Below are 245,611 nucleotides of genomic sequence, written 5' to 3' on the forward strand. Positions count from 1 at the left end.
ATTTTCAGAAGTGTCAAGCACCTACAAATAATACCGAATTCAATAGGAGCTGCTAGATATGCAACACTTTTGAAAATCAGACCACATATTTACCTGTTAAATATGGATTTCAGATCCTAACTTTAACCTTTCAGATCCTAATAAATTACCCCTTTGATATCTATATGCCAAGAGTTTATAAGAAACCTCAGAGGTTACTAGGATGCTGTAAAATTCAGGGTCAATAGCACCAGAAAGATGGCACTAAATCAGGGATGTATGTAAGATGTTATAACACAATGAGTGACACTCTGATCCATATACAGTATATCATATATCATTTCTAGGCCACTGAAGAGGATAAACCAAAGTGCACTGTTGTCAATTGGATTAAATTAATTTTTTCAGATACAGCCATAAATTTGAACAAGATGCCTCTTAAAAATAAATGTAGATGAACTAACTTTAGTGGTTGAATAGTTGTGAAATAACCCAGAAACTCACCTGTGGAGTTGTGGAGCTTAATAGGGGTAGGACATTGCTAAGGTTTACGAAATCCAGGCAAGGTCAAGACCACACAGCAGGATTGGAAACAAACAGGACCTTTAAGAATTAGCTACCTGGAAGAGTCAGCTAGATCTCAGTACAGTGGAGAAACAGTAGGTAATAATAGGTGCGTAACATTGTTAAGCCATTAATATGAGTAATAACAGGTAAAATACTGGAAGTAGATACTTTTCTTGAATAATGTTTCCATTCTGCACAACACTGTTTTCATTAAGGGTCAGGAATGTTCTACTGTCCAAAAACTTGAAAAAGAGATTTTTGCGGCCTGATCCAATTCCCCCTGAAGCCAGTGGGAGTCTTTCTATTGACTTCAGATGGAGTTGGATCCTGCCCCTTGGGAAAAGGTCTCTGCCAGTAAAATCCTTAAGAAGTGTGGAGAAAGGATGGAGGGAGGTAAAGGTGCTAGACATACAAATGGAATAGATACCATGATGGATGACAGCTGAGTGATGTATGGCTGCTACAGGTCCCTCACAGTGACTCCCATCTGCCATCTCCGTGGAAACGCTGGAGCAGTTGCTGCTGAGATCCAGTGAGAGTGAAGGGGTAAGAAAAAGGGAGGATCGCAAACCCCTCCCCACTGTCACTTCTCTCGGGATTGACTCAAGATTCGGCGTGGGGGGATGGGATGAAGTAAGAGGCTCCAGCTCAGTAAATACCAGAGCAGGCAGAATTCTCTCACTGAGGGAAATGGAGAAATCTAGGAACAAGCTTATCAGTACAGCTAGTGTGTGCACATGTGTGCTTGCTGGGGATTGAAAATTTCACATGAAAAGTTTTCATTTCCCCCCCCCCCCTTGTTTTTCCTTCAAATTTCGAAATTGCTGACCAAGTGGTACAGGTAGGTGGTGGAGAAATGACATTAAACCAAACCTTTTCACAAGCTTTTTAGAATGTTTTTACTTTTCAAATTTTGATGACATTTCTAAATTCAAAAGGTTTCTACTGGCTCTACTTAGTGGGCAATCAGAAAAGTCTGGCATTACACAGGGAAATCCTGTCTGACTTATATGGTGTCATTAAAAATGGGCAGAGATAAAGATGTGAAATAAAATAGGATTGAACTAAAGGGAGCTTGTTATTTTACTTAGACTGGAAGTTCTTTGGCAAAAGGAGCCATGTTTTTATTCTGTGTTTGTACAGCGCCTAGCACAATGGGCCCCTAGTCCATAACTTGGGCTCCTAGGTGCTTCCACAATACAGGTAGATAGATAAATAAATAGTTGTGTCTGATCACAAAAAAGGAGTTAAACATAACAAACCAATATGACTCTCATCCCTATTAATTCTTAGACAAAAATCCTCAACTATCATAAATAGAGAGGACTTAAAAGTGGGGAATTTTCACAAGGTTTTTTCCACCTCGTTTTTGGGTGAGATTTTTTTCATAAAATTTAACACAAATTTCAAATTTTGAAAACTTCTGAGCAACTCTCTTAATCAAAATGCTGCTGAAAATCTTACTTCATAATAATACTTCTTCGTGAATAGCCAGATTCGAAGAAACACATAAATTAACAAGGCCCATAAATTGCAGCTTTGAATCAGTTACAGGGAAAGAAAAAACAGTTAGGTGGGAAGAACGTCATAGATATATAATTATCTTCTACAATGAAGTCCATAAAACACTTGCACTCAGTTGCTCCATTTAATGTGACAACGGGAATATAAAAGCTTGAAATTCCCCTTTTATATGTTTAACCTCTGACAAAAAGGTTAAACACTTTTTCCTTAGAGCTACCATTTCCTGAGTCACATCAGGAAGTGCAAGAACTATACAACTCCAGATTAATGTCTTTGTTTGCTGTCATACTAATTGTAGAATGCATTGCCATCTGAATCAGAAAACTAAAATGACCATTTCTTGGTATTTCGGCCCCAGAGTGGGTCAGCAATAGGTTCTGTGATCATCCGCACCTGTAGAAGAGGACAGAGATGCTGAAGGGAACTGTCACTCAACAATAAGGAAAGGAGTACTTGTGGCACCTTAGAGACTAACAAATTTATTTGAGCATAAGCTTTTGTGAGCTACAGCTCACTTCATCAGATGCATTCAGTGGAAAATACAGTGGGGAGATTTATATACATAGAGAACATGAAACAATGGGTGTTAGCATACACACTGTAAGGAGAGTGATCACTTAAGGTGAGCTATTACCAGTAGGAGAGCGGGGCAGGGGGGAGGGGAACCTTTTGCCACTAACCCAGGAACCTATCCTTGGAACAAAGTCCTTTGCCAACTGTGTCCACATATCTATTCAGGGGACATCATCATAGGGTCTAATCACATCAGCCACACTATCAGAGGCTCGTTCACCTGCACATCTACCAATGTGATATATGTCATCATGTGCCAGCAATGCCTCTCTGCCATGTACATTGGTCAAACTGGACAGTCTCTACGTAAAAGAATAAATGGACACAAATCAGAAGTCAAGAATTATAACATTCAAAAACCAGTTGGAGAACACTTCAATCTCTTTGGTCACTCGATTACAGACCTAAAAGTTTCAGAGTAACAGCCGTGTTAGTCTGTATTCACAAAAAGAAAAGGAGTACTTGTGGCACCTTAGAGACTAACCAATTTATTTGAGCATAAGCTTTCGTGAGCTACAGCTCACTTCATCGGATGCAAATGCATCCGATGAAGTGAGCTGTAGTTAATGAAAGCTTATGCTCAAATAAATTGGTTAGTCTCAAAGGTGCCACAAGTAGAACTAAAAGTTGCAATTCTTCAACAAAAAAACTTCAAAAACAGACTCCAACGAGAGACTGCTGAATTGGAATTAATTTGCACACTGGATACAATTAACTTAGGCTTGAATAGAGACTGGGAGTGGATGGGTCATTACACAAAGTAAAACTATTTCCCCATGTTTATTCCCCACCCCCACCCCCCACTGTTCCTCAGACGTTCTTGTCAACTGCTGGAAATGGCCCACCTTGATTATCACTACAAAAGGTCCCTCCCCCCCGCTGGTAATAGCTCACCTTAAGTATCACTCTCCTTACAGTGTGTATGGTAACACCCATTGTTTCATGTTCTCTATGTACATAAATCTCCCCACTGTATTTTCCACTGAATGCATCCGATGACGTGAGCTGTAGCTCACGAAAGCTTATGCTCAAATAAATTGGTTAGTCTCTAAGGTGCCACAAGTCCTTCTTTTCTTTTTGCGAATACAGACTAATACGGGTGCTGCTCTGAAACTCTACAGTAAGGAAGATCTTAATAGTGAAAAACAGTCCTCTTTTATTTCAAGCAGCTGAGATCTATTTTAAACATGTCGATCAATGTTAGTTATGACAATTCCCTTGGCAAGGTAACAGGAAAGTTCTCAGAACAGAAAATGGAATATCTGTGAAAGTTTTCCATATTTTCCATTTTTTGACCGAAAGATACTTCAGGCCAGATCCTCAGCTGGCGTCAACAAGCATAGTTCCACTGATGTGGCTGATTACCACCAGGTAAGAATTTGGCCCACTGCTACCTGAGGGTGTGTCTATACAGCATTTTAGAACAAGCCTCCCAGCCCAGGCTGACAGACTTGGGCTAGCAGGGCTCATACTAGTGCTCTAAAAATAGCTGTTTAGACAGCACTTTGAAGTTAAAGATTCGGGCGGGTAGAGCCGGATCTCCTGCCCAAGCTGCCACTTCAAAGCACTGCCTGATCAGCTATTTATCAAGCACTAACACGAGCCCCCTTAGCCTGAATCTGTTGACTCCCGTCCAAAATGCTGCCTAGACAAACCCTTATTCCAGCAGAGCTGATTTTCAGAAGTGCTGAGCACCCACAGGTAAAGTCAACTGGAACTTAAGACACTCAGCACCTTTGAAAATCAGGCCTTTAGAGCCAGGCTGTGCCATTTTAGTTTAATGCCCTACGTAGGGGTTGGTGGGGAGTTGCAGGGAAGAAGGAGATTTGGGAGTGATTGTACCTGGCCAAGATCCCTGCTACATAGGGGCAGTAAAGTGTCTGTACAATCCAGTACACAGCGGGGCAGTGCTAGTGTGCCTCCTATATGCCCCGTTTGGGGTAATGTGTGGAGGAAGCCGTCCCTGTGCTCCCTTGAGTACAGATGCACAGGGAAGGCTGCCACCCGTGAAGCCAACAGCCAATTTTGGTTCCCTTCTAAGTACAGTAATGGGACTGCCCAGTCTGAAAGCTGGCAAGATGACAGCCAAGTTGGTATAGCTGCAGGCCTCACTCATATGGTGTTGCTGATGTACATATGAACTGTGTCAGGACATTGCAAGGGAGAAAGTCTGTGCTGAGGGAATTGTTATATAACGATGAAGCCCAATAAGATAATAAATCTAATCCTTGGATGTGATCTATCCCATATGTCTAAACAATGAAAATACCTTATTATCCATAATTTCTAAGATCCAGTGTAACCACCCTTACACGTGTGGAATAAGTACTTCACTCCATAACTAGTCTCACTGAAATCAGAGAGACTGCAGTTAAAGTAAAGTGAGGGTTGCGGAATCCAGCTCCAATGTAGTAAACATTTAACTTCAGTACAACAGAATCTGTGTTTGAAAAATAATAACCATGATTTCTTTGAGTTAAGCATTGGATTTAAAAATGGGAGTGGTGATTAATGAAAGGATTGAAACAGCTTGCACACTTCAAACTACAGAAGGGCCCAAGCTGTAAAATTCAGATTCAGATTTCAACACTGTCCCCCCGCCCCACCACACACACACACACAAAATCCTTCAAACAGTGAGTTTTATATCAGATCCATCTCTAAAATTTACTACAGCAGTTGTAATAGAAATACTGGATTTTCTGCACAACACTCTGTGTTGCTACCAGCCACCAGGTGGCGGTATAATTAATACTAATAATGTGTAATAGTAGTACTGGACCAAAAAAAAAAAATGCATTATCTTGCCTTGTTAAAGTGATTATACTCCAGACTCTTGCATATATTTTATTTATATAAAATTACACATTTACTAATTCTAGCAACTATATGACATTCTGTGCTTGCTATGAGTCCTATTTATGGGATTGCCTTTTGTTTTAAAGTCAAGATGTTGTTCAGGTGGCTTATTTCAGTGAGGGGTAATTGACACCGCATTCAGCATTAATCTGCAAAACAGATTTTGTTTGTTTGTTTAAGACAATAGGAGTAGCTTGTAAATTGTCAGAATGAACACTACTTCACCCCTGGCCCCTCCATACAAATGAAAGGCTCCGTGCACCTTCTGGAGATCCTGTGTTGTGGGGAAGGGTACACCTGGAAGACATATGTAGATAAGGACCCCTTGACCAATACCCACAACAGAGGGCAGACATTCCAGCCTACTGGCTAGAATAGCATGCACAAGCATTAATGCTAAATGCACTTGGTGTGCTCACCCAACTAGGGGTCAGAAACAATAGCCTGTAGCCTGTCTCTCCTCTCGTCAGGAGTAACTCCACTAAAGTCAATGGAGTTTTATTGATCATGTACATCTCAATGGCTGGAATTTAAAGCCAAACAGATTCAAATTAGAAATAAATTACAAATTTTTAACAGGGAGAGTGATTAACCATTGGAACAAATTACCAAGGGAATGGGTGGATTCTCTATTTCTTGATGTCTTAAAATCAAGATTGTATGCCTTTCTGGAGGATGTGTTTTAATTAAAACACAAATTATTGGGCTCATTACATTGGTAACTGGATGAAGTTCTATGGCCTGTGTTATATAGAAGGTCAGACTTTGTGATCTAATGGTCCTTTCTGGCTTTAAACTCTATGAATCAATGAAAAAACAGGTAAATGACAGGAAATACCCTACAATACTGTTTCTCTTCTATGATTGGATGAGTGCACAAGTTCTTTTGACGCAAAAACTTGCAACAAATGACTGGAATTCACTCTCCACAAACATTTTTTGCCAGTAAAACTCAAATCACTTCAATGTTCACATACGCCCCCCTAGAAACAAGGAATAAACATCCTTGAGATTCTAGTTTCATTGTTGTGTCAGTGCTGCCTGTTCCCACTTCAGGTTCCAGGAAACTTGTATCAGTCCATTCAGATCAGTGTGAATCACTGAGCCACAACCTTGCCTCTGTGTCTGCAATAAGATTTGACTGGTAGGTGCAAGAGGGAAAAGTGAGGGCAGAGTAACATAAGAACATAAGAATGGCCATACTGGGTGACACCAATATTCATCCTGGCTTACGACAGTGGCTAAAGCCAGGTGCTTCAGAGGGAATGAACAGAACAGACAATCGCTGAGTGATCCATCCCCTTTCATCCACTTCCACCTTCCGGCAGTCAGAAGCTAAGGACACCCAGAGCATGGGCTTGCACCCCTGACCATCTTGGCTAATAGCCATTGATGGACCTATCCTCCATGAACATATCTTTTCTTTTTTGAACCCCGTTTTAGTTTTGGTCTTCACAACATCCCCTGGCAATGAAGTCCACAGGTTGACTGTGGGTTGTGCGAAAGAGTACTTTTGTTTGTTTAAACCTGCTGCCTATTGATTTCATTGGGTGACTCCGTGGTACTTTTGTTATGTGAAGGGATAAATAACTCTTTTTCTCCATGCCATTCATGATTTTATAGAGCTCTGTCATATCCCCCCTTAGTCATCTCTTTTCCAAGCTGAAAAGTTCCAGTCTTTTGAATTTCTCCTCGTATGGAAGTTATTCCATACCCTGAATCATTTTTGTTGCCTTTCTCTTTACTTTTCCAATTCTAATATATCTTTTTTGAGATGGGGCAACCAGAACTGCATGTAGTATTCTAGGTATGGGCATTCCATGGATTTATATAGATGCAATATGATATTTTCTGTCTTATCATCTATCCCTTTCCTCATGGTTCCTAACATTCTGTTTGCTTTTTTGTCTGCTGCTGCACATTGAGCAGATGTTTTCAGAGAACAATCCACAATGACTCCAACATCTCTTTCTTGAGTGGTAACAGCTAATTGAGATCCCATCATTTTGTATGCATAGTTCGGATTATGTTTTCCAATGTGCATTACTTTGCATTTATCAGTATTGAATTTCATCTGCTATTTTGTTGCCCAATCACCAGTTTAGTGAGATCTCTTTGTAACTCTTCATAGTCTGCTTTGGACTTAACTGCCTTACATAGTTTTGTATCGTCTGCAAATTTTGCTACCTCACTGTTTACCCTTTTTTCCAGATTCATTTGTACATGAGCTCTTTCAGACTTCAGAGTCTTTGAGCTCATGTGTGACACAATTTCACACACAGAGAGACACAAACATCTTCCCAAACAAACTTTGAAGGGTCCACACAGTTCTCTTTGTTGTTCTGTGAAGAAAATCCACATATTTACCACTAATGAATTATGGCCTTTGGTATGAGATTATTCTATGAAGCTGTACTTATTCTACTGTAATAAATGATATGCAAAATTGGATGATTTCTTGATGTTGGTTTGGAAAACTTTATCTGTTGGGTTTTGTAAAACCAAATCAGGTCTTGGATCTCATTTTATCCAATTTTAGGGAGGATAGAGGTTTCAAGCACATGGTTTTGATTTAGCGTATCTCTGTCTTTAATACAGGAGGGCAAAAAAGACTTGCATTTGATTTTGCTAAATCTTGGTCCTCTGCATTTTGTTTTGCAAAACCAGAACTGAAATGGTTCAGACCCAGACCCAAATGCATCAAGGTAGGGAAGTTTGGATAAATGGTTTAGATTTTGACCAATCTCTAGTTATATTCCAGCAGTAATGAACACACCACTAATCATAAAGTTCAGTACTACATCAAGTAATCCTGATAACCTGCATAAAAGGGCTAAGATGTGTTACTTCCAAACCATGACATTTTATTTTTGGTGTTTCATCATTATTCATTCACTATTCTATTCAATGAAGTTGATCTTGATGAATATATTTGACATTCATTTGGCTCTCTCTGTACTTCAATTAAAATTGAGTTATAATTGACAATTGTTGTAACTAATTGAAACAATGCTGCCTTTTTCAATCACATACCATATTAATTACAGAAAACATTAAATAGGTTTTGTGTCTGTTCATTAATATATTACATAAAATCCATGGAACAGAAGAGGGATTCCCTCTTTCTCTTGAAATAAGAGGGTTTTTCCCCCTGCAATTTGAACACATGGGGTGGCTTATGACTGTTTATGAATTTAATGTATTTATAAGTGCCCACCTCCAAATGACACTGCACTTAAAATAATTCAATGGCTTATATGTAAACTAGGCTCAATGGCCCAGCTAGCAAAGGAGAGGCAGCTAGTCAAGAGAATCCCAAGATCCTGTATCAGGACCATGTGTAGAAGGACAAGGCAAACTAATTCCTTCTGACTGACCACTAAAGAGCTCCCAGTCTGAACCACTGGGCCACTTTCATCCCTTGTGTAAAGCCAGTGGAATTACCAGGCCCCGCCCAGCACCCATCCTCAGAATTCAGGAAGGAAGACAAAACTAGCTAGTTCCTTAATATTGCCAGACAAAAAGTGTGCATTCCAAGCAAAAGGAGACTGAGAAGGAACAGATTAAGAGCTTTTTTTCCTGGGACCCAATCCCCAGAGTGCTCAAGGAAGAGTAAACTTGTAGGTTCAGGCTGGGATTTTCAAAGGAGCCTGGGTGAATCAGGCATCCAGCTCCTTTGGAAATCCCACCAGTGAGTCCCACAAGTTCTGATTTGTGTCCAACGTTGTGATCCTCAATCTAGCCCCAATCCAAACTTGACTGTCTCTATGTTCTCTCGCCCCTACAAGTGACTCCACTTAATTATACCTCAGCAAGGAAATTTGGTGAAAAAGTAGGTCTTGCTGAGAACTACTCTGTTTGGTCCCAGTTTGGACATAGCACTTAAGGATTAGTGTCTTTGTATCCTCCTACTCTCACCTCCATTTTATGTGCTTTGATTGCCCAAATGGCGTCTGTCAGGTGACCTCCCTTTCTTCTTCTCAAACAGAATGTGTTTTGCATTGCATTTAATGAATAACTCGAACGCAACCACCTCCGCATCTTATCAATCTATTTTTTTGCATTTCTTTTCATGGAACATGACTCTTAAGCTCCAATTTCCAAAACACCTTATTTGATATGATATTGTCCTGTACTGAAAGTAGACTTCTAAATTCTCTGGCGCAGGACCTGTGATCTGGTCAACTGTCTACTGAGGCACTTTAAAAAGAACAAACAATGCGGAGGTATTTCAGTTGAACTGAACCTCTAAGCTGTGTTTTCCTGGAAAAATATATTACAAAACAGTAACAAATACAGCTGTCTGGTTTTTGTTATGGCTCAAGAGGCAGGAAATCTACCTGAAATTAGTTCAACCCACAGGATTCAAATTCTGAAGGAACAGACACTAGTACTGGAAACTACCAAAAGTGGTATTATAGTATCTGTCCACTTTTCACCGCCTCCATGTTATCATCTTAGGGCCAGCTTCTACTCTCTGTTACATAAATTTAGATTCAGAGTAACACCATTGATTTCAGCTGAATTACTTTGCATTTATGCCCATGTGTATCAGATAAGAACATGGGCCTTAGTCAAAAATGGAAATGTTTTGGACTGGGAGTCAGGACACCTGGGTTCTATTCCCAGCTCTGCCACTGACCTGCTGGATGACCGTGGGCAAGTCACATCACTTCTCTGTGCCTCAGCTTTCCCCCTCCCTTTGTTTGTCTTGTGTATTCAGGCCCTGATTTCGGAAAGCATCACTATTCAGGTCAATACTTAGCACATGCTTAACTTTAAATATGTGCTTAAATCCCACTGAAATCCTGAGCAGGGATGGAATTATGCCTGTGTGTAAGTGGCTTCCTGAACTAGGACCTATGACTTTAAATGTTTTGAGCCAAGAACTGTTTCTCACTATGAGGGTATCCAGTGCTTGGAGCAAAAGGGTCCCAGTCTCAGATAGGCCTTGAAGTGCTACTGTAATACTAGTAAGTATAATAATTAATGCATGAGTCTGGTTACACTTTCAAAAAATCTCATCTCACTAAATAGGCCAGGAGAAACACCCCAGCTCACTACATTGGTCCAACACCCGAATCATCCAACGTTTTGATGGCGTGTTTGCATCTTTCACAAGCTTTTTCTTTTCAAAGCCTTCTCTGCCATTTTGCAGATTCAGTTCCACAACAGAGGTGAGAATGCTGCCTCCCTGATGCAGGCTTACGGACGTTGTGTGCACTTTGGATTTTAACATGTAAATTCCTGGAGAAGGAGAAGTGTTGAAAATAAAATCCAGAAATCATTAGGGAATAAAGCTCAGGAAATGTCATATTGATTTAGTTGGCAATTTTCAAACAAATGGACATTCACACTGTGTTCTGACTATAGCTGAAAGATTAGTAAGTAAGTATGTTTGCTTAAGATGCAGTTGAATAAGTATGGTATTACTATTTATATTTTCCATTTAGTATCCCCTGTCCAAGCAAAACCAATTGTTTGCAGCTCTTAACTTGGACACTATATCATTCCGTCAGCCAACAGTGATAACTCTTGGGAGACAAAATAAAACAGCAGCCAGATAGATATCACAGAGAATGATGCCTCCTTGGGTGAAAGGATGGTGACATCTGCAGAATTGCAGTAGTACTGCAATTCCCCTTGCCCTACTGTATGCAGATTGAATTTTCAATCTAAGGACAAACAGTACAACTTAATAAATACATGAGTACCATAACTCATGGTATTGGTCCTTCCTCTCTGCAGCCCTGTACAACCTCATACAGTCATTTACACCAATGCAGAGTGCAAAATGCTACTGAACCAGAATGATAGCTTTTCAAAAACATTCGGCACTCGTGCATAAGAGTACAAATGGTGCAGGGCAACAGCAAATCAGGACCATTCAGTCTAAATGAATAAGAGCATAAGAATGGCCACACTGGGTCAAACCAAAGATCCATCCAGCCCAGTATCCTGTCTACCAACAGTGGCTAGTGCCAGGTGCCCCAGAGGGAGCTGAATTTATCCAGTTCTCTTTTAAACCCTGTTATAATCCTAGCCTTCACAACCTCCTCAGGCAAGGAGTTCCACAGGTTGACTGTGTGCTGAGTGAAGAAGAACTTTCTTTTATTTGTTTTAAAACTGCTACCCATTAATTTCATTTGGTGGCGCCTAGTTCTTATATTATGGGAACAAGTAAATAACTTCCTTTTTCACTTTCTCCACATCACTCATGATTTTATATACCTCTATCATATCCCCCCTTAGTCTCCTCTTTTCCAATCTGAAAAGTCCTAGCTTCTTTAATCTCTCTTCATTTGGGACCCGTTCCAAACCCCTAATCATTTTAGTTGCCCTTTTCTGAACCTTTTCTAATGCCAGTATATCTTTTTTGAGATGAGGGGACCACATCTGTACGCTGTATTCAAGATGTGGAGGTACCATGGATTTATATAAGGGCAATAAGATATTCTCCGTCTTATTCTCTATCCCTTTTTAATGATTCCTAACATCCCATTTGCTTTTTTGACTGCCGCTGCACACTGCGTGGACGTCTTCAGAGAACTATCCACGATGACTCCAAGATCTTTCTCCTGATTAGTTGTAGCTAAATCAGCCCCCATCATATTGTATCTATACTTGGGATTATTTTTTCCAATGTGCATTACTTTACATTTATCCACATTAAATTTCATTTGCCATTTTGTTGCCCAATCACTTAGTTTTGTGAGATCTTTTTGAAGTTCTTCACAGTCTGCTTTGGTCTTAACTATCTTGAGCAGTTTAGTATCATCTGCAAACTTTGCTACCTCACTGTTTACTCCTTTCTCCAGATTATTTATGAGTAAATTGACTAGGATTGGTCCTAGGACTGACCCTTGGGGAACACCACTAGTTACCCCTCTCCATTCTGAAAATTTACCATTTATTCCTACCCTTTGTTCCCTGTCTTTTAACCAGTTCTCAATCCATGAAAGGATCTTCCCTCTTATCCCATGACAACTTAATTTACATAAGAGCCTTTGGTGAGGGACCTTGTCAAAGGCTTTCTGGAAATCTAAGAACACTATGTATAGAAAGCATTGGTTGGAAGGAGCAGACATCTTCTCTTCCATAAAATCCCAACTTTCTTTTAAGCAAGTTTCAGGAAACTCATATTGTTATATCAGGCATTACATTTACCAACCGAAAACAAGAGACATAAAAAGGGCAGCATAATATATGGTCTACCTTTTCTTTGCTATCATCGGCTCTTGACATGCAGAATCAGACTGGAATAAGCTGGAAAAAAGCAACACCCAGAACACAATCACTGGAACCTGGCAGTTCGTCATCACTCTCCATCCAAAATCTTCCAACAAACTCAAGCAGGACAAAATACAGCTGTACACGGAGGGTAATACAACACGAGACTGTATATCTTACCTCTGTGGTTTTATCTGAAGCAGATGTATTTGCCTGCATTCAAACCAATTTACTGGCGCCAATCTCTCAGGCAAGTATTTGTATCCTTCAATAAAAGCTTGTCTTTGTCCTTACAAAGAGAAATCTTACATTCTATGTAATAATTAGAATCAATACAAACAAAGAGCCAGGAGGCCCAAAGTTAGCTCCCTAGATGTTAGGAATCAGAATTTCCTATCATTATTATTATTTGTATTTATTTTCTAGAGGCCTGAACCGATGCCCTACACACATATAATAAGAGCTTACCGTCTAAATAGACAAGGCAAAGGAAGGGTGAAAGGGGCTATTACATCTCCATTTTACAGACAGGGAACTGAAGCACAGAGAGGTTAAGTAATTTGCTCTAGTCACACAAGATGTGTATGTCAGAGCATGAAATTTAACTCAGATCTCTCAAGCCCCTCCACTGCCTTAATCACAAGACAATCCTTCTCCAACCCAGTGAAAGCAATTTTGAGTTTCTGACAGACCATTTAATACAGTGGGCCTCTAAGGGCATGTCTACACTGCAATTAAACACCCATGGCTGGCCAGGTCAGCTGATTCGGGCTCGTGGGGCTGTAAAATTGCTCTGTAGATGCTGGGGCTTGGGCTGCAGCCTGGACTTTAGGACCCCACAAGGGGAGAGGAACCCGGGCTCCAGCCCAACCCCCAACATCCACACCGCGATTTTTAGTCCCACAAGCCTGAGGCAGCTGACCTGGGCCAGCCGCAGGTCTTTCATTCCAGTGTAAACGTACCTTAACTATCATGACTAGACTATGCCCCCTCCAGAGAGGCCATTCCATGACCCAGGCCGAAGGGGCTGTTGTAAAACAACTGGAGGCACTTCCTCCCCCAGCTGGCAAGAGGAAGACTGGGAAAATGGGTTTATTGTTTTCTAAATGTGTATTTTGGAATGGTTACTTATGCAGATTTAAAAGTCCATTTGTGACTGTTCAGTGCTAGCCCTTGGATTCACAATCCCTGCTGTCGAATATTTATAGTGTTCTTTTGATCTAGTGCCTTGAAGACAGATATGTAGGAGATGAGGGGAGAACTGGCACAGCTGTCTTTTTTTATGGTGTATTTGATTTATTTATATTTATATAAACAGATAGAAAAGACACTCATTCAAAGCCCTAGGCACCTTTGACCAGCAGCAACCTCCACTGCATGCAGCAGCAACCAATTAGACTTTACAGCAGAAGGGGGAAAAAGGGAGGAAAATAACCAGCCCTCCAGAAAAAAATTAACCATTAAGAAATGTCGACCTTCTCCAAAGCCACCGGAATAGCTGAGCGTGATGGAATGTCAGCAAATCTGTGCTACTTTGGAGCAAGGTAGAGCAGGATCCAAAGGCAAAGAGACGTCATGGTGACCACCCTGCCAGCAGCTTCCTACCAATTCAGATGCTCCTTTCCTTTACGTATGCTAATATATATCTATTCTGGTGGTTATTTCAGCTGAGCCGCAAGCACTTAGGAAATCTGCATGGGGAGCTTTCAGAAAATCTGACTACCAAATGCTCAAGCAACTTGAATAGCCATACATCAGCTTAAAAAAACCCCGGGACACTAAATTCCTACTTCTATCCTTAGATGAGCACCCATATGGCTCTTGGCACCTGCCTGCACTACTGAATGTTATTGGTTTAGTGTGCAGACACAGCCCTTGCCTGCTTTCCATTCCACTTCTGCAACATTCAAACATGAAATGCGAACATTTGTTTCACTGTCACTGTAAAAACAGTGACCAAGTCCCTCTCCTCCATCCCATCTCCGTTCAAGGCTTTTCTAACAATTCAGGTGCAATTCAGGAGAGGTTATTGTAATCTCGTCCCCCTTCTTCCCCTGCACCCAGAAGGCCATGGCTGCCTCATGACAGGATTCCTGAAGTGCCTTGAGTGACCTTGAGTGGAGGGTGTGACATTAAGACCTGGTCCACACTAAAAAGTTAAATCAGCCCAGCTATGTCGCTCAGGGGTGTGAAAAATCCACAACCCTAAATGACATAGTTAAGTCAACCTAACCGCGGTGTAGACAGTGCTAGGTCAATGGAAGAATTCTTCTGTTGCCCTAGCTACCGCCTCTCAGGATGGTGGATTAATTACAATGACAGGAGAAGTGTGTGTCTACACGCTACAGCGTTTCTAGTGAAGATGTAGCCTTCGATATAGGAAGAACAGCAGCGAGGTTTGGAAAACTCCATTGGCTTGGTACCTTGCTGAGGACTGAGGACCCAGACAGCATGGTCACCCCGTGTCACAATATACAGAATTACAGGCTTTCTTGAAATTGCTCAGATCCCAGCTTTGCCTCCCTTCCCTTACCAAAGAACACAACCAGTTTGGACCTTATCTAGCACACTGGGACATCTAGAAGCTAAACAGTGTGCTGCAGGTAAAAAGATACCCACATTCTGCCTTGAAATTTCTCCTGGTTTTCTGCCAAAACTAGCTTCCAAATGCTCTGTGTAGTCACAGGAGGTCCTTGGAAATCTCCCTGCACATGACTTGGCCAAGGTTATCCAGGAAAGACCATTCACCTCCGTAGGCAGAGGTTTGTACAATTCTCTCACCCCTGTATCTGTGGGGCAGCTGTTCTCAAAAGTAACTCAACCCAGAAGAGGGAGAGCTGGTGTACTCCATAGGCTACATGTTGACTACATGCAGTGTGTCCCTCACTCATGGATAGTCCATATAAAGGATAATAGTCTACAACTGCTACCAGCTAACAGAATTACTCCTTTTATTCCAAAAGGAAAGGCTCATGGTTTGGAGCTGAAGGTCCAGAATTCTATGCCTGCTGACAATATAAGTTGCTGGAATCCATGTGACTTGGGTGCTGAGTCTTCCGGAGAGCGAATGACAGAACCCAAAACTTTTGGACCTGTACTTTAACCATCCTTCCATTCCTGAGAAATGACCATTTCCTCCCTATAGCTCTGCATTTATTTTAATAATATTCTTTTACATTTTGTATTTTTTTAACTTTATTGTGTCACTCATTCTGTGGGGTCCCTCATTGATTTCACTAGCAACTATGCCATATAAGAGTCCAAGGAATTGCTCAAATCCTCTGATGCTACATGATCTGAGCATTGCTCCTACCCTTTGATATAGTAACATGCGCTCATGAGGTATTTTGAAAATCTGCTGTTGGATAGGCCTACCCCACAGTAGTTAATCATTTTTATCACTACATGATGAAGCTACTTGATTAGAGCTGCCGGGAATTTTCCATCAAAATGTGTTTTCAATGGAAAATGCAGTTTCCACAAAATTGAAAGTTCCCTCAACAAATTTTGATTTTACCAAAATGTTTCAGTTGTCTATTAGGAAAACCAAACCAGAATATTTTGTTTTGGGTCAACCCAAATCAAAACAGTTCAGTTTGTTGAACCAAATCTAAGTGTTTTGTTGCTTCAAGTCACTTCAACATTAATTTGTTCTCTTGAGCTGCAGCAGTGCCTCATGGAAGCTACAGCTTGCGTGCCTCATGCACCCATTCTCTTCTGTGGAGTGGGCTCTCTGGCTGGACTACATCTCCCAGGACTCACAATAGTCTTGTTGCTAGTTGAACCACCATGGTGCATCATGGGAGTCATGACCATAGTGCATCATGGGAAATGTAGTCCAGCACCTGCACTACAACTCCCATGAGGCACTGAAGCAGCTCAGGGTGACATAAATTAATATCAACCTGAGACAAACCAAAATCTTTCGATTTGGTTCAATAAACCAAAGCAAAACATTTTGGTTAAGGAATGTAGAAATGTTTTGGTTTGACATTTCCAAACCAACATTTATTGGAACTTTCCATTGTACAAAAAAATTCAATATTTTGACTTTTCATCCTGATTTTAGATTAAAACAAATGTTTAAGTATTGGAATTTCACATGGGATGCAAATTCCGATTTTTGACCAGCTCTGTTACTAAATATTAGAGAGTGGGACTGAGTCCTAAGTATAAATAAGCAAACCAGAGTTAAGTAGTGTTATCTCAATTTACAGATGGGGAAATTGAGGCACACAGAAGTTAATCTATGACCTGCCCAAGGACAGTCAGCAAGTAATTGTCAGAGCGAGGACTAGAAGCCACGAGTTCCAACTCCCTGTCCAACGCTGTAACAATTAGATGATGATGCAACCCATGATAGGAACCATATAATAGGGCTAGGTGGGTGTTGGAACACTTGTAACTGGAGACAACTGAGCTAACAGTGTATAGTCTGTGAAATCAGAATATTTAAAAAAATACTTTTTCCAGCCCACAGAGGAGAATTGTATTGCTCCATACTCCTACAATGCATTGTACTGTATTTCTTCTTGTTAATACTGTGTCAACAGTTTGTATAACACTCCTACTAACACATCCTTAAGTTAGAAGTAGGAAGTAAGTAATAATGCAATCAAGTGCATCTCTTGTGTTATTTCTGTGTGTGCATGTAATACATTGGTGACGTGTGACTGCTCTGAATCAATAAGAGAGATTAGATTGCTTGGTTGCTGAGCAACATTACACAGAAATTAAAAGTTGCCCTTTTGTTGCCGTCTTGCTTTCAGAGATATTTGTGTCAATAAATATAGGTTTCTGCACCTTATAAGAGAGCAAAGATCTATAGCATTGAAATTACAACTAGGGGAGCAAAACACATTGCAAACTTGTCAACCTTAGCAGAGCTACTTTAAAATACAAATTGACTCCTGCTTCATTGTCACATTGAGTGGGCTCTTCTTCTGAGGCTGTGTAGAAATGAGAACTAGGGAAGGGGTCTTTCGAATGATGGTTTAGAAAACAAACCAAAACACTTAACCCTTCTGCTTCCCAAAAGCTAAATCTCCCCAATAATCATTTGAACACACCCAGCTACAGCTGACTACATGAGGTACATGACAGGAGATAATCAAGCCCTTAGGTAGGTTTACTCTGGAAACAAAGACCCAAAGCATGGCTGCGGCTGGCCCAAGTCAACTGACTCAGGTTCGCCAGGCCCAGGCTGTGGGGCTAAAAATTGCTCTGTAGATTTTCAGGCTCAGGCTGGAGCCTGGGCTTTGGGACCCTCCCGCTTTGCAGGGTCCCAGAGTTTGGGCTCCATCCTGAGCCCCAACATCTACACAGCAATTCTACGGACCCACAGCCTGAGCCAGCTGACCTGGGCCAGACGCAGGTGTTAATTGCTGTGTAGAAATACCCTAAGAATCTACACAGCAAAAGATGTCCTGCAGCAGTGAGTCTCAGAGCCTGGGTCAACTGACTTGCACAATGGGCTAAAAATAGCACTGTTGATGTTCAGGCTTATGCTGGATCCTGGGCTCTGAAACCCAGCAAGGGGGAGGGTCTCAGAGCCTGGGCTTCAGCCCGAGCCCGAATGTGGACGCTGCTATTTTCAGCTCCGCAGCCTGAGCCCTGAAAGCCCACGTCAGTTGACCTGGGCTCTGAGGCTACGCCCACGCAGCAATTACACACCCGCTGCTGGCCTGGTTCAGCTGACTTGGGCTCGGGGTGCAGGCTGTAAAATTGCTGTGTAGATGTTGGGGACTGGGCTGACGCCCCAGCTATGGGATCCCGTGTTGGGGGAGGATCTCAGAACTCGGCTCCAGCCTGAGCCCAAACATCTACACAGCAATTTTTAGCCTCGCAGCCTGAGCCCCTGTCAGCTGACCCAAGCCAACCACGGCCATGCCCCAGGTCTTTTATTCCAATGAAGACGTATCTGAGCCTCGCTGCTCATGGACTTTTTTGTCTGTGTAGACAGACCCTTAGAGCCAAATTCATTCCAGATATAAGTGGACACAGCTCCAATCAACTTCAAAAGGAGCTGCCCCTGCTTATATCCCCAGAATCCCTGTGGTAAATCATGAGAGCTGGCAACACTGCTTTGGACTTTGGCACACGGAGAGCTCTGAGTAATGGGAAAACTGCTTTATCCGTCTAGGTTCCCATGTGGCACTATTCACTGCAGTATCTAAGCATCTCACACCTATTAATGTATATATCCACACAACACCCCTGTTAGGCAAAGCATCATCACCTTTCTATATCTGCAGAAATGAGACAGAGATATTAAGTGACTTTTTTACGGTACCACAGCAATGCTCTGGCACTACAGGGAGCTCAAACCAAGCCTCCAGCATCCCAGTCAAGTGCCTTCACTAAAAAGAGATTTCCTTTCCTATTAGCAGCGGAAGGAAAAGTCTAACCAAGGCACCAAATAGAAAATATCCAGTTGCAGGATACTGTAGTTTTCTGCAGTGACATCCAATGATCCACATGATGAAAATTAAATGGGAACATGGCCAGATGAGGCTGTTTTATGTATGCTTCTGAATGTGCTTCCATTTGAGAAAGTTAAAAAGAATAAGTACACATGCCGATGGTCCAGCTGGGTTCTCCCCACCTCTGCAGCTTTTGAAATATCTGCCACCTTCCTTTGTCAGTTTGTTGTGTGCACAGCAGATTAGAATGCATTTGCATTTTTGAGTACTGTATGTTAGACGCTTCTGTGATTGAGATAGAGCCATTGTGAAGGAGTAAAGATGCAGCAACATTGCTTAAAGGTGACTTACAAAGGGGAACAAAGTAGGTTTATGATATATGAAAAAGCCTGGATAATGGTAAAGGGTTTAAAATTTTCATTTGTTTTATCTCTAGAAATATCAAGAATATAAACTCTGGCCTTTCCAGTTTTTGCAGCCATTCTCCTTGGTGAATCCACACAACTGGAGTGACAGCTTTCTTAGCACATAAGAGGTGAACTGAAACCGTTTTTTCCCCCAACAGTTTATCAAGCAGTCAAATAGGCATTAACAAAAAGGGGGAAAAAAAAAAAAGTTTTCATCAGTCTGCATAAAAATTGCTTCCACTCTCAATTAAACAAGTTCCACTTCCCTGGAATACAGTCCTTCTTTGGAATATGGTTTAATTGCCACCTGACGAAGCTGGAATTTATTATAATACTTTTATGATTCCTGTGCGTGCTTCAGTTTGCACTGCCACTCCGCAGGGGAAAGGGGAGAAGAGTTAAGTCTGATCTTGGGGACAGCACAAAACATGAGGTGGGGGCAGAGGTGAAAGTAAGCCGGTACGGAGTGCCAGGCAGGACCGACTTCCCCAGACTGGCGATTTAAAGGGCCAGCGGCTCTCTGCAGCGGCCGGAGCCCCGGGCCCTTTAAATCGCCTCCCGAGCCCCGCTGCCGGAGCCCTGGAGTAGCGGCGGCAGGGCTCCGGTGGTGATTTAAAGGGCCAGGGGCTCCTGCCACTGTGGGGAGCCCTGGCCCTTTAAACCGCCGCCCGAGCCCTGCTGCCACTACCCCGGGGCTCCAACAGTGGGGCTCGGGCGGCGGTTTAAAGGGTCATACCAGTGCAGAATCAGAAAGAGACAATGGAAAGCCCCAGTGACCAGAACGTTCACACCTACCAAACAATGATGAAGAGGAATGATGGATTTCCCCCCACCTCTGAACAAGGAAGCTGAACAGAGAATAAAGGAACGACAGCAGAGGATAAAGTGTGGGCTTCTGGAGGAAGCTGGCTCTGCTTTCTCCTGAGTAGATAAAAAAAAGGGAGAGAGAGAGAGAGTCTGAGATGGAATCCATTACAGCTTTGCTAGCTCATGCTCTAGCTTGGCCAGAATACACTATGGCTTAACTTTTGTCTCTCTTTGCTAACTCAAGGATGTCCAGATTCTGTATGCTCGGTGACTAACAAATTGTTAAAGGCTGCCTGTGTCACTGCAAATATTCACTGAGAGCATTGTGCCCTAAAGGGGGACAGTACAAGCCTCCTGCAGGGCTCCGGCATGGCTGGATTCACAGCAGGGAGCCATGGAAAGAAACATGGTTTGTTGGTGCCCGAAGGCCTAGTCTTGGGGTTTGTCTACACAGCAAATAAAAACCTGCAGCTGGCCCGTGCCAGCTGGCTCGGGCTTGCGGGGCTGCTTTATTGCTTTGTAAACTTCCAGGCTCAGGCTGGCATCCAGGCTCTAGGACCCTGTGAGGTGGGAGGGCCCCAGCACCCAGGCTCCAGCCCAAGCCCGGAAGTCTACATAGCAATGAAACAGCCCCACAGCCCGAGCCCTGTGAGCCAGAGTCGGCTGGCACAGGCCAGCTGCAGTTTATTCTTTGCTGTGTAGACAAACCTTTGGAGGCCAAGGGCCTGCCCTGTGTGAACTTTTAGGGTTTGGCACACAAAAGGGGTCACTTTCAAGGGACTGGTTACAGGCTGGGGCATAGACCAGACCCTGTGAATCTGTGACACCACCATTAACAACCCTCATGCTTGTTTTCCGCTTTTGTTCTGTCTCCATGATTTTATGTCTGCCACTGGGTCAGCAGGGATCCCGCTGCAAGACACCAACTGAGACACAGTCAAGCTGTATCCGGCCATTTGCTGGCTGCTCCTGGGCTACTTCCTACCTCCCTGGGGTTTGGTACCTCTGGCCTCCACAGGTCCTCAGGGTAAACAGCTGAAGTTAGTCCCAGCAACTCCTCATCTGCATTCGTCTCCTCTGGGGGCAGGGCATGGCAGAGCGCAGGTTCCGCTCCTGGGTGCCACAGCAAGGCAGAGGCATCCATCTCCTCTGCTGGCTCTGGGCCACTTGAGCTGCAGAGCCCACCCTTTATACTTCCAGCCCCGCCCTGGTACTTCCGGCGAGGGGGGCAGGGTGGGTTTGGCTCTGCTCACCAAGAGGAGTGTAGTGCTCCCTCGCTCTCCAGTCGGGAGGGAGGCCCCTCTGCCTCACTACAGGGACCCAGCTATTACCATTCTGGAACAGACCAATGGTCCACCTAGTCCCAAATCCAGTATCCAGGACACTTCAAAGGAAAGCAAGAAATGAAATAAAAACAACTCCTTGTGCCACTACCCTCCAGTCCCATAATGCACTCAGTTGTACAAAACTTTCTGCCTGACCCCATCTGGTGATCAGGCTGTATCTGATCAGCATGAAGCTTAATAGCCTCATAACTTGTACCCAGAATAACTGCAGATGATATTCTTCTTATTCATACATGTCTAAATTTTAATCCTGCCTTTGAATTCTTGTGCCCTCAGTCCATGACATTCAATTCCTCATTTTATTTTGATTAGTAAGTCTTATTAGTGGGCTGTAGTCATGTAAAGCCTTTCTTTATGAAATGAGGGTAAAGCACAAATGTCAGGTTAAATTCTGTTCTGATTAACTTGCCCAACCCACTCAAAGTCCCTGAATTTGGCTCAGTGTTTTATAACACAAAATAAGAGTTGCAGGATTTAAGCTACATATTGTGCAGTGCACAATGGTAGTTTTGAAAACAACAAAAGAAGAATTTCAAACCAGGGTATTAGTACAGTGGTTTACAGTAAAAAACAGGATAGTTCTACCAGAGAACGTTATCCCATAAAACATCTGCTGTGTCCTTCATGAGTATTTTATTGGCCACACTTAAGTAATCTGTTTTTTCTTCAGGAAAAAGCTTGCCTTCTCATTTCAGTTCAGGTGACTTTCCAGACTGTCTTTGAATACTGTACTTTTAATTGCACTGTGGGCCTTATGCTTTTCAATGCCCTCTACTGAGACATCTGTATTTGTCTACTACTCTATAATATCCAAGCAGTAAGTCATATAAACATTCTATGATTCTGTCCATGATACCCTCAAAATCTGTTCTCTGTCTTGCAGTATACTGTGTATAAACTTTACTGAATGTAACATTTTGTTCACGCAGAAATATTAAATTCAAGGACAATCTGCTCTGCTAAAGAAAGGAACTGCTCACATGGGTTGGTCTGAGCTATGCTCCTGACCTTGACTTCTGTACTAACATTCTACATATTTTTAAGCTTAAACCAAAATAAGTCATAGTATATTATGGCTATTTGTGCCAGGAAGGTTTTGTATAATCTTTAATAATAACTGAAAAGTAAAGAGACTTGTATATATAACGAGGACTGAGGAAATGAAGAAATGCGCCTTGCAGAATGAGTGAAGTATCATGTATTCTTTGAATAGCACAGTGAGAAAGTGGTCAGTTACCATACAGTCTGAGAGTTGTACCACTGCATTTTAGGCCACGTAGTGGAGAAATGATACAACTGCATACGGAAACATCTGACTGGGCTATGGCAAAGGTAAGCAATAGTTATCTTTTGTATCCCCTATTACTCTTCCGTTGTTTATTATTGTTTTGTAAATAAGCAGAACATGAATTCCTAAGCATCTGCAAACCAGAAGTCAGTGAGCATGTCTTGGAAACCTGGGCTTTGACCCAACGGTCACAAAGAAAGGGCACTCCTGCTATTGGCAGTTCAATAACGCTGAGTGACAATGAGACTGTGACATAATATTAACTAACAGAATTCAAAGGGAAAGATCGAAGACAGTGTCAGGTGCCAGGCAGAAACAGGCTGTAGAACCCATGCCAATCTCGTCTTACTATGTACAACGTCTAGGTCTTCAGTTTCTTGATCAATTAAATGCTTTATTGCAAATAAAGGACTCCAAATATATTTGTGTCACCCTTCCACACTAACTCATATGTATACAATAGACTAAATTATGCACTGGCTTTCTCTCCCTGCAACCCCACTGACGCCAGAGCAAGATTTGATCTTTTTTCTATCTGTTGAAAGCATTTAGGAGACACCAAGACGCTGTCCAAACTGAGAGAATTCTATTCCACAGAAAATAAGTTATTACTTGCCAGAAACTGATCCCATAGGAACCATTGCTGTCCATATACTTGGTACTGTACCATTACAGTTGACAGTGGAAGCTGAGGACAGTGCGTGATCCACAATACTGAACTCTATTTATCTGTCCAAGCCATGTGGACTGCTTGAGTACCATCACTGGAGAGGCCCTTTCCCAAATGAGCGACTATTGCACCCTTCAGTCCATGCTTTTGTACAATTCTGGCTTTTATAGGAATGATCTGATTTTTATAAAGATATTGCTGTACTGGATTTATAGACCAAATGAACATGATGCCTCTTGCTCAGAGAGGCACTTGCATTCTGGTTCCAGGGGTGGTTTTTGATAGTCATTCTTTTTTCCCTCCTGAACTAGGAAGAGAAGACTAATGCATTTTGATACTGGGTGGTTATAACCAGGAAAGAATCTCCAGCTATGCCCAGATGTTTAAGACTCAGCTGTCTGAAGTGTCTATGGAATCTGCCTCACAGCAATGCATATTTCAAAATTGTTGTTTACTAATATTTGCAAGAATACAGCAGATGTGAAAAATCAGCTAGGGTGCAGTGAGCATTACAGAAGGCCATCTGATTGCTTCTCTACAAAGGAAGCATTTGTTAGAAACACCTCTAGCTATTTGCTGGCATCAACATTGTTTATAATGCAGAGGTCTTTTCCATAGTGACAGCCTTTCCATTATAACTGTGATTTCGACCCCTCGACTTTCTCTCTAAAATGTTCGTGACTGCCATCAGACAACAAATTCGTTTGTGTGGAGAAAGCAGGAAGAGGAATTATTTTTTGCCAATTCCCCTATCTAATTTGGCTATTTATTTTTAAAATCTGGGGCATATAACAGGATACAGAGGCCCTTTAAGCCTAGAAGGGGCCAGAAGACCCTATTCCAGGAACACTGGAATGAACAAAGGGACAGTAAATGGCCAAAGCCAGAAGAGAGGAAGCAGTCCCGGGGAATTAGTAGTTGGATGGGAAAAACCCAGGACATTGTCACTTTAAGGGCCCAGAATCAGGAGCCCCGTACTGTAGGGTGGGGCAGGAGTCCCTTCTCTCCCAGACAATTGGGAGGAGCTCTCTGAAGAAGGGCAGTAAAAATGCTGCCTTCTCCAGCAGAACAGGGGAAAGTGTGGCCTGGCTTGGCCTGAATTTGATTCGGACTGAATGGTGGTGTGTGGCTGAAGATGGTGAGGTGGGCTGAAGGAGCAGGATGGGTGGAGGGCTGCAGCTGGCCCCAACCGCCAGCTGAACATTGAAATTAACAAAGGAGACAGAGAAGGGGGAAGAGAAAGTTGCCATGGGCTATGAAGGAGAAGCAGCAGGGGATGCGTATTGGTCTCAGATCAAGTGGGGGGGAGGGGGAAAGACTAGCTATATCAGGATTTGAAGAAGAAATGCATAGAATTGAAAACAAAAACAGGATAAAAGTCAACATTTTATATGTGTCAAATCAGTGACAGAAGGTGGGAAAATAGGAGATATTAACCCCCTGAAAATGGCAGAATGGATAAAGCGAAGCGTTGGTGGCATACAATGAGCTAAGAAAATGCAGGGTGGAGATCTACTGACAGAATGTACATACAAGGAGCAAGCTGAAATATCTTCTTAAAACTGTAACCTTAGGGAATTTTGCAGTTACTTGTGAAGTGCCTCAATTCAGCAAGAAAGGTTATGTATAGAGTGCTGCTAGGATTGTCTAAGGATGATATTAAAAAAAATGTAGGAGAAAATATTGTTTGTTAAACATGTACGTTGTAGGAGAGAGGGAGAAAACCAGACATCTATGGCTGTACATATAAAACTTAGATGTGGGACACTTCCAGATAGGATCCACATGGGGTATCAATCTGTGTGGGTTAAACTATATATTGCCCCCTTGTGAGGTACTATAACTGTCAAAGGTATGAACATATGGCAGCCATTTTGTAAGAGAACAAAGAGGTGTAGTAAACATGGAGGAAATCACTCATATGAGAACTGTGTAGAAGGAACAGAACCTAAATACAGCAATTGCAGGAGAAATCAGAGGGCAGCATATAAAGGATGTGCAGTAGCAGAATGAGCTAGAGAAAGAGAAAAAATTAAAATTATTAAAAAAAATATTAACTGCGGAGGCTACCAAAAGGTACCCACTTGTAAGCGGGGGAATAGTCCTGCTATTGTGGGGAACTTTCCTGGCTTCTGCACTACCCCGATGAAGTGGGCTAGCAAAAGGATCTGAGTCCTCGTTCCCACTTCCTTTACCCAGTGGCCTCCCTGCCCTTGAGGACTCCCCTTCCACTCTCCTGTCTGGCAGAGTCCTCGTAACCCCAACAAGGCTGGGCCCAGGATTCCTGGGGGGCTCGACCCCCAACCCTGTTGTGGTCACCTAGGACAGGGACTAGGGTGTCCCCACTCCGGGGTACTCTCTCTGCACTGGGCACTTCTCTGACCCACTGACCATTACATACAAGTTAAAGCAAATGCAAGTTATTTAATCAACAATTAATTTTAAAAAGAATAAGGAAAAATGGGAAAGGTTAAAGGAAACACATCACCCCACTCTGTGGCAGGGAACTTCACAAACAGTGTCTCTGGAACGTCAGGGCAGTTCACAGTCTGTTCCTTGTAAGTCCCAGGCCTTCTTCTCCGGCTCTGGCTGTGCATCAGGGATGCTGTGGGTTGGACACTTGCTCTGGTGGCGACCACACGCTCTCAGGCTCTAAGTGGTAGGGCCCTTCTTCCCAGTGTCGCCCCCGCCCTGTCGGGCTTATGATCCAAGTCTGGCCTGCAGAGCCTCTTGGCTGAGGCGTCTCCCTGTGCTGGGCCCGATACCCAGGGTCCCCCTCGCTCTCCCCAGCTGCTCATTGCACCCAGCTCCGGGCTGCTCCAGCCCCAGCTGCACCACTCGGTCTCAGCACTGCTGCTGCTGCTCTGCCTCCAGTTCCCTGGGCTGCTTCTTTGGCCCCTCTGCCTCTGGTTGCTGCAGCTCTGCTCCCAGGACAAGTCTGCTCTGCAGGCTGCTTCTGGGACTCTGCTCCCAGCACTGACCTGCTTCCTGGGCTGCTTTTCTGGCCCCTCTGGCTCTGGTTGCTGCAGCTCTCCTCCCAGCTCAAGTCTGCTCTCTCTGGGCGGTGCCTCTGGCTTTGGGGCTGCAGCTCTGCTCCCAGGACAGGGTCTGCTCTTTCTAGGCTTTTTTTCTGGTCCCTCTGGATCTGGCCCAGCTCTGCTCCCCAGCTCAGCTTGCACCCCTGCTTTCTCCTCAGCTCGGCCCCACTCTGTCTGACCTAGACAATTCCAGCTCACACAGAGGACGGGACCTCCCTGACTCCCTGGTTAGCCTGCCCTCCCTGTCATTCAGGCTGACCTGAGCATTGGCCTCGCCCCATTGTTCCGGGGGGCTGTCAGTCTCAGGGTCTTGATTCCCCATCAACCCTTCCCCCTTTTTAGTACTGGGAGCTAGCAACTAAAACACCCTCACTGAATGTTAGTAAGGGGGCAACAGTCCCCTTACACACTGTAGAAAATAGAAAAAAGATAAAATACTCAAGTAAGAGAAAAGTACAGGGGCTGGAGAACACACCGCTGCTCAGGGAGGAGAATATGAGAGGAATGGGATATGATGTTTTCCTTGTGGGTAAAAAAGAAGTTTATAGTGTTCCTTATAGACGTATTTATCTGCCCCTTGAAGACGGGGAGAAAAACGTGAAAGGATCAAAATCATAGCAAATGCAGGACTGGCTCTAGGCACCAGCAAAGCAAGCACGTGCTCGGGGCGGCACATTTCCAGGGGCAGCATTCCAGCCATCCTTTTTTTTCAGGGCAGTTATGCTCTCGGAGCTGCGCCACATAGATGGGGTGAGGGCTCTGCGCCCCCGGCTGCAGCGGGAAGGGGAAGCCCCAGCCCTGGGATGCTGAGCTGCCAGGGCCCAGCTGCTACCTGGGGAGGAGAGGGCGAGTCCTGCCGGGGAGCCGGGCTGCACCGCCTCATCTGCTCAGTGGCTGCTGCGCTGCCTTGTGCCACCCCTCATATTGGGGCTTCTCTGCATGGGGGAGGGGGTAAAGCCCCTGCAGGCGCTGGGAAAAGGTGACATCACTCCCTCCGCTTCCAGCACCGCCTGCAAGCCCCAGCCCCACCTGAGCTTGGGATGGCAAATTTTTGGCTTGGGGCAGCAAAAAGCCTAGAGCCGGCTCTGAGCAAAAGCAGCAAAAAAATATTTAAAGATAGACAACTCCGCAATAGTCCACAGTCACGCAATTTTAAACGAAGGACACAATACAGCTTAAATAACATGGTCTTAATGATCATTAGCTGGAATGTGCATATTTTAATAATGTGTGGACAGGAATTTAAGAAAGCCTTCTTTGAAATGGGAAAAAAGCCTGATGTAATATGTGTGTTAGAAACATAGGTTATAAGGAAAGTTGTGTTCAATCTACCAAATACAATATACGCCAGAGGAATTGAGAGGCTACCGCGGGGGGGAGGGTGTCTGCATATTTATAAAAGAGGGAATTAGTTATGTCAAAATGAATATGCAGATATTAAGTTTTGTCTATAAAACTATTGAGATTCCCATGCAGAACATACACACATAGAAATGAATAATGTTTATAATCCAGGTAAAAATAGTTATTTTAGAATTAGAAAAACTAGTTAATGTCAAAAAACCATTCATAATTTGTTGAGACTTTAACAGTCACAATGAGCGGGGAAGTAAGAAAACTAACCTAAATGGTAAATGTTTAGAATAATGTATTGATATGCATAACCTGAATACAGGAGCATCTGCTCGATTTAATGGAGTGGATGGATCCTTTTCTGTTTGGATTTGGGAATTGCAACAAATAATGACGAGTAAATGCATCTGGGAAATTCATAAAGAAGATGGAATGGGAAGTGATCACCTCCCTATGCTTACTGAGTAACAAGGCAGAGGAAATGTGAAAAACACAAAACTAATTCCTAGCTGGAATTTTTGGCCTTTTCAAGAGTAAATGTGATGTGTATTTGTGTAGTAACTACACAAGTGGCAATTTAGGAGAATTCAGTAATAATATAATAAAAGGAATTACAGCAACAGCTGATCTGGCCATCTGCAAAACATCAAACTGCCCCCAATTTACAAATCCTGATCTCTCGTGGAATGAGGATTGAAAATTAGCAATCAAGAAAAGAAATAAGGCATACAGGCAAGCAAAATACATAATGAATAATAAAGACTTAATGAGTTATAAAAGATGTAAGTAAGGTATGGCACAAAGGATTATTAAAAAAAAATGATAATAAAAGGAAGTTGGAGAAATGTCTGTGGGAAATTTAACAAAGATTCAGAGCTTTCAGAAATATAGCAGCAAATTCAAAGAATTAATGGAATTCGAAGTAAAAGTAAATGTATGCCTGGTCTTATCATAAACAATGAAACTGAGGTCTCAACTTAGGGTAGGCAGACATTTTAGCAAAAGAATTCCAAAAGATCAGTAGTGACATTAATCAAAGCAATGAGTTTTGTGAGGGGAAAATGGAGGTTTATTGGGGAAAACTGTGAAGTATTAAATGGCTGGACAGAATATACTGATGATATGTTAAACAAAAATTTTAGTGTGCAGGAGCTTATTGCAGACTTTAGAAGAAGGAAAAATACAGCTCCAGGTAAAGATAATATAAGTTGAAGCATTTCATTACACTTTTCAGAAGGAAGTCCAAAGATTATATTGAGGCTATATAACGATATATATATATATATAAGAAAAAGGACTTCTGCCCATAGAATGGAAACAACCACTGGTGTTCCCAATTAGGAAACCAGGCAAGCTACGTACAAGACCTAATGCTTATAAGGCCTATTGCCCTCACACTATGTGTAGGGAAAATCATGAGAAAAAGTCATAAGTGTAAGACTACTGGAATGCTTGGGGGGAAATGATAGAATAACTGAGGTACAAAGTGGTTTCAGAAAAGGAAGATGGACAACTGACCACCTAGTGAGGCTAGAAATGGAGGCACAAAAAGCATAAGGAGTAAGAATTTTATGATAACTGTCCTCCTGGACATTGAACAAGCATATGACATGCCATGGAGGGAAGGCCTCCTATATAAACTAGCCAAAATTGAAATAAAAGGGAGAATGTTTTGGGTGATAAAGGACTTTTTAAGCGACACAACTATACAAGTCAAAATGGAAACACCTTTATCAAAAACGTACGCATTTACAAATGGAACACTCCATATAGATCATTGATAAGACCAGTTTTAGACTTTGGATACCAAGCCTTTGGTTCAAAAACAACTTTAGAAACTTGGAACTGCTTCAGGCCCAAGCTCTGCAATTGGCATGTGGTACAAAGATAACACCAATGTGGGTACTGCAACTAGCCATTGGAGGAGCACCTATGAAACTATTCAATCTAATCTTTTGGGCAAAGGTAAAAGGGAATCATGAAAACAGAAGTATACAACAGATTTATGAGACTTGCTGGAAGCTTAGTGGACAAAAAAATATATGGATTGCCTCATACTATCAGGGTCAAAAAATGGGTAAAGGAGATGTGTAAAAAAAGAAAAAATCATTAGTTCTCTCAATTTAAGTCACGGGAAATAAAATTACAGATGGACAGTTATTTCCCCACTTGTGGATTTGGAATTATATGAAAAAAACAAGAGAAGGGAAAAAAATATTAAGCCCAATGAAAATTCTGAATTTATGAGAAATGGGGCCAGCTTTGCCAAGTCTATAGAGACAGATCAAAAGATGACAGCACAGAGAGAGTGGGAACAGCTTTCTGTGTTCCTAGTCTTGGAATCCAGAAATCTAAAAGGCTATCGAATTATGTGACTCTTCTGATGGCTGAACTAATAGGGATAAGGTTGGCACTAACCTGGCTAAGAGATGTGAGACCAGCTGCATCTGTAATTGTATCTGATTCCTTGTCAGGTATTATGACTTGGGAAAGCAGAAATTACATAATAAGTAAAATAATGTTCCGAATTACGGAAATAATGCAAGACGGTATCTGTGTAACAACAGCATGGATTCCAGCACATATCAGAATATCTGGAAATGAGAGGGCTGACACAGCAGCAAAACAAGCTCTAAAAAACGAGTAGGTGGATATTGGGATACTCTTAAGTAGACAAGAATTTAAAAGTGTGGTCACGAATGACAAAAGTTTTAAGATGTATGCTCAAAAATCAAAAATAATATTCTACTCCACAGTCATGACCGCAAAAGGGAAGTAGGCATTTTTAGAGTGTTAGCAGGTCATTGTGCCTTAACTAAGTTAAACTTACTAAAAAGACACGAAGACAGGCTGTGTAATGTGTGCAAAACCAAAGAAACTGTTGATTCTGTTCTATGGCATTATGGGTAATATTCTATGGAATGAAAGTTTCACTATGAAAAATTGAGTCGGCTTGGAATCAAAGATTTTTCCCTAAAGGGACTAGTGAGAATGTCAAAGAAATGGAATACTGAGAAAAAAACAAACAAAAAAACAAAAATCTGATTGTGTTTCTTTAAGGAAAGTAGACCGAGTGAAAGGATATTTATAACAAACAAAACACTTGGCTAAAAATGAATGAAGAAAATGGCGGTCATAGCCTGTATGATGAGGCTGCTGTAGCAAAAAGCAAGCATAGGCAAAGAACAGGGAAGGATGCTGAGAGGTGAAGGAAGCCAAAGCTCCAAATAGAAAGGGCTGGGTCTAGTGGCTCTGTGAAGAGCAAACTGGGACACAAGAGCTCTGTACCAGGTAGAAGAGACAGAGCTGAGTAGGAATCTTTGTTCATGGTGATGGACTTTATTTGTGGGACTTTGAGAATAATTTTTGAACTGTTTCTATGATTAAACTGGCCCCAGCTTTGTGTTGGGGGGAGGCTAGCCACAAGAGAGACCACACCTGGGTTATAAAGGGCCCTGAAGAAGTGAAGAAGAGAACAGGCAAGTTGCTGTGGGACCACTTCTGGCAACGTGGAGATGCTCAGAAGGCAGTTGCCTGGTTACAGGGCACTAAATATGAAAAAATATGCAAGGCTGACACTTCCAAAGTTGGGCCTAGAAAGCAGCACCTAAATCCCCAGGCACCCTAGTAGAGGTGATCTCACAGATGCCAATGGAACGCAAGGGTGCTCAGCACATCCTAACTCTGGCAATCTTCATTTAGATGCCTAAAATGGATTAAGGGGCTCCACTCTAACCACCAGGGATGAAGTCAGTGGTAAAACTTCCATTTTCACCTGCATTTTTGGCTGGTTTGATGAGTTTTCTAAGCCTTTTTTTTTTTTTTTGGTCATATCGTATCTACAAAAGGAGAAAGAGCTGACGTTTCCAGTGTGGTTTATGGTTCGAAATGATATATTTGCACACCTTCTGTAATAACAAGCTCATACTGCTCAGTTAGGATTGACGCCCTGTTGTGCTAGGTACCATACAAAACACATAGGACGATATAGTCCTCACCCCGGGAGTTTACAATGTAATTCAAAGCAAAATATGCCAAGTGACATTAACAAACAGCAGGTAAAAAAGCACAATAGAAGTGATAAGGTCAAACAGTTATATAGGTTAACAGTGCATATAACTTGAATGACCTTGGGCTCATTAGCCAAATTTTTCAAAAGCATCTAGTGATTTTAGTTGTTTTGAGTTCTGAATACCTGGCTTGAGACACGTTAAATGTGTCTGATGTTCAAAACATGCTGAGCATCTGCCCCCAGAAAATCAGACTTCCTTTGAGAAGTCTCAAGTTGGGCACCTAAACATTGAGGCGCCTGAGATCACTAGTACTTCTGAAAATGCAGGTGCTGATTTTTTTATTTATTTGTTAGTTCTCCAACCTAGTCTACACAGACTACTGCTAACTCCTGTACCTATTATCAGCTTAAAAATATAAATGATCTTTACATCACATGTGTCCTCCCTCAACATACATATCCTTTCCCCTGAGATGCCTGTCAATAGGGACCCAAGCATTCTCCCACTCTTTCTTGTTATCCAGGGTTGTGTCCCTGCAAGTGTCAGATACCAGGGCTAGAAAGTCCACTGACTCACCAATGAAATAACAAAAGCACCGTTTTGATTTCCCCTGAGCAGCCTAATGCAGCATACTAGGATTTTTGCATCTGGGAAGCATCTTAAGGGCTGAAATCAAGAGTCATCTTGCATGCCTTCCTCCTCTGAAGGTGAGAGACCCTGTGGTAACTTTTAAATGTTAAATGGCTTTATTTTCCACTTCTGCACAGATTGAGGTTTTTATCCCACATGAAAATTACTACTTTTAAAGTTTCAGAAACAACCACAAGATCTTCAGCCTTTTGAAGACTGTGCTCATCCCAAAAAGCTGCTGGAAGTGACAGAAGCTGAGAGAGGGGAAAGCCCAAGGATATACACTATATGTTGACAGGGACAGTACTGTAAACAGTAATTACTAGCTGAAATGCTCTTTCTTTCAAAATGTCCTCTCTGAAGGTGAACTATGAAACAGAAACAAACGCTGGTTGGTTTTTCCATTTACAGCTTTCTTATGCTGGGTAAAGATGTCACCACATCAACTTTTTAAAAAGTTTTTTTTCCTCCTGTTTTTTTTTTTAAATGTTTGAAATATAAGGAATATCATGGAAACCATGGTATCCTCATGACATCATGGTTACCATGATAACAAAGCTGGAATAGTGTCATCAGACTTCCTTCCCCCAGCTATGTGTTGTGTTTTATATTTAATTGAGATGGCCAAACCCCTCGACAAGCCTGCGGAAAGCAGCCCTACTTCACTTCATCAGTAATGTCAGGAACATCTTTATAGCTTATAAAGGTAAACTTCCCTCTGTTGCGTCTTTCCACTTTAGCACAATTAGTTTAGGACTAGTGTTAAGGTACCATCTACATTACAAATGTTACTGTGAAATACCCAGGTGAGGGGAAAACCCCATGTTGTAAGAGAGTCCCCTGAGACACCTGTAGATGTAATGCAGATGGGAGCCACTTGGCAGCATGTTTGTAAAATGATGGTTTGGTGTGCACTTCCCAGGCAAACTCTGTTTAAATTATATTTAAAAGCAGTTTGACTAATACAGCTTCCTTGCCAATGAGCATGATTCCTCCGAACCAACGGCCCCATCCTGCAATGAGCATTGCATAGGCTTAGCTCTGACCCTTCACATAGCTCCACTGATGGGAAGGGGGCTGCATGGGAGTGCAGAGACCCACCTGCACAGAGGTCATTGCGGGATCAGGGACTATGTGTAGCAGTGGGCACTGAGACCGGGGAGTACTGGGGCTAAAGCTGCACATGATTAATCTTCATGTTTCTTTTACAGCACTCTGTATTCAAAATAAAAAACTGGTGGGAGGAAAGAGGAAGAAGTTCCATGTGGTCTGGTTGCTGTGAATGCCAGAGTGACACACTCCCCTGAGTACATCAATATTGCATGGCAAACGCTGCCGTCACCAAAATTGTGCCCTTTAGTTTATGTAATATCCAAAAGCAGTTACCAGCTATTTCAATAGCAAAGGATTTTCCTTTATTACAACAGTCAGATATTATTCATTTCATTTCATTTCATTATTCATTTGCAATAAGCAAACTGTAAATTCCCAACCGTTAGTTTAAGTACTTTTCCCCCCTTAAAGTCCTACAAAGTTCAAGTTCCCTCCTCCCAACACAATCCTTTAATTTTATATTTAACCTGAAGCAAATATGATATACTAGGTTTTAATAATCAAGCATTTAGATAATTGAATGGGTGTATATTAATTGAAAAGGGAATGATTTTTTTCAGATCCAGTAGAAAAATAAGACATTTTCAAAATTAACAAGCACATCCATAAGTGCAGTGTGTTTTAAGTCTCACCCATGCACTTTTATAGCTGGGGGCTATCTTCACACCTTGTCTCTGTAGCTTTCTTGGCATTTATATGCATCATATGAAGACATGTATTTTCTCTTACAAATGTAGTTTGTTTTTGCCTCATACAACCTACTGTGGTCTCCCTTTCTTTCCTTATCTTGGCATAGGTGCTAATATAAGGATGTCAGTGCAGAAAAGAAAGATGGGCCAGATCCTCAACTGGTGTAGTTTGTCATAACTATTCACTTCTTTGAAACTACCCTGATTTACACCTGCTGAGGTTTTGGCCCAATGTGTAATAATGAAGAGTGAGGTCATGGGGGAAGATGTGAAGAGTACTAGAAGCCAGAGGCCAACTCAAGAGCCAGTATGTCCGACAAAGTTTCATACAGCAGCAAAATTATTACCCTTTCTTCAGCACTTTATTTAACAACACAACACAAGTCTTCCACACACTCCATTAATTCATTTCTGAAAGCCAGGATCTGCTGCCTGGCCTCTACCTAAAGTCTCTCCCTTCTATCCCTGCAGGTATTTCCTACCAGATCTTCTACCTGCCTGGGGCAGAAAGCTCCCCCTGCATCCTTCTCTTGACCCCACATCCCCCGTCTCCAAGGGTCTACTCCTGCTCCTATTGACTTAAATGGTGCAGCATCAGCCCCTGCCTCCACAGACTTCCTCTCATAGGCAATGATGCCTCTGAGCCATCACTACTGATCACCTGATTCAGCTGGGCAGCCAAGGTCTTGAAACAGGGCTCTGGGTTGTACACATGAAACCCAGGACCAGTGCTTTATTATAAGGCTATTTTAGCGATACAGTCCTCAAAGTATGACCACCTTAGGCATATTTCCATTTGAAAACTAGCTACAGAGCAGAAGCTTTTAGTCAAATTTCCACCTGATTCAGCATTATATACATAAAAACATTGTAACTTGCATTGATATTCCATATTCCATTAATGACATTACAACATTTCCATGGGGAAACCCTGGTGTACAATTTTCCTGAAATGCTAATGATACATACTGGAACGACAAAGATGAGTGGATTTAAAGAAAAAGTTACTGCAAGTTACAGTGTGTTTTCATATAATTATGAAAAAAATAGTGTCCAGTAACTTACAGCGAAGGTACTGGGGAAACTTACCTATAAAAGCCAGAGCCATTTTGTATACAGAAGATTGGCAACAAAAAAAAAAAAATATTCACAACAAACCTGACAGGTGACATCTCATAAGCCTAACCAAATAAGTCACAGCCTACAGTTCTCTTATGGAAAACTTGGGAAACTCTTTGTAGCAAAGAAATCTCAGATGCATGAGGCGCCTGTACCTACTAGTTACAAAAGATTACAGGGGGGCTAGAGGTACAGGCGCAGATTCTCAATATCTTCTAGGCACAGCAGATGTGGGAGGTGTTGACCTTGAGGCCAATAGTATGTTGGCCCTGGTGTAGCTTAGAAAATCTTCAGGGAATGCAAGTATGCCAGCTAGCTATCATCCCCATGAAGCTGTACATCAGGCAAGGACTGCTGGAGTACAGAAGTTCCCCAGCCATGTCTTTCCCCCTCTACGTTACGCTCGGAGTGCAGGGACATAGGCACAATCTACCTCAGCTATGGGCCACCTGGCCTCTCTGGCTGGCTTTAGAGCTCCTTTGCACCCCTAGATCAATAGGAGAATCTGGCTCATGAGACAGGAAAAAAAACATAGGCCTTTAGCCAGGGGCAGCGAGGCTCAGGCTTCGCTGCCCCCGGCCCGGGAATGTGTAGTAATTTTTGTTGTCAGTAGGAGGTCACGGTGCAATGAAGTTTGAGAACCCCTGATGTATGCTACTAATGCCCCACAGAGATTCCCAACAAAGAAGATCCACCTGGGATCTAGCATATCAGGCCCACAATTTCCTTTAACATTGGCTGAACCTCAAATAGACTCACATTTTAGAGTCAGTCCAAGTTATTTTCGTGCCATATTAGATACTGAACAATTTGGGAGCTCCTGCGGGAATCATTAATAGGAATCATTTGCTAAGTGAAGATTCTAAACAGGATACAAGTAGTGCATTAGACACCAGTATCAGATGTCCAGCTCAAGAAGGTTATTCAAGTTGAGACATTATTGGAGTAGTCCACTAGTAAAAGCCCATGCCTTTTTTTATCATTTATGAGTCCAGTTTCACCCCCTACATCAAATCCTGACTCATGCTGCAGATACCAACTAGCAATTCATTCTTCATTGGGAAAATCATTAGGATTTTACTGACTGCCAGAATCCTGTATCACAAAGTCACTCTCTGACTCAGAACAAGGTCTACAACAGCTGTGGCAGTGATATGTACTGTAGGTGAGTCATACTGAAATGTTAGCATGAACATAAGAACCTTATAACCCCCGGACAAATATCTAAAGTATTATACTGACCCATCTATGTTATAGTGATGCATTTGTCATCTTATAGTAAAGGGCTTGTCAACATTTTATGATGTACTTTGATAATAACTACTGCAAAACTTTAAAAACTAATAATAATAATATATTACTTTAGCATATGTCATTATGTGAATCCCTAATTGCTTTATAAACTATGGATCAGACCCTCGGCTGATGTAAATTATTTGGTGTATATTGACTTCAGTTGAGCTAAACTGGTTTACACCAGCTGAGAATCTGGCTCTATATGACTACAGGTAGGAATCAGTTTACACACCACTGAATGTGGCTACCTCTGGGTGCAATGTGGAAGATCACTCAACAACATTATATGAGAGTTTAGAAGAAAAAAATGCTATCTTCAATTTAAACTGTAGGAGAGATATAGGTTAATAATATTACTAGTGTTTCCATTCAAGGATTCCAAATAAGTATTATTAATAAATAAAAATGCTAAATTTTAACCCAAGAGTGCTTTATAAATATTACCTATACCTCATGGGCCAAATCCTTTGTTGGTTTAAATTAGTGTAGCTCTCTTGACTTCAGTGGACCACACCCATTGAAGCCATAGCCCCAACACCCCTCTAACATCCCTAAATTTAGGTAAATAAGTGATGTGCCTGAGTCAGAATCCTACACTATGCAGGCCAAAGTTTTGGGGAAGTTCTGATCTGCAAGCATTGTTATATTCTTTTCACAAATGGCTGAATGGAGAAATATGGTAGTTAAGTGGCTGCCTAGGGTCACAAAACAAGTACAAGGGGTCACCAGTATACCTCTCCCCCTTATCCATCGTTTCGCATATCCATCACTTATCAATAGGGGAACGTGTTCCAATTCACATCTGTCCTGACCCACGTATCCATCATTTGCAACTTACTTGCTTCACCTTTTGCATCGCTTTTCTGTAGGTGCTCAGCGTCCAGGGGCAGCCAGTGCCCCCCTTCACCCTCCAGCGGCTCCCATCCGCCAGCAGCCATCAACTTCTCCCCCTCCCTCCCAGCACCTCCTACCTGCCACAATCAGCTGTTCAGCGGCATGCAGGAGGCGCTAGGAGGAAGGGGGAGGAGCGGGGACAGGGTATGCTTGGAGGAGGGGGCGGAACTGGGTGGAAAGAGACAGGGAGGGGGTCGAGGGGGGGCGGGCCGTGAGTACAGTACTGTACAGAACACTACTACCCATCATGAGTGGAAATGAGTTCAAAGTGTTAAGAGTGGGCCTGTGTTTAAGAGGCAACATAAAAGTGTAACATTAGAAGTGAAATTAGATGTTATAAAGCGTATTGAAAGAGCTGAGTGTGCAGCCGACATTGCTCATATTTTCAGCTTGCCTGCTATGACGGTATGCACAATTTTTAAGAGTGCTGATTGAATTCGTGAAAGCGCTAGAAGTGCTATGAAATTTTCATAGATGAAGATAACAAAACAGAGAAGCAGTACAATGGAGAAAATGGAATGTTTGCCGGCTGATTGGATTGATGACCTCCATCAAAAGAAAACGCCTGTGAGTTTAAGCTTGATTCAGGAGAAGGCCAGAAGCCAGTATAATGATTTAAAGGAAAGAGAGGGAGAGAGCTCAACAGCAGAAAAGGAGATCTTCAGTGCTAGTCATGGGTGGTTCCGCAGATTCCAGAAGCATGCCAAACTACATAATGTAAAACTCACAGGAGAAGTGGCTGGTGTGGATGAAGAAGCGGCTGAAGTGTTTCGTGTGCAGCTAAAGAAAATTGTTTCAGAAGGTGGCTACTCTCCAAAACAAGTTTTTAACGTAGATGAGATGGGCCTTTACTGGAAAAAGATGCCAATGAGGATTTATAGTTCTCATGACAAGAAGACTGCTCCTGGATTCAAGGCCTCCAAAGACAGCTTAACCCTTCTGCTTGGGGGAAATGCGGAAGGTGATTACAAGTTGAAGCCCTTGCGTGTCTATCACAGTGAAAACCCAAGAGCAATGAGGGACTATGTCAAGTCTTGTCTCCCCATAATTTGGAAGTTGAACATTGCCTGGATGACATGCAATATTTTCCATGAGTGGTTTGTAGACCATGCTGTTCCTCAGTTTATGGCTTACTGTCAGAAGGAAAATTTGGCCTTTAAGATTCCCCGTCTGCTGGATAACGCAAGTGCCCACAAACTGGACTATGAAGCCCTCTGCCTGAATGTCAAGATCCTATTTTTGCCACCCAACACCACATCGTTGCTGCAGCCTATGGACCAGGGTGTTTTGGCCACATTCGCGGCTTATTACCTACGGAGGACGTTCTCCATGCTGATTAAGCAGGTGAAGGAAAGCCCAATGTAAAGGAGTTTTGGAAGTCCTACAACATTTTGAATGGCATATAAAACATTGACGCATTGTGAGAAGAGGTCACTTCGCAATGTATGAACGGCATTCGGCACCATGCATGGCCAGATGCTGTGCACAGCTTTGTGGGATTTGATGCCGTTCCTGCTCTCCGGCAAGAAATCATCAAGTTGGAGAAGGATGTTGGCTTCAAGGAGGTGGAGAAGAAGGATATAGAGTTGTTGTTGGAGTCTCACACTGAGCAACTGACAAATGAGGAACTGATTGAGCTGCACCAACGACGGATATCCGAAGAAAGCAAGGATGACGATGACAACGTAGAGCAGGAAGCCAGGAGTCCAACGACAAAGAATCTCTCCCGTTTCTTTGGATTGCTGTATGAAATGATCGAAACCATATGGACCGCTGATCCTTTTCATGAACCGTCTGCCAAAGTCTTCAGGGCTCTCAATGATGCAGTGGCTTGCTACAGAGAGATCTATCGGTCAAAGATTCATGCAGGAGAGCAGACGTCGATATAATATTTTTTTAGGACTTCTGCAACTGAAAAGCCAGCCATGGAAAAGCCAGCCATGGAAAAGCCAGCCGCCACCCCAACGTAAGGTACTGTAAGCCTAATTGACACAGTTTTATATTATTTATTAAAATGTTCTATGTGTTTGAACGGTGTTTGTAGGGTTCTACCTTATTTTATTCAATGTTTTATGTGTAAAATTTGTGCTGTATAATCTGTCACTGTAAAAAGGCGCACTGTTTAGGTGAAAAGAGCATTGTCTTAGACAAGTGTGGCAACACTGTGAACTCATCTCCCCCCCTTATTCCATTATTTCTTACGGGGAAAAATTCTCCGGTATTCATCGTTTCGGTATCCATGGCCCTTTCAAGAACGCAACCCTGACGTATACTAGGGACCCCCTGTAGATGTCAAAGATGGAGAAAGAACCCCATCCTCATGGCCTCAGTTCCCTGCTATAACGTCTAGATAAAACTTCTGGATCAGATATTATGGTCCAGATCCTCAACTGGTATTAAATGATGTAGCTCCATTGAAGCTAAGCAGATTTACATCAGACGAGGATCTGGTCCTGTGTGTCTATCTTTGACTTGGATGCTGCAATAGATACTGCACTGGTGGGCAGCTGCACTATGCAGAACCCCATAGACTTCAGTAAGGCTCTCAACATAGCACTCCACCAATTCATTAGTTTGCAGAAGAGGGGCCTTAATGTGTAATGTTTGTCTCTGTTTGTGAGAGTGCGTGTACCTGTAATCTTTTTGTGCATAGTGTATGTGTAACTTGTGTCTAATATCTGTGAATATGTCTGTCTGTCTCCCTCTGTGTTTGTATCTTTCTCTCTCTCTCTCTCTCTGCCAGTAATGTATGCATGTCTCCCTTTGCCTGAGTGTGCGTAATTTACATCAGGTATCTTTATATTATCTACATACGTCTGTCTGTCTGTGTAACATGTCTGCGTTGTGTCTTATGTGCACATTTTGTCTACAGTGTATATGCCGGCCTGTGGATGTGCTGAACCAGGACACACACAACTGCAGTAGAGGCTGTTGCTGCTGGAAAGGGGGGAGCTCCAGATGCTCTGGCTCCCTAGGAGGCTGGAGTCTTTTTCTCCCTGGCCGCCCCCTGCTCCTGGGCGCTCCTGCAGGCTGAATATTTCATTCATGCTTTCTCCTTCGCCATCTCTCTCTCCGATTCAGGGAAAACGTGTGTGGGCGGCCTTTGAAAGGCTCCCTGTCAATCAAGGCGGTGAACTGAAAAGAAAGAGAACGAGAGAGATGGGGGGAGAACAGCTTTAATGGGGGTGGTGGGCGGCTGTTGTTGCTGCTGCCGCCAGCCTTGCAGCTCTTCCCAGGGGCATCTGCATAGACAGGGGGAGTGATTCCTGCACCACAAACCTGCTCGGGGGGGAGGGGGGCACCACCCCACATTCATCACCTGCTGCGAAACCACCTCAAACAAGGAAGGGGGGAAACTTCCCTTTAGCGGGTGCTCTTGCCTAGCTAACCCCCAGGACCCCTGGCTGGGCTGCCTTTGTCTTTCACAGGGGAAGGCAGCTCTGCAGCATGCAGGGTGGGTTGGGGAGGTTTGCACGGTGTGCTGGGGGCTCTGCAGGCTGTCGAGGGGCTTGGGGCGCACTGGGTAGTAGGGTGGAGCGCTGCAGAGGCAGGAGGGTTGAGGTTGCAGTGTGTAGGGAGGCTTCCCAAGGTGTAATAGCGTTGAAGGGGCTTTGGATTGTGTAGGGGGATGGGGGTTCTTTGCAGCCTGCAGTGGGGTTATGGAGCCCTTGTCCTGTGGCGGGGTGGTAGCGGCGGTGATGCTTTGTACTATGTAGTGGGGTGGGGCTTTAAAATGTGGAGGGGGTGGGTGGGTGCCCTGAAGCGTCTAAGGGGCTAGGGAAGTTTTGCATTGTGGGGATGGGTTTTTTTTTTTTTTTACAGTTTCCAGAGGGGTGGGGACGAGTCAGCGTCTGGGGGCTGTGCAGGCTCGGGGGCTGCAATGGGGGGTGGAGCTCCGCCGTGCTAGGGGGACTGGCCGCGCGCGGCAGGGTGGGGGGCTTCGCCGCCTGCATGGAGCCGGGGCGGACGCGGGGAGGGGGCTGTGCGGTGTGCAGGACACACACACATGCCCTCGCGTCGCCTTCCTCGCCCGGCTGGGCTGCGCTCTCCTGCCGCGTGAGTGAGGCGGGGGCTCTTTCTTTGTGCGCCCTCCGTACCTGAGCGGGGCGGGAGGGACGGAGCCAGGTTGGGGGGCGGCGGCGGGGGGGGGGGGGCAGCATGCATAGCAGCGGCAGCGCTGCGGGGAGCCCTGGAGAAAGGCTGGGGGGAGGCGGCTGGGGGAGGCTGGTTGTGCAGCGCGGCGGTGGCGGCTCCCAGGAGCGACGGGACCAGCTTGCGCTCGATGGTGAGAGGCGAGCGAGGGGCAGGATCGGGCTGCACTGGTTGGTTCAGTTCGTGCGCGTTCGTCCGGGGTGTGTGTGTCTGTGAGAGTGTGTGTGTGTGTGTGTGTGTGCGCGCGTGCAGCCGCTCAGCTCCCCTGCATGCCTTTCCCCCCGCCGCGTCCCAGCTCCCATCTCGCCCTGCCGGCTGCTCCCGCCGCTCCACGGGGAGCGATGCACCAGCAGCCCCAGCTCCAGGCAGGGCTAGGGACCTGGGGTGGGGGCTGCGTTTGGTTCATCTTGGAGGGTGAACCGCTAAATAAATGAACCCCGCTGGTGCTGCGTGACGGGGGGAAGAGAGAAAGCCAGGGATGCAGGGACATTGCTCCGATTTCCACGCATCTGGCTGTAAATCTGCAAGCAGCATTGAAGGCGGCCGTATAGATTCCGAGTGATCGATAAGACCCATTTTCTCCATCTCTGTTTACATTCCCTAGGCACGAATACTTAGGGGACTCCGGTCTCCCCCCCCCCCCCCCCCGCCAGTCTTTTCCAGCTGCGAGCAGGAGCTGGGCTGTTGTTGCGATGTGCAGAGGGGGTGTGTGTGTGTGTGTGTCTGGGGGGAGTGTTTTCAATAGAAAAATCAGAAGTAATGCGTTAAAAATACAAAACAAACCCAGGCTAATCTAGTTGTTTAACGGATCTTTCTGTATGAACATAATGCAGCTGGCAGGACCCAGGGTTTGGGGGAAATTGGTTTCGAATCACATACTGGATGGTTAACCTGATAACTACTCACTGCAGTAAAATATTAACAATAGCAACAGCTTTGCCATGCTCTCCTGGAATAATGCTGCCTTTCGAGCTGATGTGACAGCCAACGCCATGGTAGACTATTGCTTTCTACTAGATGGCAGTGCTGAGACCTGTATAGTTAATGTAGGTAATGAAGTCCTGGGAAGCTGGGGACTTTTGTGCAACTGCAGGTCTGTGAGGTGGTTTGTTTGGACGGGTTTTTGGTGGCACAAAGCAGAGAATGGAACAAAACAGTGACTGTGTGTAGTTAGTTTGTTAGCTTGTATACAGTTAAACAGTTATTAAAACTTTCTGATTTTTCAATATGGTTATCTTAGCATATATATGTCTCTTTCTGTGAAGGGTAATTCTTACATCGTATTTGGGAAAGAAGAACAATTCAATATTTTAGGTCTCTTGCATTACACGATTGTTACTACATTACATTCCTTACGTTGATTTCAGCAGAGGGATTCCGCTTGATAGCAGCTGAGGATCTAGGCCCTTTCCATGTGTTAGATTAATAAATGATAGATTTCAAAGAAATGTGTGAGCAATACCCTCTCTTTGTTTCTTGATAGCCATGTGTAGTGGGACAGCATTTGTTGGTGTGTATTCAGATCAAACAGTTTGAGAAAATATTTCTTGCATGAATCATGCATTCACGGTCACATTCAGATCTCTAATACTCACAGAGGCCTCATAGACTAAAGCAGGAATTGTTCATACATCACTTAAGGCAAAATTTTGTCCTTCATTATAATATTTGAATAAAAAAATAAACTTTTCCTACACTTGTTTTTTGATGTCCCATTATGAACGCAGAGACGAGCATAGAGTGCAGCACTTTAAAAGATATTTGTATCAGAACACTGGGATTAAAAGGTTTATAGTTAGAGTCACTTCCATTTATGCCTCAGGGGTCTGATTGTGCTCCAGTTGCAATCAGTGGGCATTTTGCCATTGACTTACTTGGCCAAATTGGAACCCACAACCCTGATGCTACAAACACATATGCACCTGATGAGTCCCACTCATTTCAGTAAGTGTAAATACACGAGCAAAGTCAAGCATTAGGACTCCAAGTGTGTAACTTTGTTTTGCTGAAATGAAATAGGAGTAACCTTTTGCAGTAGTGATCTTTTGTTGATAGCCACTGTCCAGGCTGCATATAGCATTACTGCCAGTAATTTAGTGTCTGAACTTTTAAAGAGTGTATATTCCTTTGTTACAATGCGATCTGCAAGCTAGATGTCATATGGGTGAAGCAAGAAAGTTTATTAGCCTTTAAACAGCAGCCACACACATTCATGGATACACTGTTAGACTAAAATGAGATATATATATTCTCCAACTAATTAAAATAAAGCCATATCGTTTACTAAAATGTCACTGGTGTACTTCATTCTACTTTATTTGAGCCCAATCCCTTATATTTCCATAAGAGAAGGACTACTTTGTTGGATAGAATTTAAAAAAAATACAAAGAAATAAAAGCAAGCCAGTCTTCATGTTTCTGAACTTTGCAGAGTGCCAGAGCTCAGTTGGTTGCTTGACAGGAGGAGGGCTAAGGGCTAGCCATGGAAGACGCCTGCGGAGGGTTTGTACCACCCTGCACGCTATCCTCCATTTATCATCTACTCCTGCAGGAGTGTTGCTGTGACTATTTACATGTGTTTTAAGTAGCATCTGTAGGCCCTTAGAGAGAGCTGTATCCCATTGTGCAAGGCACTGTACGGGCACATGTTAAGAAAGAGGCTGGCCTTAAAGAATTTACAACCTACACAGACAGGACAGACACAGGAAGTATGTTTATCCCTATTTTTACAGATGAGGTCTGAGGTGAATAGAGGGGTGATTTGCGTGAGGTCACATAAAAAAGTCTGGGTGGAGTCAGGAATTCTACTCCTGAATCAGAGTCCAGTGCCTCATCCACAAGAGCAACCTTCCTCCCTGTTGACTTCTTGTCACGCCCATTCTAGCATGAGCAGGAAGGGGCAGTGCAGGTGATATTTTGAAGTTCAATACACAGATCCAAGTAGCTGCACCTTGCACACCAGGTAGAAATTGCCTACAGACAATGTGCACGTTGGCAAAGCACCATTACAGCCACTGATACAAGTAAATACAACTGGTGGCCTCAATAGATCTATTAGAAATACCTTAGCTCTTATTTCTATTAGAAATACTCCGATGTTACAATTGGCAGAAAATACACCGGCTCATTGATTACATGCAGCTGTCCAACAGTCCGTAAGCTCCTCTCTCATATCCACTTCAGCAGCAATGCGCTGCTTTTACACCTAAGTCCTAGAGCTATGCATGACAAGAAAGACGAGAATGGTGGTTATGTGTATGTGCCACTTGACTGTATGCCTCCAAATTCCTGTGTCACAGCTTTGTAGTGCATAGGAGCTGTTTTTCCAGCCTGGGAGCTGCAGTATGTTGTCAGGATAACTTGTGCTGCAGTGCAGCTGTTTGGCCAGTAGGGCATAGGGAGTAGTTGCTCTGGGGCTTGGCCCAGTTCCTTTCAACACCTGATATGACAACTCTTTGTTCTCCATGGTGTGGAGCAGTTTGAGGATGTGTAAATGACAATGAATTGCAGTATACCATGTGCATGTTAGTCGTCCCATCCCTAGGGATCTGCAGCATATTCCTCTGCAAAACCAAGAGGGATCCTTAATAATTAACTTGTATTAATCTCTTGAACTCATTTAAGTCATTCAGTTTTATTTGAAAATGCTTGTTTACTGCATATGCCTTATCTCAGTTGGAAATCTTTTAAAATATCTTAGTCTTGAAATGTAAGAGACATTTATTTTTAATTTGATGTTTCTCTCCCCCAAACTGTTATTTGTGAAATCAGTTGCTCCTGAACTAGAGTTAATTAAAAATCTTATCAATCGAGAATAGAATTCCATATCATAATAGAGTGCACTTTCCAGACAGATCCTGCACTGTGAAGAGCTACACATACTGGAGGCTTACAATCATGAGTAAGAAACCTCCTACTCGTGATTTTGATTTATAACATCTCAAGGGATCAAAATAAATGTATTCCCTTCAGTCTTTGTTTATTAAATAGCATGTACAATGAGCAAAATCTGCTCTGAAATTCAGGCCCTTATCCTCCACTACTCCCTTCTGCATTGCTGGGGAGGTGCAAAGCAGCCATAAAGCTGAGTTAAACTACTCACACAGGCTTCTCTTTGAGTAAGGGGATTCTCAGGATGCTGGAGAGGTGTCATAGTGACTCCAAGACATACTTAAAGGCTGGGGCAACTTGAAATGGAGATAAGTGGCACAGGTTCAGAGTATCTGCACAGGGGCTGGGTGGCATCACAGGGTTGTAGCTACAACCGTTCAAAAATTTCTACTATAAGCAGACTTCAGGGCAACACACCTTACGGGGTTTGCAAGCCTTCATATTTTGGGTTTTTTGTTTGTTTATCTCTGGCAAAGTTACTGAAATATCCACTGTGTAGATTGCTAGTTTGTGCAGTCTTTCCTTACAATGTTAGTTCTTCAGCTGTTTAAGAATTCTGCTATAGATTTAGTTTTGTTTTACTCAGTGGAATTAAGAAAACAACTCAGTAAGTCTAAAATCATATTGAATGGAATAGTAGACTCAAAAAGTAGCAACACAGGGCCCTTTGAATGCAGAGTTACTTGCTACTTTCAGAGCCTGATCCAAAGCCTGTAGGAGTCACTGGAAAAAAATATCCTCTCCTTGGCTAAGATAGAAACTTCTGTTCCAAAGTAAGGTTTTAGAGTAGCAGCCATGTTAGTCTGTATTCGCAAAAAGAAAAGGAGTGCTTGTGGCACCTTAGAGACTAACAAATTTATTTGAGCATAAGCTTTTGTCAGCTACAGCTCACTTCATCGGATGCATAAGTGTCCACAAACAGACTTGCACCAGACTAACTACATTGGTTTTGGAAAGCCAGTTTAGTTTAGTTAAATCATTGCAAGATTTGTGTTACACTAGTTCATAAAATTCAAGAATTGGTCTAACTGGCCTAAAGGGCAGATTCTCATTTACACTAAGGCCCCTTTCAGACCAAAGGGGGCTTAATGTATATGAGAATAAAACTGATATGGATGTGGGGCTTTAGCTGTGCAACTTCTTTTAGGATTAAGATGAGCAGTATTCCTCTTACTGTAGACAATAAAACGTCCAGTGCTCCCAGCTAACATGTGACAAGCATTTTAAGCAATAAGACACAACAGGCACTGCATTTTTGGATGATTGCAGCATACCTCCATTGGTATTTGTAAGACACAAGGCTGAAGGCCAAGGAGCTTTAATCACCTGGGAAGTGCTATACTTGCCTTGAAATGCAGTGCCTGGAATGGCTTGCTTCCATTACGAAATGGAATTTAGACATTTATGCAAAAATGGGTATGGAAAAGAGAAAGGCGAATTTACTGTGTATTCTAGACCTGGAGGTGAATCACACTGACAAATTGTCCGAAATTTCATTGTGTGTCAAGACTTAGAGAGAGCTTTCCTAATCATTCAATCATGGAGAAAGTCAAGCCTTGTCTATACTAGGGACATGTGATAAGTTATACTAGTTAGAAACTTAAAGAAAAGGGGGAGAAATCAGTTTGTCTTCATTATAACAAATGCTTATTCCTGCCCATTACTCCCCCCATTTGTACTGTCTTTTACAGGGAGAAACCACTACTTTAAAGTTTTCACAAATAGCATAAAATCTTTAGGTTGGAGGAGGAAAGTTAGAGTTGCTTTTGGCTGGTAGCTTATCTCCTTTTAGTCTGAATCTCTCTCTTCTTAAGACAAATGCACACGGAGAAGAGAGAAAAGGATAGCAAGAGACAGGAAGATACAACTTCTGTCTGAGGCTTTAGTTGAGTTATTGGAAGACCACAGGCACAGCACGTGATCCAATTAGCCACCCCTGGACTTTGGCTTTATTCCCCTGGCTGTGGAAAGTGTTTGGGTAAGTTGGTCTGATTTTCCTCTAGCCAGTCTGTTAGAGGCAAGTATTGAGGCCAAGTTGCTCAGCATTGCTTTTGACTTGCCAAACTGGTCACAGCAAGCTGTTACAAGGCTATATTTGTCCTGGTTTGCCACACTGGACTTTTATTACATAGATGATAAAGAAAGGTAAAGGTGGAAATTGACACATTAGGATTGGATAATGGCTTTAGGTGCACATCTTAGGGGTTGTTTAAGACAAACCATGGAATTGGTGATGTCACTTAGTTCCCTCTCTTTAGCTGCTCTGCTCAGAAGCTTTTCAGGATCAGGAAGAAGATTACTGGCATGATTGTAAATCCAGAGGTCCCAGCATCTGATTGTGTTAAGGCCCATGGAGATAATGATGCTGGTTGAAGTGCTAAGCATGACGCTACCCATAAGGGCCCTGCCACCCTGAGTCCATTGCCAAATGATCTCAGTGAAAGCAGTGTCATTAATGGGCAGCCTTGTCCCATCAGGATTACTCAGTAAAATATTTCTAATGATCTGTGCATGGACACTTCCCACCGTGAAAATTCTGGTCTGTTGCTGTATCAATTTTATATCTTCAATATAAGCCTGAAAGATGTCCATTCTTTGATTCCTTTAGTCCAAACAAACCGCAGCTCACCCCATTCTTTTCACCCCACTCTTTCAACAACACATTTGACGTAAGATTGTATATAGTTTAAAATGACCTTCCTTCCACCTACTTTGGACAATTTGAAATGTTAACCAATAGTAGGCTTTAGAAAAACAATAAAATAAAACCAAACAAACAACAAAAGCTAATCAAAACCCTCAGTGCAACTCTTAATGTCAGCAGGCTAAATTTTACCCTGGTTTATACTCCTGTGCAGCCACTTGGCTTAATGGATCCAGGTGTGTGCATCTGAGGGCAGTGTTTGGAGATACTGGTTCACTGGAGATAATCGAGGCTTGGATTAAGGGGGTACAGTTGAAATGAATTAGTTAGATTAATGTAGTATATAGAAGAGGGTGCAAGAACTCCTCTTGCCAGGCCTGACCTTGCATTCCTCACAGCATAACTCCCACTTAAAGTCAGTGTAGTGGTTTCCTGTTTTATTTAGCCTCTCATCCTATGTAGGCTCTTTACATCTTCTTCTTATTCTGCTTAGCTTCGCTCACACTCTGCCACTGCTTTTTGTTTGTGGCTGTGATGTAGGAGTCAAATTTGTCCCTTACTTAACCTGTGGTACACTCAGTATAAGTCATTTCATTGCCACAGTTTGGTTTTAGGTTTGAAGTATTTCCATTTTACAAGATATTTGAAATCCCTTACAGCAAGGTACATGCAGGTGGAAGCATAGGTGCTGGGGGTGCTGCCGCATTCCCTGGCTTGTTTCCATCATATACAGGATTTACAGTTTATTTCAATGGCTCTCAGCACCCCCACTATACACATTGTTCCAGCATCCCCAAGTGGAAGTCAAACAAACTGGTAATTGACTCTTCCTCTAGGCCTATTTCAGTGGAACAGTACATGAGGAAAGTACCAGACTAGTTGCCCTCTTCAAGCCCCAATTTGCATTAAGCAACAGTTTTGTTTGTTTTAAATGTGTTGATTCAAAATCAAATAAGGATATCAAAGCGAAAAAGAGTCAGTTTTCCTTGACAATTTGTGCATGTGTAATCTGCTGTCTTTCAGAAGGTTGGTAATCTGTTCTTTGCCATGCAAACTGCAGGATCTTTGGGGCAGAGACTGTCTTTATTGTATGTATGTAAAAGGCTTGCCACATTGGGGCCCAGATCCTGAGCTGAGGCCTATAGGTGCCACTGCATTATAAATAAATAATAATGTCCAGAAAAGGCAACAGTATTGTAAGTCACTGAGAAAGTACCATACAGTCTCGCCCACTGCAGAGTACTCATTGGGTTAGAATAGTACAGTACTTGTTTTTTGCAGGACATTTGTCCCAGTTCAGACTCATGTTCCCATAATGATATGCAGGATGCAGCCAAATCCTGTCCCTGTGATTTTGAGTAACTCTTATAAGACCTGATTTAGAAATAATTTGCACATTACGGTTAATATTCTAAATGGAGTGAATTCTGGCATTAACACATTTGTTTTTGTATTCATCTTAGGTTAATTTACTTCTGATAGAATGATCATTGCTAGCCTGATCTCAGGCATTTCTAGTGTATCCATCACTACAGCATTTAGATAGTATGGGTATACCCTTATTTATCCCCATCAAAAAGTTTTCACAGACACAGATATATACATGACCAGGAACTCCTGGTTCTGAAACAGGCTCACCCTAAGGGCATAAGCAGCACTCTTGCAATATGGATTGATTCTGATCTGTTGCACAGCAGAAGACAACCAGCACTTTCAGAATAGCCAAGTTAGTCATTGCATTGTAACAAAACCCTGAAGGCACTTTTCCAAAGGCAAGTGAGAATGTGCCATGGGGCTGGCACAGCACATGGGGCTGGCACCCATAGAAAATTGTGGAAGGGCACATCCTTTTTATGGTCTAATACTCATGCAAATGCTGTACTCTGATGTGCCACAGGATCTGTGATTTATTTTGAAAGCTACAATTAAAACTACTAGTGGGTGATGTGAAGTGCATATAATGCATCTTCAGAACACATTACCATTTACAGACAACCTCTTTAGGCCTAACTGCTGCACATGGCCTTGCACTGGAATTTTGCTGGTATCACTGGTATATACAGCTGGTATGCTATTTAAACAAGATGATGCAAACTGTAGTCCCTGTTCATACTCTGGAACATGACACAGGTACAGACCAGTCTGAATCCCATTGCCTAGTTCTACCGCTCAAGTGTGTCATTTATATGTCATTAGATTTACACTAGCACTCTCAGTTTGGCTCATAGACTTCTAATAGATCAACTTTCACTGAAAGCACTAAATAGCATTCACAACTCGGATTACAACAAGTCAGCAGTTTGGTGCAAGGTAAGACTATTCCTTTTAAGGAATGGATAGAAGATAGTTTCCCTGAAGTCCCAGAGCCTGGTGCTGCAAGCATAAGATGCTACTGTAGCATTGTCTGAAATAGTAAGTCTCAGAATAACAAGATGTGCTCAAATTTCCACAAGTAAAGTTATTAGATTTGAGAAAAAAATTGATATTGGGCCAGATGCAGCTCTTCTTACCTGTGCAATGCCATTGGGCTAAATTCCAGTCAGTTACACTAGTGTTAATACAGAGTAACTAAGTCAACTTTGCTGGCCCAGATTCTGATCTTATTTATACTGATGCAGTTAGACTGACTGCCTTAAAAACTGTTCTTGCCTAAGATCAGAATCCGGACCACTATTTTAAACATGTATTACATCTTAGGAAAAATAGTAAAAAAGCAAGCTAAGATACATGAATTTTTAAGGTTAACAATATAACAGGGGTTTGTTTCATCGGGGCAAAGAAATCCCCCTCTAATAAAAGTGAAGCTTCAGGTGCAACAGATGTGTGTTGGGGAGCGGGGGTGGAATTGCAATTTCCCATAGTTACTAAACTGCCCACATCATGAAGAAACTGTGTCAGCTGTCACCCTGATCCTGCAGGCTGCTCCATGTGGGTGATCTCTGCACAGTCAGATGTTAACATCAGTGGGGCTCTTTGCAAGCACAAAGGCCGGCCACTGGGGAGCAGTTTGCAAGATTGGGGGCCTATGACAACTGAAAAGGAAAACAGCATACTGCAGGTTGTAGCTCATGTTAAATATAGAGTACAAAAATAACACCACACATGGCAGATTGTTAAGTGTTAGAGGAAAAAAATCAAAGTTAATACTTTCCACTGAACATTCAACATAGTTAGTGGGTTTAGATTCAACCATTTTTAAAAGTGCAAGAATTACATCTCAAGCTTCCATTTCCTTTCACCTTCATCTTAGGGTTTATACACTAGCATCAACCATGAGGCGTGAATGCAGAAAACACCTTTACAAAGCATGTTTCTATTTGTAAGTCGGCAAAGACCAAATCCTCCCATTCTAGTCATACATGCCTATTACCCCAAGAGAGGCAGGAAGACAGGTATATTTGGCTGGGAAACTTAGGGCTTGTCTACACAGGAATATTTACCAGCAAAACTATACCAGCATAATTATAACAGTACAACTCCCTGTGGTGACACTGAGTTACTGTCGTATATATTGTTATAGCAGTAAATTTCCTTGTTTAGACAAGCCCATAAATAGAATCTCCTCCTCAGATGGGGAAGTCATGTCTAAATCCAGAGAAGAACTGTAGCAGAGTCCAGTAGTAATACCAAATACTAGTATGAGAACAAGGACCACCAAGACACGAATATCTTGTAAGAGGCATTTACATTGTACTTTGTTAAACAAAATACAAGAAATTCGGGGACCAAATCTCCACTGCTTTGTATGATGTATATTTATTTAACCCTTTTGCACAACTGTAAAATACTCTCCAGTCAGAATGGTTGCAGTTTGCACAGATATGAATACACAGTGTGTTGTCAATGCAGTGGAGAATCTGGCCCATAACATTTGCACGTCCCTAGTGTGTAAAGCTGAAATCAGCAGACTTAGCGCAAGGTAACAGATCAGAATCTGGCTTGATATTTTGCATTTCCTTTGTCTGGGATGCCAACTCTCTATTCAACTTCAAGGGATCAAAATCAGAGGTGATGTGAATGGTAGTGTAAGTTACATGTCACTAAGGGTTAGATCCATCCTGCAAATGGATGTGTGAGCTGTGAGATGTTCTGCAGGGTGCATGAATGTAAATTTGTTTTTAAATAAATGTTGAATGATTAGAAGTGAGGGGCATGCGAGGGGTGTTGCAGGAGAAGCAACCATGGGAGGCTGAAAGGAGACGTGGAATAATAGAAAAGGAGGACTTGTGGCACCTTAGAGACGAACAGATTTGTTTGAGCATAAGCTTTCGTGAGCTACAGCTCACTTCATCGGATGCATGCAGTGGAAAATACAGTGGGGAGATTTTATATACACAGAGAACATGAAATAATGGGTGTTACCATACACACTGTAACGAGAGTGATCAGGTAAGATGAGCTATTACCAGCAGGAGAGCGGGGTGGCGGGGGATCTTTTGTAGTGATAATCAAGGTGGGCCATTTCCAGCAGTTGACAAGAACGTGTGAGGAACAGTGCGGGGTGAGGCGGGGGGGTGGGGAATAAACATGGGGAAGTAGTTTTACTTTGTTTAATGACACATCCACTCCCAGTCTTTATTCAAGCCTAATTGTGTCCAGTTTGCAAATTAATTCCAATTCAGCAGTCTCTCGTTGGAGTCTGTTTTTGAAGATTTTTGTTGAAGAATTGCCACTTTTAGGTCTGTAATCGAGTGACCAAAGAGATTGAACTGTTCTCCGACTGGTTTTTGAATGTTATAATTCTTGACGTCTGATTTGTGTCCTTTTATTCTTTTACGTAGAGTCTGTCCAGTTTGGCCAATGTACATGGCAGAGGGGCATTGCTGGCACATGATGGCATATATCACATTGGTAGGTGTGCAGGTGAAGGAGCCTCTGATAGTGTGGCTGATGTGATTAGGCCCTATGATGGTGTCCCCTGAATAGATATGTGGACACAGTTGGCAACAGGCTTTGTTGCAAGAATAGGTTCCTGGGTTAGTGTTTTTGTTTTGTGGTGTGTGGTTGCTAGTGAGTATTTGCTTCATGTTGGGGGGCTGTCTGTAAGCAAGGACTGGCCTGTCTCCCAAGATCTGTGAGAGTAATGGGTCGTCCTTCAGGATAGGTTGTAGATCGTTGATGATACGCTGGAGAGGTTTTAGTTGGGGGCTGAAGGTGATGGCTAGTGGCGTTCTGTTATTTTCTTTGTTGGGCCTGTCCTGTAGTAGGTAACTTCTGGGTACTCTTCTGGCTCTGTCAGTCTGTTTCTTCACTTCAGCAGGTGGGTATTATAGTTGTAAGAATGCTTGATAGAGATCTTGTAGGTGTTTGTCTCTGTCTGAGGGGTTGGAGCAAATGCGGTTGTATTATAGAGCTTGGCTGTAGACAGTGGATCGTGTGGTGTGATCTGGATAAAAGCTGGAGGCATGTAGGTAAGCATAGCGGTCAGTAGGTTTCCGGTATAGGGTGGTGTTTATTATTTCATGTTCTCTGTGTATATAAAATCTCCCCACTGTATTTTCCACTGCATGCATCTGATGAAGTGAGCTGTAGCTCACGAAAGCTTATGCTCAAATAAATTTGTGAGTCTCTAAGGTGCCACAAGTGCTCCTTTTCTTTTTGCGGATACAGACTAACACGGCTGCTACTCTGAAACCTGGAATAATAGGGAATTTTTAAATAGAGCTGTTTAAAGATTAGAAAGTGATTTGCAGCTCTTTTGGCAAAGGCAAAAAGCATTTTTGTTCTGTTCTTTAATAGCTGTCCAATATTTCTATTTGCTGCAGAATTCTTTTCAACAGTTCTTTTTTTAGCAGGACAACCAGCATTTTTTTTGGTTACAAAAATCATGTTTTTTAAAGTTTGACAATTTTTAAAGAAGTTTCAAGGTTTAATTTAAAAAAAATCTGTTTTAAAAAGACCTAATTTTGATTGACATTTTTCATTTGAAGTATTTGATTAACTCCAGTTGTATACCTTCTTGCACCTTCTTTCTGGGAGTTTCTGTGGCTACAATCCCTCTTTTGCCTCTAAGCATGTTCCAGGCACTAACTTAGAGCCCATCCTGAAAAGACTTATGCACGTGCTTAACTATAAGCAAACAAAATAGTCCCATTCAAGTCAATGGGCCATTCACATTGCTAGAATTAAGCAGATTTGTGTAGGATCAGGGCTGTAGTTGCTTATTGTACAATTGCTTACATCAATCTATTTACCTCTGAACTGGGCCCAAGCATATGGAAATCCTTCTGTTATGAGTTATAGGTATTTGTCTTGCCTCTATGGCTTTAAGTGAGCTTATGCCTCAGCTTCTGCTCACCAATCTCCGACCACCCTCTGCTGGTAGAGAGTTTGTGTCTCACTCTCTAGGAACGGCAGGCCCATTCTTGGTGGTTGGGAGTGTGGCCTTTCAGCCCAGCATTAGAGTCCACCCTGTCTGGGATAGCAAAAGGTCAAAGTAAGCAGAAAAACACAGTCCTTTGCTCAGCGTTCACCTTGGTCTTACTCCTTGATGCAGGGAGCCTTCCTACCACCCTCTCTAGAAGCCCTGCAGGTGCAAGCACCAGGCGTCAAACCCACGGTGCTGCTTTCATAGCAAACTTCTTCCTTCTGGTTTTTCTCCAGGTCTCAATCTTTACTGCTTCAATGAAGTGTTTTTTTCCACTGAGTCTCTTGCCCCTCCCCACAGTTCTTTTCCCTCCTGCATCTTCAGGCCTTGAACAACCTGCACCTCTCCAGGGTTTCTGCCTATTCAGGCCTCCTTTTTCCTCCCCCCCCTTTTACTAGAACACCCCACTCCTTGCCTCATCCCTGGATTCTTCAGGACAGGGGCAGATGTAGCCTCTTGATTCGATGGGGGCACTATGCTAAGAGAATGGGGGTTGGGGTGGGGGGCGGTAAGGGAATGGGGAGTCAGAAAGGGCCCAGGACTGTGCGGTCTCTACTCTCCCTATGGGAATGGGGGCTCTGCCTTGCATGTGGTCAAGGGCTGCTCCAAGTCCCACTTCTCTCTGAACTCTGGCCCCACTGCTGGTGAGAGCGGTATCCCCAACCCGGCTCCTACCGCTGCGCTCTTGGCCTGGCAGGTCGCCTTGGGCCTGGCGCACTGATGCCAGCAGCGGCAATAATGGGATCTGAGCCCAGCTAGAGTGGGCAAGTCACTCCCTGCACTATCATAGATTCATAGATATTTAGGTCAGAAGGGACCATTATGATCATCTAGTCTGACCTTCACAATGCAGGCCACAGAATTTCACCCACCACTCGTGCGAAAAACCTCTCACCTATGTCTGAGCTATTGAAGTCCTCAAATTGTGTTTTAAAGACTTCAAGGAGTAGAGAATCCTCCAGCAAGTGACCCATGCCCCATGCTACAGAGGAAGGTGAAAAACCTCCAGGGCCTCTTCCAATCTGCCCTAGAGGAAAATTCCTTCTCAACCCCAAATATGGCGATCAGCTAAACCCTGAGCATATGGGCAAGATTCACCAGCCAGATACTACAGAAAATTCTTTCCTGGGTAACTCAGATCCCACCCCATCTAAGATCCCATCACAGGCCATTGGGCCTATTTACCATGAATTTTTAACTACCAAAACCATGTTATCCCATCATACCATCTCCTCCAGAAACTTACGAGTTTAATCTTAAAGCCAAATAGATCTTTTGCCCCCACTGCTTCCCTTGGAAGGCTATTCCAAAACTTCACTCCTCTGATGGTTAGAAACCTTCGTCTAATTTCAAGTCTAAACTTCCTGGTGGCCAGTTTATATCCATTTGTTCTTGTGTCCACATTGGTACTGAGCTTAAATAATTGCTCTCCCTCTCTGGTATTTATCCCTCTGATATATTTATAGAGAGCAATCATATCTCCCCTCAACCTTCTTTTAGTTAGGCTAAACAAGCCAAGCTCCTTGAGTCTCCTTTCATAAGACAAGTTTTCCATTCCTCGGATCATCCTAGTAGCCCTTCTCTGTACCTGTTCCAGTTTGAATTCATCCTTCTTAAACATGGGAGACCAGAACTGCACACGGTATTCCAGGTGAGGTCTCACCAGTGCCTTGTATAACGGTACTAAAACCTCCTTATCCCTACTGGAAATACCTCTCCTGATGCATCCCAAGACCGCATTAGCTTTTTTCACGGCCACATCACATTGGCGGCTCATAGTCATCCTATGATCAACCAATACTCCAAGGTCCTTCTCCTCCTCCGTTACTTCTAATTGATGCGTCCCCAGCTTATAACTAAAATTCTTGTTATTAATCCCTAAATGCATGACCTTACACTTCTCACTATTAAATTTCATACTATTGCTATTACTCCAGTTTACAAGGTCATCCAGATCCTCCTGTAGGATATCCCTGTCCTTCTCTAAATTAGCAATACCTCCCAGCTTTGTATCATCCGCACACTTTATTAGCACACTCCCACTTTTTGTGCCGAGGTCAGTAATAAAAAGATTAAATAAGATTGGTCCCAAAACCGATCCTTGAGGAACTCCACTGGTAACCTCCCGCCAGCCTGACAGTTCACCGATGGTGGGCGCCAAACAGAAGTGGCAATGTGACCCCATGTGCTGGCCAAATTTGAGTGAGGGGGTTTGCAACCTGGTGCCTGGGGTTGCAGCGCACCAGTAGAGTGGCAGGACAGAGTATCCCTGCAGATTCCTGGAAGGCAGTTTCCTGTGCCTTCTCTGTCTGCGAATGCCAAACAGAGCCAGGGGGTGCCAAAATCAATCCATCTCACAGTATTCCTGACTCCAGCTAGAGTTGTTAGTAAATTTTCATAAGCATTTCAGTTCTTTCCCACCACCAATCGTGACACCAATGCCTTGTTTAAATATTTTAAACCAATGGGGCAGGATCTACACAACAAAGTCAGTCAACGTAAACTGCCTTGTGTCGACCTCACTGTGCATGTGTCTACACTTAAATTTGTCTCCCACTGATGTAAGTGACCCATTACAGCGACGCAGTAACACTACCTCCCCGAGCGGCACTAAGCCATGGTTGGTGTAGTAAGGTTGACGCAGTGCGAGTGTAGACACTGTGTTACTTATGTTGAGCCTAACAGGCTTCAAGCAGCTGTCCCACAACGTCCAACACTGACTGCTGTGGTCACAATTGTGAACTCCACTGCCCAGGGCTCATAATTACCGGAAGACTCCCCCCACTTTAAATCCCTATAACATTTTTAAATGCCTTTTCCTGATTGTCCAGCTTGGCGAGCACATGTAGCAGCTCTCGTTTATTGTGTGCAACTGCCTAACTGACCATGTTGGCTACGCGCTCCAGATGCTCTCTGACCTGGGGTACAGAGGAGATATTGGATCTCCCGGGCCTGTGGAGAGACGAGTCTGTGCAAGTACAATACGGAGCAGCTGTAGAAACATGGACATTTACGAGCAGATTGCACGGGGGATGCAGAAGAAGGGTACAACAGGGACCAGCAGCAGGGCTGCTTGAAAGCAAAGGAACTGTGTCTGGCACATCAGAAGGCCAGGCAGCCAGTGCTGAGCCACAGACCTGCTGCTTTTACAAAGAGCGGCAGGCCATACTTGGCGAAGACCCCACTACCACCCCACATATGGCCGTGGGAACAAGGAGAAGGTGAAGGAGGAAGAGGAGCAGGATGGGGGCCTGCATCTAGTGGGTTCAGCTATGCTGTGAGCCAGGACCTGTTTGAACTCCACCGCAGTCCAGTCAGTCGTGGCAGGCAAGCCCGATGCAGTGGAAGGACTCTTGGGTAAGTGTGTAAATGTATTTCCCATTAGAGTGATGGCACCCCCAACTTAACAGGTCACAGCTTTTGACTTTTCATTAATTTACTTGTACTAGAGGAGGTGGCGGTACAGCTAAGAGAAGTAGCGTTATCTGCTTTTCATTCCGCTGTAGACTTAGGTAAGGGGGAGCGGGGCGTGCAGAACACTTTGTTTATGTACATTGGAATGTCCCTTGAATCCTCCTGGGAGATCTTAATGGAACTTTCATGGAGGTACTCTGCAATCCTCTCCTGAAGGTTTGTAGGGATGGCTGCCTTATTTCTTCCTCAGTGGTAGGATGCTTTCCCTCTCAAGTCAGTGATAACTTCAGCAGGCACCACTGCAGTAAACAGGCTAGCAGCATACAAGCCTGGGCAGCTTTGGGACATCATCAGCAGCTGTGCTCTCTCTGCCTTTATTACCCTGAGGAGTGAGATATCAGCTAAAATCGCCACTGCCTGTGGAAAATGCTGCCAGTATTCAGAACCATTGCACTACACTCATAGTTTCAGGCAACTGAGCAATTCCTTCCTCATTTCCCTCACCCCGGTGGGCCATACTCACCATGGCTGGAGCTGTGAGTGGTGCCATGCACAAGCAATCCGAAGCAGAAGTGTCAATAAGCATGTCTAGTTTAGAACTTTAGTGGAGCAAGGGAAGGGAGTTCTGAATCTTAACTTTCACTTTCCATTGTGACCATACTGACAGTGACACCTGTATTTATCTGCAGCTTCTGCTGTTGAGGCCTGAGGGGCTCCCTCAACACCTGTGGAATGCCTGAGCCAGATAAGGAGGAGAAAGAAGAGGACTTGGGATGACATGTTCAATGAGATCCTGCAAGCCAGCACTGCATCGGACTGTGAGCAAAGGGCCTGGAGGGTGAACACTGCAGACAGCATGGAAAAGGAAAGAGCAGAGAGGAGAAAGTCCCAGCAGGAAAAGGAGTGGGAGATGCATCAGGACATAATGGCGCTTCTCCAGCAGCAAACACAGATCCTGCAGGCTCTTATGGACCTACAGTCATTGGCTTGCCTCCCTTTGCAGTCCATGGAGAACTTCTTTGCAGCACCTCCCTACACCTCCCATAACATTCCACATGGCATCAGGGGCCACTGCACTACCCCTACCACTCCACTCCAGGGGACATTACGGACAATAACAGCTTCTCATACGCTGACCTGTGAAAACCATGGTTGCTGTATGTGTAGGTAAAATGGACATGAATATTTTTTCCCCTTGTTAGGTTATGTTCCATTAATATATTAAGTTTTTAATATATTTGCTTTTAAATAGCACAGATTTTTTGAACTGGTTTTGTTAGTGAATAAATTCTATTGTTTGGAAAATAATTCATCTTTATTAGTTCACAACATATGCTGCAAAGTGCCTAGCAATTTTGCAAGCACCCACTTACTTGTTACTGTACAGTGTGACACAACTCATAGGATCAGTGACAAACAGCGTAATAATCATAAATGTGCAGAAAGCACCTCAGAATTAATAGGTGCATTGTCAGTGTTATATTCATAGATTTACACCAAGCACCACACAATTCGTGACAGCCCCCAAAACAGCAGGGCCATGTAAAGCACAGTACACCACAACACATTACTGTGACTCACAGTTAAAGTGCTCTTTCAAAGCCTCCCTGAGCTATGTAGCTCTGCAGTGAGCTTTCCTAATAGCCCTTGTGTCTGGCTGTTCAAACTCAGCAGACAGCTGCTTCACCTCCACCCTGCATCCCGGCAGAAATCTTTCCCCCTTTGCTTCACAGGTATTGTGCAGAACACAGCAAACAGATATAATCATTAGGATGTTTTATAATTGAGATCCAAATCTTGTGAGTAAACAACACCAGCATCCCTTCAGTCTACCAGAAGCTCATTCAACTGTCATTCAGCACTACTTGCTGACCCGGTAGTTGAATCTTTCCTTGGTGCTGCCGATGTGACTGGTGTACAGCTTCGTGAGCCAGGGGAACAAAGGCTAGGTTGGGTCCCCCAGGATCACTGTTGGCATTTCAACATTGCCAAGGGTGATCTGCTGGTCAGGAAAGAAAGTCCCTGAGGGTAGCTTTCTGAACTGTCCTGTGTTCTTAAAGATGCGAACGTCATGCACCTTCCCTGACCAGCCAACCCGGATGTCAGTGAAGTGTCCCTGGTGATCCACCAATACTTGCATAACCATAGAAAAGCAGCCCTTTCTGTTGATGTACTTTTTGGCAAGGTAGTCAGGTACCAAAATAGGGATATGCGTGCCATCTGTTGCTCCACCACAGTTTGGGAACCCCACTGTTGCAGACCCATCCACTATGTCGTGCATGTTGCTGAGAGTTACAGTCCTGTGTAGCAGGAGATGATTAATAGCCTGCACATTTGCATGACAACAGCCCCCACAGTGGATTTTCCAACTCCAAAATGATTTCCCGCTAACTGGTAGCTATCTGGCATTCCAAGTTTCTACCATGCAATCACCACTTGCTTCTCCAGTATCAGTGCAGCTCTCATTGTGGTGTCCCTGCACTGGAGGGCTGGCAAGCTTGGCACACAGATCTAGGAATGTGGCCTTGCACATCTGAAGGTTGTGCAGCCACTGCATGTCATCCCAAGCCTGCATTATGATGCGATCCCACCAGTCAGTGCTCATTTCTCAGGCCCTGAAGAGGTGCTCCGCCATCTGCAGCTGTTTTGTGAACACTACCAACAACCTTGAATTGTTTCTCGCTGTGTCCCACAGCAGTCTGTCCTCCATGGAATTGTCATGTTCCCGGTTTATTTGGTTTTTCTTATGACTCTGCAAACACCGGAGGATTGTGTGTCCTGTGCTTGCAGTGCTCATAGCAGAACTGCAGATCTGTGCAGGCTCCATTCTTCTGTCATAGATAGTGGACAGCAAGGAGGGCAGCATGGGTTTGTGGAATTTTTCTAAAAGATGCAAAAATTATGGAATATAGATGACATTCTGGGATGGAGACAGTTGCATGCTAGGAAGTTGAGCCCTTGCTTCCAGTCACTCCTACGTGACTCATTTCTGCTTTATCATGAATTGCCAAAACTTCCCAAAAGACACTGCTATGGATGGTTGCACACTGGGATATGTACCCATGGTGCACTACACTGTGCATCGACCCAAGCTCTCCTGGTGAGTATGCCCAACTCCATCACAAGGAGCCAAGTATGCATGCACACAAGCAATATACCAACTGTGGTGGCTTCGTGCTGGCATAACTTATGTCAGCCAAAGTTTGTAGTGTGGCATGGCCTGAGTATATGTCATCACTGCAGAGCTAACTCAGGCATTGCTCCTAATCCCTCTCTTGTCCACACACAAAAATCTCTCACCTGAGTTTGTAGGGAGGATGCAGGCTAAACCACATGGGTGCTGCTAGTCCTCCAGTGCCTTCCCATAGTTCCCCCTGTGTGCTCAGAAAGACATACAAGTTCTACCACAGGCCACTGGGAAAGAAACATGGAGGGGCTCGTCTTACTGCAGCACAAAGAAACATGGGATGTGCCCCCAGAAGTCCTCGCAGCACACATGGGTGAGGACACAGTAATTCAGGTAGGGCTTTGCAGTGTGGCTACTCACCCCTCGGGCAGGCTAACCTGAGGGCTCAGACCCGCTGCCGATCAGCCGAGTTAACTCCGCAGTGAAGGCTTACCTGACTTGGATTATAGACTAGGATGTTATATGACAAGCACAGGACAGAGGTAAACCTTTTCCTGAGGTTGCCACCCTACTTGAAATTCATAGGACAGTCCCTACATTTACAGAACTGATTGAGGCCCTTTGTGCTATGAAGCAGATTATTTTAAGTTGTGGGCTGAAATCCTAGCTCCACTGAAGTCAGTGGCAAGATTCCCATCCAGATTCTTGATTTTCTACCAGCCCAGCTCAGTAGGGATGAAGATTGTTGTTCCCATCTAATAGATGTTTGGTGGCTCCTCAATGAGATGCAGTTCCCTCCACAAAAGCCCATGACCACGCTTTGCATTAATTGGCAGACTCAGCATAGACGTCAAGAACTCCATGGGTTATAGAGACTGAACTGTCCCTGTTACCACAAGAGGAAGATTCCCCTGCCACCTGATCAGGGTTGTGGTATGGCGGCAGGGTGTTGGGGGGAAGCTCACCCTGTAGATACAGATAGGACTTCATTACAAGGTTGTCAGGCTGACACCTTTTACTAGCACTAAATCCATGCATGGTTTATTTTTAAAACTGAACTGTATGCTCACGTGAAAATTACTTACAAATGTGTTCATTAAGGGTATGTCTACACTGAATTAAAAGACCTGTGGCTGGCCCTGGTCCAATGACTCGGGCTCGAAGGTCTCAGGCTGCAGGGCTAAAAATGGCTGTGTAGACATTCAGACTCTGACCAAAATACAGACTTTTTAGCCTGTGTTCCTGCAATGAGATGCGTGCAGGCACACCCCTACACCTGTGCAGAACCCCATTAATGACAATGAGACTGCGTGGGCAGTCTATGCTTGCCTGCTTCTATTGCAGGATCAGGGTAATTGGACAAGCCAAGATGCTTATAGCACCCCAAGTATCTTGGTTCCATCAGCTCCTGCAGGAGAGAAGATGTTTTGCCAGAAATGTTGGTTACCGCTGTACCTTAGTTCCTGAATACATAATGCTGCGTTTGAATGTACTGCAGCCTCACAAAATTCTGCTCACTCGATTTTTTTTATGGGTAACTAAAATATCGTTAATATTTCCTCCAACATCGTCTGTCATTCTGCTGAAAGGGAGTCGTTTGGTGCCTGGGCTAGTAAATTTTGCCGATGGTTTTGCAAAGCTGATTTACTATTAAAACAAGAAGGATTTGCTCCCTCTCTCTTGTAAATCTTTACTTGCCTTGACTTGTTGAATATCGTTTTCTTTAGCATAGCATCTCCCAGTCAGCCCTGCAATAACATCTGTTCTATAATTTTCTGTTTCTGTAACAATGCACTCTGCTAGCCTGGGGCCAGGGATTCTCCATCTCATCTAGAAGCTGAGCCTTACTACTGTCAGTACGAATTACTGCCACCATTCTGTTATGCTTACTGACCATTGTGTCTTGTTCTTTAAGTTTGAGAATGGCAAGCAAGAGAGGTGGAATGGTTTCAGCTAATTGGCTTGTTTAAGTCCCTCTTAAACATGGAAATCAGAGAACACGAATGTTTACAAGATGAAACTCTGGGAGAGCCATGAATTTCTGAAACTGTGGATGTGATTTTACCTTGTTGTGAAGCTGTGGGAGCTCCGTTAATAGCTGTGACAAATCCTGTGACTAAAAAGCATATAACTACTTTTGCTTTAGTTTATTCTGCTGCAGCCATCCACTTGTGCCTTTGAAAATCTTCCCCCCCTATTCTATTAAGCTCAGATCTGCAAATGTGCCCAAGCACCTAACCCCGGGGCTGGTCTACTTACTAGCTGTATGTAACCCTAAGTTACACTACTTCAGTTACATAAGTTATGTAACTGAAGTCGACGTAACTTAGGTTGACTTACAGCGGTGTCTACCGGAGATGCTCTCCTGACGACTTACCTAACTCTTCTTGGGGAGCTGGAGTACCTGAGTCGATGGGAGAGTGCTCTGCCATCAACCTAGCGGGTCTTCATCAGACAGACCCGCTAAATCGACACCACTGCATTGATTGCAGCAGTGCCAATTGAGCTGTGAGTATAGACATGCCCCCAGACTTAGGCATCTAAGTCCCAGTTTTAGGCTCCACTGTGATCCACAGAACTCCTCTTCAGCTGCTGCCAAACCCTATCGGTGCCTAAACTCACTCGGCGCCTAAAAGTTTTTGCAATAAATGTTCCCTGGGCTCCTAAGTTTCTGTCTCCTGGCATGCACACCGCTGCCTGATGGTATGTGTTGGGGCTTCTCTCTCCCAACTAAGCCCCAGGGCAATCTATGAACCAGGGGAAGACAAGTGTTTGCCTGATACAGCGGGGCCTGATCCAGTGGGCATGCTCATATGTATTGGGTCCCATTTGGAAGTGGGCTGCTGGAGAAAGAGGAGGTGGAAGTAGTGGTCTTATCACTTTTAGCCCTGTGCTTGGAGCACTCATGTGGGATTTGATACACCCAGGTTCAATTCCCCACTCAGGCAGCAGGCGAGAAAGATTCTGAACAGGAGTGCTCTAACCCTGTGGTTCTCAAGCAAGGATACATGTACCCCTGGGGTACGCAGAGCCTTTCAGGGGGTACATCAACTCATCTAGATATTTGCCTCGTTTTACAACAGGCTACATAAAAAGCACTAGCGAAGTCAGTACAAACTAGAATTTCATACAGACAATGACTCGTTTATACTGCTCTATTTACCATACACTGATATGTAAGTACAGTATTTATATTCCAATTGATTGATTTATTATTATGTGGTAGAAATTATGTGGTAGAAATGACAAAGTAAGCAGTTTTTCAGTCACAGTGTGCTGTGTGTGACACTTCTGTATTTTTATGTCTGATTTTGTAAGCAAGTAGTTTTTAAATGAGGTGAAACTTGGGGGTAACACAAGACAAATCAGACTCCTGAAAGGGGTACCGTAGTCAGAAAAGGTTGAGAGCCACTGGTCTAACCACTGAGCTATGGCATATTCTGGTAATCTTGCCTGTTGAAGATTAAAGAAAGCGTGAGAATGACTTTGTAGCCTGGTGGTTTGGGCACTTAGGTTGGATACCCTGGGTCTAGTCCCCCTGCTCCAATTGCTTTTTCATTATCTGTCCTCAGTGGAACAACTTCAACAGGAGAGACTGAGGGAGCCTCCCCCACGCCAATTAAAATGTCCCACAGCTCAGTGGTTAGCACACTCTCCTGAGAGGTAGGTGACTCCTATTCGTATCATTTTTCTCCCTCAGGCAGAGGGGAAACTTGAACTGGAGTCTCTCTCATCCCAGGTGAATGCTCTAGCCACTTGGCTAAAAGTTATAAGGTGGGTGACGTCCCTAGAACTACCTCCTCCTCTTCTGGCCACTTTGGGGAGGGGGGCGCGCCACGGGCGGTGTGAGGCAGGAGCTTCACTCATTCTCACAAGTAAGGACTGAAGTGCCAAAGCCATCTGACTCAAGCAGAGCGTTTCTGGTTTCACAAGCAGAGATAGGCACCTCCCTGCAGCCCAGACTTAGGCTCCTATCTCCAGTGAGAGGAGTGGGGCTTAAAATATGCTCCTCTCCTGGGCTTTTCCTATTAGTTAGCTTAGGCAGCGGGGCCACTGACAGCGGGGATCCCTTAGGCATGGTTGTGGGGGCCACTGACACATGATCCCTGCAGGCACAAGGTGCTGGAGGGGTCTTGGGGGAGGCTGCTGTCCTGGTGGGGCAGAACAGAGACCCCTGGCTAGGGCTGCAAGAGGAGGAGGAACACAGCCCCCAGCAGGAGCCATTCAGCAGAGGAGTGACCTCCCCCAATAGTAATGGGCTTGTCCAGGTCATTTGACACCCTACAGAAACTTAAATTAAAATAAAATAGATACAAATCCAGAAAAGTAAAATATAAAAATAAAATTTTCCATCAACATTAAAAAACTAAAAATTGAATTCTGACATGCCTGCCTATAACATATTTTGTTCATCTTTAGTATTCTGTCCCTCTCAATCACATGCACTGTAATGTAGTCTCGTCCTTTATCTCTTTCCAGCCCTAAACGTGCTGTACAATTGTGTAGTATGGTTGGTTAACAAGGGACTAGTAATGAGTTACAGTGTGTTTCGCCTCCAGATTGCTGGTGTATATCCAGCTCAGATTGTCAGTGGCCAAAGTTTGTTACCATCTGATGGATTCTGAGTAGTCTCTCAGTCCACTTCTTCAGTGGAGACATCACAAAATACCCTGATTACAATTGGCACCGATTGCCTCCCTATTGGCAGTCTCAGCAGAGAAGGCTAAGGACTGGATAAGCTTGGAGACAAAACTAACCCCTCATCTCTGGAAGTGGTCCCTTCGGGTCAGGGTCGAGGCATGTTCATGGAGGTAATATGAAAGAGCTTTCATGCTATCTACCTGTTCTGTGGGCAAGGCCTTGACAGCCCAAGTGAGTAAGTCATGAGTATCACAGTCACTGACTGAAGCCAGGAGCCAGGATCTGGTCCTTCTCCAAAACTACTACATGGACCATACAGTAGGACATATAGACTGTTCACTTTTGCCTGCAAATACAGTTTTTTAAAAAATTGGATTTTCCCACCTAAATATCTAAAAATCTCCTGACTCTGTCTCCTGGCCTTTCTGGCTACAACTCTCATCTGTCTTTATTTTTCAGTTGCCACAGTTATATCTCTCCACTCATTTGGCCATGTCTCTCATCCCTTCCATCTGCTTCTCTTATCCCCCTCTAGCCCCAGTTGTCCTCTTCACTCTCCACTGTGTATCTCTTTCACTCTCACAAAGTGCAAAGATCCTGATAACAGTACTTTGGAGTAAGGAAAATAGAGGCTCTAAGAATTCCACCCCCCCAAACATAGAATTACAAACTGCAGACTTTTTGTCCCTCAAATCCTTTCAAATTAGCAACATGAGCAGCCGTAGCTAGTGGAGATGGTTTTGGTAAAGATGGATGTTCCCATCAAGTAAGAGGCAGTGTGAACCTAGATGCTTTAAAAGTGCCTATATTTATCGCTTCTGGAGACTCAGACACAGCAGATTGTCCATAACCACAGTAATCAGCTCAGCTGTGAAAAGTCTCTTGTTATGCAGAGCATAGAATTAGTGGCAGCTGATGGTAGCAGCAGACACAAGTAGGTAGGCAAAGTCAAGAAGAAGAGTGGATATTAGGAATGCAGTTCAGAACCTCAGAAAAGATTACAATTATGGTGGTAAATCAGAGGTGTGGCAAGATGCAACAGGAACACACAGCCAAATAATGCAGGGCACTGTACAACCTACCATAAGTCAAGCCACCAGTGTGATATCATCTGCTGATGGATAAACTTTCATACACATAGAGTAGAACTGTTGCTATTTAGCAGATTGATGCTTACACTTTTCGGCTATCTGCCTGGTTTTTGGGGAGGTAGACGGGTATATAGTTAACTACAGTTATTTCATAGAAAGAGAGTGAGTGTTGTCCATGCCCTCTGACACTAATTATTAAACTGAACTGTCTTCCTGGTTTCTGAACGGGTGAGTAGAAAATTTGGGCTAGAAATTGGCTGTGCAAGTGCTGCAGTGTGCAGTTTCTTTAGTGCTTAATCGGATTATGACATCTGTTGGTCTTTGTCCTTCAAAAGTTCATTCAGTGGGCTAGAAGTAGCAGGAAGGGATAGGTGCTGCTGGTGGGCTTTAGTAGTTATGATAATTTTTCTCAGGTTGGTAACCAACAGCATCTCATGTCAGCACGAGTAGAAGTAGTGATAGCTTGCCACTCCTACTCAGACTTGGCTGATAAATGCTGAGCGTATGAGAGTGGGTGTTGTAGCAGTGTTTGTGGCCAATTTCCCTCTTGTGAGTGCCTCTTTGTTATGTTTGACATTTTTGAGACTGAGCTTTGTTACAGACTAAGACAGTGAATTGGGGAGCTGAGACTTCATTGAGATGTGGAAAACACCAACCAGTGGGAAAAAATGGATTTAGTAGCCAGTTCTTTAGGGACTTTGAGATGGGATGAAATGAGATTAAAGGTTATAACAGAATAGTCAAACAACATTTTCCTCTGTGCCTTTCTTTCCTGTTCTACCACTTGAGGGTATGAATATGACTTTTTCCCGTTCTGATCATGAGATCAAAGCCCGAACCAGTGTTTGGAAAATTTATTGAACCTGAAAGTATCAGTAGTGGGCTCTCAAAGTGATTCTAGCCAAGACAATTAATGAAGTATTGACCTTTAAAATGGCATTTTACTGGATATGATTGTCATCTTACTTTCTTCCTCACTTCAATTGCTACATGATTTTAGCAGCTGATATCTCACAAACTGCTGGAGTTAGAGATTAATCCTTATACCATTAGAAAGCTAAGATCTAGTGCTGTCATCAGATGATGTAAAAGCATTGCTTGCTAGTCTTGGTGATATGTAAGATACTGGATGTTAAAACTGTCATTGGTCCTTCACTCTAGCAAGGTTTTTTGACACTTGTCCAAGAATAAGTCTCAGCTTCTAAGTAGCTTAACTAAATGTAATAAAAGGTAATTTCAAAGGTGACCCAAAATGAAACTTGGTCCTGTTCTCATTGAATTTAGTGGCAAAACTCCCATTGATACCAGTGGGAGGAAGATCAGGCCCCAAATGGTAGTTTGCTGATGCCAGGCCTTGCCATGTGTATTAGGTACTTCCCTGTCTGAAAGGATCTTGAAATGTGGCCAACTGGCAAATCCCATTGTTATGTAGTGATATGATTCTAACTAGTGCCAATATTTTTTTATTGCAGTCAGCTCACTTTGTTTTTGGTGCTACTGTTTTCCTGGAAAAATTCATCAATATTTGAAAAAAAAACCCAATGGTAATGTGAATAGACTATATGGGTACAATAGTGATATGCTGATATTTTTATATACTGTATTAGTCAAATTAAGGGATCCAATTCTGATATCTTTATTCATGTAGAGTAGCACCTTGTTTTGCAAATTGATTTCCGTGGGGTTTAGCACTGATTGATTTCAGTGGGACTCCTTGCTCCCAATAGGAGTTTTGCCATTGACTTTGATTTCAGTGGGTATTAGGTGCCTAAGTGTCTTTGTAAATTCCACCCTGAGGTGCTGATCCTGCAAGGTACTGAGCACCCTCATTTCCCTGTGAAGAGAGTGGGAAAGGAGGACACTCAACACCTTCCAAGATTGGACTAAATGTTGCCTTTTATTGTTACTTTAAAGTGTCAGAAACCAGTTAAAAATCCTTTGTTCCTTTTTTGTTACTTAAAATAGAACTTAATGTGATTAAGGGTAGAGGAATCTGGCCCATTAGATGCAAATACTAGTGACTTTAACAGATCTGATTATGTCTAAATCTTAACCTGCTTACGGATGGAATTGCTACTTAAAATCAATTTATTCTGTTTATAAAGTTAGTCAATTTCAGGAAGCCTATTTATGGAGAGACAATTTCCCAAACCAAGAGTTGAGTCATTCTAACCACAATTTAAAGCCTGTCATGCATCAAGGAGTGAAAGGAAGAAGAGTTTGGTTTATAATATGATTTCTAGTCAATAACCTTCACTCTAGGAAGGCAACAATACTGCCTTGCAAATGCCATGGGTGCTGACTTTAAGGGGTTCTAAGGATCAGCCCTTGAAACCCAGGTATACGTAGGGCTCAGCCCTTCTCTCATTTATACCTTTCTATGGTCCCCATTACTGTATTGTCTGAGCATCACACACACACTTTATTATAGTTATCTACGACACCCCTGTGAGGTAGGGCAGTGCTATTATCCCCATTTTACAGCTGGGAGCTGAGGTACAAAGACACTAAGCAATTAGTCTATGTCATAAATATAAAGGGAAGGCTAACCACCTTTAAATCCCTCCTGGCCAGAGGAAAAACCCTTTCACCTGTAAAGGATTAAGAAGCTAAAGATAACCTCTCTGGCACCTGATCAAAATGACCAATGAGGAGACAAGATACTTTCAAAGCTGGGGGGGGAAACAAAAGGTTTTCTCTGTCTGTGTGTTGCCTTTGCTGGGACCAGAGCAGGAATGCAGGTCAGAACTCCTGTAAAGGGTTAATAAGCAATCTAGTTAGATAGATTTAAATGGCTGATAAAATAAGTTGTGCTGAATGGAATGTATATTCCGGTTTTTGTGTCTTTTTGTAACTTAAGGTTTAGCCTAGAGGGATTCTCTATGTTCTGAGTCTGATTACCCTGTAAGGTATTTACCATCCTGATTTTACAGAGGTGATCCTTTTATTTTTTCTTTAATTAAAATTCTTCTTTTAAGAACCTGATTGCTTTTTCATTGTTTTTAGGATCCAAGGGTTTGGGTCTGTGTTCACCTATGCAAATTGGTGAGGATTTTTATCAAGCCTTCTCCAGGAAAGGGGGTGTAGGGCTTGGGGGGATTTTGGGGGGAAAGACGTTTCCAAGCGGGCTCTTTCCTGGTTATATTTGTTAGATGCTTGGTGGTGGCAGCAATAAAGTCCAGGGACAAAAGGTAAAATAATTTGTACCTAGGGGAAGTTTTAACCTAAGCTGGTAAAAATAAGCTTAAGGGGTTTTTCATGCAGGTCCCCACATTTGCACCCTAGAGTTCAGAGTGGGGAAGGAACCTTGACAGTCCAGCATCACATAGGAAGTCTTTAGGAGAGGGCAGACCTGAACCCAGGACTCTTTTTGAGTGCTAGGCTAGCACACCAGCCACTGGACTATCCTTCTTTAAATAAGAAAATGGCAAAACTCTCACTGACTTCAGGATTGGGCCATAGAGTTCTTTCCTTGTTCTGTCGATAAACAATTTGAATGTTGGCCATGCTGCCCCCACCATGAGCACAATGATGAATATTTGATGAGTTAAAGTGTTTAGACAGTTAACTGCTTGCTGGGAGCCCGGTTCAGTAAACTGCTTACCATTTCCTGCAAGGGGCTGGGTGCCCTACATTCTTATTGGCGATGCTGGGGTGCTCAGCACCTTACATGCTCAGCCCTTGCCTATGCATTTGAAACTGTAAAATCTTTTTTTACAAAAACACTATCAAGATTCCAGCAAAATAGAGTATAGCACATATAAATATTACAGGCAGCCCAATACCACTTCTGTCAAGTATAAAATATACCATGAATGCAAAAGAGCCCTGCTATGACATGGACTTTATATTTCATAAGATGTCTCAATGGTATGCCGTGTATATGGCTCTGATCCTCTCCATTGATGCCAATAAGAGTTTTGCCATTGACTGTGATTTCAATGGGAGTTAGACACCTAATTTCTTTTCTGAATCCCACCCTGAGGTGCTGAGCATCCTCACTTCCCTTTGAAGAGAGTGGGAAAGGAGGACACTCAGCATCTTCCAAGATTGGGCCAAATGTTGTCTTTTATTATTATTATTATTATTTATTATTATTTCAAAGTGTCAGAAACCAATTAAAAAATCCTCTGCTTTGTGCTATCCTCAAACAAACAAAAATCTGAACCAGAAGCTAGATTAATTTCAACCTTTTTTTAAGAAAAATGTTATATAAAGACATTGCCTCCTGGGCTAAAACTCTGTATCGTGTATATTGTGTTTCAGCAAGTAATGAACTGTTTTGCTGAAGTATAATTAGGGATTTATAATGGAAACGCTGGTACAACCTTAACTATCCCATTGCAAATGTGACACTATTAATTAAGGGATCTCTGGGGTGCAGTACGCTCCTTGGTGAATTAGCCTGGTGGAAATTTATTGGCAATTTGCAAATTGGTTTCCAGTTTTGTTTTTAGCTTTTCCCTCTTGTTACTATACAAAGGAATTTTGATTCAGATAATTTGAGATTCTGTTTTACTTTACATTTCTCTTTCATCTCCGCTAAAGAGCACTCTCCCTCCCCTTTTTTTCTTCCATGCCTTAGGTGAGGGCTGTGGCATCTGATGATTCAGCTGGGGAAATCCTGGAGATGTGGTATAATGACTGTATCCTTGGTAAGTCTATTTAGTGCCTGTTTAGTATTGTAGGAAATTATTGCCCTGACCTCAACAACAGGCCAAATTCTGATCTCAACTCCATGTATAAATCTGGTATAACTCCTTTGAATTAAGAAGAGTTACTCCCCATTTACACTGGTGTAACTGAAATCAGATTCTTGCCCAGTAGCATTGTGTAACTGGTACCTAGCATTTATTCTATTAGCAGACCTAGAGTAAGATATAAATAGCTTATTAATGCAGTGTGTGTGTGTGTGGGGGGGGGGGGTGGGTTAGATTGCCTCCTCCCATAGAAAACCCTCCGGAGGGGGTTGAAGTTGGGGAATGAAAGACCACAACATTCTTTTTGTGGAGTTTCCTCTGAATCAGCTTGTGAGGTGGTATCTGACTTCTCCCTTGTGGCCTCAGAATATGTGCTGATACTGTGAGGTCCCCGTGGATCTGATGGAAATCACTGAAGGCCGAGGTTTATTTGTACACTGTCACTGTGCGTTCTCACTGACTTTTGAGTCCCCAGCCCTCCCTCAGCACCCTGTCAGCAGTGCACAGCTGCCTGCCTGCCTGCCATTTGCAATCCTTCCACAGGGGTTTTCATAATGTGGAGAACTCAATTTACTTTTAAGTAGATTCCCCACTGGGCTGGTGAGTGAATGCTGTCTGCAGCCCACACCGTTCCCATGCATGGATTTCCTCACCCTACAGAAAGGTGGGGGTCATGCAGGAAGAGTGGCAGCCCATCTCTGCTCAGAAAGGGAGCCATCCACTTAAGGGAGGATTCACTCTGCTCAGCAATCTTAGCAGGAAAATCTGTCCCTGTGTTATTCTGATACACAATTAGTACTTTAAGGATGGCTTTATCATGATTTGAGCCAATTTTTTCCAGACCTCCTGTATCACCAAGAATTTTGTTTCCTTTTTCAGGATGATATAGGATTTTAATCATCCTACTGAAAATATTTTGTACCCCTTATGGCTTGCCTAGGCATAGAGTTATTCTTGAAAAACTACATGTGGATACTCTTATCCAGAGTAAGAGTCCCTTCTTCCAAAATATCTTAATCCACTTTGGAAGTGGATTAAGCTAAACCAGAAAAGGCACTCCTATTCCAGAGTAAGAGTGTTCACATGGAGTTATTCTGGAATAGTTATTCCATTTTAAATTCACACCCTACCTTATTCTGGAATAAATTTAATGTGTAGACAAGCCCTTAGATGCTTATAAACCCCTGGAATGCCTTAAACCAGGGGTTCTCAACCTTTTTCTTTTTGAGGCTCCCCCAACGTCCTATAAAAACTCCATGGCCCCCCGTGCCACAGTTGTTTTTATATAAAAGCCAGGGCTGCTGTTAGGGGGTAGCAAGCAGGGCAATTGCCCGGGGCCCCACACCATAGGGGGCACCACAAAGCTAAATTGCTCAGGCTTCAGCTTCAGCCCCTGATGGTGGGGTTCGGGGGCCTCGGTTGCAGCCCCATGAGGCGAGGCTTTGGCTTTCTGCCCTTGGCCCCATCAAGTCTGATGTCAGCCATGCTTGGTGGACCCCCTGAAACCTGGTCACGGCCCCCCCCAGGGGGCCTCGGACGTCTGGTTGGGAACCACTGCCTTAAACTATGACTATACTGATGAGTGTAGAAAAAATTCCTCCTGCATTGTTGAGGTTAGATATTTCAAAAGAGCTTGGCTTGTATTCTGGCACCTAAATGAAGAGCCTAAATTTTTCAATGCCTTGCAATCACCACTGTTTTCAGTGAGAATTGTTGGGTGATGAGCACTTTCTGAATACCTGATCATTTCATTTAAGTGCCTACTTAGGGAGTGAACTCTTTTGAAAAATCTGGCCATTTTAATGACTGGCCTCTTAGTAGTGGGACCATTAAAATGCATCACTTCACAACCATCATACCTCCCCAGGCAGTTTTACAGCCCCCCCAGCCCCGAAGACAGGCACAGATGCTCATTAGCCATGGAAGCTATTTTTGTTTAAATTTTAGCAAGTTACCCCAGCCAGGCACTCATTTAGGAATGGCGTATCCTCTTCGCTATGGGCACGCTGTGATAGGGTTGGTTGCTACGTGGATAAATTTGACTAGCAACTCTTAAACTCGACTAATGTTCTTTGGAAGCATGAAGGGCCATTGGCTACCTACACTCTTGCCCCTCTGTTGGGAGGTCATTGTGCTCACTCATTTCAATAGGAAGTAAGAATCAAGGGATCATGCACCCACAGTCATGTGTGCTGGCAATAGAGTCTTCAGAAAGATATTTACGTAAGAATCAGGCAACTAGTCCAGAGTGTAATGGTGATCATTGCCACCCTCTCCCAGGGAAAGAATAGGTGCTTTCAACTTGTTGATTTTGCATAGGAAGCCCCTCATTGTGTAGGATTTAAAGAAGTAGTGAACAGGTTCTGGGCTCCTGTCAATAGTGAGTCCCTGCAAAGAATAAGATAGCAGGTGGTCACAGTTGTGAACAGCAGTATGAAAATACCTGTTAGCAGAACGTAGGGAGGCAAGTAAGAAACAGGCAGGTTCCCTTAAAAGGTAGTCTTCTATGGGGGTGGTGTTAGGTTGCTCCAGAAAGCCCTTCCCACAGCTTACTTTGCCTGCTCAGAGGATGCTCAAAGATTTGAGCATAAGCCAGTTGGTGGAGAGGCCTCACTAATGCTAAATATCTCCATGAATGCTTTGGCAATACCTCTGAGTATATGCTGAATACAGAATTACAGTATTTCAGCTTCTGTACATGGACTAATGAGCATGTGACCTGTTTCTATCCCTTGTATGTTGTTGTCGATCGTAGCCCATATTCTAGTTTCCGTGAAAGAAACTTTTAGCTGCTTGTGTCAACCTTGAACTTCATGAGCTGCACTGCAGAAGTTTTGCATATTAGGAGTGAAATTCAGTTGAATTTCCATGAATTTCCTCCATGCCACTTAAGCCCAGTAATTGCCCTGAGTGACATGAGGTGAGGGAAAAGTGATTAGCTGGCACAGGGGCCTTGACCTCTGCATCACCTTTAGACAGGCTAGTGTGGAGTGTAGCATTGAGGATGAGCAAGGGGTAAGGCTACTGGATCTGCAGTTATGTGGATCTAGCTGTCTTAATATTTCTCATAAGTGTCCCAGGCTGGGGGATGTGGTAATTTTGCTCCCCAGCCCTTATGCACTATATTTACATAAGGCCCAGCTAGATGAGCCCATCCTAGAGCCCTTAGATGTTAGAGGTAATATTTGCAGATTATATTGTGACCTCTGGTACCAAATGGCACTGTGGCAAGAATTTTGTCCATTGTGGAGGAGCATGTGTTTTAAACAGAGGCAGGAGGTTTCATTTCCTCTCACACACTTATTTTTCTTACATGAGAATCCTGGAAAAATGTAACTATGCACTTTGCGCCATCCTCGTGAGAGCAGAGGTGCTTGGGTGGAGACAGCTCTTCCACGTGGCTGTGAAAACAAGGGCCCAGATTCCGCTCTCAGTTATACTGGTGTAACTCTGGAGTAACCATTGTTCCTGAGATTGAAGTTCTCCATTGGAGTTCCTCTAGATTTACACAAGTTGTAGCTGCAATTAGAATCTGTCTTGGAGCTTATCTCACCAGACTTCTGTGCCTCCAGTAAATTGACTGCCAATTAACTTGAGGAAGTTAACATGTTTGGAAAGGTTGGTATGGACCCTCCACACTTTTGATCCAAGCTGTTTGTTTTTTACCTTAAACTCATCCCTTGGGTAACCTGGTAACCTTTGTACCTTTGATCAAACATGGGCGGGGGAGAGCACCCACATTGGTCTTTACAAATGTGTTAACTACCTCGAGTTATTAGGCAATCAATTAAAGAGAGGTGCAACAGTCTACTGAAGATGTGCCCTCGCTGTGTTTACTCTGTTGCTTCCGTAGCTGAGACCCTGTTACTGCTCCCCTTGTTTCCTCTCCTGCTGATTCCACTGCACACCCTTTATCAGTGGCCCTGGGGGAGACACACACAGCATTCACGTGCCCAGAGAAGGAAAATCTTAAAAGAACAAAACAAGCAACCACGGGTGAGCAATTGAAAAGAAAATCAGTCTCTGTCATGTTATGTTATAGGAGTCTTGAAGATTCAAAGATCCGCCTCATTTGTACTAGATAGTAAGGGCTCAATTGCCAACCCCAGCCCTTTATAGGTGTGGAGCTACAATGGAGAGATTGTGCCATGGGTACTCTATCTTCCTCCGTCTGCTCCTTGCAAGGTGTGTGTGTGTGGGTGGAAGGGAATATGGGAAAGCAGTCTGCTCCGTTCATGGCTCTGCCTTCTCCTCTGAGTCCCAGGAGCAACAGGGGTGAGCAGTCCCTTGTACTCCTTAGAATGCAGGTAGCATAGGGGTTGCTATTGTGTGTAGCCCTTGCACAGCACGCTGGCAAGAAGCCTTCTTGGACGCCCCTCCAATCCTGCATTCCCATGCAAGGGCTGCAAACAATCTGGCCCTCAGTATTTTACATTTATAGTGTAGGACATATTGTGGTGGAATCCAGCGTACTTGTTTAGATTATATACATACAGCACAGCTGAAATGCCAGCAGCTGTGTGTGGAGAACAGCAGCCAGCACAGCCTGCTGACCAGTCATCTCACCATTACCTTGTCCTCCCCCCGTCTGTTTTCTACACATGCTGTCTCACATTTTACACTCGGACTATAAACTCTTCAGGGTAGGCACTGACATTTTGCTATGTGTTTGTACAGTGGGCCTCTGGGCCCTCCCACCATACAAATAATACCTAGGTAGGCGGTGCACACTTCCTAGCTTGTGTAGGCTGAGCTTATTGCAAGCACCAGGGTCCCCCTTCTCCCTGCCCCATGGATGAGGTTCTCTGAGGGATCCTGGCATGGGGGAAGAGGGGCATACAAAGCCAATAGAGGGGGGAGAAGGAGGGTATGGGGGCAGACAGAGCCCCTGACATGGGGGGGTAATGGGGATTCACACATTGTCTACATCCGCTCTTCAGGAGCCGTGGTCCTGCTCCCGGCTCAGGGGGATGCGGAAAGGGGCGAGGGAGGGTGCGAGGTACAAAGTTTGGGGACCACTGCACTACTCTGTAGACAAAGGCAGAGGTGCTTAAGGCTGTTGTGTGATATAGGGATGTACAAATTTAACCGGTTAACTGATAAGCATCAGTCTTATCGGTTTCGGTTCAGGGTTAACGATTAAACTCCGCTGCTGGCTGGAGCACAGGCCTTCACGGCTGCCTGGGGCAGCAGCCAGGAGGGACCCCGAGTACGTGGTTGGTAGCGGAGTCCCAGGTGCAGGGCTGGGACCTCGGCCGCGGGGGGCCGGCAGCGGGGACCTGTATAAAACGTGGGGATGCTGCAGCACCCCCTGCACCCATAGTTCCCCCGTTAAACGTTTCACCGTGTAACCGATAAAATTTTAATTGGTTACACAGTTACTTTTTTTAACTGCTATTTACATCCCTAGTGTGATAAAGAACTGGCAGGGGCTTTATGTGTCCCCCATTTCCCCTTAGTTTTCCAGTTTTCCTCAAAAGTTAGTTGCCTAGAACGTTCCCTGAAATCATAGAATTGATCAGACACAGCATTCAAAAAGTTACTCCATTACAGACAGACAGACAGAAATGCCTTTGAGTTGAGTATAAGGCCTTCGGGGCACAGCCAGTAACAATTAGATGGCATCAAAATGATAACAAGCAAAAGGAATCTTTTGGCCTAGACCCTAAACTTTATGAAATATGGCCCAGGAGCGCATGTTCATGCAAAGCAGAGAGTACCTCACTGTTTTAAAGTCTCATCTGAAAAAGTCACACGTGCATTAAAACGTTAAGGTACTCAGTTTATATAAATGGGAAGAATGAAGGCTGTGTTGAGCCTGTTGAGATTAGGGTTGCCAACCCTCCAGGATTGTCCTGGAATCTCCAGGCCTAAAGATTAATCTTTGATTAAAGATTATGTCGAAACCTCCAGGAATACCTCCAAACACAATTGGCAACCCTAGTTGGGATGCCACATCAAATTTTATTTATGCATAGCTCATTATGCCATCCCTTCCACTGTACCAATGTATGTGGACCCCATTGACTTTAAAAAGGACATGTTATGTGTCGGGCATGTACTGAATTCAACAGTACTCTGCAAAGGCACAGGGGTTTGTCAACCCATATGGATTCTGTTGCATTCTTGGGGCCTTAATCTATAGTGAATATATAGTTTTACTTCAAGCACTACATTCAGCTGCTGAAGCTTTGTACAAAACTGAGAGCAGGGCATTCAAAGCAAACAAACTGAGGGCCTAATCCAAAACCCACCAAAGTTACTGGAAGGATTCCCATTTACTTAAACGGGCTTTGGATCAGAATTTAAATTAGGCCCCAGTTAAGGAAAATATCCCTATTTGTGACACACTTAAGTAGATGCTTAAATCCAATTGAAGTCAGTGGGATTTCAAAAAGAAAAGGAGTACTTGTGGCACCTTAGAGACTAAAAAATTTATTTGAGCATAAGCTTTCGTGAGCTACAGCTCACTAAATTTGTTAGTCTCTAAGGTGCCACAAGTCCTCTTTTTCCTTTTGCGGATACAGACTAACACGGCTGCTACTCTGAAACCAGTGGGATTTCAGTATATGCTTAAAGTTAAGCACGTGTCTAAGTGCTACCCTGGAAAGGGGATGAATTTAAGCACACATTTAAGTACTTTCCTGAACTGGGACTTCACTGTAGATCAGTCCAGCTTCCAACAATGTATAGTTACAGACACCTTAACCTGAGGGGTTCCGGTATCTCTGACTGATGCGTACGTAATGAAGATGTAAAAATACAATAAATTGGCGAACATCTTTCTCACCATGTGAGAAAGCAAAGAGATTGTGCCAATCAAATATGCACATTAGATGACTAAGTGCTCCCACACTTTCAGTGTAGGCAGGGAATATGCTATGCTGCCACATATGTGCACCAGACACATACCAAATGCTTTTTATTCTGACTGTTTTGTTTTGGGGTTTTTTTTAGATGAGAGTTCAGCTCACTGAGCAGGATGTTTATCTCTGTGCCTGGAAAACAATATTGATCATAATTTTTAATGGACAGTAGCGTTTTTAAAACAGATAACCAATATGGATGCCCACCCTGAGTGACATCAGTACCTAAAGTGGTTGCTATAAATGTTCCTCAGGAAAGATTTGAGCATCACGCTTAGCATTTGAGTATATTAGTAAGTACTGAATGAACTTTTTTTTTTTTTCTATCAGAGGTGTTGCTGGAGACGGGAAAGTTTCACACGTAAGCCATATGATTTGGGTTTGATTTTCTTTCCTTGATAATTATGTGTGATAAAAAAACCTAACAAAGTTGTATTAAGGAAATTAATTCCATCTAATTCTTGCTCAGATATGCGTATATGAAACAAAATATGCATTCAGACACTACTAGGCCTAGTGCCAGAGAAATAGCTCTTAATAAATACCCATACATGGTTACAGTTATTTGAATTACAGTAGCACCCACAGACCAAGATCAGGGCCCCGTTGTGCTAGAATGTGTGCTAGGCACATAGTATGAAACCATCCTTGACCCAAAGAGCTTACAGTTTAGACATGCAAGGCAAATGGGGCAACAGAGACACAGAGAGGTGAAGTGACTTGCCCAAGGCAGCACCACAGGTCAGTGGCAGAGCCAAGAATGGAACCCAGGTATCCTGAGTCCCAGTCCTGTGCCTTAACCACTCGATAATAATGCCTCTTAGATAGATAGAGTGATAGGGAGCATGTGACTAAAAACCAGTAGCCTGTGGTCAAAAGGAGGGCAGATCTGAGAGAGACTCTAGGAAGAGCAGACCTAGGAGTCAATATTCCATCAAAAATGTCTGGGCCAGTCAGTGGTGCTGGAACTGAGGGTGCTGCCACACTTCGTGCCTTGAAGTAGTAATAACAAACACCAAATACACTGTTTCCATCATCAACACCCCACTGTGTTCCAGCTCCCCTGGGGCCAGTCAAGAAAGTGCCAGTGAGGAAGCCAGGCATGGAGTGTATAGAGGCCCTGGGAGGGAAAGAGTGGGAAATTTAGGCTGCAGAGCACACGTGGCTGGGAACCCACAGTAGAGTGTGTATGTGGATTCCCCATATACCGCCACACCATGAGTTGGTGCAGTGACCCCTGGAGAAGGAACTGAATAGATCCCAGTGTGGCTGAAGACAAGGTGAAAGAGGACAGACCTTCAGAGGGAGGGTTGTACCGTGTAGAAGATCCTGGGGTAGAAAATTTGATTTGGAGTTTATATTGGACTTAAACCCCTGGAAGGGGTGGAGTTTTGGACTTAACTGGAGGGCTAAATAATTGCAAGGACCTGACAGCATTGGGAGCTGGTGAATGACTGACACTAAGGGGAAACTGAGGCAGAGAAAGGGTCTGATGCGTGGTTTAGAGAGATCCTTCTGCACAATTCCTATCCAGCAACACACCTAACCCCACACTTATAACCCATTTACTTCAGTAGGACTTACCATGCTTAAGTGCTTTGCTGATTCAGGGCTTCAAAGGAAAAGTGGGAGAATATTTCTCCAACAGCATCTTGTGCCATAGTAGTGGTGATGGTGATATGTATTATAAGCCCCACAGGATTGGTTTCTATAAGTTGCCTGTGCAACGACTGTCTTCCAGAAACGAAGACTTCTCCGTTCTTTCCAGCAAAAGAAAAGAAAAGAGTAGCAATTGCTAATCCTCCACTGCCATCTCACTTTGTGAAATGTTTCCTCTTTGCTAGATTTGCATTAAAATTCTGTGTAGCAGTGCCTGCAGGTGTTAGTGTCTCTTAGCTACTCCTGCAGAGCCAGAGCATGTGTGCAGATGGCTGCATGTACAATTGTGTGTGTGCACGGGCAGAGACTGGGGCTATGTCTACACTTAAACCTCTGCAGCTGCAGCGCTGTAGCACTTCATTGTAGATACTCGTTACAGTGATGGGAGGGGTTCTCCTGTCGCTGTAGTTAATCAGCCTCCCCAAGAGGCAATATCTAGGTCAATGGAAGAATTCTTCTACCGCTGTGTATGCCAGGGGTCAGGTCAGTTTAACTATGTCACTCAGGGTTGTGGATTTTTCACGTCCCTGGGCGACATAGCTGGTTGACCTAACCGTTTTAGTATAGACCTGGCCTGAGTTGAAGCTCCCAATGAAAAATCAACCCAAGATCTTAAAATATGAATTTGTGCTAGTACAGTGCACTTGGTGAAGGTAGTTCTGCTTCTGTGAAGTACTCTAAATATGCTTTTTAGTATTTCGCTGTCACTATGCTTGAGTCTCGCAATTCCTTAATAGTCAGTTCGCCGTGACTTATCCTCCAGAGGTTTCAAATACTACAATAGAAAGTAGGCTGAATTCTTGTCTAACTTGGAGCCTGACCCTGCAAACACTTATGCACAAGAATAACTTTTCTCCTGTGTGTAGTTAGAACTACTCACGTGAGTATAGTTAAGTACATACAGAAGAGTTTTAAGACACTGTGGCCCTGTTTTTTAAAATCACGGGCTGCCTTTAAAATTCCATTTTGATTTTAAGAGTCTTCTCATACTTACAGGCACATAACAATAGCAGCTTGGCATATCTTTCTGATTTCGTGCTACTATGGGAATGTCCATTCGAGAAAAGCTGTGTATGGGCCAGCCTACCTGAGCTAGCCCCAGTCCAGTGCTGTAACAGCAGTGAAAACAAAGCAGTGTGGGCTTCAGAGCAGGCTACTGAGCCAAATCCATACCCAGGGTCCATGCTGGGCTTGTGCTATCTGCACTGAAGCCCATGTGGCACTGTCATCACGGCGGCTGTTACCTGTGCTAGGTGGAGCTCAGGTAGGCTACCCCATGCACAGCTTTTGCTATGTCGACATGCCCTGAGGACTCCCACACATTCAGATATGCCTGAAATTACTTATGTGGAATGCCTTCAATATCAATTTGAAATGTCAGAGTCAGGTCTTTTAGTGATTATGCACCAAAGCAGTAGAATCAAATAATTGTGAACAGCTGAATTTCTTCTCGTTTAAGTCAAAAATGGGAGATATGCATGTTTTTCCCTCCCTGTAGTTAGTCTTTAATTATGACGTGCTGTGAGTATTGTGAAGGCTGATATATAACTCATACTATGGTGTCAATTTGTGTAGCTCCACTGAGTTCAGCAGTAGATCTGGCCCAGTTATAATTGTGTTGCTTTGTAAAATCAGAGCCGGAGGAAAATGTTAGTGCTGGCTCTTCTTATATTTTTCCTGACGTTAAAGGCCTGATTCCCCACTGCCTTGCACCTGGGCTAGTCATTTATACCAGCGCAAAGTGATTTCAAAGTGGGTATAAAACTCTACTGAATCTGAATGGTTGTATTTCATGCCCACGTTGCACCCATGACAGTGACTACATAAGGTGCAAGAGAGCGGAGAATCAGACTCTGTGTCTTCAGAGACATTGCTGAATCAGACAGCTTTGCTTGCTTGCTTGCTTTCCTTCCAGTACACTCAAAATGTGTTTAAAATGGGCAAAAAGTCAGGAGCATTTAGTGGGGGGATTTTTGAATGGTCTCATCCCTTCAAACAAGTGAAAATAAAAAGTGTGCCTATATTACTGGGGGGAAATGCCTAATTCCAGAGGGCATATGAGAATCTGCCACAGATGCCAAGCAGACAAGCAAAAATAAGGTGCAGGGACTGACAAGGCACATATATTAAAAGCCAAATTATGACTCTTACAAGACAGATACATTGGGGATAGGGGAAAACAGCATTGTGTCTAGGTGCTAGGGAGAGCCAGTGAGAGGCAGCTCTTGCTTCCTATACATTGAAAAGTGTGTAGCCAAGCTTCAACCCGAGTGCAGTCATCCCTGTGCTCAGAGATCAGAGCCACCCACACAGATATATCTCCTTCAGGGGTGCCTTCCTGAACACACACAATTCTTGGGCAAAGGAGCTCTGGGACCAAGGAGGGACCTGATAAGTCTTCAGATATCTTAAGGGTTGTTATAGCCCTGTTGGTCCCAGGTTATTAGAGAGAGACAAGGTAGGTGAAATAAATGTCCTTTATTGGACCAGCTTCTGTTGGTGAGAGAGACAAACGTTTGAGCATACACAGAGCTCTTCTCCGGGACCTGAAAGCCAACAGAAGTTGGTTCAATAAAAGGTATTACCTCACCCACTTCATCTCTTTAAAGGCTGTTACAAAGAGAATGGGGATCAGTTGTTCTCCATGACCGCAGAAGCTAGAACAAGAAACAATCAGCTTAATCTGCAGCACAGGGGCTTTGGGTTAGATATTAGGAAAAATATTCGAACTATAAGGTTAGTTAAGCTCTGGAATAGGTTACCAGGGGAGGCTGTGGAATTCCTGTCATTGGAGGCTTCAAAGAACAGGTTAGACAAACAGCTGTCAGGGATGGTCTAGGTCAGGAGTCGCAAACCTGTGGCCCGCGGGGTTATTTTCTGCGGCCCGCCAGCTCCCTGCGGCCCCCCTATCATTTACCTAGAACGGCTCCAGCCCGGTGCGCACCAGGGGCAGGGCAGGCTCCCTCCCTGCCCTGCCCCCATGCCACTCCGGGAAGCAGCCGGGACCTGGGGGAGGAGGGGGCACAGGGGTCCGTGTATTGCCCTGGCTGCTCCTCCAGGTACCTCCCCCGAAGCTCCCATTGGCTGCGGTTCCCTGTTCCCAGCCAACGGGAGCTTCGGGGGAGGTACCTGGAGGAGCGGTCAGGGCAACACACAGATCCCTGTGGCCCCCCGCAGTTCCCGGCCGCTTCCCGGAGTGGCGTGGGGGCAGGGCGGGCAGGCAGGGAGCCTGCCCTGCCCCGGTGCACACCGGGCCGGACCCGCCCTCCAAACCCCTCCTGCAGCCAAACCCCCTGCCCTGAGCCCCCTGCTGCACCCCACACCCCTCCTGCACCCCAACCCCCTGCCCTGAGCTGCCTGCCACACCCCACACCCCTCCTGCACCCCGACTCCCTGCCCTGAGCCCCCTGCCGCACCCTGCACCCCTCCTGCACCCCCTGGGGGCAGGGAGGGGGTGGAGTTGGGGGTGGGGATTTCAGGGAAGGGGTTGGAATGGGGGCAGGGAAGAGGCGGGGCAGGGGCGGGACCTCACGGAAGGGGTGGAGTGGGGGCGGGGCAGCAAGGAGGGGGTGGTCAGTGGTGCGCCCCTCGGGCCAATGTATTAGTCCTCATCTGGCCCTCGTGGTCATCTGAGTGTGAGACCCCATGTCTAGATATACTTGGCCCTGCCTCAGCACAGGGGGCTGCAACAGATGACATCTCAAGGCCCCTTCCAGCCTTACATTTCCGTGATTCTGTGAAATTGGCACGGATAGAAATACCTGTGTATTGTGACTGTGATGGTTTACAACATATGACTCTATTAGGGCTGGTTGAAAACTTTTCTGAGAAAAATTAGGTTTGGATCTAAATGAATTTTTTGAGGGGAAAGTGTCTGCATGGAAAATTTTGACGTTTCATCGAAAACCAGAACACCTGCAAACCAACAATTTTTGGCTGAAAAATAAAATATTTTCATTTAGTTATGCTGATGTAATGCCTCATGTCCCCATTCTCGTTTATGGAGCAGGTTCCCATAGAGGAGAGCGTGGTGCATTGTGGGAAATGTAGTCTGACTATGGAGTAGTTTTCAGCCATAATATTTCAACTTTCTCCTGAAAATTTTTAGTGCTTGAATTTTGGTTGAAAAATCAAAATGTTCCTCAGAAATATCCTCCCTGCCATTTTCTGACCAGCTCTGAGGGCTATAAATATGATACATAGATTGTAAATGTGTCCTACATATAACTTTGCTGCTCTCAAAAATGACATTTGAATGATATTTAACGTACAAGTCACGTGCAGAAAACATATTCCTCGCACTGAACCCAGTGTGCCCGTGTGGTTCCTTCATGTTAAATTTGTTGTGAAACAAGCATAGATTAATCACTAGATTAAAGCAAGAGCAGGTATGTCTACAAGAGCTACAATTACACCTTAAATTGTGGTGTAGACACAACCTAAATTTCTTCTGTATAGATGATTGCCCCTGTCATTGCCCCTATCCTGGGTAGCGGCACCAGGGGATTCATTAATGCTGTGACTTCCTGCATTCGCTGAGATGATTTCAGAGTGCCTTTTTTGGTGGGGGCCTTTCTCACCACTTTATTCTGCCTGACTCTTTCCCTTTGTACCCTGGCATGCCCGCATGTTTGTGGCCTATCTTAAAAGTGTATATATCTTTAAAACTTAAATCTGCCTAACAATACAATCGCAGAGCCAACTTCCCTGCACTTAGGCAGGCTTTGGCCTGTTCCTTGCTTATTTGGCCCTGATCCTTCCAGCCTTGAGTGGAAGGAACTCCCTTACATGTCAGCAGGTGCTCCATGGGTGGAGTGCTTTCAGGATCTGGCTCTTTGTACTCTGGGTCCTGCTCAATAGAGATCTTTCTGACTGGGGACCTGATCCAAAGCCTGTTGGAGCCAATGAAAAGATTTTCACTGCATCAGATGGCTTGGGAGCAGGCTGCAGATTAACTGGGGCAGTTCTACAAGCTTTAGATGTAAAATGGTGTAACAAACACATACAGATCTCCAAGGCAGAGCAACTGTATCAGCTTGATACTGCATAAGGAGTATGACACTAGCCCTTCTTACAGTACCAGAAATTAGCAACGTAGTAGGGGAAAGACTGTGGTTTTTAGTCTTCTAATTAGTAAGTGAACTGGGAGTACTCATGGCCGACCCCCTATACATCACATTTCATAAGGAGAAGGTTTTCCTTTGCCTCCACTCAAAATTCACCCCTAAGGTAATTTCTGAGTTTCACGTAGATCAATCTATTTATTTAATAATATTCTTCCCTTAACCACATGCTTCCAATGAGGATAGGAAACTTCACCCTCTGGACGTCAGATGAGCTTTAGCGTTCTACCTACAAAAAACTAAACCAATTAGGAAAACGCATACGATATTTGTTGGTATAGCAGAGCAATTGAAGCACAAGTGTGATCTACTCAGAGGCTCTCTCAGTGGATCTCCGGCTGTATCACTTTTTGTTATCAGTTGGTGGGTCTGCTTTTCCCAGATGTGTTGAGGGCACATTCCACTAGAGTGCAGGCAACCTCAATAGCCTTACTTCAAGAAGTTCCTGTATTGGAGCTCCAGCCATACCTTCACGAAGCATTATGCCTCAGCCCAGGCCTCTTCTGCAGATGCAGCTGTTGGGACAGCAGCATTGCAGATATCTATATCAACTGCGCCTCACACCCCTCTCCTGTTTGAATACTGCTTACCAGTCACCCACATGTGGAATACACATAGGGACCAGCATTTGAAGAAGAAATGGAAGTTACTTACTTATAACTAGAGATTCTTTGAGATGTGTGGTCCCTAACTGTATTCTACTACCTACCTTCGTTCCCATCTCTTTTGGATCCTCTCTGACTCATGGTAAGAGGAGGAACTGGAGAGCCTTTGGTCAATACCACACCTTACACCAGTGGTTCTCAAACTATTGTACTTGTGACGCCCTTCACATAGCAAGCCTCTGAGTGCGACCCCTCCTTATAAATTGAAAACACTTGTTTATATATTTAACACCATTTTAAAAGCTGGAGGCAAAGCGGGGTTTGGGGTGGAGGCTGACAGCTCGCAAGCCCCCATGTAATACCCTCATGACCTTCTGAGAGGTCCCGACCCCCAGTTTGAGAACCCTTGCCTTACACCTTCGCTTTGAAGCATAAGGGGAACAACTGTACAGGTGTGGACCTATAGACTCTACTTGCTAGAAAACTCTGGTCTCAGGCACATGAAGTGCATGCATATCCACATGTGCAATACAGATATGGAGTACACATCTCAAAGAACCTCCAGTTACAGGTGTGTAAATTCCATGTATCACCCCATAATATTTCTTTTCATGCCTATAATGTAATAAATCCCCACTTATGCCTGAAAGACTTAGATTTTAATTTTTTTTATTTTAGGATTCTAGAGTGTAAACCACATAAGGAGATAAACTATCATCTCAAAGGGCCGTGTGCCAATCAGACGAGTCCTGGAGGAGATTTTGCAAGGGTTTACCATGTGACTAAGGGTACTCACTGCATGTCAGATGGTAAGTACAGAAGTTAATGGTTCATTGCATCACAATGACACTACAATACTGGAGTGGAAAAAATTCCAACAATATTCTTTTTGAGAATTTGTCCTAATTTTACTGTGGAACAAAGGGGACAGGTAGACAGGAAAGGGAAGAAAATGAATGCAGGTTGTACACATCTTCCAAAGCCCAGTTAACACAGAAAGAGCCCTTGTTGCTTTTTTTCCAGTAAAGGACAATATTCATGAACAGATCATCAATCCATGACAGGTCCCACCTTTCAGTAAGTGTCATTTCATCTTTCATGTTAATGCTGGGCTTTTCAAAGGCCCATAAGGGATTTAGGCACCCAGATCCCATTGAAATTGGATGGGATCTGGATGTCTAATTCTCTGCGCCTCCTTTGAAAATCCCAGCCTAAATGAACTTCATGGGCATCCAGTGGGTTTTTAGACTGTTCATCATACTTGTTAATGATACTGTGCTGAACAGTTGTTAAATGACTTAGGACCCAGTGGTTTAGGTGCTTGGCATTCTCAAGTAGCATTGGAGTCAATGGGAGCTGAGGGTGCTCAGTGCCCCATCAGAAGTGTTTAGCACCTTGCAGGATGAGAGCCCACTGAAGTCAGTGGGAGTCTGTGGGCTTTGAATCAGGCCCTTAGAATAGTAAATCTTTTTTTTTTTTTAAGTATTAAGTAGAAGGTTGATTTAATTTGCTGGAAATCTGATATATTTGCCTTCCTGTTGCATCATAAATATGCTTTTATACTTCCATTAAATCAGCTTTTTATAGTACTCTGTAGGCCGAGCTACCTTGTATTCAATAATCCATGGCTGTTTTTATGGTACAAAAGTACTTTCAAGCTATGTGAATATGCAATCTGAACATAATTCCATGTTGAAAATGAAGCTTGTGGAAAAGGGGGTAATGTAATACTATACTGGAAAATGTTTGGTGGGAAAAATAATTCGCCTTACAAGAACAAGCTGGTCAGGTAAATGGGATTATTCCACCCACATTCTGCTTATCTCATTTCAGAAGTGATTTTTTGCAAGAGGTGCTGACCTCTCTTTTTTTACATAAGGGTCCTGAGCGTGAATAAGATAATTTCTCATGCAGATATGTCTGATTGATCCTCACATTCTCTGCTGAGAACTGGGATCAGGTGACAGTTTGGCCAGTTGAAAATCAATGTATTCAGTGTTCACTTGAGGGCAGGAAGGAAGTATCTCATAATGTCAATTCACATCACCATGCTAAGGCTTGCTCTTTGCAGTCTTTGTGCAGTAAGGACCTGATCCAAAGCCTTTTGAAGCCAATGGAAGTCTAGGCACAAAAACCTCACATTATTACGGTTCAACATTTATATAGTGGAGCACCTAGAAGCATTAAATAGGTGGAGGCCCCATTGTGCTAGACCCCATACAAATATATAGCAAATGGCAGTCACTGCTTTAAAGAACTTGCAGTCTAAATGTTGGTATCTTTGTTAGTTTTGCCTGAGTAAGGTTGTAGAGTTTGGTGTTGTATGTTCTAAACATCCTTAAATTATTTTGTGTTAATTTCAGAGAGTGGTATACACAGTTCTGCTCACAACTCCACTCCTATAACAGACACAAAATAATACTTAAAAAACACTGTGTAAATTCATGTCTGGTGTAACTACACTGAAATCAATTGAATTGCACCAGGGATGAGTTTGGACCATTGCCTATACAAAAATCAGATATTTAAAAATAAATATTAGTGTTTTCCCGTATTACTTACAATACCTTCTATTATTAAGACAAAAAGATGTAAAAAAAATCAAATATACAGTCCTTTTAGCCATTTATGATGTAGTTTACTTTTTGCATTTTTCTTAGCTTGGACTATAAAATGAAACTGACCAGTTTCACTTTTATGTTCCACTTAGTTTCACTTTCTGCTTTGTATGCACCAACATAATGTTGTGGGTTTGGGGCTCATAAAACTGCATAAGGAATAGTTAAATGAAAATAAGTCTTAATTTCATGAAAACCCTTCTGTTCATATGAGGCTTTGTTTCCCCTTCCATTTTTACTTAACATAATTTAAATTTTGATCCTGAACTAAGAAGAGGAGTGCCCCAAAATTGGATTCTGTTTGTCCTAATTCATTTTCTACTCACTGTGGACCAGATTGTGACCCCTTACTCCCATTGGTGATCACACAGACAGTCCTATTGACCTCACTGGAATTTCTTGGATGAGTAACAGCGTACGGCGAGTAAGGGTTTGTCAGTCTGGTCCTATGTGCTTACACTATTTCTGTTTCAGAAATAAAATATAGCAAAACACACTTTGGAACGAATGCTTGCTGCTTGTGGGAGCAAAGAGGAAGGAAGAAAGATCATTTTTATTACTTAGTAGTTTGATGAATACAAATATAGGGACTGCTCATTTAAAAATGAGCTTTCATTACATGGACATTCCATGATTTCATTATGGCAATTGTAAACAAGAGTCAGCATTTATAATGAATGCTCCATTCAAAAGGACAGGTTCATGCTTGTGAAATGTATTTGCGTAGTAACATAACAGTGGAGTTTGGCTAACCATATGTTTGCATATGGAAGTCAAATAGAACCATGGAAAAATCTACTTTTTCACCATGAAAAAGAAAATCAACCTGTTTTAATGCAAGATTTGCACTTTGTCGTCGTCGTCTTCTTTTTTTTTTTTTTTGTAAAAATCAATCATGAAGGAGCAGCATCCATAGCATACTGGGTGATGCTAGTGGAGGTTCCAATGAGAACACAAAAGAGCATCAGGACTCAAAAGGAGTAACTCCTGTTGGCAAGCTTAATATTTGTAACATGAGGGTGACACACCAACAGTGAAAGTTCTGCATTTGTCAAGATTTTGAAGCAGAAGTGGTGGCACAGTGGTTAGTGCATGAATCTGGGTCTCCTGTGTGGGAATGAGAACCTCCCCTGTGGTATATTGGTTAAAAGAGTTGGAGAGATTATAAAGTACTCCTTCCTTTCTATGCATAGCCCCTTCCAGAGAACAGTAAATGATAAGGGAATTGACTCGGTTTTCTTCTCTTTCTTTATCCCATGCATTAATCAGTTTATTTCTAGTTTTCTTGCCTTAAAACTATTTATTCTCCATAGGCCTGATCCTTGGCTATTGTAGACTGGCATAGTTCCATTGATGCCAATTTAGGAACAGGTCCCCAATGTGTTCTTATTTTTTATCCAATCCTTAATTAGTGGCAATATAAGAATTACACTTAAATATTGTCTTTGTTTGATGTCAAACATCATCATACTATCCATACCAGGGATAGTGCTACCGGTTTTGATTTCTAAAGGAGACTAATAGAATTAGGTGCCAACTCCCCTAAAAATTCGACACCATTGAAAATGCCAGCCAGAGTGTTCTGCACTGAATTGGATTCATTTTACTGATAAACCATCCAGGTTTATTTTTTTCCCTTTAATAATAATTTTCTTTTAGATCACAATAAAGAGACTCCAGCTCTTCACATTATGCCACTGAGAAGGAAACCAACGGTCAGACCATTTCAGCAAACCCTCTTGAGTTACTATAATAATTCCTTTGGAAAGAGGGGTGAACTTGGCTTGTTCTGTGCAATGCTGGCATTTTACTGCTGGTGGTGCCTTTGCACCTTTGGATTCCAAGCTGCACTAAGAACTTGCTGCTGTGCGTGAAGGCGAATAGCAACGAACAGTTTCTGTATCCTAATCCTCCCTAAATACCCATTGAAGATGGTCCTTTTCTTTCTTGCAGGTGCTTCCTACCCTGCCTCTGTCTCTTATTTCCCATCGCAACAGTGGAATCATTAACATTTTTTGCTGTGTATTCTACAAGCTTATCCAAACTGATTGAAAGATCAAGTGGTCTCTTGTCTGTTTGATAATGCTGTCTTGTGTCTACGGGAGAGGGATTATGGCACGGTGGCTGCTATAATGAACTGACATAGAAGGCTGATGAGCAATACATTGGGTTTATATGTTCAAATTCACTGATTGCACCAGTTATTCTTTTTGTTTTCAGTCTTTGTACATAAACTGAAGAATATCAATAGTACAATTAAAGATACATGAAGAGGTCAAACCTGATCCTGAAAAGGGAATTGAGGCAAACATGCTTGCTTATCAGGGAACTTTCTAGATGTTAGCAGAAGTAGGTAGTGTATTTAAAAGCTTGATCTTGCAGTCCTGTCTCAGGCAAAACTCTCATTGGTACCAGTGAAGACTGAAGGATCTATGTTCAAAAATAAAACAAAACAAAAAACCCAACAATATTTGACAGCCTCTCAGGGCAAGGTTGCAAAGATGCAGCAAAATAATCTTTTCTTTTATGCATCCAGGCTACCACAGCTCCCCAGAGAATCTTAAGGGGCCAGCTCATCTAAGTTTCTGTCGCCATTCATAGGGCACCCTTGACATAGTCTCCTGGCTCTCCACAGGTCTCCCAGTGCAAAGCTTTATCTTCGGAAAGGTCAGTCATAAAGATAAAAGAGATCCAGGACACAGCACAAGCCAGACATCAGGGTACACCATGTCGTGGCATATCTTGCAGCTAGATGTGTCGCCTCTTTAATAAGACCATGCTCCACCTATGTGGGAATGTGATAGAACTTATATCATTCCCAATTCTGGGTAGTTTACATGTACATAGGAGTTGATATCCTGCAATGAGACCCTTGTCGCTTTCTTGTCAGTGACGTCAATAAAGACTCCACGCCTAGCAAAGGCAACACAGAGTACATATTCTGCATGAATATGCCCCATTCATAGATACGCCCAGCTTCCCTTCCACAAGTGTTCAGGTGAAGGGCTGCCAGAGACATAGGAGATGGAGGCAGGGCTTCTTACTGAGGCTCTGAGATCAGGGTTGAAGCAGGGAAGTTCTTGTTTGCTGCGCTTTTGGCTGATGTTTGCTTTGTGTGATATGAGATATTGCCTGTTGCTGTGTTTAGTTTCTGCTCTGGTTATGCCTCCTCTCTATGCTTGTCTTCTATAATGTCTCTTTTCTTTGTTTCTGTTATTTCCCCCTCTCTTCCCTCCCTTCCTCTGCTCTGTATCACTAAGCTTATCCTCTTTTCCTCATTCCTCCTTTTTTTTCTTGAGCCTCTCCATCTTCTCTTGTCTTTTTTCTCTGTCTCATTTTTTTCTTTTGCTTCTATGTTTGTTGCCATAGTCACTTTTCCCTAACACATGCCCTGTTCTTTCTAGTGAAAGCATAAAAATGACCTTCAAACTTTAGTAGGAGGAACATTTTAGACTTTGAATAAGTAGCGAGTGGACTGTCTTAGAGGCATGCAGCTGCACACACTAAAGACCTGATCCAAAGCTCATCGAAAATAAGAGGCGGACCCCCACTGACTTCACTGGGTATTAGACCAGGCACTAAAAGGTAGCATACCTAATTTGTGTGCATATTCATCACCGTTATATATTTATCGATCGACTGGGAAACTGGTTAATTACACGCCGAAACTAAGAACACAACTGTATATCAAAACTGTCTGAAAATCAGGTCTGTGTAGGCTTAAAAATATATTAGTCATTTTTAAGATTAGGGGCTTGTCTGCATGGGACAATTGCAGCAATTTAACTTAAATCATTTTTAAACCAAGTTAGTTAAACTGGTACAAAGCCTGGTTGGAGCCTCTTATTCTCATTTAGGAGTGGTCTATTTCAGTTTAGTTTAAATCTATTCTTAAGCAATTTAAGCTAAACTGCAATGAGCCTGCTTTAAACCAACTAAGAGTGTCTACTCAGACTTTTGCACCGGCTTAACTATCGGTTTCAAATCACCCCTTTAGTTAGACCGGTGCATTTTCCTCATGTTGACAAGACCTAAGCCCAGAGAAATGTAATCTCTCTTCACTTTTCTCACAGATCGACAGCTCATGATTTCACGTTTTCCCTCTTGAGATCTCAGCACCTTACAGCGTAGGGAAGGATAAAATCTCAATGGGAAGATACATTAATAAAAATTGCATTGAGAGGAGGGTGGGAGGGGAAGGCCTCCCCAAGAATGAGAGGTTTTAATGACGGAACATTTTCCTCATTGTATCACAGCTGTAGAAGAGGAGGAGGAGGAAGCCAGAGACTGCTCTATCTTTGTACAGATTCTTATCTCCTTCCTCCCACTCTTGATGGGTACCTATTGCTAATCGGGATCTGCTATGTACATTCATGGGGAAGAAGCTGATCAAAAATATCAGAGTCAGCAGTGGGAGGCCAGAATGTGTCTGGTTCTGCACAAGCTGGGAAGTGGGCGAAAGGAGCCTTCCACACTTACAGCAGAGGCCAGCCACAATCTGGAGAGGGAGTGCAGGCACTGAGCCTGCCTAGTGCCAACAGTGGTGCTAAGCTGCCCAAAAGGGGCAGGGTAACGCCGTCTGTCCCAGAGGAGCTGACAGGTATGGAGGGGAATACATATGCCGCATTCACTCCCTGGCTGACAGACTATTAGCTGCAGTATGCACTCTTTGGGAGCTCCTCCTGTAGCACAAAGATAGAACAGTCTCCTCCTTTGAGCCACGTGTTTACCCAAGTAAGGCAAGGCATGTAACTGAGAGGAAGAACAGGTGGAGAAATGTGCCTTGGTGCACCTTTCCCAGGACTGATAAGATTCTGACTGAGCGGTCAACCAGACACGTAAGCCACCCAAAATTCCCATGGATCTCCTGAGAGAATGTGACCCTGTTACTGGACTAGACGAACCTCAAAAAGACAGAGTGGGGAAGTAGGTAAACACTACAGAATCTGATTATGTGTACCACTTTGTTTCAGTCTTTGTCATAGAATCATAGAATATCAGGGTTGGAAGGGACCTCAGGAGGTCATCTAGTCCAACCCCCTGCTCAAAGCAGGACCAATCCCCAACTAAATCATCCCAGCCAGGGCTTTGTCAAGCCTGACCTTAAAATTAAACCTCTAAGGACGGGGATTCCACCACCTCCCTAGGTAACCCATTCCAGTGCTTCACCACCCTCCTAGTGAAAAAGTTTTTCCTAACATCCAACCTAAACCTCCCCCACTGCAACTTGAGACCATTACTCCTCGTTCTGTCATCTGCTACCACTGAGAACAGTCTGGATCCATCCTCTTTGGAACCCCCTTTCAGGTAGTTGAAAGCAGCTATCAAATCCCCCCTCATTCTTCTCTTCTGCAGACTAAATAATCCCAGCTCCCTCAGCCTCTCCTCATAAGTCATGTGTTCCAGTCCCCTAATCATTTTTGTTGCCCTCCGCTGGACTCTTTCCAATTTTTCCACATCCTTCTTGTAGTGTGGGGCCCAAAACTGGACACGGTACTCCAGATGAGGCCTCACCAATGTTGAATAGAGGGGAATGATCATGTCCTTTGATCTGTTGGCAATGCCCCTACTTATACATCCCAAAATGCCATTGGCCTTCTTGGCAACAAGGGCACACTGTTGACTCTTATCTAGCTTCTCGTCCACTGTAAGCCCTAGGTCCTTTTCTGCAGAACTGCTGCCTAGCCATTCGGTCCCTAGTCTATAGCAGTGCATGGGATTCTTCTGTCCTAAGTGCAGGACTCAGTACTTGTCCTCGTTGAACCTCATGAGATTTCTTTTGGCACAATCCTCTAATTTGTCTAGGTCCCTCTGTATCCTATCCCTACCCCCCAGTGTATCTACCACTCCTCCCAGTTTAGTGTTATCTGCAAACTTGCTGAGGGTGCAGTCCATGCCATCCTCCAGATCGTTAATCAAAATATTGAACAAAACTGGCCCCAGAACCGACCCTTGGGGCACTCCGCTTGATACTAGCTGCCAACTAGACATGGAGCCATTGATCACTACACGTTGAGCCCGATGATCTAGCCAGCTTTCTATCCACCTTATAGTCCATTCATCCAGCCCATACTTCTTTAACTTGCTGGCAAGAATACTGTGGGAGACAGTATCAAAAGCTTTGCTAAAGTAAGGGAATAACACATCCACTGCTTTCCCCTCATCCACAGAGCCAGTTATCTCGTCATAGAAGGCAATTAGGTTAGTCAGGCATGACTTGCCCTTGGTGAATCCATGCGGACTGTTCCTGATCACTTTCCTCTCCTCTAAGTGCTTCAGAATTGATTCCTTGAGGACCTGCTCCATGATTTTTCCAGGGACTGAGGTGAGGCTCATTGGCAAATGCTGCAGTACAGGAAATGTGATATTTTAGGAAAAAATTATCAAAATTCATAAGAAACCTCGCAGCCACCATTAAGGGTTTCACACTTTTATTTCCTACTGTCAGGAAGTGGCAGCTTAATTTCATGAACAAGTCCATTAACCTTTTGCAGTCACATTTGCATATGTGGAAATAGACAAGCTTATCTATTGTGCTTTGTCTTTGTTCCATGGCATATTCTATTCTAGTCAAGTTCTGCTAGCATACTATTCAATATCTAAACCTCTCTATACTATATTCTATCCTGTTCAGGTTTTTGTATTACACTCCTTGCCATTGTATTTGAGCACCGGTGAGCAGTATCCTACTCTGTTCAGGTTCTCATACAGTGCCCACCACTGTGCTATTTCCTATATAGTGTATTCTATTCAGGTGCACCATACACCTTATCATATTATCTGAGTGCCTGTATACTGTACTCTATTCTATTCTATTCAAACATCCTGCAACCCTTGCTGTGCTAGCCAAGTGCCTGGGTACTATATTCTATTCTGTTCAGAGTCTTATATGTCCCCACAGTATACAAGTGACTATCTAGTTTCCCAAATATCTTGTTTTATTTTCAACTCAGATTTTTAGCAGAGAGAATTTATTATTTTAAAAAATAGCAATTGCACCTGGAAGTGAATGACCAAGATGATTTTTATTTTGTCCTTACAATAGAGGCTACACGTTGTTGGCTATTGCTATTATTGAGCTCTTTAAGTGAGAACAAACCTAATATCCCCCCCCGCCAACACACACAAACAGACATGCCCCTTTTTATAACATATTTATTCATTAAACATACGTTTCTTTTTGAAAGACAAAAGCTATTAGCACTTCAAAGTAGAACGCTTTTTTCACTGCTTTTCATAGAAACAGTGCCACAGTGTTATGGAAAAAAACCCATTAACATGCCAAATTTAATTAACTAACTAAATATTCCATTAAAGCTCTTTTCTGCTCCATCAGTTTTGACAATAGGTATATAAATACAATATGTTGATGACTGACCTTCAAACTAGTGTTTTTGCTTTGTTAAGTCTCTGCTGTGGTTTGAATACCATTGTCCCGTGTGCACAAAAAAGCTTCCTACCTACGGAAGCTGGATGGATGGCTAGATGGGTCAAATGAGGGAGGCCAAATCCTGACATTCTCACTCAAGCAAAATATCCTCTGATGTCAGTAGGAATTTTGACTAGGTGAGGATGGAGGTGTCAAGCTTGCAAGAGGCTGGATAACTCCTGCAAGGTGCTGGATACCATCAAATCCCATTGGTTACTCTGGGAGTTGAGGGTTATTATAGTAAGCTCTTCAGGGCAGGGATTGTCTCGGTATGGGTATGTTTCAAGCTTGGGGGTGGGATGTCCAGCTTGAGGAGACATTTTCACACTAGCTCTCATCAAGCTGCTGCAGCTATATTCTGTTTTGAGCCCACTGGCTCAATGAGAGCTAGCATAAGTATGTCTCCCTGAGGTGGGAATCACACCCCCAGACATGCCCGTTGTTATGCGACGTAGCAATGATTACTTTTGTATTTCCCTCCTGAACTTCGCTGTGATTTCCGTGGTGGTCTGGAGGATCTAGGCCTGGGTCTTCTCTGCATGACTTTAAAGATCCTATGGCACCTCCATAAGAGCAGGGGTTTGCTCAAAAGTCCTTGATGAAGTTCCATTATCCCATGGTGGTTCTGTGTGCCCTTTGGTTGCCACCTCTCTAATCCAGAGGCTGCTGCATTTTAGTGGTGCTGCATGTATGTAGTTTGTAGGGCCCGCTGGGGCCTGTTGAGGTGAAAGGCAGTGCCTTTAAGACAATGTTATATTTGCCTTAAGCAAAAGGACTTGCTATTTCCCTGGTCAGTCTCACTTTCCCTGCTTCTGTCTGTCTGAAACAGGCAATGGCACTTTTACTTTGAAAAGAAATAAACAGTGGATCTTTATTGTTCATTTCTGTCACAGGGTGACTGGCCCTTGAAAGGGAAATTGGTTCAGCCTCACCTTTGGGATACTTAGCTTACCTCCTCAGGTAGAGAAAATGAGCAAAGTCACATAACAGGCAGCCCATGTGGCTAAATCAGAGTGTAGATTACTTTGACCCATTAAACTTTTACCCCCAATTGGGGAGATTGCAGATTATGTATTCCTTACGCCACCCTTTCCTAAACCGAATTTCGCACCCCTTGATAATCTGTACCTTATTCCCTGATAACCAGAAACTTCTATGCTTAAACTCTGTACCGTTTTCTTTTTACTTCAACATCATCTTAATAAAATTATTAAATCTGAAGAGAAGCGCCTGAAGAGTGACCAGGAGGAAAGAAAGACTCAATATAGGAAGCAGTGGGAGTTGCTGATAGATAAAGAGTAGTGAGAGGTTCAGAGAGTCTGGGAGTGGCATGGGGCTGAGAAGAGAGACTCTGAGGAAGAAGGGGCTGTGACCAGACTGGGAGGTTGGGTGATCCAGAGTGTGGAAGGAGAAACAGAGGTAGTGGTTAGCACAAAGCCAGACCAGGTAGGCAGTGCTGTTACAATTTCCATTATGATGTCACTAACACCAGTGATCCTACTTTTGCTGCAAAAGGCCCACCCAATGGGCTGAGCTCCTCAGCTAGTGGGAGTTGAGAGCGCTCAGGAAAAATTGGTCTGGAGCTTTCAGGACTGGGCCTCAACTAAAGAAGAAAGTCTTGGGTGGGGGCTTGTCTGAAACTTCTATTTAAGCCCCACGGTGAAGAATGGGATTTTCAAAACCAGTCAGTATTGGCCTAACTCTGGTCTTATTGAAGTCAACTGTAAAGCTCCCACTGGGAGTAGGAGTAGGGTGATGTAACTGCCTCAAATGTCTGTCTGTGCAAATGGAACATTCTGGACAGAATGACAGGAATAGTTGTACTGGTCAGAGGTATAACTGAAAGATGTCCTAGTTTCCACTGATACAAAACTGTCACCTGGACAAAGCAAGTAACTGCCCACCAACACACTAGCAGCATGCCAAGATAGCAGATGAGTTGCATATGCTTAAAAATATAATACACTTTAAATAATGCAAAAACTTCACAGGGAATGACTGTTGTAGTGTTTTGATGTGGAAGCAATGAGCTGGGACAGCCATGTACGTATAAGAATGTGATCTGCTGTGTTTGGAATGAGATGAAATGTTGAAATCAGGTGCTCCTGAAAATAAATTGATTAATCAAGGAGGCCTGAGGAAAACAAAGGCATTTACCAGCAGTCCCAGTCATACACTAAGGAGGTAAAACTGAGTTGATAGGCTTTTATGGCCATCTCTCTATGAATCTATCTGCCCAGGTGCTTATTCTGGTGTCTAGCACTGTAATAGCTGAGCACTGCTTCCCCAGTAGTATGAGCAGTTCAAGGACAATACTTCACTTTTCAATTCTCAGGAAGAAGAGAAACATCCATTCTTTGGACAGTGCCCTTGGGGCTTACAGTTAATTTTAAGGATTGGTTCCCATAACCTGCCTTGCTCATGAAAGAATGTCTTTGGAGTGAAGGTAATTTTTGATGGTGACTCAGCTAGTGCTTCCTTAGGTGGCTTCAGGGAGGTAAGAAGGCATTTAGTAAGCCAGTTTATACCCCAACGAAATGTCATCAAAAGGTCCATTTTCTCAGCAGGGCGAGAGACGGCCCCAGCACCCATGTGCATTAAGGTGCAAAACCCACTACTTCCCAACAGCAGAAAGCTACTTTCAGGCCTATTGACCAGTAGGCAAATAAAATACTAGGAAGGTAGAAACAGATGCCATTTATCCTGTATCACTGCTTAGACGGAGAGTTTATTTTTTATAAAACACTTTCTTTTCATCAAGCAAAATAACAATAGTAACACAAATACAAAATACACTTAAATTGCAGTCTTTAATTTGTGTGAATGGGCTACTGTATTATAAAAGTTTTTTTTTTAAATTAAAATATTCCACACTTGTGATTACATTAAATATACCCTTAAGTGTGTGTCTGCCAAAAGGATAAAGATATAAGTAGTATTTTATTTTGGGCTATACTCTTCTAAGGGTATGTCTTCACTATCCACCGGATCAGCGGGCAGCGATCGATCCAACGGGGATCGATTTATCGCGTCTAGTCTAGCTCTCCCGTCGACTCCTGTATTCCAGCTCAGCAAGAGGCGCAGGCAGAGTTGACGGGGGAGCAGCAGCAGTCGACTCACTGCGGGTAAAGACACCACAGTAAATCGATCTAAGTACCTCGCCTTCAGCTATGTTATTCACGTAGCTGAAGTTGCGTAACTTAGACCAGGTCTAAGAGTAGAACTTGGCCCTATGCATCTACATCTACATCTGTATTGTTGACAAATCTCAGTAACGTTATTTTGTCTCCATGAAACTGATTTGTGGACAGTCAAAGTTGCAGCTCTTTATTTTAGCTATAGAATTATAGAGCTTTTCTGTGTGTTTCCATTTTCAGAATTAAAGAGAGAGGTTGCTAGCTAGGACTGGTGTGGGAAAAGGAACACAGCTGAAGGCCATTTATTGTCTGTTAACAAAGCTCAGAGCACCCACAAATTACTCCCATGTATTCCAAAATCTTCACAGAAAAAAAACAGGGAAACAAAGAGAGATGTATTTTTTTTTTTAAATTAGACTGTAGTTAATTGTTGGTCAATAATCAGAAGGACCCTTTGTGAGCTGTTGAACAGAAAAGGAAGGAAGGTCCTTGTGCAAAGACAAAAGAAGCTTTGAACAGAGCTCTGATTGAAAGATGGCAAATGCTAATTATGTGTGGGTGTGACAGAAGTTAATATTCACTGCCTCTGCCCACCAAGGGTCTACATTCTCTTTTTTAAAGAGCTGTAATTTGACACCACATTTAATATTTTTATTTTTAAAGCAAAACTAACTTAAGAGGCTCCAGCTGTTAGAAATATCATATGCTCTAATCTGGTATGGTTTCCAAGGGGAAAAAAACAGGACAGCCCTTAGCAACAAGTCCTGGGTTTCAGCCTGTAAATATTAACAGATCCTATTAAGAATAAATCTCTTGCTTACAGGATTTGAATAATCAAAGTACATTTTATATATGCACACGTGGGGCTTGATTCTGTTCTGCTTATGCTAGTATAAATCAAGAGTGACTCCAGTGAGAACAATAGAGTCATAACAGTGGACCACCAATGTGGGAGGAGAATCAGACCCACAGTATATGATGTCATGGCTAGTCTATCACTGCTGTTTTCTGACTGGGTTTTTACTCCTGCTGCTGCTCTTACCATTTGTATCAGCTAGTGGAGTTTCTTCTTTAGCCTGAAGTGGGAGAAGCCTATAGTTTTGGAGCAAAAAGCCTGATGAGGGCCTGACTCTTCTCTCACACAAGTATAGCCCCCTCACTTGTGGAATTACTCCTGTTTACAGTGGTGTAAAGGCTCAGTATTTCACGCAGAGTGCTGTCTGTGAGCAGTGTAGCTGCTGACCATGCTGTCTGTGCTGCATGCATGATGAACATGAATTTGTTACAGATGGGCAACCTGGTGGGCTGATTTAAATAATTTAGTTTGTTACTAGATGGGCTATGGGTATTCACTACTATGAAGGCCATGTGGGTGGGAGCACTCAGTGTAATTTGTGAGGGGGAGTGGCCCTTTAGAAGGACTAGGCATGCCCAGGAAGGACATATTCAGCAGTATCTAGTGCCACCAGCCCGGGGGGCAGGGCGGGGGGGAGGCCTAGCTGTGTCTTATTCTCAACCTTTGGTGGAGCCAGGTCTGGGGGCACATGACCCTGGCGGCTACATCCTTCCCCTCCCAGGAAGACTGTGTGGATTAGGACCTGTAATGCAAGATGCAGTTTTTCAGATAATCTGGATTGTTTGCAATGGAAGAACCATAAGAGGTTTAGGGTGTTGTCTTTCAGAAATCATGTTTTTGTTTTTTTTATGTACAATCTGCTAAACAACCTGAAATGATCCCTTTAGGGGAAAAAAATAGGTGGGAGGGAAGGCATTTTAGGGCTTGTCTATACTGGGAATTATTCTGGAATACCTATTCCTGATTAATTCAGTGCGTGAACACTCTTAATTCTGAATTAGTTTAATTCACTGGAATAAGAGCATCCACGAGGGAGTTAATCAAGAATACTTCATCTGTTTTAAATTCATACCCTTGTTTATTCTGGATTAATGTTCATGTGTAGACAAACCCTAAGTGTAACATTGCCAGACAGAGGATCCTAATGGAAACACTTTGGGTCCATAGAGCCCAAGCATACTTTCAAGCTTGTAGGCTGCAGAAAAAGCAATACTGAGCCCAGAGTCCCAGCATTAGCTCAGAACAGGTTCACTTTCCCATGGGGGAAAAAAGCACACTACACTCTCTTTTGAAGTGCTAATTGTGGTAAATAACACACAATCATTATCCAGGTTTTACCAACCCCCCAGTTTTCCCTCTAAATACAAACAATAATACTAAGTTATGAATTACTCTGAAAATTAATCAGAGTTGTTCTGACTCAGTATGAAAAGTCAGTGAGTTTCACAAGTGATGTTTCAGAACATTGATTAATAAAACTAGGAAATGTCTGGACATTTTTTTCCTCAATACCTACAAACTGTATTCTCAAGAAATCTCATTTAAACAAACAAACAAACAAACACCTACTGTCGTGGTAATTTAATGAAATGTATTTTTCTTTTGCACCCAAGAAGAATTGAATCAAGAGAGACCTAAACCTGACTGAAAGCCTCTCTCTGTAATGATTTTGAATTCCAAGTTCACCCTTTTGGCTTAAGTTGGTATGTGAGTGGAAAGGGGATGGCCCAACAGGTCATTCAATATCTCATTGTGCTATCATGCAAGACACCAAGGTTTGGAAACCACGCACATATCTTGGGCTTCACTGCAAAAAAAGGTATGTTTTTGCAACAGTATAACTAACGTGTGTTAGCAATCCTGCTGTGGAATCCTGTTGTAGACAAGGCACCCGTATTTTTAACCATGAGGTAGCTAGATGAGGTCAGCACTATGCTTCCCCGACCCCACCAATCTGTGGTTGACCTGGTGGTAAGACTACAGTGCCTTGTTGTTACTAGGATGTTACAGTGGGAGGCTAACACGCATTAGTTGCGCCTCATTTGGCAATGAAGATAAAGCCTTAGAGTGCCAAATTCTGTCCTTAGATCTGCAAGCATAACTCCTGTGGAAGTCAAGAGGGAGCTATGTGAGCACATCTGACGGCAGCATCTGGCTTTGAAGAATAGCCTCTGTCAAGTTCACTTCCCAAGTTGTTCCCAGTGAAAAAAGGATTACTTCTTAACTCTGCTTCCTCCTTCTGCCGCCTGGGTGCGCAGGGAAAGAGTAGCTTGACAGAGATAGGGATAAGAATGAGTTTTGGAAGTGGAGTGCCATACCCAGGCCCTATGGCAATGAGATGTACCTTCATTGGGGAGCAGAGGGTTCTGCTTCCTTTCTGGATGTGTTGGCCTATTTTACTGTCTTGTCATTTAACACTGATCCTTGCAGAAAAGACCTTGCTGAGTGCAGTTGTATTTTGTTTTAATCCTCTTGGTTCATTCCGCTGTCCTGCTGTGATTTATTGCCCTGTAAAAATATTCTGGATAACCTAATTCTGTTAAGCCTGTGGGGGTTATTCCATGCTGATGAGAATCTCATTCAGCTCTTTGTAAAATGTTACTCCATTTCTTTAGTTTCTCATTGAACTGGCTCATCAAAAGGAAGAATATGATGGGCCTGATCCTCGTCTTATGAGTGCAGGGGGCTCCCCCAGGGCTGCATATCTGGGCTAGGAGCCTTAATATTCTCTCAATGTAGTGTAATTTACAGAATTATGTTTCACTGACAAGTAAAAAGGATCAGTTCCAACTCTGTTCTGTATAGAGCCAGTAGGAAAATTTCTACAAACACAAGACAAAGCTTTGACCAAAATAAAAAATGAACATTTTGAATGTTTTTCACAAAAATTGCTCCCTATTTTCCAAACTCCTCTGTGTCATATGCACAGGGGAACATATACAGCCCTTATTTATGCGTGTGTAACCACACTGCAGTGAATGGAGTTGCATGGGTGTGTCAGGGGGCAAAAATATGTCCCACTGTCTGTACTTTGAGTCTAGAATGGTGACACTAATGTTCTTTAGTGCCTCAAAAGGGAAGATACAAGCAGATCTTGCTTGTAAGCTAAAATGCTGTGCCGTGCTCTGAGTCAATTTAATTTCACCCTTGTGTCTCAACCAGTGGGAAGTATAATGAATAGAAGTCAATCTGCTTTGTGTGTGTGGCTAGAGGTTTTAGTGAGATTCCCCCCCCCCCCCCCCCCAAGTCAGGACTCTTCCCTGTATGAAAGCAGAGAGCAACAGTTTGGGGAGCATTACTGTCTTCGGTTCTTGCAGTCTCCCAGCTAAACAAATTAGAAACAGAATATTTTTACACTTGCTGTGTAATTTGCATCTGTGCTGTAAATGAGATAAATGCCATTTGAAAATGACAGAACAAAATTAAATCTTTGCAAGACTGTGTTAACTGATATTGCTCTTAATTAGTATTGGGTGAAATGTTGACATGCTTTACTCAGTTTTAAACAGGAAAACTCACATTGGGTTTCAAGGGATGTTTGCCTAAGGGCTGAGTAAAAGGTCTCAGGATTTTACCGTTGGGGCCAAATTTAGGCTTCTACTCCATTTGCTCTGTGGCAGCTGGAAAGCCATTTTTAACTGGTTACCTGGGAAATCCCTTTGTGGAAAGGGCCTATCTTTCCATTGGCCCCTAGTGTGTGGGGTGTTATCCAGAGAGCCTCTGTGCTTTGGCTACCAGAACAGCTCCTTGGGGCCATGAATAGACATAAAGTAGAGAAGCCTTTGGACTAGGGCTGTTGGTTAATCGCAGTTAACTCACGCCATTAACTAATAAAAATTAATCTAGATTAAAAAAATTAATTGTGATTAATCACACTGTTAAACAATAGAATACCAATTTAAATTTATTGAATATTTTTGTATGTTTTTCTACATTTTCAAATACATTTACTTCAATTACAACAGAGAATACAAAGTGTACAGTGCTCACTTTATATGATTATTTTTAATTACAAATATTTGCACTGTAAAAATTATAAACAAAAAAAATAGTATTTTTCAGTTCACCTCTTACAAGTACTGTAGTGAAAGCTCTTTATTGTGAAAGTGTAATTTACAAATGTAGATTTTTTTTTGTTACATAACTGCACTCAAACACAAAACAGTGTAAAACTTTAGAGCCTACAAGTCCACTCAGTCTTACTTCTTGTTCAGCCAACCACTAAGACAAACAAGTTTGTTTATATTTATGGGAGATAATGCTGTCCGCTTCTTATTTCCAATGTCACCTGAAAGTGAGAATAAGCATGTGCATGGCACTTTTGTAGCTGGTATTGCAAGGTATTTACATGCCAGGTATGCTAAACATTTGCACGATTAATCACAATTAATTTTTTTAATCACTTGATAGCCCTACTTTGGACTGGTCTCATTTACATCAGTGTCGCAGGCTGGTCATTTACAGGGAGTTAGACCCAGCCTCACTTGTGATGGCTGGAGATTAGATGGCCTTGTTTAGTTATTAAACCAAGCTGGGAAGGGTCATGGCATGCCTACAAAAGGCTTTGAGAGCTCAGCTAGGGAGAGGGAACAGCTGAAAGGTGCTTGGGTCCTCTGGCAGGTCCCGGGAAAGGGTGGTCTGGTAGGGAACTGTAGGGAATTGCAGAGTTACAGGAAGGAGGATGGCTCTTATGATTGGCCCTAGGAGAAAGGAGACTCCCAGATGGAGAGAGCCCAGAGTCAGTGCACTGTAAGAGAACAGCAGGAAAACTGAGAACTGAGCCCAAGGAGAACTGAAAAGATCCTTTTGTTTATATTATACTTGGAACTGTTGTCTAAGTTTTTTACCAGCACCTTGCCAGGTGGTGCAGAGAGAGACTACTGCCTGGGAGAGTTTCCCTGGGTGGAAACTAAGGCAGGGTGAATAGTGCCATGGTGGTCCACAAGGGGGTGTTGCGAAGGCTGACCGTACCACACAGAGATTGGATCAATCTCAAACTTGTCCCCGAATCTGGGGGCTAAAGGTGGTGAATAGACACTGTTCCCCCACTGTTTCCCCCCTCAAAGCTGCTTTCAATGAGATTTAGACTCCTAACTCATATTTCAAATTTTTATCCTTAGTGTCTCAATTCCCCATTTTAAAAAATTGAAATAATAATAGTGCTTTCCTACACAGAGGTTACTGTGAGAATAAATGCATTAAAGATACCATGGTAGTGGAGGCCACATAAGTACCTAAGGTAGGTAGAAAGAGAGACTTAGTGATGACCTAACAAGTAATCACTCTGAACACTTATGGGTGACAGAATCTGGCCTTTAATTATTGGGCCAAGTGATGTCCTCTGTAACTTTAGAGCGATCACATAGGTGTAACTGAGGGTTGAATTGTGGCTATTATGTTGAAATCCTAGTCAGCACAACCCTGTCTGACTCATGCTCATTATGAAGGTTCAAATGTCCATAACTGCTTGCCCCTGATAAACAGTGAAATGTCTCTGAAAGGATGGTGGGTAATTGCTGTTGTCATTTTAGAACCTTCCTTAAAGCTTTAGAATGAAACCTTTGCGTATAGCCTCCAACAATAGAGACCACCAGGTTGCCAGTGCAAGTTTGTTCCCTTCAGTATATCTTCTAGCAGAGTTAAGACTCTGAAGGGGGACTCAGGAGCTCTAGATTCTATTCTCAGCTTTGCCACAGATTTCCTCAGGCAAGTTATTCATGCTCTGTGTCTCAATTCCCCATCTGTAAAATAGGAATAATACTTCCTTTCTCCCACCCTTTCTGTCTTGTCTACGTTGATTGTACAATGGTTGGGAAAGGGATTATCTCTTATTATGGGTGTATATGTAGTTCCTAGCACAGTGGGGCCCAAATCGTGGTTGAGCACCCTGTAGTACTAATACTACTAATAAAAAATAGTGCTTTGCTCAAGGCTGGAGTTTCCATCATTTCCCTTGAAAGATTTCACAGCTCTATCAATTTCAATGTCAGGAATATTTTTTCCCTGGTATCTATACTAAAAGTTCCTGTTCTATATTGCATCCTTTTACTCCTAGTTATTCCCCCTTTGTATCATCCTAACCTTTAAACCTTTGTATATTGTTGGGAACATAGAATTGTCAGACTGGATCAGACCACCTGGTTCATCTAGTCCATTATCCTGTCTCCAATAGTGGTCAACACCAGCTGCTTCAGAGGAAGGTGCAAGAAACACTGTAGTAGACAATTATGGTAAAACCTGCCCCAGGAAAAGTTTCCACCTAACCTCCAATCCTTAGAGTTTGACTTACGGCCTGAAGACTTCTATCCCTCCCAAAACTCCTGTTTGTTTTTTTAATATTGTATACACTGGAGATTTTCGTTATCCATATAAATGTCTGATCCTTTTTTTAATCCTGCTGCTCTCCTTGGCCTAAGTGATGTCCTATGACAATGAGTTCTACAAGTATGATGACTGGTGTGCATGTGTATTGCCTTCCTGTTCCTGTTTGTTTCCTGGTTCCTGTTCCCTGAATTCAGTGTTCCAGTGCATGTGTATGTAGCGTGGGGTGTGTGCAGTTACTCAGGGCCTGCTGCTACATACCTGCCATTTGGACTGTTATGTTTTGTTCAGACTGTTGCTCTGTTAACTGGTTCATGGTTATTACATGTTTTGTTTGACCACCTACTTGCGTGTCTGCTTCTGTTTGCTCGTGTTTGGAGATTGCTGTTCTCGGGAGCTTCAGAGCATAACAGGCTAATAGTGCACTGTTTGTAAAAATATTTCCATCTTGGGTTTTGAATTTGCTCAATTTCAATGACTGTCCCCTGGTTCCTGTATTACCAAACAGGGTGAATAGCAGTTCCTGATCTGCCTTCCCTATTCGATTCATTCATGTCTCCTATCTAAGGTAAACACTCCCCATCCTTTCAGTCTCTTTTCACATGAAAGCTTTTCTATGCCCTAAATCATTATCATCACCCATCTCCTTCCTCTGCTGCTGCTCAGTGATATGCCCAGTGATATGGGCATCTGGTGCAATGGAATAAAGGGTCACAATCTGGCTCTATTGGCGATTAGCACTGAACCCCTGGTGGAAGGGTGTGTGTGTTTAATGACATCTTGTAGGCAGTCCTATAAAGTGGACTAAAGCTAGGTCTACCCTGTGAGCTAGAAGTGTGATTCACAGCTCGCATACATATACTGGGCTCTAACGCTAACTCTCATTGAAATAGCACGAGTATAAATAGCAGTGTAGCCGCAGTCCCATGGGCGGCTACACTGATCAGCTTAGCTATACTGAGTACGAACTTGCCTAAAACCAGTAAGCATGTGCTTGGTAAGGCTAAGCCATATCTCCACTGCCACTGCCCATGCTACTGCAGCTACACTTTTATACACATGAGAGCTAGTGTGAGGATCTGCACATTGGAAATCACACTTCTAGGGGCATGGCTACTCTAGAAACTTCAAAGTGCTCCCGCGGCAGCGCTTTGAAGTGCGAGTGTGGTCGCGCGCGAGCGCTGGGGGAGAGGTCTCCCAGCGCCCCTGGTAATCCACCTCCCAGCGCTCGGAACCTGTCCACGCTAGCGCTTTAAAGCGCTCAGACTTGCTTCGCTCAGGGGGTGATTTTTCACACCCCTGAGCCAGCAAGTTAGAGCGCTATAAAATGTAAGTGTAGACAAGCCCTAGGTTGTAGTGTAGCCGTAGTTAAAGATCAGATTTTCAAATGCACCTGACTTAGGCTCCTCAGTCAGTTTTAAATTTTTTTACCCTAAATGATTTTATGTATTTATTAAAGGCCAGAGTAAGGCCCCCCAATCCTTACCCACTTTGAGTAGCATCCGGCTCTTGGGGGAAGGTACCACTCACCCTGAATAACAGAGACAGAGTGTGGCCCTAGCTGTAAATGAAATGCAGGCTTTTAAGGCCTTAAAAGCAGTTACTGCAGAAGTACAGCAACTGCCTCTTCTCAGAATTTGTACTAAGCATTGAATCTGTGCATTATGAAGGAAATGAAAGGTTTGCTTCATTCTTTTCAAAGGAGTTTTGATGTGTGCAGGAGTCGGCTGTGTTAGAAGAGCGTACATTATGTTCATCAAAGTGTTCATCAACAAATAGGCAATGTGAAAAATGTTCATTATTAGCACATATCATTGCTGCTACGACTCTTGAGAGGAGGAACCGTACTCAGCCATAAAAATCTGCTCCAGGCTGACAATTTGCATTCACTTCAGTTCAGCCCAGAAATGAATAAATTGCAGATTCTAAAAGAAATTAATTAGGCTGTTTTTAACAAAAGATGACCCCTCTCCCCCCAAAAGCAGCAACTTTGATCCAGATACTGTTTTGCCTTCCCCTAACTTAACTTAAAAGAAGGTTGCATTGAAAAATGTATAGCCTATTCACTGCTAACCAATGACTGAAGAACCTGATCTTGCAAACAAATTCACACATATTTAAGTGTGTAATCTCATTGACTTCCGTAGAGCTACTCACAAGCTTAAAGTTAAACAGATGTACATGTGTTTCCTGGATCATGGCAACAGTGAAGACATGCCTTAATGCATTAATAACCATTATTAGGGAGGAAAATACTAGGTTAACTCCAGAAAAAGTTTGAATCATTTTGAACAAAAGATGATGTTCTTTATTTGTTTACAAAACACATTTGAAAATGTCTTTTATAATCACTTTATATATACCAACCCAGTATCACACCAACCAAATGCATGTAACTGGAATTTATATAGCTAATGAATGTGTATCTTCCCTGCAAAAGTACAGGATGGGTTTGTGTTCACTTCTAAATAAAAATAATTGTCATTTGCATTGACATCCGTTCAAATTTACAATAGATTAATGCTATTAAAATGTAGAAGAAATTATTATATTCTGGTTTTTAGTTGTCTATTTTGAATACTAAAAAGTTAACTCCATTTCTAACTATTTTATAATCAATTGCATTTCTTGGAAGAAAAAGTATGGCTCATTTCAAATAAGATCTTGTAGAAATCAAGTGACATCCTGTGATAAGAAACTAGAACGACCGGTGCAGGAAATGAAATCAGATATTACAGTGGAGCAGTAATCATGACTGGAATACAGGTATTGAAGGGTATGTGCTGTTCAGGAAAGGCAGAAATAAAGGTAAAAGTGGTGGAGTAGCATTGTATTTTAATGATTAGGTAGACAGTAAAGAAATTAGAAGTGATGGAATAGATAAAATGGAATTTGTTTGGGTCAAAATCACTTTGGGGAAGAAAGGTAATATAGGGTCCACTGGGATAGTCCTTGGGGTCTACTACAGACTCTCAGGATCCAATCTGGATATGGATAGAGATGTCTCTAATATTTTTAGTGAAATAAATGCTACTGGGAATTGTGTGGTTATGGGAGACATTCATTTACTAGATACAGATTGGAGGACAAGTGCTACTAATAATGGTAGAGACCTTATGTTCCTGGAGGAGATAGCGGATAGATTTCTTCACCAAATAGTCACTAAACCAATAAGAGGTGATGCTATTTTAGATTTAATATTGATAAGTATCAAGGACCTCATAGAAGAACTGGTTGTAGAGGTCAACATTGGTTCAAGTGATCATGAGTTAATTCTATTTAAATTAAATGGAAGGATAAACGAAAACAAGTCTGCAACTAAGGTCCTTGATTTCAAAAGGGAAAACTTTCAACAATTAAGGAAATTCGTTAGGGAATGGACTGGGTTGAAGAACTCAAAAATCTGTATGTGGAAGAAGCTTGGAATTATTTTAAGTCAAAGTTGCAGAAACTATCTGAGGCCTGCATCCCAAGCAAGGGAAGGAATTCATAGGGAAGGGTTGCAGACCAAACTGAACAAGCATCTTGAAGAGAAAGCAGAAAGCCTATAAGCAATGGAAGAAGGAATGGATCAGCAAGGAAAGCTACCACTTGGAGGTCAGAAAGTATAGAGAAAAAGTGAGACCTGCAGAAAGCCAAGCAGACCTTGCAAAGGAAAGTAAAATCAGTAGTAAAAGGGTCTTTAGCCATATAAAGAAAAAGAAAACCAGGCAAGAAGAAATGGGACTGCTAAACACTGAGGATGGAGTGAAGATTAAAGATAATCTAGGTATGGCCCAACACCTAAGTGAATACTTTGCCTCAGTTTTTAATAAGAGTAATGAGGAGCTTCAGGACAGTAGCAGGGTGGCTAATGAGAATAAGAGTATGGAAGCATAAATTACCACATCCGAGGTGGAAACCAAACTCAAACAGCTTAATGGGACCAAATCGGGGAGCCTGGTTAATCTCCGTCTAATAATATTAAAGGAACTAGCACCAGAAATTGCAAGACCAATAGCAAGGATTTTAAATGAATCCATCAAATCGTGATTATACCATATGACTGGACACCTGCAAATATAGTACCTACATTTAAGAAAGGAAAAAAATGATCCAGGAAACTACAGGCCCATTAGTTTGACCTCAATTGCATACAAAGTCTTAGAAGAAATTTTGAAAAAGAGAGTAGTTAAATGGTAAATGATAATTGGGTTAAAATATAACATGGTTTTATTAAAGATAGATCATGCTAGACTGGGTGGGTAAGTTAATATCTTTTACCGGACCAACTTCTGTTACTGAGAGAGACGAGCTTTTGAGATTATACAGAGCTCTTCTGGTATTCCCAATATGGAGGAGGACTGGAATATCATACAGGAAAATTTGGACAACTTTGAAAACTGGAGTAATAGTGCAAAGTGCATGGTCATGAACTTAGGGACTAACCACAAGAATTTTTTGTATAAGCTGGGGATTTATCAGTAGGAAGAGACAGAGGAGGAGAAAAAGTTGGGTGTATTGGTCAGTCACAGCATGACTGTAAGCCACCAGTGTGATGCAGCTGTGAAAAAGGCTTCTGCAATCCTAGGATGCATCAAGTGAGGTATTGCCAGTAGAGATTGGGAAGTATTATTACCACAATACAAGGCACTGGCGAGACCTCCTCTGGAATACTATGTGCAGTTCTGGTCTCATATATTTAAGAAAGATGAATTCAAACTAGAACAGGTGCGGAGAAGGGCTACTAGGATGATCAGAGGACTGGAGAACCAGTCTTACAGGAGTAGACTTAAGGAGCTTGTCTTATTTAGCCTAACAAAACGAAAGACAGGGCAACAAAATGGCAGATGAAATGTAGTGTCGATAAATGCAAAGTAATGCATATTGGAAAACATAATCCTAACTATACATATACAATGATGGGGTCTAAATTAGCTGTTACCACTCAAGAAAGAGATCTTGGAGTCATTGTGGATAGTTCTCTGAAGTCATCCACTCAGTGTGCAGCGGCAGTCAAAAAAGTGAACAGAATGTTGGGAATCATCGAGACAGGGATAGATAATAAGACAGAAAATATCATATTGCCTCTATATAAATTCATGGTATGCCCACATCTTGAATACTGTGTGCAGATATGGTCGCCCCATCTCAAAAAAGAATGGAATTGGAAAAGATTCAGAAAAGGGCAACAAAAATTATTAGGGGTATAGAACGGCTTCCGTATGAGGAGAGATTAATAAGACGGGGACTTTTCAGCTTGGAAAAGAAGCGACAAAGGGAGGATATGATAGAGGTCTATAAAATCATGAGTGGTATAGAGAAAGTAAATAAGGAAGTGTTATTTACTCCTTCTCATAATACAGGAACAAGGGGCCACCAAATGAAATTAATAGGTAGCAGGTTTAAAACAAACACAAGAAAGTATTTTTTCATGCAACGCACTGTTAACCTCTGGAACTCCTTGGCAGAGGGTGTTGTGAAGGCCAATACTATAACGGGGTTCAAAAGGGAGCTAGATAGATTCATGGAAGATAGGTCCATCAATGGCTATTAGCCAGGGTAGGCAGGAATGGTGTCCCTTGCCTCTGTTTGCCAGACGCTGGGATTGGGTGACGGGGCATGGATCACTTGATGATAACCTGTCTGTTCATTCCCTATGGGGCACCTGCCACTGGCCACAGTCAGAGGACAGGATACTGGGCTTGATGGACCTTTGGTCTGACCCACTATGACCATTCTTATGTTCTTATGAAAGATGAGGGGAGATACAATTGCTCTCCATAAATACATCTGAGGGATAAATGCCAAGGAGGGAGAGGAGTTATTTAAGTTAAGGACCAGTATTGGCACAAGAACAAATGGCTATAAACCAGCCATCAATAAATGTAGTCTTGATATTAGATAAAAGTTTCTAACCGTCAGATGAGTGAAGTTCTGGAACAGCTATCTAAAGGGAGTAGTGGGGAAGAAAAATCTAACTTGTTTTAAGACTAAGCTTGATAAATTTCTGGAGGGGATGGTATGATGAGATTGCCTACAATGCCATAAGGCCTATCCACGACTGCTATTAGCAAATATCTCCAATGGACAGAGATGGGCCACTAGATGTGGAGGGCTCTACTCAAAAGTTACTACACAAAATTATTTCCCTGGTATCTGGCTTGTGGGTCTCACCCATATGCTCAGGGTCTTAACTGATCGCTATATTGGGGGTTGGGAAGGAATTTCCCCCCAGGTCAGACTGGCCGAGACCCTGGGTTTTTTCACCTTCCTCTGCGCCATGGGACATAGGTTTTAAAAAGAGAAAATGGTGGATTATCTAGAACTTGAAGCTTTTAAGTCAAGATTTGAGGACTTCATCTAGAGGTTTTGAGCCTATTACTGGAGTGGGTGGGTGACGGTTTGTGGCTGCGATGCACAGGAGGTCAGACTAGCTAATCGTGATGGTCCCTTTTGGCCTTACAGTCTGAGTCTGTGATGAGTATCTATTTATTGTATTACCTCAGCAATGGTACAAAGTTGAGTGTAAACCATAAAGGGTGGTTCTACTCTGAAAAAAGAGTATGTGCATTTGCATCTTCTTGCTCAGCGTATTTGGTCCCCGTGTCACTTCAGAGTCACATAATTCATTTTACAGATTAAAATAATCATTTACTAGTTTTTAACTCCTGTTTAGCTCTTCCTCGTCAATGAGCTGGATTCTTTACGGGCTCATAAGTGTCCACAAAATTGTTAATAGAATTCTTATCTTTATTTTTTGAAGAAGGATTCAGGGGCACTTGGACATTTTAGTTATTTTAGGAGTACCTTTCCATAAAGATGGCCTTAGGCGGGATGTGATCTGCCCAGATGGTATTTTTAACCTGTCATCATGCTATCTTCATTCAGCAATAGTCAATTACTAGGCAGTGGCTCAAAAAGTTTTGTAGTGTAGAAAAATTACAGCCTGATGGAGAGCTTTTGTGATGCAGAGAACACAGGGACAAACTCAAGGGCTGATCCAAAGCTCATTGAAATTAATGGACAGACTGCCCTCCCTTTGGAATAGGCTCTCAAGCACTAGAAATTAAAATGACTGGTTGGGAATCTGCTCAGGCTTGCAACATGCTAGCTGGGACTGTAAGAAGAGGGGGAGGCAGTGTGCCATGCCATCTGATTATTTTTTTCAGTACCCCTCTCTGGCAGCTTGGGTTCCTGTTCTTGCTTATGTCCCAGCATACCGTAAGAATGGGCATGGGTGAATGAGAATATTTCTTCTGACTTGTTTCAGAGTAGCAGCCGTGTTAGTCTGTATCTGCAAAAAGAAAAGGAGTACTTGTGGCACCTTAGAGACTAACAAATTTATTTGAGCATAAGCTTTCGTGAGCTACAGCTCACTTCATCGGATGCATGCAGTAGAAAATACAGTGGGGAGATTTTATATACACAGAGAACATGAAACAATGGGTGTTACCATACACACTGTAACAAGAGTGATCAGGTAAGGTGAGCTATTACCAGCAGTGGGGAGGGGGGAACTTTTTGTAGTGATAATCAAGGTTGGCCATTTCCAGCAGTTGACAAGAACGTGCGAGGAACAGTGGTGGTGGTGGTGGTGGGGATAAACATGGAGAAATAGTTTTACTTTGTGTAATGACACATCCACTCCCAGTCTTTATTCAAGCCTAAGTTAATTGTGTCCAGTTTGCAAATTAATTCCAGTTCAGCAGTTTCTCGTTGGAGTCTGTTTTTGAAGTTTTTGTTGCTGAAGAATTGCCACCTTTAGGTCTGTAATCGAGTGACTAAAGAGAGTGAAGTGTTCTCCAACTGGTTTTTGAATGTTATAATTCTTGACGTCTGATTTGTCCATTTATTCTTTTACGTAGAGACTGTCCAGTTTGACCAATGTACATGGCAGAGGGGCATTGCTGGCACACGATGGCATATATCACATTGGTAGATGTGCAGGTGAACGAGCCTCTGATAGTGTGGCTGATGTGATTAGGCCCTATGATAGTGTCCCCTGATTAGATATGTGGACACAGTTGACAACGGGCTTTGTTGCGAGGATAGGTTCCTGGGTTAGTGTTTTTGTTGTGTGGTTGCTGGTGAGTATTTGCTTCAGGTTTGGGGGCTGTCTGTAAGCAAGGACTGGCCTGTCTCCCAAGATCTGTGAGAGTGATGGGTCGTCCTTCAGGATAGGTTGCAGATCCTTGATGATGCGTTGGAGAGGTTTTAGTTGGGAGCTGAAGGTGACAACTGGTGGTGTTCTGTTATTTTCTTTGTTGGGCCTGTCCTGTAGTAGGTGACTTCTGGGTACTCTTCTTATGCTCAAATAAATTTTTTAGTCTCTAAGGTGCCACAAGTCCTCCTTTTCTTTTTTCTGACTTTGCTTCTTTTTCTCCCCTCCCACCCTTCCCATATGAAATGGCAGGTGGACTGAGTGGGAGCAGTGTGAAAATGAAGTGGAGAGAGTGTGTGACTCAGCAGTTGAGCTGGGAACTTCTGAGCAGAAAGTCAGCTAACTGGGCTCAAACACTGAGGTGCAAGATTCCCATTCAGTTCCCCCAGAGATTAGGATAGACCCTTATGGATAGGGCTGCACCAGAAAAAGTGGCTGTTTGTTTTTCTGCAGGCTTATTTACAGTAGAGAGGAGGAACACAAAATGGTTGGTTTGTTCTCGGAGTTTGTACAGAAACTCACAGAGCAAAGGAAGGATGTCCTGGTGGTTAAGGCACAGCCATGGGTCTCAGGAAATCTGGGTCCAGAACCTGGTCAAGACACTTGATCTCTATGCTTCAGTTTCCCATTTGTAAAACAGAAAATAATACTTCCGCTTATAGGTTGATCCCAGTTGAGAAGCCCAGGCACTGCCTTTACACTAAAACTAATTAGTATATTTTCTTAAATTCATGCTCTGTACAGAAGATGCTGTGATTTCAATATGTTAGTAATTACATAGTGCCTTGCATGATGAGGCCCTGACCCTACCTAGGGCCTCTGGTGCAATTAAAATATACAAATAAGTGGTAATAATACATTGATGTAGTACTAATGGACTGACAGCACTGTGACACCTATTCGAATCTTGCTCTCTGAAGTGCTGTCTACCGTGGATCTAAAATCCAGTTCCCTTTTGCTGCTCCCCACACACAAAGAGAGAAGAGTGACAGATTAAAGGAGTTGGCGGATGTGATTGCAGAGCCATTGGCCATTATCTTTGAAAACTCATGGCGATCGGGAGAAGTCCCGGACGATTGGAAAAAGGCTAATGTAGTGCCCATCTTTAAAAAAGAGAAGAAGGAGGATCCTGGGAACTACAGGCCAGTCAGTCTCACCTCAGGCCCTGGAAAAATCATGGAGTAGGTCCTCAAGGAATCAATTCTGAAGCACTTAGAGGAGAAGAAAGTGATCAGGAACAGTCAGCATGGATTCACCAAGGGCAAGTCATGCCTGACTAATCTAATTGCCTTCTATGACAAGATAACTGGCTCTGTGGATGAGGGGAAAGCGGTGGACATGTTGTTCCTTGACTTTAGCAAAGTTTTTGACATGGTCTCCCACAGTATTCTTGCCAGCAAGTTAAAGAAGTATGGGCTGGATGAATGGACTATAAGGTGGATAGAAAGTTGGCTAGATTGTCGGGCTCAACGGGTAGTGATCAATGGCTCCATGTCTAATTGGCAGCCGGTATCAAGTGGAGTGCCCCAAGGGTCGGTACCTCGGGCCGCTTTTGTTCAATATCTTCATAAATGATCTGGAGGATGGTGTGGATTGCACCCTCAGCAAGTTTGCAGATGACACTAAACTGGGAGGAGAGGTAGATATGCTGGAGGGTAGTGATAGGATACAGAGTGACCTAGGCAAATCGGAGGATTGGGCCAAAAGAAATCTGATGAGGTTCAACAAGGACAAGTGCAGAGTCCTGCACTTAGGACGGAAGAATCCCATGCACCGCTACAGACTAGGGACCGAATGGCTAGGCAGCAGTTCTGCAGAAAAGGACCTAGGGGTTATAGTGGACGAGAAGCTGGATATGAGTCAAGAGTGTGCCCTTGTTGCCAAGAAGGCCAATGGCATTTTGGGATGTATATGTAGGGGCATTGCCAGCAGATCGAGGGACGTGATCGTTCCCCTCTATTCAACATTGGTGAAGCCTCATCTGGAGTACTGTGTCCAGTTTTGGGCCCCACACTACAAGAAGGATGTGGAAAAATTGGAAAGAGTCCAGCGGAGGGCAACAAAAATGTTTAGGGGACTGGAACACATGACTTATGAGGAGAGGCTGAGGGAACTGGGATTGTTTAGTCTACAGAAGAGAAGAATGAGGGGTGATTTGATAGCTCCTTTCAACTACCTGAAAGGGGGTTCCAAAGAGGATGGATCTAGACCGTTTTCAGTGGTAGCTGATGACAGAACAAGGAGTAATGGTCTCAAGTTGCAGTGGGGGAGGTTTAGGTTGGATATTAGGAAAAACTTTTTCACTAGGAGGGTGGTGAAACACTGGAATGCATTACCTAGGGAGGTGGTGGAATCTCCTTCTTATACAGGTTGACTGTGTGTTATATGAAGAAGAACTTCCTTATGTTTGTTTTAAACCTGCTGCCTATTAATTTTATTGGGTGACCCCTGGTTCGTGTATTATGTGAAGTGGTAAATAACGCTTCCTTATTCACTTTCTCCACACCAGTCATTATTTTATAGACCTCTGTCATATCCCCCCTTACTCATCTCTTTTTTAAGGTGAACAGTCCCAGTCTTTTTATCTCTCCTCGTGTGTCAGCTGTTCCACCCCCCTAATCATTTGCATTGCCCTTCTCTACACTTCTTCCAGTTCTAATACAGTAGGACCTCAGAGTTACAAACACTAGAGTTATGAACTGCCCAGTCAACCACACTCCTTATTTGGAACCGGAAGTATACAATCAGGCAGCAGCAGACACACACACACACACACACAAAGCACAAATACAGTACAGTATGGTGTTAAAAGTAAACTACTAAAAAAATAAAGGGAAAGCAGCATTTTTCTTCTGCATAGTAGAGTTTCAAAGCTGTATTAAGTCAATTTTCAGTTGTAAACTTTTGAAAATACAACCATAGCATTTTGTTTAGAGTTACGAACATTTCAGAGTTACGAGCAACCTCCATTCCCGAGGTGTTCATAACTCTGAGGTTCTACTGAATATCTTTTTTGAGAGGAGGTGACCAGAACTGCATGCGATAATCAAAGTGTGGGCATACAGTGGATTTATAGAATGGCATTATGACACTTTGTCATATCATCTATCTCTTTCCTAATGGGTTCATAACATTCAGTTAGCTTTTTTGACTGCCGCTGCACATTGAGCAGATGTTTTCAGAGAACTATCCACAATGACTCCAAGATCTTTTTCTTGAGTGGTAACAGCTAATTTAGACCCCCATCATTTTGTAGGTATAGTTTGGATTATGTTTTCCAATGTGCATTAATTTGCATTTATCAACATTGAATTTCATCTTCTATTTTATAGCCCAGTCACCCAGTTTTGTGAGATCCCTTTGTAACTCTTTGCAGTCACCTTTGGACTTAACTATCTGGAGTAATTTACTATTGTCTGCAAATTTCTCTCCCTCACTGTTTCCCCACTTTTCCAGATAATTTATGACTATGTGGAACAGTACTGGTCCCAGTACAGGTCCTTGGGGGACCCTGCTATTTCCCTCTCTCCCCATGAAAACTGAGAGGTTTCAGAGTAGCAGCCGTGTTAGTCTGTATTCGCAAAAAGAAAAGGAGTACTTGTGGCACCTCAGAGACTAACAAATTTATTTGAGCATAAGCTTTCATGAGCTACAGCTTACTTCATCGGATGTTTATTCCTACCCTTTGTTTCCTACCTTTTAACCAGTTACTGATCCATGAGAGGACTTTCCCTCTTATCACATGACTGCCTCCTTTGTTTAAACCCTTTTGGTGAGGGACCTTGTCAAAAGCTTTCTGAAAATCCAGGTACACTATATTCACCAGATCACCCTTGTCCACATGTTTTTGACCCCCTCAAATAATTCTAATAGATTGGTGAGGCATGATTTCCCTTTACAAAAGCCATGTTTGCTCTTCCCCAACATATTGTGTTCATCTATGTGTCTGATAATTCTGTTCTTTATTATAGTTTCAGCCGATTTGCCTGGTACTGAAGTTAGGCTTACTGGCCTGTAATTGCCAAAATTGCTTCTGGAGCCTTTTAAAAAATAGGTCTTATATTAGGTATCTGCCAGCTATCTAGTACAGTGGGTAGATTTAAGTGATAGGTTATATGCCACAGTTAGTAGTTCTGCAATTTCATATTTGAGTTCTTTCAGAACTCTTGGGTGAACACCATCTGGTCCTGGTGACTTATTACTGTTTAATTTATCAGTTTGTTCCAAAACCTACTTTATTGACATCTCAATCTGGGACAGTTGCACAGATTTGTCACCTAACAAGAATGGCTCAGATGTAGGAATCCCCCTCACTTTCTCTGTCGTGAAAACCCAGGCAAAGAATTCATTTAGCTTCTCCACAATGGCCTTGTCTTCCTTGAGTGCTCCTTTAGCACCTGTCATCTCGTGGCCCCACTGATTGTTTGGCATTCTTCCTGCTTCTGATGTACTTCAAAAAATGTGCTGTTAGTTTTTGTGTCTTTTGCTAGTTTCTCTTCAAATTCTTTTGTGGCCTGTCTAATACTTTTACACTTGGCTTGCCAGAGTTTGTGCTCCTTTCTATTTTCCTCAGTAAGGATTTGACTTCTAATTTTGAAAAGAAGTCTTTTTGTCTCTAACTGCCTCTTTTACTCTGTTGTTTAGTCATGGTGGTATTTTTTGGTGCTCTTACTGTTTTGTTATGGTGTGTGTTTTTTTAAATTTGGAGTATACATTTAGTTTGAGCCTCAGTTATGGTGTCTCCATGAAGTTTGCTGGCATTTCACTCTTGTGACTGTTCCTTTTAATTTCTATTTAACTAGCCTCCTCATTTTTGGGTAGGTCCCCTTTTTGAAGTTAAATGATACTTTAGTGCAGGGATCGGCAACCTTTGGCACCCGGCCCAAAAGGGAAATCCCCTGGCGGGCCGGGACAGTTTGTTTATCTACAGCGTCCGCAGGTTCAATCGATCGCAGCTCCCACATCCCTTGCCCCACACTGCTTCACGCAGCCCCCATTGGCCTGGAGCGGTGAACCGCGGTCAGTGGGAGCTGCGATCAGCCGAACCTGCGGACGCTGCAGGTAAACAAACTGGCCTGGCCTGCCAGCGGATTTCCCTGATGGGCCATGTGCCAAAGGTTGCCAATCCCTGCTGCAGTGGGTTTCTTTGATATTTCCCCTTACAAGGATGTTAAAGTTAATTACATTATGGTCGCTATTACCAAGCGGTTCAGCTATATTCACCTCTTGGACTAGATCCTGTGCACCACTTAGTACAAAGTCAAGAATTGACTCTCCTTTTGTGGGTTCCAGGACTAGTTGCTCCACGAAGCAGCCATTAGGGAGAAGAGGGAAAGATGGAACAGAGCAGAAGGAGAAAGGGAGAACTTAACTAGATGTGTGAAAGAGGGCAAGAGACAAAATAAAACAAGAAGAAAATGAGGGCGGGAACATGCCACCAGCAGATGCTCTCACTATTTTCAAATCTAAACTTCTTCCTTAATCTCTTAACCACATCTTCAAAAAAGCATACCTTTTTGGGCCAGCTTATTCCGCCCTGTGGCTCATCTGCCATATTCCACCCCAGAGATGGTTGCATTTCACTGGGGGGGGGGGGATTGATTGATTCCTACAGTATAGGCAGCTAGAGCAATATGTCCACACTTGTCTCGTGGCTGCACTTGCACATTTCCCATTGAAAGCCCATAGTTAACTTAATAAACTCATTTGGGCTCCTGTAGAATGAAAGGCTGTAAGAGTTCCTTATTATCATTTCATTTTTCATGTGGTTTTTGATCTGCTGTTAAATGGCTTCAGGTTGTTCTGCAACTTCCCTCTACTTGAAAGGACTCTCAGTTCATTTTGATTCTGGCTTTTGTTTTTCTTGACGTTTTCTTTCTTTGCTAGTCATTAGAGATGATCTCAGACAGCAGCCTCAAATTCTAGCACCACTAAACTTGAAAGATAGATTAGACCTCATCTTTGTGCCTATCCTTATTCACTGATAATTCCCACTTCCCTACATTACAATTTCTACATCTCCCCAGAGATCACTTGCCATCCCCACAACTGAACCTCTTCCACAGCCTGCATACTGTGCTGAGGACAATCACCTACTAAGGTAAGTTTGGATGAAGCTAAGTCTGGGTCACTTAGCTTCATCCAAACTGCCACTTCTGGGGTAGCTTAATAGCAAGGAAGACAGTTTTAAGGATGAGCACAGGTATCTCTGGGTTGTCATCTACCACACCAGCATCTGGCCAAGCATTTGAAGTCTTTCATTTTTGGAGCTAAAAAGGGATTTTTGTTTTTTGTTTGTTTGTTTTTCCCTTCCAGAAGGGAGGAGGGGATGAGATAGATATTGCTCCAACAATAGACTGAAGAAAAGTAAGTGGGCACTTTCTATCTATAGGTGAATTTATGTAAGATCCTATATTCAGGGTTCCAGTGTGTCACACAATTCCACAGCTGCAGAATTGTGTTCTAAGTCTGAACTTTAATTTAAAAAGATAAAATCTTTCTAACCCTTTCTGATGACATAGATAGCATGGAAAAGGGAACCAAGTCTAAGCAGATCATGTGATATCTTCCTGTGTTTGCAGAGAGCCTGAAGCAATGGTCCTGAAAGCTATAAACTTCCCCATTCCTCTCAATTAGGGTGTTAATCCTGAAACCCTAAAGGTGGTAGATTAAATCCCAACATTGTTAGTTATTTCAGCACTGATCATTTTAGCAGGAACATCTAGCTAATATGCATATGCTGCCATCCCAAGCAGATTCACTGAGTATTGAAAGTCTCAATTGTACCCTACACAACTATCAAAACTTCTAGTTTCCTTCCACCCTCCAACTTTTATGAGGCATTAGGTGTTTTCAGTGTAAAAATGAGCAGAATATTGAAAACTGAAAATGTGAGGACAGTGTCAAATAAACGGAATTTAGTGTCAAAACAAATATGACAGGGGATTGAGCACCTCTGAAAATCAACTCTCTGGTATACATATTGATTCCTTTTGGGGGAACTTTCTTTTTGTCTGCAACTGAGCCAGTAATCAAAGCCTGTTCCAGCCTCTTGTTTAGAATAATTATCATTGTCCTATTTTATTTCTTCTTTAAACCCCCTTCCCCACCTTTATTTTAGGCTCCAACTGAAGCAAAGTGTTGTAGTTAACATTATAAATTGCGTGAAGGAGTCTTGAGGGAATTCCATTGGCTTTCAGTTAAATATCAAACTGGCTTAAGAATTGCTTTGATGACTTACAGCATAAAGTGATGCACAAATTGGGACGTATGGATTTATCCAAGTTGTTTCCAGTGTTTGAACCGAGCTGTCTGATCTTCTGAAGTGGGTCTCTTGGTAGTTTCACATGACAGGCTTACTGAACAAGTGCTTTTGGTTGCTGTGTATGCTAAAATCGGGACTTGCTCCAGAGAGGATTTAAAATGTTGAGTCGAGTTCATTTAAGTCAGAGTAAATCCTCCCCTCCCGCCCTAAGTTTTACATTTGGGAGGCTCATTTACTCTATTTACTGTGTCACTCTGTCGTCTGACACAGATGCTTTTCAGAACCCTTGTCTGTTTCTCCTGGCCAACATTTTATCCAGCTCCTTGAAGGAGACACCCATGTCAGACTGCTCTGAAGACAGCAGATCTGACCGCAGATCTTCTCTGAAGACAGCAGATCAGAAAGATGCAGTGTGCTCTGGTGAAGCGGAATGGAAGCAGCCAATGCCGGATTGTGGCCTGTAGCGTAGAAAAGACTTGGAAAAAGCTGGAGAAGCCAGAGGTCAGATATCAGCATCAAGGCCACAGTAGAGGTTAGACAGTGCTGCCACTCTTCTCAGTGTTACCTATTAGATCTTGAAACAATGAGCAAGGAGCACAAAGAGCCATGAGAAGAAATGAGTTTCTTGGACAAATCAGACCCATGTATAAACAGCAACAACAGGGCATATCTTGCTTAATGGCCGGCCCACTGGGCATAGGACCAGTATAAGGACATTTAATTTAGCTATCTTGAGCTGTGAGATAGTGATTCACCAGTCAAATTCCACGGGAGACAGGAATGAACTCATTTGCTATGCAAAAAGCTCTCTGTGACACATGAATATGACAGCTTCTGATGCCCCATCCCAAGAAGACCACAATTTTCCCACACCCATTACAGACTGGGGAGAGATTCAAGGTGGCAAGGTTGGTCACTGGCTTACAGGTTAGTTATCCCATTTCCATTCTTCCTCACCTCACTGCATTTGAGGTAAGAGAGAACAACGCAATCTCTAGTTAGTGTCCTTCTAATGCTCCTAGATCCATTCCTAGCACTGATTATTTGCCTCGTTTACCTTTCTCTGTCTGGCTCAGGCTGCTCTTCCATTATGGAAAAATCCTTGCAGTTGCCAACACCTGACAGACATCTGTGTGCTTATTGAACTGAACCTTATCCCCAGGCATCGCCCCTTGTTACTTGAAGACTTGAAAGGGGTTTCATTAGATTTCAATAGGGATAGTGCCAGTGGCTATCACCTGCATACGGAATTAAGATGCATATGTCCATAAGTGACTGATAGACCACTACAAATAGTGTAAATGTACTGAGTATTCTCTGTTTTATCACAGATTTACCAAGTAAATTGCTGGAGCTCAGTGACCGTGATTTCAACAGGTGGCTGAATTTTGACATCAGAAGATGTAGGCGTCTTGTGTGGGTCTAGGATGTTTATCTAAAACATCAGTAATGTTCCTGGCATTAAAATACTGCCAATATGTTCATATTCAGAATGCTTCCTATTATTGGCCATCTCCCTATAGGGCAAATTTTCATTCCCCCCCCCCGAAAGCAGGATAAGTGGCTTGTGTACAGCGTGGGAAGGGCATGAAATCTTTCCATTGACAAACGGGAGTCAAGGCATAATGCAGCCAAGCTGCCACTGCCACTTCAGAGCAGTAGTAGCAGACATGGCCCATTACTCATTTCCTGTGCTGAGGTTTCAGCAAGTAGATCCATTTAGTTCATGGATCCCCCGTACCTCTTGCTCTCCCCCAAATGTCCTTCCTTCAGCACTGTCACAGAGTGAGCCTCCATGGTATGAAGCATGAATTGGAGTTCCCCCTGCTTGATTTCTCTGGTCTTCTTGGTCTTTCTTTGGCTGCTTTTCAGGCCTTCCAGCTCACGGAAGGGGAAGCAAGGTTTTCTTCTATGTGCTTAGGTCTTAAGGGGAATTTAAACCCAGTCTGCCACTCGGTCCCAGGACACAAGCCCTGATATACACACTGTCTTTATGTTGCTTTATAAGTGCTGTTTTTATTAGGGGTTTGTATGTTGCATAAATACAATATACCATTGATCTGAGAAGTATCACAGTCTCAGAAACTGGTTTAGGTTTTTGGATTTTACTGATTAAAAATCCCTTTGTAGGATTCCCCAGATATAAAATTCCCATATGTACAATATATTGGATATGAGTAAATGCGTAATGATTGTGTAAGTGTTCACATTTTTATTGGTATAGTACATTTTATTCCATCATTAGAAACACTGTTGTTAGTTTTTTTTTCAGGGGTAGGGATCTTTATTCCCAAAATAAATGGTAAAATCTGACTATAAATGGGGCTGTAGTAATGTCTTGAGCATTAGCATCCATCCACTGGGGAGGGCACAAGGTTCCTGATGAAATGGAAACTAAAGCATGTGTGGCTCGGGAGGGTTTGTATTTCTTCCACAGAAACCACTAATGTAAAAGATGAATGTCAGGCCCTGGGAGTTCCCTGCTGATTTGTACACACTAATATAAGCCCCACACTGTAAGTCTGAAACACTTATCCTCTGAATCATGGCACATATGTTAGTTGCTCCGAGGCATCGTTATCTCACTCATCATTACTATAGCTGTCCTTTAGCATGCAGTCAGGGTTTTAGTACTCTAGAGATTCAGAACACTATATATATATATTTCTCTTTCTCCTATCTATCTATCTATCTATCGATCTATCTATTTATGCGCTCAGAGAGTGCGCTACAAATACAGGGGGAGCAATAACGAAATCCTCTGGGTATATGGCTTTAGGGCATAAACTGACCACTTGATTGGTGAGGTGAAGAAGAAACGTCTCCTATTGGCAGAGGATCCGTTATGGAGTTTCTTGCTGCTTCCTCTGAAAACATCTTTAAGCATCTGGAAGCCACTTTCAGAAGCAGGATAATGGACTAGGTGAACCACTGGTCTGATCCAGACTGGCAATCCTTTATTTGTAAACTGCAGGGATAGTAGGTTAGATTGTGGCACTAGATGATGCTTTGTCTATTTTGATATTTCAAGTTGCCTTATAAGCATAGGACTTGTATGCCTCCACCCCAAACCCCGCTTTGCCTCCTGCATTTATAATGGTGTTAAATATGTAAAAAAGTGTTTTTAATTTATAAGGGGGTTGCTATGTGAAAGGGGCCACCAGTACAAAAGTTTGAGCATCACTGCTTATAATGGGATTAGACTGTGACTCAAAAATGATTTTTTTGCCAGAGGACTTTGGCAGCAAGCCAAGTCTTATGGTGTCTGAACCTCAATCTGTGTGAACCAGGAAACCAGGAGGATTGTGGACTGCCGCCCAAAACAGCCAAACAAAAATAATAGGTTTTGGTGGAATATCTTTTACTAACATTGCACACAAAAAACTATGTCAAAAGAACCATCAGGTTTCAAAGTCCAGCAAAGTAGTGAGGGAATGCCACAGTTAGGTTGACTGTGCACCCTTAACCATCCCTTTTGTATTCGTGCGTTGTAATAGTCTTGTCCAACATCACATAGGTAGTCTGTGGCAGAGCCAGGAATAAAACCCAGGTTTCCCAAGTCTCAGTCCAGTGCCTTAACCCCGACATCCTTTCTCTCTTTGCAGCTCTGTCTCATTCACTGCTCTTTCTGCTCACTGAATGAGGCCGGGGTCCTCTAGAGGAGGGGTTCTCAACCGTTTTCTTTCCGAGGCCCCCTCAACATGCTATAAAAACTCCACGCCCCACCTGTGCCACAACAACTGGTTTTGGGTATATTAAAGCCGGGGCAGAGTTACGGGTATCAAACAGAGCAGTTGCCTGGGCCCCACACCACAGGCGGCCCCCACAAAGCAACATTATCCAGGCTTCGACTTCAACCCCGAGTGATGGGGTTCAGGGCCCTGTGCTTCAGACCCATGCGGTAGGGCTTTGGCTTTCCGCCCTGGACCCCAGTGAATCTACTGCTAGCCCCCCCTGAAGCCTGTTTGTGTCCCCCCAGGGGGCCCCGGGCCCCTGATTGAAAACCACTGCTCTAGAACAAATGGAATGAGACCATGTAATTAAAGACTGTCGTCACCTGGTCAACACACAGATTAGCACTGGGTTAATTAAAGGTGTGTTTTAAAATGGATATAGTTAAATCAGCACAAAAGCTTGCATGGACGCTTACACTGGTTTATATAGGTTTATCTGCATTTGGTACACTTTTTCAAAATTGATTTTAATTAGAGTGGTGTAACTTCTTTGCATAGAAAAGGCTGACCTTAATTCTGGAATTTCCTAACATCTGACTTCTTGACTTTGAAGTCATAATGTTATTTTAACATACATTTTGTATGTAATTTCCTAGGTTTTTATATAGAAAACTGGAAAATAAAAATATCCGTTCTCTCGTACCATATTGTCTCCCTACATAAGTTATCAGCAGGGTTTGAATCTAGGACTTTTAGGTGAAATCAATGGGAGTTTTATTAATGTGAGAAATACAAGGCTGTCACTTTCAGATGTGGAGCACCCCTTGCCAGGTGCTGAGCACTCTTAGCTCGAAGTGAAGTCAGTGAGTCGTTAAGTGTGCTAAGAATCTGATAGGAAATTGTCAGCACCTCCCTAACTCCTACTGATTTCAATGGGAGTTACATGCCTAAAAACCTCTGATCTGGGTTCATCTCTTGTTCTCTCAAACAGGCACCATAAGATCCGCACTGTCCTTCACTTGAATAGGAGAAGAACAGCCAGATAAGGGAGAATAAGAAGCTTGTGGCTCTGTCCTCCACACAGTATTCTCTTTTAGAAGGGAGATAACATGCTTCTATAAAGTCTTATCTTCTGTGTTTAAGGTCAGATCCTCAACTGATGTAGATCCACTGTTCTATTTACTTTAGTGGAGCTGTGGCCAATGGACACCAGCTGAGGATCTGTCCCAAAGTTTGCAGTTTTTGGATCTTTAGAAAAATAAATGATGAATGATGATGCATCCTGAAGGAATCTTAGCTTAGCAAACCACAATGATTGCCCTTTTGTGGCCATTATCCTATGCTGGTGTGCTTGGCTTAGGATTTGTTGCCATGGCTATGGTCTTGGTCACAGGGCAATCTTTGGGCTTGATTCTCTACTAATGTACACCAGTATAAATTAGGAGTAATTTCATTGACGTTAGTGGGCCTGATTTCTTGCTGCTTCACAGCCTGTGAACTCAGTTACACCTATACAAAGTGGGGATAAAAAGCTACTACGCTGTGGTTAGACAGTCAGCTGGTGTAAATTGGCATAGCTCCATTGACGCCAATGGCACTGCACCAATAGTAATCAGCTATCAGAGCAAAATCAGACCAGTCTGTTTATTACTTTTGCTACACCTAGAGGTTGCTACCAAGATCAAGGTCTGTGTTGTGCTAGGAACTGTACAAATATATAGTAACAAACTGTGTCTGTCTTGACATCTTGCAGTCTAAATAGACAGGACTGGCAATGGGGTAAGAGGGGAAACAGGCAGAGAGAGATTAAATGATTTACCCAGCATCATACAGCAGGTGAGTGGCCAGAGCTGGGAACCAAACCCAGGGCTCCTTAGAAAAAAAAATGAAGAAGAAAAGAAAGATGCAGCAATGTAAATGAGAATTTATTAACAACAAAGCCCCAGGTTCCGTTACTACAGAAATAAAAGAAAAATAATTTATCCACCCACGCTTACTTTTTCTGACGAAGGTAAGTGAATACTGCTGTACTAATAGAGTGTGACGCTTGAATCTCGAGCTGCACTTACGGATGCAGAACTGAGAGGTAACCAACATCTTTACAAAAAAAATATTCCTCAAAGCCTCCATGACGGCTGCAGAGTTACACTGCTTTTCATTCCCTGCACATGTAATTTGCATTTGAAGGTCTCTCCAAGCCAACAGTAATGGAGTCAATTGATGAAGCTGATGGACAGCAAGGACAGCAAAGAGGGAAGGAACAATCCCAGAAAGCCTCACCGAGAACTCTGCAGCATGGCTGGGCTGCCTGGTGGAACGGATTAACGACAGGAGGCGGTGTATATTTGTTCGCCCTCTTGCAGATATTGGTAAGGCACTAGCATACTTTATAACTAGCTCAACATGAAACCCTGATTTTTAAAACTGTTCTTGTTGTTAGAGATTTCAGTCGTGTATTGTCGTGTAATTCCCAGCTGGTGTCAACTGGCATAGCTGCGTTGAAGTCAGTGCTACACTCATCTTTACTACAATTACTATGCATCACAGGCCACCCTCGCAACCTTAACTCTGCCCCTCTGCATATGCCAGCCTTCCGTCGCCCCCTTTAACCACCCTTCTGCAAACAGCCCTTTGCCAGACTGCCTTCTCCCAACACAGCCAACTGCTATACCAAACATCCATAATGTTGGGGAAGAATAATCTGGTTAAGTGTGCGAACGGGGTGGGGTGGGGATAGAGTTAAGATTGTGGTGCATGGTATGTGATATGGTAATGGTAAGGTTTGTGCTTCTGTGTGGAGGAGTAAAGGGTATGTACATGTAGGTGGCTTAACTCTTCATTTTCTTGTTTTGGTTGGTGCCAGCCATGTTGTGAGTAGCAATCCTAACTGCTTGAAATGAATTTTTTGTGTGTATTAACATATATATGTGTATATATCTATATGTATATCTGTCTTGATATAGCAAAAGCTTTATACATTTATAAGAGTTGTGTTACTGTGCATTTTATGCATTCTAATAGCCTGCCATTAAGAATTCAAGAATAAAATGCTCTCTCTCTTTATTCTCTTAGCCAGATTTTTGCTGGTGTAAATCAGCGTCACTCTGATGAGCTCAAGGGAGCTACACTGGTTTACACCAGCTGAGCATCAGGCTCGCTGTCTTTTTATTCTGGTTAAGCAGCAGCATAGAAAATACCTGACTTCTTAAAGTGAAAATGATGATCAACATAAAATCAATGAGAACTAAATTAGTTAATTATGCAGTCTTGAAATGAAAATGAATGTTTGTCTAATGAGGAATGCTTATTATGTATTATCTGATTGATTGCACAGCTTTTCTGCATGATGTTATGGTACAGCGGTTTTGGGACAATCCCAACAGCTCAGAATGCCTTTGACCTGCTGTCCTACTTGCTAACACCATTTGAACAGTTCATCTCAGATCCAGGAGAGGTAAGTTTGCTTGTTTCTCTCTATTGAAGTGCAGGGCTAAGGTCAATAGCCTTGAGTAATCATTTTGGTATCTTCTTGGATTAAATGTATAAAAATATGTACTGTATTAAAACATGGTGATTGCTGTGCTGTGTATCTGCTCTGGAATGGAGAAGAACTTTCTCCGGAAACAAACGTCTATTGAATTAGTCTTTAAAAATCCAAGGCCAGATCTTTTTGGCTCTGCTATTAAATCAGAATGAAGACCTTTGCACCTGCTTCACAGAGAAGTAAAAGATTACATAGGGAGCAAGGCAGGGGAAAATCAAGCCCATAAGGTTTACTTCACCATAAGGGAAGGGCTAGAACTCAATTTATGAAGGCAAATAAAATATCTTAGATTCTGCAGTAGCTGATGGAGGCTCACAAGACTCACCAGAACAGTTTACCAACTCAATTCCAGCCCTCGTTTAGAAACATAGCGGGCCAGAATCTGGCCTCGGTTACACCCATGCGTCCCCACTGGAGAAGATGAATGTAAGCTATGTAATTTCATTAGAAATGTGTTTTAAATCATTAGCCTCATGATAAATAAAAGTAATTCTCCTGGTTATTTTTTTAGAGCATTTTAGGCTGTGTTTACATTAGAAAAATTTGCATTGGCAAAACTATATCTATGAAACCTCCCCAGTGCAAACTCCTAGTGTGTGACACCACTCTAATGCGGGATTTACACCAGTGTGACTTAATCTGGTGAGTTACCAGTATAATTACATTGGTGTAAATGTCTCTAATGTAGACAGAGCCTTAGGGTGTGTCTACACTGCAGTCAGAGATGTGATTGCAGCATGGGCTGGTATACTTGCACTAACTTTAGCTAGCATAGCTAAAGCACAGGCTAACAATGAGAGTATGTACCCAGGGTCCCTAGCGTGCTTGTACAGCCCATGCTGAAGTCCATGCCAATGCATCTTTGCTGATATATTTAGCCATGCTAGCTATACCAAAGCTAGCACAGGCATGTCAACTTGTGCTACAGTCACACAGCCAATTGCCATATAGTCACCTCCGTATGGGGCTACAATGATCAGCACCTTTGAAAATCAGGCAAAAATATTTACCATGTGGGTGTTCAGAGTCATGGTGCATAACTTTTCTAGTAGTAGCTGTGCAATGCATATAGGAGATCTGACTGCTTATATCAGGTGCTTAAAGTACAGTGGAGACTGCTTTCGGTGTTCCCTGAACAGTGTTTGTGAACTTGGATATTACCTGGCCTTTCGTTTGTTATAGACAAGTGCTTTTTATATGACTTTTTCTCAGTTGGATTCATTGTGCATAATCAAAACTCCTCCTGCAGCAGGAGGCACTTAAATTATCTGCATGTTATTTGCAGTGTAATTTGTCAATCACAAATTAATTGTTCAGCCCAGAAATGTCCTGACTTACATGACTTTAAGTAAAAGTAAACATAAAGCAGGTTGAGTATGGAGGAGTGTGATTCTCAGAATGCAGCACAATGAGACGACAAGTCTGAAAGTACATTCACCTGCAAAAAAGCCCAGCCCACCTCTCCAATTTTTGAATAGAAACATTTGGTAGACATACCTGGTCTGTTAAATATGTGTACATAGAGATTTCACTCCGTTTAATAAAATCACTAGAAATGACATAGGTAGTGTAATGATGCTTACTCTGTAATATGGTAACATCCTGTTACATAGAAAGATCTGATTACTATATTCCCATATAATGTCTCTCTAACAAAAGCTAACTATTGCAGTGGTTGTTTTGTTTCTGGTATTTACATGGCAAGAATTTGTAAACCTATTAAAACTTCCTAAATAAATAGTTTAAAAAATACTACAAGTTTGCATGCGCACAGATGTTCATGCATATCATTGGTTATTATTTATTACAACACCATTCCCTTGCAAAAGAAAGCTTTAAAACAGTAAAGAGGAAACAATCTGCTAACGTTCAGGAAAGTGACTCTTCAGCATGGATCTCTTTAGCTGTACTTAATGAGCCAATTCTGTAAAAGCCTGGCTTTATTGAAGTCAGTGGGAGTTCTGCCACTTGCTTCAGCAGGGCCAGGATTTCATCTCTGATCTTTTTGCACTTCTGTACTGGGCCAAATCCTGCAGTCCTTATTCAAGCAAAACTCCTGTAGAAGTTAGTGGGAGTTTGGGATTTTGTTCCCATTATTGACTATCATATTGAGTGAAAGTCACCCCTGTGCAGAGGGCCAGCATGAGCCTATGCACTACTTACTGCCAACTTAAGACCTGCAGATAGCACATCGTGCATAGGCATGGATTTGGCTCATGGGGCTGTAAATAGACATAGCATTTTACATAACATGTAAAAAAACCCAAGGTTTCTGGATCATAGAGTTTATGCTAAAGAAACATGGCATTATAAAAAAAACTTGGGAAATGAATACCAGGAACAATAAGTAGAGTTTCTCACATGTTCCCTTATGTCCTATCCCTTAATCGCTCTGTGAGTTGTTGTCATTTCTGTTGTTTCACAGGACCTGACCAGAGTTGGAAGCATTGCGATGTTATATTTCCTGCTGTCCTTAGTTTCGATAGGATTGTTACTCATAGGAACTCTGGTAAGCGACCGTATTAGAAATCCAATGTTCTTATTGAACAGTGCTAAATGGATTCACACCCTCTTGCAGTGTGTTCTTACAGGGTGTCTCATTTACTCTGAGTTGTTTGATTTCAAAATAATACCTTTGGGCTATTTCCACATAATTACTGCACACTTTATGTAGCAAAAGTGTGGAGTGCACTTTCCCCTGTTCGGTTTCCTTGATGAATGGTGATTCATCAGATCCCTTTATTTCCTCCACGCGCAGGTGGAGAATGTATTCTTACATTGAACAGGAGGGTGGAGTCCAGCAAAAGAAGGATCTAATCTTACTTCCTTAGCAGTCAATTGCAAAGCACCCATTAACTCCAGTGGCAACGGGAGCTGTCCCATAGCACTGAAGAGATTTGGGACTGTATGCACCTATATATGTCCCAAAGCAAGACGTGGCTGGGACTGACGATACCGATCATTTAAATAAAATAACCTCTGGTAGGAGCAGCAAGAGCAGAACTAGAAGCATCTCTACAGCCGGCCCTCAGCCGTGATCCTTTCCTGCTCTTGTAAATGCATAGCCAAAGCATTCGTTATGTTGACCTGTAAGCTCAGGATGTGTACGTGTAATTATACACTGCTCTAAGTGCAAGCTTTCTCTGCATGCTAGAGGAGCAAGCAATTTATTTGCTCCACACAGCCATTTGGCTTAACCCTGGCCACAGTGTCCCCCTTTGTTTTAATTATGAAACTCAAGCTGAAATAAGCTCCTTGTCCCTTTTAAAAAAATGTAAACTGGAGGATTCTCTGCTCCTTGAAGTCTTTGAACTACGATTTGAGGACTTCAGTAGCACAGATATAGGTGTGAGGTTTTTTTGTAGGAGTGGTGGGTGAAATTCTGTGGCCTGCGTTGTGCAGGAGGTCAGACTAGATGATCATAATGGTCCCTTCTGACCTAAATATCTATGAATCTATGTAAGTCAAGGCCCTACCTGCTTAGTAAGATCAATCACGTCCCTACCGTTAACGTTCTGTTAGCTCTCAGTCAGCTGGGAACACAGGGAGAGCACCCTGCCTGTCTCCACTGATGGTGTAGCTGGCATGAAAGCATGCGCTGCCTGAAAAATCTAGGAAGAAGTCTTTGTGATTCAGGGGACTCCAGTCACACACCGCAGGGTGCCAAGGCCCTAGTATATTTTTATGTTGGAGATAGGGAATGAAATTCTTGAAAATAGCATTTACAAATATGGAAATGCTGATAGACTATGATCTAGTGCCCTTTCTGTAATATACCTTCTGACTGCCCAGGAGGTAACAACAGTTAACATGCAAGTGGTGTGCGTGAGTAAGCATTGTAATGCAGTGTATACCATCGTTAAGTTCACTCTGGGGCAATATACTGCTGAAGGGTTCTGCTTAATGTATCAGGCTGAATGTGCTTTTTAAAAGCATGCAGAAAGCACAGTAAATTAGTGTTAATACCTCCATTATTCTGATCACTAGTGTGGGCAGTGAGGTTAGCCTGGCTTTGTAATTTTCTACTTTTTTGATGCCGCTGTTCTTTAGCCAGGTGTATTGTGTGATCAAATAATAAACTTCTGACGAGTGGTGCAATTGCACTTATTAAAGTACAAGAATTGGACTTTTCATCTTCTCTATGGTCTGTGTGAAGTTAAGGCAGTTTTACAGGGAAACACTCCAAGCTGCATTATGAGGTAAATCAGAATAACAAGGGTGCGATTTCCCTAGGGAAATGCATCTAACCCGTTTGTAGGTGTGTTAGAACGTTATGGGGCACCTTTATAGTCAAGTCATTTATATCACATGAGTTAACTCTAAGTAAAAGTTCACTGTGCGCAAAAATTCTGATCTCATTTTTACTGCTGTAAATCAGGAATAACTCCATTTAAACTTAGAGTTACTCCTGATTTACACCTGTGTGAAGGAGAGCAGAATTTGGCCCAATGCAGTCACTGTAATGTGTTGAAGTAGTCTGGGACTTTTGTATAACAAAGCAATTTCAAAACAGAGTCTCCTGGTTTACTATAAACTAGATGGGAATCCTACAAGTCTGCTGTGAATAATGGGCAGTGCATGGGTACTGCACGGGGCTGAATTTCACTGTTTGCTCAGAGTACTCCACAAACACAGACTCTACCTACTGCAGCTCCTTCTCATACCAGGTCATACGGGTTTTACAGTTTGAACAAATCTGCTGTTACAGGCATTTGCAGAACAGCATCATGGAAATAAAAAGCTTACTTACCAAGAAATGGGAAAATAATGCAAACAGGGGAGCTTGGCAGTGTTCCTAGAACCCCAGCTTGTAGGAGAATGACAGTTTTATCAATCGGTTTTTCTCTATTTCCCCCCAGTCTCCTCTCAAATTAGGCTCTTTCGATTGCTTTTTCTGGTTCTTTAACCATGATCTCTGCCTAGAAGGGATTTGCATAGGACGAAGGCTAGAAGGCGATGTTTTCCAGACAGAGAAGTGCATTTATGATGAGATTAGTTTTGACCAAAGAGAGAATCCTGCATACTGTTCTCCCGAGAAAGACAGAAAGGGAGAGTGTGATGATCTTTAAAATTCTGGGGCCTGATCCATCCCTGCACTGATGCTAGTGTCAAAGTACAGACAGAGGGGAGGCAACTTATGCATCCCCTATTCAGGGGCTGCCCTAATTTATGCCCCTGCTTCACTGGCATAGGCAAGGGTGTCATATTGCCCAAGTGCAGGTCTGCCCCAACATGCCTCCTCTTGCCCTCAATCCAGCCTTCCCACCTCCAGCCCACGCTTGCCCTAGAGTACCCCCTGTTTGCTGTGGAGGCAACGAAGATCTGGCAAAGCTGACTGTGCACCGGGCGTACAGGGTCCCTGCACTGGGGGTGTTCCCAGAAGAGTGCACCTCATGTCTGCCCTGTGGCCTCTTTGTAGTAGCACCTCTATAGCGCAACAACAAATTGGGCACCTAGGTTCTCCTGAAGCAAGGTTTATTCAGCTCTTCCTTCTCTGCAAGATGGTACATAAACTGAGTGCAGGCTCCTGCGCGTGGGGGGTATCTTACAAATGACACCTTCAAAACTGAGGTCCTGTCTGCTCTGTGTGCACATTAAAGATTGCCTGAAATCCAGAGCCCAGCTCATCCCTATGGAATATTAGAGTTTATAACTCCAGAAAACGTGTCTTTATTCATTGTGTAAGTTATGACGCCCTTTCCTGGGAATCCTGGCTGTGATGCAGTGTTACTGAACACAGTGATTCTCAGCTGTGGACATGGACCAGCTCTAGCCTAATGAGTCGTGACTGGGGCTTTTGTAACTGGTGCTGTAGGCTTCCCTCACTACCTGAGGACTAGATTGTGCCCTGATGCTCACCCCTGCAGAAAAGGCCGGCACAAAAGCCTCTAGAACTTAAAACCAGAGTTACGATTTTCCAAACTGACTTGATGAATTTATCATTTATTAATTTAGTTAAAATTCTATTAATTTTAAATGTAATGTAATTTCCTCCAGTCTCTTCATGATCCTTATTCCCCACATGCCTTTTCAGCCTAGAGGAAAGCGCCTTTGTTTCTAAAGCAAGTTCTTGTGTTCCTTTGGGTTTCCAGCCTATTGAACCACTGACAAACTCACCCCTACCTGGTTGGTCAGCTCTGCACAGGAGCCCATCATGCTTAAGAGTTTCCTAGGCCTTGTGCAGGGCCCTCTGCAGAGGTGAATTACAGATGCATGCACACACACACTGCCTCTGTGCAGTGACTGGGCACGTTCATGTTTCCTGTAGTGCCTGCAGCATGCGAACGGCTCCATACAAGTGCCCTGGCAGAGACATCCCAGAGGGGGCAGCGGGACAGGTATGCAGCAGAGAGCAACTGAAAAGTTGTAGTGGTGAGTGGTTTGGGGGACTCAGAGAGGAATTTTGCCTTCCTGAATTGGGCTGGCTCCACATCACCTCCAACATGGGTTTAAGGCACAGCGGAGAGCCCTTAGTGTTAAGCTTGTGACCGTGGAGTTTAGGCTGCTCATTAGCATATGGAGGGCCCCAGCTCCACAAATGGGTTAGAGCATGCACGGTGGCATCAGAGGTGACAGGCACTGGCTGGTACACAGGTACTGTTGTCCAAAGCAGTCCAGAGCCTCTGGTTTAACAGGCTGTGTGACGGGGCTCAGTCACCACGCTGGTGCCCCCTGCTGGCCGTCTTGGGGATTAGTGCCGCAGGTCGGTACACCCTCTTCCAATGGTGCTTCTCTTGCTGTCACGTCTGCCCTCTGACCCGTATCACTCCAGGGCGTCCTCTTCATGACACAGCCCTCCAGCTGTGTCACCATCTCTGCTTTCCTCTTGTGGGGTTTAGAACAACTGTCCAGCCACTTCCCCAATGGTGAGTGGGGGGACCAGGACTGCCCACTACTCTGGGTCCCAACCCAGGGTCCCTGTAGACGGCAGCCATGTGTTGCGTCCCCTCCAACTTCTCAGTACATTTTCCTGGGCCACTTCTCCACAGCCCCAGCACCTTCTTTACCTCATGGCCTCAGCATGTCAGTCCTAGCAGTCAGCCAGGAGCTCCGTCTCACTCCCCCGTTCCCTGCCAGCAACTGCTCTGTCCATGGTGGTAGCTTCCATCCACCTGCTAGGAAGCAGTCCTCCCTCCTTACGCTCCAGGCGGTGATAGACCCTGCTCTGCCCTGTGCTTCTTCTTATATGGGCCTGCAGGGCCCAGATTGACTGCCCCAAACAGCCTCTCTCCTATTGGCTGCTTCCCGCACAGCCTCCCTAGGGATCTACTAACCCCCTACATGCCAGTGTGGGGCAGATGCCCCATCACACACCCTCAGCCTCAAGCCTGCAACCCTTGGGGGTAGGGATGCCTCCTGCCCTGCACCTGCTAAGCTGCACCCGCAGGTTGTCTCTCTCTTGCTCTACTCCCCGCAAGAGGAAACAGATATTTTCCTTCTCTTCTTTAGCCTACCGTGCCTGGTCCTTCTGGAACTCTGAGTTCCTCTCCGTTATTTGCGGCCTCCTTGGATCTCTGCAGAGCCTGCTCAGTAGCTACCAGTCTCCCCTATAGCTCTTTTTACCTGCCTCGCAGATCCCCAAGCACCCACTTCTCCAGGGTCTGAGACCCTACCACAGCCTGTTCTGCTTCAGTGCGGTTCCCTTATCTGTTTGGGCCCTTTCTGTCCCAGTCATCTTATCCACTTCCTCCTTATCCCGCCTTGCTGAGTGTGGGAGATGACTCCCCGCCAAGGACCCATGGGGATTGGCGGAAGGGGGCTGCAGGGACACATGGGGACAGGGCAGATATGCCTGACTGATTGGAAGAGGCTAGGGGTCAGCCAGGATCTGCATGAGTGAGGCTCCCCAACTCCCTAGCAATCGCCCCCCTCAAAAATGCTACTGTTCTTCAAGTGCTTGCTCATGTCCATTCCATATTAGGTATGTGTGTGCTCGCCACATGCACCAGTGCCAGAAGTTTTTCCCTCAGCAGTATCCGTAGGGAACCGGCTCTGGTGCCATCTGGAGAGGCGCCCCCATGGCGCGGTATAAGGGACACTGCCGGCTCCCCCCACCCTCAGTTCCTTCTTGCTGCTGGTGATGGTGCTGGAACGTCCGCCGCTTCGGGTAGCGCTGTTCCATTCTCTGTTCTTATGAATTTTGAAAACTTGTAATATAGCTCGTAGTTTATTAGTTACCCTTAGTAGTAGTTCTCAAACACTTCATTAGTCCTGAACGGGACTCAGCCAGGGGATGGGGCATGCCCTGGTCCCCAGGCTTTAAGCCCTGCGATCGCTGCAAACGGCCTATGTCCATCAGCGATCCACATACCAGCTGCCCATGGTGCTTAAGCGAAGGGCACATAGTGACAGGTGCCATATCTTCAAGTTTTTGAAACCTAGGATGAAGAAGGAGCGCGATATCTGTCTGAAAGCGCTCCTAATGGAGTCGGCACTCACTCCGGCACTGGAGCAGCGGTCCGACTGGGCACCGAGCACTGCGGCCTCTGTACGCAGTGCTCCGCAAGCACCGTCCACAAACCGGCACTGGTCGCCCTCCACGACTCCGGTCAAGAAGCTAAAAAAGACTGTGAGGATCTCCTACCTCCCATAAGAGAAAGGAGAGGGCAGGGGGCAAGCCATGACCTATGCTGGGCAGCTCAACGCCCCCTTCGAGAAGTCAAGCCCCAGCTCACGTTGAGCAGTGCAGCCCATCCCATGCCTTGCCTGCGACTCCGGCTAGCGGTGTGGGCCCCTGCCAGCTTCAGGTGCCGTTGATGCCCGAAGCCCTTCAAGCAGCTCAGGAGATCCTGATGCTCCCAGTGCCACCCACACCAGCTCCAGCAATATCCCGGTCTGGGGGAAAACCCGCTTTGGGACCTATGCGTGTGTCCCCGCCTCAGCAGCACCGTTCCTCATCGAGAGGGGCGTCCCACCATCATTTGCCTGCCCGCAGCCACCACACCTCAGGACTAGAGAGGCAGGCTCAGTGGGGTCACCAGTTGAGATGTACCTCGCTGGTAGATTGGCACAGACCCTCTGAGACACGCACCACCCAGCAAGAACTCCCGGACTGTCCCCGACTGTCTCCAGGGGCCCGGTACCGATCACGGGACTGATCAAGGATCAGAGATCGCAGATTGCCGGGCCATCATCGTTCGTCTCCAAGCAGTAGGTCGCTCTACTCAGGAAGGTCTTCCTGACAACCGGCCCATATTAGCTCCCGATCCCATTGGACGTCCCGGTACCATTTGAGTAGCATGAGGCATGGATTGCTGGGTGTCCGATGCAGATCTACCAAAAGCCATGGGTCCCCGAGATCCCGAACAAGACGCCCATCTCACTCCAGACAGGTTGCCTTCGGGACGCAGTGACTGGTACCGGTTGGAGAAGAGCCACCGCTCCGCCCAATCCTGGTCGCTCCGTACTGACTACTCTGTTTATACCTCCATCTTGGAGCGAGGTTCCCTGCCCACAGGACAAGCCCTGATACCTGCAGGGCTGCCTAGATCATCAACGTTGAAACCTGTCTCATGGCCCCAGGCGAAGTGGCCAGTGCCATGGTACCCGTGGAACCCGTCGGGGTTCGCCCAGCCTTCCCAGGCTGCCTGATCGGTGTTGGGAGCCTCCGAGAGGCCAGCGGTATCCCATCCCCCTCCAGTGCTCAAGCCTTTGGGTGGTAAGACCCCACAGGTCCAGGGGGACCCAGGAGAGCAAGCTGCTGGACCACCAATGGACATGGAGGTTCTTGTGGCACCGGCATTGTCCTTGTTGTCGCCACACAAGGCTATCATGGGGCCCCCTCACCCAGTTCCTCAGGATGACACCCAAGGTGCACCAGGAACTTTTGAAGAGGGTCACTTCCAACCTGGGGCTTCTGGAAGAGCACTTGGACTCTCTGTTTGATGTCCTCAGCTCCTGCCAGGGTGGCCCTACCCCTTCATGAAGGGGTTTCCAAAATCACTAATGCTGTGTGGCAGACCCCCTCTTGGGTTGGGGTGCTTACATGGGCAATCACATGGCACAAGGCATCTGGACTCTATGGGAATCCAGAATGCATATCAATGCACTAAAACTCCAGGCAGTCTGTTGAGCCTGTGACGCCTTCCTCCCACTCATCTAATCCAGATGTTGGATAATATGACAGTGATATTTTATATAAGCAGGGGGAGCGAGGTTTCTCCCTCTGTGCATAGAGGCAGTCACCGTCTAGAACTGGTGCATTAGCCATCACATAACCCTGTCAGCAGTGTATTTACCAGGAGTGCAAAACTCCCTAGCGGACTGCCTGAGCAGGTACGAGTAGGTCTCATTATGACCCCACCCTACATTCATACCTAAAGTAGTTTCCAGGTTTCATATGATAATCCACTTACAAATATTTTATTCCAAAACCCCATGTCTCGCATGTGGAGAGACAGCTGCATTCTCTAGAGGTCTGAAGGGCTTTGGCCTTTGCAACTGCAAAGAACAACGGATGTTTGAAAGGCACCTAAACTGTTCGTTTCCATAACAAGAGCCCAAGGGGTCAAGCTATATCGATGCAGAGACTTTCAAAATGAATCTCAGATTTATTATCCTTTTGTAACCAACTAGCTCCTATTCCCCCTCCCTAGAGAGAGAGGGCTTATTCCACTAGAGGGCTAGCGCCTTCTGCTGCATCACTGAGAGATGGTATCTTCTCAGAGACATGTAGGGCAGCTATTTGGAGCTCTTTGCATACCTTCATGAGACATTATGGTCTGGTCCATTTGTCAGCTGCGGAGGCAACTGTGGGGACAGCAGTACTACAGTCAGCTATCACTTCTGCATCCCTGCACCCACCCGCTGCCTGACTGCCGCTCTTTAATCTCCCATGTGTGGAATATGGACGGGTCCATCACTTGAAGAAGGAATGGAGGTGACTTACCTGTAATTGGAGATTCTTTGAAATGTGTTGTCCCTCTGTGTTCCACTACCTGTCCTCCATCCCCTCTGCTGCGGACTGTTTGAACTGCAGTAAGACTGGGAAACTGGAGAGGCATAGATGCCCATTCCCTTTCGGTATTTGTAACCCAAACCAGCCCAACCACCTTTTATGCTCTCTGTTTGGCATGCGTGGGCCAGTGGACAGTCCTTGCAAAAAATTCCAGACTCCGGTGCATGGTGCACATGTGTATCCCACGTATCTTGAAGAACCTCCAGTTACAGGTAAGTAACCTCCATTTCTGGGTACATACAAACTCCAGCTCCATCACCGGTCATCAGCTGGATGTCAAGTTACAAACATTATCACTATCAAAACAAAATCCCATTGGTTGATCTTGTTGGGTGTCATATATACAATATATTCCTGAGGTTTGGGGGAAGATTTCACTTGGTCTCTCCATTCCACCTTCTTTGCCCTTCTCTCCCCTATGATGATCTCTTTAGGTCAGGTTTGTAGCTGATACAACCCCTTGCTATGCTGAGTACAAAGGAACCATGTGGCAGATAAACTTCTTAGGCTTGAATAAAGACTGGGAGTGGATGGGTCATTACAAAATCTAATTTCCCCCTACTGTTACTCACACCTTCTTGTCAACTGTTTGAAATGGGCCACTCTCATTACCACTACAAAAGTGATTTTTCCTCCCTTGATATCCTACTGTTAATTGAATTGTCTTGTTAGACTGACCTCCCACTTGGTAAGGCAACTCCCATCCTTTCACGTGCTCTGTATTTTCCACTCCACGCATCTGATGAAGTGGGTTCTAGCCCACGAAAGCTTATGCCCAAATAAATTTGTTAGTCTCTAAGGTGCCACAAAGACTCCTCATTGGTTTTTCTTGGAGGGAGACTGTGCACCAACTCCACAAGATCCCCAGAGAGGGGCAGCCAAAGAAGGGAAGTGTTCACATGACAGGCGCATATGTTCTAGACTGTGACAGCGTGCATAACAGCCTCCAACTGTCCTTGATTAGGAGAGGTTGAAGTCATCTCCCCTCAGTCTCTGTGCCAAAGTGAATCTGCCCCTTTCTTTGTCCCCACCCCTTTTCTGCCTAAGGCTGGAGCATTTTTGATCAATATACTCAGTGTACAGCAGACCCCCCTACCCGGCCATAACAATTTGGGCTGTCATTCAATTGAGAGAGGAAGGAGGATCTATTGGTTAAAGTGCTAACCTAGGACATGGGAGATCTGGATTCTATTTCCTGCTCTGTCTCAGACTTCCCTGTGTGACCTTGGGAAAGTCGCTTAGTCTCTCTGAGCCTGAGTTCCCTATCTCACAGGTAGGGGTAATATCCCTGCCCTACTCACAGGAGTGTGGTGAGGATAAATGCTTTAAAGATTGGGGCGGGGGTGCTCAAACATTACACCCTGATGGGGGCAATAGAGGTCCGTAGAACTGTGGCATTTGCGAGTTCCAAAAGCGAACTTTGGAAATAATAACAAGTTCAGATCTCTAACATTCATGCTTCAAGCCAAGCTTCAAAGGGCACTGTTGATTCATATTTGGCCCAAAGTTTTTCTAAAACATAAGGCCAATAGAAATGTTTCCATACTTCTTCTTTTAAATAATTGCAATGTAAACAGATATGTGTAAACAGATGCCCATTCCCTTTCAGTATTTGTAACCCAAACATTGCAGTGCGGTGCTAGTGCATGTGAACCTAACATTGAAGCTGTCTATAAGCAAAAGTGAAAACTTGTTTCATTAATTTTCATTGTTCAAGCTCAGAGAAATGCCAAAAGTAAATGACAAGTATGTCTAGTGACAAGAAAATTGGCTTTTAAAATCCTTTCTGAGTTAATATTCTAGGTCGTTGTTTATAATGTAAGGAAAGAAACTTGATTTTTTGACAGTGCACGACTTTCACATTTGACAGTGTCCCTTTAAAATAAAGAAAACCAAGAAAGGCTTTATCCTGCAAGATGCTGAGCGCTTTCAGACTCCCACTGGACTCAAAAGGAGTCGAGGGCGCTCAGCATGTGAAAGGAGGAGTGCAGCACTTCGCAGGACCTAGCCCCAAATGAGTTTGAGTTAGATTGTTCCTAGCCCTGTGCAGTAGAGACCGGCTCAGCCCAAGACCCCAGATCCAAACATCTCAGGACTTTGGCAAAGTTCAGATCCGATCTCAGACTTTGCCACTAGGGCCTGTTGCTAATTGGAAATAAATCCAACCTAATGTTCCCAAACAATATAATCTGCCACAGCATCTGTGTAAACCAGTGTGGCTGGGGTTTTCAGAGGGGCCTAACTTCCACTGAAAGTCAGTACGCTGGGGGAACGAAGCAGTAGGCTTAATTTAGGAGCAATGAAGTTTCATTAACAAAACATATTAGCAATAATTGGTGCCTGTGCATTAGTCAGTATCGCTCAGAGAAATGGGCTTAATGCAAGAATTATGGGTGAAATTCTATGATCTGTGCTATGCAGGAGATCAGATTAGGTGATCATAATGGTCCTATGGTACAATCGTTTTTAAATTTGCGTCATTCTCGATCCTTCCTTTTATTACAGACATTTAACTTAAGACATTTATTTCACATAATTTAACAGAATTTATTATACAGCTTGTCTTGTTTAAATCAGATTATTGGATTGCAGAAGAGGTTTCTATCGCTGAACTGAAAATGGGTGCAGGCCATTATGAAGCGCTTAACGGCCATCAGAAACTGTTGTAAAATGGGGGTTTCATGAAAAACAAATGTGAGTTTGGATATGAATTTGGGATACGGTGCCAGATCATCGGAGATTTGAGGTTTGGGAAACTGGTATTTACTTGTTTAAAACCCAAACAAATCCCAGATGGACAGCATCTAAATCAGGGAAGTTCATAATCTGTAGATTAACAGAGTTTTGTTAACACAGTGAAAGTTGATCAATTAAACAAAGGGACAGTGATTTCACATTGGCATGTATGTAATAGTCACAAGCATAGAATGCTTCCACTGTGTTCCAGAGCGAAGCCTGACGGGCTACAGGGAACACTCTGTGCCTGGAAGCAGAATTAGAATAGGGAAAGGTGTATTCTTGTGATCTGTACAGGAAAGTTCCTCTTGTATGGAACTCTCCTGTTCTCTTTAATGCAATTCAGTTTTGCTGGGGCATAATGAATGACATTATTGCTCAAAAGGTGTATCTATCTTTAGAGTTTACAGAAAATCTGGAAATACATAGATAGTTTTAAAACTGTTTTGTTTCCTCCAGATTTGGTATCTTGTGAAAACCCATCCGGATCCCCCCTTTCCCCTACCAGAGGACAGGCGTCAGTCTGTGAGCCGCCAGCCTTCATTCACGTACTCAGAGTGGACAGAGGATAAAAATGAGGATGATTTTCTAGATTTGGATCCAGTGCCAGAGACGCCGGTGTTTGACTGCGTGATGGATATTAAAGCAGAGACGGATCCAGCGACTCTGACAGTTAAATCAGTGGGATTGCAAGAAAGGTAGGATAGTTCTGATGGAGAGCAAGGCATTTGGCACAAGTTATATAGATTTTAGACATTCTGAATGGACCAAATTGGTAGTTTCACTGTATGAAATTAATGTATTTTGTTTTAAAACATCAGTTCTAGACTGAATGGCTATTTAATTTGCTCTTTGTTTCTAGGACAGTCACAACTATGAGATATATAGTGACTTTTGTTTTATCATTATTAACTTTCAGTACAAGTGTTACCAAATCTCATTCATAATCTGTGTTTGTTGCCTTTAGAAAACCTATTTGTATTTGGTCAGCGTGTTATTTTTATCTGTATGTTTATTTTGTTTAGATTCTGAAAATGGTAACTGTATATTATAAAATCTCTTTGATCCTGATATAAGACTCTCTGTCATCTTTTCTACTGAACGGCTCTCCCATACTTTATTTCTTCATTTATTTCTTCATTGTTGTCGGCCTGGTCGTTTCCAAAAATAAATTGTCACGCATCTGGCTACTCGTAGTAATTGTGTTATAAATGGGGCATTCCCCAAGTCAGTAACCTTCTTTGGATTGTAAACTAATAGACCCACTATGGATTAATTTACTGCTTGCACCAGCTGGGGAAGTTGTGTTTCTGCTAGAGGGGATTCACTCCTGGGGAAGGGCAACTTTACAGTGGAAGGAAGGAGGATTATATGTCAGAATATCAGATATTCATGGCATAGATTCTTCTTTCTTTCGCCCATAGCTCTATACTTCCGTCACACAAAAAATTCAGGCTGTGAGAGGCATTGTTTGGAAAGCACAGGTGTCCGACAAGTATTTGGACTTCAGGATGTGTAGTTGGGAGTCTGGAAGAGGTTTTTGAGCGTTCAGTTGGCCTGAATTATGTCTGAGACTTTCATCCCCAGGATTATTTGTTTCATTCTGACAATCTAAAGACTAAGTGCATGTTTATGAGAGAAACAGGGCTGCCTTGACATACATTGAAATACATTCAGCACTTCTGTTCACTGCAGCTAAGGCTGAGATAAAGATCTTTTCCCCCTTTCTCTTCATCTCAGTGTGGGCTGCAGCCATCGGAAGCCTGAGTTTTATCAGTTTCTTCACTGCCCGTAACTCTTTCTCTTTCCTCGTTTTTCCTATCCATTGTGTCGGTCAAACAGAGGGATCCTGAGGATGGAAATCCCATCCAGGGGAGCTCTGCAAAACCCTGTTTGAGGGCCAAGATAGTGTGAATGAGAATAAGGTCATTTAAGTATGCTACTGTAGTAAGCATCTCCCATCTTTATTCCCATGTTTCAGGCTTTGTCAGAGACACTAGCTAGTAGTTAATTCATTCATCTGAAGCTGAAAGCAGGATGCAGACGATTTAAATCAGATAATTAAAGTGTGTCTGACCTAGTGAGTTTTCAGTGCTCCAGGAAGTTGCTAAATGATATACAAAATTGGGGTGAAATAAGTGGTTTCCGTCTAGCTGGGTTTAGAGTAGTTTTTGCTCTCGCAGTTTAATGATTTTGTTGCATTGTTTGCCGTGTGTGCCATCAAACTCCTTATGTTGTTTTGCTCTATAACGTGACATTCCAGTGACCTAGGGCATGACCCCTTATCTACCCAAATCAATGATCCCTTTGCCGTTTTTTACAGGAAGAGCATGTTTAGGCTGTGAAATAACAACATGGTCACTTGTGCATTCTGCTATCCCCAATTACTGTCCATACTTACTCATAAAAACATAGGTGCTGGAACTAGGGGTACTGAGGGTGCTGCCGCACGCCCTGGCTTGAAGTGTTTTCCATCATACACAGGGTTTATAGTTTGGTTCAGTGGCTCTTAGCATCCCCACTATACAAATTGTTCCAGCATTTCGATATAAGAAGACTCATTGCTGCTCTTTTGTCAGGGGACACATAGCCAGTAAGGAGGATACGAACTATTCCAGTTTGTTAGAAGTAGCTAATGTCAATGTAGATTTTTGCGGCAATAATAAAACTGTCAGTTGGGAAGGAAGGAAGTGACTGACTGAAATCCTTTCACTAAGAGAAATATGTACAATTGGGATGTAAAATAACCTTTTATTCCCAACATAAACATATCTTGGGAAGGCAAATCTCTATTTCAAATGTGGATTATACTGTAGCACGGAGCAAGGAAGTGTTTGTCAGTCTTAGTTTTTATGCTATTTTGTTGAATTATATATCCACCCTTTCTCCCAACCTCTCAAAATATTTCCACCCCTTTCTTTTCCGAACCATTTATGCTGGAGAAAAGAACCCAAGTATAAGGGCATATGGCACTAAATGCTAGTTCTTGAGATGGGGAAGGAACTCTACCGAGTCACCTCCATCCCTGAAGGAATATTAATAATATATTTGCATAGCATCTTCCCATCCTGAAAGAACCAAGTCACTTGAGCTGTCACAGCAATACAGCCACTTCTGGGGTGGAATGTGACAGTCACTTCACAGTTCACAGCAATGCTGCACAATACTGTAGGATGGGAAGTGGAGAGAATACTGTATCTAACTGAAACGGCAGAGGAGAATTTAATTAGGCAAAACATAAATTTATGAACTGGATTTGAGGAGGATATGGGTAAACATGCCAGACTCTTCTGAAAAGTGCCATTTAATACTCCATGACTGTAAGTGTTTAGGGCCTCAGTTTTGTGTCTCATCCAAGACCATTCCCCTCTGACTTTGTGTCATGGCTGCTGTCCTGACAGAGAACTGGGCAAGACTTCTTTTGGAGACTATCAGCACCATTCCTTAATTAGCCAAAGGGCAGTGATCCATGCAACTCCTTCTGCCCCTGTCTTCCTTGAGGCACACAAATATACATACATCCTGGGGCTAAGGCATCTGCCTCCATAGTAGCCCCAGACTCCGCCAAAGGAGAAAGCAAACATAAATCTGCTGTATAGTTGTACAAAGCCTTACAACTAGGTTCTAGTAATCAGCCTGTTGTATTATTTTTTAACACAGATTCAGTGGTGGCATTTGGATTTTATTGTTGAAAGTTAAGTGTGAACTTGGCAGAAATTTGTGAAGCCTTTTAAAATTGAACAGATACTAATCTAAAATCAATCAGCAATCATAAATTCAGGGGACGTGATAAAGCTTATCTCTCGGTATCACTACATCTACAAGTAATTTCATTTTGGCTCTATCATTCTGTTACTTGAATAACCTGTATAAATTAGTCATTTCTACACTCCTGGCACTCATTTTTATCATTACTGTTAACCTGCTGGGACTTGAGGTTGTTTCCCCTTGTAGGGGTTGTTGATATTTTAATGGAGAGAAAAGCTCTTCAAGCAGAAAGATGATCCATTGTAATGGATCAGATTTTCCAACCCGAACTCACGTTGAATAACATGTTATCCTTCCTACTGTTCCACTGAAATAAAGTGGTTTAATGATAAAGTGGAATTCAACATGAGTAACGAGTCAGAATCTGGCCTAAAGAAAACTATGGCCAAAATTTTCAATTGTGTACCTAAAGCTAGGTAGCTCGCTACATATTTAGGTACCTAAATAAATGTGATGTGATTTGCAGAGGTACTGCAGCTTCCCTGGAATTTCCTGCTCCACATCTTTGAGAATGAAGTCACTTCTATTCAGGTGACTAAGTATTGGTAGAGGTGCCTAACTTTAGGCATTCGAGTTTTGAAAATGTTGGCCTGGGTCTACCAATACCTTCACTCCACATCAGCGATAGCCTGACTAGTTGCTTGAGCTCTTGTCTGCAACAGAAAAATTACGCTTTCCTGACCAGTGGGAGTCAGCAACAAATGCAGCAAACCAGTGCAGCACATTTGTCTATGCCTGCTGCTAAACTGTCTTAGCACTGATTCAGCTGCGCCTATTGCTGATACCTGTTGTCAGCAACAAGTCAGTTGTTTCTATTCTAAACAAGCTCTGAGAGTTCCAAAATCTTCACTGCACCATCAAAAGCACCATTGTCTCAAGGAAAGCAGATAAAGGCCAAATGGGAAAACATGTTTTAATTAATGCAGAGTGTTTCACATAGCCTTCATAACTGATGTCTTCACCTGGGGCTGTGTTTTGCAGGAGAGGTTCAAATGTTTCACTCACACTGGACATGTGTACCCCAGGCTGTTCCGAGCAAGTCTTCGGCTATGTGATGTCACCAAGAGAACAATCAGCCCGAGAGTACCTACAAACGGCATCAAATATTCTTACTGCAGAGGAGCTACACAAGAAAGCATTAGATCCTTTCATTCTCCAGACAGAGTTTTTTGTGAGTATTTTGACTTCTCAGGTAGAGAGAAGAGTTTGTGGCATTTGAAAAATGGGACATTGCCACCTCCTGTGACTCTCACGGGAATTTTCTATAAGTTCTTCTGGAAGACCAAAATAAATAAATATGCACTCCAGTTCCTTCAGTGAAGAGCTTTATTAAATCCCCAAATTTGTTACACTTGGAAATGACTGGATTAGAAGGCTTTCAGCTATCTTTTCATTTGCAGTCCTAGTCTTAGTAATGAAGATCTAGCTTTGTTTTCAGAAGCCTTTTTCTCAGCATGTTACTTCTTAACAAAAATTTCACAGTTTTGCACTAGACTAAAGAAAAAGAGTCAAATTTGCTTTGGGTATAACTCTTGAATCCCAGAGGGTTACCCCGGGCATGACTTCAGCCTCGTATATCCACTTTCCTGGTGGATACTCTGTACAGAGCTGCTCTTCTGAATTGTCTGAAAGTTATCCAGATGGGTGAAACATAGGGTGTTTGTCCCACTTAACAAATGCCATGGAGAGTTTGCACTAACTATCCTTGTCATCCACTTAGAAAATGTTCATTAGATATTAGCTGCTTTTTCAGTTGACAGTATGAATCTGAAGTATCTTTCCCTGACTTCATGTATCCACTTTTATTTTTGGGGAAGCATTCTGACTCTGCTTTTGGTGGAAATACAAGCATCACGTACAAGTAGAATTGGAGTTTTTGAGCAGCCTTGTGAAAAGACTGGCTACGTTTAACTGCAGGTAGCACAATGGCTTTTCAGTTTCTCTGCTCTTTATCCAAGCTTCTGTCCTAACTGCTCGATTCTCCACTGTCATGCAACTTGTCATTTATACCTGGGCAAAGTGAGCGCAAAAGGATAGTATGAGTGTGAGTGAGTGGAGAATTCTGATTTAGCAGTGTATTATGCCCACTTTACATGACTGTGCAGGATGCTAAGCAACAGATAATCGGGCCCTTTGCTTCACCCGCACCCAACTTCTTGCCTCTTTTCATGCCAGGGTCTTTCAGAGCACGCAGGTAGGAACCGCCTAAGTTAATGCTGACCCAGTCTGCATTCTCTTAAGCATGGAATCCCAGCAGAGTGGCAGGAAGATGATGCCTTGCACAGCTGTTGTCCCCAGAGCCCACCTACTTCCTGACCTGACAGAGAATCCATGGAGGACCTTTTATGGAGCAGAGAAAGGAATGGAACAACACCTCAGAGTACTCCCTTTCTATTTCCCCATACCTGCAGCTGCTGGGCTTTCTTCCCTTTCAGAAGCACAGGCAGAGAAGACATTTTGGGGCACAGTTTCCAAACAGAAGCCAGACCCTTGTGGTCCTTACTCATTTTTTACTCAGTTTTCCTTCAGTCCCACACTCCCTTTTGAGGAAGCACTGAGGAAAAGCTGATTAAAGACCTTAAGATTTGGCCATCAGAAAGGGCCCAAAAGCGATAGGCTAAAGAAAACAGGAGGCAGACAAAGCATCTGTCAAAGGAAAACCATCAAGCCAAATCCACTTTGTGATTCATCACTGATTCCTTGGTGGCTGTGAGTAATGTAACTAGTTATCACATTACTCTGGGGGAGGAGCACGGTTGTCAGTACTGAGGCCAGGTCTTCACGTAGTTATACCCATACAAAAACTATGTGGGTAAGAGGTGTGATTATTTTTACCAGTATAGTTTATACCATTACAACCCTTGATATGGATGTAATTATGCAGGTATGAAAGTGCCTTATACATAATATGATATAATGTCCTTATACCTTTCCCATATGGGAATAATCGGTATAAGCACCATAATATCGATATAGCTATGTCTACATGAGAAGAGTGATATCTCTTTAACTATTCCGGTATAATTAAAGCAGTTCAACTTTTGTGTGTAGACTAATTCTGACTGTTTAAAAATGAAACATTTAATAATGGACAGTGCTGTTTTAGAGGAAAGTAGTTGTTGAGATGCATCTTTGCTGAGGAAGTGCCTGAGCTGGCTACTGTAGTCAAGCTGGGCAAGTCAAGAGTGAATTGTTGTAGCCCATGTGGCCTGCCCTATATTACAGGTTAGTAAAGTGATATTAAAGCTAGTCAAAAATGTACTTTATTTTCAGTGGGGCAAAAATAGAATTTTTTTTCCATAAAATGTTTTGTCAAAAAAAGATTTATATGCAAAAATGATGACCAGCTCTGAATAATAAATAAACTCTGAACTTGTATGCCATGTGCTCTCAGTCTGCCTCTTACTCACATGGCTAGAAATGTTCGAATTCATGGTGGAGAAAGCATCAAATTGTGTGTACGCTTTGAAGGGAAAGTCAAGAGCAATATCTGCTGGTCCTAGTGCTGAATGGCTTAGGGCTTGTCTTTCCATATAGCAGCGCAGCTTCAGCGCGTTAGCGAAGATGTTACTGTGCCGACAGGAGAGTTTCTTCCATCGGCATCGTTAATCCAGCTCCCTGAGAGCTATCTACATGAGGTGTGAGGTCAGTATAACTACGTTGCTCCAGGGTGTGCATGTTTCATGCCCTGGAGTGACGTAGTTATGCCAATATAGCTCTGTAGTATAGACCTGGCTTTAGTTTTTACTCATGCAAGCAAATTCCCCTTGACTTCAGCAAGAGTTTACTGGAGTAGTGAGTGAGTAAAACCCGAGGAAGACCCTTTGGATTTTGCCCTAAACAGTACACCTGGAAAAGGTGGAAATTAGCTCCATGAAATGTTGGGGCTTAACAAACAATTTGTTTGTTAAGCCCCAAAAGTGTGCTCAGCGCTGTACAAGACACACAATGCGTACAGCTCTTGTCCCAAAGAGATCAGAATCTAGCCCAGAAAACAGAGGAGCACTGAGGAGACGAGAGGAATAAATAGCATGGGGTGGGATTAGATTTGGAATTGTTATTCTTACTGTTCAGTTTTATCATTGTTTGTGGCCCTTCCTGTGGATATCTCAGATGGGGATATTCAGTGCAGAGATGGGGTGGAAGGTGTCATGATGAAACGGGAAGAGAACACTTCATTGATAATGGCTGCCATCTTGTCTGACACACCAGAGATAGCATGGAAAAAATCATGAGGACTGGAAGGAGAGAAAGAAGTGAATGAGATTGCATAAATGGCATCATCAGCAAAGCAGAGGTGGATAGGAGTGGGGAATGGATGTAGTAAGAGACAAATGGGTGGTGTCGCCAGAGTGGAATTTTACGAGGCCTTCAGAAGACAAGGACAAGAAACTTAAATTTGGTGCAGCATACAAGTGGTGGGAGCTAGTGAAAGGATTTGCTCAGTTGGGTGACCGTCAATCTGACTGGTAAGGAAGGTCATTTGAGCAGCTGCATTTTGAGTGAGTACTATGGGCATCCAGGAGGCTAGAGAAAAGTAAGTGCTAGTAATAAAGGTGGGAGATAATCAGGGTGAGGACAAGTGTGTCCTATTGGAACAGAAAAGGGGTTTAATTCGTTTTCCCATGTTTGAGGAAAATTGTTATCAACAATGATTTACAAGTTGTCAATTTTTCCTTTTATTTGACAGATTAAGAGAGTGTTGATTGTCATAGGGATTGGGGAGACAAAGTATGATTTTTTTTCAGTCTTTTTATAGCTAATTCTTGGATACAGAATTCTAGCTAATAAAACTGGCTGCAAGAAGAGACTCTGGGTCAATTGCATTACCAGTTCCAACTTGCTCATCTGTCCATCTGTCAGAGTAAACACCTTGACCTCTGCATTCAGTTCCCTATGGGACCCAATAGGGACTGATTTATGAGGTTTTTTTTTTCAAAATTAAATTGAATAAAAGCATATAAAAATGTGGCCTTTCTGGTGTATTCTGGGACATCATCTCCCCAAAATCACTGATGGTAAGGGACAGGGAAAGCAAAGAAAACACATGGCTAATTGCAAAATAATTAGGTAAAGCAAAGATCAGCAAAACTGCATTTGCAAAATAGCATCAATCACGAAATATGACCTCCATTCTAGCAATGTATTTATTTTTTAGTTGGGTGCTTGCTAAGGTTGAAGATTACTAACGCTTTTTCCACCATGAATTTGAGTTAGAGGCAGGCTGAAAGCACCTGGAGTAGAATGTTTAATTTTAGTGTTTGTTTAGTTTCAGTGTTTAATTTTAATAGTCTTCTACCTGTTGTTTACCCACAGAACATATTAAACACAGAACCAGAACAAGCTCTGCCTTTGTGCCTCTATCCTGTTCTGAAGGGGAAAAATCAGGGTCTGAGGGGAGTTTAGTCTCTGTGGTCACATTCAGTCCTTGGTCTCTCACCTGAGAGTGCTTTACATGGCTGTGCATCCACTATGAATTGATCAACTAATTTCACATGCTGTAGCCCACTGAAGAGCAATCAATTGGCTCCTAATGAAACCAGCCTGAGCTCTGAGATTTCAGTCTGTAATATAGATGTGAAAGTCTCCATAACCCATTGCTAATTCTCTTGTTATTTCTCCCTGTGGCTGTTTCTGATAAAGTAGCCCTGTTAAAGCTCATTTAAGAAATTACTATTGTTATGTAATATTTATATCATGGGTAGAGTCCAAAGACCCCACTGAGGATCAGGGCCATGCCCTGAAGACCTCACCCTCTAAGGGCCAGTTAGTGACTTGGCCTGCACACCTGTGTAAGGGAGTAAGAACCTACCCCTGACAGCCCTGTGTGAGCTACCTGGACCTTGGGTTTAGTTGTGTAGGAGAGGTAGGTGCACACACAGTATCTACTTACTGTCCCCCCTCCCAGAGAAGGTGGATGGGGAGGGGCAAAAACTGAGTGGTTCCTTGTTTCCACTCCCCATTCCCATACTATCTGATTAGTGCAGGTGAGCTGTGATGGAGGGTGTTGTACTTTGCAGATGCAGGCCAGCAGCAAATTACTGACCCGGTTTTAACAAGGAGGAAGAAGGGGAGGGATTGTGACTCAGAGGGGCGTGTCTGAAGTACGTTGCTTCCTGGGGTGCTGCAGCTTACGCACCATCCTTGGCTTACATTTATGCCTCAAGTCACAATACACTTCTAAGAATATTAGGAGCGGAAATAGCGCCATACTATGCACCACTCACAGAATTAGTCACCCAGAACATTTTTGATATTCATGATTTTGAAAAAGAAAACCGTTGACACAAAAAGGAAACCATCAGTCGTGCTTTGGTGGTAAATTGCTAGAACTACTATACCATATGTCTCAATTGACTTAATTTCTGCTACTCCTCCACAGTCAAGACGTAATGGTTTTTTCCCCCTCGTGAATCTATTAATATAGTCTATTGTGCATCTTCCAACAGGAAATCCCAATGAACTTTGTTGATCCAAAGGAATATGATATTCCAGGATTAGTCCGGAAGAATCGCTACAAAACAATTCTCCCAAGTAAGTTCCAGACCTATTTTGTCATTCTGCAATTCGATGACGCAGTATTTAGTGAAGTCTCAGTATCCAGTATTTGCTTATTTTCTTGCTTTCGTGGAATGCCTTTCACAAATCCTCTCCAGGATACTTCGGCTAGGCTAAAGCTAACATTGAGCAAGGGTAATGTTTTCAAGAGCATCCACATCCCATTTTCATTAGAGAATAAGGCCTGGTCTACACTAGGCGGGGGTATCGATCTAAGGTGCGCAACTTCAGCTACGATAGCGTAGCTGAAGTCGACGTATCTTAGATCGACTTAGAATCACTTACTTCGCGTCCTCGTGGCGCGGGATCGATGGCCGCCACTCCCCCGTCGACTTCGCTTCCGCCTCTCGCTGTGGTGGAGTTCCGGCGTCGACGGCAGAGCGATCAGGGATTGATCTATCGCGTCTACACTAGACGCGATAAATCGATCCCCGATAGATCGATCACTACCTGCCAATCCAGGTACTTAAGTCTTATTGAAAGCCAATGGGATGCAAGCTCCTAAATCACTTTTGAAAATAGGAATTAAGCTCCTAAATTACTTAGGTGCTTTTGAAAATGTTGCCCAAAATCTTGATGCTTTATTCAGGTTTTACTTCATTTCCTCTGGTAAACTCGTGTTTAAGGGCTAAATTCTGACACCCTTTCTCATGCTGAGCAGTATTTTACTATCCAAGTGCTTCCTTTGAAGCCAGTGGGATTACTTGAGTCATAAGGTGCCATAAGTCATAAGGGCACTGGTCTTGTGCCCTTTAAAGTCAATGACAAGATTCCCACTTAAATCACTGTGTGCTGGATTGAGCCTAATGTGCTTAGCACTTCTCAGGATCAGGCCCCAAGTGAAAAATGAATAAGGGCCTCAGGATTTGGCCCAGTCTCTTCAAGAAAATATAATACTTCTTTCTTTTTTAAATGTAAGGTTTTTTATTACTTATAGCCAAGAATGGAAATTTTGAGAAACATTTTGCTTGCGATTGATTTTACAGCCATTATCGTTTTCCCCTCTGTCACACTTAAAGATAGTTTGGAAAGTCATACAATTATAAGATGTCGTTTCTGAATATTAATGTTTTGACAGATCCTTCTCTTTTCTCTAAGCCATTGTCAGATAGATGCCGCCGTCAAGTTCTGTTGCAGCTTTGTTAGGGAAGCCCAAATGGTTCAGAGTGCTAGTTAGGCTCAGATAAATAAGTATCTAGAAATTAGAATCTGATCAACTATGCAAATCACTTTAGTCTACAAAACTGGAGTGGAAATCTGGCAAGAATAGGCTTTCTCCTGAAACCCCCAACTCTTAAACTTCCAGTCTGAGTCAGAAATCCCATATAGATACCCCTTCTGGGACCAGAAGTGTTAAAAACACTCAGCCAAACATTTCAGAACCTTCGTCCTAAAACATGCTAACGGTTGGGTGCCTTATCATTTCTTTCAAACTTTACGTTAGTTTGGACATTACAGCGATGATTTTCAAAAATGACTAGTGATTCTGGGTGCCTCCATTTGGGAACGCAAATTGATATACCTTAAAGGAGCATGATTTCTAAAGGGGGCTGTCCAGCACTTTTTTGAGGATTGGAGTTCTTTAAGGTGTCTCAAGTTAAACACTCAAAAATGGAAGCACACAAAATTGCTAGCCACTTTGGAAAATCTTGTCCTATCACTTTTAATGAGGTTCCAGTTAGCTTTTCCCCTGTGCATTCAGTAAGTACTTGGTCATTCCTCAGACTAGTTCTCTTGATGCTAACTTCACCTCAGTCTTACAAAATCTGGTAATGCTCATTTCCATTGCTGTGAGCCATCTAGATGGGAGGACTGGCTCCCACTCTAGACTGATGATAAATGTTAACAAGGAATTTATCCAGAGGAAATCAGACTTTTCCGCTGACTGGAATAAAAATCAAGAATTTCAAAACCATCCATATCTCTGAAACATAATAACCCAATGCCACTTGGTTGATGAGGATGGCAGGCTGCCACATGTGAAACCAAAGGACACACCATCATCACTTCTGTTGGAATTATTTAAGTGCTGCCCTCTGTCCCTCTACATGGAACACACCCAGTTCCAGTGGAGGGGTGGGGAACTGGTACGCCATATAGGGGTATTGTGTACTTTCTTCCTGCCATAAAGCTGTGCTCTTTGGCAATTCTCTCCACAGTACCATGGAGGAGAGAGCGTTGGGGGCACGATGGGGTGGGCTGAAGAGATGGCCAGTGGGTTCATGACTATGTGGATCTCCTGGCTCTTTAGTTTCCAGACTAACCAAACACAGCCTATGCTGCCTGTGTCACCACGAGGGTCTTCCATAATTGCTTGGTGCAAGCTAACAGTTAGGAAGGAATGGCTGATCATGTTACACAGCAAAACCTATGCTGTAGTGCTGATCTATTTGCCAATGGCAGTCTCAGGTAAATGTGACCTCCAATCTACATTAGGGAGCAGCAGGCACTTCATTATAAAAGTGACATCGAAAGCAAAAAGTATACCTTAAAAATTAAAGAACAAACAAAAAACCTAAAATTCCCTACCCAGCTGTGTACTCCAGAAGTATTTGAGGCGGTTACCACTGAAAGGTAAGCAGGCACTTAACATAATGATTAGTTTACGTGCAACCCTAGAGTTAGATGTAGTCCGTGAAAAACATGATAATAGGCTCTAATCCAGTTTATTTATATTTCTTTTATAGCAAATTTCTTTTGCAGATTCCCAATTTTCTTGGTGGTGGTGGTGGTGAAGATGGTTTTGGGGAGTCTTTTTAAGGGGTGAGGGTGTGTTTGATTTTGGAGATGTGTCAAGCTAAGCAGATTAATTTGGCTGTTTCACAAACTGCTAAATTTGCATGTTGACAGAAAATCTGAAACCTCTTCCCTTATGGAAAAGTGCCACAGAATCGAATAGAAAATGATCATTTTTCTATAGTTTTTTGGATTATCTTGCAGAATGTGATAGAAAATTTTATCCTTGCTATGGAACTCCATAGATGGGTCAAAATCTAAAAAGGAAAGATATTATATATCATTCTCTTTCAGTCTTTTTGGTTCTAAGCAAAATTTCTAGGCAACCGTATTTAATTGTATACAGCCATATTGCTTTCACTCCTTATTAAATTTTGTAAGACTTTTCAATAAGTGTTATTGTTAGGGAGGCAGTGTGGCCTAGCAATAGAGTACTGCAATGGGCCTCAGGTGAACTGGGTTCTATTCCTGGCTCTGCCACTAGAGCAAGTCGCTTCATCTCTCTGGGCCTCAGTATCTCCATCTGTAAAATGGCATTAATGATACTAACCTACTTTGAGATCTACTGATGAAAATTTGTATCTATGAACTAGGTATTATCATCTGTCACTTTAATTTAAAGAATCTCAGCCTGGGGAGATCCTACTACAAAACCTAGTGTAGGCTCAAAACACTCTTAGAAAAGACTGTAGAAAAATAACTAACATTGTTTTGCTTCTTTGTGCTGTGAGTGTATGACAGTACTTTAAAGGACACTGTCAACTTAGGCGTGGTCTGCACACTGTTTTTATACTGGTATAACTGTTTCAGTTAGGGGTTGGGGGTTTTTTTTTGTTTTTTTACCAAAATAGTTATACCAGTATAACTCCTCCTGATGTGGATGCAGTTACAGTGGTATAAAAATGGTTACGGTGGTATGGCTTACTCCCCAATGACTATGACCTGGTCTACACTAGGAAATTAAGTCGGTATTACTCTGTCACTGAGGCCTGGTCTACACTACGAGTTTATGTTGGTTTTAGCAGCGTTAAATCGAATTAACCCTGCACCTATCCACACAACAAAGCCATTTTTTTCGACATAAAGGGCTCTTAAAACCGATTTCTGTACTCCTCCCCAACGAGGGGATTAGCGCTGAAATCGACATCGCCGTTTCGAATTAGTGTGGATGCAATTTGAAGGTATTGGCCTCCGGGAGCTATCCCACAGTGCACCATTGTGACTACTCTGGATGGCACTCTGAATTCGGATGCATTGGCCAGGTGTACAGGAAAAGCCCCGGGAACTTTTGAATCTCATTTCCTGTTTGGCCAGGCGAGCTCATCAGCACAGGTGACCATGCAGAGCTCATCAGAACAGGTGACCATGCAGTCCTAGAATCGAAAAAGAGCTCCAGCATGGACCGAACTGGAGGTACTGGATCTGATCGCTGTATGGGGAAAGGAATCCGTGCTATCAGAGCTACATTCCAAAAGACGAAATGCCAAAACATGTCAAAAAATCTCCAAGGCCGTGAGGGACAGAGGCTACAGCAGGGATGCAACACAGTGCCGCGTGAAACTTAAGGAGCTCACACAAGCATACCAGAAAACCAAAGAATCAAACGGATGCTCCGGGACAGAGCCCCAGACATGCCGCTTCTACGCTGAGCTGCATGCAATTCTAGGGGGGGCCGCCACCACTACCCCACCCCTGTCCATTTACTCCGATGATGGGGTACTTTCCGCCATGCCTGAAGATTTTGTGGACGGGGAAGATGAGGAGGAGGAGTACGAGCTTGAGGAGAGCACACATCACACCGTTCTCCCTGACAGCCGGGATCTTTTTATCACCCTGACTGAAATATCCTCCCAACCCAATGAAGCCGGAGAAGGGACTTCTGGTGAGTGTACCTTTTAAAATATAATACATGTTATAAAAGCAAGCGTTTTTTAATGATTAAGTAGCCCTGAGGACTTGAGACGCATTCGTGACCAGTACAGCTACTGGAAAAGTCTGCTAACGTGTCTGGGAATGGAGCAGAAATCCTCCAGGGATATCTCCATGAAGCTCTCCTGGAGGTACTGTAAAAGCCTTTGCAGAAGGTTTCTGGGGACAGCAGCCTTATTCCATCCTCCATGGTAGGACACTTTACCACGCCATGCTAGTAGGAAGTAATCTGGTATCATTGCATGACAAAGCCTGGCAGCATATGGTCCCAGTGTTTGCTGGCATTCAAGCAACATCTGTTCTTTATCTCTCTGTGTTATCCTCAGGAGAGTGATATCGTTCATGGTAACCTGGTTGAAATAGGGGAGTTTAATTAAGGGGACATTCAGAGGTGGCCATTCCGACTGGGCTGTTTGCCTGTGGCTGAAAAGCAATCCTCCCCGCAGTTAGCCACATGGTGGGGCGGGGGTGGGGGGCATTGGCGCTGAGCTGTTCGCGTTTGGCTAGCAGGGATCTTCCCTGATACCAGCCATGTGGTGGGGTGAGGGGTAAAGCAATCACCCCAGAGAATTGGATGGGGTGAGGGGTTAGTTTGGTTTCTGCTGCTGCACGTTAACAGGAAAACTGCAGCACTAAACGGCCAACTCAACATGCTTTGCTTGGTATGGAAGAGGAGGGCGCTGCTGTTTTGAAGATTGCAGAAGCCAAAGACTATGGCTTACCATGGCCGCCTGCAAACCGAATTCTGTTGCCCGGCACTGCGTGTGTGATCTCTAACACCAAAGCCGCAGGCACTCAATATAAGATGCAAAATGCGACCTTGTACCAAAATCACATGTGCTATGTAATGTGAATAGTGTTGTTCACCGTGAAAGAGTATAGCCATTGTTCTGTAAAATGTATCTTTTTAAATACTTCACTCCCTTTTTTTCCTCCAGCAGCTGCAAATGTTTCAAGCCTCCCTCCTCCGTCCCAAAGGCTATCTCAGATAAGGCGGCGAAAAAAACGCACGCGCGATGAAATGTTCTCTGAGTTCATGCAGTCGTCTGGCACTGACAGAGCTCAGCAGAATGGGTGGAGGGACACAATAGCAGAGTACAGGAAAGTAGCCGATGAACGTGAGGAGAGGTGGCGGCAGGAAGATCAGAGGAGGCATGAGGCAACACTGGGGCTACTGCGGGATCAAAAAGACATGCTCCGGCATCTGGTGGAGTTTCATGAACGGCAGCAGGATCACAGACTGCCCCTGCAGCCCCTGTTTAACCGCCCTCCCTCCTCCCCAAGTTCCATAGCCTCCTCACCCAGACGCCCAAGAACGCGGGAAGGGGGAGGCTCTGGGCACCCAACCACTCCACCCCAGTGGACAGCCCAAGCAACAGAAGGCTGTCATTTAGCAAGTTTTAAAGTGGCCTTTTCCTTCCCTCCTACCCTCCTCCCACACCCCACCCGGGCTACCTTGTGAGTTATCTCCCTATTTTTATAATCAATTAATAAAGAATACATGTTTTTTAAATGATAGTGACTTTATTTCCTTTGCAAGGGAATTTAGAGTCAACCAAGGGGGCGGGTTTTCATCAAGGAGAAACAAACAGAAGTGTCACACAGTACCCTGGCCAGTCATGAAACCTTGTTTTCAAAGCTTCTCTGAAGTGCAGCGCTTCCTGCTGTGCTCTTCTAACCGCCCTGGTGTCTGGCCGCACATATTCAGCAGCCAGGCAATTTGCCTCAACCTCCCACCCCGCCAAAAACATCTCCCCCTTACTCTCACAGAGATTGTGGAGCACACAGCAAGCAGCAATAGCAATGGGAGTATTGGTTTCACTGAGGTCTGAGCAAGTCAGTAAACTGCACCAGCGACCCTTTAAATGTCCAAATGCACATCTACCACCATTCTGCACTTGCTCAGCCTATAGTTGAACAGCTCCTTACTACTGTCCAGGGTGCCTGTGTACGGCTTCTTGAGCCAGGGCATTAAGGGGTAGGCTGGGTCCCCAAGGATAACTATAGGCATTTCAACATCCCCAACAGTTACTTTCTGGTCTGGGAAGTAAATCCCTTCCTGCAGCCATTTAAACAGACCAGAGTTCCTGAAGACGCGAGCGTCATGAACCTTTCCCAGCCATCCCACGTTGATGTTGGTGAAACATCCCTTGTGATCCACTAGTACTTGCAGCACCATTGAAAAGTACCCCTTGCAGTTTATGTACTGGCTGCCCTGGTAGTCCGGTCCCAAGATAGGGATATGCGTTCCGTCTATCACCCCACCACAGTTGGGGAATCCCATTGCAGCAAAGCCATCTAGTACGACCTGCACATTTCCCAGACTCACTTCTTTTGATAGCAGCAGCTCAATGATTGCATTGGCTACTTGCGTCACAGCAACCCCCACAGTAGGTTTGCCCACTCCAAATTGATTCCTGACTGACCGGTAGCTGTCTGGCGTTGCAAGCTTCCACAGGGCTATTGCCACTCGCTTGTGAACTGTGAGGGCTGCTCTCATCTTGGTATTCTTGCGCTTCAGGGCAGAGGAAAGCAAGTCACAAAGTTCCATGAAAGTGCCCTTATGCGTGCGAAAGTTTCGAAGCCACTAGGAATCATCCCAAACCTGCAACACTGTGCGGTCCCACGAGTCTGTGCTTGTTTCACGGGCCCAGAATCGGCGTTCCACGGTATGAGTCTGCCCCAGTAACACCATGATCTCCAAATTGCTGGGGACCGCAGTTTTAGAGAAATCTGTGTTCATGTCCTCATCACCGCGCTGCCGTCACCTCCTTGCCTGGTTTTTCAGATGCTGGTTCTGCATAAACTGCACGATAATGCGCGAGGTGTTTACAATTGTCATAACTGCTGTGGTGAGCTGAACGGGCTCCATGCTTGCGGTGCTATGGCGTCTGCTCGGGCAATCCAGGGGAAAGGGCGCAAAATGATTGTCTACTGTTGCTTTCACGGAGGGAGGGAGGGAGGGTTGACTGATGACATTTACCCATAATCACCTGTGACAAATTTTTGGCCACATCAGGCATTGGGAGCTCAGCCCAGAATTCCAATGGGCAGCGGGGACTGCGGGAACTGTGGAATAGCTACCCACAATGCACCGCTCGGAATGTCGATGCTTGCCACGGTACTGTGGATGCACTCCACCGAATTAATGTGCTTAGTGTAGAAGCACGCACTTAACTTGATACAATCTGTTCCCAAAAACCGACTTCTGTAAAATCGGAGTACTTTCGTAGTGTAGACATGGCCTGAGGGATGTGAAAAATCCAGTTAAACTGACTTAACTCCTGGGATGGTGAGCATTACGTTTATGAGAGAATTCTTCTGTCAATCTCTTGAGGAGGTGGATTACCTATGGAGTGGATTACAGGAGGGGTTCTCCTGAAGTGCTACAGAAGCACCCTTGCAGAGGTGCTGCTGTAGTGGTTTATGTGTAGACAGGCCCTAAGATATACCAATATAACTGCATCCACTCTAGCACGGGTTGTATAGCTTTAACTATACCAGCATAGTGAAAATGGTGCAATTATTCTGTGTAGACAAGGCCTTAATTTAAGGCCAAAAAATAAGGTTAGGGATAGAGTTTATAAAACCGAATGGGGCAAATCTTGAGGTCCTAACACAGTTTTTACTCAGTCCTTACTTAGGCAGAAAGCCTCACTGAAGTCATTGCTTGTTAACACTATTTGCTAAATTATACTTTAATGCACGTAAAAATGAAATTAACGCAAAAGCAAATTATAGTAATGTAGTGAGCTTGCATACGTTACATAAAATTTATCTCAAAGCTTAGACATAGATGACATAGTCAAATGCCAAGAATCATTCAAATGCTATTGCAGTTATAAATGATGAGCTACCCCTCTACTTAGAGCAGTAATATTAATTTAGTAAGATATTTAATTCTGTTGCATGCAAATATCTGTTGATAGTTGCACACTGAAAGTAAATGCAGTGATATATACACACATTTCAATCAGAGACTCCCCAGTGCCCCCTTTAGGGCATCGCAGGTATCTGTTGTGGCGACTAATGAATATGCCTGAGTAATTAGCTGTATTACTAAAGGTTAGAAAACGATCTTAAAAATCTTTTACTCCTCTTGACAGATAACTATTAACTCTCTCTTTACACACTGTAGATCCTCACAGCAGAGTGTGCCTTACCTCAACTGATCAGGACGATCCTCTTAGCTCATATATCAATGCTAACTACATCCGGGTAAGAGCTCAGCAGTCCAATGTACCTGCGTAGACTGTTTGCAACTGGTCATTTAAGAATAATCGCCACGTCCATTGGCTTCTAAAGACCATCTTGTTTTTTGGTTTCTTTTTCTGTCTTGTTTTTCTATTATTGGAAGCAGAACCTCAGAGCGCAACTGTAAAGGTTCTGGTCCAATAAAAACAAGATATTTGCATTTTTTGACATGAAGTTCCCTGCCTCACTGGCCTGATGCAAGCAAAACTCCCAGCAAAGTCAATGGGAATTATGCTTGCAGGATTTGACCTAGAGTTAACACCAGGCTGCTGTAGCATGAATCAATCCCATTGCCATAGTATTGCCTGCTGCTTGTGTAACCTGAAGTTGCACCTTCTACCTTGCCTGTGTGTGTGTGTGTGTACGCGCGGGAGGGAGAGAGTGCGTGAGCACAATACCTCTTGGATTGATAACTGTTGACCTGACACTGCAGACTTTACTCAGGCAATAATCCCATTGTAGACAATGAGAGCTTTCCCTGGGTAAAGATTGAAGTGTCCAGGCATGTGCGTGTGTGCACACACTGTGTGATAGTGATTTATTGTTGCTTTGTTGGCAGGGCTATGGAGAAGAGGAAAAGGTATATATTGCTACTCAGGGACCCATAGTTAATACTGTCAGTGATTTCTGGAGAATGGTGTGGCAGGAGCGTTCTCCCATCATTGTCATGATTACCAATATAGAAGAGATGAATGAGGTAATGATATTACATATGAGCTATGTCTCAATCCTCTATTGTAGCAGGTATTTCACGGCACAGGTGCCAGACCCATGGAAATAAATGAGTTGGTTCAGTGACCAAAGTTTATCGTGCTTTGCAGTTACCTTTTTTGAAGTCATCGCTGAAGGTTTCAAAAGCAACACCCCCACCAAGTTCAAGCCCTATTAATTTTTGTATATGAATACCTATAAACAATAGAGTAACAGAGACTGAACCTCTTTATCCTGTATTTATTTTGGCTTATCTTCTGCATCCTTTTTCCATTAAGCTGTCCTTGCTTCATTAAACATACTATGTCTTGTTATAATGTTAGTTATGTTGAGAAGCAGTTAAAGATGATTTGTATGTGGAGGACTGCCCCGGTTGTTTATCATTTTGGGGAAATGCTATTAAAATATTGCAACTATTAAGATGTTCCAAACTTTTTTGAATCATCCCCTGCTTTAATTGGTATTTATGAGAGTTAACGTCTGTGGTTATAGAATGTATTTCTACCAATCCATACCATATAATTCTGTCTGGAAAGTTCCAGACTTCCAGAGTTTGCATCACCACTGTTTCGGGATCTTGTGGCCAGTATCATAACATTATTCCACAGGATCCCAAAACAGTGGTGATGCAAACTCTGGAAGCACGGGACTTTGCAACACCAATGTAGAAACTGTGAGGCCAGAAATAAGAGTGGGGTAAAATTTTCAAAAGTGCCCAAATGATTTAGGAGCTAATTTTCTAAAGTGTTGCAAGGCCTACGTGATTTAGACAGCTAAGTCCCATTTTCAAAAGTGATTTAAGCACTTCGGACCATTGGTCTTGTTGAAAGTCACACTTGAATGAGACTTAGGCTCCTAAGTCAGTTAGGTATTGCAACACTGAGCAGAGCAATGTCTACATACCTTTAAAAATCTGGGTCTGAAGAGCCTAGCTCCCATGGACTTTCAATGAGACTTAGGGCCAGATTCTCAAAGGTATTTAAGTACCTGAAGATGCAGAAAGGTGCCTAGTGGGAGTACCTGTGTGCCTAACTCCCATTGAAATCAATTACCTTTAAAAATCTGGCCCTAAATTCCTAGGTCACTTTAGAAAATGGGACTTAGACTTCAAGATCACTTAGGCCCTTTTGAAAATTTTACGACCATACACTTGAGAAGGAAGAAGAGACCAAGAAGCGATCATGTCCTTCATTGTCTTCTCTGCTCTGAAGCTTTCCCACTGTTGTTTTTACATCTGGGTTGTACCACTAGAATGCAAAATAATCTTTAGCGTCAGTGTTTCCTGTTATTCAACACCAACAGACTATCTCACCTGTCATGTCAGCCTCAGGAAACACTGCACGGCCATGCTGCCGACCCAGTAGTGACGCTGGCTGCAGCATATATCTAACATAGAGAGATACTGAGTCTTTCCTGATACCTGTGGTATCAAAAATTAAATGGTTCTGTGAGATTCAGACATAAATATAGGGTAAGCTCTTCCATGCTAATGTCTTCTATATTCCCTTTTTTTCTAATACATGTTAATATATAAATATCAGGTCTCCACAGTGCGTAGATTCAGAACTAAAACCTTTGTTCTGCTATGATGCTAGTAAGGAAGTCTTTGTGTTTCTGCTATACACAGTGGCTTTGCTAACGTGAGGATGAACAGCTCAGTATCCCAACCCTCTGTCACATCTAATCCAAACTGACAGACAGCCCACAGAAACGTGTGGGCGATCCTACTCCACTCATTTCAGCAACATAGCGTCTGTGCTATTGATAGCTGCTGGCGCATTTGACGCTTTTTACCATGGATTCTGCAATTTAGGAGGAGGGGAAAAATTCAGTTTGCGTTCACAGTGACATAATGGGCCACGTTTGTTTCTAGTGTGAAGTGGCACTGCTCCATTAATGGAGCAGCATCCGTTTACACCATAAGAGAATTTGGCCCAGCAGCTTTTCAAGACACTTTTTAGTTCTTGGCCCTTCCCTTCCAGCAGATTTTTTTTTTAACTTGCTCACAAAGTTTAAGGTTAAGGGCCAGATTGTGCTGGATTTTGCAGAAGGGAGGGCTTGCAAGTATTCTCTCTCCCTTCACTTATGTGGGTGCGCAAAGACCTCCGACAATAGCAGCCCCTGTATTCTGGGGAGCATGCGGGCTACTTGCTCTCTGCTTTATCCCTGGGGAGCCATTTGTTCAGAATTGACCCCCCTCTACATTGGTCCCTGGAATAGGCTTACAAGGGGAGCAATCTCTGCTGATGTGAAGAGGGCCTACTCCGTGTGCATGGAGCAGCCCCAGGAGAAATTGTATCGGTGAGAGACAATCTTTCCCAGTACTTTCCCTGGGAAGTGTTGCTCTCCATTACCTCTCAGGCAACACTGTGGCACAAATGCCATAATATATCCTTAAATGTGGGCTATAGCTTCAGTTATTCAGACTGTTTGAGTTACACTGAATGAGCCCATAGATTTGGCCAAAGTGATTTAGCGAAACTAAAATCTGTATTCTGACACTTTCTTCCTTTTTGTTCCTTTGCTTTGATGTAGGATCTTTTCCCATTTTATAGTGGGGTTTTGAACACACTCTATATTCCAAAATCATTTCCAGTCATGTCCTTTTGTAGGGAAAAGAAATGCAGCTTATAATTTCAAATTCAGAGAGCAATGGCTCTTTATTAGAGACAGAAAAGGTGTACGGTACATTTCCATATCAGTTTGTGCACAGCACAGAAATATTAATGATCAAAGAGCAGATTATTTATGAATATCAGTCATTATCATAATAAAAATGAATAGAATAGAATATTAATAAACACTGCTACATTTCTTTCCGGCTTCCCAAACGAAATTTTAAAACATGCATATACATCACATGGTGCACACTCACAAATCAAGTTTTATGCATGTGAGTGTGGTAGGTAATTGCACATTGGATTTTAACCAGGTGACTGCAAAGAAGACTACCTGAAACTTTGGCCCCTATATTTAAAATAAAAAGTTGAGTTGCATCCTGTTACAGAAACATTCTGCGTCCTGATCCATCTAAACATGCACTTGGCACAGTTTCTGCATAGTGAAGGGAACCACCGTTTGTGTCTCCTTAAATATATTTTATGTTGTATGCAGAAATGTACAGAGTACTGGCCAGAGGAACAGGTCACCTATGAAGGAATAGAAATCACAGTTGACCAGGTCATACAAGCAGATGATTACCGATTAAGACTCATCACCCTGAAGGTAAGATCTCTCAGATGTATTTACAATAGCGTAGAAATTCAAAGCCTTAAACAGGACTGTTCATGGAGAACTGAGTGCAAATTGTATCCACTGTGCACTACTGTGCATATATCACTTGTCGCTACTGCATTCGTGATGCCCTTGATCAGATCCCAAAAATGTAAACAATCCATAATAAAAGCAGTCGGAGATGTAGACTGAATGCGTACAGTCTAAAGACTTTCAGACCACTTGTAACAGGAATGTGTTCATTCACTGGAAGAGACCAGTGAGTAATTCTGTGCAAGTGTCTTCTGTGCTGATGTGCTAGCTTGGGGATAGTGTCTTACCTAACTTTGAACTGGCCTTTATAAGTCATACTAAAGACATTGGCTTTAGGTTAACATCATGAACTTAGTGATGATGTTGTATGGAGTACAAGGAATTTTATGCAATATGGGTCGGTTCCTCAGCTGCTGTAAATTGGCTTTGCTCGATTGGCTTCCCTGGAGCTATACTGATGTATGCTAGCTGAGGATTTGGCCTTATGTGAGGTTTTACATTTTCTGGGTTGTGTAGAGATCTCTGGAAGCTGTTAATCTTGGAAAAGCTTAAACTGTGCTTCTAGTCTTCACGTTAACATTATTAAACTTCTTGTATACGATTGTGTTTGTCAAATTGTTGGGTGCAAAATGTTATATTGAAAGCTAAGATGACTTTTGTGCCACTGAGAATATGCAGTAGAGCTGGGAAGGGAACTCAGGAATCTCAGTCTAATGTCCTGTCCCTCCTAGACCATCTGTTCTACTCCTTTGGCCTCTGTGTTGTCTCCTTAGCAGTTGCTGGCGGTACAGTAATTCCACCACTGCTCAATGCGGCTAAACCTTTTTTGATATGTATCATCCTTATTATTCTATTAAGCCGTTAGGTGAAATAGCACTGAAACTGCTTAAAGGAAATATGCTACAGTAAACAGAATAAAACTGCTGATAGCTTGTTGAGCACTTTTCCACCACTACATCCCCAGAGTTAACTTTTCTAATTACGGTATCCTTTCTGTTAACTGTTTGAAATAAAACACTTAGATTTCCAGACGAATAACAGCCATGCCATCATGTGAATACTGAATTCCAGCACATAATTATTTTGTTAAATACTCTGTTGCTACCTGATCCAGGATATCACCATCTTATTTTACAACTCACTAGGTTCCATGGTCTCAAGGCATATACATAAATAGGAAAAGTCTCTTCGTATAATCTTCACACATCTTTTCATGTATCAGATCCATCCCTGAACTCAGTATAGCAAAGCAGAATTGCTTCCCAAACTGCGAACAAGCCTCCTTTCACACAAACAGCTTTGAGTCTCACCAGCCATGTGCTAATATGCAGGGAGCCGGCTTATGAAACCCTGTGTCTGGATCAAGAGCATGGAGAGTCTGTCAATCACGCATTTGGCGCAGAGGATGAGTTGAAGATCACACTCTGAGACAAGTGGGAAGGGGAAGGAAAGATTACTTCCAAGCATGTACAGACTTGCATAATCCTTAAATACAACCATGTCTCAGACAGTGTGACACAACAGAAAGAATAAAATTGAGCCAAAGTCCATTTGAGTCCCCTTGTCTCACAGACAAGGCTTTTATTAATTTCACTCAGCTACTACAGCTATCTCAGTGAAATTGACAATCCCGGTCAGGGTGCAGTGTCCACAAGGTTATTCAAGAATTCTGGTTAAATGCAGCAGTTTAATACAAGCGATCAGGGCTGATCAAAATTTTCCTGTCAGAACTGTTTTTTGACAGAAAATTGAGTTTTCAGCCAAATAAAATTTTTTGCAAGACATGTCTGTCTGTTTTGCATGGAAAAGTTCAACAAAAAAAAACAAAAGCACAAAAAGTTTTCAGTAAGAAGCACCAGGCAGACTGCTTGGTGGGCCGGGAGCCCCAGACTTCCAAGGTTCAATGCTCCAGGGCAACCCCGCCAAGCATACTGTATAGGGCCACAGCTCTGGGAAAGCTCCTTCACATGCACTGTTCCTGGGCTGGGGACTCCAGGCTTACCAGGGTCTGCGACTGCAGGGCAGCTCTGCCATGCTAGGGTTATCAAGGTTTCCAGACTTCCTGCCGTGGAGCAGAGAGCTTGAGAGTCCTGGGAATCCTGGCTCTAGCCGGGGCTTGGCTCCTGGGTCTGCACAAGGGAGCAAAGAAGCCCCGAGAATCCTGGCAGTGAATTCTTATGGGAATTTCTGCTTTGTGAAAAATTTTAAAAAGTGTGGTTTTGTTTGGAAATCCTGATTTCAGCCAACTCTGCTCAGATACGCATTTAGTGCAGGGGTAAATCTGGCCCCTTTTATGTATATAGTTATGTAGGATTCTACCAGCGAAAAAATAGAATTTTAAAACCAAATTGTTGGTTGGGATCAGGGATGTCTGATAATACCAGCCACCCCAAAGCAGATGAAAAGAGGTGGAGAAAGCAGGCAGCAGATATAAAAGGAGAGAGGACTAAAAACGGTTTAAATTTATAATCTATATCCCTTCAGGAAATGAGAATGTTATGCTGACACATATGACACTGAAGCTTTGATTGGCATTGCATGTGTCCAAGCACATAGTTCCTTTTCCATACAACCTGTTCCCTTCATTCATTTTAAGGTCACATCCCCACTTGGTTATTCAACTAAGCAACACTTCAGCTTTCAGCATCAGTGGGGGAGTACTAAAAAAACGAAGCTGGTAGGTGAATGGTTCCAAGCTGCCAGAAGAGAAATAAAGGAGCTGTTTAGTGAGATGTCATTGTCTGGGACTGTTCTTTTATCATATAATGGCAATAATGCCTGTCACTCTGGACCCATACTTACAATAAATGGCATGGTAATGAAAACCACAGAAGCCATTAATTGCGTCACATTCTCCAATGCCATGGACATTCTCCCTTAGATAGAGGTAGGATGTTGCAGCATCTAAAGTGATTAGAAATTTAATGTGATCCACCAGCTGCACTGCAGAGACTGATGCACATTTCTCAGCAACAAGGTTTGAGGATGGTTTATCATAATTCTTTCAGGACAGAGGTCAGACCTTAGCAGGCTTTGGGAATTCAAAAACAAATAAAGCAAAAGGGAGAAAGAAGCCTTTTTCGTTTTAAAAGGAACCTAACAAGGGTCTAGCCACTGACTGATTATCCCAGCTTTAGCAGTAACATGATTCTGGGCTTTGAACCACCAATTAAACCTTGTTTCTTCCCAACCTAACCCCACGCCTCCTGAATCTCAATGAAGCATAGATAAAGAGTATTTTCTTTTCAGTAGGAATGGATGTATACAGTGTCACTGAATTCAGGGTTCTCTGATTGGAAAGTTTAAAATCGGGAACAATGTAAAGAAAACTAAATGCATCTTGAACTAGTGATTATTTTTTTCCTATCCCCTGGAAGAGTAACTTCACATAAGTATTCTTGTTTCTTTTCTTCTGGCATTTGTGTTTTGGAACCACTGTTTTTCATAATATTTGGAATCTGTTTTCAAAATGTAGTTATAAAGCTAGTGCTCTTAACTGCCATGGCTTGGCTCTCAAGGAGCCTAGGGTGCAATTTTAAAAATGCCAGATGACTTAGGCTCCTACATCTCATTTTCAAAAGTGACTCTGGGCCCAGATCCTCAAAGGTATTTAGGCAACTAACTCCCATTGTTTTCAGTGGAAGGTAGGAGCCTGAATACCTTTGAGGATCTGGACTTAAAGTGCCCAAATCCCACTGAAAGTCAGTGAGACTTAGGCCCAGATTTTAAAGGTATTCAGGTATTTCTCTGCTCGGCTTTGCAAATCCTAACTGACTTGAGAGCCTGTCTCATTTTCAAAAGTGACTTAAGAGTTTCAAGTCCCTGTAGTGAGGAGGCATGGCCTCCCTCAGAGAGTGACAGGGAGGGACCACGACACGCCCTCTGGTGGGCAGAACCAGGGGAGCCACGTCTGCCCCACCATAAACGGAAGGGCGGAACAGGAAGCAGAAGTTGAGCTGGAGCCGTCACGGGAGACAGATGCATCCCGCCTGCTGCTGGAGCCTGCAGAGGAGCTGCCGGGGTTGCCTTCTGAGGACTGGCCAGAGCTCCCAGGGCTGCTGGCCGACTGAGACACCGAGAAGCTGCTGGGGCTACCGCCTGAGGACTGGCCAGATCTCCCCGGGCCGCCAGCCGACTGAGATGCCAAGGAGCTGCTGGGGGCTGGGCCTGCTGCCTGAAGACTGGCCAGAGTTCTCCAAGATGACAGATGACCCCCACAGTACAGAGGTACCAAATTCCAGGGATGTAGGAAGTAGCCCAAAGGAACTAGATGACTGGTTGAGTGTTGGCTGGATACAAGGTCAGCATGTTGCTGGCGGATCCCAGCTGACCCAGTGGCGGACTGCTCTGCCACTGTTAAGGCCTTGGGTTGGGATGTGAGGGAATTGGGTGGGCCCACATCCCCCTACCACCCTGCCTTTGGGGTGGCAGCACCCCCATCTTTGGCCAGGAGGCCTGTGGTACCCTACTGTTCAGCCCTGCTGGAGCCCCTAGACTCTGCTGGTGCTCACCCCTGCCGGAGCCTCTAGACATTGTTGGTACTCGCCTTTATCTGGGGCTCACAGACTGCTTAACCGCTCTGCCCTGATTGCAGGTCAGAGCCTACTAACTATTTGCAGCCCTGCCCTGGCTGACGACAAACTGCCATCCTTCTCAGACAGACGGAGCACTAGGTGCAGCTACTTCCTCCCTTTTGAGCTCACCTTTACGGGTACATGGCAGCGAGGAGGCATGGCCTCCCTCATAGTGTGACAGGGAGGGATGGTCATGCAGCCTGCAGTCCCATTGACTTTCAGTGAGACTAAGTTTCCTTAGTGTGTACATCACTTTTGAAAATAAGACTAAATTAATTAGGCATTGCAATGCTGAGCAGAGCAACACTTTTTAAAAATCTGGGCCTTAGGCATTTTTGAAAATGTTGCTCCTAGTTCTTAGTCTGAAACCAAAATTGCTCTCCACTGCTTCCTTAAAATTCAGTCAAGTGTTTAAAGGAAGTCAGTGGAAGCTAAAGGTTACTTTCCTTGGACGCTTTCCTGCCTTTTGAAGAGAATTATTCAGCCAAATGCTGGCTGCTCCAGACAGTCTCTGCAAGGCTAAGCCAAAAACTTTGAGGCTCGCTAGCTCCATTTAGCACCTCTGAAACTTAGGCCTAAGGTGGATTGTGTTGATGCCCAAAAACTTGAGGCCATAACTAAAGGCACAAATCTCGCTTTCCTCAATGTCTCTGAATGTCTTGCTGTGTGTGTGTATATTATTATTTATATAAAATATACAAACAGAAAGGGTAATCAATCAATTTATCTGAGAGTCTATCAAATACTTCATTAAAACAATTGTGTTATAAACCACTGTAGCCTTCCTGAATGAATCTGTCAGGAGGAGAGTAAGATGGCTGTAGACTGGTATAAAGGAGACATCATTTTGCACACAACTCTTGGCACTAATGTGGAGGAGCTGGGACAGAGAACTCTGAAAAAGGGCATGAGAGTTTAGCAGGGTTTTTAGTGAATTTTTTTAACAGTTTGCTCAAGTGCAGTAGTGAGCCTTGAAATCAGAATTTCTGCATTTTGTGGCTTTGTGTGTGAGTGCTCGTTTTCCTTTCACACTGGTTTACTTCTGCTGTTCTCACAGCATATGGCTACACTGCATTTTGAAACTCACAGCAGCAAGGATCTATAGACTTGGGCTTGCGCTGTGGCACTAAAAATAGCAGTGTAGACATTGTGGCTCAGGCTCTGAAGCCCCACCATCCTCCCTGGACTTCAGAGCCTGAGCCTGAGCCTGAACATCCACACAGCTGTTTTTAGCCCTGTAGCACAAGCCCCATGAGGCCAAGTCTGTCGACACAAGCTCGGAGACTCACTGGTGGCGTAGACATGCCCAAAGAAACAGATTGTCATAGTTTATCAGTTTTGATGAAGAATCTTTGAAAATGTTTGCAGTAGTGTACTAATTTTCTGTGTAACTGGGTCACAGAAAGGTGGTGAAGTAAGAAACCTGCGACATTACTGGTATACATCCTGGCCAGACCAAAAGACACCAGATCAAGCACCAGCCCTCTTGCAACTGGTGCGGGATGTGGAAGAGGCCATGCAATGTGCAGAAGAAAAGAATGCCCCAGTCATTGTCCACTGCAGGTAAGTTAATGCTGTATTAGATCTCCATGGAGCTCTGTGAAATAGAGTGTCTTAAAGACCTAGCAGAGAAAAGAAAAACTTCATGCAATTGCAAGGAAACAGGATGAGCAGCTCCTTAAACGTTTATTTATAATGTGTAAAAAGAAAAACTGCTTTATCACAGGGAAATTCAGTCTGGGAGACATATGCTGGAGGTCTCGTGCAGCCACTAGTAAAATATGCTTGGAGTTTCTAAAAATTATAATTATAATTTTATGACACAAAAAGTATTGCAACTGACTTAGGGCAATTCTATATTAGATCTCATGCTGATGCATAAAGAGGAATTGATCACTGAGCTAACTACTGATGGTGCCCAGGTACAAGTAATCAGGGAGCTATTACCTCTGTATATAATTAATTGGAAAGTGTTCTGAAAAGAGCTACAAGAATGATTCATGATAATCATAATGGTCCTCTTTGGCTTTAATATCTGTGAATCCGTGTATGTCTCACTGAAATCTCATGGTAGCTTTCACAGGCAATACTGACCCCAGTCCACAGCTTCATATTTTGCTTTGCATGCTTGTTTTACTCTCTCGCCTACTGCTTTGTCTTTCCATCTCCAGTAGCATACTGGTGATTTTTGGAAATGCAAGACATTTGGTCATTTTTCTTACCTAAGTATTAACAGAGAGGGTAGTAGGCGTCTAGAGAATTTTAAATGACAGCTGGTGACTAGAGCAGTGTCCGATTTTTTCAGATGCCCTTTTGGAAAAAATATATGCTGTGAATGTAGTAAACTGTATGTATTCAAGATTAGGAAGTGTACCAAACCATAGCCTATGCCCTAAAAAGTGCTGAATCCCACAATTCCCATTGGCTTCAGTGGAAGGTGCAGGTATTCAGCAGCGCTCAGGATTTGATCTTCTAGGAGAGCATAACCACTGCAAAGATGCTAATACTGTCAGCCCTCTTAAATACAAAGTAGTAAACCTTTTAAAAAATCAAACGTGAGCCTAATCCTGAAAGTATTCTTAATAACAAGTACATGTTAAAGGTAGGCTGTCATTCCTAACATAGACCTGTGGGTAAGGCACTGGACTCAGAAGACCTGGTTTCTGTTCCTGCCTCTGCCACTAACCTGCTATGTGACTTGAGCAAGTATCTTTACCTCTCTTTGCTCAGTTTTCCAATCTGTAAAATGGGGGTGCTACTTACCTTCTTTTGTAAAATGCTTTGACATTTACGGATGAAAAGCATCATAGAAGATCTGTATATTATTTGTTATTTGTATCAGTGTAGCACCTAGAGAGCCAACCAACCTCCAGGCCTCAGTGAACTAGGTGCTATACATACACATAGTAGGAGACAGTCCCTGCCCTGAAGAGTTTCCCCTCTAAATAGACAAGACAGACAAAGGATGGGAAATGGGATGCAACATGGAAGTAGAAGGTTGGGAATTGAGGTATAGAAACAGTGACTTATCGAAGGTCATACAGGAAGTTTATGGCAGCACCAGAAATTGAACCTAGATTGCCTTAGTCTTGGTCTATGCCTGAAAAGTAAGATCGTCCTTCTTCCTTTGTAGTACCTGCATTTTGTCATTTTAACCATGTTCCTGCTACAGCTTAACACCATTTAAGCACAGTTATTGCTAGCCCCATTTCCCAACCAGCTTGGTCAGGAGTTTCTCCCTGAAAATTTAAATAACGTGGTCAAAATCCTGTCTTTAGTGGTCAGGGAAACCATGCTGGAACTTTGCTAGTCACAGCCATATATAAGTCCAATTGTTGCCTGAACGCTTGTTGCCAGTGTCTTTGTACTATGATTTTAACACTGTTTAAATGGATTAGGTTCTCTGGAGATTGTGAAGGGTAATTATTCCTGAGACTGCTCACTTAATTAGTTAACATGCAGAAGTGTTGTCAGCTTTGCTGCTCATTCTTCATGGTGGTAGTAAGAGGAGTTCACAGCTTCTCTTTGCCACAATAGCATAGCACATGTGAGAACAAAATCATCTCTAGTCATTAACCAGGGCCTGAAACAGATATACAGAAAAATGTCTTTACATTGATAACAGAAGAGAAAAATCAGTGGTTTCTTTAGTGGTGAATTGTTGTATCCTGCACAAATCCAGAGAATTGTGAGATTCCAGATCTGAATGACTTTGGAAGTGGCATCAGACTTACTGCGTGTGTTGCTGTTAGTCATAATTATTTAAGCAATATTTGTCACAGCATGTATGAATGAAAACTCATCTTGAGACGTGCACACCCGGGAGATCTTTCAAACTTAATCTGACCAAGGAATAATGGTTATTTGTGTCTCTGTTATTTAGGGTATGTCTACACTGCAATAAAACACCCATGGCTGGCCTGTGTCAGCTAACTGCGGCTCACAGGCCTCAGGCTGTGGGGCTATAAATTGCAGTGTAGACGTTAGGGCTCAGGCTGGAGCCCGGGCTCTGGGGTTGTCCGTTCCCCCCCCCCCCCGCTGTTCCCCCCCCTTGCAGGGCCCCTCATCTAAGTGCTAGGTTCTCTTGAAAAAAATATGCTCATGGTTACAACATGGTTTGCTGTGTCTGACTGTCCATTCCACACATTAGTAAGTAATTGCTTCTGAGGGGGAGGGGGCGAAGTACCTACTCCCACTTTATTTTCTAATCTCTTTTGTACATGGAGGCCATCCCTACTCCACCATGAGATATTCTCAACTGACACCAAGTTTCTGTACTTGGCTTGCCGCATCAACAATGAACCAACCAGCTCCTAGGTGGTGAGGGAAGGATCAAGGTTCAGAGTCATGGCAGGCATCTTTCAATCCCTGTTTCACTGAGGCCCTGCATCCCATAGGAACACCTCCATCCCATTTTACATCAGACCCCTGCCGCAGTGGCATCACCCCCAGCCGCAATCAGATGTGCTGCTTCCCAACCAAACTGAGCGGTGGACCAGCCATTGGCATACACCTCACAGCATTCCAGTCCTTCCACCTTCCCGTGTGCAAAATGAAGGTCCATGCCTGGGATTCAGTCTCTGATTCCCTGTTTTGTAGCATGATGCACCAACATGAGGTCATGTCTCTTTTTCTTTATAATGTGCATCACTAAAATTCCTTTGCTGCTGAATACAGCCTTTTGGGGAGAGTACCTGTTATTTTTTTTCATAATCATGAAATATTAGCAACATCTAATACTTTGAAACATGTCAAGGGAGTGAAACTACTATCCATGAGATTTCAACAGACACCATCTTAGTGCTCAGAGGCTACAGTGATGATGGATTGATAGGCCTAACGTGGAAGACCACTTTACTATCTTGTACAATACACCACTGAAGCTAACTAGAGCCATGCAAACCTTCCCCATGCTACCACAGAAAGGCAGCTGGGCCTAGTGGATAGAGCACTGAACTGTGACTCTGGAAACCTGTTTCAGAGTAGAAGCCATGTTAGGCTATATTCGCAAAAAGAAAAGGAGTACTAGTGGCACCTTAGAGACTAACCAGTTTATTTGAACATAAGCTTTCGTGAGCTACAGCTCACTTCATCGGATGCATCCTGGGTTCTTTTCCCAGTTCTGCTGCTGGGTGACCTTGGGCAAGTCACATCGCCTCTCTGTAACTCATTTTCCCCATCTTTAAAATGGGGATAATGATACTGACCTCCTTTGTAAAATGCTTTGCCATGTACTGATTAAAAGTGCTTTATAAGCTGTATTATTATTACTTAAGTCCCAGTGAAGCTAATGTCTTTTATTAGTAATTAGTAATGACTTTTCCATACACACGCCCCTAGGGATGATGGGAGATTCTGTTTATTTCACACATTTGACAGCAGCCTCCGTACATTATAAATGAAATTTTAACATTTTTCTTTCTGGGTTATTTGCCCGCACTTTTTCTCCTCCCCAGTGCAGGGATTGGGAGAACTGGCTGCTTTATTGCCACCAGCATTTGTTGTAAACAGTTGAAGTACGAGGGGATAACTGACATACTGAGAACAACCTGCCAGTTACGGCTAGACAGGTAAGAGAATTTTCTTCCTTTAAAAAAAAAAATTTCCACATGTTTAAGGGGGAAAAGAAACATGAGGGGGGAAAAAAGACAAACCTTAGGTCAGTGGGTAAAATTTTCAAAAGTACCTGAGCCTAAGTAGTGGCTATGAGTCAAGTCCAATTGACTTTTAGTGAGACTTAGGCTTCTAAGTCACTTGGGCCTAGATCTCAAAGGTATTTAGGTGCCTAACTCCCAGTGAAATCAATGGGAGATAGGTGCCTAAACACCTTTGAAGGATTTGGGCCTTAGATACTACTGAGAATTTTAAATGGCACCTCTCATCTGTGCTATGGTATTAGCCTGTGTTACCAAAATTATCAAATCCCAGCAGCAGACGACAACTCCAACAAGTCACAGTGGGGGCAGATCTTCAGCTGACATAGCTGCCTTGACTTTAATGGAGTTACAGCTGATTTATTTTAATGGAACTACTGCTCATTTACGCTGACTGAGGATCTGGTCCACAGTTATAGCTAAAAGAATACGGCTGAGAGGGCCATTGCTCGCAGAATCACAGACCGGCACACAGCTGTGAGGATGGAACACCAATGATGAAGAAAATGAACATAGTCTAGCTGGAATCGCAAGCCTCAGTGGAAGAGCATTGCAGTATGGAAGCTGCCGATAGTGTAGGCTGGGCAATGTTTCTTTACACACAGGCAAGAGATGTTTGCAGACATGCGAAAGGAGATGCAAAGCTCTCCACAATCAAAAGGTTTCTGTTTAAGGGCTTCTCATCATGCCAGTTGCCTTTGATTTTGACTACAAAGTGGACGGGCCTGAGTTTTGCACCAGAGAGATTATTTTTCTTCTCCCGTTGGTTTGAAGCTCTGTCAAAACGTGTCCCCATGCTCTCTCTAACGATAATAATAAATGGAGTGAGGGGAAGAAATGTCATGAAAAATATACCAACGTTCTTTAAAAAAATGAATGAAAAACACAACCCCACGCTGAACCTTATTTCAGGCGAGTCGTTCTGCTCAGTGGGAGGCAGAAAATGAAATGCTTTTCACTCTGCTGTGGTCTTGATAGGCAGAGACCTGCAGAGGTGCTGGGAGTTTGGCTGTTTCAATGAAGGTCAACCCAGACAACGAACGGTCACAAAAGAAAAAAGAAAACATTGAACAGAGCCTTGGTTTGTCAGAGCACAGAGAGAGTCGCTGGATCTGAAATGCCCTCCACTGACTTCTGTCTGAGCGTAATATGGGGGGTGCATTTCACAGCCAGGTAGCCACAGGAATGAGAGCGGAAGGTGTCCAGACAAACACTGTGCTTGCTACAGGAGGTACATTTTTTAATGCTGGCCTGTGGGGATGGGAGTTCAGAAGAAGAGGAGGGCACAGCAGGTATTTAAATGTGCCTAATACCTACTGCTTCATCAGAAGGGGAGCAAGACCGGGAGCCCTGCAGGAGCCCCCGATACATTGGGAAAGATCAGGCTGGGAGGCCTGCCTCTCCTCTGTCCCTGACGGTCCCTTCGTGGGATGGGGGTAGGGAACAGCATTATGAATCACAGGAGAGAGGCCTGATGGCCAGCAAGGTCCTGCTGCTTCCAAGGAATGGGGGGAAAGGGGCTAGCAGCCCCTTTGAAACCATCTCTCCATGTGTCTGTCTGCTGCCACCACCGCCCCTCTGGCCCCATGTCTCGTGGTGGCCCCAGGAGCAAGCACATGGACGGCGGCAGCCATTGCAAAGGCGCATAGCAGATAGCAACCTCTTTGACCCATCACCATTATACCAGTTGAGTCGGCAGAGAAAACCAGTTGAGCAGGGGTGGAAGAGCCTCCAGGGACATGGTGGTGTTGGGGGATGAGAGGTTGGAATGAACATTTTGAGCAAGGGAGGTGAAAGTAGGAAAACACTACAAGACATGCAGAACAGTAGCGCTATGATGAGCGTAGGCACTAAGAATCCTCCTCTTGCTTGTGAACAGCAGGGAACATCTTCAGATAGTCAGTGCCATGTCCAATGTCCAATATCTGGTTTGGGGAAGCTAATTTTACTAACATGAAATAACAGACACCAGCACCCGGAAGGGGAAGCCTTCCTCAGGTCCATTCTGGAGTCTGGACTTATAAGGTGAATGTGATAAAAGAGTAGTGCAGTTGCCACCCTCCTGAACTTCTGACCTTTGCTATCTGCAAAAGAAGTGCCCTCTTTTGACATTGAGGGAGAAATCCTTTTGCCACAATAGCTGCAGAAGGCCCTAGATGGAGTTTCACTACACTGGTTGTTTGTCTGGAGAGAGACTGCATAGAACCCCTGGTGGGTAGGGGCGATATACACCTCAGTGTGCTACTGCTAAGCACTGCTCCATGGAAGAACAAATACTTTAGGATAATGTCATCAGTGGATCTGTGACTACACAGCAGTAGTTCCTATTAAAGCCAGTGGGGTGTTTTTCAGCTTGCTGTCAGGTTAACGGGACAAAGATTCCTTCTCCCTAGGTCCCTTGCAAGGGCCTGTGTATTGGACTTTGTACAGGAGTCCAGCATTTGGTCCTAAAAATAGTCGACGTGACAAAGAACAGGCTGAGCAATGCTTCCTGCTTCCCTTCAGCCGGTGTTCAGGGATGTTGGGTACCTTCTGTCAGTGAAAAAACGTGTATTTGAAAGGTCTCTGTGGCAAAGAAGGGTGAAAATGTAGATTCTCAAGTCTTTGCCAAAGCTTGGACAGTGAACTCATGATGTGTGGGGAGGAGTGGGGGAAGGGAGGAAGCAGCAGCATAGCAGAAAATGAGATAAAAGGAAAATCATTTCCTGTGGTCTGAAACTAGATGGCAACCCCACTGCTTCTGTTGCCACAACGTCAGGGTCCAACCTAGCTGTTAATGGAATTGCATGGGGAGTAATCACCGGATATGACTAACATTCCTTGTGTGTCACAGCCTGATGGAGATACATTTTCAGTGCTGTGTGCAGAAGAAATGCGGTGCACAGAAACACTCTGAAGCAGATGAACAAAGATGCTGTTCTAAATAGAGCAGATTGACAAATAGGTATGCTCAGCTGGTAATGGGGTTTCTTTGAAGGGGTGCAGCGTGTTTTCCCCACCCCTGCCAGCTGGTGCAGGGGTTGTGGGGGGACACATGACACCACCATCTTCCTGCCGACTTTGGAGCATCTGCCTCATGCAGTGATTGCACTCCTTGAGCTGCTTGAGCAGAGGAACTGGGATTGGGCACAGCCACTACCCAGGGAAGTAAGGGAGGAGGCCACTTACGTACAACCTCGCCCTACGATTACAATGAGTGTAACAGCAAATCACGTTTCTCTTCTTGCCTAGTTATAGTATGGGTTCAAGTGAACTCGGTTTTCATTTTAGGTTTTCAGTTCAGTTAGACTGAAAGCTCAGTGAAGCCCAGATTTCTATGTTGAAAGTCCTTACTAATCAGGATGTGGGTGGCAGTCAGCTCAGAATATAAGCTGTTCTCTGTTGAAATGTCTTTGCCTAGTCTGAAATCCTACTGGCACTTCCTGGTTCACTGGAAGTATTCTGGAATGCATCATCCTGTGACATCAGAGAGAGAAAGAGAGAGGAAATCTAATTTCCTGCTTGGGAGACAGTGAGGCCCAGTTGATAGGGCACTGGTTTGGGATTTAGGCGACCTGGCTTCTATTCCCAGCTCTGCCATTGACCTGCTGGGTGACACTGGACAAGTCCCTTAACTTGTTTCCCCTCGCGCCTGTCTTGTCTATTTAGACTGCAAGCTCTTTGGGGGCAGGGACTGTCTAACTATGTATTTATACAGTGCCTAGCATGACTCCTGTAACACATAATAAATTATGATATTGTCAATGAATTAGGGCCTCACTGAGAGAAAAGCAAAGGTAAAACTTATTTCTGTTCTGAATACCTCTCATTTACTGGTTAGCAGAGGCACTTGGGGCCAGATCCAAATGCAGTGCAGTCAGTGGCAGCTTTTCCATTGACTTCAGTCATTGGGCTTTGGAATAGGCTCTTGGAGCGTAAGTCCATTTCATTTTAGCTGTGCCATTCACCATTAAGTGCACTGTTTACATGTAACAAAAGGACTGTTTCCCTCCCCTTTTTTTCTGCTTTCCTTTTCAGGGGAGGAATGATCCAGACTTGTGAACAATATCAATTTGTCCACCATGTCATGAGCTTGTATGAAAAACAGCTCTCTAGAGCAGCAGAAGAATAAGCTTTCATGATATTCCTAGTGGTTAAAACCAAGAGAACTCTTGATGGGAGTCAGCTATATTTTAGATCTGATAAGAGACACATGGTAACTTGGCAGTCTTTGTTGAAGATATATATATATATATATAGGTATATATATATATATTTGTTTTACTTTGATATTGCTTTCTTTTTGCTCTTGTTTGCATCAACTTTTAAGAGCTGAGATACTGCTTGTCTTAAACATGTGGCAGAACATAATCACCAAAAAAATGGCTTATTTATACTGTAAATAAGAATAGTAGCTTCATTTGTTACAAAATCAAAAAAAAAATTCACTAGCTGTCTTGAGTTTGCTGTTTTTAAAAAATGATTTAATTGCTAATAGATCCAAATACAGTGTGGAACTCTTTGAAACTGTCATGCTGAAATATGTATGGTATGTTGACTAAGCTTGAAATTAACTTTTTGCCTTTTTCTGATTGTTTTTACATTTTAAACTACCGAATACTGTGTATATCATAAACCTTCTGAGCCTCTGCATTAAATGATTCAAGTTGATTCATATTGAAATCATGTTTTACACCTCATGTTTGCTTGTGAAAAAAGAAAAATTCCACAAAATGTAGCAGAACCAAGGGAGGGGAGAAAAAACAATTCATTGACATGAGGCGATTGCCACTTCTTTGTCTCCAATATACCATGGAATCAAGAAAAGAATGGAAAAGTATGGTGACCATTAGAGATGAGTCTGAACCAAACCCTGAACTCAAGCATTCCCCCAATCTTTGTGAGCATTATGAAATCTTAACTTGGATCCAGATCTGAATTTGGCAAATAGCTACTCTCTTTATGAGCCAGACTAAAATCCATGATACAATTTCCCATGAATTTTGGGGTGTTTTAACACAGATTCTGAATGTTGTGACTTGAGCTCTTCTCTAATGAATACATAGTAAAGGAGGTCACATTTGCACTGTGAAGTTAGGTTGAGATTTTCAAAGCTGTCTGAGGCCTGGTCTGCACCAGGAAGTTAGGCTGATATAACTATGTTGCTCAGGGGTGTGAAAATTCCACACCCCTGAGTGACGCAGTTAAACCAACCTAAACCTGACTGTAGACAACCGTAGCTCAATGGGAGAATTCTCCCATGAACCTAGCTACCGCCTCTCAGAGGTGGAGTACCTATGCCAATGGGAGAAGCTCTCCCTCTTCACTGAAGAGTTACAGCTGTGACGCTGCAGTGTTTTAAGTATAGACAAGCCCTGAGAGAATGTCTACGCTGCAGTTAGGTGTGTGATTGCAGCACGTCGGACATGCTAGATCAAAGGCAGCTCGAGTAACAATATCAGCGAAGCAGCAGCAATCACCTCCTGGTTGCAGTGTAAACATACCTTAATTGATCTGAGTGCCCAGTTCTCATTACAATTAATGGGAACAGGGCATCCAAATCCCATAGGAAGTTTTGAAAAACCTCAGCCTTAATATGTTGGCCAGTGTTTAGAGATTTGCCTTTGAAAATAAATTCAGACTGTCACTGTCTCTGGTTCCTAAAACCCCTGATCCGTGCAGCAACAGTTCCCTTTAGGCAATAGAGACTCTGCTGCTCTTGGCTGTGTTCTAGGCCCCAATTCAGCAAAGGACTCCAAGCATGCACATCGTTACATACATGCTTGAGCACTTTACTGAGCATGGATGGACTTGACTATGAGTTAAGTGCTTTGCCGAACTGGGACCCTAATGAACAATTAAAGCTATCCGCAACTTTTTTTTTAAAACAAAAAACATTGCTAGGAAGTGCTGAAAATTCTGAGAATTTATGGCACTTGGTTGATCAAGAAGGGATCAAAAACAGCATTCAGAACAATAAGGGCTTGCGCCTGCTCCCACTGATGTTCTGCACAGGATCGGGCCTGAAGAGCTGTGCGTATATACAACTTACTGTGTCACTGTGGGGAAAGCTTTCCCAAAAGTTCAAGACATGTCTTCTGTTGGTTCAGTACCTGTGTTTACCTTGTATCCGTGCCTCTGTAAAAATCCTGTCAGCAGGGTTTGCATGAATGTGGCAAAATGTGTTATCTTTAAACCACTTGATTTTATTGCTGTATTTAAAATATTTCCTTCAGTGATACGCTAACTGAGTGAACTGGCGTTCTTTTTTTAAAAACTGTTGGTAGTCATTAAATAGAGCAATAAACTTAAGCATTTTGAGCATAACATGACTGTTAGTTTTATGTAAAACTTGCCAGCTATCCTACTCCCCTTGCTACCAACTTTTTTATAAGGGTGACATTACCCTCGTCTAATGACCCTTTCATAGAAACAAGCATCACTGATGGTCAGAATGGCATTGTAAATGGAAACTGCCCCTCCCCCTCCAAATAATGTTTTAAGATGTTTTGTGCCCTTCAATGTCAAACCAAGTAAGTGAAGAAAATGACATGTTTTCGCACGATTTATGCCATGCGTCAAATAAAGAATATTTGTTGCTGAGGGATAGCGATGTGGGTATGGGACAGTAGCTGAATCTAAACATTTGTCTCTTTTCTGAGGAGAATTCCTAGTAGAGAATCATTCCACAGCAAACAAAGTAGGAACTACTGTAAATAATGCTGCATAAGATCAACACAGAGGCTTAGATGCTCAGCTGGTGTAAATCAGTGTAGCTCCATGGACTTCAACCTAAGGAAGACTAGCCTGCTGCTCACTCCTGTTTTGCTTTAATAGCATGCTCTGAGGGGCTCTTGAAAATGTACGGCCAGTTTCACCAGTGCATTCTCACTGCTTTGCATCCATTCATTGATACAAAGCAGCCATAAACCTGGCTTAACTGACTGGTTCAAATGGCTTTACAGCTGCTTTGCATCACCACAGGCAGAGCATTCTAGTTACTCATGCCCAAAATGTTCAAATGGCTCATGAGATGTTATTTTGTTTTACCAACTTGGCACTAATCCGCCTATTTATTGCTTGGCCTTGCCATAATTAACATCATTCACATATTTCTCTCTCCGGTTATAAAGTTTAAGAACTGAAGGGACTATTAGATAAGCATTTGAATATAGCAGAGGAAGGAGAGCTCCTGTATAGGGAAAGGTGTTTAGAATGGGCAGGATTACTTCTTTCCTGCTACTTAATAGGTTTAAATCTTTAGCTGCCCTGCTAAGGACAGGGGGAACTCAGCTGATAGTGGGCACTACCACTTTTCTTATTGGAGACACTTTATCTAGTGAAAAAACACAGGCCTACCACACTTTTACCTCCCTGCTCCACAAATTTCAGCAGGTAGTCTTATATCAGAGACCTCAGTTAGCATCTGTAGTGCACAGTGTTTCCCATAGGACCACAACAAATTCCTGTGTCCAGCGTGTGGTTTCGAAACACACCAAAAATTATTTTTCTCAGCGTAATCAGCGGTAGTTTTTCTTCTGTCTTGTCATGTGAGCAGTTCCAGCTTGTGAAACGTGGTGTGAATGGGGCATGAAGACTGGTGGTGAGGAGGGATCTGGGTTGTGCTCGTCACTCATTGACTTGCTGTATGGCTTTGGGCAAACCACACCTCTTGCTTCAGTTTCCCCCCAGCAGTAAAATGAGAGTGATGATGCTTCCCATCCTTTGTTAGGTGCTTTGAGATCAACAGATGAAAAGTACTATGTAAGAGTAAAATGCTTGAGATTGAAGAGGTCTGTAAACAGCAGTTTTATCCATTTCGGTTCCCTGCAGTTTCAGGCAGAGACAGCAGGGGGAGCAGAGGTACTGTGTAACTTGCACATGGGCAATCTTATGAGGTGCATGTTTGAATCTGGATTGGGTTGTAAACCTGAGAACTGGGATTTCAATGTTATGGCTGGTGACATTTTTATCAGGGGGAGATGTTAAACAGAAAATGAGAGGTTAAATTTACAACTTCTTAATCATAACTGGGTCCTATTCATTGGTGTTTTTAAGTGAAACTAATATTTTGTATTTTTGCTTGAAAAAAATTAAAGCATATTTTCTGTGAGGTTAAACTCTCTTCCCCACCCTGCCAAGCCTAAATATATGTGTATAATTTCTGACATCTGTGAGGGTAAATGCGAGTATATGGTAATGAGGGGCAGCTCAGGATTCCCGGAGAGAGAAATAGTTTCGCAGCATTCAAAAAAGAATTAGAAATGCAAATGAGTGAAAGTAACATTTGCAGCTGTACTTGTGAGGGCAAAGCACTCTAAGGGCTGACAGTCCTCGTGCTTCAATGTGCATGCTGATTGCCTTCTGAGGTCAGGAAGGGATTCTTCCCCTACCCCAGACAGTTGAATGCATTATACTGTGATACAAGGTGGAGTACACTTTCCTCACAGACTCCAGATACATTAGTACAATAGACTCCACATTCCAAATGGAATTCAGCAGCTGGATGTGAAATTCACTTCCATGTAGATGGCCTACACAGGCCATGTATGGTACATCTTCGCTGAAATAGAAGACCTGCGGCACAGTTGCAGCTGGCCCAGGTCAACTGATTCAGGTTCTGGCTGCTGGGCTAAACATTGTTATGTAGACATTTGGGCTTAGGCTGGAGCCTTGGCTCTGGACCCTCCCCCATCCCAGGGTCCCAGAGCTCAGGCTCCAGCCCAAGCCCAAACATCTACATGGTAATTTTACAGCCCTGCAGCCCAAACCCTGCAAGCCAGTCAGATGACCTGGGCCGGCCACAGCTGTTTAATAGGTGGGTAGACATACCCTTAAGGCCCAAAAAGGCTACTTCGTATTATGTCCACTTTACTGATGGGGAAGCTGAGAAGCAAAGAGAGGTTAAGTGACTTATTCAGAGCTATGCAGCAAGTTAGTTTCAGTGCTTGCAGTATGGCTTGTAGTATCTAAAAGAAAGCTACTATGTTGATGGTCTGCTGTACAAAGCCCTAAGATAGATATCTGAGTAGCAGCCGTGTTAGTCTGTATTCGCAAAAAGAAAAGGAGGACTTGTGGCACCTTAGAGACTAAATTTGTTAGTCTCTAAGGTGCCACAAGTTCTCCTTTTCTTTCTAAGATAGAGAGCATGCCAGTATCCTGACTTCCAGTCCTTTATTCTCTCCACCAGACCCTGGTGTTCAGGTGCTGCTTTTCTTTGCCTCGTCTCACTCAGGCTTCTCAGAATGCAAACAAGGAACCACGCTGCACCATTATTATTCTAAAATGCTCTTTTTGTCACTGTTTTCTGGGCATTGTTCCTGCCCTCTAGAGTGTGTCCTGCCAGTCCCCTTCCAATGTGATCAGCTTCCTCCGCTTCCTCTTTAACGTCAGCACATCTTTGAGTCCACGAGACAGAGAATTCCTGCAGCAGCATGTGTCTTATTACAGAGATTTCTCCTTTGAGAAGTTGTAATGCTTCCCTGAGTCAAAGTTTTATTATTATGTCTGACTTGAGTTCCTCTGGTCCCAGTGGCAGCTGCAAGTCTTCTGCTTTCTTCTTATAAGGCAAAGGCTTTTTGCAGCAGCACTTCTCTCCGGGGATCAAAAGGAAAAGTCCGGCACGGCCCCTCCTGCTCTAATCCTTCTCCTTTGCATGCTTAAATGGTGTGGCCCTGGACTGTGCATACAAAAATCGGATGTAAGAAATGAAGAAGCTCTGGCATATTGGTAGATATCCATTGAGCAAAGGAAAGAATAGCTTAGTGGGGGTTCTTACATTGTAGGGTGACCAGATGTCCCGATTTTATAGGGGCAGTCCCGGTTTTGGGGGCTTTTTCTTATATAGGCACCTATTATCCTCCACCCCCGTCCCGATTTTTTACACTTGCTATCTGGTCACCCTATTATATTGCCCATATCAGAGGGAGAGGAAGGGGAGGGAATGTGTTCTAGTAATTAGAGCAAAGGACTGGGAGTCAGGTGATTGAGGTTCTATTTCTAGATTTTATACAAAGTTCCAAATTTTTCAAAGATAGGTAACTAAATATGTATTCAGGCACCTAACTAAGTAGCCTGAATTCCATGAATTTCCCATCTGAAAGCTTTGGAGGTTTTACGTGCAAGTCATTTCTCTCTGATGACCTTTGGAAACCAACTAGTGATGGAGATTTCTTTGCATTCAGGTCTTTGTTTTGCTAGGCTCCTATACTTTTAAAAAGTAACAGTGGGTTATTTCCCAGAGTCATCCTGGGCCAGACTCAGCTCTCATTTACACCTAGCATAAATCCAGGGTAACCAGTCTAACAGCACTTTGAATGGACATCAAACGATGATAAGGTGTGGTCGCTACTTCAGCCACGGCATAAACAAGAGGTCTAGTCTGGATCCTTTGGAATGGAAAGTGCTATATAAATGTAAGGTGGTTGTTGTTGCTGTTACGTATTTATTATTTTAGCATTTCTATTATTATGTCAAATAAAACGAAAGAACTAAATGATTAGATTCTGCTACCTTTACTCATGCTGAAAAATACCCTGTTCTGAGAGAATTCCCACTGATTTCAGTGGGATTATTCCTTCAGTAAAGTACTACTCCACATGGAAGGGTGGCAGAATCTAGAGTTTATTGCTGAATATAAAAGGGTAGATTTTCAAAAAAGCTCAGTTTCCGTTTTCAGAAGAGCTCCTTTCCCATTTGGACACTTAAGTCAAGTGGTCAGGTCTGTGAACAACAGAAGCTGCTAGGCGTTGAGCACTTTTTAAAAAAATCTGGCCAGTTCATTTAGGTTGTTCAATGAGTGCTGAGCTTTTTTGAAAATCAGGGTCTCTTATTTAGGTGCCTTAAGAGAAGCTCTTGGGTGTTGAATTCTTTTGAATATCTGACCCCAAATGTTTTATATTTGAAAACAAACAAAATAAAACAGTTAAGTTGAATATAAAAAGGTACCTGAGCTTGGTCAAGATCTTGAAATCACACCCTGACATATCTTGAGAAAAGCTCCAAGAAGCCATCTCTTTGACCTTCAGACTGGTTATTCTTGTTATATAGCCATCCTTGCCCTTAAGATTTTATCATCCTATTCCTCCAAGCATGTGAAACTGCTGAAGTCACTGTAATGGATGTAACTACATAGCCCCCAAGAGGCCAGTATGTATTTAAAGTTTGAACTACTTAGATCCATATTTGTCCTGTGCTGAGGGACCCAGCTGTCTTCCTGAGACCTGAACTCTCTACAGTGCTTCACATCAGCCAAAGGATACAGAAGGATCCACTGATGGTCTGAAAACTCATAGTAGGGCTCAACCAGGACCGTGGCAGCTTGAAGAGAAGGTAAACTTTACATGAATAAATATTGCCTGTAATGTTAAAGCACTGGATATTCACTAACTGTCTTTGCTGTGGGTATCTGGGGTGGCAAAGAATTCTCTGACATGATTAGCTTTATTTTAATTTTTGTTTTGTTCACTGTTTTGGGGTGGGAGGATTGACAGTTAAAAAACAAGGAACCTCATGAAATACCACCTTGAAGCACCATTGCTTGAGGCATTTAAAACTAAGCTTAAAAAGCTATAGAAAATATCCTGTAGGGAATAATCCTACACTAGCTGGAGGATGGACTCGACAACTTGATCTTCAGTGACTGACACAAAATTACCATTCTTCACACTGAATCTTACGATTCACAGATACTTTAATGGTGTTGGCCATCCATTTCTCAAGACCCAACTTTACTTGCAGATGTTTAATAAGATGCAATCATCATAAATGTGGTGAAGTAATCACACTAGAAAGAATGAGCGAAAATCACCTCTGTGTGGCGGGGTCACCCAATTTATATATGGTCCCCATGATTTATCTCTGCCCCGAGGGAAAAGGATTTGCCTACACTGTCATTTTGTATTCTCTCTTGCTCAAAGACCTAGATACAAATTGAGTCCTGGTGACGGGCAGCAATATATGACAGTAAATGCCTTATCTTTAAAGTCCGATATTTTGGGCCTTTGAAGCTGGTACTAGTCCCACAGAGAAGCAAGTCATCTCTAATGGTATAAAGCTCTGTGCAAAGTAGCAGACCTTAAGCAATGACATTTTTATGTATAGAAAAGTTGTCGCTGGCCTAGGATTGAAACTTTCTTCTTCTGTGTTTGGTATTAGAAAGAATTTCCCCTTTCCTATCTTTTGCCCAGTCCCATCACCTGTGCCAAAAAATATTGTATTTCAGGGAGGAAAGGGAGGGAGAAGAACAAGAGATGTGAGGGGAAGGAAGACATTTAATGTGGTCTATGAAAGCAGAAATCTTCCTTCACCTCCCTCTTAACAAGCTTGTTGTTTCCAGATAGTCACAACTTTTCCAAATCCTATCAGTAAGATAACGTCTGAGTAGAACAGAGAAAGCCACAGGGGCCGGGGAACTCTGGGGAGGTATTGGGGCTGGAACTGTGCCTCCCCAGCTGTCCTCTACCCACAAGGAGCCAAGCGAAACTTCCCTCCAGTACAGGCATAGTGATGCTAAACTGGCCTCCCTCACACACCCTGGGGATGGGCACGGGGTGGGAGGGGGCATTTTGGTGACAAGAGGGGGATTCACCCTTAGCCCATGATGCTATGGAGATTCTGGACTTTGAGGCAGCCGATGGGAGGCCGCCATAAATTAGAGCATCCCTGGAAAGGCTCTCATTTATGCTGGGAGCCATCTTGTCCCCGCTGGCAGCCTAGAATCTCATGCTGTGGTGAGGTATATAAATCCCACACTAGAACTGAAGAGGTTACGGAGCAGTTTGGGTCCAGGGACTCTGCCCCTTCCCCCCAACTTTCAGAGCATGCTCCTGCTGGAGGAAGGATCTAAAAAGGAATCAGACAACTCAGATGGGGGCAAGCGGGGGAACAGGATAGATCTACCCTGAGAGCTCCTGACCAAAGCTGCCACAGAAGTCTCCACTGGGGAGCAAGGGACTACCAGCAGAGCCCAGCTGGGCTGATGGTTCAGTTACCCTTTTCCCCCATCGCTATTTTAAATTGGACTTTGAGACTGCAGAGGGGGGTGGATGGTAGGAAGCGGCCCAGCAAGGCAGTCTTGGGGCACTCCCTAGTGCCTGTCATAGTTTGCTTCTCAGAGCGCCCTGGGTCAAAGCCTGGTGGAGTGGAAGGCCTGGGCTCCCCTTCCAACCTCCCAGATAGGAGCATAAATCTCACTTCCACCCCTCCTGGGTGTAAAGAGAAGATAGAGATGCTGGATCCTTGTGGCAAGGATAAGCCACCTACAGGGGCCAAGTGATAGAGTGAGGGTCCTTCCAAGTTGTAAGGATGCAAGACCCTCTACAATTCATTGGACACTGCTACCCCGAAAGGGGGAGGGGGAGTTGAGGTAAATTGGTGACCCAGACAGAGGGCTGAGTTGCCGCCCACCAAAAGGTAGGCCATCCCACTACTAGAGGAGTTGCCAACAGGTGGCATCAGAGGCTGAGAGGAGGAAATTTGAGTGACCAACGACATAAACACTAGGCGATGCCACCGAGAAGCCTGGCCTCCGGTCACAACTAGTTGCCTAGAGGCAGCATCAGAGACCAAGAGGGAAATTGAGAGCCCAATGACCTAATCACTAGGCAACATCACTGATAAGTCTGGCGTCTGGTCACACACAGTCATAAAGGTGGCTTAAAGTTCCCCTTCCCCATGGATTGTGCCTTCTGCCCTGCATCCCCTGGAGGTGTAACACATAATCCCAACCCACACCAGACCAGGTCATTGTTCCAGGAAAAAGAGGAGATCAGGTTCCAGATGATGGTTCTCTGACATGATTCTTTAACACCACAAGAGTGTGTCAGGGACTTGTGGACCTATGTTCTAGTCTTTGTTGTATATCGGTTGCCAAAGAGGACTTTTAGCACTAGGGAAACAAAACATTAAGGTGTTAATGGTACCCAATCTTTGGGCAAGCAGAGGGAGAGTCAATCATCCTTCCCACTCCTACAGTGCACTGGGTGGGCATGACCAATAGCCATTGTGATTGCACAAGTGCAAGGGTTACTGGACTCTAACACTGCTGTTGGTATGAGACTTGCTAGCAGGAGCAGAAAGAGGGTTTGGCCTCTTCTCCATGCCCTGCTGAGGAGGAAGCGAATACTGCACACTGTTCCAGGGTAGTGCAGTGGGTATGCTTCCTACAAGCTCCTTTCAGTGGTGTTGTGCCTGCCTGAGACACACTGCTTCCTGCAGCTCCACCCAGGGCATATAGGTCCTGCCTATCCCCTACTGCAGGCTGTGGGATGCACCCAGAGCTGAACTTTCTGCTCTGGGTCTTGCTTAGGGAAATTCTGTCCCTCCTTCTCTGATTCACTCTTTAAAATTAGTGGATTAAAAAACCCTGAGTAAAATACAAATGAATAGGCGTCAGGGGCCTAATCCTGCTCCTGTGCACATCAGTGGCAAAGCTCCCATTGACTTTTGTGGTGCAAAATGAGGGTATAAGTGCCTAATTACACGAACGGTCTTTGTTTCAGTGAGTGGACTTCAGTGAGGTTACTCAGGTTAGTAAGTGCTAGTTACATGAGTGAAAGTTGCAGGGACACACCCTAAAACCTTTTAATAAATGGTCAGAGCTGATGCAGTGCAGCATAGTTTATGTTCTCCTCAGCTGGTGTAAATCGATCTAGCTGAAAACACCAGTTACACTGGTTTACACCAATTGACGAGCCAGTCCTTAAAGAATAAATAGCTAAAAGCACTCCTAGTGAGGGAAACAGACAGGAGCACAAGCTCTGGCAAGTCATGTGTAAAAGTTTTAGAAGTCAGGCCAAGAAAGAATTTGAAGAGCAGCTGGCTAAGGATATAAAAACTAACAACAACAAAAAAGTAAGTATATCAGAAGCAGGAGGCCTGCCAAAGAGTCAGTGGGGCCATTGGACAATCAAGGTGCTAAAAGAGCACTCAAGGACAAGGCTGTTGTGGAGAAGCTAAATTAATTTTGTGCGTCAGTCTTTACTGCAGAGGATATGAAGAAGGGCCCCACACCTGAGCCCTTCTTCTTAGGTGACAAATCTGAGGAAATGTCCCAGACTGAGATGTCAATAGAGGAGGTTTGGGAACAAATTGATAAATTAAATAGTAATAAGTCACCAGGACCAGATAGTATTCACCCAAGAGCTGTGAAGGAACTCAGATATGAAATTGCCAAACTACTAACTGTGGTATGAAGCCCATTGCTTAAATCAGCCTCTGTACCAGATGGCTGGAGGGTATCTTATATAGTGCCAATTTTTAAAAAAGGCTCCAGAGGTGATCCTGGCAATTAAAGACCAATAAGCCTAACTTCAGTACCAGGGAAACTGGTTGAAACTATAATAAAGAAAAAAATTATCAGACACATAAGCCCAATATGTTGGGGAAGAGTCAACAGGGCTTTTAACAAGGGAAAACATGCCTCAGCAATCTATTAATGTTCTTTGAGGGTATCAAGAAGCATGTGGACAAGGGTGATCCAGTTAATATCTTTCAGAAAGCCTTTGCCAAGATCCCTCACCAAAAGCTCCTATTCAAACTAAGCAGTTGTGGGATAAGAGGGGAGGTCCTCTAATGGATCAGTAACTAGTTAACCGATAGGAAACAAAGGGTAGAAATAAATGGTCAGTTTTCACAATGGAGAGAGATAAATAGCAGGGTCCCCCGTGGACCTGTACTGTACTGTTCAACATATTCATAAATGATCTGGAAAAAGGGATGAACAGTAAAGTAGCAAAATTTGCAGATCCTACTAAATTACTCAAGATAGTTAAGTCCAAAGCTGACTGTGAAGAGTTACAAAGGGATCTCACTAAACTGGGTGATGGGCAACAAAATGGCAGGAGAAATTCAGTGTTGATAAGTGCAAAGTAATGAACACTGGAAAACATAATCCCAACTTTATATACAAAATGATGAGGTCTAAATTAGCTGTTACCACTCAAGAAAGAAATCTTGGAGTATTCCTGGATAGTTCTCTGAAAACATCTGCTCAATGTGCAGCAGCAATCAAAAAAGCGAACAGAATGTTAGGAACCATGAGGAAAGGGATAGATGATAAGACAGAAAATATCATATTGCATCTATATAAATCCATTGTATGCCTATATCTTGAAAACTGTGCAGCTCTGATAGCCCCAACTCAATGAGGATATATTAGAAATGGAAAAGGTGCAGAGAAGGGCAATGAAAATGGTGACGGGTATAGAACAGCTTTTGTCTGAGGGGAGATTAAAAAACTGGGACTGTTCAGTTTAGAAAAGAGATGAATAAGGAGGGATGTGATAGAAGACGCTAAAATTATGAATGATATGAAGAAAGTGAATAAAGAAGTGTTATTTACCCATTCGCGTAACACAAGAACTAGGGGGTCATTTGATGAAATTAATAGGAAGCAGGTTTAAAACAAACGAAAGGAACAACTCACTGTCAACCTGTGGAACTGGTTTCCATAGGATGCTGTGAAGGCCAAATGTATATCTGGGTTAAAAAAAGAATTAGATAAATTCATGGAAGATAGGTCCATCAATGGCTATCAGCTAAGATTGACAGAGACGCAACCCCATGCTCTGGGTGTCCTTAAACCTCCAACTACCAGAATGTGGGACTGAACGATGGGATGGATCACTCAAAATTGCCCTGTTTGGTTCATTCCCTCTGAAGCATCCAGCACTGGCCACTGTCAGAAACAGGATATTGGGCTAGATCAGTGGCTCTCAATCTTTCCACAGTACTTTCAGGAGTCTGATTTGTCTTGTGTACCCCAAGTTTCAGCTCACTTAAAAGCTACTTGCTTACAAAATCAGACATAAAAATACAAAAGTGTCACAGCATACTATTTCTGAAAAACTGCTGACTTTCTCATTTTTACCATATAATTATAAAATAAATCAACAGGAATATAAATATTGTACTTACATATCAGTGTATAGTACATAGAGTATAAACAGGCCATTGTCTGTATGAAATTTTAGTTTCTACTGACTTCACTAGTGCCTTTTATATAGCCTGCTGTAAAACTAGGCAAATATCTAGATGAGTTGATGTAGCCCCAGGGGTAGATGTACCCCTGGTTGAGAACCACTGGGCTATATGGACCATTGGTCTGACCCAGTATAGCCATTCTTATGTTCACTAATTTTGACCAAAAATGAAGCATCTTGGAGCCTTCTGAAATGAATAATTTCAAAATCTTATTCTTTTAGCCTTTGGGCTGATAAGTGCTGAAATTGTTCCTCTGTGATAGTCCACCACAGAACATTATCCTGATTTGCTGAAAAAATACAACTGCAGAAGTGGTAGTGAAAGGCCTTATGTCTGAGCGGATCAGCTAGGCATGTTTTTTTTTTAATTCTGAATCCCATTCTGTCTCCCCTTTCTCCCCACCAAAGTTCACACGCATACTGAGAGGTGCAGAAGTCGAGATATTTTCATCATGGCAACCACAGTCATGCAAATGGAAACCAGGGTCCAGCAACATCACTCCATTAAAGTCTCCAGCTCCCAGATGCAACGTATATCTCAGACTGTGGGAGGCGAGTATCATTTCAGTCTCTGGAAGCTGATACAACCCCAGAGGGTGTTGTCATGGCTTTTAGATTATAAATTTGGCTAGCAGAGAGGTCTTTCCTCATAATGCTTGCATTTCTGACTGCATGGAGGAGTATGGTTGATCCAAATCAGTCCATGGACCAGGCTAGATACCACAGGCAAAAAACAGGCCTTAAGAGGCTAAAACCCAATGCAAAGTGCATGACAACTATAGTTATTGAAACCTCTTCATGGGACTTTTGATAAGCAGGTTTTCTATAGCCCTCATATTCATAGTATATGAGTGCTTCACAATATATGATGTATTTATCTTCACAACAACCCCTATGAGGTAGGGAAGTGCCATTATCCCCATTTTACAGATGGGGAACTTAAATCTCAGAGAGACTAAGTGACTTGTCCAAAGTCACACACAGAAAGTCTGTGGTGAAGCAAGGTCTCAAGTCCCCAGGGTCACAAGTCCCAAGGCTAGTGCCCTATGCCCTGAACCATGCTTCTATCCGGGTTTCAGCTGATCTAAACCATTTTCAATATAATTAATTTATGTTGGGGGTCCCTCCGCCACAAGAAATAAACACCTCAAAAACCGCATTTCTGTTCCTCCTGGCTAATATATTTTTCTTCGAACAGAGGAAGTTGTTTCTAGGAAATCTTCTACCACGGTGGAGTCCTTCAGCATGGTGACACGCTCCTTTGAGATCCCTTTAGGAGAAAGCATCCCTGAATTTGTGGAGAAGCCTCATCCACTGACAGCCCCTGAGGGTAAGCAGCACCCCATTCCACTGAAAAGTCACCTCATTACCAGGACACTAAAGATATAACGTTTCAAAACAGGTGCCTGAAATGGGCTCATCAAACCTGCACGTGTGGGTGTAAACAGGGCATTGCATGTGCAAAACATGTAATTGAACACACAAAGTGGATAACTGTTAGGACTGTCAAGCGATTACAAAATTAATTGTGATTCATCGCGTGATTAAAAAAATTAATCGCACCTTAAACATTAATAGAATACCATCTATTTAAATATTTTTGGATGTTTTCTACATTTTCAAATATACTGATTTCAATTACAACACAGAATATGACGTGTACAGTGCTCACTTTATATTTATTTTTCATTACAAATATTTGCACAGTTAAAAAACAAAAGAAAAAGTATTTTTCAATTCACCTAATACAAGTACTGTAGTGCGATCGCTTTATCATGAAAGTTGAACTTGCAAATGTAGAATTATGTACAAAAAAACCTGCATTCAAAAATAGAACAATGTAAAATTTTAGAGGCTGCAAGTCCACTCAGTCCTACTTCTTGTTCAGCCCAGACGAACAAGTATGTTTACATTTGCAGGAGATAATGCTGCCCGCTTCTTGTTTACAATGTCACCTGAAAGTGAGAACGGGCTTTCGCATGGCACTATGGTAGCCAGCATTGCAAGATATTTACATGCCAGATGCACTAAAGATTTATATGTCCCTTCATGCTTCAACCACCATTCCAGAGGACATGCGTCCGTGCTGATGACAGGTTCTGCTCGGTAATAATCCAAAGCAGTGCAGACCGACGCATGCTCATTTTCATTATCTGAGTCAGAGGCCACCAGCAGAAGGGGTTTTTTCTTTTTTAGGTGATTCAGGTTCTATAGTTTCTGCATCAGTATGTTTGATTTCAGTTACAACACAGAATACAATATATATGAAAATGTAGAAAAACATCCAAAATATTTTATACATTTCAATTGGTATTCTATTGTTTAACAGTGCGATTAAAACTGTGATTAATCATGATTAATTTTTTTGAGTTAATCGTGTGAGTTAACTGCGATTAATCGACAGCCCTAGTAACTCTGCATGCAAATGCCTGATTTCATTTGCAAATGCCTGCCCTGTGTACTCATCCATTTGGTCAGATATATATCAACTATTTATTTTTAGGGCCTTGCCCTGCGCACATTGAAGTATATGACAGAACTCCCGTTGACTTCAAAGGTGCAGATCTGTCCTTAGTGAGAGCCAAATCATGCCTGCCTTCCTCAGGCAAACCTCCCATCTGGGGAAGTTTTGCCTAAGTAAGGCCAGCAGAACATGGCCCTTGCAAATAGATGAGTAAATAAATAAGTTTTCCAGTCATCCATAAGTCTTCTAGGAAAAGCAGAGTATACAAGATATGAATGTCTAATGTAAAACAGAAAGAAAGACTTTTCAAGTCTTCATTGCCCATCTTTCACAAAAAGGGGACAATCCCATTTTTACCTTTTCCTAAAAGTGCAGATCATTTTTAATGAGCCAGTATAACCCGCAGTATAACTCCACTGGAATCAATAGAGTTACATTAATCTGACCTTTTCCAAAAAGGAAAAAAGGTTTATACCATTAAGATGACCCCAAGTAATTTAGGCGAGTGTAGAGAAACTACATAATGGATAAATGTTGTTCCTTTTTAATTCCTCACTCTAATATTTCTCCTCCTGGAATTTCAGGAGACAAAGCAGTATTTCGAGCTAAAGTGAAAGGTAACCCCAAGCCCAGTGTAACATGGAAAAGAGAAAGTGGGATACCAATAAAAGAGGGTTCAAAAATGTTTTTTGACAGTATCAATAAGGAGTTTGTGCTAAAGGTAATGCATGTCTTTTACTATTTTTGGCTTGTAACTGATTGTGTTATCATTATCTCTATACAAAAGCACCACAGCATTCTTCAGCAATGGTCTAAGACACCATCATTTGCCATAGTCCTGCTGTAAGATTTGGGGGGGATTGCTTATGATGTGTAGATGATGACATTCAGCCCTGTACTGAGCCAGGGCCTTGATAGTAAGCACAGACCATTTTCTGTGCTACTTATTTGTACAGGGTCTAGCACTCTTGGGCCCTCATTTTTCATTGGGGTTGCCAGGCACTACTGTAATGGAAATGATGATACTAAATAATGCTGATGGACAACGTACGTCCCATTTCAGCCCTGTTTTATATTTAGGGTCATTTGCAACAAAAGTTCTGCCCTTATGTCCACCTTCCTGCATCTCTCCCATCTGCTCTGTCCTTGAGCCTATCCTAATTCATGTCATCTTTCAGGCAGTCCTTTATGCTTACCAGCCTGCCAGCTGATGCATGCCAAGCTCCTTCTTGGTCCTCTTCCACAAAGCTCCCTCATGAAAACCCATCTATTCCTTGGGCCTCAAACCCCGTGCCTGGTAGCTGTCCTGTTCTTTGTTGGATGCTCTCCATGCTGGATATGCATGGTTTGGGTTACATTCATCTCTGTGCAGAGGGCCAGCCTAAAGGACAGAGCAGGAAAGAAACTCAACTGTTTTTGCTGATAAAATATCCCATTTCAGGCCAAGAACCGCTAAATCTAGGGCCTGATCCAAAGGTTATTGAAGTCAATTTAAAGACTCCCTGCCCCAGATCCTTAAAGGTAATTAGGCACCTAAGCTCCACTGACTTCACTAGGCTTTGGATCAGGTCGCTAGTGCTTGACCTTAATTTCCTTAATCACTTGAGTAGGGGTTGCAGGATTGGGCTCCAAGATTCTCCCTCAAGTGTTTCTATTTTCAAGAGATGATTTCATAAACTCGTGTTAAAAATAGGGTTTAAAAATAAATACATAATGGGATTCCTGAGTCCATTTTAATACATTTGAGCCACTAACACTTTTGGTCTCTTGGTCCATGTGTTTCTTCTTCCAGCTGGAGTCCCTCGCCCCAGATGATGCTGATAACTACAAGTGCATCGTTTCCAATGACCATGCTGATATCATCTACACTGTGTCCTTGATTGTGACTGAAAGTAAGTGCCCGGGGTCCAGCTTGATTAATAACTAGACTAATTAATTAAGAATGAGATTTGGAAGGATCCAATTCGCTCTTTTTAGGAATCTCAGTGAATGCTTGCTTCCAAGAGAGTTTTCACTACCAGGTGAGGAAAAAATTACCCTGCTGTAATGCTTTTTATTTGTGCAAGATGTAATGACTGTAACAGTTGAGATTTAGCAATAAAATTAGGTTATTTGACCATTTTAATATTTCTCAGATTTCTTGCTATCTAATTTCTATCTGTGATACTTATCTCCCCCCCTTCCCCATATTGTCTGAGTGCCTCACAATCTATGGAGAACTGAGGCACACAGAGACTAAGTAACCTGCCCAAGGTCACACAGGAAGTCTGTAGTGAAGCCAGAAACTGAAATTGGTTCTCCTGAGCTTGCAGCTAGTATTCTAACCACTGGACCATCCTTCCTCTCAGAGCAGGAGTGATATTCATCCCACATAGAGGGCTAAGAAGGCTTGGGGTGGTGCAGAGGACTTGTGAGGGTGCTCTGAACTGAAGGGAATTTCACCTCAAGCACTAAAAAGCAGGCAGATCCCAACATATCTATTGTCCAGTTGGGCAATCAGGTGCATCTTTAAACTCCTCTTCCACTTCACCCCTGATGTGTTCCTGTGCACCGCACTGGGACCCTTGTTAGCCTTTTTGTAGACACACTTGTCACCATTCCCCTTTGTTCATTTTGATTATTAACAATGACAATTTCCCCATCATTTTTGGGGGGGTGGGAAAGTGATGCTTACGGACATTTACCTGTGAGAAGCCAGCGTTCCCATGGCAAACATCTTGCACTGCCATATGGGAGTTCTGGGTTTGGCAATGAGTTCGGCGCTCTCCTTGTCTTGGTCCCTCCCTTCCCCAAGGGTAATAGTGACACAGCGCTTTTGGTTAGCTCCATTTTATTCTTATGTTGGCTTGTCAATATGCAGCGAGGAGATGTAGGAGCCCCAGAGCTCTGACAGCAGCATGCACAGCTGGCGCTACTAGGAGCCAAGCATCTCCCACAAAGCTGTGACTTCCAGAGGGCATCTTACCTCAGAAAAGGCTCTACGGTCATTCCCTCAGAGGAGCAACAGCATTTCCCCTCCACTACACAGTTTGACCAGTGGATCCACCTAATTACATATCGATAGCCCATTCTGTGCCTTATACTGCAAACTTGTAGACAGCTGCTGTCAATCACTGCTCTGTAGAACAGGCTTAGGATGGTGCTCAAATCTCCCTGCATAGCATTTTTATGTCTTCGGCCTGTCCAGCTGCTTTTGAGACTTCCTGCAGGATTTGCCCCTTAGCCTGCAGAGTGCATCAAAGCCACGGAATCCCTCTTGATGTTATTTGTATTGTTATTTATTATTACGCTTCAGCTGAATGAATACAGGTAGTTACTTTGAGATTTGTTTTTTCAGGTCAAGAAAAGTTGGATTTCAAAAAAATGCTTAAAAAAAGGTGAGGAGTATTATCTCTGGAGGACTTATGTATTATTTCTTTATTTTTATTTCTTTATTTCAATAAGCTGAGCCGGGTTTCTCTGGTGTGCACTGAGACACTAGGCCATTTCTACAGAGACACTTTACAGAGCAGAACAACAGCACGAGCAGTGCAGGGAACTGCTCAAGGCTCCCAGCTTTGGGACGGCCATGTTCAGACTCAGTAACTCACAGGTCAGCCCACTCTTCCCCTCTGGCCTCAGCACTGGAGGAGAAGGCAACTAACTCCCAGCAGATTCTCTGACAGCGGTGACGGGGAATTCTCCCCTCCCTCCTTCCAGCAGTAGAGGAGATGAATATCCTGCCCCTTTTTCCCCACAAGCGGGGAGCTCCATTCTTGTTTGGAATCCTACCAATGGGAAGTCTGGCCCTACAGCTTCCACAGGCAGGAGTCCCATCACATCCAAAGCTGTAGAGGTGAGAGGCGCGTTTGTCACTTTGAAATATACCCTGCATTATATGGGGTCTATGCACAGGGGCCCTCCTGCTCCAAAGAAGAAAGCAAAGAAGGTGACTGATGAGAAGGAAATGCTTGAGATCCTCTCCAAGGTGCCAAAAAAGGACTTTGAGAGGGTCTGCATGGAATACGGCTTCACCGACTTCCGTGGGCTCCTCAGGAAGCTAAAGGAGATGAAGAAGAAAGTGGAGGTTGAGGTTAGTAATGCCATCAGCTTTCAAAACACCTTGAACATGCATTTCTATTTTTGTGTCTATAATGAACAACACTCCTACGCATAAACCACACTACAGTAATGGCCTTCAGAGGCAGCATTGCTGAACACTTTACAGAAAGTCAGCTGTAAGCCAAGGAGAAAAGGATTTCATTAGAGATGGGCCTGGAAGAAAATCCACATCCAAACAAATTAGCAGGGGGAAGGGCAGTTCAAAATCCAAAACTGGATCCACATCCAAGTTTTGCATCTGGTCCTCTGGCTTCAATTTTCAAAGGGGCATAAAGTTATTAGGTGTCCAAATCCCATTGAAATTCAGCAAGGAGAATGTGCCTTCAGCCCCTTTAGAAAATAACGAGTGTTGTAAGAAGAATTCTCATTGTAACAAAAGCGTCCACTTGCTCAGCCAGAATCTTTTCTGTATTGTTGTTTATTATCTGTATTATGACAGCACCTAGAGATTTTATCCAAGATCAAGGCCCTATTGTGCTAGATGCTGTAAAACATAGACAGTCCCTGCTCTAAAGGGTTACTGTCCAACTAGAGAAGGGAGACAAGGGACATATTAATATCCCATTTGCAGATGGAGAGCTGACACACAGAAAAAAAATTAAGTGGCATGCCCAAGGTCATACAGGGAGTCTGTGGCAGAGCCAGACATTGAACCCAGCTCTGCTGTGTTCCTATTCAAGTGCCTTAATCCCAAGGCCATCCTTGCTCTCTGCATGCACAAAAAACAATACCAGATGTCCAGAAGATGGAAACAGTGTTGCTTCTTGAGTATCACAAATTCCAAGAACCAATGCGAAATAAAAATAATAGTAAAAAAATCTATTATTAATGGGAACAAAGATCCAGTCTACTTCAAGTTGTGGGAAGCAATACAGATTTCTGTTATATTTCTTCATAAACTGATCTTGCAGGCAGTCAAAGTTCTAAAACCTCTTGAGGATGTCTCAGCTAAAGTGGATTCCACAGCTATATTTGACACCATTCTGGAACTGAAGGACCCCAATACTAAGATGACATGGTATAAGGTAACCTCCCATATTTCCTTTGGTTTGACTAAAATAGGTGGAGGTACTGAGATTCAATCTGTCAGTTTTCAGAGCAACAGCCGTGTTAGTGTGTAGTCGCAAAAAGAAAAGGAGTACTCGTGGCACCTTAGAGACTAACCAATTTATTTGAGCATAAGCTTTCGTGAAGTGAGCTGTAGCTTATGAAAGCTTATGCTCAAATAAATCTGTCAGTGTTACTTAACTGAGGGCTTAGCTAGTCTAGCTGCACATTCAGTTGTGGGTGGGGAAAGGTGGTAAGAATGCTGTGTATTATTCAGTGTCCTGTCTGACAGGGTGTACAACTAGTCCTACTCCTTCCTTTTGCTTTAGGTAAAGACACTGGAGTGCTACATCTTTGGTAAAGAATCCCTCTAGCACAGATTCCCCTATTTGGTTTCTTTTCTTTTTAATTTTTATTAATCCCTCCAACTGCTGACCCTCCATTTATATTGCCTGCAATCATGATAAGTCAACTCCTGACGTTTTACACAGTCAGCATAAACCCACAGCGAAATCAATGCCAACTAAAGACTAAGCAAAAATGAAGGACCAGATTCTGGCATCCTTTCTCACATTGAATGGTACTTTAAATTGCCAAGTCAGTGCATTGATTTCAGGGAGACTGTTCACAAAGTAAGGTACAAAGGAAATAAGAACACCAGAATATAGCCCTGAGTAAGGAGTTGCTATGGGTTAAAGACTCTATGTTCTTGGTCACAATAATTACCCATCTCAGCACTACATGATGTATTCTTCTAGTAGCCTATTACAGCCTCTGAAAGGCTGACGTGCCTGGGCAAAGCATCATTGCTGATCACTGATTTCTATCTGAAACTGGTCAGTGGAAACGGAGATTGAGGACAATTATTGTAGGGTTTACCGTGCAGCCCCATTGCTGGCTAAGCTGCTGGACAAGCTCCTTAAACGTGGTGTTGTACATATTCCACATGCATCTGTGTTTCTTCGAAGAGCCTTTCAAAGGTGCCACATTGTCAAAGATGTCAATGTTCTCCTTTTCAGGGTAATGATCCCTTGCGTATTCAGTACTGCCTAGGAAAATATGAAATAAAGCAGATGGGTACAAAGTATATGCTGTACATCTTAAATGTGAATGAAAAAGACTGGGGCACCTACAGTCTAATTGTGGCTGACAAGAAACTCTCAGCACAACTGAAAGTGATAGGTAATTTTTTATTTTTAAATGCATGATAGTGCGTATGTCACGATGTAACTGAAGATTATGTACTTAAAAGGACACTGTCAAGGTTGGTGAGTCAAACTCGAACCTATGTATCTTTTTTTATATCTATTTGCAACATCCATGACTCACTGGTCTTTCTATCCTGAAACAGAAACCCACTACGGTACATGTCCTGATCAACCTCACAAAAACCACTGTGCACATATGATCAAGGGATGTACGTCTGAGATGGTAAATTTCAGCATGAAGCTTGGTTGTTATACACAATAGGCCAAATTCCCCACTGACGTCAATGGGGTTGGCTGGGATATGAGTCAGCAGAGTGTAGGGGGAAAGATGTAAATGATGAAAAACATCTTGGCAGTGTCCTTTTAATGGAAGTGAACCATGCTTACACAAAGTCACCAGGAATGGAGGGGAATGTACACACCCAGAGACGATTGGAGACCTTTCTCCATTGCTAGTCCTTGCTGTTGCAGGACGAGCGTGTGGTTGCAGTTTCTCAGGAAATCATGGATCCTGTCCATTTTGCATACAGCAACAAAGCTGCCTTGAATTACTGCCCAAATCATCAGGATAAAGACTGCCGCCTTCCTTACCCCCAGTACTCCTGTTATGCCCCTTATCTGCCAACTCTTTCCGTTGTAGCTGGCCCATCTCCTGGGGACATGTTCTGCCCCTAGTACTCGCATTGGGAAGTATCTTATTTTGCTACTTGTTTTCAAGAGGACCACAGGAAGAATAAGGTCCTCCTAGTGCTGTCAGTTCTCATTCTTTATTCATGAAAGTAAAATATTACACTATGTGTCAAATACAAGTAGATGCATTTGGCACAGGTTATCCAGTAGGGTGACAAACTCCTCTTAGGCCACAGAGTGATCATGGAACTGCTGTTTCTGAAACGGCAGCCTCAGGGGTGTCTGACCTGACTGCCGTCTCTCTGCATAGCAGGTGGCTCCAGATGAAACACAAACTCCAGGAAGGTTTCTGGATCTTGGCTGCACTGACCTGAGGCCATTTGCTTTACAGCAGGGGTCTCAAACACGCGGCCCGCAGGCTGCATGCGGCCCACGGAGTTATTTCCTGCGGTCCGCCATAGCTCCCCTCACCCCATGCCCCCCCCCCGCCTCCACCCCCCCCCCAAATGCACCGCATCCCCGCTCCTCCACCTGCCTCCCAGTGCTTCCTGCCACCAAACAGCTGTTTGGCGGTGCTTAGACTTTCCAGGAGGGAGGGGGAAGGAGCGGGGACGCAGCGTGCTCAGGGGAGGAGGCGGAGAAGAGGCAGGGCCAGGGCAGGGATTTGTGGAAGGGGTTGGAATAGGAGCAGGGAAGTGGCGGAGGTGGGGCAGGGACTTTGGGGAAGGTGTTGGAATGGGGGCGGGGAAGGGGTGAAGCCTCATGGAAGGGGTGGAGTGGGGGTGAGGCTGTGGGCAGAGCGGGGGCTTTTGTTTCTTTGTATGAAAAGGTGTCAGTGATGCGGCCCTCGGGCCAACATACTAGTCCTCACGTGGCCGTCGTGGTGATTTGAGTTTGAGATCCCTGCTTTACGGTGACTAGAATAAAGGGGAGAAAAAGAATAGGAGTAAGGCGGAAGAACTGGACTAAGAAGCAATGTGCGCACTGGTGATCAGCTTTGTAGGAAAACTTTCCATTTTTATTAAGTCCCAGGGACCACGATCAGCCATAGCATAAGTGGACGCAGGTCTCTGTGAAGTTAATCACAGGTGTGCCAGCTTATATTAAGGATGCATATGTCCCTGTTATCTCCATGCAAAAGAAATCAAAATGGTAGTGCCCAGTTCTCAGGTGGTGCAAATCAGTGTAGCTCTATTGACTTCAATGGAGCTATGTTGATTTACTCCAGCTGAGGATCTGGCCCAACACAGTGTAGGAAAACCCCCTACATTTAGGAACAAATTTAAACTGTTAGCATGACTGTTTGTCTGTCCACATCTTAACAGATGAGCCCCTAAAGTTCCTGGCAGAACTGAAGCCACTGAAAGTGACAGAAAGGCAGACAGCAGTGTTTGAAATCCGCCTGTCCAAAAAAGTGCCCAATTTCACCTGGAAATTCAATGGGAAGGAGCTGAAGCGGGACGACAAATATGAGATCATCACATCTGACGATGGATTAACCCACACGTTGAAAATAAAGGACGTTCGGCCCAGCGACATTGGAGAATTTAGCGCCCAGGCTGGGGATCTGGTGCAGAAAGCGCCACTCTTCATTGAACGTAAGTGATGCAGGGATGGCATGCCTGAGCAGTATGTATGTAATCAAACCTTTCACGGCAGCATTTGAATGGGGGACCTACAGAGATGAAAAGCCCCGCTAACTCCATTAGCTGAAAGTAGTAGCAGACTCATCTAGTGCTTTTGTGGATCAGTCACTGAAGGGGACAAAGACCATAATTTTCTGTTCTGGATTCCATAGACTGTAGGGAATTTTAGAAGAAACCTCTCAGGTTCAGAAAGCACAGTCCCTATTTCATGGAGATTTAGCTATTGATCATTGTCCAACTGATTTGATTTAAAAAAGAGGGCAAATGCATAGGGAAATTTGAAGGGAAAGGGAGGAGTTTATCATCAAAAGCACAATAAGACTGAACTTATTGATTACATGAAAACAGAGAAGAATCAAAATGGAGCAAAGAAAAAAAAAAGTATTCAACTCAGAATCTGCCGCATTTCAACAGAAGAGGAGATGATCCCCTGTGTATGTTTTGCGTTAGTTTAAGGCTGCAAAGCTCTTCAGGGATCTTGTGCAAATGTAAGATCAGTGCTATCACCAGTATTGCGGTAACTGTAACCAACACCCAAAACCTTGGAGTCTTTTCTAATATTGTTTTTGGTGAAAGAGCTATCTCCATCGCTCTACTCATGTGGCCCCAGTACTTTACCCTCCCAATCTTTCTGTGATTCCTGTCCATGCTACTCCAGGCCCTCAGCAAAGGTTTTCAACCTACCCTTCTCAGATGTGTCCCAAAATGCTTTGCTGTCATTACCAAGGGGCTTCAAATAGAATCAGCATCATTGTTTTGGAGGCATTTGAAGAGGACCAGTTGCAAACAATGAAGCAAGTCCTTTTTGGTGCAACCAAAGAGTTAAGGAATGGGAGCCAGCCTCTCACGTTTCAGTTTAGGTCTCCACCCAAAGACTATTACATGAGGCACCAAGGTTTTATACTCAGACAGCCGTGCAGTTTGCACCATACTCATCAGGGAAAATATGTCACCTACAGAAGCGGCAGCCATCTTGGAAGTAAAGTTCTAAGCTTGGAATCTCTCTCCCCCACAACAGCATATTAATACCCCGCTGAGGTGATACTAACAGAGCCTCTCTAGCCTTGATTTTTAAGATTATTCCGCAAATATGAAATTTCCTACTGCTGATCTCTTTACCCTCCCTCTTTCTCAAGGAATTCCAATTAAATTTCTCAGCAACCTGAAGAATGTCCGAGTCAAGGAGAAGGGGAAAGCTTGCCTGGAGTGTGAGCTGACCTCTAAAGATGTTACGCTGAAGTGGATGAAGGATGGGAGGGTGATTGAGAGGTCTGACAAATACAGCATGACTCGTGAAGGGAAGAGGGCAGAGCTAATCATTGATGATGCTGAGCTGAGTGACTCAGGAGAGTACACAGTGGTTGCTTTGCAAGATAATGACCCAACGGAGTACTGCAGCACTGCCAATGTAACGGTGGAAGGTAAGGGCAACTGGGTCAAGAGCATGGTTTGAATTGAGAAGAGAAACAAACTTTAATCGTGCTGCGCTGTTCTACGTTACAGAGATGCTGTCTTGTCTAGTGGTTACAGCAGGGGACTTGGCATCAGGTGACTTGGGTTCTGTTTCTCACTCGGCAGTGTACTTGCTCTTTGACGTGGGGCAAATCACTTAACCTCCTTGTGCATCTGTTTTCCTATTTGTAGAGCAGAGATAATAGATAACCATTATCTGCTAAGTGCCTTTCTTTGATCCAAGATGCTATATAAGCGTAAAGCAGTAGATTAAGACCTTGCATACAGGCGTCTGAAACTCACAAGTATTCAGTGTCTCTTTGTGATTTTAATCAGTGTGAGCGTAATGGAGTTTTATCCTGATACTTTAAAGTGTCCCGCGCAGCATCTGATTGCCTCCCGCCTAGTACCAGTAGTACATAGGCCACAGTTTCAGGAGATCACTGATGTAAATATTAATTATCATTATTGTTACAGATTTCAGAGTAACAGCCGTGTTAGTCTGTATTCGCAAAAAGAAAAGGAGGACTTGTGGCACCTTAGAGACTAACCAATTTATTTGAGCATAAGCTTTCGTGAGCTACAGCTCACTTCATCGGATGCATACTGTGGAAAATACAGAAGATGTTTGTTTTTATACACGCAAATCATGAAAAAATGGGTGTTTATCACTACAAAAGGTTTTCTCTCCCCCCACCCCACTCTCCTGCTGGTAATAGCTTATGTAAAGTGATCACTCTCCTTACAATGTGTCTGACAATCAAGGTGGGCCATTTCCAGCACAAATCCAGGTTTTCTCCCCCCCACACAAACGCATTATCCTGTTGGTAATAGCTTATCTAAAGTGATCACTCTTCTTACAATGTGTATGATAATCAAGGTGGGCCATTTCCAGCACAAATCCAGGGTTTAACAAGAACGTCTTGGGGGGGGGGGGTTAGGAAAACAAGGGGAAATAGGTTACCTTGCATAATGACTTAGCCACTCCCAGTCTCTATTCAAGTCTAAGTTAATTGTATCCAATTTGCAAATGAATTTCAATTCAGCAGTGTCTCGCTGGAGTCTGGATTTGAAGTTTTTCTGTTGTAATATCACAACTTTCATGTCTGTAATCGCGTGACCAGAGAGATTGAAGTGTTCTCCGACTGGTTTATGAATGTTATAATTCTTGACATCTGATTTGTGTCCATTTATTCTTTTACGTAGAGACTGTCCAGTTTGACCAACATACACGGCAGAGGGGCATTGCTGGCACATGATGGCATATATCACATTGGTAGACGTGCAGGTGAACGAGCCTCTGATAGTGTGGCTGATGTGATTAGGCCCTGTGATAGTGTCCCCTGAATAGATATGTGGGCACAGTTGACAACGGGCTTTGTTGCAAGGATAGGTTCCTGGGTTAGTGGTTCTGTTGTGTGGTATGTGGTTGCTGGTGAGTATTCGCTTCAGGTTGGGGGGCTGTCTGTAGGGAAGGACTGGCCTGTCTCCCAAGATCTGTGAGAGTGTTGGGTTATCCTTCAGGATAGGTTGTAGATCCTTGATAATGTGGTGGAGGGGTTTTAGTTGGGGGCTCAAGGTGACGGCTAGTGGCGTTCTGTTATTTTCTTTGTTGGGCCTGTCCTGTAGTAGGTGACTTCTGGGACCCACCTGCGGAAGTGGAGAAACAGATTGATAGAGCCAGAAGAGTAAGGAGAGTGATCACTTTAGATAAGCTATTACCAACAGGAGAGTGGGTTTGTGTGTGTGTGAGGGGGGGAGAAAACCTGGATTTGTGCTGGAAATGGCCCACCTTGATTATCATACACATTGTAAGGAGAGTGATCACTTTACATAAGCTATTACCAGCAGGAGAGTGGGGTGGGGGGAGAGAAAACCTTTTGTAGTGATAAACACCCATTTTTTCATGATTTGCGTGTATAAAAACAAACATCTTCTGTATTTTCCACAGTATGCATCCGATGAAGTGAGCTGTAGCTCATGAAAGCTTACGCTCAAATAAATTGGTTAGTCTCTAAGGTGCCACAAGTACTCCTTTTCTTTTTATTATTGTTACATGAACAAATATTGTAATGGTATTATTAGTCCTGTAGAATAAACTGCTGTCTAGAAAATTCGATGGAAAGAGGCAAAGCCAAAAAGGGGAAAAAACTCAATATAACCCAGTTGCATGCACCTGGTACTTCAGCTTAAACCAGAGTCAGATTTTTCTGAGCCACTTTCTGAGTTCTAGTGGCCTTTACCATATTCAGGTGACTAATGGTGGAGGCAGGTTGGCTTTGATGTATACCGAGCTTCCTTCCATAAAAAGTGTTGTCTCATAGAAGACCATCTTAGAAGAACCGGCACAGAGAATGAATGGATAAACACCTATTTCCCCCACATAAAGCCAGACGGTGTGGCAGGGCAGGGGCAGTGCACAGACCTGTCATTCAGGAAGGACAGGCTCAGGACGAAGCTCAGTATTCATAATCCCAGGAAGGATGGAGAGACCAAATGCAGCACAGGTTTAAACAAGGCTTGGGCATACTCTGAGAGGGGGGCATGAACCCACCCCCACCATGACCCTGCCCATGCACCAGGGGCTGCACCCCTGTTTGGGGTGGCAGTGGCAAGGGACACCCACACAACAGCTGGGCTGGGCACACCACCCTTTCCACAGACCACTGCTCCTCATCTCCAGGTAAACTGGGGTCTGTTCCGAAAGGGGAAGGACTCTTCCCCATCCACCTGAGCAGAGGACTCGGGGTGAGGGGGAAGGAGACTCTGCCAGTACCACCTCAGCAGAGCCAGGCTGGGGTGGCAACAAAGCCCTTCGCAATGCAGTCTTCTATCAGAGTAGTTTGGCATGGTTCCTCCCCGCCCTGCCGTGCCCGAGAGCATGATATTTCAGAGTTAACAGCCCTTTGAAATGAATGTGGCGATTCACTCCTTTACAGCTATTGTTTCAGGCTCCCTGCAGACTCAGGCAGGGGTCACTGCATGGGTTACACACGGGTCATCTTTTCAGCATATCTTTGTGCAGCCATGAGGGCTATGAAGAGAATGGTTTTAAAATGAAAATTCAGATTCCTGTGCCATCATGTGCCTATAGAGACTATCCCTTAACCTGGCCCTGGGTTTGTAGAATGTGCCCGCTCATGTCAGATTGAATTTGGCTCTTGGTCTTCAGGGGAAGGGAGGGAAGAGGCCAACACAAAGACTGATTTATGAGTGCCATCTACAGGCCACTTGTTAGAATGACATAAACAGCATATGCAGGGCTGGCTGTGTATTCCATCCTCCTGGCTAGGAGGAAGGTCAAGGGTATATTTTAGCTTCTCCTACTTCTTCAGACAGAAAATTGGGGGCGGGGGGGGGGGAGAGATTTCACATGAACAGGTGTCCTGATGAGCTTTCAACTCCTCTGGCCTTTTTAAAACTTGATTTAAAACCCATCCCTTTAAAAAGACCACCTCCTTCCTATTTTCCAGAGGGGGCAGGTCAGAAGCAATGAATTTACCCCCAATGGCCTTTGCGCACTGAGGAGAGATTTCTTAGAGAGACATTCTTTCCCCCATTTCTTGGGAAGCTTGACCGTACAATCGCTATTGGCATATCAGCCCCTTCCAGTTGTCCCCATCTCTCAGCTGTGATATATTAACACATTCACCTGTCCTCCTTGTTGGCAGATGTCTCTGCCAGTGGGTTTCTCTGCTCCCTTTTCCCATCATAAAATTGAACTTATCAATTAGAGACAGGAGCCAGTGTGTGATCCTAGTAAGTGTCTAGTTGTTTATCACAACTGAACCAAACACCTTTATGGTATGAGGTTTATCCCTTGCTAATTCTGTGCTTTGGTGCAGAAGCGCTTGGTGAGTCGAAGTTGTTTTTACTCACTGTCCTTATTCACTTATTCCTTACTCTCCCTGGGATTTTTTTCAGAGAGATTTGCTACAGTCAAGAGCGGCATGTCTGATGTTCAGGCTCCAACTGGGAACCCAGCAGAGCTCTGCGTTGTCCTCAATGATGAGAAGGTAGAGGGAGTTTGGCTGAAGGATGGCAAAGAGGTAAAGAGTTTATGTTGTAATTAGAAAAATGAAGGGCTGGAAAAACTTAGTGGAATTTTTGCCTGAGTAAGGACTGCGCGTATCGGCCCAGTGTTGATAACTTGGAAAGGAACCTAGAATAAGGATGGACAAACTCGTCTAAGTCTTCCCAACTCAAATGGAACCTCTCTCTTCTTTATGTTTTGAATCCCCTTAGCTTGGCACCCACCCTTTCTTTGTTTGTCATCTATCTTCCTCTGCCAATTACCCCAAAAGTCATTGGATCACTCCCTTCCCACACCTTCTAACCAACCTTCTCAGCCTGTCCCTCTCTCTCCCGGAATCACATCCTTCCCCACGGGGTCAGCAGGTCCCACTCCCTCCCCACCCCAGGTCATCAGCAAATTTGGCAATATATCCACTGGACACCAAGGTGCTGCCCCAATCAGATTTCATGTGCAGAGTGGCTCCCCCAGTGAGAAGCACTGATCATTCAGATCCTCACAGTGAATACATAACACCCGACACTGACACTCTTTTCAGCCAAGAATCACAAAGCATTTTACAAGCATACCAGCCAGGATTCCTGACTCTTTGTTCCTTGTTCTAATCAGGCCCTTATAGTCAAGAATCTCTGATTAGGTCTTTTGTAAGCTGCCTTAATCTTCCTTTCAGATCACGGATATGACAGGAATCCAGATAGTCAAGCAGGGAGCTGTCCACAAATTGATCATTGACAAAATGGGAGAGGAACATGAAGGGAAGTACACGTTCAGAGCCAAGGGGGCAGAAAGTGAGGCCACCATAGCCATTGCAGGTACTACCTCCTTTCCTTAACACTACTCACGAATCAATCATTTGCACATGTCGGATCAAATTTCTAACAGGCCTCCTTCCTGGGGCCTGTGACATTTGCAGTCTCATCCACTTGTGTGTGCAAAACCCCATTTCTTGACACACAAAAGTCCATTTGCTCACGCTTTAATGGGAGTAAATCAGAAAATCATTTTAAGTGGCTAGATTTAGGAGCCTATCTTTAAGCATCGCAATTTGAAAAAATGTGGCCTGAACCATCTGTTGAGTATTACTCCTGTAGGAACAACAAGAAAAATCTTCTAGCAGGAAAATATTTTTTTTGCCTAACTCTTGGCAGGCAGATGGCGCTAAATGAGCTCTTCAGACTCCCTTCACTTTTAACATAGCAGTCAGCCTGCCTCTGTCATTTAAATGAATAGGGCTCAGACTGGTGATTGTTACTGAGACATCGGGCAGAGTGTAGCACAAACTAGTTACTAACATATGAACATTCCAGATTGAAAAAAATGTAACTGAACTCTGTTTACTTAAAAACCTACACTGAGCAATTTGGTTGGGGCTGTAGATCATGACTTCTTTTGTTCAAAAAAGGATTTTTTTGACAAAAAGTGGCCTTTTATAAATGAAATTTTTCATGGAAAAAAAATGGTTTCTAGAAGTTCTGGTTGTATGCACAAAAAATGAAAACAGAAATTGTTTCGCTGTCGGAGGGGAGATCAGTTTTTCATTGACAAACAGGACAATTTCAGCAAAATATGTTTAAAATTATGAAATCTTTTTTATAAAAAAATTGGCAGAAAATACTGTTTTCGAGCCAGCTCTAGTGGCAGCCGTATTCTGCAACATTATTCATAGTGCACAATACTTTTCTATTCCCGTAGTACCTTACTCTGCAAGTAGTCTCACTGGTTTTATAGAATCATAGAACCATAGGGTTAGAAGGGACTGCCAGGATTATCTAGTCTAATCCCCTACCAAGATGTAGGATCCCTATGGAACCCCATTTGAGACCTCCTTCCAATCTGACATCACTCCATGAATAATTACTCATTGTTTGCAATTGCTGAAGCAATTATGTGTGTACTTAATGGATACATAATTTCATAGTACTCAGTAGAATTTGGCCCTTGGTCAGGAGCATCACAGGGATTTAGCCTTGTGCCTTGCAGAGCTTAGAATCACCACAGGATTTAACCTTCAGTCCTCTGGAACTCAGGAACTTCTTGAGACTGATTCTCCCTTGAGGCCCCTTGTCTCCTCTTCTGCTGAGCTGGACAGTCTTGGGCAAGCCAGACAGGTCTCTGTACGGTAATTGGGAAAACCGGAATATCTGAATCCAAAGGTAGTGAATATACTGGGAGCCCCTCAGGACCTTCATAAAATCAGGGATTCTACCATTAAAGAAATTTGAGGGTGAAGGAGTTAAGGCCCTGAACAATGCCACCGTGGCAGGGGAACTCACTAATGCATTAAAAGCACCAGAGTACCTTTGTGGCTGCAGTTATTCATGTGTCTTTTTTCCATTTTTTTTCCAAGATGTTCCTGTCATTGACCCATCTGTGCTGGAGGTTTTAGCGGCACACCCAGTGACTGTGAAGGCCGGGCATACAGCATACATCAAGGTCCCATTCAAGGGAAAGCCACTGCCAAAAGTCACCTGGTTCAAGGACGGTATTGAGGTGACAGAGGAGGAGAAGGTTGTGATGGAAAAAGCCAGTGATTATGCAATGCTCACAATAAAAAACTGTGTGAGAGAAGACAGCGGAAACATTATGCTGAAGCTGAAAAATGATTGTGGTTCAGCTATTGCTAATATGTTTCTCAACGTTGTTGGTAGGTCCTGAACAAATCATTTATAGCAATTCACTGGTTCTGTAGACATGTAGAGTTGTAAAGGTGCAGTCTGAGGCCACTGTGGGTCCAAACCTCAGAAATCCCTGCATGGGGGACAGAATGTGACTCAGAAGATCAGCTGGTGTAAATCCATGTAACTCTAACACCGATTTACATCAGATGCGGAGATAGCCTTCTAAATAATGGCCATCCACTCACTGTTTATCTCCCAATGTTGCAGACAAACCAAAACCACCACAGGGTAAAGTGGAATTGCTAGAGCGTACGGGAAAATGCATTAAAATGAAATGGAAAGCACCCAGAGACAATGGAGGAAAGCAAGTGACCCACTTCATCATTGAAAAGAAGATGGCTGGGAAAAAGTCCTGGATTAAAATTGGGGAAACTGACAGCAAACATACCACATTTGCCACTGATAAGGTAGAGGAAGGTAAAGCCTATCAGTTCAGAATCATTGCTGTCAATGCAGAAGGTCTGAGTGATCCACTGGAGACAGAAGAAATCTTTGCTGGGGAACCTATTGGTAAGCACCTGAGCATTCCAGAGCTGCCATTTTTAATGTGGCTTTATTTTTGCTCCTTCCCTCCCCCACCTCCCCACCCCCAAGAGGACATTGTCTCTTCTTTGACTTTCTGCACTTCAGAGTTGAAAGCTCCAAGAAGGGCAGGCCCTTTGTAACCATCCCTCACTTGGTCTGACAGTTGGTTTGAACCAGGGACAATGTCCTTTGACGGCAAGCAGTAGGGTATTAAAAAATTGCTCCTATGGACTAGCCACTAAGACCCACACTCACCAAATGTGGGTTACACAAACTTAACAGAATACTTGCCTTATTTGTGTTGTCTTAGATCAACCTCTTAGAGCTGAGAGAGACCCAAAACAAAAATAAGGCGGGGGGAGATTTTGCACCATTTGCTATTCAATGTTGTTAGTTTTTTTTATACAAGGGCATAGTTGTGTATGGTAGGGCTGCTTAAAATTTGAAATTTTTTCATCAAATCAATTTTTTGACAAAAATGGGGGGTAGGAGGGAAGGGACTAAACTATTTTTTTAAAGTGTCTACTTTCTATGCAAAATGTAAATTAAAAAAATGAATGCCCAAAAACAAAATAATTTTTTAGCCAATAACTGAAATATTTCAATTCTGAAATGCTTTCAGAGTGTCTCATGAGATTTGTAATGTAGGCATTTCATGCTCCCGTTCTCTTCTATGGACCAGGATCCTTAGTCTAACTACACTTCCCATAATGCACCACACCCACCTGACTTGCTATCATTCACAGTCTTGGTGCATCCTGGGAGATATAGTCCAATCAGGAAGCTCAGCCAACATAAGAGAATGAGAGCCTGAGGTGCTGGAACTACAGCTTCCAATAGGCACTGTGGCAGTACTTCAGAATACAAATATTTCACTTTTTGAATGAAAAATTTCCATTTTTTATTTTTCACTGAAAATTTGAAATTTTCCATGGAAAATGTCATTAAAAATTATTTTCCACATTTTAAAAAAAACGTTAACTGACCAGTTCTCTGGTGGAACTTCCAACCCTGGCTATTCTTTGAGTGCTTGCTCATGTCCATTCCATATTAGGTGTGTGTGCTCCGGTGCCTGAAGTTTTTCCCTCAGCAGTATCCACAGGGGACCGGCTCTGGTGCCCTCTGGAGTGGCACCCGCATGACGTGGTATAAGGGGCGCCACCAGTTTCCCCCACCCTCAGTTCCTTCTTGCCGCCAGTGACAGTGCTGGAATATCCATTGCTTTGGGTAGCGCTGTTCCGTTCTCTGTTCTTGCAAATTCTGAAATCCTGTAAAATAGTTATATATAGTTAGTAGTTTCTTAGTTGCCCTTAGTAGTTCTTGAACTCTTCGTTAGTCCCAGAGGGGACCCAGCCGGGGGTCAGGGCATGCCCCGGTCCCCAGGCTTTAAGCCCTGTGATCGCTGCAGACGGCCTATGCCCATCAGCGATTCACATACCAGCTGCCTAAGGTGCTTAGGCGAAGGGCACATAAGTGACAAGTGCCATATCTGTAAGTCCTTCAAACCTAGGATGAAAAAGGAGTGCGATATCTGTCTAAAAGCATGCCTAATGGAGTTGGCACTCACTCCGGCACCAAAGCAGCGGTCCGACTCCGCACTGAGCACCATGGCCTCCATGCGCAGTGCTCCCCTGGTGCAGTCCACGAGCTGGCACCAGTCTCACTCCATGGTTCCAGTCAAGAAGCCGAAAAAGACTGTGCGGGGAAGATCTCCTACCTCCTGCGAGGGAAAGGAAAGGTCAGGAGGAGAGCCAAGACCTGTGTCGGGCAGCTCAACATCCCCCTCGGGAAGTCGGGCTCCAGCTCAAGTCGAGCGGTGCAGCCCACCCCATGCTTTGCCTGTGACTCTGGATAGCAGTGCAGGCCCCGGCCAGCTTCAGGTGCTGTCAATGCCTGAAGCCCTTCAAGAGGCTCAGGAGATCCTGACGCTCCCGGAGCCGCCCTCATCGGCTCCTGTGGTACCCCAGTCTCAGGGAAAACCCACGTTGGGACCTATGCATGTGTCCCCACCTCAGTAGTACTGTTCCCCATCGAGAAGGATGTCCCACCAGCATTGGCCCGCCCGCAGCTGCCACGCCTCAGGACTGCAGAGGCAGGCTCAGTGGAGCCCTCTTCGGTCCCCATATGGGGGGCACCAATCGAGTGACTCGAGGCATACTTTGCCGGTAGATTGACACAGACCCTCTGAGGCACTTGCCACCCAGCAAGAATTCTGGGACCAGCTCCGACTGTCCTCAAGGGCCCAGGACCTATCCAGGGACCGATTGGACAACAGAGACCACCGATTGCCAGGCCGTCATTGCCTGTTTCCAAAGGGAAGGTCGCCGTACTCAGGACAATCCTCCCGGCAACTGGCCCATAGTAGCTCCCGTTCCCATTTGATGTCCTGGTACTGATGGAGTAGCGTGACGCATGGCTCGCCAGGTATCAGACGCAGATCTGCTACATGCCATCAGTCCCCAAGAGCCCAACCAAGACCAGGCGCCGGTCGGACAAGAGGCATCACTCAGACCAATCCTGGTTGCCTGGTACTGACCGCTCCACTGGTAGCTCTGGCTCGGAGCAAGGTTCCCTGACTGTGGGACAAGCCCCCGTACTGACGGTGCTGTCTACATTATCAGCACTGAAATCTGTCCCATGGCCCCAAGCGCAGTGGCTGGTGCCATGGTACCCATGGAACCCTTGGGGGTTCACCCAACCTTCCCAGGCTGCCCGATGGGTGTCAGGAGCCTCGGAGAGGCCAGCGGCCTCAGTATCCCATCCCCCTCCGGTGCTTGAGACTTCGGGGGGTAAGTCCCCACAGGTCCAGGAGGACCCAGGGGAGCAAGCTGCTGGACCACCAATGGACGTGGAGGTTCCCACAACACCGGCATCATCCTCATCCTCGCCAGATGAGGCTCTCACGGGGCTCCCTCACCCAGTGCCTCAGGATGACGCCAAGGCACCCCAGCAACTTTTGAAGAGGGTCGCTTTCAACCTGGGGCCTCAGGCAGAGGAATTGGAAGAGACCTCGGACTCTGTTCGATGTCCTATGCTGCTCATTTCCTGCCAGGGTGGCTCTTCCCCTTCATGAAGGGATTTCCAAGATCACTGGTGCCCTGTGGCAGACCCCCTCTTCCTTGGCCTCTATCTATAAAACGCCAAACGCAAGTACTTTGTGCCAACCAAGGGGCATGAGTACTTATACTCCCACCCAACCTCCAATTCCCTTGTGGTCGAGGCGATTAACCACAAGGAGAGGCAAGGACAACCTGGGGCCATCCCCAAGAATAAAGACTCCAGGAGGCTGGATCTTTTCGGACATAAGGTTTATTCGTCTTCCAGCCTTCAGCTGAGAGTAGCCAACCACCGAGCCCTCCTTGGCCGATATGACTTCAACATGTGGCAAGCCATGGCCAAGTTCGAAGGATCGCTCCCAGAAGTTTCCAAGAAGGAGTTGTGAGGGATCCTCGATGAGGGCACGACTGTGGCCAAGGTGGCCCTCCAGGCAGCGTCAAATGCTGCTGATGCTGATGCTCGCACCATGGCTTCCACTATCTCCATGAGGCGAGCCTCTTGGCTGCTCCTCTCTGGATTCTCCACCGAGGCCCAACAGTCAATGCAGGACCTGCCCTTCAATAGCTGGGCTCTATTTGCAGAGCAGACAGACAGCAAGTTGCATGGCCTCAAGGACTCCCGCACCACCCTGAAGACCCTGGATCTCTACATCCCAGCCATGGCATGTAAGCGATTCAAACCACAGCAGCCGCAGGGCCAGGGGAGCCAGCCTCAGCAGGACCAGCCCCATAAACGAGTAAGGGCTACAAGCGCTGTGCGAGCCACCCACCTCCACCCTCTGTCCAGTCGGGCTCGACCCGGAATAAGTGGAAGCCAAACGGTCGTTTTGAGGGTGCACCCAAGGGCGACCGACCAGACTATTCTCCAGATCCATCTTTCCCAGTGTTCTCCAACTGCCTTTCCCTCTTCCTCCCTGCCTGGTCAGCTATCAGTTCGGATCGATGGGTCCTCAGCACAGTGGAACAGGGTTATACCCTCCAGTTCCTTTCTACCCCCCCTTCCCACCCACCTTCCCCGTCCCTCTTCAGGGACCCCCTTATGAGAGTCTCCTCGCACAGGGGGTAAAGGGGTTGCTACAGCTGGGTGCGGTGGAAGAAGTTCCTCTCGAGTACAGGAACAAGCGGTTCTATTCCCAGTACTTTTTAATCCCAAAGGCCAAGGGCGGTCTACGGCCCATCCTGGACCTGTGAGACCTCAACAACTATCTAAAGAAGTTAAAGTTTCACACGGTTTTCCTGGCTTCTATTATCCCCTCCCTGGGTCCGGGAGACTGGTATGCCACCCTCGACTTGAAGGATGCGTGCTTCCACATAGCGATATTTCAAGGACACAGACACTTCCTCCGGCTTACAGTCGGCCACCACCACTACCAGTTTGCGGTCCTTCCATTCGGCCTCGCAGCAGCACCGAGAGTGTTTACCAAGGGCATGTTGGTGGTAGTGGCTTACCTCAGGCACTGGGGTATCCAGATCTTCCCGTACCTCGACGACTGGCTTGTCAAGGGCAGCTCCAGGTCTCAAGTCCAAAGGGATGTTGCGGTGCTTCAAGCTACATGCTGCTCTCTGGGCCTACTGGTGAACGACAAAAAGTCAACATTAGTGCCGGTGCAAAGAATAGAATTCATCTAAGCGATCCTTGACTCAACCTGTGCCAGGGCATTCCTGCTGCTGGAAAGGTTCCGTGCATTGATGAACCTCATCATGGAAGTCTCCACGTTCCCTCTGATTACAGCTGGAGTTTGTCTGCGCTTCCTGGGTCACATGGCAGCGTGCACTTACGTGGTCCACCATGCCAGGCTCCGGACACAGCCCCTGCAACAATGGCTGGTGACCATCTATTCCCAGTCCAGAGACCCCCTGGAGAAGATGGTTACCATTCCCCAGGTGATACTTACCTCGCTGCGGTGGTGGACAGACCGAAGAACAGTCCTGGAAGGGGTTCCATTCAGCAACCCTCTATACTCTACCGAGTTGATGTCAGATGCCTTGGACCTCGGCTCGGGGGCGCATATCGGCGTCCTCCAGACTCAGGGGATGTGATCCCCGAACGAAGTGCGGTTGCACATAAACGTCAAAGAGCTCCGAGCAATCTGGCTGGTGTGTGGAGTCTTCTTGCCCCATCTGTCGGGCAAGGTGGTACGAGTCCTAATGGACAACACAGTCTCGATGTTCCACATCAACAGGCAAGGGGGGCAGTGCACGCATCGACCCTCTGTCAGGAGGCACTCCGTCTATGGGACTTCTGCATCAGCCACGAGATCCACCTGGAAGCCTGTTACCTTCCTGGCCTGGCGGACCAGCTCAGCAGGGACTTCTCCTCTCACCACGAGTGGTCGCCCCATCCAGAGGGAGTCTGCATGATCTTCCAAAGGTGGGGAACTCCCCAAGTGGAGCTGTTTGCTACCAGGCCGAACAGGAAATGCCACCGGTTTTGTTCTCGGCAAGGTCTGAGCAAGGGCTTCTTCTCCAATGCCTTCCTCCTGTCGTGGTCAGGGAGCCTGATGTACGCGTTCCCTCCAATTCCACTCATCAGCAGGGCCCTGGCAAAAATCAAGAGGGATGAGGCGCAGGTCATCACAATCACTGCAGTGTGGCTTCGCCAGCACTGGTTTGGCACGCTCATGAGCCTGTCAGCAGCCCCTCCCTGGCCCCTGCCCAACCAACCGGACCACCTGTCACAGGACCATGGTCGGCTCCTGTGCCCCAACCTCATGTCCCTCCACCTCTTGGCGTGGATGCTGCGTGGCTGAACCCGGAGGAGCGGACCTGTTCAGAAGGAATCCAGCAGGTCCTCCTGGAAAGTAGGAAGCCCTCAACTAGACTGACTTACCTGGACAAGTGGACGAGGTTTTCCTGTCGGGCATCCGAACGGGGCATCTCTCCCTTGTGTTCCTCCATACAGGCTGTCCTGGACTACCTGCTCCATTTGAGGAACCAGGGCCTGGTACACTCTTCCATTAGAGTGCATCTCGTGGCCATCTCTGCTTTTCATCCGCCAATCCAAGGACAGACAGTGTTTTCCCATGACATGACAGTCAGATTCCTGAGGGGGCTTGAGAGACTCTTCCCGCAGATATGGGCCACTGTCCCGCAGTGGGATCTTAACTTGATCCTCTCTAGGCTCACTGGCCCACCCATTGAACCACTGGGGCCCTGCTCCCTTTCCCACCTGTCATGGAAGTTTGCGTTCCTGGTGGTGGTGGTGTCAGTGAGACGGGTCTCTGAAATTAAAGCTTTGGCCTCAGAACCTCCATACACGGTCTTCTACAAAGATAAGTTTCAGTTGCGTCCCCACCTGGCCTTCCTACCAAAGGTGGTCTCCACCTCCCATATGAACCAGGACATCTCCCTGCCGGTGTTCTGTCCCAAACCGCACAAGACCAGTGAGGAGAGGCGTCTTCATGCTCTGGACATCTGGAGAGCCTTGGTGTACCAAGCCTTTCCGAAAATCGACTCAACTCTTCATCGTTACAGCAGATAGGATGAAGGGTCACCTGGTGTCCTCACAGAGGTTTTCCAATTGGATCACCTTGTGCATAAGGACCTGTTACTACCTAGCAGGGCTTCCGCCGCCGCCGATTGTCAGAGCCCACTCGATGAGACCACAGGCATCTTCGGCAGCCATCCTGGCACATATCCCTATCCAGGACATCTGTAGAGCCGCAACATGATCCTCTGTCCACATGTTCATGGCTCATTATGCCATCACTCAGCAGGCCAGGGGCGACGCTGGATTCGGCAGAGCTGTGTTGCAATCTACACGTCCGTGAACTCCTACCCACCTCCAGGGGTACTGCTTGGGAATCACCTAATACGGAATGGACATGAGCAAGCACTCGAAGAAGAAAAGACAGGTGCCTTTTCCGTAACTGGTGCTCTTTGAGATGTGTTGCTCATGTCCATTCCATGACCCGCCCTCCTTCCCCGCTGTCAGAGTTTCTGGCAAGAAGGAGCTGAGGGTGGGGGGAGCTGGCAGCGCCCCTTATGCTGCGCCATGTGGGCACCACTCCGGGGGGCACCAGAGCCGATCCCCTACGGATACTGATGAGGGAAAAGCTTCTGGCACCGGTGCATGTGGCGAGCACACACCTAATATGGAATGTACATGCGCAACATATCTCGAAGAACATCAGTAATGGAGAAGGTAACTATCTTTTTATCTAGCACCTCTTACATTCAAAATACTTTACAAAATGTTATCTAACTAATCTTTATGGCACCCTTATAAGGTAGGTAAGTAAGTATTAGTATCCCCAATTTATAGATCGGCGAAATGAGGCAGAGAAGGTAAGTAACTTGTTCAAGGCCACACAAAAATCAGTGTCAGACCTAGGATTAAAACTCAAGAATTCCTGGGTCCCAGTCCTGTGCTTTTTGACCACTAGGTCCGTGGAGATGTACAGCATTATCTTAGGAACAAAACATAAGGCGATGACATTTTCAGGTCTTTACTAATGAGTACTGTCTGCTGCTGAATCACCAAAAATGAGCTGGCGAAGTAGATAACAAAGCAAAAGCTTTAGAAAGGGGTTTTTGGCAATGAATAAACCTAGAGGTCCAGATCACTCTTCCTGGCCTCTTGCTATCTGTTGTTCTTACCAAAAGAGGTTTTGCAGTGGAGCAGTAGGTGATTCTGATTCGTCTGTGCTGAATCTAACTCTGTCTAGAGCCTCCTGGACTGGCATCTCAACCTCAAGTTACAGATGTTACTAAGGAAGCTGTCACCATCACCTGGAACCCTCCAGCACAGGACGGCGGCTCCCCAGTACAAGGATACATTGTGGAAAGAAGGAAGAAAGGCAGCAACCTTTGGGTCCCAGTTACCAAAGAGCTAGTCCAAGGTCAGATACCTATTTCCCTGCACTGTGCAAGGGCAAAATGAAAGCTAGAGAGGACATGAGATGAGACACTGACGTTCTGATCACTCAAGCAAAGGGACAGTGTTGTCTAGACATAGCACATGGTTTATGAAGACCAGCTACAGATACTAAAGTCCAAATTTTCAAACATGGTTGCCTGAAATTTGGGACCTAAATCTGCGTTTAGGCACCTAAACCGCTATGGCCTGATTTTGAGAGGTGCTGAACATTAGAACAAATTGGAGCTTTGGATACTCGGCGCCTCTGAAAATCAGGACATTTTTATTTATGTGCCCACATGTGGATTTTGGTGCCTACTTTCAAGCATACACATTTGAAAATTTTTCCCTGACTAACCCTACTGCCTTCCTGTTTTTGACCAAACTTGATTTAAGTAAGTAACTGAGCTTGTTATCCATATGTAATGGTGATCATTTATGATATATGTAAATCACAGCTTATATAACACATTGGAAACACTTATGTCAACCACATCTGAATAACAAGACTTTTGGTCTTAGTCATCTTTTATTATCATGATTCTTTCTTGGATTCTTCTATCTCATTCAAAATTTTGGATTTCCTTATTAATTCAATGGCAATCGATTGATTGATTGAAGGACCAAAATTAATTGCTGTAAAGGGTGGAAGCTGTGTTTAATTTTAAAACAAAATATTTGGTTCCAGAGGTTTTGACCAAATTGAGTGGAGGATCTATCTGATGAGTCTTTGGTGGCCAGATTTCGATAGTCTTACTCAAATTGATTAGTACAATGGGACTGCTCATGGAAAAAATACTACCTGAGTGAAGGCATCAGACCCTGGCCCTGAATTAAGTAGAAGGAACTATACTGGCAAATTATACATTTTTCCTGTGTTATACATTTAAGGCACATTTGTGTGTGCCACAGGGGTTCTCCTTGGAATCCTTGTGGTTCCATTCTGCAAGTGAGGTGCATGACTGGATACACGGAGACCATCATAATTCATAAAATTCCCCCCCAAAAAAATTTGAGCTGAAATTTCTCATGCTTAAGTCTCAGGCCAAAGGTGATTTTTATGTATTTGTTCTGATGCTCACTTGGGAATTCTTTTATGTGTGAAGGGACTTTCCCTAAAAATTATGAATTGTTTACACACTTGTGACATTTCCATCTTTAGATACCAAGTTCAAAGTGGATGGATTGCTGGAGGATACAGAATATGAGTTCCGTGTTACAGCTGTGAACCGTGCAGGGCCTGGACATCCCAGCGTGGCTTCAAACTCTGTTGTTGCAAAGGACCCCATCAGTATGTTTCTTTTATTACTTATTCCCTAGTTTTCTTAAAGCTGTTTCCCATGACGAGACCCATATTATATGCAGACAGCATGCCCAGACCAACATGATAAGTTGCTACCGTGCTTAGGTGCTTTCTGTACTGGGAGGCTTTCATTCACTTCCTGGTATTTGTACTCTGCCAAAAGTCATAATGCAATTGTTCCATACCAGTGTAAATCATTTCTGTTTAATGGACTTCAGCATACTACACAACTGTGCTCTGTGGGGTGATCTCCCCCCACACCTCACCTTGAACCTTTGGTAAAAGAAGGAGAAACTTCTGCAGAATTAGCAAAAGATGGTTGAGCAAATTTTCCAAAGCTTAGTTTGCAAATCTGTTTTTTCATTGGCAAAAATGTGGGCCTAATCCTACACCCGTCGAAGTCACAGCAAAACTCCCAGGAACCTCAGTGAGATCAGAAATGGGCTCTGTAACCTGTTATGATGGGCCAACAGGCCCATGTACCATCTCTGGGTAATGTAACATCCATTCCATATAGCCACGTAACCAAATCCATTTTTAAACCAAGTGGTTGCCCAGTACCCAGTATATAAATAGTTTAAACTGTGTAGGGAACTGGGGAGCTTCTGTAATGGTTGCAGGAAGGGATGTCAGTAGCTGTAAGTAGTTTAGAAAAACACTGGAAAAGTAAGAGTCAGTGGAACTAGAGGGGAGATCATTCTTCCACCTACATAGAGCACTAGGTTAAATAGTTCCCCAGATCAGAAAACATTTCGGTTCCTTCATATCAGAGGGCTGCACTACAAAATGTCACAGCCAAAGATATTGCTCCCTTCATATTTAAAGATTCACATTATCTCAGACAGAAAGCTGGAGAATGCTTCTTGAACATTCCCATCCAATCCTTGTAGCCCACTGTGAACATTTATTATAGGGGTTCTCAAACTGTGAGTCGGGACCCCAAAGTGGGTCGAGACCCCATTTTTATGGGGTCGCCAGGGCTGGTGTGAGACTTGCTGGGGCCCGAGACCAAAGCCTGAGCCCCAGGGCCAAAGCCTAACGTCTTCAGCTCTGGGTGGCGGGGCGCAGGTTACAGGCCCCCCTCCTGGGGCGGAAGCCCTTGGGCTTTGGCTTTGACACCCCCCCTCCCCACCCAGGGTCATGGGGCTCAGGTTTTGGCCCTCCCTGTCAGGGCGGCAGGGCTCGGGCACTGCTTGTTACTGAAGTCACACATCATATGCTGTCATGTGCCCCTAAAACTCAGTCTTACAGGGTATAGGAATGTGCTCATACACCTCAGGAGCAGCACCTTGTGACAGTGCTCAGCACTTCCTGAAAATCAGGTTCCTTTAAAGTGTCTCAAGTTGAGCACCCCCCAAAAAAGGATTTGGCTGAAATCACGAATCACTTCTGAAAATGTAGGCCTGAACTATGGGGTTGGTGCAGAGACAAGGGTGAGAATCCCTGGTTTCGGTACACTGTGTTCATCAGCAGTGTGCTGTTGCTGTTTCAGAGCCTCCAGGAATGGTGAAGGGGATCCATGTGGTTGACTCTTCCAACTCCAGCATTTCCTTGGCGTGGGAGCAGCCAGATCACGGAGACTTGCCGTCAGGATACATACTTGAGATGCGCGCAGAGAACACCAAGGAATGGACAAAATGCTCTAAAATCCCAATCTCCGGCACTAGCTACACTGTGGGAGGCTTGCAGGAGAGGCAGAAATATTTCTTCCGTATCCGAGCGGTGAATGAAGCTGGTGTGGGAGAACCAGCAGAGCTAGAGAATGGAGTTCTAGCTATGCCCCCTCCAGGTAATCTCCAGAATATCCTGTCTGGCTGCAGGACACTTCTGTTGCTCATTCATTCATGAGTCAGTGTGTATATTTTAATAGCCATGGTTTACAAAGCTTCACAGAGTGACTATTAATTAAGCTCATGCTCTTTGCAGGTAATAAAGCTTTTGTTAAAGGCTGGTGAACATTAGCGTGTAATCCAGTTGTCCTCCCTGACAGTCTGCCAGCGTGACTGGTTTGTAATGTCCACAAAAGCTCATGCCAAATACATTTTCACTAGGGGCTTTGCCCATCAGCAAGGAGGATCAATGAGGGATCTGCTTTTGCTTAGAGAAAACCAGCTCAAATATATAGAGTAAAATCCAGCTTTTCTAGCCTTTTCAGACTCATAATGAAGATGAATTAAATTAAATGAATGAACTTCTCCCAGAAAAGGCTATTAACAAATACTCTTTCTGTTCTGTGCAGTGGTTTACTCCAATATAAAGGGACACCCTCAGTGCCAAGGGTCTTATTTTTTGCTCATATTCTCAAGTAATTTCACTTAGCGTTTGCAGATAAGATGTTGGCAAGTGACATTGGGCCACAGAAGCTCTTTGTAGAGTCCTGGAGCTGGACTAATAGCTATTCTGCCACACTTCCTGCTAGGGCTGAACTATAAGAATCTTTCACAGCAGTTCCTGAAATCTCCAGCTACCGCCCAATTGGCTGCAGCTTCTTCTGTCATCAGTAGTCTCTCATGTCAGCTATTGTGATTGCAGAGGCAATTCTCAGGGAATTCTCCCTGCTGCCAGGGATGCTGTTAGATGGGTAGATAGTAATGCCTCCTGATGGGAGAGATGAGTAGATAGTGTACTGATCAGTAGCAGGTAAGCTATCATAGTATTGGTAGTGCCCATCTGCGATAGAGACTGGTACAGAGACACAGATTACTGTTTTTCCAACTGGGTAGTGAAGAGTGACAGCCTGGGTTCAATTGAACAATCAGGTGGCACTGTGGTAACAGACAACATGGAGGTAATTGTATTGTCAAGGGGAAGATTCCAGAGGAGCCCATCACATCTTGAAAATAACTGCTGAGGTATCTATCATAAGTATCCCTTCGGAGCCCAGTTATAAGAGGTGGCAGTTCAGACTTTTATTGTTTAGCGCTCATGGGTCGTGAATTTGTTTTTGCTCTGCTAGTTAGGAAATTCAAACAGCTTGTCTCTGGGATGTTCCCAGGGGACAGAGCTGCCTGAAGAGGTAGAAAGACTAGCAAGGTAAGATACAGAACTCATGAGTCATGCTACATTGCAGTGATTTCCATCAGGAATAAAGACATCTGGCACTGACCAGGGGAATGTCAGAAGACAACATCCAGCAGAACAGCACTAAATTAGAATATCTATTAAAAGCAGCTTTTCCTTTATGTCTTCACTTCAGAATTGCACGAATAATCTTAATACTAATTGTTACTTCTCCTAAAAGAGAAACACCAGTCTAACCTCAGATTTACTGCATGACCAAAACAAAACAAACTGTGGTAGGAAATAGGAACCTGCAGTGCTGTAACGAAGCGCACACGTAGTTTGATGTGAAACAACAGATCTGCTTTCAGCGTAGCGGGAGTAAGCGGTGGGCAGTTATTTTTAAGGTGGTTAAAGTGGTAATTTCAAGCAACATAACTTTTTTGGCCCACAGGTTTCTCACACTAATCATTTTGAAATGGTAATACTTCCTCCCCCTTGCAACTTGGTTTAAAAGAATATAATTGACTCTTCTGATTGAGACCTTGAGTGCCAAGGAATAAATATTCCTCACCTAGTTGCATGCCCCTGGAACCTGAGAGGGCAGGAGGTGGTGGTGTTGAATGCACATGGTGATGAACCCCTTACATTACAGGACAAACAGTGCTGTAATAACTCAAGGCTCGATTTTGCAATCCTCACATTGGTGAACACCTCTTCACGCAAGTGGTGCCATTAACTTCAGTGGGAGCACTTGTGTCAGTTGTTGTGCCCTCACAACCATACCCTAACACTTGTTCATGCAAGCTTTGGCTTCTGTTCAATTTAATTACTGCCTTGGTGGTTTGAAGAGAAGGGCAGCTATGATTAAAGTGTATTACTTACTCCTATTTCTCAGTTCCTTTTTGATAGTAGAGGCACAGCCTTTCTTTAAAAATTGCATGGTAAAGGAGTGGCTACTGATTGGCATTAACTTCAACATGAAAATATACATTGTCTGTTTTCTTTCCTGTACATACGTGTGTATGTATGCATGGTTCCCTCTAGCACTAATAAGCCCATCACTGCGGTATCTGTACATAATTAAGAGTAGCTTCATTTCCGCCAGTAAAAGGAACAGACTCTCAATCCCATTCCCATCTTATGATTCAATTATTATCTTAATTTCTTAGCTGCCTTCTGTGGAAGCTAATTTCAAGGACTGCTTTTCTTTCTCCCATCATGCTGTTTTCACTGCACAGTGCTTAAAACAGCAGGCCGATAGCAGGGAAATGGCTTTGCTCAGATATGAGGCCTCTAAGATTTTAATTATTCTCTCTCTCTCTTTCTGTGTTTTGGTGGTGGTTTGTGTTTTGTGTTTTAGCCTGTCCGAAGTTTGATCTAAGTGCCAAGCTGAAGAGTCATGTGGTGGTTCGTGCTGGGACAGCCCTCTGCATTCATGCTGCCTTTACTGTGAGCTTCCTTCTGCCCTGCTCTACCTCTGGGAAAGTCTGCATTGAAAGTTTTCTTTGGTGTCAACATTTTATCATACACATAACCCATTTTCCTCCTTTCACAGATGTGGGACCTGGTCCCACAAGCTGTATATGATTGGAACATCCACTGAAATTCCCCATGGCCGCCTCACATTTCCACTGTAGGTGCAGTGAAGGTAGCAGGGAATAAGTACCCAGTGTATCCCCACACTGCAGGTGGGCAGGGAAGCAAATGGACAAATCCTTATCTCCACCCCATCAGTGTACTCGCCAGCACAGCTGAACCAGTGTGGGAGTAGGTGAAGCAATCTGCTGCTGGTCAAGACTAATGGCTGATTACTCACTCCCATGAGAATGAGGGAACACAGAAGGCATTATGACTCTCTGAGGCACAGTTCCTTCCCCTGGGCTTCTAAAGTGGTACAGATACATGCCTCCGGGCTAGATATAAAAGGATCATCTGGCCCTTTAAGGGACAAATACTTCTGCTGGCCTTCCTCACAAGAACAATCACACTGACTTAAGTGGGACAGTTTGCCCGAGTAAGGCAAGTAGGATTTGGCCTGATGGCCGTGCAGCACTTTGGATCTGTGAAGCAGTGTGTAAATGCTGACTGTTTTGGGGGCTCGGTTTTATAAGCCTTCCTCACACTGGTGAAGTTGATGGGGCTATTCCCAGGAGTAAGCACCTACCAGCATGAGAAAGGGTTGCACAATCTAGCCTTCCGTAGTGTGGGTTTGGGTAGGGAGTTAATATCAACCCATCCAGAACAAGCACTAACAATTACTAGGAGAGACCTATCATTAAAATGTGTGTGGCTTCTGTTTCATTAATCACAGTAGTGCAATATTATCTGATTGAGATGCCACACTCACCAGAGCTTTATGAATCCTGTAATCTGTTCTGCTCAAATCCATGCCAGAGAACAAAGCTTTACAAGCAGCATAAAGAAGTGTTGTTAATGGGGTGCACATGATTGTCACGTGGGGCCAGAAAGGGTTTTTTTTCAACTCCGTAATTGCACAGGATACAACTTGTGGCTGATACACAGTCAAGCTTTCCCATTTGTTCTGATGGCTACATCACTGTGATGGTCTCAAGGTATTTTATTGTATTGTACTAAAGCTCTCAAGAATGTTCCCTGTTAGGAGCTGAGAGGCACGGCATGCTTTGTAGTGGGGACTTAATGTGGGCCATGTATTTAGTCACGGAAACATTACGGTTTATGGCTTCTAAGGCCAAGCACCTGCAAAGCTTTGAGCACCCTCGATCTCTACTGGGGGTAGTTAAGTCAGTGGGAGCTCAGGGGTGCTTGTACCTCATAGGACGTGCTCAGCACCTCACAGGTTTGGCCCTAAAGCCAGAGTAACTTCAATGGTGACAATCAGCGGGAGCGAAGGGCTGACAGGAGCCGGCCCCTAAGGCAGGACTGCAGGGGCATTTGTTCTTTGTCAGCTTGAATTCACTGCCCTAGAGGAGCTGCCATTTCCCCTGGGGGAACCTCTTGGTGCACTGTCTAGAGCTGAGGTGTTATCGCTATTGCACCAGCCGTTTCCTCTGCTTTTAAAAAGTGCTTGGAGAAGATTAAACAGGGATAAACTTTAGCCTCAAGGTTATGTTGGAATCCCTCCAGCTGAGTCAGTAGAGACCACTAGATCAAGTGTAATGCTGGGGGAAGTCTGATTTTTTTTTAAACCTGTTTGAGAATCTTAGCAACATCATCATCTTGAAACAAAACTAAGGGTCAGATCCTCAGCTGGAGTAAGCTCCATTGGCTTCAGTGGAGTTATGTCCATTTACATCAGCTGAGCCTCTGGCCTAGTACCAGGAGAGCATACATTCCCCTGGTATTTCTACTGCCAAAATTCCCTGGGAGCGCTCTCCTTGGAGTATTTTGGGTGATATCAAGTTGATATCCAAGACACGTTATGTTAGGTTCAGAGCTATCTACTGTATACTGAAAGTTAAGGCCACCATTATTTTTTACACATTTATCTCGGGCAGGGTTCCCCTCCACCAACTGTGACCTGGCAAAAAGACGGAATTCTGACAAAAGGGAGAGAGATAATCACCAAAGGCAAGAACCACTCCCAGTTCCTCATCCACAGCACCAAGCGTTTTGATTCTGGTGTGTACAGGATCCTCCTTAGGAACGACTATGGTGAAGCCCATTATGACATCCAAGTACATGTGGCAGGTACAGTATAGCAAAAGCTCTAGCTTCCAGGCTACAACTGGGTTTAGTCAGGGAGTCAATTAGTCTGCCACGGATTTCAGGTTCTTAGGGCTGGAAAGGTCCAAGGGAATGAAATTTAGGAGTGCACGTGTAGTACCAGAATTTGCTAGACACACAGTGATTTGCATAAGCAATTCACAAGGCAGCAGCTGGGTTGAAAAGGGTTTGCTTCGAGAGAAAAAAAATAGAGGGGTGGTCCTAAATAAGAGAAACAAATACCTAAAGGTGTGTCCTATTTGTTAGATTCCCCACGGCCACCAAAGAATCTGCAGCTGGTTGAGGAAGTGCCGAACACCGTGACTCTGAAATGGGATCACACCCCAGATATAATGGATGATGGGCATGCCCATTACGTCATCATGAAACGTGATGCTAGAACTGCCACCTGGTTCACTGCAGCTGAAAAAGTCTACAGTAACAAGTACACTGTCACAGCCCTGGTCCCAGGCAGGAAATACTTTTTCCGAGTTATTGCCCGCAATGACATTGGAGACAGTGACCCTCTGGATTCCAAGGAGCCCTGGCACATCTCTAAAGACAAAGGTAAACATTAGAATAGATGCATGTACAGGCAGGAAAAAGGGTGCTCTTGTAGATAAGAACTAGACTGGGACCTGGGAGGTCTGGCTTCAATTCGCAGCCTGGTCACAGACTTCCTATGTGACCTTGGCAAGTCCCTTAACCGTTCTGTACTTCAGTTCCCCATCTGTAAAATGGAGACAAAAATATCTCCTTTCTCCCACCCTTTGTGTTCTCATCTGTGAGCATGCAATCACACTGGGGCCTCTTGGTGTTACCTAGAGTCATATGCATAATAATGATAATAATATATTCTCTCTGTGTGTATGTGTGAATAGAGGGTAGTTGTGTCTCGACATGAGAGAGTTCTCATTTTTTACTACTAGGTTTCCCTCCAACTCATCCCTGGATGGATTCGGACAGTTCCCAAAATGAATAGCAAAAACATCTGAGAGGCATAGCAGATTTTTTTTTTTTTTTTAAGTTTTACCTCTCTTTCCCCTCCCTCCTCCCCCCACCCCCGCCGGTTTGCTTCCCTCCGCTCTTAACCTGTGTGTTCAGGCTTAGTGGACGAGATGATGTCCTCATTAGAGATGGGCCCAAAACAAACCCCCAGAGCTGAACATTCTCTCACTCAAGGAAAGCTCATATCAGGATCATAAGTGGGCAGTATCCCCACAATGGGCCAAACCAAACCCCACATCCAGACGCTTGGACATAGTTAGAATCCAGATCCAAACTTTGTCATGCAAGCCTATCTCTAGTTTAATAAGCAGGACATTAGCACAAAACAACCAGGTTGGACAGCTGCTGATAAATTTTCCAGGGAGCATGTGCACTTTTTGCTATAATGTTTCCAATCTTGTTAGTACTGTAGATGCCACACAGATGGTTAATAGTCATATGTGTATTTAAAGTCAGTCTTTCTCGTGCCATATAATCTAGACACAATCATGTCACTTCTCTTAAGGTATTTCCATTGTTTTAGGGTGTCACCAAGAAAGAAAACTTCCAATTATAGCCATGATAGTGTTCTTTTCTTGGTTCTACTCCAGGCCTGATTTGAATCTCATTTACACTGCTGTAAATATGGACTAACAGTGGAGTTAAATCCATGTTAATCAGGGGTAAATAAAAGAATCATTAGGTTTTCTGTGCCTTGGATCACTTGATAACCATTCTTTATGCAGGATAGCAGGACACAGTTGCACCAGAGAACTACTCCCTACCTCCCATTGAAAATGACTGACAGTCTTCAAGTTGCACATTTTGAAGAGAAAAGTAGACAGACTTTGCTTTATTGTCACAGCCCAAGGGTAATGAGAAAAGCAGCAAACTGTGCTCTGAGAATGAAGTCGGTGTAACTGAGAGCAGAATTGTGCCCTTTCATATTAAATTTTAGGATCAAGGAATTTTACCCAGCTGGAGCCTCCTACTGGTGGGAAAAGTAGATATATAAAAAAGAGAGGTTTTTAAAAATGCTTTTTTGGTGATGGCTGAAAAACGTAGCACATTCCTGCAATGCACACTACCGTTTGTAATACAGTCTCCTTGACTCTCTGCAGCATTCTGCATACTGCCAATCTCTCCGTGCAAACTATGCAGAGATGTAATGCTTCCACCCCACAAAAGTTTACATACTTCAGTTGACAATCATGTGTAATAATTTATTATCATGATTTGCATTTCTAACATACCGTGTCATCCAAAGATCCCACACCTTTTTTCAAGGTAATGATATTTAACTAGAGAAATTATGCATCGCAACATCTACATGAAGCAGAACAATCGGACACCTTTTTACAGATGGGGTACAAAGAGGTTAAGTTACTTGCCTACAGTTGCATGGAAAGTTCGTGTTTAAAGTTGGAAATAGAACCCAGAGGTCCTGACTCCCAGACCCCTGCTCTCCCCACCAAACATGCTGCTTCCTGATTTGTATTTATAAGTGAAGAGGGCTGGTGGAGTGCTAAGAATAATCCTATGAGACATGCTACTCATTCCCTCTGCTCTTCACCTAGTGTTCCCTAGCTGGGAAAAAGAAACTTGGGGCCGAGTTTTACACCAGTGTAATTGAGTTGATTGGAGTCACTACTTGTGATCCATACCAGTGTGGGAGGAGAACCCAGAGGGGTACAGCTATCTGTCTGGAGGTGTGCACTGCTGTTTTACACATTTGGAAGCAGGCAGTGGTGATTTCTTTATTTCCTTTGTAGAGCGTTTCAGTGCCAACTTGAAGGAGTATCACGAGAAAGACTGGCGCCAGGCCCCCCATTTCATTGCGCCTCTGAAGAACCATGCAGTTCGCCGGGGCCAGGACTGCACCATGAGTTGTGCTTTCTTGGGCAACCCCCGCCCGGTGGTGACATTGTACAAAGGCAATGTGAACATCACGGCCAATTCTAAGTTTTGGTACAACTCAACAAGTGGCGTCTGCACACTGATGATCCCCACCTGCAGCTCCAAGGACAGCGGAGACTACACCGTGGCCATTGAGAATGAGCTGGGCCAGGAGAAATGCAGCTGCATGCTGACTGTGTATGGTGAGTTGAGTTCTCAGCCTCCATCTTTCCATGGCAACGATTCTCCACCAGCCGTGTAGCTACTGATTTGAAATCTCTGACCACAGTATACTCCCATGATCTCTCAGCATAAGCATGCTTACTGCACTGGGTGGGCCAATTTCACCTGGCCCCAATGAATTACACCAGCTTGATCCCCTGCACATACCCCAGTTGGGGGCAGAGGCTATCTCCCTCTGTGGGGGTTTCCTGCCAGGGCAGGATAGCTATATGTTACACTAGGAGCTTCACCAACAGCATTAAGGAAAACACTGAATGGGCACTGACCACTCCCTCCTCACTTAGCACCATAGGTTTTTGAGCTATGCTGTCCCCCATCATTCCTCACTTCAACCTTCCCTCTCTGTTGATTTCACCGCCAGGGCACTGCATGGACTTTGTGCCAGTTTCCACGGGTGTGGGCCCTGGGCTGAGTCGGACCCATTATGATCACCAGCAGAGCAGGTGTAGTTAGCTACACATTTCTATGCAGTGTTCATGAAAGAACTGATAAAGAGCAAAAATGATTTTGCCAGTTTCCATACAAAGAAATTAAAGCCATGTTTACCCTATGGGGACTATAGTAGCATAGCTATGGTGCTCTAGCTATCCTGGCCTAACCTCATAGCGTAGGCACATCCTGCACCAGCGGAAGTGGTTTTTTCCATCGGAGCACGAACACCATGACTCTGAGCAGTGGTAGCTAGGTCGATGGACGCATTCTTCCTCCGACCTAACTGTGTCTACCCTGGGGGTTCCATTGGTATAGCCACATCACTCAGAGTGTGGGTTTTTCATAGTCCTGAGCAACATAGCTATGTCAACGTACATTTTCAATGTAGACCAGGCCTTAATCACATGTTCTGGGGGCCATGACGTTTCTGCACTCATGCAGGGGCTGGCAGCTCATGACAAAGTTTAGCACATGAAGTCAGTAGAGTTTCTCTGAATTTACTCTGCTGGAACCAAGAGCACAATCCAGCCCAAGATCTTTTATTTTCCAGATTTGCATTTACGTGGCAGGAAGGTCACTGGGATAGATAAGAGGCCTGATTCTGCTATGCTTTGCACACTGTGTGGGCATTTTCTCAGGTGCAAAGTACGTGTAAAACATTTCCAAATCAGAATGGTAAGGTTTCACACCCACTTTGCACTTGCTTTGCATAGGTGTAAATGGCTTCCCAAAGTGCAAGGCACTGGAGAACTGGATCCAATCTGAAGAACATATTTTCATATCTGGAAATAGGCCTACTTCTACCTTAAGTTAAAACAGGTGTAGCTGCCACTGAAGTCAATAGGAATTATATCCAGCCAACTGAGGGCAAAATCAGGTACTGTAGCAGAGCAGTATGAAATGCCATATTTTCGCTCGGTGAATGGAATCCTATTCCTTCAAAAATTCACACAATGGATCAAGGGCAAAATATGGCTATTTCTGGGAGAATAACAGATTTGCACTGCACACATGGCAAACCTCCACCTTGGAGCAATTCGCTTATGTGCTCCAAGAATGGCATCTTCCCATTTTCACAGAGTTTTGCCTTCATTTTCTGTTGTAGAGAAAAATTCAAGGGAAATGCTATCTCTCTTTTTGCACAGTCCTCTCCCAAGCTTCCTGGCTATTTCTCTCTGTTTTCCCTGGTGGTGAGAATGCTCTCCACCTCAATAGGGCTTTTACTTTAGGTTGCAGCAGGATAGTTTGGCTGGGAAGGTTCCCATTGTATTTATCCTGCGGGACTAAATAATTCTGTCTGCATGTAGTGATGTTGTAGCACTATGCCCCAACATCACAAAGTGGAGATGCAGCATCATTGTGTCATGGTCCCCGAATCTGGGGACTCCCTAGTTGCTCTGCAGGATGATCTCACAGTGTCGACACATCAGACCCATGAAAATCATCTGAGTCCCATTAATTTCAGCACAGGTGGTAACTCTCCCAGGAGGCTGTTTCATTCTAAGCTTGACACGTCTATAAATCACCATGGGAGAATTAAAGAAAATTGAAGAGCTGCCTCAAATGGGAAATATTTAAGATGAAGAATTCTCCTCCATCCTTTGTCTCAGTGGTAGTATGGAAACAAATGCCTTTATTTTAATATGGGGCTTAAGTGCATTTCTCTTGAATTCTGTTCTCACCAAGCATAAGCCCTGATGCCTCATGGCATGTCATCGCTCTCTTAAATGAAAGCTGAGAGACACCTTACCCGGCTTAGAAACTGATATACCAATAAGGAGAGGCTATATTTGGATGGATCTTTCAGTGTTATTTTTGTAGGTGACCATTGCTTCGGCACAGCTGGCTGACACATGCTGATGATATCACTCTGAAGTTTCAGTTCTTTCTTCTCTACTTCTAATGGAGAAGTAACCATCACTCTTCACCTGAAATAATGGTGAAGAGTGATGGTTACTCTCCATTTGCTATTCCAAATTAGAGTTTTATTTTCATTTAGATTTATATATATATATAGTGACAGGGTCGGGCCAGATGGCTACAGGAGAGTGATAGAAGGCAGATATATTAGCCCCAGGTTAAGTAGGTCCCTTTTCCCTGGGTAAGGTAACAGGGAAGGTTCCAGAACAATCAGGAACTTTCTGGAAACAATTAAGGCAGACAGGCTGATTAGAACACCTGCAGCCAATCAAGAAGCTGCTAGAATCTATTAAGGCAGGCTAATCAGGGCACCTGGGTTTAAAAAGGAGCTCACTTCAGTTTGTGGTGCGTGCGAGGAGGTGGGAGCAAGAGATGCAAGAAGCTGAGAGTGAGAAGGCATACTACTGGAAGACTGAGAAGTACAAGCATTATCAGACATCAGGAGGGAGGCCCTGTGGTGAGAATAAAGAAGGTGTTGGGAGGAGGCCATGGGGAAGTAGCCCAGGGAGTTGTAGCTGTCACGCAGCTGTTACGGGAGCCACTCTAGACAGCTGCATTCCACAGGGCCCTGGGCTGGAACCCGGAGTAGAAGGTGGGCCCATCCCTCCATCCCCGCAACTCCCTACTTGATACCGGAGGAGTTGAACTGGACTGTGGGTTCCACCAGAAGGGAAGGTCTCTGGCCTGTTCCCCAATCCACTAAGTGGATCAGCAGAGGCTGCAGGTATTGTTCTTCTTCTTTTCCCCATGCTGGCCAGTGACGAGGCTAACTGAGTGAATGGCAGGTTTGAGCCACGAAAGTGGCCAAACTGAGGGCTGCTGTGAACCTCTGAGGCAAGAAAATCCGCCAAGCACAGGACCCACCAAGGCAGAGGAGGAACTTTGTCACAATGTATATTTTGTGTGTGTGTGTGTATATACAATATACACACATGGAGCACTCCCTCAGTTAAATCTGACCACTGCTGACCTCACAATGAAAAGAACGTTTGCTCCACTTTGATGAAAAATAGAAGCTGATTGCAGCTCATGCCTGGTTTTAGTAGTATTTTGGAGACTGATATAATTTGGTGCAGAAATCACTGTTAACATTAGTTAGCTGCCCCCTGAGGAGACTCAGCGGAAAAGAGGAGTCAATGTGCTGTGGAGGCCAAACTCCACCCCCACAACCCACAGAGGGGCTGTCCTTGCAGGTCAGTGATGAAGCACATTGGCAGGGAAGTGTGAGAGAACCTAAAACTGCTGCCACCCATGATGTACCTCTTCTGCAAATATATAGGAGACTTCAGAGCTGTCAGTCTGACCAAGAACATACCCTCCTAAATAACTCCGTTCTATCTGATTGGGGAGCAAGGGAGAGATCCTGGAGGCCTCCCACCTCACACTCCATCCTCTCATGAATGTTTCTTCCTGAGGTCAGGCGTTAAAGTATTATTAAAACTCCTTAATCAGTCCGAAGGAGAGATTAGTAAGTAGAGTCCAACTGCAGGGATGGTTTCTCCCTCTAATTGTCCTTATCTAGGGTTAGGTGTCAGTGGAGTTTTCAGTGGAAATGAGAGCGGTCACAGGGTCTGCGCTGGCTGTGATATTCCATTTTGGGAGCAGGGGGAGGGGGCTGATTGGCCACAATCTATCAGTGTGTAGTTGTGTGTGTGTGTGTTTAGGCGGTGGGGAGGTGTTAATATAGCTCAGGAGTTCACCTCCACCTGGGAGTGTCACAGAGCTGAGAAATTTACTCCAGCTTGGAAGTTTGGTGTGGCTCAGATGCTCCAGCCTGGCAATTGAACTTAGCTTGGGAGCTTGTCCTACCTTTTGGAGTTTACTCCAGCCCAGAAAGTCCACCACAGTTTCAGCACCTTAGTTTGAGTTATGAGTTCAGCCCAGACTAGGACCTAGAGCTGGTAGGTTTCACTTGCGGGTTTCAGTTGTCTTTACCTGTGTGCTCCTAACATTCCAGATCACTCTAGGATAAGGGTGGCACCCAAGAAGAAGAGAAAATATTCAAATGCACATGTGAACATACTGATCTTAAATATTCATGGAGCAGACCCTCAGAGTACGATTTCTGTGCTGACCAATGATGGGTCTGGCCAGAGCCGGATTAATGCAGGGGCTTTAAGCACCGCAGCCCAGGGCCTCGGGCTAAGGGGCCCCACAGGCTCGCAGGCCAGATGCGGCCCGCTGCTTCTTTTCATCTGGCCTGCAGCAAATCTCTGTGCCACGGGCCGGACACCAGTCCCCTAGCCTCAGTGCTCTGCCCCGGGGCTGGAGCCATGAGCGCCGGCTCACCGATGTGCCCCAGCGGCCCCTAGTTGAGGGGCGTTCAGGGAATCTCTGCGCGCTGCCCCCACCCCCAGTGCCATCTCTGCAGCTCCCATTGGCCGGGTACCACAGCCATTGGGAGCTGAAGGAGCAGTGCCTGCGGGCACGGGCAGCATGCACTGCGCAGAGCGGCCTGGCCCCTCTGCCTAGCAGCCGGACATGCCGGCCACCTTGGGGAGCAGAGCAGCATGGAGCCAGGGCAGGCAGGGATCCTGCTTTAGCCCTGCTGCACTGCTGACCAGGAGCTGGCTGAGGTAAGTGCCTCCTGGCCGGAGCCTACACCTCCTCCTGCACCCCTGTCCTAGCGTGGAGCCCCCCGCTGCACCCAAACTCCCACCCACAGCCCATCCCCCAAACTCCTGGCACTGAGCTCATTTTGTTCAAACTTCTAGGGGTGAAATAGCTTTGGACTGAGACAATGCCCAGAAAAATTCAGCCCCAGAGTGGTTCATTTGAGACAGTTATGGGCAACTAGGAAAGAGGTTTTAATGGAAACTGGAACTCGCTCAACTGCCATGTTTGCTTACCATGAAAGTCATGATAGAATAATATTTTGCATTTATGTACTGGTGTGTTTTAACCAGGGAATCTCTCTGTGCTTTCCAAAAGTACCATAGTAAATAACGCATGGTTAGTCAGTTGTCAATGGTTATAATGATGCCCCCCCGCCCTCTCTCTCTCTCTCTCTCTCTCTTTTCTTAAAGATAAAGATGATAAAAGCCTCCTGGACTCAGTGACTGAAAGTCTTCAGAAGTCAAAGCACATCATGTAATCAGCAGACCCGGATCCAAATTCATCCAGTCCAGCATGCGGAACAATTCAAACATTTCTGTGTAGTTTGACTTAGATATGCATGGCTCAAAACAGCAACTGCACTATCTTCTATAGTGATTAATGAATCCAAATGCCAAAAGGTGGGGCCTTCACTGTAGAAGGGCAGTTTTAATGTTTCAGTACTTTCTTCCACATAGGCAGCTTCCACATGCTAGTGTGTGTGAATGGTAATATTTCCAATACTGGATGAAAATGTATCTTAAAAATAAAAGGAGCCACAGACAATGAGAGTTCTGCTTTGACTTCAGTGGGAGGAGAACTGGGCTATATATGCATTAGTTATTGTTACTTTATTGCAGTACTTAGAGGCCCCAGCTAAGCTCATGGCCTTGTTGTGCTAGACACTGTACAACCATACAGTAAGAGATCGTCCCCATCCCTAAGAGCTTACACTCTAATCTAAATAGACAACACAAAGAAAGAAAGAATTACTGTACCCATTTTACAGATGGGGAACTGAGACCCAGAGAGACTGTGACTCACCCAAGATCACACAAGCAGTCTGCAGTCAAGTCAGAAATAGCATCCAGACCTCCTGAGGCCCAGTCCAAAGTCTTAACTATAAAAGGAGAGGTTACTTATCTTGTACAGTAACTGGTGTTCCTCAAGATATTTCGTCCCTATGAGTGCACCACATAAGAATATATATGTGCCCATGCACTCCTGAGCGAAGATCTTTGTTTTGTTAGCAGTGTCCAGGGGTCTGCACCTGCACCATACACTTCCTTGTGCTCCAGTATGGGGGCGTATAGGGAGGCGTGGGCCCACACCACTCCAGTTCCTTCTCAACCTCAGAGCATGGTAGAACTCCAAAGCAGAGGGGAAAGGAGGGTGGATGGTGGAGCTCCAATAGGGACCAAACATCTTAAAGAACTCCAGTTGCTGTACAAGGTAAGTAACCTCTCCTCCTTCTTCGAGTTATTATCCCTGTGAGAGCTCCAAGTCAGGAGACCCCTCTCCTCTCTCAACCCCCCCCACCCCCTCACGAACAGTACCTCAATGAGCAGGAGGATGCTGAGGAGGCAGATTTGGTACAGAGTGTAAAACAGCTTCACCAAAGGCTGCTCTGGAGACATAGATGCAGGCGTAAAGCTGCAAGAACATTGAACAGAGGACCAGTTGGCTGCCTTACAAATAACCTTGATGGGTACCTTTCTAAGTAGGGGTGTGGAAGTGGATTGAACCCTAGTTGAATAAGCAGTGACTTTAGGAGGGGGGTGCATTCCTAAGGACTCATAGCATGCAAGAATGTACCTGAAACCCATTTAGATAGCATCTAGATGGAAATAAAGTGACCCCTTGTCCTCTTGGCAGAGAAATTGAAGAGCCTGGTGGAATTCCTGAAGGGTTTAGTTAGTCCTGTGTAGGTAGAAAGTCAGAGCTCTTCTTACATCCAGAGTATGGAGGCTGTTCTCTTCCCTCAAATTGTGAGGTCTGGGGTAAAAGCCCAGTAGTTGGATGTCCTGACTGATATTGAATGCTGATGAAACTTTAGCGAGGAAGTGAAGGTGGGGACGCAGGATAAGGCTTCGAAATCATCTGTGTAGAATGGCAGAGTATGGTTGCCGCATGTGGGAATGAAGGGGATGGTAGTGTTGCCTCATCTATTCTCAGCTCCTGTTCTTCTGGTGGAAGGATGAGGAGGGCCCTGAGGTGTTGGTGGCCGAGAATCTTAGTGGGTGCTCTTGTGTGAGGGCAATCTGTAGACTTGGTCCCCAAAAATCCCATTGGGGAGGGGCATAAGGAAAAGGAGTAGGGCCCCCAAGGTATTCTTGCCGTGGCTGATGGGTCACCCATTGGCTGGTTTCTGGGGTCTTGTCCTCAGGAAACACCTTGAGGGATATAGGGTGGAATGGGTAGGTGATGGAGCCTTGAATGGATACTTCTGAATAAGTGTTACCTGAATACCATGTTCAGTAAGGTAGCAGACCTGAGAGACTTCTGTCTCAAGCCGCAGGCAGTTGAGAAGGAACTGGAGTCCTGTAGGTCTTCTCCTTCCTATATGCCCTCAGACCAGAGTACAAGGAGGCATATGGTGCAAGCATGGCCCAATGGATGCTGCTAACAGCAACAAAATATCTCCAATCCAGAGTGCACGGGCACATATGCCTCCTCATGAGGAGCAACCATAGGGTCAACAACTCAGAGAAGACCCATCCTTCCTCTCTGTAATATAATATAATGTGGTTTGTTTATTCCTAGCTAGCCTTTTTGTTAGGTAATACTAAATAAACAATATGTATTGAGGCACAACAAAAAGGTTTAAAGATGAACGCAGCCGGGAAGCTGATACAAGATAGAACATGGTGGAAAGGCTTCCTTTGGCCCCATCATCACTGTTGAGCTGACCAATGGGAATCAAAGAAAGATTATTATGTAAAGGCCTGCTCCTGCAAATAGTATAACCCATGTATAACTCTATTCATGGGAAGAGCCCCACAGATTTCAATGAAACTACTCCTGGGTAGGCTTCAGTGTTTGTGTGATCAAGCCCTAAGAACTAATTAAAAAAAAACATGATGGCTTCAGTCACTGGCATTTTAATCTCAAAATATGCTGCTACCTGCCGCCGCTGCTGCTGCTGGTATGGCTAAAGCCAGATTAAGAATTATAATACCTATGACCTGCTTGAATTGATTTTGTGCCTGTTCTTCCAGTGTAGCATTAATCTTTCCAGGAAACTCTTGTGAGATAAACACGATGCTGACCGGTCATGTGCTCCAACTTTCTCTGCAGGCTGAGAGTATTTTACATTCCGTGTGCCACCTGGAATGTGCTGGTGAGTGGGAAGGGAGCACAGCTGAAAGGGGACATACCAACCCAGCGGGGCTGGAAATATTTAAAACAGTTTGCAAATGAAAAGGCATGGCACCTTCTGATGTTGCTAAGGCTATGTCTACACTACAGCTGGGATTGACGCTCTGAGATCGATCCACCGGCAGTCGATTTAGCAGGTCTAGTGAAGACCCACCAAATTGACACCAGATCACTCTCCAGTCGACCCCTGTACTCTACCCCCAATGAAGAGAGTAAGGTAAGTCAACAGGAGAGTTTCTCCCATCGACACCCCCCCACACCCCCCCCCCCCACGGTAACTCGACCTAAGGTACGTCGACTCCAGCTACAGTTATTCAGGTAGCTGGAGTTACGTAGCGTAGGTCGACTTACCACAGTACCGTAGACCTAGCCTAAATTATGTGACAGCTACTTTGGAAACAATGCAGCAAAGTTCCTGTGTAACAGTGGTTCATTCCCAAACGATGGGTCACTTTATTTGAGGGAGGGAGGATGTTGGAAGGGTGCTCACAGGATTTCTTTTGCTTAAAAGAGGTTTGAAGAAGAGAAGAAATCTCAGTGTTAATTTTTTTTTCTGCTTTTTCCCAAACTGACGGGGAATTTTCACCTAGGTGAATGTGGAAGTCATTAGGCCTTGATCTTGCAAAGAGTTATGTGTGTGCTTAACTTTTTAAGCATCTGAGTAGTCCCCTGGAATTAAATGGGGCTTGCATGTTTTAAGTTTACAAACATAAATCATTGCAATACTGGGGCTGTACTGTACCCCCAAAAAAATGGTTCCTCCAAATGTGGCATTCCCAGCGGTGATAGAAAGGATGGTTAATGAGGCCAAACTAGCTCGTTCACCGCATCAGATATGGCCAAAAAATACTGGGCCAAATCCTCAACTGGAGTAGAATGGCCTAGCTCCACTGCATGGAACTACAACAATGTACAGTAGCTGAAGATCTGGTCCATTGACTGGAGTTCTACTTGGGTTAAATTGAAGTAGAACCGTGTTGACTCGGGACCTGTATTTCAAGATGAAACTGTCATGGAAAGAGAAAACAAGCAAAAAGTAGTTTCAGCGAGGCAGTACAAACATCAAGTAAATTAATATTTTAATTATTGGTACACATACAAGAAATTAGAGGAAAAACTACATTCCAAATACAGAATAATAGTAAAATTAACATAAAAATGCATCATAGATAATATCAAGTGGCCATACTGCATGTGGTGACTTTTAAATTGATGGCAAAATAGATTAGTTAAGTGCTCATCACTTTAAAACATGGCTAAGTGCTGAGACTGTGAATGGAAAAGGGGAGCTGCTTGATTTGTATATTAAATCTTTAAAAATATGCTTTGCCTTTAATTCACCAGAACACAGGCGGTTCAGTTCATATAGGAGTCATTGAGATTAACAGGTCAGGACTTGTAGCCCAATCCTGAAGTCCTTACCCAGACAAAACTACCACTTATCCCAATGGGATTTTTTCACTGAGGGAAAGATTCTGCCAACCTTCCCCACAACGAATAGCAGCGGACTCCATGAACAGTCCTATTCTGGGAAACAAAATAGGCCTATTCTTGCATAGGCCCTGAGTAAGGACTGCAGTTTGGGCCCTGGATTTCTAAATTGTCCTGATTCAACAAAGAAACCAGTGTGGGAGGTCTGTTTTTTGTTTTTGTTGTTTAATTAGGTTGCCAAGATAATTGTTTCCTTACTGGTGCTAAATTTCCTGATGTTCTCTCTATTTTAGTGCCGGTAGGACTATAACATAGGCCCATATCTTGCTCCCACTGATGTATCGTAGGAGCAGAAGCAGGCCCTAGACCCCCTCTTTCACAGAGCTAGTTACAAGGGTTCTGAAGTAGCAAATTATCACTGGCCACAGTACATCAAGCCTGTATTTCATCCACCTTTTCTTTTAATGAGTTTATTTCTACAGCAATTTGGTGTCACCACAGATACAATACAAGCCACTTAAATTTTGGCATTTCAGCCAACTGGCCACTTTTTTTTTTTTTTTTTTTAGTCTATCTATAGGTATATAGACATAATTTTTATATTTTTACTTTAAAAGGAAAAAAATACATCGTCAACGGAACTTCCTACAAACTAAGAAAAAGAATGTCTATCAAACATTTAAAGAAACAATAAAAATTTGCATTGTATTTGCCTTTGAGTTCATAATAATGTAAGTTTTACTGCTTGAGAATTATGGTCCATTTCACAGGTATACACCCATTTTTAGAATGTAAGTGCTTCAGCCTTCATTTGTATTTGTACAGCACCTAGCACAGTGTGGGTGCTACTGGAAAAAATGATTTACAGTTTGGGGCCTGATTTGAAATCAACAGAGTTATGCCAATCTATACTATTTGTTCATAAGTCTGTTCTGAGTCTAGTGGCTGTTCATACAAACACATTCTCATCTGGAAAATCGTACACATCCTACATACAGTGGGACAGGAATTAATTCCAAAATGGGCATTCCCTCTCCACTGGCTTTAAAGCCAATAAAGTTTATGATCAAAGGAAATTAAATATCCCTTTTGTAATTCGTTCCTTAAACTCTAGTTGACTTTCTGCATGAGAAAAGATGAACAGAACCACAGCATGTTCAACTTCAACATTTTCAGCAATAATCGAGCTAGAATTAGGATACTTTGTTCTGGCTGGATCAGGCTTATTCTAGCTCGTTCAGAGATGAGCCTGCGTTGCAAAATTGGGATGCGATGCTCACATCTTGGGGTTTTGCTTCTGACTTTTAGAAACTTTTTGCAACTTCGGGATCTGAGTTCAGACTTGTTAAAAACCCCTTCCCTTGAAGTTTGGGTGTGTCTGGGTCCAGAGTTTTGGCTTGGCTTCCTCCCTAATAGATCATGCAAATGACTGTTTTCCATTTGCTTTCCATCTGATGCAGAAATCTAACTGAAACATTTATTCACGTCACCTTTTTTCAAGTGAATTTCTGCAGGTTCTTCGAAGCATTTTTATTTTCAATACCATAGTATAATAATACTTAGCACTTATCTAGTGCTTTACACCTTTCAAGGTGCTTTACAAACATGCACTAATCCTCACATCAGCCCTGTGAAGTAGGTAAGCATTTTACAGATGGGGGGGGGGGGGGGGGAACAGACACAGAGAGTTAGATTCTCAACTGCTGTAAACTGGCATACCTCTATTGACTTTAATCAGAATTACATCCTTTCAGACCAGCTGACTTAACCAGGGCCACAAAAGGAATCGGTGTCAAAGCCAGGCTCAGAACTTAGGAGTTGTAGATATCCAGTCCTGGGCTCAGACCACTCAACTCTGCTGTCTCTCCAGATAAAAGAGCAGCTTTCTCTGCCTAAACTAGGCAATTTGCCACTCCCATGCACCCAAAATAGAGAAGGAGACATCTGCCACTGAGCTTTATATCTGTTCTGTTTTGACCACTTTCCCCTCCAAGGCTAATAAAGAGCTATGCTGGAAAGAAGGGCAGGGAGTGAAAGCCTTCAAGTCCTTCTTCTAAACCATGTATTAAATACTAAGGACCCGTTTAACCCAATTCTGATCCCACGCTGCTGTAAATCAAGAGTGGCTCTGCTGAAGTCTCCGCTACACGCCAATTTTACATCCGTAGCTCCATGGACTTCAGTGGTATTGGTAAGGCCCTGCCCAGCCCAGTGGAGTTACAGGAGTGTAACAATGATGTGAGGTGAAAATCAGGCCACTTGGCTTCAAGAGGAGCTTTTTGTGAGTAAAGGAGTTGGGTTCCATATAGGGTAAAAGCTAGGCAGATCAAGCAGACTCTGCACACTCTTAGTCTCCCTGACTAAGGAGTTACTGGCACTTAATGGTTAGTCCAGTAGTGGAAGATGTGGTTTCTAGTGTATATATAACCTCAATTAACCACCCACAAGAATTTCAGAGGGGATTTTGAGTACAGTATAGTCAATTATTTTTGTCAAGGTCCAAATTTCTTGGTCAAGGGCCAGATGCCAGAGATATTTAAAGAAATAAGAGGTTTCAGAGTAGCAGCCATGTTAGTCTGTATTTGCAAAAGGAAAAGGAGGACTTGTGGCACCTTAGAGACTAATTTATTTGAGCACTGTGTATATAAAATCTCCCCACTATATTTTCCATTGTATGCATCCGATGAAGTGAGCTGTAGCTCACAAAAGCTTATGCTCTAATAAATTTGTTAGTCTCTAAGGTGCCACAAGTCCTCCTTTTCTTTTTAAAAAAATAAGTAAATAAAAAGATTTTGGGGACTGTTCAAAAGCATCTGGCAGTCTGGATTTCACCAGTGGTCCGCTTATTGACTACCCCGGGTATACAGTGTGTAACTACTGGGTGCCTCTCGTACTTAGGAGTTAATACTGCTGGGATCAGGAATACAATGTACCGTACACTGCTTCTACTCCCTTCCTGCAACGTTATCACGCCCAAGAATGGATGATGCTCCTTAAAGATTTTGCTTCTAAAGGGAAAGGCTGTGTATGTGTTTGGAGTGGGGGGAAGGGAAGTAGAACAATACCTTCAAATTTAAAAGGCAAAGAGAGACAATGGGAGAGTTAAGGAAGGAAGTGGAAAAGAGTCAAGATGGATATTTATGTGCTCTCCATTCCTACTTTGCCACTGCCTTTCAAATCCCAGATTGCTTTCACCAGTGTTGAACGGTTTTTTGTCCCAGGAAACAGTATCTAAAACAGACGCCCACCTGCACCCCTCCCCCACATCAGCAACTGGTCAATGTTTGCCAGGCTTAATCAGAAGAATGGGAGCTGGCTGTGTCAAATCTGTGCCCATAGCAGCTGGCCTCTTCCCAGCAAGAAAGGCTCTCTCAGGAAAAAGGGTTTTGTTCAAGTCATGTGGATTAAAGGGATGTGGAGAGGGAGACGGGCGAGAGACCAGGGTGACTCTCTCTAACAGCCTGAGTCTGTGATGCCCCGGGCAACCCTCGACTCTCTCAGAGTTCTCCGGTGCAGGCCCACAACAGAAGCAGTGCATTTTACAGGGCCCATGCTCAGATTATGCTAGCTCCCTCCTCTCAAAATGACAGATCACCTAGGAACGCCTATTGAACCCTCTGCAATCATCATCAGGATCAAGGCCTGCGATTGGCAGATCGTAAAATAAACTGAGATAAAAAAAATTACAGAAAAATAATTAAAACTGCTTCTGGAAACTGAAGAATAATACTCTCTGGAGGTGAAGAAAGTGATACCCTACTAACTCAGAGCGGGGGAGATTATAACATTCAATGAAGGTATCCATTCGCTCCTTTACTGAGCATATCAGTCTTTCTTACAGGGGAGGGAATCC

The 245,611-nt window shown here is 43.8% G+C and overlaps 2 protein-coding genes across 2 annotated transcripts; both read left to right on the forward strand.

Moving 5' to 3' along the window:
• The first annotated feature begins 42,005 nt into the window (after nucleotides 1–42,005).
• On the forward strand, nucleotides 42,006–182,530 carry PTPN5 (protein tyrosine phosphatase non-receptor type 5). Its single transcript, XM_043549511.1, has 14 exons — nucleotides 42,006–42,102; nucleotides 71,730–71,799; nucleotides 127,727–127,908; nucleotides 128,874–128,993; nucleotides 131,509–131,592; nucleotides 143,236–143,474; nucleotides 147,526–147,715; nucleotides 152,994–153,078; nucleotides 161,906–161,985; nucleotides 162,581–162,718; nucleotides 165,847–165,957; nucleotides 171,976–172,136; nucleotides 176,030–176,143; nucleotides 180,245–182,530. Exons 1-14 carry the CDS (start codon nucleotides 42,100–42,102, stop codon nucleotides 180,336–180,338), a joined length of 1,671 nt encoding a protein of 556 aa, XP_043405446.1. The 5' UTR covers nucleotides 42,006–42,099; the 3' UTR covers nucleotides 180,339–182,530.
• An 11,069-nt stretch (nucleotides 182,531–193,599) lies between these two features.
• IGSF22 (immunoglobulin superfamily member 22) lies at nucleotides 193,600–237,723 on the forward strand. Its single transcript, XM_043549829.1, has 22 exons — nucleotides 193,600–193,740; nucleotides 194,387–194,518; nucleotides 196,237–196,373; nucleotides 197,445–197,544; nucleotides 198,990–199,029; nucleotides 199,547–199,724; nucleotides 200,665–200,778; nucleotides 201,820–201,982; nucleotides 203,964–204,236; nucleotides 205,421–205,705; nucleotides 209,661–209,785; nucleotides 210,440–210,581; nucleotides 212,117–212,413; nucleotides 212,655–212,957; nucleotides 220,696–220,869; nucleotides 222,049–222,177; nucleotides 223,682–223,978; nucleotides 226,553–226,641; nucleotides 228,669–228,861; nucleotides 229,144–229,443; nucleotides 231,636–231,962; nucleotides 237,381–237,723. Exons 1-22 carry the CDS (start codon nucleotides 193,641–193,643, stop codon nucleotides 237,446–237,448), a joined length of 3,966 nt encoding a protein of 1,321 aa, XP_043405764.1. The 5' UTR covers nucleotides 193,600–193,640; the 3' UTR covers nucleotides 237,449–237,723.
• Nucleotides 237,724–245,611: the final 7,888 nt, after the last annotated feature.

Source organism: Chelonia mydas, chromosome 6 (genome assembly GCF_015237465.2).
Source record: "Chelonia mydas isolate rCheMyd1 chromosome 6, rCheMyd1.pri.v2, whole genome shotgun sequence".
NCBI lineage: Eukaryota > Metazoa > Chordata > Testudines > Cheloniidae > Chelonia > Chelonia mydas.

Coding starts and splice junctions, on each gene's coding strand:
- PTPN5 (XM_043549511.1), top strand. Junction 128,994..131,508: donor TCATCTCAGATCCAGGAGAG/GTAAGTTTGCTT, acceptor GTTGTTTCACAG/GACCTGACCAGAGTTGGAAG. Junction 161,986..162,580: donor TCAATGCTAACTACATCCGG/GTAAGAGCTCAG, acceptor CTTTGTTGGCAG/GGCTATGGAGAAGAGGAAAA.
- IGSF22 (XM_043549829.1), top strand. CDS start 193,641: ATGGCAACCACAGTCATGCAAATGGAAACCAGGGTCCAGCAACATCAC. Junction 201,983..203,963: donor AGCACAACTGAAAGTGATAG/GTAATTTTTTAT, acceptor ACATCTTAACAG/ATGAGCCCCTAAAGTTCCTG. Junction 223,979..226,552: donor TCTAGCTATGCCCCCTCCAG/GTAATCTCCAGA, acceptor TTTGTGTTTTAG/CCTGTCCGAAGTTTGATCTA.